Genomic DNA, 288,358 nt, shown 5'->3' with positions numbered 1-288,358 from the left:
CAGCGATGTTACCCTTATTGGCCATTACATCATTTATTTCCTGAAAGGCTATATTCTGTCTTAGTAAGTAAGCAAGCAAGTAAGTATGATAAGCTTAATCAGAGATTTTTACTATTTAAACAAATTCTAATTGCTATAACAGTTAAGTACAATATATAGACCAGATGCTGAGAAGATGGAGGCATTTGAAAGAGACACTCCCATTAAATCAGTGGATATGTTATTAGACAGGAAGCTACTCAAATTCACCCATATATGATACATGATAAGTAATTTAGCCAAAGAAAACATTTCCTCATCATTGTTATGCAAATAAATGATATACAATGAATTTATTACGTATACCTACAAATCACTGATATGTTTAAAATAAAATTAAGGCGTACAGTAGGACCTGCAGCTTTAGTCCCATGTATGAGCAAAATTAGGTATGACCCACTCAGTGAGCACAAGCTGTTTCATTCTTGCCTTCTTCATGTTTTAAAAGAATTCTAGTTTGCTCATTCAGCTCAATGATGGTCTCTAGTTGGTTGTATTTTTCTTTTTACTTCTGATGTTTCCTTACTTTTCAGAATGATGACATTTTATTACTATTATTTGTATTATCGTAGTGCCCAGGAACCTCAGCCATGGACCAGAGTCCCATTGTGCTAAGCACTATCCAAACATAGAACAAAAAGACAGTCCCTGCCTCAAAGAGCTTTCAATCTAAGGATAGCTACAGAATTTTTAGGATATGGGGGGGAAGTGCTTTCTCTTTCCTCTTCCCAACTCCTTCAAAATATTCCCTTAAAACCTTTTTTTTTCACAATCATCTCTGCATTCATTTTTCACCAGTTTCTGAAAGTAGTGAGCTCTAGTCTATATTTTGCCCATTTTGCCCACTAGAAAATGGTGCAATGACTAAATGTACATCATGTTGATGTCTAGCAAGTCTTTTTCACTTTGAGAGCTAATGTGGAGTCAATAATGATAACAATGCAACTCTGGAACAAATGACTCCATTTTAGTTTAATTTCAATGGTTTGTTAATATGGACAGCCTTGAATTAGATAAAGATTATCCCATGCTACATACAGACATCATGTTCTAGGTCTTTACAAATAGCTCTCACACTCCTCTTCATTTCTTCATGTAGAGGGAAGCCTTTACCCTCAGCTCACACTGGTGGGGATTATGTAAGGGAGAGTGCAGCTTCCACAGTATCAGTCCTCCAAGGTGAAGCGCCTCCAGTTTCCCAGCAAAGTCATAAGTGCTCAGACGCTAGACCAGTGTTGCCAGAGCTTTGTGATTTTATTGTGTCTCACAATATTTGGTGTTTTTCTTAAAGCTCCATCTACTGGAATCATGTGATTACATAAGAATCTTTGCTCTTTTCTTTTCAAGACTATTCCTAGCATACACGAAGAAAAGCTTGAAAATATGAATACTAAGGACTCAAAACCCAGAAGGCAAATACAACGATCCCAACATGTATTATTTATAAAATCTCATGATTTTTTAGCACTTGGGGTTGGCCATACTGCTACAGTGCTATATATTCACGATGGAAAATGCTAAGATAGTTGTGTCTGACACATTGACTGCTGGCAAGAAGCTGGATTTTATTTTCCAGCCCCAGGTCATGACCTGAGTCAGTAATCCAAAGCCAAAAATTTCTGTCACATGAAAGGGGTCAATATTCTGTGATTTCCATGATTGTTGTTACACCACTCACCCAAATTTATAGGCCTCTGTATTCAATGCAGTGTCTAAATTACCACTGCTTGACAGACTTTTAAACTGTATCACTTTGTACATTTTTTTCTTTTAACCTGAGCTCCATACAGGTAGTCTCATGGCATTAAAGAGGCCTGGTTTTAAATTTGGAGAAAAGAAAAAAATAATCAACATTTTTAAAAATGCATCAAACATTTCTAAAATATTTTTCTGGCTGAATGTACGGGATGTACAGATGGAAAAATGATGCAGCATAGTTTAAAATTTTTTTCAGTGATGGCTTAATCATTCACAAAGTCACAATCATGCTCTCAGTAACTAGCATTGTGTTAGCTGTTGTAGTAGAGACACTGAGGTCAGAATAGGGATGGAAACTGATTTATCCTCTGACCCCCTAAAGAGAGTTTTCCTAGGTCCCAACTGAGGCACACTGACGGGGCAATGTGAAGAAATTGGCCAGTTGTGTGAATACAATGGGGTGTTCAAGTTCCAAAGAAGACAATCCAGCAATTTTCAATCCAACCAGTAAATGCTCAGGCAAGGAAATTTTAACAGCAAAGTAAAACATTTGGAGAGAAAAACACCCTGCTCTAATTCAATATTCCACCAGAAGGCAAACTTCTCACCCTTCTTCTCAACAGCCAATAACTCTTTTCCAACCTTTTGAGAGACAAGTGATGTACTAAACACATAGAAAACTCCCTACTTTTAACTATGGGGGAAGTCTGAAAACTGACTGCGGAGGGGTAATTCATTTCAACATGACAATATTTTGCATGTCTCTAATACCTTTCTTCCAAGGATCCCAAAATATCATACACATATTAAATAAAAAAGCTTCCCAACACTTCCAAATGATTATTGGTAAACTGAAGCTGTTAAGTTATTTAAAGTCATATGGCAAGTCAGTGGCAAAACTAGGATTTTCTGAATAGTCTTCTTTCTATAGTGCTTCATACTTTTTAACCATTATTGGAAGTGGGAGAAAGATACCTCTCTTTGTGATAAAGGACTGCCACTGATGTCAATGGATAAATTGTCACGATTGTGACAAAAAGCCATAGAACCTACCTTATATTTTCTAAATATTCCTCTAATGGAAGCACTTAGGGAAACCAAGTTACAAATGTAAATCAAATGTTGTTCAATGATGTATGGCTGGGTTGCCACATTTAGCCTCATGCATTCCCCTATTCCTTTTAATATAAAGGATCTGATATAGAAAAGATCCTAAACTGTTAAAGATTATTGTAAGGCATTTCTGTTAAAAAAAACAAAAACCCTCTACCATTTGACTCCAATGAAAGTCTATTTACAAGACTAACAATAAGCAAGGCAATAAACAAAGACCAGTATAGAATGCATAAAACATTATATCATTGGGGCTAGAAATCATTGCATTATAAACTAATGTTATTCTGAAGGTTTGTAAGGAAGTTGCAGGCAAATCATTTTGTTACAGGTAATTTTACTGGAAAAGATTTTGATGCTAGTGTTGTAAATGAAAAAGGAATTAAAGCAAAATATATATGCATAATCAGCCACATCCTGAGCTGGTATAAATCAGTGCAGTCCCTGGAGCTATGCCAGTTTACACGAGTTGAAGATGGGGCCCCATATTTTTATGCTGGTTTCAGGGATAACAGAATTAAAATAATATTAAACATTACAAAACTGCATATGATTTATAGTGACTGTAGAGCAGTGGATGCATCAGGAATACAATTGAGACTATAATAACAAACATGAGACAAAAATGTAGAAAAAGGAGTAGAAATGGAATTAGCAAGGATGAAGAAGAGGAGGAAAAATGCTTTGATATAGAGCTGTCATATTCTTAGCAAAAACTCAGCACTGAAAAAGACATATAGGCACCAATACATTTCAAAATGGTACTTACAACAATTAGTTCAATAAAAGGCTTATTTCATGATTAAAACACATTCAATACATTTTTCAAAAGCATGTAAGTGACTTAGGCGCCTAAGTCCCATTTTCAACAGTCCTAAATGCCTAAGGCTCAGATCCTCAAAGGCATTTAGGTGCCTAACTCTGGACTAAGTCAATTTTGAAAATGGAACTTAGACATGTAGGTCACTTAGGCACTTTTGGAAAGTTAACCTTTGTGTCACAGCATTAAAAGATGCAATAGCACTGAAAACTGTGGTCTGATTTTCAGTGATGCTGTTCACCTAGCAGCTCCCATTAGTTTCACCACCATCTCTGAGCACTCACAGCTTCTATTGGCTTCACCACCTCTGAAAATCAGCTTACTTGTTTAGGAATCTAAATACGGATTCGGATTCCTGAGATTGAGTACCCAGGCTTGAAAATTGTACCACAAATGAATAACAAATTCTGAAGGAGGAAACACGGTCAGCTAAATGTCTCCAGTGATACAGTGACATGTTGATGTTTATCAAAATCATAGTATTGCTTACACTTGTTTAATATGCATACTATATTTTGTTTAAAAACGCCTAGGGCATATACATTGCATCTCTTAGAAATTCAGCTTTTGTTGAGGTACTGGGTATTTCACCCTTTATTAAGACAATGGGTATATCTCTTATAAGGTGGAAGTGAGAAGTTGTCATAGGTATCTTCTTCCAGGATCTCTTCTGGGTCTTCAGGATCACCATCTGACCTGAAAATGAGAGGGGTGAAAGTGGAAAGGAGACCGGCTACAGAGTAGACAAACACAAAGTAAACTGACACCTAGCAACCTGATTCTGCAGTCCTGTTGATTTCTGTGGGAGTTTTGCTGGTGAAAGTGCTGCAGGATGAGACCCAATGCTATTATGACCATTCAATGGAAAAGACTTTCTATATCAAATATCAAGATTATCATCAGTTTCATGCTAGTTTTGTCTAGCACACATGCTGCTGAATATGATGAGTTAATTAGTAATTTCCACAAGGGACCTTTAATAAAAAAAACTTAAATTATCTTCTCTTGTCAAGGATTTATTTTTTTTCCTTAAAAAAAATTCAGAAACAAAACTATTTTTTTCTTTCTTTGATTAAGACAGCTTTATGCTACTCTTTAACATCCAGATCAGTGATCCAGTCAATACCTATAAGGGAAAGAAAATCATATCTGAAGAGCTGCATAGAGTAGCCACAGAAGATCAGGTATAGTCACTAGGGAAAACACCTGCTAAAGAGCTGATGTTTTCATTATCACAGGAAAGGTTGTTTGTGAGCTGGCTATAAAATGCTTTGGCAATAAAGAAAATGAGAACCTTATTCCCTTTTGGTCAAAAGTAGCACAGCTAATAAGATAGTAGACAAGAAGAAAGAACCAACAAGGACGAGTATGCATAATGGTAACATCTGAAAATAATAACAAAATTATAATATATAGTACTTTGAAGATTTATAAATGTCAGATAATTAACTAAAATGGCAGTTTTCCCCAGCAAAATATGGCTCCTGCAGCCTTTATTCAGGTGACACTCCTAATTAAGTAAATAATGGGAACTATGCTTCAGGAAGAACTACAACACTGGCGTTCAATAGCATCTGTCTGGATAACAATACTACTTAGTACTCATACAATGCTTTATAATTTCAAAGAACTGTACACTTATTAACTAATAAACATTTCAGTAGACTTACCTCTCATCTCTTGTGTCTGCGACCAGATAAGAAGGGCAATTTTCATCTTCTGTAAAAGCTGGGTTATCCAGAGGGTAGACAATATGGTACAGAGGAGGGTCTGGGGAAAGAATTGTTGATCCACTGGATGAAGCAACACCACAATAACTGAGCACTGGATGCAGATGAGCTGGATTTGCAGCAGTGCTTTCCTGGACTGGATGAGGAGGGATGTACTGTACCACTGTAGCACCATTAAAAACTATAGGTTGGTTAATTCCAGTGAAAACAAAGGATTGTCCATTTGGAGACTGATTTGTGTGTGATGCATTTTCATCACAGTCTTTGCAAGATTTACATGTCAGCATTTTATATTTGCACCCAGCAATCAGTAAACAAAAGTCAAACCAACAGAGAGCAGAATAGGCCCTAAAGCTGAGTCCACTCAAAGTGAGTAATGCCAGCATATTTCATCCATCCCATCACTGTGAAAATGATCCCCACCAACTAGGGAGACCCGATGTCCCGATTTTATAGGGACAGTCCTGATATTCAGGGCTGTTCCTTATATGGGCACCTATTACCCCCCACACCCTGTCCCAATTTTTCACACTTGCTATCTGGTCACTCTACCACCAGCCCTAAAACACACACCTGAAAAGAGTAAAGTGGCACCAGCTGTCACCATCTGACACCAGGACACCAGATCTACTGGGCTGATGTGGCGTGACAGAAAATACACTGAGAGAGAAATCTTCTACACTGTTGTTGTTCTGATCCTTTGCTACATACCAATTCTATTTGGTCTCAAGTGAGATGGAATTTGTAAGAGATCTGAGGCAGCATTTGAAGTCAAAGGGTCAGATTAGTTATATAAGAACTTTGCATGTGTGTGGTTAGAGTGCATCATATGAAGGAATAAACTTTGCTTGGAAGAATAAAGGTCTGGGAAGTGAAGCCTGAAGTTGTTCAGTTAAAATGCCTTGAATTATCTATTGCTATGGAGCTTGCTTCTGGAAACTGCTCTAATATTTCATGGCTGTTTGTCCCTCTATTTACATACAGCTGCCATATGTCAACTGCAGTTGATGTTTCCAACATATTGAGACCATACATACATTTAGTCACCAGCACTGTGATGACTCACTTAATTTCCTGGGGGCAATCACTCCCCCAACCAAAATCTGCAGGGTCATATAGCAGGAAAATACACCACAAGCAGCACTTCATCAGTATGAATGCTTCACAACACTCAGAAATAAGATACTTATAGCTAAGGCTGGATTTCTATCACAGCTGTGTCTGATGTCCAGAATTTTCATGGTTTTTTACAAAAACTATTAAAGATTAATAGATTTTTAAGGTCAAAAGGGGCCATTATCAGCAGCTAATCTGACCTCCAGCATAACACAGGCCATAGGATTTCACTCACTTATTTCTGCTTTAATACTATTTAACTTGTTGTTGAACAAGAGCACTATCTTATAGAGAGACAGCCCATCTTAGACTAAAGAATCCACTACATCCCTCAGGAAGCTGTTCCAATATTCAATCACTTTTTGTAGTAAAAATGTGCGTTTTTTCCTAGTTTGAACTCTCACAATTTCTAGTCCACAGAGGTTCTCCACAGTACTCATCGCTGATCTGAGTGCTTTCCAGTACTGCACTGAGCAATGTGACTACACAGCATTCTACCATTGGATCTGTCTCAACAATTAAAGAGCCCCGAAGTATCAGATTTCTTCACCCTGTCTAGGTAATTATAGATTAATATTGTCAGCTTTTAAATAAATAATTTAATCTTCAATAAATTTAATCTTCAATAAACTAAATGGAGTACGTTTTTTAACATCTCCTGTTTTCCAAACCATGAATCATTCTTGAAGCTCATTTCTGAACCGCTCCAATTTTTCCAACATTCCTTTACAAATGTAATCACTAGAACTAGACACATTATTATCTCTGGTGTAAACAGATGAAATGTCACCTCTCTATTCCTAGCTGATACTCCCTTTTTTAAATTCAAGGATCATATAAACCCTCTTTGCTGGGAGCGCTTCTTCAGTTAGTTTATTTACAATGACCCCTAAATATTTTTTAGTTACTGCCTTCCGGGATATACAATCTACCATCCTAAGTAATACCCTACAACACATTTTACTAATAGCTACACAAGAGGTGGAACTGAAGAGCACAAGTGACTTCTTCCTAGTTCCTTGGTAGCTTGAATTTCTCAAAATGGGCCATAGCAGTGTTTTGCTGTTTTGGGTGGATGCTAGTATTTGAAGTATTTAAGTTAAAATTCCAACTTTTCTCCCTAAACGAAACCCCTTTTTCTGCCTCTAAGGTGAAATTTAATCCCAGGCAGATGGCTCACACAAGGCTTAAAGAATATTCAAGTTCCACTTAGGCCCTATTTAATTTATCTCAGATCACATCTGAAAATTGGCCCAATAGTTTAACCTGCTCAGCAAATACACATGCTGTGAAACAACTTCAAAAATACTGACTATTTAAGTGCATCTCTTTTACAGTGAATAACTGCTATATAAAAATAAAGGATCTTGGTGGGGAAGGGGGGAAGAACTTTTTTGACTGAGTTGGTGAAGTGCTAAGTAGCTTTCTTATTTACGTAAAGTACGTTCTGACTGTTGCCGCTCCCTTTTACATATAATCTCTTCATGTCCCAGTTCTCCAAGCAGAATGCTGCTGCCTGGCCTGCCTTGTCACATGGACAAAATGTGTGACTGCATCATCTTCTAACAACAGCCCTGGCTCCCCATGCATTTCAGGATCCCTTTTTAAAAATTGGTTTCATTTTTAGAATTCACCATAGACCACCACCATCATCCCCATAGTCCAACCCTCTCTGGTCCACTCTTTTCACTTAGCACTGGTTTTCTTTCTATCCCACCACACACTTTTGTTACCACTAGTGCAAAAGCATCTTCCCTCACAACACCTGCCATCTGGAACAGCTTTTCTCTGTCACTTTGTGCCTCAATTTTTCCATCCCCATTTCAAAACTTGTCTTAAACCACCTTTTGTCTTCAGACATACCTCTTATTTTCTGTTTCCCCTTCAGCCATTAATTATTATTTAACACTTTAAATTATAATCTCTTCATGGGACCAACTTGTCTTCTTACATGTCGCTAAAGCATCATACACAACAATGGCACTATATAAATAAATAGTAATTGACCTCTATAAAACTTTTTGGTATCGTTTTTCTGAACGCTTGCTCTATAAAATAAAATGGATTGTTCTACAGTGATGGACATTTAAAGCAATAGGTATAAATATTACCTGATAACTGGAAAAGAGAATGATTTGGTCAGACTGAGTAACATGCATGCATGGGCTGAACAGTCACTATGTGAAATCTCTGATCAAAGGCGCAGGGGGCCATAGGTACACTACTTGAAGAAGAACTGTTGCTTATGCATGCCGACATACATATCTGTGCACAGACTTACTATGATACATATCCAGCACCACTCCAATGTCTGTGTACATATTTGCATCATCTATGAACTTATGTTATTTGCTGAATGTCTGTATGCTAATTGGTATTTAATAGCTATGTACTCATTTACAACATCTGTAGATCTATACTTGTACAGCTAACACTCTACTTAATTGTGGGGGCAGATTCTATAACTTTTACTCATGTGGAGTATCAGTTACATTAGTGCCACTTACATCAATGGGACTGTGCATATGACTGCTACTTGGGAGGTGACAGAACATGGCCCTGTGCATCTAGGGTTACCCTTTGAAACACAAGTACTTATTACTTGGTTTTATTTTTTCTCTATGTAAGAGGAGGACTACTGAAAATAATAGTTTAAAAATGGCTAACACCACACCTCTGACTCGATTCATTCAGAGGCCTGTAGTATCAAACAATTAGGCTCTCATTTTCAGTGGGTGAAGAATTGGGAGTTCAGAAAAACCACATGAGGGGCCTAATTCTGCCATCCTTAAACTGTGATCTGTCCCATTGATTTCAGAGGGCCTACTCTCAGAGCAAGGTGGTATTCAGTGCAAAGGTGGCAGAATCAGGGCCTAGTATCACAGGAACATAATTTGTGTGCAAATTAAGGAGGAAGTGGATGAGAAGGCACTAAATTAAAAAAAAAACCAAACAATACTGGAATTAAAAATAAAATTCTAGGACACTTGCTCTTTCGATAAGGCCTCATGTTCCACATTTCTTTTAAGATTAAGTTTTAGCCTAAGAATTAAAAAGTCCTGCAGGACTGAGCTCTTCAATTCCTGTATGCAAGGTGCTGAGCTTGAAGTCAGTAAAAGGAGAGTGTGCTGTGCATCTCAAAGGAGTCTTAATAGCTATGCCAAACCTGCTCTCTGAACTTGCCAGTTCAAGGTACATCTCACAATATCCTTTGTTGCAACTGCAGAAGAAAAATCTCTGCTACTAGAAAATACTGATTTTTAAATGCAGTTCAGCCACACAAGAGAACCCAACTTAAAAATAAATTGATACTGCCGGTATAAATCAGAGACTAATTTATAATAGCCGTAATTCCTATGAAATCAGTCATTCCACAGTTAAAGTGTTAGAGCATTAAGTATGCCCAGCTTTGCCTTAGGACTCTTAATAGCTGGCTAAAATTAATTTTTGTGGGGATTCCTACTATGAACATAAATGTTCTAAATTAAACTATATGGCATTTGTTACCAGGCAGACTAAATTTAAATATTACTCATATGCTAAGACTGTATCTAAACTAAGCAAATAAATGGTAATTTTGCAAACTTATCCTGCAAGTACTTTCCAGAGAACAGTAACAAATATTTATAAAGCCACTTTCTAATTATTTCTTTGCCATAGTTCTGAAACTATTTGATTTGAGTAGATCAAAATACATAGGAAAAATCTGGTGTTCTATTTAGTTTCTCTGTTATAAAAAGAGAACTAAAAATAGACACTAGATCCATAACAGAACAGATGAACATCTAATGATGTTGTAGTTCACCAAAGAGTTGAGTACCATTGTCCTAAAACACCTACGGTTACATAATATTTCGCTAAACTCAAGCAGGTAATTTTTGTTTTGTTGGTTTAAGATTATAGATGCATGCAACATTAATTTTTTTTATTATAAAAATACATTAAAAACATTAAAATTAAAGTGTACAATTCCATAGAAAAATGAACTTTAGTTCCGAGTTCTTTGTGGGGAAGGCTCAGAAGAAGCTAAAGCCAGGGGGGAGCCAGAAGAAGAGGAGGGTGAGGAATATTCAGTATTTACTGTTTCTTCTTTTTCTTCATATCTTGGAGGTGATTCAGATGAAAGATGCAGGGTAGGTAAGATGTCTGAAGATGAATTACTCCTAAGAATTGTATGTAGTGCTTCATACTCTCTAACAGAAACCATTCTTTGAACATCTGCAAGTTGTGCCCTGTAAAACATTACACATTAGTACATTCCAATCTCATTTATACACTGAGCCAAATCATACTTGAGTTTTACACATGCACACACAGTGTATGTGAAAGCCAGTGTATTCAAGATGCCTTTAAAAAAAAATTGGCTTACCACAAATACACATCTGTTTGTTATACAGAAGGCATGGTTTACTGGTGTGACCTTTTTACACTTCCTATAAAAGAGGACTTTTTATATTCCCTTGACAATATCGCATAGAGCAGAATAGCCACCTGGGAATGGGAGAGATTTTCTTATCTCTTCGCCTTTGTTCCTTTACCCAATCTTCCCTGCCTTTTCATAATCTACTATGGTCCTACTTTCCCCCTCCTTATAATATTTATGAGTTCTAAAACCCCAGTTACTGAAATTACAATACTTCGTACTCTGAGATCCTCAGATGAAAGGTGATTTACAACTTTACTTAAGCCTCCCAAAAGCCTGTGAAGTAGGTGAGTAAATAGTAATATTCTCATTTGACAGCCAGGGAAATAGAAGCAGAGAGAGGTCTCTGGATTGTTCAAGTTCACACAAATCAGTGAGTCAAAAATAGAACCCAGGATTCCAAGTCCCTTGCTCTGATCCTAGTCTGATCCTGACTGCCTTTCAAGCAATCTCTTCACTTCATGCAGAATTTCCTATTACAAGTTATGAGCAGGAGGAATTTCATCAGTTTGGATTTAGAAACCAGGAGACAGCCATCCTAGTGTAATCAAAGTAAGAATATTTTAGAATTAAGGTAAAATATCAGAAGGAAGAAATTCAGTGATGTACTAGAACATTTTGTAGTTGTCAGGCATAAAACACACAATGGTTAAAAGTGTTGTCCTAACTACACTTTAACCCATGTTGCAAATCCTGGAAGATAAACCTGAAGACTGTCTTACCCGTTATTTACAATACTGTGATATGGTGGAGGATTTTCACTTATAGGCAAGCCACTTGCCACATGGCTATATATTAAGGGTGGTGACAGAGGGTCAACAAAATAAGGTGGTGGGAGAACTGGGACTGTCATTACAGCATCACCTACGGAGAAAAAAATGAATTAGTAACTTTTGAAAATTCAACTCCTTTCCCGATCTTCATTGTAACCCAAGAGAAATTCATACTTGTGTAATATGGTAGTATTTGTGGTTATCTCCTTTGTAAAATATAGGCACCATGTTCATGCTTACTTGAACTGTTCTGACATTCTTTGGTGTAAAAGGACAATGGTTTGTATACATTCTGGGAGGATTTTTACAATGCAAGAGATTCATCTTATTAAAAAAAAATCCATAAAAAATGGTCCATCTGGCTAAAGGACACAAATCCCTTTGCCATTGGCTACAGAACCTACCAGCAGACAGGTTCATGGGTGTTCTTTCTAAATACAAAACAAGAGCTATTAGCACACCTTCTACTTGAGATTTTATACCATGCTCATCACCATGGTATACAAGTGCCTAGTTCTCCCCACCTGCCTAAAATGTGGATATTAAATACCGTTCACACCTGTAACGATGTTCCTTGCTCTCTGTGATTTATATGTTCTTAGTGCTTATTTATACAAAGGGGTAATAACTGCACTTATACCATTATTATATCTTGCAACTTGATTGCCAGTTAAGGCAATACCTTTATTAAATTAATTATATTAATTAATAATACCTTTATTAAATTAAATTATTTTACAATTTTAGGCACAAATGGTGATTTCTAACTGATAGTTCTGAAACTGTAAAAATCTAATCAGTGTTTCTATAGTAGCATAATGAACAGAGACATTTTAGATAATATTTTCATGGTTGAAGGCATAATACCTAACAGAATTCATATTATAACAAATCAATACATGTTATGTACTAAACTGTAATTATGCAGTACTTAATCTGATCACTAATTAGTCATAACATATTATGAAGTTGGACAATGAAATATGATCTATCTTATCCAGAACTTTGAAGTTTGTATTTTGGAGGGGCTTTAGTTTTAAAAATGGACAGCCTTCTAACAGTCAGCTAGTTCTCATAATTAAACAGGTGCAAACTACTTCCCCTCTGCCCACTCCACTTTTTGTGTCTTTGCCTCTTAAATTTTCTATGTAAAACTCAATCTCTGTCCTTGGAATATGTTTCAATCTTCTGATCCATTTATCATCTTCCCAGAATCACAGTGTTTAGACAACACCTGCCCACACAACATTAATATTGATGTTATTACAAGAACTCACTCTGCACACAGCGTGCTCCTTATATGTTTGTTTAGTCAGCCTATTCTGAAAATAGGGCCCTTAAGGGAGACAACAGAATTAGATCTTTTCAAATATGCTGTAAGAGAGGAAGTGATTGTTGGCTTACTAGACACATACATAAGGAGCATTTTGCAGAGACAGTTCACCAGCAACATTAATACTAAAGTTGAGCAGGGCACGTGTTGCCTAAATATAGTGATTCTGGTAAGGTGATGGAACCAACCTATGCCAATCCACATTTTAACAGTCTAGGCCTGATCCTACAGTGTTTGTACATCCTACTTCTCTTAGAACTCTCCACATATAAAAGACTTGTGTATTAGTTTTGCTTTCTCCCCTTCAAAGACTACTTTCTTAAATCACTATTCTTCTATGACTCTCTCATATACCCTGCTATCTGGTGTCAGCCTCTCAAACCTTCACTTTTTTCTATTAAGCATCAGATTACATAGTCCTTATGTCAGGATGACAAAGGCAGGATTTTGTTTGCAGTGGACTTCAGTTCTGATCAATCAGGTGATAGTTGAGCAGAGGGTGGTTGATTTGTCACACTTTCCTTTGGACCACTAAAAATGTAGTTTAAAACCTACTTACTGTATTCACACAGAATTATAAATGGTGATACAAATGGTAAGTACCCCCCCACTGGCACACATTGTATCTGCACTATTGGAATCCCCTATTTCAGGGGACAAATAGACAAGTCAGAATTCAAAGTTAAATTGCATTTTCAATATAATAATTAAAAAAGTCATGACACCTATAGTTTACAATGCCTATTCCATTCCCGGGGAAAGAATTAGGATTGGAATTACTCATACCAGATGGTGTGATTTCTTCCACATTTTCCTTTGGATGTTTCTTGTAATTCAAAAGGCAGTTTTGAAGAAAGACAACTGAATTAACTTTATCGGAAATGTGCAAAGTGTAAGGCAACTGGTTTCTCATTTGGTATGTTAAAATAGGAACTAGTGTACAGGTTAATAAAACTAGCTTTCAAATTTAAAGTACATGCAAATCATTTACCTACCTAATGTAACGTGAAGTGATTCTGGACTCCGAGGCTCTTCTCCATTTTCAGAGGATTCTTGGCTGAGATTTATATTGGTTTTCTTTTTAATATGAGCTATTACAAAAAAACTTAATCCAATAAGCACAATCAAAGGACCCATGATCTGAAGAGACAGAAATCCACAGCCTGGGAGTTCAACATCAGAAGTGCTGGTTTGATTATACTGCAGGCTGTGCCATCCTGGGCTACATCCAGGAACCCAAATGCCCAGGAAACTAATTAGCATGCCAACAGTTAAAAACAAAAACCCAAAGATAAGAAACTGGGCAAACTGACAGTTCCCTTGACAAAAAATGAGGTTGTTGTACACTTGCTCATCTTGCATCTGTCTCTGTCTTAGGTACAGCCTAGCTCTTGATTGTGCCAACAAGACACAAACTAATCCAACAACAGCAAGCACAGGCCCAGCAATCTTAAGGGTCCTGTTGCAATCACTGAAGGTTTCAGATGGGCATGTCTGTAAAATACAGACTGAAAGCAGAATTCCAGTGCATAGCAATACAACTCCAAAAACAAAAAGGAAAAAAAACTTCCTATGATGTCCATTATTTCCTTCCCCACCAGGTACGGGAACAGCAACTGCACACATTACAAAAATGTCTCTTCAAGCAAAGGAGAAAGATATCGTCTCCTGTTAGCATTCAGAGAGGTAGAAAACTTCTGCAGACCTGTGAACACAAATATATCATTGAAATTAGAGAGTATGTAGGTAACCACATTGTGTACTTTTCTTCTGAATTTATGGCTCAGCCTATCCAATGATTTAAAGCCAGTATATTCCTAAACAGCTGCATTTTAGAATAAAAGCTTCATGGAAATGGACCTGGGTTATAAGACAGATAAAGGGAGATCAATGACTTCATATTTATGCTAAAAGAAATTGTAATACCTCAGTAAATAAGATAATATAATTAAGGGAATAACAAATTTAATTATCCAATTCCAGTCAAGAGGTCACCCTAGTAGGGATGAAAAATCACCAAGTTTCCCTCCAACTTGCAGAAGTCCCTTAGCTATGGGCTGATGACACACGCCTAGTCATAGGTATAAGAAAGGAAGGCATAATGAGAAGGAAGAGTTGGGAAAAGTCCTGCCTTTGTGGGTAACTAGGGAGCTGAACATCACAATGAGGACTGCAGCTATCATTCAAGAGAAACAATTGGGATGGAATGCAGGGGTGGTCCTTCCCCACTTGCTGGAAGAAAGCCTTGACTGGAAGGGATTTTTATGGATAGAGGACATTTACCAATACATTTTCAAATATAGTACTTATTTAATGCATGTGGGTTTGCTGTTCCTCCTTCAGCCAGCTGACAGACATGTCAGCTCCTTTCTCTAAAAGAATTTCCTGTCCTAGTGTAACACAAAGAACTAGGACACTCAAGATAAATTGCTTCTGATATGAAAAGTTAGTTTGTAAAGACAGCATGCTGAGGTTGCATGATTATTGATTCAAAAAAAATCAGTGAGAAACAAATTTGCTCAGTTTATAAGTAATTTAAAAAATGTCTGAAGTGCTGGCAATTAGAAAATACAACTTGGAAGCTGAAAGTCAAGCTAAGATCTTTCTTGTCCATGAATCAGCAATAAATAGTTTGCAATTGAAAGAATACTGTTGAACATATATGAGCCAGAACAACATTCATCTCACTCTCCCTTAGCTGTATTACCTCTACAGGGCTAACAAAAACCTATTAAATTAATATTCGTAGATAGAATATGCAAACATGACTGGCAACAACAGGGAGCAAGTCGATTGACTAACTTGCCATTTTTACACAGCCACTTTTAAGAATAATACCATACTTTTGAGGGATTAAAAAAAAAAAAAAAAGATACAAAGTAACCAGATTTATTGCTTATTGTGGGCTGACAAATAATGAGAATTAGAGGAGTGCAGGACAGAAGAAAAGGTAAAACATGTGATAAGCATAAGACCAAAGAAAAACAAAGGGACCACTGGAGACCTGAAGGAGGAAGGGATGTGTCTGTAGCTTATGGCAGGGAGGAACAAAGTCCAGCAGCTGGCCACTTGCTTGAGATACCAAATGAAGTAGAAAAATTCAGTTAACCGCTGTTAATTACACTGGCCAAGTTAATTTGTAAACTGTCATTATGAAGTCTGTTAAGTATTTCTTCATGATTCTGAGTGTGCTGTACCTCTTTGTTAAGAACAGTCTGAGCAACTGTTAGCCAAGAATCCTATTGGTGGCAATGTGGAGTGCACGAAACTTCCCTATAGATAGAACTGAACTTGAAAAAAGCTTTACAGGAAGAGAAATTAGAAGGCATTTTGTCAGAACTGCCTTGATCCCTTAGTTAGGAGTAACTTTAGTACAGCATAAGCATTGTTGAAGCTGGCAGTTATATTGCTGGAGTAATAAAAATTGGAGTAATTTTTATCAATAATTTTTCTTGATTCTGCTATCTGTCCTTCTCTAATAGAACTGTTAGTGATGACTGTACCATATAACTGTACCATATTTCCCAATTATTATCCAAGTATCCTGCCTTACCCTACAATGGTTGTGTTTAGAATCGAGATTCTTATAGGCCATGGCAGAATTTGGGTAGCACACATTAAGATTAAAAAAATCCTTTAAAATGTAATGTTATGAAAAAACAGTTAATTATAAAAGGGAAAGTTTATGACGGAAAGATTAATTGCAAACACTTTCTTAGTAGCTATTAGACAAAGAATGGCAGGGCGTGTACTAGAGAAATTTGGTGCGGATTTGCTGGTTCTTGGGAACAACTTTCTATCTTTAATGATTTAAAACTACTATACTTGCAAAAACTAACATGAGTAAAAAGCTGCAAACCTTCACGAAAACCATCATAATGAAAGAAGACTGCACCACACACACTGTGCAAACACTCTAAAGAACATGGCTTCCTCACTGAAATAAGTTATTAGAACTAGTTTATTAAGACACAAAGATATTACTAGGCAAAGTAAAAAGCCAGAAGCTGAGTCTAGTGAATGGTGATGAAGAGGGACAGGGATCAAAATCATTACAGAAATCCAGACAAACTAATCACATCTCCCAACAGTTTCAACAAAGAAATAATTTCCTGGAATCCTCTCTGATACACTTTTGAAAGTGTCAGCCTTAAATAAGAGCAGCTAACTTCAGTTAAAACCAAACCAAACCACGGACTCATATAGGAAATAGTAGTAGATGCTATTACAATATACAATGACTTTCCTCCATAAAAAAAATCTCCCAAACACTAACCAACCAACTCTCTCTTCTCTCCCTTCCCTCAAACATTTATAAAAGACAGATTTTGCAAATGAAATAATTTTGTAAGACTCAGACCCGAATCTTCAGCTGTGACTGAGGAGCCCACAGTGCAAGTCCAAGAGAGTTGCAGAAGTGGCTTTAAGCCACTTTTGCACTCCTCCTCATCTTATATGGGCTATGGAACCGCACTGGTCCCGCAATGTAACTGCTCCAAATTATGCTGCCAGCCAGCAGTCCAAGTCTGTCTCTTTCCCTGGCCGCACTCCCTGCATCTGTTGCAGGGAGATGTGGCCTAAAAACCATTATGTTGCCTTTATGCCAGCTGAGGGCCCTATCCTGGGATGATCCACTCACGCTAAGCTATATGACTGTGCATCAATGGAGAAGTGCAAAGCAGCCCTAACAGAGCCAAGGATCTGAGCTAAGTCTAAAGTAACTGAAATGTTCTAAACTTATCAAGAACTCAAAGTAGAACATACCTTTAAAGGTCTTTTCCTTATGTTACTAAATATACTGTGTGAGGAGGGCAGGATGGGGAGGTCTGTAATGTCACACACTTTGTTGCTTCTGTAGCCCAAGTTCACTGCACACATTATTGCTTGCATTCCTCTATTCCTCCCTACAAGTTCCCTCTGTGCCCCTCTCCTATCCCCTTCCATTTCAGGGATTTATTGTTACTTCCCCCACAATAGGGGCTCTGTCTCTCTCCCATTCCCCCCTTGACTCATGGCCAGGTGTTTGCATATTCCGCCCCTTCCCTATTCATGGGTCTCCTACTCCCTCATTCCCCCATAGCAAGAGCCATGTGTGCCCTTTTATATTAATTTAGATGGGCTAAGAGTGTTAACATAATTCAGTCACTGTCCAACATTAAACAATGTTGGACAAAATTCAGGTTTGGAATACAGAGACCTCAACCTGCTTAGTACTACGGCAAACACACCATGCCAAATCCTTTAACCTTTTATCAAAAAATAAAAGGAAAAACAGTTAAAGCATTTGATATGTAAATAATTAAATAAAACTTTCATTTTAACAACATTCCTTGTTCCCTTTCTCTTTAGCTGAAGAGAATTTTTAGAATGAAAAACAAGGGGTGAGTTAACAGTCTCATAGGTGGTATCAAAGATGGTAGTAATTGTCCTTTTGGGAAAAAAAGGAAGAAGTTGGAAGAGATGGGTTAAAACTGTAAAGTCCAATTTTGTTTCATCCCAGGTTGTGTTTGGGATTCAGCTGGAACTGGTAGAAGTGGCAATGTCACCTGGATCCCCCTCTCTGGCCTGGTCAGGTCAGGACATCTCTCAGGCTCAGGATGTCAAAGGCTTGGAGTCCCAGGACCCCATGGGATGGTAGCCATGACAGTGAAGCTTGCTCCATTAGCCAATTTTTCTCCCTAAAATCTTTCTTTAAGGACCTACAAAGGGGCAGAATAGCCCATTCCCTCATTATTTTGTCCACAAATTAGGCCTAGTTTCTGACACATCAATTTTGGTTCACTGATTTCTGATTCCATGCTTTTCTCGTTTATGAAGCATGATTTTAATAGGCTTTGAGTTATATCAGTATACTTTTTGTTTAGATGAATTTGATGTCTATCTCCCTTTTGTACCTTTTCCCATCAACATTTGTTATTATAGATTATTGTGACATTTTATGAACTTTCACTTACTTTTTACAGTTAAGCTCACAATTAGGATAAATGTGTAGGTCCAATTATTACAACAGCTCCTATTGTTATTTATCTTTTTTCTGTCTGAATGATAAGTCATTCAGATGTCAACATGTTAAACTCTATTGGGAAAATGAACAGAGATGAAACAGCAATATAGTTATGATGGAAGGTATTCATGGATGCCATCAATCAGTTTGATCTATAGACAATTATACAGGTACTTGGAACTGTGGCTCTGATAACAGATGTCAGGAGCTCAATGTGTCCTCCTATTTCACCCCCTTCTGGTTTTCTGATTTCCCCACAAAATCAATAGAATTGATTGGATGTAGTATTCTAAAGTAATTGCATTAATCCAGAGAAGTGTCATCAACGTGGAGCGTATGGTTTCGCAAGTTTCACCAATAACAAAAATGGTTAACTAGCATTTCCAGCTAGACTGTGTCACAAACTTCTTTTCTGTTGAAACACATTATATTATCAATTATAGTAGTGGGACACTGGAATTAGGGAGAAACCTACAATAAAAATAACACTTCATTTTCTATTTTGCACTGGAAAAAATAGATGGGAATGAATAAAGAGTGAAGTTAGACAAAAGGAAATAATTTGAAATGAAAAAACTATCATTCCAATTTACAACCTCTTAAAGACCCATAAATTTGTTTTGACTACCCCAACACAGTGCCTCCTTTTCCTGCACTAATCTTGCTGTTACGTGATTAAGTTGAAACACATACATTTTAAAAGGGAGTTTGTACATATTTTCTTAATTCTTTCATTCCCACAAAAGAAGGAATTTTCAGAACAGTCTGTTGTGGCTTTGAAGATCAAAGAACCAGATTCTATGCTGCAAAATCCGAAGGAGGACTAATTTAACTTATGTTACCACCAAACTTTAATGGTAAAACCATTGCATGATTAAGCACTACTATTTAAGAGTCCCACCAAAAGAGTATTTAAAAAAGAATTATGCCCATAGATGACTGTGTGCCTGGCAGTATTTCCATCAAATCAGATGCCACCAGCTCCATGTGTACGTGTAAAACTTTCCTCTCAACATTCTCCTCATGCTTTTGAGCAAGCATGAACATTTTCAGGCCAAAAACTGTGAAGTCAGAATTGGGTAGGGTGGAAGCAGTTGGGTAACAGGGGCGAGAGAACTGAATACAAGTCTGGTTGCAACTTAATTAAGAGAATTTTACGACTAGGACTCCACTAGAATTTCACATCTATGCAGTGTTCCCTACACACAAAATACACACAAACAGTTCCCTTTAAAAACTGTGTGTGTGTGGTTATCACCACTGTAAACAGAGTCACTGGACACTGACCCCTGCCCTGTAAGGGGTATTAACCTTTTGTAATCCTGACCCATGTCAGTTGGGACAGGAAATGGAGAGCAGTCTCTTAACATTACTCCTACGTGTCACACTCAGGTTACAACTTTCACATTAGTGCCAACCCCAGACATTCAAAGATCATGAGTCATAGCCCAAATAACCAACATTTAAAAATTTTTTTTTGCCTTCTGGTTTTTGAGCCTGTAGGGTTGAGTCTCAAGCTTTTCTCCATGACCATGAGGACTAGAAATTTACTTTCTCTTCCCCTATGAAAGCTGAGATTCTCTTTAATCATATGACTTTGGGAGCTGGGGCTTTAAAACAAAAACAAAATATCCCAGGAGTTGACAATCCTGTTGTCCATCTGTTCGCAAATACTTCCCAGGTTACGGGATCAGCACAGGCACAAGAGTCTGTGCACACAGACCCAACTGCAGGATTGGTGCTTTAGTTAGTGCAATGTTTTGAAAATGTGAAGTGCTATATAAATGCAAAATTTAATATTATATTAGTAATTGTGATCAGAATTGGCACCTCTAATCATTAAAAAAACCTCAAGATTTTTTAAAAATTGCTTTTTGCCTGCCTCCTGAGTTTTTAATCTTTAAATTGCCTGCTCTCAATTTATGGGTGATTATTTCAGGTTCAAAATTCAACATTTAATTAACACAATGTGAGCATTCCACTAGGGGTGTGATGGGGTCCCCGGAGTGGAAATTGTCGGAATGCTGTGACCCCTTTAATTTTTCAGCCTGGGCTGGCTCTTACAATGCCTTGCCAGTGACAAGCAGCAAACCCCTCCAGGCACTGTTATCACCTAGTCCCATCAACATGCAGAGCCCCACACCCAGCTAGATTACACGAATGCTTTCCAGTGACTCATGAACCAACAATAGAGGGGCAACAGCCAACTCCCCCCAGCTTTTCAGCACTGTATCCCAGAATGATACCATCTCGCTCTGCTCAGTAGCTGGGGCAGAGGAAGTTCATTAATCAGTCTGCCCCTCTCCCAATGTGGAGAGGACATGCATAAGTCCTTGTTAACTGAGCTGAGATTTTTCCAAACAGTTCAACCAAGACACACTGTTTTAAGTAAAATGATAAAACAGATTTATTAACTATGCAAAGATATATTTTAAGTGATTGTCAGTGGCAGGCATAAGAGATCAGAGACAGTTACCAAATAAATAAAAATAAGTTTGCAGTCTAACTTCTACAAACAGTACAGGATTTAAATCCAGCAAAGTCATACCCTGATAGTAAAAACAGGTCATAGATGTTCAATATACAAGATCCCCTCCCGCCCACTTCAAAAGTCTTTGTCCTTTTGACGTTTCTTCCAGGTGTTGCGTTGTGGTGGGAGAGAAGCCAAGTGATGATGTCACTTCCCCTCTTTTATAGCCTCTTCCAGCTTGCTGGAAAGATCTATGCATGTGACATGGAGGTTCACCCCCATTGGTCAAGCAATGTCCATTGTCTACATACTCCCTCTGAGAAGCCTCCATTGTATACAGTTCCTGGGATAAGTGGATTCTCTTCTTGTTGGGTGTTGATGAACCATTAAAGCTGTCTGGCTAGCCCATTATTATACCTGAAAAGATGGTTGTGCGTGTTCCCAACCTCACAACATATCTTAGTAACATATATAGCAATAGTTCATAACTTCACATACAATGATAGCACGTACAATCCAACAGGATATTAACGTTTAGTAGATCAAGACTTAAAATTATGCCTCAAAAGGCATAGTTTGTACAGAACGTATCACAATAATAGAACAGTGGTGAATATGGAGGTTCTAGGATGTTGCTTTGAAACTCCTTTTACCCTAGCCAGTTACTCTCTCCATACACCTTCCTTATCACTACTCTATTTCCCTCCCCACCATACCCAATCTCCTGTGCCACTCTCATTCTGCCTCTGTAGTCTCCCCTAGTTCTCACTTGACCTCTGTTTTCCCTCCTTTTCCTCTCACAATTTCTCTCTCTGCACCCACACTTTAATCATGGAGTTCAAGGTATTCATCTTCCCTGAGAACATCCTGTCTTTAGTCTAATTAAAATCAGAAGGAGATTGCAATCATCTTTATTGGAGATTAGTCTCATTTTCACATGCAAAGACTATAGGGAAATTCAGAGTTTGTTAAAGTGCTAAACCAGCTTTTGACAGCAGTAACCTCTTCTGCAGGGACAAAGAATATTTTATTCATTTCAGTTTATTCAGGTAGTTCAGTTCAATGACTAATTCATTCAAAGTTAAAAAACCAATCGGGAGTTGGGGGGGGGGGGGGGGGAAAGTGTGAGAAGATCCACTAGTTCTAAAATCTTGAAGAACTTGGTGACCAAAAACAATCAGCTTAATTCACTAACCACAAATAATACTTCCTTTGTTTAATAATTCAATTAATTTTAAATGTATAATGTATTCTGATAAAGTTTTTGATAAATTCCCCCCCGTGTATTCTGCACATTTAAGGTAGTTTTATTTTAATAATTTTTTAAAAGTTCTGTTTTTGTGCATTTTTTAACTGAATTTCAGTTTCCATCCAAATACAGCTTGATACAAATCCCAATTTTAAAAAAAGTAATAATCATCTAGAGGATGCATCACATGCAGTTTTCCTCACATAAATGTAAACATTAAGAATTTGAATAAGTGTATGTTAAACTACATGGCTGGTTAGATAAGTGTGTATAGATACAGTGTATCCTCTTGGTTAGCAAAAAAAGTGGCACCATATTTGGTGTAAAGGCTATATTTAGTTGGAAATCAACATATTCTAATGGTTACCAACCAATAAAAATCACCCTTTCTTAGGAAAATAACTAAAAAATAGAAATGCAAACCACAAATAAAAATCAATAATTTTAAATCAGCAAGCAGGACACCTTGATTTAATCATAATTAAAATCAGTGATTTATATCAATCTGCCTGGTATAAACTTCCAATTCCTTTTTGAATCTTGCTAAGCTTTTGGGCCTCAATGACATCTTGCATCAGGGAGTTCCACAGTTTAGATATGTGTTATATTAAATAAGTATTTCTTTCTATGGGTTTTGAATTTGCCACCATTTAATTTATATAAACATCCCTGTGTTCTTGTGTTATGATACATGAAAACAGAAGTTCCTAATCTACCTTCTCTACACCATTATTTTATATACTTTTAATCACATCTCTGGTTATTTACCTTCTTCCTAAAGTAAACAGTCCACATTTTTTCAGTCTCTCTTCAGATGAGAATTTTCTCATATTCTCATCATCCTTCTAATTCTGCAATATCATTTTTTAGATAGGGTGACCACTAGTGCACATAGTATCCCAGATGAGGCCACACCATATATTGATATAATGGCACTATAATATTTTCCATATTATTCTACCTTCTAACACATCATTATTCTAACATTATTTTACCTTTGTATTTGGCACTGGTGCGACCACTGCTGGAACACTGTGCCCAGTTCTGGTGCCCACAATTCAAGAAAGATGTTGATAAATTGGAGAGCATTCAGAGAAAAGACATGAAAATGAATAAAGAATTAGAAAGTATGCTTTATAGTGATAGACTCAAGGAGATCAATATATTTCATTTAACAAAGAAAATGTTAAGGGGTGACTGGATTACAGTCTAAAAGGATCTACATGGGGAACAAATATTTAATAATGGGCTTGTCAATTTAGCAGAGAAAGGTATAACAATCTAATGGCTGGAAGCTGAAGCTAGACAAATTCAGACTGGAAATAGCCATTAATTTGACAGAGTAACTGACCATTAGAACAATTTAGCAAGCATCTTGGCAGATTCTCTGTCACTGACAATTTTTTTAATTGACAAGATTGGGTGATTTTCTAAGAGATATGTTCTAGGAATTATTTTGGGGACGTTTTAGGGCATGGGTTACACACCGAAGGTCAGGCTAGAGGTCCCTTTAGGCAGAGCCTTAACTAGGCATTTTAGGCCTGAGGAAAGCAAGCATATTTTTCTGCCCCTGTCGACTTTGCACTCTGGGTGGCTGCCCAGCTCTGGATACCGTCCTGCCATCTGGCCTTGGATTTTATTAATTCTCCATCCTATCCCTCAAGCAGCCGAACAACTAGATTGCCTTTTTTAAAAATTATTATTATTATTATTATTATTATTAAAGTGCAGCGGCATATTGATCCAATGTCTTTTCTGAACTGTTCACAGGCTCCTTTCCTGAGTTGATACAGCTAATTTAGAATCTTGTCAGATATATGAGGAGTGTAAATGAAAGGGCATTAAAAGGTGAAATTAGTGATAAACCTGAAGGCAAATCAAGCCATTTTCTGAGGATGGAATCAAAGGAACACAGGGCTCGCCCAGGCTAACCCACAGATGTCTGCACACAGCCTGGAAGAAAGGAGGTGGGTGTCTAGGACGAGCTTTACAAACCTGTGAACTGGTAACTAACTAACGGAAGGCAAAACTCGGATGAAGTCAGGCCCCTAGCGCAGGGTCTCCAAAAAGAGCAGAACTTGGAGGAAGAGGAAGCGGTGCAGAAAGCCCCTCCGCGCGCCCTACCTAATGCGAATCGGGGCGTGGGGTGGGGGGTTGCTCAGGCCAAGCCCCGCCTCCCGTAACTAAGGGGGAAAGAGACCCAGCCCCTGCCGTTTCTAATGCGCCCAGCGCAGCTCTGCTGTGCCGGCCGGCACTCCCGCTCCTCTGGGGCTGGGGGAATCTGCCCGCTTCCCGGCCCCAGTCCAGCCCGCGGGGAGGGCGGCAGCGGCCCTTACCTGGAGCGGAGCGGCGCGGCGAGGCGGCAAGGCGCGGCGCTGCGGCAAGGGCAGCCCGCCTGGCTCACGCTGCTGGCCAGCCCGGCCGGGGCCGCTATTTAAGCACCTGAGGCAGCGCCCTGGGGGCGGCGGGCGGAGCTGGCTGCGGGCTCTGGGCCAGGCGGGGCGGCCCCGGTGGCGCTGACGGGCCTGGGCCGGCTCTGGCTGGCTGGGGCTGGGCACCTTTGTGCGACCTTGAGCTCAAGGCGGGCCAGGGCAGGCAGCGCCCCGTGCCCGGCCGCGGCGGCCCGAGACCGAGTACAGTCCCCCGACCCGGGCAGGCAGGGAGCCGAGCCGACAAGCGGGGCGTGGGGCTGCGCAGCCGGGCCGGGCCCAGCGCCTGTCGGCGGCAGGGGCAGTGCCAGGGCGGCCAGTTCACAGAGCCCATTGCGGCGTCAGGACGCAGTGACTAGCCCAGCAACAGCCAGATCCCCCCGGGACCCAGGACAGGGGACAAATTCCCTCCCCTCCCCCTTCAAGTGCAATGTACAGCCGCCCTAGAGCCACCCCCCTTCCCCCCACACGGGTGACGGGGCAAGTCACGGCTCTCTTGTGAGGGGTAAGCACGGTACCAGCAGGGGAGTGAGTTGGTACACAGAGCAGAGTACAGCTGAAAGGCGCCTCCAGGCGTTCTAAAGTCCAGCCCCCCTGTGCTAGAACAGGACCAAACAAACCTAGACGGTCCCTGACAGGTGTTTGTTCAACCTGCTGAGTGCTTTGCAGCCTAAAAGCCAGAGGACCCTGTTCGCCTTGATTTTCTGGAGGGAAGGTAAGGCCGAGCTGCAGCGTTCTTCCTGATTGCACTCCCTAAAACTGGTTCGAACACACTTCTAAACAAACGGCTTCTACTCCCAGAAGATGGGAGATTTCCAAGCTGATTAATTGAGGAGCAAACACAGCAGGGGATTTTAAAAGCCAGCTAGGAGAAAAATACAAAAGTGTCCAGAGAAGGCCAGAAAGTCATTTATTATAAACAGGAGGGGGTAACAACCTGTTGTTGTTCCCAACTCTTCCCATTTTAAGACCTTGGTTTCAGCTGCTCAGAATTTTGCCAGCCTTTGACCAGCTGGACTGGAGTGTTTCCAGGCCAGGTGTTAGCCTCAGGCTGAGTTGTGAGGTTCTTTTTAAGGCTAAAATGGTTCAGCCATTTCCAAGACTCAGGGTAGGGAAAATTCAGAACGGCAGAATTCAGGGTTGGTTTGTTTGGGTTTTTTTTTTTTGCAATTTCAATTATTAATATCAATTTTTATTTTTTATCAATTTTTAGCTTTTTATTTTTACATTTATAGGAAATTAAGTGCGGTAGGGTTGGGATTAGGGATAGAGCATTGCTGATAAGGGGGTGGCAGTGGGCTCTCTACAGGGTCCAGGAGCCCAAAACCCCAGGTGCAAGGTGTGGAGAAGACTGCAGTCCTGGCTCAGCGGAGCAGAGACCGCTTATGGCTGCAAGGAAAAAGACGAGCCCCTGCCGTGAGGGAGGCTACCCTACTGCTGATCTGTTCTGCTGGGGGATGGCCCCCTGTTCCTTGCTGGTGAGTAAGTGAACAAGACCACAACAGCAAGGCTGCAGGGGACTCTTTGCTGCCACAGAGGTGGTGGCACCCAATACCTGCTAGCACAAGGTTGTAGGAAAGCTGTTGTCCTAGCAGGACAGAACAGAGATCCCTGCAAAGAGGAGGATGAGCTCCTGGCCATGGGGAGGACAGAGCCATTCAGCAGCTGGTTCCACTTCTTGCAGCCCTAGCCTGGGGATCTTTGATCTGCCTCACCAAGACCACAGCCTTCCTTGCACCTGCAGGGATCCAGTGTCACTGGCCCCACAGCTGTGCAGGAAGCCCTCTGCAGCTCTGCTATCATGGCCCTGCTCTCTCTCTCCATTGACAGAAGGGCTACAGAGGGCTCTCTCTGCTGCCACAGGGCCAGTGACACCCAGTCCCTGTAAGTGCAAGGTATAGGGGCAGGCTGCACTGGAGCTGACTGTTACTGCTGGAGATGTTTTTTTGTTGATTTCGGAATGTTGGCTGAAATTGATGTTTACAGACATCTGCTGATTTAAATCTAATCCTACCAAGCCTAAACATAGTTGTTTTTTGTTCATGTTAAAAGATGCTAGTGACATTTGTTTTGAAAAGCTTTAGCGCTGCCATACTTTTGAGCAGGCACCTGAAATTTGGCAGGGGGGAGGTGGCCTTTGTGTCAGGGGAGGTGCCTGTGCTAGCCCTTTGAAAAATTTCATAAATTGGGCCAGTTTATAAACCTTTGAGAAATTGTAGTTTGTATATGCTCAGAGACTTGCTAGAATTTAACAGCTAAAACCTTTGAAGAGTCTGTCCTCACTGAGCATGCTTCAGCCCTGATAGAAAAGCACTTTTTCTGCAATTGCACCTCTGGGCTATGTTGGGGCTGGGTCCAGGCACCAGAAATGAGAACAGGGAGATTTTCTCTGCTGTGCTTTCTGTACACTCCTCTGGGCCTAGGCAATGTGGAGGAGGAAGCTTCTTGATTCAAATGCAATAAAGACAAGAGCTGGACTGGGGGTTAGAAACTGAGAGATGGGGAGGAGATTGGGACTGGGAGCCAAGTGAAGGGAGACTGGGAGTCAGGAAAGAAAGTGGGTGAGGGGACTGCGAGTGGCTGGGTAAGAAAACTAGGAGCTGGAAAGGGACATGGGAGGAATGGAAGCCAGTGGGTGAAGGAGAGACTGAGATTGGATGAAGAGCTCAGTGGGAAGATTGGGTCTGACTCATCAAGGAGACTAGGACTGGGAACCAGTGGGGTGAAGGAAAAGAGGGGAACACAGATCTGATGAGGAGCCAGGATACAGGATGAGAACTGGCACTGGCTGAGTGAAGAAACTGTGATAAGGAGCCAGGAAAGGTGTGTATGTGGGTGGGAGGGAGGGAACAGACCTGAAGTTGGATGCGGAATCTGCGGAAAGAGACCAGTATTAGGAGTCACTTAGGACAGGAAATGTGGGTGGATGGGGGCAGCTGAGGGCCAGTGTGGGGGGAGATTCGCATGAAGAACTGAAGAGGGGGGAATGGGGCTGTCTGGGCAAGAAGATTGGACAGAGAACCCCCAGGGGAGATTTGGACTGGGATTAGAAGCCTAAGGAGTGGAGACTGGGAGGACTAGGTGAGGAGAATGGGAGTGGGACAAGGAACCGGGGTGGGGAAGAGATAGGACTGGGACAGGTAGTCTGTGCAACCATAATTCGGCCCTTTTGTGCATATGCATCATTATACAGAGTCTTTAATTACATGATTACATACTATTTTTCCATAATATCCCTATCTCATTTGGTGCACAGACTGACCAGGGTTTACTTAATGAACATCAATTCAATATTTGCAGAAACTGCAGTGCAAAGCAATTCTTTGATTTAAAATATAATTATGAAACTACAAAAATAGTCATTAAATGTGAGATAGAGGCTTGGAAAGGAGCTTCTTATAAGTAGAAATACTTACGAGAGTGTCTATAAATAGTGAGAACAAAGTCCTGTTGAAAAAGAAGTTTGAAATTATTATTTGTATTGTGATAGTATACGGCGGCCAGGGCGCCACTGTGCTATGCATTGTATAAACATAACAAAAGAGACAGCCCCAATCCCTAGGAGGTTATGCGCTACCCATTTCTCAAACAAAATTTAACAAGTTCAAAGAAGAAATGCAGAATGATCCACTCAGCTTGATAAAGCAATTCTAGATTGATGGTCAGTAGAAAAAGCCCTGATGTCTCCAACTGTAAACATTTATTGGGGCTATAATGGTGCAATTACTGAAGATGGTAAGATTCTGTACAAGGGACATAATATCCTAACACCACACACCAGGAGTTTAGAAACGCTAAACATAATCCATAGTGTCTGTATAGATGTTAGAAAGTGCAATTGCAAAGCTCAGTTCTATTCTGGCCTGACATGAATGCGTCCATCAAAGAAAACATATTCAAAGAGTGAAATCTGTAACACAGTTAGGAAAACAGGATTCAAAAGAAACTCTGAAATCACATGAGATCCTCAGTCAAAGGTTGGAGCAAATCTTTTGGAATTAAATGGGAAAGTCTGCCTTTCAATAGAAAGCTGCTACTCAAATTTCTTTGAAATAGAACTGTCGCAGAATACATCAAGTAAAACTGTAACAACATATTGTAAATTATAGATCTATACTTAGCAATGCTAGAACATCAAAATATACTTCACATTATTTTATTAGACTAACCAATTCAGAGTTTCATGAGCAGGAAAAAGACCTTGGTGCCAACATTCACCAATCTGTTTGAACTAAACATAATTAATCTTGAAGTAGTTACAAATGAGCCAGGAAGTTGGAACAGAAGAAATATTATGACAAGAATGTCAAACTATTGCCCACATTGCAAGTGGAAGAGAATGTTAGATTTCCAACACAGTGGCTGGCAACAAGCCAAGTTTACAGCAGTACATTTGCACCAACGCTATGTGCCAGTCCTTAAAAGGCAGTCCTACCGGAGGAACTGAAAATATCTAAACAAAACCAGAGGCTCTCTCTTCAAAACATACAGAATGCTACTGAGTGCTCATGCCCTGAAGGAAGTAATGCATGCCCACCTAATGTCTTACAATAAATACCACCAGAAGAGCACAAACAGATTCCTGGCAGATGATGATGTAAACAGCTTCACTGATGCTCTGTCATGTGATATTGGTACAGCCTTTTGTAATCCTGAGCTGTCTTGTGGCTGGGACCAGGAAATGGGCAGCCTTTTACCAGTACTCCTGTGTGTCATCTTTATTACATCTAGTTTGCTACAAAAGTTTGTTCCATAATTCAAAGCCTTTCACCTAGATCACCTTGTTCCTGTCAATCACAAGTTGATGTCTTGACTCTGTCAGATGAAGTTTCTCTGCTGAGTGAGCAAGGAAATTGGGGAGCAAAGCCACAGACATTTCCTGAATCAACATGACCCAAACCCTTTCAAGGCTTTCAAGAAGAACTCAAGGACCTCAAAATGAATATGAGTTCAATTAGTGGTCAGTGCAGAACGCAGAGCACTGGTGTGATATTCATGCTGGTTAGCTGTGCTTCAGAACTGGGCTGCTGCTTGCTGTAGTTTTTGGGGGAACTTTGAATTAGACCAAGGTAAAGTAAGTTGAAGTAGTCTAGTCTGGAGGTGACAAATGGTAGGTCCATAGCAGAGTGGAATAGGCCAAGTCATTTTGCCGAATGAAGGTGATGGGCATTTCTTGGCACATAAGAGCATTGAGGAATTGATCAAGACTAACGGGAATTCTTTCCTCTGTGATATAGTATAACACTGGCATTAAACATATTGACTGATCAGTTTACCTCTGTAATATATGACTATACACTCTTCAGACTATGGAGTCATGTGCAGTGTAAGGTTTTATGTACTGCTATAGGAAAGTGGTCAGGACCAGTTGCTTTGCAGTTTGCAGTCTGTTGGATGGCATCCTGTATATCATTGACAGATTTCTTTATTTAAGATCAAATCATCCTTTGGGTATGAACATAAGAGGATTTAATTTTATTAAGATGCTGCTGTATTGCAGTTTATGAAGGAACAACCTTCTGGGCTTTGAATTTTTTTGATAAAATTTCACAAATGTATTTTCAATGTCTTAAGGGTTTGCATGATTAATCTGTCAGCTTCTTTTAGTATCAGTAGTATCGGTATTTAATTTTCTTTTGGACTTAAGTTGCCAGGCTATTCTGCTGTTAGTTTTTATTACTTTTACAATAAGTTTTAAAATTTTCTCATATATAGTCTGGTTTGTTAATTTCTAAGAGTTAATTTCATCCAGCTTTTCATATCTACCTGTAGATATTTATAAATAAACAATTAATCTATTTTTTCTCCAGTGAAATCAAATGCCTCGTTCATTTTTTTAGTTCTGTTTCTTTGATTATTTTCTTCCATGAAGTAGCAAATTAATTTATCTGCAAGTATTGCATTCACAGCATCCCACAGGATATCTAGATTCGTTTATTAGGTATCATTTATATAGGGTTTGATTTACTCCTGTTTGAACCATTGAGTATTGTAGTAGTAATCTGTTTGTTCTCCATATGAAAATGTGCTTGGAAAAGTTAAGCTAGGAGGCACAGCAGCATGATCAGAGAAAGTAATTAGATTGCTAGTACTCTTAGTGACCAGAGGAAATAATTCTCAGTTAAATCATGTCATTCTTTGAATATGTTTTAAGACTGTAAGAGTGAAAGGAACAGTTATCTTTCAGATGCATTTTTTTCTGTGTTTTCCAGATTACTATTCCTAATCAAATCCTGAGTGCTGTACAGGGGGAGACACTGTCTGAGTTGTTTTATTAGCAACTCTGATAACTGTATTAAAGTCGTCTCCTGCATATTGCACCACTGTGGAGAAAAGTATTTAAGGAACTTATCATTTTCAATGTTAACAACTACAGATAATGATTACATGGGTCATTTTGATACCTTCTATGCTACTATTCATGAATAAACTGTCTTGAGAGCACTGATTTTCTTTAACTTTGAACACAATTTAGGCCTGGTCTACACTACAGACTTTTCTTGACCACTGTCAGTTTTTTGCACCAAAACAGTGGTAATGTACACACTGCAACTCCCCTCCTCCCCCATTGACCCAACTCCCCTGATTTTGCAACAAAATAAAACCACCTCGACGAGAGGTGTAGAGCTTTTTGTGACAAACTTTTAGTGACAAAGAGTCGGTGTAGACACTGTGCTTGGTTATGTTATGGTAAATCGCCTCCAGGATGTGTCCCACAATGCCCATCCTGACTACTCTGGCCATCAGTTTGAATTCCACTGCCCTGCAGCCATCCACCTGTCCCCCTTTAAAGTCTTGGGACTTTTTGAAATTCCACTTCCCGCTTGCTCAGCATGGAGAGCTCACATCTCATCTTCCCAGTTGACCATGGTTGCTCCACGAATCACGAACACTGGACCTCCTGGATGTGGAGAAAGCTGAGGTACTCAATGCCTTTTTTGCCTCTGTCTTCACAGACAAGATCAGCTCCCAGACTGCAGTACTGGGTGGCACAGAATGGGAAGGAGGCAAACATCCCGCAGTGCTGAAGGAACAGGTTCAAGACTATTTAGAAGGATTGGACATTCACAAGTCCATGGGGCCGGATGCAATGCACCCGAGGGTGCTGAGGGAGTTGGCTGAGGTGATTTCAGAGCCATTGGCTATTATCTTTGAAAGCTCGTGGCAACAGGGGGAGGTCCCTGAGGACTGGAAAAAAGCAAATATAGTGCCCATCTTCAAAAAAGGGAGGAAAGAGGATCCGGGGAACTACAGACCGGTCAGCCTCACCTCAATCCCTGGAAAGATCATGGAGCAGGTCCTTAAGGAATCCATTTTAAGGCACTTGGAAGAGAGGAAGGTGATCAGGAACAGTCAACACGGATTCACCAAGGGAAAGTCATGCCTGACCAACCTGATTGCTTTCTATGATGAGGTGACTGGCTCTGTGGATGTGGGGAAGGCGGTGGATGTGATATACCTTGACTTTAGCAAAGCTTTTGATACGGTTTCTCACAGTATTCTTATCAGCAAGTTAAAGAAGTATGGGTTGGATGAATGGACTATAAAATGGATAGTGAACTGGCTAGAGCATAGGGCTCAACGAGTAGTGATCAATGGCTCCATGTCTAGCTGGCAACCGGTCACAAGCGGAGTTCCCCAGGGGTCGGTCCTGGGGCCGGTTTTGTTCAACATCTTTATTAATGATCTGGAGGATGGGGTAGATTGCACCCTCAGCAAGTTTGCGGACGACACTAAGCTGGGGGGAGTGGTAGATACCCTGCAAGGTAGGGATAGGATACAGAGTGACCTAAACAAACTGGAGGATTGGGCCAAAAGAAATCTAATGAGGTTCAACAAGGACAAGTGCAGAGTCCTCCACTTAGGAAGGAAGAATCCCATGCACAGCTCTAGACTGGGGACCGACGAGCTGGGCAGCAGCTCTGCAGAAAAGGACCTGGGGGTAACGGTGGATAAAAAGCTGGATATGAGTCAGCAGTGTGCCCTGGTTGTCAAGAAGGCTAATGGAATATTGGGCTGCATTAGGAGGGGCATTGCCAGCAGGTCACGGGAAGTGATTATTCCCCTCTATTCGGCATTGGTGAGGCCGCATTTAGAATACTGTGTCCAGTTTTGGGCCCCCCACTACAAAAAAGATGTGGACAATTTGGAGAGAGTGCAGCGGAGGGCAACCAAAATGATTAGGGGGCTGGAGCACAGGACTTATGAGGAGAGGCTGAGGGAACTGGGCTTGTTTAGTCTGCAAAAGAGAAGAGTGAGGGGGGATTTGATAGCGGCTTTTAACTACCTGAAAGGGGGTTCCAGGGAGGATGGGGCTAGGCTGTTCTCGGTGGTGGCAGATGACAGAACAAGGAGCAACGGTCTCAAGTTGCAGGGGGAGGTCTAGGTTGGACATTAGGAAAAAGTTTTTTACTAGGAGGGTGGTGAAGCATTGGAATGGGTTACCTAGGGAGGTGGTGGAATCTCCATCCTTACAGGTTTTTAAGCTGAGGCTTGACAAAGCCCTGGTTGGGATGATATAGCTGAGGTTAGTCCTGCTTTGAGCAGGGGGTTGGACTAGATGACCTCCTGAGGTCCCTTCCAACTCTATTATTCTATGATTCTATGATTCTATGATCTGATCAGCATTTTGGGGTGTGGAGGTTGTGCAGTCCCAGTTGTGCTCCAGCCGAAGGAACTTCAATATCTACAGTCAAATTTCTCGTTTAATGGCGGAGAAGGGCTATGAACAGGACATGCTGCAGTGCCATGCAAAAATCAAGGAGCTGTGGCACAGGTACCAAAAGGCTAGGGAGTCAAACTGTCGCTCTGGTGCAGAGCCAAAAACTTGCCGCTTCTAGAAGGAGCTGGAAGCCATCCTCAGTGGTGACCCCACCTTCACCCTCAAGAGACCTTTGCAGGCCCAGAGGCAACGGACACAGAACTCAAGTAGTCATGGACGAGGAGATTAAGTTGGAGGATGATGAGGAACAGGGGACCTGGTTGTTTGCTGACATGGAGAGCCAGGACCTCTTCTGGACCCTCAGCTTCGAATTAGTCCCAGCCCTTCAGCTCTAGCATGGAGGATGCAGGAGAAGAGAGTTCAGGTAAGTGTTTTTTTGAGCTGATGCTGTTCTGTTACATGAGGTACAGCTGTCCATTGCTTTGTTGCATTATACAGCTGGTTGAAGGGATTGAAATGCACAAGAATAGCTATGTTTGCATGTACTTCCCATTGTCCTGTGCAGCTAGGCAGTGAAGCGGAAGAGTGTGTTAATGCACACCAAGATTTCACAGGAGTTCTCCAGAGAGATCTCTAGGAAACTTTCCTGGAGTTACTTGCCAATCCTCTGCTGGAGATTCCTCAGCAGAGCTGCTTGTTTCTTCCCCTGTTGTAGGAAACTTCCTGTGCCAATCAGTGATCACTTGTTCAGGGACTAAAATGGCACACAGGTGAGAAGCATAGGGATTCAGTTTGAAGCTGTTTGCATGGAGTAGATGCACTCTAGGATCCCTGCTTACTCTCAGGAGTAAGACTTCGGCTTCCATGGCCCCTGCCTGTGGAAAATGGTGGCACAATTTGAAATTTTGTCCCTATCTAGCTGCATCAATACCCCAAACAACCACCCAGAATCTTTTCCCTAGCTTAAGTGCGCCCTTCCCCTGGGCACAACTCACCGTGCCATGTTTGATTGTCAAGCTGTGCACTTACCAGGGGACAGTGAGAAAGAGGTGTATTTCACAGTAATGCATCAATGCTGTTATTGCACTCACAATCATGCTTCTGTTCATTGTTTATCATGCTTCTACTGTTCTGCCTTGTACCCCTCCACACCTGCCGAGTGCCTGCAGCTGATAAGAAAATGACCATGGAGAAGCAAAGAAGAGATGTTCCAAGAACTTTCATGCATATTTCCAAGATTCACAGTCCTTTGTAGCAGACTTAATGGCTCTGCACACTTGTGATAACACAGCACCAACGGTGGACTTCCTGATTCCAAACTGATTAGCGACTGACCAGTAGCAGTCTGGAGTTGCCAACTTCCACACAGCGATCACCACACCCTTTCTGCCTTCCCACAACTCTTAGCGGCACACGGTGGCGAGATGCACAGTGGGATAGCTGCCCACAGTGCACTGCTGTCACGGTCGATGCTAGAGCACCAACTATGGACGCGCTTTGGTGACACGAGTGCTGTGTGGACAGGCACAAGCAGTGTAATTACAGCGCTTCTTGATCATCGCTGTAACTTGTGACGACAACACTTTCTAGTGTAGAAAAGACCTTATTAACTAGTTAATAAAATGGAAAAGTTTATATGATTTCTATTAGTGTTGTGTTTCTTGCAACATAAATCTGCCTATTTTTCTGTCTTTTTAATAAGACTACTTACCCCTCTAACCATCTAAAGAAAAGGAACTTCAGTGATGCTCAACAAAACTGATAAACTAAAGTTTATACATATTAAAGTTTTTATGGTTAGAGCTTAATTTATTAAGCACCATCTATTTTTGTGGACAGATTACATTTAAATTCTTCAATTTATACGCTAACATAATGTTGTAAATTATTGATCTCCACCTAGCATCAACTATAGCATATTAACAAATTAGCTAAAGAGAACAACCTCTCCCGCTCCTCTCCCCCCCCCCCCCCCCCGCAGTATTCAGTCAAGGCATTATTCATAATCATTCTCTTGTGCTCCTCTACCTCCCACTATACATCTTACAACTAACTCCCACATGTTTAATGTAATTTTCTGTGCCTTATAAATATGATTTTTAACACAGAATATTCTTTAAGACAACCTTTTTTTCAGATTCATTCTACCAAAAGATGATATTCAGTTATGAGTAGTATTTGACAGTTGTTTTCTTTAAGGTCTTGCTATTGCTTATAGAGTAATGGATTATCACACATTAACTTGATGATGGAATGTCTACTAACATTACTTAGGTCAATTCATGAGTTCTCTTTAGGGCAGTTTGTAAAATAGGGTGGTCTTGGAAAGTAGATGTATTGAGGTCTGAGGAATCTGTAAATTACCTTAAAAAGCTAGATAGTATTATTTTTCTGTCCCTTCTACAAAAAAGTCATCATAACACAGAAAGAATGGTTACTTACCCTCCAGCAACTGTGGTTCTGAGAGATGTGTTGTTCACATGGAAGCCAGTCTAGGTGCACATGCATTATATGAGCATGTGATTGGATTCTTTTGGTCAGCAGTATACATTGGGGCTGCACCTGCACACCCCTTACTTGAGAGGATAAAGGGTGAAGTGGGCCCAATGGTCTTTCAGTTTTTCTACAAATACAGACTCCCAACACAAAAGGATCCTGCAATAGCAGGGAAAGGGTGATGTTGTGTCCATGTGGATCAAATATCTCGAAAAACCATAGTTACTGTAGTGTAAATAACCTTTCTTCTTCGAGTATTTGTCCACTTGGATCCCACAGTAGGGGTATGTCTTACTGCAGAGGTAGCCAGGTGATCAACACCCAGGTTAGCCTAACCTGGACTTGAGACACACTACAATGCCCTACTTGAATTACTGTGTCCTGAGTGGTGCTGCAATCACCTGTGTGTGTCTATAGAACTTCTGGGGAAATATCCCATGATTCTTTGAGTTACAGGAAGCTGATCCACTCTGATTCTTTCCCAGTCAATTGGGGGAGAACGTCTGGTGTTTTGGGCACATGGGAAGAATTGTGGGAAGACACTGGAGGACTATCAGCATTTGAATGCAAAGTAGGCGTGTTTTCAGCCTAGGTGGATGTGGAACCTAGGCTGTAGCCCATATCCCCAGCTGTGCTAGTTAGCCTGCAGCTATCCCACTGTGGAAGTATCACTAAATTCAGGAGAGAGGCTTTTGTGTGTAGACAGCAGGGGGCGGGGTAGGGGCAACACCTGAGAAACAGCCTGGTCTAACTCAGCAGTGGAGCATGCTTTAATATGAAAAGGTGGATCTAATTTATTCAGTTCATAGGAGATCGTAAGGAAATCTCATATCCATCTCAAGAGTCTTTGGGCCCCTCAGTCCCTTCTTTCTGCCAACTCCGACAGGGGGGACGGAGAGTGGGTGGAATGGATATAAGCAACACATCTCGAAGAACAACAGTTACTGTTAAGTAACCCTGTTTTCTACTTCGAGTGATTGCTCATATCCATTCCAATATAGGTGATTAAAAAGAAATACCTTGGATGTGGATAGGAGTTACCAGTGAGCTGCCTTCAGCACAGCTCTGCCGAATCCCGCGTCCTCTCTTGCCTGCCAAACGATGGCATAGTGGGATGTGAAGGTGTGTACCGACGACCAGATGGCGGCTTTGCAGATGTCCTGCAGGGGCACCCTCTCCAGGAAGTCCGCAGAGGAGATCTGCGCTCTGGTTGAGTGCGCTGTGATGACACCTGGATGTGGCACATTCGCCTGCTCATAGCAGCACTTGATGCAGGAGGTGATCCACGTGGAGATGTGCGTGGTGGAAACAGGTGATCCTTTCATCTGGTCCGCCACTGCGATGAAGAGCTGCGTCATCTTCCGGAAGGGTCTCGTCCTGTCGATGTAGTAGGCCAGGGTTCGTCTCACGTCCAGCGAGTGCCATCTCTGCTCCTCCTCCGAACCGTGTGGTTTGGGAAAAAACACGGGGAGGAAGATATCTTGGTTATAATGAAACTGGGAGACCACTTTGGGCAGGAAGGCTGGGTGAGGTCTCAACTGTACCTTATCCTTATAGAACACAGTGTAGGGGGGCTCCGAGGTCAAAGCTCTGATCTCGGAAACCCTCCTAGCCGAGATAACGGCCACCAGGAAGGCTACCTTCCAAGAAAGGATGAGTAGAGGGCATGTAGCCATGGGCTCAAAGGGGGGGCCCCGTGAATCTGGAGAGGACCAGGTTGAGATCCCAGGGAGGCACCGGGTCACGGACCTGCGGATACAGCCTCTCCACCACCTTAAGGAACCTGACTGACATGGGGTGGGAGAATAGGGATCTCCCTTCTAGCGGCTGATGGAAAGCTGAGATAGCTGCCAGGTGGACCTTTAGGGAGGCTAGAGCCAACCCCTGGAGTTTCAGCTGGAACAGGTACTCCAGGATCGCCTGGATTGGTGAGAGGCTTGGTGGGATGCCCCGGGACTCCGCCCAGCAGTAAACCGCCTCCACTTGGCCCTATACACGACTTGTGTTGAAGGTTTTCTGCTGCCCAGCAGAATTTGTTGGGCCTGCGCCGAGCAGGCTCTTTCCCCCTCCGTCAGCCAGAGAGCCTTCAGGCCATGAGGTGCAGGGAGTCCAGGTCTGGGTGGAGCAGGTGACCCTGGTCCTGGGAAAGCAGGTCATGTCGTCTTGGGAACTCCATGGGCGGGGCGATCGACAAGTCCATCAGCATACTGTACCAATGCTGTCTTGGCCAGGCCGGGGCGATGAATATCATGTCTGCCCTGTCCCTCTTGATTTTCAAGAGGACCTTGGGCAGGAGCGGAAGGGGGGGGGAACGCATACATGAGGGTCCCTGTCCATTCGATTAGGAACGCGCCAGATATCGAGCCCGGCTCACAACCCTGGAGTGAGCAGAACCTCGGGCACTTCTTGTTCCAGCACGATGCGAACAAGTCCAGTTGGGGAACACCCCACTTGCGGAAGATGAAAGTCACTACCTCTGGGTGCAGCAACCAGTCATGGCGGGGTAGAAACGACCTGCTGAGGTGGTCCACCTCGTTGTTCCTGACCCTCGGGAGGTGAGAGGCAGACAAATGAAAGTCGTGCCTCACTGCAAAGTTCCACAGTTGAATGGCCTCCTGGCAGACATAGACATAGAACATGTCTGCGGTATTGTCCGTCAGCACCTGCACCACCCTGCCCTTCAGGAACCTGAGGAACAACTTGCAGGCCAGTCTGACAGCCCTGAGTTTCTTTTACATTGATATGGAGGCGCCTCTCCTATTCCTACTATAGCCCCTGGGTGCCCAGGTCGGCACTGATGTGGGCTCCCCACCCCACATCCAAGGCATCGGAGATTAGGGTGACCGACGGGGCCAAATCCCTGAAGGGGACGCCCCTCAACAGTGCCCTGGGGGTCCTCCACCGGTTCAGGGAGGCCAGGACCAACGGGGGAACTGTGACCACCCTGTTCAAGGGGTGTCTGCTCGGCACATACGCCGAGGCCAACCATGTCTGGAGCGGCCTGAGTTTGAGGCGAGCCAGTCTCACTAGGTATGTGCAAGCTGCCATGTGCCCTAACAGCTGTAGGCAGTGCCTGACTGTCATCATGGGGCACCAGTGCAGCTGGGCGATAATCACAGCCATAGCCTTAAACAGAGGTTGTGGGAGGAAGGCTCTGGCCTGGGGAGCATCCAGGGTGGCCCCAATAAACTAAGCACTACACTGGGGTTAGAGTCTATTTCTGCTCGTTTATGAGCAGACCCAATCTGCTGCATGTGGCACAGGTGAGGGTCACACTGTCCTGTACGTGGGACCTGGACTTGCCCCTGATTAGCCAGTCATCCAGATAGGGGAAACTCTGCACCCCCCCTGAGCCTCAGATGGGCCGCCACTACCACTGTACACTTGGTGAATATGCTGGGAGCGGACGGAAGGCCAAAGGGCAGGGCCGTAAATTGGTAGTGGGACCCAGCTACCATAAATTGAAGGAAGTGCCTGTGGCTGGGAAGGATAAATATATGGAAGTATGACTATGACATGATTGGAATAACTGAGACTTGGTGGAGTAACACATGACTGGAGCACTGTCATGGATGGGTATAAACTGTTCAGGAAGGACAGGCAGGGGCGAAAGGGTGGAGGAGTTGCACTGTATGTAAGAGAGCACTATGATTGCTCTGAGCTCCAGTATGAAACCGGAGATAAGCCAGTTGAGAGTCTCTGGGTTAAGCTTAGAAGCAAGAACAATAAGGAGGACGAGGTAGATGAGGCTTTCTGTGGTCAACTAGAGAAAGTTTCCAGTTCACAGGACCTGATTCTCATGGGGGACTTCAATCACCCTGACATCTTCTGGAAGAGCAATACAGGAGAGCACAAACAATCCAGGAAGTTTTTGGAAAGTGTTGCGGACACTTCCTAGTGCAAGTGCTGGAGCAGCCAACTAGGGGCCGTGCTTCTCTTGACCGCTGCTCACAAACAGGGAAGATTTGGTAGGGGAAGTAGAAGTGGGTGGCAACCTAGGCAGCAGTGACCATGAGATGGTCGAGTTCAGGATCCTGACAAAAGGAAGAAAGGAGAACAGCAGGATATAGACCCTGGACTTCAAAAAAGCAGACTTTGACTCCCTCAGGGAGCTGATGGGCAGGATCCCTTGGGAGGCTAATATGAGGGGGAAAGGAATCCAAGAGAGCTGGCTGTATTTTAAAGAAACCTTATTGAGGGCACAGGAACAAACCATCCCGTTGTGCAGAAAGAATAGCAAATATGGTAGGCGTCCAGCTTAGCTTAACAAAGAAGTCTTTGGTGAACTTAAACACAAAAAAGAAGCTTACAAGAAGTGGAAGCTTGGTCAGATGACTAGGGAGGATTATAAAAATACTGCTCGAACGTGCAGGAATGAAATCAGGAAGGCCAAAGCACAATTAGAGTTGCAGCTAGCAAGGGACGTGAAGGGGAACAAGAAGGGTTTCTACAGGTATGTTACCAACAAGAGGAAGATTAGGGAAAGTGTGGGCCCTTTACAGAATGGGGGAGGCAACCTAGTGACAGAGGATGTGGAGAAAGCTGAGGTACTCAATGCCTTTTTTGCCTCTGTCTTCACAGACAAGGTCAGCTCCCAGACTGCTGCACTGGGCGGCACAGAATGGGAAGGAGGTGAACATCCCGCAGTGCTAAAGGAACAGGTCCAAGACTATTTAGAAATATTGGACATACACAAGTCCATGGGGCCGGATGCAATGCACCCGAGGGTGCTGAGGGAGTTGGCTGAGGTGATTTCAGAACCATTGGCTATTATCTTTGAAAGCTCGTGGCAATTGGGGGGTCCCTGATGACTGGAAAAAAGCAAATATAGTGCCCATCTTCAAGAAAGGGAGGAAAGAGGATCTGGGGAACTACAGACCGGTCAGCCTCACCTCAATCCCTGGAAAATCATGAAGCAGGTCCTCAAGGAATCCATTTTAAGGCACTTGGAAGAGAGGAAGGTGATCAGGAACAGTCACCACGGATTCACCAAGGGAAAGTCATGCCTGACCAACCTGATTGCTTTCTATGAAGAGGTAACTGGCTCTGTGGATGTGTGGAAAGCGGTGAACATGATATACCTTGACTTTAGGAAAGCTTTTGATACTGTCTCTCACAGTATTCTTATCAGCAAGTTAAAGAAGTATGGGTTGGATGAATGGACTATAAAATGGATAGAGAACTGGCTAGAGCATAGGGCTCAACGAGTAGTGATCAATGGCTCTATGTCTAGCTGGCAGCCGGTCACAAGTGGAGTGCCCCAGGGGTCGGTCCTGGGGCCGGTTTTGTTCAACATCTTCATCAATGATCTGGAGGATGGGGTAGATTGCACCCTCAGCAAGTTTGCAGATGACACTAAACTAGGGGAATGGTAGATACCCTGGAAGATAGGAATAGGATACAGAAGGACCTAAACAAACTGGAGGATTGGGCCAAAAGAAATCTAATGAGGTTCAACAAGGACAAGTGTGGAGTCCTGCACTTAGGACGGAAGAATCCCATGCACAGCTATAGACTGGGGACCGACGAGCTAGGCAGCAGTTCTGCAGAAAAGGACCTGGGGGTAACAGTGGATAAAGAAGCTGGATATGAGTCAGCAGTGTGCCCTGGTTGCCAAGAAGGCTAATGCATATTGGTCTGCATTAGTAGGAGCATTGCCAGCAGATCACGGGAAGTGATCATTCCCCTCTATTCGGCATTAGTGAGGCTGCATTTGGAGTATTGTGTCCAGTTTTGGGCCCCCCACTACAACAAGGATGTGGAGAAGTTAGAGAGAGTCCAGCGAAGGGCAACAAAAATGATTAGGGGGCTGGAGCACAAGACTTATGAGGAGAGGCTGAAGGAACTAGGCTTGTTCAGTCTACAGAAGAGAAGAATGAGGGGGGATTTGATAGCAGCCTTTAACTACCTGAAAGGGGGTTCCAGGGAGGATGGAGATAGGCTGTTCTCAGTGGTGGCAGATGACAGAACGAGGAGCAACGGTCTCAAGTTGCAGGGTGGGAGGTCTAGGTTGGACATTAGGAAAAAGTTTTTAACTAGGAGGGTGGTGAAGCACTGGAATGGGTTACATAGGGAGGTGGTGGAATCTTCATCTTTAGAGGTTTTTAAGTTGCGGTTTGATAAAACCCTCGCTGGGATGATATAGCTGAAGTTACTCCTGCTTTGAGCAGTGGGTTGGACTAGATGACCTCCTGAGGTCCCTTCCAACTCTATGATTCTATGCATCCTTTAGGTCGAGGGCGGCATACAAATCTCCTGGATCCAAAGCAGGGATAATTGAGGCTAGGGAGACCATGTAGAACCTGAGCCACTTGATGAATTTGTTTAGCCATCGCATGTCTAATATGGGTCTCAGGCCCCCCTTTGCCTTAGGGATGAGAAAGTATCTGGAATAGAATCTTCTCCCTATTTTGTGCTGGGGAATCGTTTCCACCGCCCCCAGGTCTAGGAGGGTGATTACCTCCTCTAAGAGGAGTTGCTCGTGAGAGGGGTGCCTGAAGAGGGATGGGGGGCATTGTTTGGAGGGTAGGCTGTGAACTGTAGGGCGTAATCTCGGAGAACTATTCCAAGGACCCAATGGTCTGATGTAATATTTCCTATTCTGTATAAAAGGGCTTCAGCCTGTCGAGGAAGGGACGGGACGGATCCAGGAAAATAGGAGGAGTGCCACTCTCAGGCACACCATCAAAATTGCCCTTTTTTTGTTGCCTGACCCTTTGGAGGGCCCTCGAGTGGCACCGCCTTGAATGCGTTGCCTCTGGTGCCGGTGACTGTCCTTGGTGCCACAGGGAGGATCTGCTCAACGAGCAAGACTCGGAGCTAAGCAGGGAGCTTCCACGCACCACCCTCGGTGACCGTCCGGCAGGAGACTTTTCCTGACAGGGGTCTTGACCAACCTCTGTGGGGACCCAGCGTGGGTTTGCCCCGGGACACCAGCCTTCTCTCCCTCAGTGGAGGGGGCGCGGAGGCATGGGCAAGGCCATCGAGGCTCGTGCTGCCTGACAAGCCTCCAATGTCAACGGCACCTGCAGGGGCATTCCGCCACCCCCAGGAGTTGGGGGAGGCTCCCTGCTCGGAGATGTAGGCACCGGAGAATGCTCTACGGGCCGTGGCTGGTGCACCTCTGCACTCGACCCCACCCATGTCGGTGGTACGGGGGAGTGTATGCGCTCCATGTGCTGCTGCCTCTTCTTCTTTGGCCCTGGAGACGTTTCCTTGTGTCGAGTTGACTCTGGTGCTGGTGGTGCGCTCTGCACCGACGAGACGCTCGGTGCCGTGGTGGAATGAGGTGGCTCGGAGGCCGGATGGAGTGCCACTTCCATTAAAATAGCTTTCAGCTGAATGTCCCGCTCTTTTTGAGTCCAGGGCTTGAAAGCTTTACAAATTTGGCACTTTTCCCTCCGATGCTGCTCTCCCAGGCACTTGAGGCAGCGATCATGAGGGTCACTAATTGGAAAAGTCTTACCACAAGCGGTGCAAGACTTAAAGCCAGGTGTCCCCGATCATGGCCCGGCCACCCTAAGGGCTCCTTAACACTTAGCTAACTATGCACAACAAAGTTCTACAAGGGAAAGGTACTTCCGAGAAGCAAGAGACGTTCCAGCAACCATCACAGGCGGAAAGAAGGAACTGAGGGGCCGTAGGGTCGGCAGTGCCTCGTATACTATGGCATGTGTGCGGCACTCCAGGGGGCACTGGAGCTGACCCTATGGGGTCTGCTAAGGGGAAAAAAGTTCCGGGAACCCGTGCACGGAGGCGTGCACTCACCTATATTGGAATGGATATGAGCAATCACTCGAAGTAGAACTGAGCTTGAGGATTCTATAGTGACCAGGAGGCCAGGTCTGCATACCACAGGGGTATGGAATGTAAGGCCAATGTGGAGGGATCCAGAGAGTTGGGACCCTGCCTGATTTGTGTCTTTTGTGGTGGGTGGTAGTGTGTCCTGAAGTTTCCTTCTCCAGCTTCTCACTCAGGGATTGATTCAAGGAAGTGAGTCATAACCCTGGGAGAAGGACTTTTATATCCTGATGAAGAGGAAGCAGAAGAGTAAACTTCCTTCATAGGAGGTGCTGATCTCTGAGGCGTTGAAGGATGTTGATGAGACTGGGACAATGGTCCATGAGTTTTAGCTATCTGTGTCTATGGAGGTCGATATCCTTCATTTTTGGTACTACAGGTTCTGGTACTGATTTAGGTTTTGTAGATATTGTCAGTGTCATATTAAGAAGAGGTGATTCTGGTTCAGGTGTAATAGCTAAGTCTCTAGAAGCTGTAAATGTAGATGGTACTCAGGTTGCATGTACCACAAAAGGTGATACCTAAGGCACTGGTACTGGAGAGAGTGGCAATGATGGGGATCTCATCTCACTCCAGTGCCAATATTGTTAGTACAGACAGGACCAGTGTAGCTGGTGTGGCGCTTATACAGAAGAGTCAGTGGCTGAGCTTGGCTGAGCTAGTGCCGAAGAGCGGAGGAGGAACCATGGCCAGTCAGAAGTATGACGACGGTTCACCCATCTCTTTGATGGAAGTGAACAAGGTTATTGATGCTCTGTTTGGGTATTAAAAAAGTGCTTCATTCTGCCATAGTCAGCAGGAGCAACCTGACCTTTGGAGGCCTGCACTGGATTGTTTACTCCCTTTAGATGAAGTTTGAGGCCTTCTGATTGCTTTTAAGATCTGGGTACTAGTTGTAGCATCCCAGCTTACCAGAGCACCAGTTTATGAACAGTTGAACTACTTTTAAACTCACGATTCTCTGAATCTGAATCATTGACTGCTCCAGTAAAAGTAATTCCAGAGGAATATCTTTGGCTTTCTGGGTCTGTTGGAGAAAGATTTACGATGGATTATTTGTTAGGAATGTGGTCTTCAAGTTAAAAAAAAAAAAAAAAAAGGCATTTAGAATGGCCATTAGCCCATGGTATCAGTGCCCAGAACCTCAGCCATGAGATCAATGCCTGGTACTGAGGATCCGATGATTTTTAAAATACAATTTAATTTCTCCTCCCCCACAACAGTCTAAAGATAATAAAATGTTAAGTACCAAGCTAACTCTAACACTAATCCTACTAATCCTAAATCTATTAGAGGAGAGCTATGTGGTAGCAAGCAGACATTGGTCAATTCTGCCTTATTGTCAAGGTGGTAAGAAGGAACTGAGAGGTGGTTTGGCTCGCTCTGTTCTTTATGCTCTAGGAGGTGGCAACATAAGTACATGCAAGGTGCAGGCATAGCCCCAGCCCCCCAGTGGACAGTGCTGGCCAATAGAATCTAATTGTGCGTGCACGCACACCTAGAGTGGGATCCATGTGACCAAATACTCAAATTAAAGCTATATATCTTAGCTAGTCCTTATGTTCCAGAAGTGTGGCTGACTATGTATTCAGTTCACAGTTTGTATGCAGTTTCTACACTCAGATCTATATAAAACTTGGCTTTTTTGGTATATTCTAATGTTTATATTTTCCTTGCAGTTTGCATTTCTCTCTTTCAATAAAACTCTAAAATGTTACTGTAATTGCCTCAGAGTTTGGCAACAGGATTTAGTTCGGCCCTTAGTGTATAATAAGCCCTTTCTTGGTCAGTCAGTCACTCGCTCTCTCATCATTTTGAGCCAAACCACAAAGCCTCCTTGTCCTAGCTGAGTCAGGTTGGTCCCTGCTCAGCTCTGCTCAGCAGCCCAGTTGCAGGACATGTCTTCCACTGTGCCAAGCCATCAGCCAGGTGCTTCAGTCTATCCCCCAGCCCAGGTCCAATCCCATCCTAGCGGCAGCCAGAGGCTCCCCTGGGCTTAATCCCAAGGCCATGGGGATCCCAGGAAACTCCCCACCCCCATCTGGAAGCATACTAGGGGTGGGGGTGGCCCCTCCACATGAGGGGCAAAGGCGTTGTGGGGGGAGGAGGGGATTTCCATATGGGCAGTGCAGCCCACCCTGCTGGGAAGAGCTGCCACCTCCACTCTCCGCCCTCCTGGGACCCTGCGAAGCAGAGAGTGAATCACTCACAGGCAGGTCAGCACTGCACGGGACAGAGGAGCCAAGGCCAGCAGCTGAGTTACTGCTGGGAGCAGTGGCCAAAGGAGTGGGAGGGACGCCGAGGGAAGTGCTCACCTCTGCCTCCAGGTGACTTGGGGAGCAGCAGGGCTGCAGCTGCCCTCCCCCAGCAGTGTTGCCTCCTGGTGGTTTTGCCCCCTCCTCTGAGAACCCCTCATGAAGAGGCATGAGCAGCAGGCAGGGGGAGCTTGGGAGGAGGTGGTGACACCACCAAAAGGCAACGCCACTGCTGTGGGTGAGGGCGTCTGCAGCCCTGCTGCTCCTTCAAGTCACCGGGAGGCAAAGAGGCCTCGGCGCTGAGTGCTTCCCTCAATGCCTTTCCTGCTCCTGAGGCCGCTGCTCCCAGCAGTAACTCAGCTGCTGGTCTTGGCTACCCCCACCCTGCACGGTGACCTGCCCGGTGTCACTGCCTCACAGGGCCCTGGGCTGGAGTGTGGAGAGCAGAGGGACTGGCTCTTCCCCCTCTCCCTGGAGTGGTGGGCTGGGCTGCCCCCATGGAGAGCCCCTCCTTGCCCTGCGCAGCACCGGTCCCTCTTGCCCCAACTTTCCAGGTGTGTGTGGGTGGGGGCAGGGGGGTTAGTCAATTAGTCAGGGAGCCACACTTAGGGTTGATGGGAGCCATCCTACACTCGCAGGCCTTGCAATGAAGAACAATGTTCTAAAGATTTGTCTACGTAAACAATTAGACCGTGGCAAGCTGGGGTGTGAACCTTCCCCGCACTAGCCTGCCACTGTATAAGGACTTGTCTACACCTAGCTGCAGCAGTACAACTTTGCTGCTGTAGCACTTCAGTGTAGACATGGGTGGGGGTGAACCACCTGTTAGGGGAGGCTAGCCGATAGCCTCACCCTTTCGGCCTGAGGCCATGCCCCTTCCTTACTGCTGCCCCCACTACTGCAGCTGGAGGAGCCCCACTGCAGCCAGCTCAGCTGGCCCACCCAGCGGCTCCGGCTACCGCAAGTCCCGGCGCCGGGTGGCCCTGAGTCCTGGTGCCGGGTGGCCCCAGCCGCCCCAAAGCATTAGCTGGGCAGTCCAAGTGCCAGGGGGCACAAAGTCCTGGACCAACGGCTGGCTCGTTCCGCTCTAGCCCCACCTTGTTCAGTGGAGGCTGAGCAAGGGTGGAAAGAGCTGCTGCAGTGCCTGCCTGGGCCTGTCCCTACCAGGGCTGGGAAGAGCAGGACATAGGAAGAGGGGGGTGGGGCCTCAGGGTGTAGCATGGGTGGGGCCATGCCTGGCTCTTTGGGAAGGCTAAGCCTTCCCCCACCTATAATACTCAGCGTCCATGAGTGTAGACACTGTCTACACTGATGGGAGGGATTCTCCCATTGGCATAGGTAATCCATCTCCTTGAGAGGTGATAACTAGGTTGATGGAAGAATCCTTCTGTTGATCTAGTGTTGTCTACATGGGAACTTAGGCCTGGTCTACACAACAGAATTAGGTTGACGCAAGGCAGTTTATGTCGACCTAACTATGTAAGTGTCTAAAATTTCACTCCTGCTGACATGAGGAGTTTACTTACTTGTAACTGGAGGTTCTTCAAGATGTGTGGTCTCTATTTGCATTCCAAATGTGGGTGCTCATGCGCGTCATGAGCCAGAGCCAGATTTTCTTAGCAGAGTCCATTGACCCATACATGCATCTTTCGTCGCCTCGTGTCTCAGGTGAGCTTATATTAAGTAGTGTGGGTCAACACCTCTTTAGTCATCCTCTTATTGCTGAGCAGAGCAGTCCACAGCAGAGGGGATGGAGGATGGGTATTAGAATACAAATAGGGCCCACACATCTCAAAGAACCTTTAGTTACGGGTAAGTAGCCTCCTCTTCTTTGAGTGGTGGTCCCTATATGTATTCGAAATGTCAAATAGCGAGCAGTGATCAGCATGAAGGTGGGTACGAGGATGCAAGAGGTAGTGCAGCCTGGACTATGGTATGGCCCACTGCAGCATGTGCCACTGTGCCTTGGGCACTGGCATCATGGGTTGCAAAAGTATGTATTGAATGGCACATCACCTGGCAGATGGTCTGCCAGGAGCAGTCCACTAGGGAAGTGGATGTGGCCACCTGTGCCTGCATCAAGTGTGCCGTAATTCTGTTGGGCGGCGGGGTGTTGGACAGCGCATAGCATTCATGGATGCAGCCAGAGGCCCATCTCGAAATGCTTTGGGAGGAGAGGGCTTGGCCCTTGGAGCAATCAGCAATGGCAATGAACAATCTAGCAGAGGTGCGAAAGATGCAAGTTCCATGCAGGTAGAATACCAGTGCACGGTGAACGTTGAGGGAGTGAAGAGTCCTTTCTGCAGGAGTGTCATGTGGCTTAGGATTGAAGATGTGGAGGTGAATAGTTTGGTTGCAGTGGAACTCTGATACCACCTTTGGGAGGAACTTGGTATGCAGTCGAAAGGAAACCTGTCTTGATGAAATACAATATAAGGGGGGTTAGCTATAATGGCCACGCGTTCACTGACCTTCCTGGTCTAAGTGATAGCCATGAGGAAGGTTACCTTTGTAGAGAGAGAGAAGAGGGAGTGTATTGCCAAAAGCTCGATGGGTGGTCTGGTGAGGGCAGAAAGGGCAGGATTGAGATCTCACAGGGGCATAGGTTTGAGCACCGGCAGGAAGCAGTTGAGGTTTTTCATGAAGCGAACAGTGGTGGTGCGAGCACCCATCCATGGTGGAAGGAAGGCACTAATCACAGCCAGGTGGACCTGCACAGAGCTGAGGGTGAGGCCTAATATTTTGAGGACTAGGAGGCAATCCAGGAGGATGAGGATGGATATTGTGTCCAGTGGGTGGTGATGGCGTTGAGCCCAGGAAATGAAACCTTTCCATTTTGCTGTGTAGCAGGAGTGCATGGAGGCCTTCCTTCGTTGGGTCCTGCTGTGATCCTGACTGAGGAGGTCTGGGAGTGTGTGGAGGTAGAATGGTTGGAAGCTGGAAAGCCTGAATAGAGGTCCACAAACCAAAACTGGCGAGCCAGAACAGGGCTATGAGTATGATGGTAGCCCAGTCTCTGCAGAACTTATGTCCTTGTGAATGCCTGAGGAGTGAGGTGGTATCTAGGGCACTGAGTGGACCAACAGGCGTGGAAACGCTGGCAATGAACAATGTGCACTCTGGAAAATGGGCTGGATGGGCAGTTTGTTCGACAGTCTGTGGTACCGCTGGGTCCTTTCTCTTCTCTTCTTCACTTTACCCTCACAGTGAGGAAGTTATTCGGTGGTGCTCCAGGGTTCATGTGTGACTTCTCACCAACCTGGCATGGCTCAGGGAGAGAAAGCTGCACTTGGAAGTGCAAGAGTATTTTCAGCTCTCATGCTTGGGCTTTTCCAGGTCCATGAATGCTGTCAGATGCGGGGTGTGGGACATACTAGGGGGAGCACTCGCTGTCACTGAAGGGCACTGCACTGACAGTTCCGGGTCAGACTCAGCATACAGCTGGAGCACTGCCTCCATAAGGAAAAATGGAGGCAAAGTTGTTGTGCTTCCCAAGTCAGCAGTAGGAAGGACCAGCAAATTTTGCAGTGAGATGAGACTCCCTGAGATGATAGAGACAATGTTGGTGCTCGTAGCTCATGGAGAATGAGTGAGAGCATGGAGCACAGTTTTTGAACCCCGGGACGCAGGGCATAGTCCCCGGGAACAGTGTAGGGGATGGTATCCCAACCAGGGCGATGAATACTACCTAACTACACTACACTAAGAACTATTTAATGCAAACTAAAGAAGAAAAAACAACAAAGAAGAACTATATACAAACTGATGAAAAAGCTCTTGCAGTCGAACACAGAGGAACAGGAATTCTGACTCCAGTAATGTGATGGTAAGAGAGACCTGAAGAGGCATGGACCCGCACAACCTAATATATCCTTGTCTGAGACACAAGGCAATACATGACACATATGCAGGTCAATGGATGTGGATAAGAAAATCTTCTGACTCTGATACATGGCACACTCACGTTTGGAATACCTATAGGGACAAAGAACTGTCCTGCTACGCTGACTTAATGTCACCTCCACGAAAAGCTTCCAGTCAATGTCAGTGGAGTTATATCAATGCAGTGTCAGTGTAGCGTTGCTTATATCGACTGCTAGTGGCTTTCAGAAGCCATCCCACAATGCCCCGCACTGACAGTACAGTTGGTACAAGCGCACCTGATGAGGATGCGCACCATCAACACAAGTAGCATAATGTGGACACGCAAAAGTGATTTAATTACTGCAGCGGCTGTGTGGTGATATAACTTAGGACAGCATCATTTTTGTAGTGTAGACAGGCCCTTAGGTCAGTTTAACTGTGCTGCTCAGGGATGTGGATTTTTCACACCCCTGAGCAATGTTTTATGCCAACCTAATTTTTTAGTGTAGACCAGGTCTAGCTGTCTGTGTGCGCCCTGCTTACACATGTTAACAGTTTGTTAAAATGCTTTGAGCCAGTCCTGTTTCAAAGAGAACTAGATCAAAGCACATTAAACTGTTAATCCACATCAGCAGGATGCACATGGACAGTTAGTCTGTGGCAGGCTAGTGCAGGGAAGACAGTAGATCTCTCAAGGAAGAGATAGCAAAGCTCCTCAAGCTCTAAGTTTTTTGGTCTGTAAGGGCAGTGGTAGAAACCCAGTTCCTTATTAGTAGTCAGCAACCCAGCGTGCAGTGAACTAATTATTTGTGTAGACAAGCCCTAAGTCTAGAGTTACCAGGGGGAATAGAACAAAGGATTCTAGCTTAGATAACTTGAGGAGATTTGAATTCAGGAAAGCTCTGGTTCCTGGTCAGGATCTGGAAATGGTTCTATCTTGATTAGTGTTCTTCCTCATCAAAATCTTCTTCCTTTTGAGGCTCAAAGTAATTTGGGGGCTTTGGTTGTGATGTATCAGAGAGCAACTGGCCATGTTGGCATGTCCTGTAAACTTTTCTTATGTGGAGGTGATATCTTGTCTGATGAGATCAGTACCAGCATCCAGCGGGCATCAGGGACTCAGATATTACAATAATGGGTGCCAATATCATGGGCTAAATGGTGGAGACATGGAGTTCTAAAAATGAAAGTCCATATAATACGAGGAATGGATCTGATCAGACGAAAGGAAGGGACTACCTTGAAGGATACCAGAATAAGCTGGATGGATGGAGAGCCAGAGTAACAGATGGAGAAGTGCTGCTCCTTTGGTCAAGATGGATCTGACTGGAAGAATCTAAGGGTGTATGACTACTAATAAGGGGCTGGGTTATCAGCACTGCCGCTATGGACTAAAAAACTTGCAGCTTGAGGAGCTTTGCCAGTTTTGTGCTAGGAAACAGACGGTGTCTTTAATGAAGAGAGGGGGTGGGGCTAGGGTGCTGATTGAGGTTTGATGTGATCACAGGTCATGTAATGAGTAAGATACAGAAAAAAGGCTACACGCAAGTATTAAAATGAATATTACAGAGGTTAAGAAAATGAAATGGCAACATTTTAAAAATAAAAATATAGTATCGGTTCATAACATACAGAGTTGGGTTAAAGAACTTTAAAAAAAATAAGACAATAGGTAAGCAAAACAAAAATCAGCCAAATTTAAAGGTTGCATGCAAAATGGGCTATAATAAAAACGTAAAAACAAAATTGGGCAAGATATAAAAAGAATAGAAAAAAGCAAATAGGCATAGATTTAAACAAAGTAGAAGTAGACCAGGAAAACATAGCAATTATGCATGAGGCTACTGAAATGTGTAAAAAATCTAAAAAAATTTAATTTGTAATGGAACTTAGACACAAAATCAGTTACTTCATGATCTTGTATAATCATTATTCTACCTCCTCATTTATTAGTCACGTGTTGCTTTATATCTAAAATTAGATTCTGATCCTGCTAACAGTTACCCACATTCATAACTTAACATGTGAGAAGTCTTATTCATGTTAATGGGATTCCATACAGGCAAAGGATATGGGCCTTAGAGTGGATGCTTTTAGAGGCAGGGATGGTATCTTAACATATTACTGTAAAAGGGCAATAGTAGATGCTTGGGTGCTATAAAACAAATAATAAATAAAACTCAATAATAGCGCATAAGAACCAGCAAGTAAAAATGACCAAAAACAGATTAAGAAGAGACTCAACTGTTTTGTTGTTCAGCCTGATAGTAGTTCAGAAAAAAACCTAACAGCATAAATAGCAAAAAGTAAATTAGATTCTCCTTCGAGTGCTTGCTCATGTCCATTCCACTGTAGGTTTGTACACGCCTCTGTGCACGGTTACCAGGAATTTTTTTTCCTTTAGCAGATCCCGTAGGGCCAGCTCCGGCGCCCCCTGGAGCCCCACGCACATGCTGTGGTATATGAGGCACTGCCGGCCTTATGCCCCCTCAGTTCCTTCTTTCCGCCTGTGACGGTTGCTGGAACTAGCCTTGCTCGCAGCAAGTTCTATTCCCCTTGTTTTAACTTGTTTGATATTCTAAGTTAGTTTTAGTTAGTTAAGTAGTTGTTAAGTGTTGTTAAGTGTAGTTAGAAGTGAGGCAAGTCCCTGCGGGGACTTAGGGCAGCCGGGCCATGCCCCGGTCGCTGGGATTCAAGCCGTGTGCTGCCTGCGGGAAGGCCTTCCTGCTCAGCAACCCACACGACCGCTGTCTTAAGTGCTTGGGGAAAGCCCACAGGAAAGAGAAATGTAATATCTGCAGGGCTTTTAAACCGAGGACTCAGAAGGACTAAGAGATCTGGTTGAAAGCCCTGCTGATGGAGGCAGCGCTTCGCCCGGCGTCCGAGCCGGCCTACTCCACCTCAGCACTGAACGTGACCTTGGTGCAGAGCGCACCGCCGGCACCGACCTCGACATGGCACCGCGCAACATCGCTGGCACCGAAGAGGAAGAAGCAGCGTGCAGCACGTGGACACTCCCCTGCGCCATTGGTACGGGCAGGGTCAAGTATGGAGATGCACTGGACCTGGCCCATCGAGTCTTCTCTGTTGCCTGCATCTCCGGCCAAGGAGCCTCCCCTGACTCTTGGGAGTGGGAGAGTGCCCCTGCCAACGCCGTTGACACCGGAGGCTTTTCAGGCGGCAAGAGCCTTGTTGTCCTTGCGCCAACTCCGCCCCCCCTCCGCCGAGGGAGAAGGGGCTGGTGTCATTGGGGGAAACCCGCGTTGGGTCCCCCTGAATGGCGGCGGAGATCCCCAGTACGGGGAGGAAGATCTCCCACCAGACAGTCTCTGAGGGTAGAGCAGAGCCGCTCCCTGAGCAGTCGCTCCAGGTTGGCGTCATCAAGCCGACCTGCACCGGCATGGGACATGGAGTCTCCCTCTTGGCATCGACATCGATCCCCGGCACTGGAGGCAGTGCATGCCAGGAGGCGGCACTGGTCAAGGTCTGCTACGTGGCGCTCGGACAGCTCCTGTTCCAGATCCCTGGCACCGAGGAGTTCACCTGTACCTAGACGGCTCAGATCCCGGTTGCCGTTGGAGGACCCGGCCCCGAAGAGTTCACCCGCACCAAGGCGGGCGCAGGACCCGGTTGTCATCGGAGGACCCAGCCCCATGCAATCCACGATGTGGAACCTGGTCACTGGAGTCCGGCTCAGGACCAAGGAGTTCGGAGTGGCGCCGACCTCGGTCACCGAAGGTGTTTGTGGAGCTGCAAGGCAAGTGGCAGTGGAAATCATTGGTACCGAGACGACGCTCTGGTACCTCTGGTTCTACGGAGCGCACCTCTGTTCGTTGGCACTGCTCGCAGCGATGGAGGCAGTCCTCATGGTCCTCCAGGTTGGCGGCATCGAGACGGCAGTCCCTGGCATGGAAGGGCGCTCGCCATCTGTATGAGAAGGTGCTCGTAGCTGCAGTCCTCGGCCTGTCCCAGGAGGTGCAGCAGTCTATTCAGGACCTCCCCTTTTGATGGGTCCCCTATTCTCCAACCAGACTGATGTGAAGTTGCATGGTCTGAAGGACTGCAGGGCCACACTTTGCTCCCTGGGCCTGCACACGCCCCAGTTCTCCAGGTGTCAGTCACGACCCCAGGCGCAGCAGCAGCCAAGGCCTCCGCCCAGGCCTTTTCAACCCTATAGGAATAGGGATAGGAATAGGTGGTTTAGAAGGAGAAATCAGCTCCCCAGCTCATCCTCAGCTCCCCAGTAGGGGCCCCCCAGGAGGTCAGGCAACCAGAGGAGACAATTTTGATCATGCGCCCGAGGGTGGCACCCCAGCTGCGCTCCAGGATTCACCATGCCCCTTCCTGAACAGATTGAGACCCTTCTATCCCAAATGGGCAAAGATCACTTTGGACCATTGGGTCCTTGGGATAGTCTCAGGGGGCTATGCCCGAAGGGGGGTCTGAGACCCATATTAGACTTGCATTGTCTAAACAAATACGTCAAACAACTCAGGTTTTGCATGGTCTCCCTAGCCTCCAACCCTGGATGCTTCCCAGGCCAGAGCCTTCCTGCCTCAGCCACGTTTGGAGACGATGGTCTCTATCATCTCCCAGCTGCACCGATGCCCCACGCCAACAGCCAGGCACTGCCTACAGCTGTTAGGCCACATGGCGGCCTGCACGTATGTAGTGAGACTAGCTCGCCTGAGGCTCAGACCACTCCAGGCATGGTTGGCCTCGGTATATGTGCTGAGCAGACACCCACTGGACCGGGTGGTCACAGTTCCCCTGCCCATCTTAGCCTCCCTAAACTGGTGGTGGACTTCCAGGGCAGTGATGCAGGGCATTCCATTCAGCGAACTGGTCCCATCGGTCACCCTAATTGCCGACGCTTCGGGCATAGGATGGGGAGCCTACATCAGCGCCAACCTAGGCATTCAGGGGCTCTGGTCAGGGGAGGAGAGGCGCCTGCACATCAATGTGAAGGAGCTGAGGGCCATTCGCCTGGCGTGCAAGGTGTTCCTCCGATTCCTGACAGGCAGAGTGGTGCAGGTGCTGATGGACAACAGTGCAGCCATGGTTTACATAAACAGGCGGGGGCGGGGGAGCGCGCTTCTCAGCCCTCTGCGAGGAAGCTATCCGTCTGTGGGACCTGGCCGTGAGGCATGATTTCCACCTGACAGCCTCTTACCTCCCAGGAGTGAGGAACGATGAGGTGGATCGCCTCAGCAAGTCATATCTACCCGCCACGACTGGTCGCTACACCCAGAGGTGGCAGCCATGACCTTCCGGCAGAGGGGAGTTCCCTAACTGGACCTGTTCGTGTCGGCCCAGAACACAAAGTGTCCAAGGTTCTGCTTCCTCTGGGGTCGCAAGACCGGGTCGATTTCCAACGTGTTCCTCATCGACTGGACAGGGACCCTCATGTATGTGTTCCCGCCCATTCCACTCCTGCTCAAGGTCCTGCTGAAAATAAAGAGGGACAGAGCGGACGTTATACTCGTTGCTCCAGCTTGGCCGAGACAGGACTGGTTCAGCATGCTGCTGGACCTTTTGATCGCCCCACCCCTGGGGCTCCCGAGGCGGCACGACATTCTATCCCAGGACCAGGGTCGCCTGTTGCACCCAGACCTGGACTCCCTGCACCTCATGGCCTGGAGGCTCTAGGGCTGATGGCGGGAGAGAGAGCCTGTTCAGTGCAGGTCCAACAAGTCCTGTTTGACAGCAGGAAGCCTTCTACACAGGTCATGTATCGGGCTTAGTGCAGGCGGTTTAACCTATTAGGCGGAGTCCTGGGGTATTCTGCCCAGCCTCTTGCTTATATAGGCGATCCTGGAGTACCTGCTCCAGCTAAAGCTCCAGGGTCTGGCGCTGGCCTTGCTGAAGGTTCACCTGGTAGCCATTTCGGCCTTCCATCAGCCGTTAGAGGGGAGATCCCTGGTCTCCCATCCCATGTCAGTCAGGTTCCTCAAGGGGGTGGAGAGGCTTTATCTGCAGGTCTGTGACCTGGTGCCTCCCTGGGACCTCAACCTGGTCCTCTTGAGATTCACGGGGCCCCCTTTGAACCCATAGCTTCATGCCCTCGGCTCATGTTTTCATGGAAGGTAGCCTTCCTGGTGGCCTTTACCTCAGCTAGGAGAGTCTCCGAGATTAGGGCCTTGACCTCAGAGCCCCCTTATACAGTATTCTATAAGGATAAGGTGCAGTTGAGGCCACATCCAGCGTTCCTGCCCAAGTTGGTTTCCCAATTTTATTCTAATCAAGATATTTTTCTCCCCGTGTTTTTTCCCAAACTGCACAGTTTGGAGGAGGAGAGGAGATGGCATTTGCTGGATGTGTGACGAGCCCTGGCCTTCTACATTGAGCATACAAAGCCGTTCCAGAAATTGACGCAGCTCTTCGTCGCAGTGGCTGACCGGATGAAAGGTTAACCTGTCTCCACCCAGTGCATCTCCTCGTGGATTACATCAGGCATGCAAAGCCGCCACCCGGTCGTCCGTGCATACCTTCGCATCCCACTAAGCCATTCTCCAGCAGGCGAGAGAGGACGTGGGATTTGGCAGAGCGGTGCTGAGGGCAGCTCACCAGTAACTCCGACCCACTTCCAAAGGTATTGCTTGTTAGTCACCTATAGTGTGGAATGGACAAGAGCAAGCACTCGAAGAAGAAAACAAGGTTACTTACCAGTAACTGATGTTCTTTCAGATGTGATGCTCATGTCCATTCCACAATCCACCCCCCATCCCTGCTGCCGGAGTTGGCAGAAAGAAGGGATTGAGGGGGCATAGGGCCAGCAGCACCTCATATACCGCGGCATGTGCGTGGGGCTTCAAGGGGTGCTGGAGCCGGCCCTCTGGGATCTGCTAAGGAGAAAAAAGTTCCAGGTAACTGTGTACAGAGGCGTGCACACACCTATAGTGGAATGGACATGAGCAACATATCTCGAAGAACATCAGTTACTGGTAAGTAACCTTGTTTAACAATACTTTTAGTGACGGGTTACAAGTTACTCAGGTAAGAACATTTGTTTTTCTAAAAACATATGGCTTTTAATCTTGCAGCGTTCTTTGAAGACTATGACCTATTAGGCGGAGTCCTGGGGTATTCTGCCCAGCCTATGTGGTTTCTAGAGGTATTGAAACAGTGAAGGTGTAAGTGAATTAAATTAACTAAGAGGAAAGGTAAAATCTGCATGTGAATAAAGAGGCAGGTCAGATAAGGTCTGGAAGGAAACACTCAGAGTACAATACTATACAAAGAGTTGAAGATAAAGTTTGTTTTCAGTTGAGACCTGCACATCAGTTTGTTCAAGAGCACTATTTAATAACATAATAGCAGCCATATTGGGTCAGACCAATGGACTATACAGTCCAATATCCTGTCTTCTGACAGTGGCCAATGCCAAGTGTTTCAGAGGGAAGGAACAGGACAGGACAATTATTGAGTGATCCATCCCTTGTTGTCCACCCCTAGCTTCTGGCAGTTAGAGGCTAGGAATTCAGAAAAAAATGGGGTTGCATCCTTGACTATCTTGGCTAATAACCATTGAAGGATCTATTCTCCATGAACTTACCTAATTTTTTGTTGAACTGGTGTTATAGTTTTGGCCTTCACAACATCCTCTGGCAATGAGTTTCACAGGTTGACTGTGCGTTATGTGAAGTACTTCCTTATGTTTGTTTTAAACCTACTGCCTATTAATTTCATTGGGTGGCCCCTGGTTATGTGAAGGGATAAATAACACTTCCTTACTCACTTCCTCCAACCAGTCATGATTTTATAGACCTCTGTCATATCCCTCCTTAGCTGTCTCTTTTCCAAGCTGAAAAGTCCCAGGCTTTTTAATTTCTCCTCATATGGAAGCTGTTCCATGCCCTTAATCATTTTTATTGCCCTTCTCTGTACCCTTTTCAATTTTAATGCATCTTTTTTGAGATGGGGCAAACAGAATCACACGCAGTATTCAAGGTGTGGGCATACCATGGATTTATATAGTGGCATTATGATAGTCACTATCTTATTTCCTATCATTTTCCTAAAGATTCCTAACGTTTTTGACTGCCACTGCACACTGAGTGGATGTTTTCAGAGAACTATCCACAAGGACTCCAAGATCTCTTTCTTGAGTGGCAACAGCTAATTTAGATTCCATCATTTTATATGTATGGTTGGGATTGTTTTCCAATGTGCATTACTTTGCATTTATCAGCACTGAATTTCATCTGCCATTTTGTTGCCCAGTCACCCAGTTTTGTGAGATCCCTTTGTAACTCTTCACAATTTGCTTTGGACTTAACGATCTCAAATAATTTTGTATCATCTACAAACTTTGCCACCTCACTGTTTACCCCTTTTTCTAGATCATTTATGAATATGTTGAACAGCACTGGTCCAAGTACAGATCTCTGGGGGACACCACAATTTATCTCTCTCCTTTCTGAAAACTGACCATTTATTCCTACCCTTTGTTTCTTATCTTTTAACCAACTACTGATCCATGAGAGAACCGTCTCTTATCCCATGATTTGCAGTTTAACATGGCATTAAAGCAGAAAACACCTTGAAATGTTTCTGGTTTAAGAGTCTGCCCTGGAGGAATTTCTGACATATCGGATGTTTCTTTTCCTTGAATGCTGTAAAGTAAAATTACAGTCGTGTGATGACTGAAATGGAAACCAGTTGTTACCTAACAACAGTTTAATAGATTCTCAGATGCATCTCCTAAACCTATTTGAAACACGTAAGCTTTTAAATTTAATAGTATTTAACTCATAGTATATTCTTCCTGGTTAATTAGTAGATCAAAACACCAGGTTTATTACTCCTGTTGTGTTCCACTTGATAAGCAGAAATGTCTTATCTCCTTCACATGTCCTACTTTGCTTGCAAAAATCTAAAATATTATTAGCACTAGTGACAGCAGTCAAGTATGTCATTATCTAAATACATTAAACAGCTTGCTTTTCAGGAATAGGCATGTTGGAACAGTACAAATCCAGTTTAGAGTAGTTGGAGCAATACGTGGGCGTCCACTTACTTAAAATGAGAAAGGTCAAATGGGCTGGATTCCCAGGGATTCTGATCTCTGTTATATGGGTTGTATGCACAGCTCTACTTCAGTGGAGTTACTTCTAATTTACCCCAGTGACATCAGAATCAGGCCTTCAGTGTTTTGCTTTTGAGCATGACAAGAATGCTGATTGCTGAAGTGATGCACTTGGCTCTGGGGCAATGGTGGGAAAGAAAGGAATGTTGTTGTTTACTGATAACAGAACTGACTTGACTGGTTTGGAAGGAAATCCCATGTAATTGGTTTTGGTCAAAGATAATGGATGTGATAGGGGAACCTAACAGGGCTAGAAGTCACCAGCATTCTATGAGGGATACAGAAAATCTGTACTTAGCCGTATGTCTTTCCCAGCCCTGGTCTACACTTACCTGGAGATTTGGCGGCAGTTGACGGGACTTACGCAAGTTACGCAGAGTAGCTTGCGTAACTCTCGTTGGCTCCTGTGCTTCCCTTTTTGCACGCCGTCGTCACTGCACTGCGCCGACGGGAACCACGTTTCTGTCGACGCAGCACTATGCCACTTGAGGGGGTGGTTTACTAACATCGATTTCCTGATTGGGTCTACACTGATCCAAAAAGTTTAGACATACCCCTAGTCTAGGATTTTGGAAAGAGGGCAAGAAAGACAAGCCTGCATTCCACCCCCACTCCCCAAGAGAGCTTCATATACACTGTGATTATTCATTCTTTTAAATAATGAGCAAATCAAATAATATGTTCCACCCAATGAGATACTATGGCACAAGACTACCCCTGTACTGAGCATTTGGAAATTTCAGAGTATTGTTGATTATTAAAAGTATGAACAGCATAAATCAGATTGTAAATTATATATTACATGTTTATTATGGATTCAAACATTTTTGGAAAATGTACATGTTATGAAAAATCAGAAGTATTTACAATTTTTTGTAAGATAAATTTGTATTGTTCTAATTTACAATTCAAAGGAGTAATAATCCATAAAAGCCTCAGATCCTTTAGAACTGTGTTTACAAATTCATTTTCTCAATAGGAGGCAGCTACAAAGGTTATCACCGTATACACAAGCAAGAACCAGCTTGCTACATACATTTCTTATCAAATATCTGTTTTTTTTACACTGTTTATGGATTTCTTAACAAAAAGTTTATATAAATTTGTATGGCTTCAAAATTGTAACCTGCACCCATTACAGATGTATGTTTGATCACTTGGTAGAAGGCTAGTTTAAAATTGCTGAAAGTTAACTACTTCATTAATTTAGAAATTTAAGTAATACTTGATTAAAAATGCAGAGTAAAATAATTCTTGGATTTCAATAATAAAATAAACTGTCAGGTTAAACATACTGTTTGATTGCAAAGCAGATTACAATTAAGATTCCAGTAAAAGACTGTACCATTTAAAATGCCAATTACAATAAGAGTTAGATATTCTAGTTTATGTTCACCATTCAGTAAAGAATAACATTTTAACAAATTAAGAGCCATATGTACTGCTCCAGTCAAATTTAATTCAGGTTTGTTATAACAAGGAATACATATAAAGAGCACGTACTGTACTGCATATTGCTCAATAATGGAATCTTTTGTCTGTAGTGTATAACATGAATCAGAATTTACATAAGTGTCTAAGAGTCCTGAAAATTCATCCGTGTAAAGCTTAGCAGTCCAATTTGCAGTGGTTTTACATGAATTATTACACAAACAAAACAATTTATTATTGCTTCCAGTATATAATCTGAATAGATATTGGTATTTAGAATTATAATATACAGTTTCCATTTGTAGGTTATGAAATTATTCTGCCCCAAAACATTTGATTTCTGCGTTTAATAAGGGCTTATTTAACAATAGCACAATACGTAACGGATTTTTGAAGTTAGTAACTGGTTCTAAGAAATGCTACCAATGTGTCACTTCAGATCACTTCCCTATGTTTTGCATATAGCAAATAGATTAGATGACAATACAAACATTCAAATTGGTAGTTTTTCAGTGAAGTTTAAATTAATAACACAAATGACAGCATTTTTCTTGCTGCTGCCAAAAATATACCTAATGTATCTAAAAGGTATACCTTTACATTCATGTCACATGTACAAAGAGTACTTGAATCTTCAAAAATATAATAGTCAGAGCAAAGGGAAATGCTATATTTGTTTTAAAACGTATCATGTTTTTATCATTCTTTATGCATCATCAGAATTCACACATCTTTGGTGAGATTAAAGTTGAAACTTTAACACTGAGTTTTTCTGTGATTATATCAAAGTCCTGCATTTCCCTTTACAATGGCTGCATTTATTGCAGTTACCCCATGAGGAAGTAATCCAGTATTTTTAATTTACAAAGCAACCTCCAGTTATTGTAAATTTACCTTCTAAATTCCAGTCAAAGGAATTTTATGACGTTCTATGCAATTACACATAAACACCACTGTATGGAAGAGCCAGACTGAAAAAGGAAGTGAGGCACAAACAACAAATTGGACAGGCACAGTTTAAAAAAAAAGGCACACATTATGTAATCCATATAAAAATAAATTAAGTCTACAGCATTAATTCAAACAATCACAACTCCCATAAAATTTACTAATAGCAGAAGTAAGTATCTCTGCTGTCTTTTGCAATTTTTAACACATTGCACTTAGAAAAAAATTTAAATCTTACATATAAAACAATTTACACTTAATATACGGTACATGGGAATCACGTTATTTTTTGTATCCATTGTTTTCTGACAACTGATTTTATGGCACACGAATGCAACACAAGTGGATGGAGAGATTATATTTACTTCCGTTTTCTTTGCACAATGGCAATTAAGGAAACTGAAAACTTAACATTTGAATAATAATTTTGGAAAGCTAAAAATATTTTGTGCTTGCTCTCCTACTTTAATTTTAATGTTTACAGTATAACATACAATTTAATACATTTTCAATACAGCTAATGATTACTATTTTGACTTTCAGTTTATATAAATTTACTAAAATCTGAATAAACAAGTTTCCCAAAGATTGAAGTTGATCATTTACAGACAGTGTTGAAGTTCACTTCAGTGCTATTATAAAATTACATTTTTTTTCAAAATGACTTCTTTAAAAAGTGCATTTTTTTGTTTTGTAGTGAGCCCCCTACCAGGTCAAAGTTAAAAAAAAAATGCATGTTAAAATAGTGTTTGAAAGGTAGAGAAAATAGAGTGAGCTTCTTGTGCTCCTTTGATCCAATGATTTTCACAGGTTCATCAGCAATCTGCCATGTATCGTCCTGAAAAAATACAAAAAGCCTTTTGCAATTATAATACTTAAAGTAAACAAAACCATAAAACATTAGATAAAGCAAAGTTTATCAGTATTTTTCTGGAAACTGTGTTTTGTTTTCATCTATATTAAGCACTAATAATTACTTTCATTATGCATTCCAAAAGAACTCCATGCTTATATACAGTACCAGATCATTAGTAAACAAAGTATAAAAATGCTCCATACAGATAATTAGAAAAATCAGAGTTACATTAGTATATCACATTATCACAGATACATAAAAATCTCAATTTCTTACCAGTGGCAAATCTCTTCTTAACTAAGGAAAGCCGATAGCCAGTGCCTACTAGCTCTACATCGACTCCTGAAAGGGTGCTTCCTTCACTAATGAATTGCACTGCAAGTGTAGCTGGTTTACTGGGTCCTTCTAAAAGATCAAATTTTGCCCTGAGGGATCCAGAACCTATAAAAATGACAAAATTAAATGTCTTGAGATTGTAAAATAAAACAATCCATCTCACAAAACACAAGTAGTAGGCAGTGAACTAATATAAAGATCTCTAATTTTTGGGACTGTAGGAATACATATACACATTTCCATAATAGATCACATCATTGGTCTATTTGTCCAGTAGTCTGCTTAAGAAAAGGATGCTTCAGAGAAAGGCAGCACAATCTTCCCAGCTGTATGTGGAGGACAAATTTCTTCCCTGAGCTTCGGGTGATCAATCACCTGAAACGTATTTGATTCTTCTATAGTCACTGTTTAAGCTTATTGATCTGCAAATATTGCTAATAATCATATAGAATCATAGAAACAGAAGCTGGAAGGAACTTTGACAGTCATCAAGTCCAGCCCCTTAGGCCAAGGCAGGACCAAATAAACCTAGACCATTTCTGACAGTTGTCTGTCCAACTTCTAGATCTAGTGTGAAATGGTTGTGCCTCTGTCATCCTAATCCTAAAGCTTGGTCTACACTACAGACTTATGTTGGTATAACTGTGTCACTTGGGTGTAGAAAATCCACATACCTGAGTGACGCAGTTATACCATATGAACGGCTGATGTAGACAGCACTATGTCAATGTGAGGGCTTCTCCTTTTGAGATAGCTACCGCCTCTTGGGGAGGTGGAGTACCTATGCCAATAGGAGAAGCTCTCCCATCAGTGTAGGTAGCATCTTCACTAAGTGCTGCATCACTGCAGGATGGATCACTTGATAATTACCTGTTCTATTCATTCCCTGTGAAGCACCTGGCATTGGCCACAGTTGGAAGACAGGATACTGGGCTAGAGAGACCATTGGTCTGACCCAGGATGGCTGTTTGTAAGCCCAAACCACAAGAGGAACCCTGATGACACCATCCCCTCCAGTAGCTCTGGCTCAATCCCAACTACTACTTCCATTGTGAGACTTTGAGACTCTCTCTCTCTCTCTCTGTCCTTTTCTTTCCCAACCTTATTTCTACTGTTTCCTATGTATCTTGTTTTTCCTTCTGTTTATAAGAGTCTGGCTTAGCCACCCAAGATTGTGTATTTTGCAACACTGCTGTAACCCTGTGACCAGAGAGGCAGCTAAAAGCAGTGGTCGAAAAGGACCCGTTTGCCAGGTCTCAAAGTGGCTGATAAGATCTTGTGTGGTGCCTGTTTCTCTAGCAGCAAGGCTGCAAGTAAAAGTAAACACCAGAGACAGAAGCTTTGTTTTCTGTCTGTGCTGTTCTTTTCTCTTCCCTCGTGTGTGTTCGTCTTCTGGGAAACAGGATTGGACTTTAACAGCAGCAATAAGAACATCTCGAACTCATTTCAACTAATAGTTTCTTTTTCTCCAAAAGAATAGTTATCGCTATCTAAGGGACTGTCAAACAAGGGTTTTTCCTTTTAAACACTCTCCAGCTAAAGGGAAAGGGAACAAGGGATGTGAAAGTGAAAGCGTTACCTAACACTTTACATTTCAAATGCTTTAACTGATTTTCCTTCTTTTTCTGTATCTTTAATACAAGGTTTAAAAGGATTTTAAGTGGTATGTTTGCCATGGTCCTAAACAGACTGAGGACTCTGTATACCCAAACCCTAAATCTTGTTTTAAAACTGTTCAATGTTGGGCAGTTTCAGAGTCACATTAACACCTCTGACTCTTTGGGGCCATTTATTCCATTCTAAATTAACACAACTGTTCTTAACCACATTTCATCAGTAGATCTCAAAGCACTTTACAAAGGAGGTAAGTATCTAAATCTAATCATAGTATTTGTCTTGATGACCTAGGTGCAACTACAGTGGCAAAACTTGTAAACATTTTTGTGCCAGTGGAGCTCCATTGGAAAATGCTGTAATGTAGACAGGGGAATTGTACCACTGCAAAACAGGATTATATATTTTTCTAGCGTGGGCAAGGCTTTTGTCCAGTGAACTCTTATGTTTAATATACAATGAATAAAGATTGATTTCCTTTTTTTAGTTCCAAACAAATGTTCCCTTGTTTTCATATTATAGGATAGTAGGAAAAAGCAGCACTCAATGACTTCCACTCTTCCCTTCAAAATTAAATAAATCTCCCTTTTGGAAGTAAATTATTCCTAATCCACATAATTTCTCTTTGAAGTCAATAGGAGCTGTGGGTGCTTAACATTGCTGAAAATCTTATTGGGCTTGATGTAGGTAGTACTGGCCTGTATTATAGAGGAGGTCCTAATACCCGATCCCAGTGGTACCTCTTTGGGCCTTAAAAGCAATTTCCACCTCAGCCACTGACTGTGACCTATTGCACAAGTCAATTTATTTGAACCTTAGTTTCCCCGTCTATAAAGTGAGGATGACTGAATCCCACCTTTGAAAAGCACTTTAAATCAACTGATGAAAGACTTTTTCTAATTTGTATGTGTATGTTTGCTGACTCGGCTGCTACAAACGTCTACCTGACCACTGGCTAGATCCCTGCAGCTGAGCAGACAACATGGTGTTTGGCCACAAGGAGGTGCAACACGTTCTTGAACACTGAACTGAGAGCAAAGAACTCCAGCATTTTATTCTGGTATTAGCACTCTCCCTCTGTGACCTTGGTCAAGTTACTTAACTTTTTTTGTCTTAGTTTCCACTATCTGTAAAACTGGGATAACACTACAGTACTTTTTCCTACCTCAGAGGTGGTGTGACAAATAGTTAATGTTTATCAACTGCTATGTAGTAAGTGCTGAACATTATTATTTATACAGAGAGATAGTTGGGGAAGAATGTGGGAAAATACAGATGCCAGCATGAGAAAACTGAGGAAACATAAGAACAGGAGCAATGGATACTGAGACAATGGCATATGAGACAGAGCAAGGAAAAGGAGAACAGAGTATGAGGTAAATATGAATGAAAATGAGAGGTAGATTGACATATGCCATGGCATCTCTCCTCGCTCTTTAGTATCTAAGCTGCGATGCTTATATGCCATAGATACAGGCACCTTAGAAATCCCATATATTAGATCACATAGGAGATACTGCTTTAGAAAGTAAGTGGACAGAAAGGATAGAAAAAAAAAAACTGTAGACCGAAATGAGAAAAAATATTTGGAGCTCGACAGAATGTGTCAGACATGGAGAGAAAAAGTGGATAAAAATGGATGGAGTGAGCAAGCAAGAAAAGAACTTTTAGATTAGCATTTCATCATAATTTTTGACTGTCTCTATTGCTGATCCATGCTCCTGTCTCAAGTTAATATAACTGTAAGTTACAAAGAATGCAGAATGTGATTTTAACTGATATTTACCCAGTTATTGTACACTTTCTGCTTAGCTTAACCATTAAACTATGCAAAAATGGTATTAAAAATTACCTTTCCTTAAACAGCTATTTACTTCCATATGGTACTGAAATAGGCAAAACTTGGCACGTGCTGTACATTTCCTCATCCGTGGCAATGATTAGCCATTAGAACTGCTAGCTGTTCTGGAGTAGTTTCACCATTTCTTCTCCAACAGCTGCTTCATTAACAACTACATTTTGTGCTCCCAATTAACAATAAAATAAACCAGTCAACTAACTTGAGATTTTAAGATTAGATTTTTTCAACACCAACCCATTTATAATCTTGAAGAATTTAGCTTTTGTAAACATTTCAGGAGAATTAGGAAGTAACATCTGGGAAAGTCTGTTTCTTTTGTGTTATTTGCTAAGTGCTGACAACATCTTCGGTACTTTACAAGACGAAAAATGAAGACTTCCTATTCTGAGCAGTTTTATACACACACAAAGGATTGATATACTGGGATTCCCAAGAGAAGTAAGGTAGAGAGTTTTATTTATTTTCATTTATTTTGGCTGATGACTTAGCTTTTGAGCAATGCATGCAGAGTCTTCAGGGTGAATTTGAATGAGGTGGTGGTGGCTTGGTAAACCAGATGGAGGGCAATCAAGGAATAGGAGGTAGAATGGAAAAGGGTGCAGATAGCGGAGTGGGAAAAGTAAAACACAAAAATTATAAAAATATTTCTTATAATTAAATAGTTTATTTCTATATAAAATGACCAACACCACAATCAAACTTACCTCCATTCTCTGATTTTTCTGAAATACCAGATATTTTCCAATAAGCTTTCATCTGTTCTGCATTCCTAAAAGAGAAAGCTAGGTTATTCACCAGTAAAAGGAAGTTTTAGCTTATATGCTGCCCTAGATCCACCTACCTGGTGACCTTGGAACCACTAAAAGCAGTTAGCGCTAAGAAGAGACCATGTACTAAACTCAGAAGTTAGAGGTTATAAAAAGGCATTATTTTTTCCTCCCAAATTCAACTTTCTGAAAAGTAAGTCTACAATGAGGCACTGATTGAAGTAGGTAAGGTATTGGCTACACTAGCACTCAAGCTGGCAAAACTTTTGCTGCTCAGGGCTGTGAAAAAAAACACCCTCCTGAGCGACGAGTTTTGCTGGCATAAGTGCTTGTGTGGCATAAGTGCTCTCCTGCCAACACAGCTACCGCCACTTGTTTAGGTGGTTTTAGTATGTCAGCAGGAAAGCGCTCTCCCGTCGACATAATGTGGCTACACAAGCGCTCAGCTGTGCCACTGTAAGTTTTAAGTGTAGACTAGCCCTATGTGTGGCTCTACTGGAAAGTAACCTTGTTTTCTCACTCATAAAATTACCTTCCCACAGATAACCTCTCTTGAGAGATTAAGCAGCAGTAGCTGCAGAAGGTGGAGTAGTGACTAAAACAGTTCTCCCAAAGCAGATATTAGAAATAGCTTCAGCATCCAAAGCATATACCGACCTATAGGTAGAGTTGACCAGATGACAACAACTCCATTTTTGACAACTTTTGAGGTGGCATAGACTCTGGGGGTGAGCCCTGATAGAAGGATTGAATCTGGACTTTCAGAGAGAGGTGTTCAGCTAAGGGTATGTCTTCACTGCCACGGCAGCAGAGATCGATACAGCAGCATTGATTGAGCTGGTCTGTGTAGACCCACTCAGTCAATTGGAGAGTGCTCTCTGGTCAATTCCATTAATCCACCTCCCCAAAAGGCGTAAGGCTGTGTTGATGAGAGGGCGTCTTCCATCGATGCAGTGCGGTGAAGACGCCGTACTACATAAACATAACTACGTCGACAGGCGATACGCAACCAACGTTATGTAGCTTGTGTATCTTCCGTCGACTGCCATTGTCAGTGTAGACCAAGCCTAAGGAACTATGTAAGGGAACGTAAGAGGATGAAAGATCAAGCCCGAGGAGGGCAGGAGTAAGTGGCACTTCTGGTGTGGGATTTGTGTGTGTGGGGGAGGAAGGGGGGTAAAGTGGGGGAGGGAAACGACGGACGACTTGTGAATCCTGGCCTTAGAGAGTCCTGGAACCTGGCAGCAAGGAATTTGGCACAGAGAACCTTGATTGCCTGTCCTAGGTCCCTGGACTGGAATCCAGTGTAGTGGGAAGGCCTGGGCTCCCTAGCAGTCACTGGTGAGGTGATGTGAAGCCACCAAGAAGGGATGGACTATTGGAAGCCCTCAGAAAAGGGTATACGGACTACTGGGCCCACAATTGAGAGTGGCAGACCAACCAGAGAGAATTGAACATTTGAGTTATTTGGGTTTTGTTACACTGAGAGGTTTGGGACTAACCATGACCTGGTCAAAAGAGAAAAAGCAGACCGCAGGGATGCTAGAGGTGAAGAGCCTGCTATGTCACACCCAACTATGATGGGGAGACTCCTGTATTGAGTCCACTCTTCTACAACCCCAGATCAGGCAGAGCAGGGACTTGAATCTTGGTCTCCCACATCCCAGGCCCCCAACTTCCTAGCTAGAGTCTCTCTCTTTTTTTTTTTTTCCACCCAAAAATCTTCCCAACAAAAGTTTTTTGGAAACCAATATATCTCTAGAAAACATTCGGTCTTTGCAAAGTGTTCTAACCAGCTCTAGTAAATACTCTGCAGATTTCAAAGATTTAAGGATTGTGCAGGCAGGATGCAAAAACTGCAATAGTCCTAGTAGAATAATTTAACAATCCTTTGGTAACTGTACCCCTCCTTGAAAATAATAGGCCTGAACAACAAGGATAATTAATCTTGTCACAGCTTCTGCACTCTAAATAATTCTTCTATGGTACTTCCTCAAAACACAGTTTTAAAAAATGAATTAATTCCAGAAAGTCTGGAAACTATCCAGATAACACCACAGTACTTGCACTACATTAGTTTGTGAAGCAAGGTCCAGATGAAATAAATCAGACAACTTTCAACAAGAACCTTGAAACACAGAGCAGCACAATCTTGTTTTTATGAAAAATTCTTCAGTTCTCTGAGTTTTTTTACAACAATGAAAAGCAGCAAACAAATGTAAAATTTAAGGATCTAAGTAATTTGATTTTATATTATACTTACTAAAGCTGATTAAAATTTTTCAAACTTTAGAATTAAAAACAATTGGGATAAACTTCAACAAAATTGTGGAAAATTGCCGTTTTTCTACTGCTTATAAAGCTGGTCAAAATATTTTTACTTTAGCTTTCTTTTTTTTAGAAAAAAAAATCAAGAAAAAAATTCCAAAAAAACTTGTAATTCTTCCCCCAAGTCTGATTTGAACAATGTTAGTGTTTCCTTTCATTTGTTTTTCTGATGAATGCCATTTTTAACTGTTAGTTATTTGTTTTCACGTCATGCAATTTTTTAATCTTCTACCCCGCCAAAATCTGTGCCACCTCCATTTACAGATAGCCTGAGAAAGACAAATTTTATTTGAAAACACCATGGACAAAAAACTAATGATAAATTAACTACAAGAAAAAGGTTCAGGAAAGTTTTCTGCAATTTTTAAAGGAATAGATGACAAACTGATATCAAGCCACAGACCACCAGTTTTCTAATCTGTCTACAAATTAAACTAGAACTCAAGGAGAAAAATGTGCACCACTATATAACCTCAGTCTTGGTGCTGACCTGTGACGCCATGGCAGCGTGTGGGTTAACTGCTTCCAATGATTCCACAGTCCACATGACAACACACAAATTCAACAACATGATCTATGGAGGCAATTTAAAATGAAATGGCCATTATCTTAGAGCAGAGGTTCTCAAACTTCTTTTTTTTTGCAGACCACTTGAAAATTGCTGAGGATCTCGGTGGACCACTAACTGATCTTTCCAAATGTTGTTTGTACTATTAGCTAATTATTGTAAAGCACTTTGGACAAAAGCGCTATGTAAAAAAAAATAATAATTAACTTTTTTTGTTCTACAAATAAAAGCACAAAACTCATGTTAATCATTTTAAACTTTTTTTGGGACAAAGTTCAGGGAAGTCGGGTGGAATGTTTGTCAGCTTTAGCCTTAGGTCAAGTTCAGCATTCATCCTGCTTCTGTATTTGGACTTGAGGGCGTAAGCAATGAAAATCTTGTCTCACATAGGTCTGTAGTAGCAAATGGCATCAGAAAACGCACTGCTTTGTCTGCAAGTTCTGGGTAGTTTCCAAGTCTTTGAATCCAAAACTCAATTAGGGAATGTCTTTTAAATTCTGACTATAATGTTTCATCGCAAGAAAGCTCCAACAAGCACTCTTGTGCGCCATATTGGACAAACCAGAGGGCAGCTCACTGATTTCAATTCTGAGATTACATATCTAGTTGTTTGGTTCAGTTTCTATTGGAAAGTAATCTTCAAACTGTTACTTAAGAGCAGCAAGATGTTCTTCAATGACATTTTTTTTTTTTGGTCAAGAACCAGTTCATTTTCAGACAGAAAACCTTCCAATGTTGGGAATGTGCTGAAATCATCCTTTTTACGTGACTTGCAAATAAGTCAAGTTTTTTGATCATTGCTTTGATTTTGTCTTGCACACTCAATATAATCACTGAAACTCCCTGCAGCTCAGCGTTCAACTCATTTAGGCAAGTGAATATATCGGAGGGGTAAGCCAATCGCGAGAGCCAGGATGAATCTTCAAAATAACTTCTGAATTGGAATGGATGGTCTATTAGAAATAGCAGTACTTCTGAATCTAGCTCAAACAAATGAGTAAGTACTTTGTCTCTTGACAACCACCATACTTCTGTATGAAGTTGTACATGAGCACTACCCATTTCATTGCACAGTACACTAAAAATTCAAGAATTCATAGATCTAGTTTTTATGAAATTAACAGTTTTTACAGCAGAGTCCAAAACACCCTTCATTTCCACTGGCATTTTCTTGGCAGCTAGTGCCTCCGATGAATGCTATAAGTGCACCCATGTGGCATTAGGTGCTACTTCATGGATACAAGTCATTACCCCACTGTATCTTCCTGTCATTGCTCATGCACCATCGGTACATACTCCAACGCAATGTTGCCAGTCTATACCGCAAACTCATCTAGTAACTGGAAAAGTTGTTCAGCAGTTGTTCGTCTCGGCACTGAATGACAAAACAAAATATCTTCCAGTACTTTCCCTTCCTACTCATACCTGATGTATGCAAGAAGATTTGTCGATATCAAAGACGATATCAAGACATCACTCGTCTCATTCAATTGCAATACAAAATACCTACTGTTGTTCACACGTTTCACAAGAATGTCTTTAACATTAGCTGCCATATCTTGAATTCTGCGTGAGTGTCATTTGAAAGAGGCACACAATCTAACTGATTTGCTGTCTTCTCTCCACACATTATAAACGCAAATTCTTTAGCTGGAGGCAGCATAAGTTCTTTCCCAATAGTGTGCTTTCCCTGCTTTGGCGATTTGAAGGCTTGCACGATATGAAGCTTCCAGGGCCTTTATATGTACTGTTGCATAAGCAAATGTTGTTACTTTCCCTTGTTTCAACTCATTCAGTTTGCACTGAAAAAATTCAGGAGGTTTATCTTTGAAAGCAGCATGATTTGTCTCCAAACGATGCTGGAGATTTGCAGGCTTCAAGCTTTCATTAGCCAGCACTGTTGTAGCATTACACACATTGTGGCTTTGGTTCATCTTGTTCACCAGTCCATGTGAAGCCTAAACTGATATAGCTTGAGTCTTATTGTTTTTCAGCGTTTCAGTGTATTTTCATTACAGGTATTCATACTGGTTCCTGGTAAACACAGGTCTGCACTTACAATTTCCTTTGCAGATGTATGTTAACTTGCTGTAGTCTCATGTTCGATTTTGAACTTTTCACTGATCTCACCATCACTGGTTTGATTATTTGTTGTTTTCTTTTTCAAATATCCCGTTTTCAACCACAAATCCATTTCTGGGGGTTGACTACTATCCTGCTTACTGGACTGACAATCGTTACATTTTTCAAAAAAGCAATGGATTCTGGTACAGTCAGTACTTTCCACGTGACAATGATGACTAATAAATACAATATAGGTAAGTTAGCTGAATTGCGCATACACAGCTGAAAAATGCGACCAATTAAAACCAATTTAAAGAAACACACGTTTTGCTTCTGGATTAAATGTGAATAAAAATAAAATCACTTTTTTCTTCTTTAGCGCTGGCATCATCAAAACGGCCTTGATCGCCATCATCAGAAAAAATAAATCAAGTTCAGGTCCAAGTGCAGATATTCTCGATTCTTCCGCAACCTTTCTGCGGACCACCTAAATGGAGTTTGTGGTCCACGGCCCAGTTTGAGAACCTCTGGCTTAGAGGATATTACACTCCTCAGTTTAGTGCAAAATACAGCCAGTGAAAAATGTGTCCAAAAGAACAAAGTTAGTTGCAATGGTCGGAGCTACTATACTATGGTTGGAATGAGTGCATGTTGTCAATTTGAATTAATATAAAATGACTGGGTATTGGCTATGTTTTGGAGTGAAAAGTATTACTATCTAATAAGATTATACTCTGAAAAGTTTTAAAAAGTTACTAAAGCAATCGCAAAATTCTCTCAGTACAATTTCTTTTCAAGATTCATGACATTAAACAAGAGAACTGAAAGAAATTTGATACTATAACAGAAATGCATTGAATTTACCATTTTGCAGGGGGAAGTGACTGCATGTTTGTTACTCCTCCGTTTACTGGTACCACAACCTGTATGTTAGACAGCATACTAGGCACAGTCATAGACTCTGGATTGTATTTGTAATCCACTCTTACATCAGTAGTGCTAGCATTACATTTCCAGTAAGTTGCAAGATTCAAAGGAGTGGACTGGATGCCATTTGAAGATACCTTTAAAAAAATAAAAAAGCAAGACATTTTAAACAATTAAAATAAAATATCTACTTACTTATTGTAAGAATTATGGAACTGTAGTAACATCACCACAGTTAAGTTTCTAACTCACTTATAAATCCTGACTATATTTGAGATAAAAGCAAATTAATAATGACTATTACTAATGCTCTATTACTAATGGAGGAGGAGGGCCTCATTCAAAAAATATCACAATCTCTCTCTCTCTCTCTTTATGATATTCTCAGATTAACTGGGGACAGATACAAGGCAGATTGGGCTCAGAAGCTTTTCTCTCTTAATTTCACAGACTGCTTTTGTCAGATTTTTTTTGGGGGGATGAGGGAGTGGGAAGGAAGAGGAGATTGTTAATTTTCCCTCCACTCCAAAAATCCCCTTCTCTTTCTTCTGGCTCTTCCAATACAAAAACATTGGTGCCAGTTTAATTTTTAAGTTGTCTTTTGCATTCTACATTGCACTGAAAAAAACTGTCTGGAGAGGTCCTATTCTATCCCCACCACTTGTGGACCATAGTGATTTAATTGACTTGCAGGTAGCAGAGGTTAATTTAAGTGATGGGACAGTTAGACAGCATAACATTACTATTAGAAGCCATATTTGCCTACCAGTTAAAACACACACTTGGTTGCTTCTGTAGGCTGAGCACATCACACACACCAGGGGCTCCTGGCATCCCTCCATTCCTCTCACAAGCTTCCTGTGTGTTATCCTCCCATCCCCTTCTATTTCAGGGATACCTTGCAACCCTTTCCTTCATGCCAAGGGATGTGTCCCCCCATATCAGCTCCCTCATGTCTGGGATACTGTGTGCTTCCCCATTACCCCTCCCTGCACACCAGATTCCCCCATTCTCCCCCCCCGACCCCATGCTAGGGGCTCTATGTGCCTGCTCATACTAGGGTCTCCAGTTATTCCCCCAAGGGTTCTGTATGTCCTCTTCCCCCACCTTCCAGGGGCTCTTTGTATCCCCCTCGGCCCCTTTTCCCCCCATATCAGTGTGTCCCATTTCCCCCCTTGGCAAGGGTTCTGGGTGGCGCCCTCCTTCCCCCTATGTTAGGGGCTTCAGGTGTTCCCCCTTCCCTGGTCTCCCACACTCCCTCCCATGCCAGGGGCTCTTGTGCACCCCCAGTCCCATCTCACCAGGTGTTGTGTGCTCTCCTTCCTCCGTGCCCTCCCTCCCCCCTTTCTCCTTTTATTCCCTGCCAAACACACACTTTCTCCTTTTCTCTCTTTTTCAGGGCATCAACTTTTTAAACTATATTGGAAGATGGGGAGAGCTGTTATCCTGGAAGGAGTTTATGGATGCCACTAACTGATTCTGAGATCTATAGACAATAACAGAGGTAGATGAAGCTGCTGGATAGCAGCAGCAGGGGCTCCAAGTATCCCTCATTTCTCCCTTTTGATTTTTCCAGTTTTCACTAAAATCAATAGGGTTATGCCTAAGAATATTTCCTGAAATTTTGGAATTGACTGGATGCAGCATTCAAAAGTTATCACATTATAGACAGGCAGACAGAGAAATGCCATCAAATTGAGTGTAAGGCATCACTTCCCACAGCCAGCCAGATCAAAGGAAGCAACGTCGGAATACCATTTAAGTGTCATGCTCAGAGCAATTATGAGCAAACAGAAAAGTCATCAAACCAGGAGAAGAAACAAGAAAGCACTAAGGGCACAAATTGATCCAGCAGCCAAGTGAAGTCCTATAGTTTGGAACAGTTTAGTGTAGGTGTGGTTTAAGAACCATCCAACTAAATGGTAACAATCTGCCTTTATGCTTACACATAAACAATAATTCTGGTAGTCTGTTTAGAGATGTGAAATCTGCAAAAGTTTCTTAAAAAGCTACAAATCAAAAAAATATTATTTACCTGATATTTTAAAACATCGACATTATAATAGGAAGCAGATGGATTCTGCTCTGATAACTTCTTGAGGTAGACTGTGACAGCTTGCATATTCATCCAAAAATCTTTAGTACTGGAGTCACTTTGTGATTGATCACTACATGTAAAATGAAGACAGGAATCAGAATACAAGTATCAGTTTTCATATTTTGGGTGTCTTAAAATTACAGTAGAACCTCAGAGTTACAAACTGACCAGTCAACCACAGACCTTATTTGGAATTGGAAGTATGCAATCAGCAGCAGCAGAGACGCCAAAAAACAAACAAACCAACAGTACAGTAATGTGTTAAAAGTAAACTACTAAAAATAACGGGAAAGTTAATTTGTTTTGACAAATTAAGAAAACTGTTTCTGTGCTTGTTTCATTTACATTAAGATAGTTAAAAAGCAGCATTTTTCTTCTGCATAGTAAGGTTTCAAAGCTGTATTAAAGTCACTGTTCAGTTGTAAACTTTTGAAAGAACAACTATCACATTTTGTTCACAGTTACAAACATTTCAGAGTTACGAACAACCTCCATTCACGAGGTGTTTGTAACTCTGAGGTTCTACTGTAAGTAGTAGACCTTTCCCTTTATTTCTTACACTTTTCACACTCCTGGATTACAGCTGAATGCCAGTGGCACCATGTTATGGCTTTGTCTGGATTGTGTCTTCAAGTGGACATATTTTTAATATTAAAAAAACTGCCCTGTAGTGACACCTTGAGGGGAAAAGGCTACCAAAAAAGTGTCTTTAAAATAAATTTAATCTAATCTGAGATGACAAATACTAAAATGCCTTGATCACACTATGGAAGTTATTTACCTGTAACTCAAGGTTCTTTAAGATGTGTGCTCCTTATCTCTAGTCCACACATGGTATGCATGCACTCTATGCACCTGAGATAAGAGATTTCTAGCAAGTAGTGTCCACTGGGCCATGCCTCATGCTCTGTACTGAGGGTATGATGGGCAAATGGAGCAACACTTCCCCAGTTCTTCCTCTTACTGTGAATCCAGTCAAAAAACCAAGTTAGAGGGGAAGGAGGGTATGTGGTCCTGAAGGGGCGGGTGTGTTGGAGATAGAAGCTGGTGCCCGCCTGACATTAAGGAAGTGTAGGGTTTTCTCCCTGGTGGAAGAGCGAGGCTTAGGGTGGAAAACAGGTAGGTGAATAACCTGGTTGAGGTGAAACTGGGAGGCAACCTTAGGAAAAACTTGAGATGAAGCCACAGAGAGACTTTGTCCTTGTGGAAGATAGTAAAGGTGGTGAGAGGGTCTGCCATCATGGCCACTAGTTCACTAACCCATCGAGCTGAGTTAATAGCCAGGAGAAAGATTATTTTCATAAAATAGGTAAGTAAGGGCACAGGAGAATAGAGGTTCAAAGGGTGGCTTTGTAAGTGCTGAAAGGACTAGATTGAGGTCCCAGGCCAGGGTGGGATTCCTGATGGTCGGAAACAAGTTGAGTAAGCCTCGCATAAACCTAATGACTGTTCAATGACTAAAGACAGAGGAGCCATCCATAGGTGGAAGGAAAGCACTAATGGCTGCTAGGTGAATTTTTATGGAGGAATGCGCTAGACCTGACCGTGATAGGTGAAGGAGGTAGTCTGGGATGGCTAAAACACTCGTGGTTCATAACGAGTGATGATTGTCTGAAGCCCATTGAGTAAACCGTCGCCATTTGGCTTGGTAACAAGCCCTGCTCGTGGGATGTTGGCTGTAAGAGAGTACCTGTCGCAGGAGTAAGCATTGTCTACCTGCAAGCCCCATCCAAATACCATGCTGTGAGGTAGAGTGATGCTGGATTGGGGTGTTGGATGCAGCTGTGCTGTTGAGTGAGCAGGTTCGCTAGAAGGGGAAGAGAAATTGGAGGGTGGATCAAAAGGTGTAGTAGATCTGAGTACCAGTGTTGTTTAGGCCACAATGGGACTATGAACATGATCTGTGCTTGATCTTGTTTCAGCTTGTTGAGTACCCAAGGAATGAGCAGAAAGGGTGGCAAAGCATACCAGAGGCCTGGCGTCTATGGGATGAGGAAGGTGTTTCCCTGTGAACTCTGTCCTAAGGAGCCCCTGGAGCAAAAGAGGGGAAGTTTGCTGTTTGTCACCGAGGCAAAGAGGTCCCATGTGGGGGTTCCCCACCATTGGAGGATGTCCTGGAGAATGGGGTCATGGAGTTCCCATTTGTGGGACCGATGGAAGGAGCGGCTCAGCTCGTCTGCAAAGACATTGTCTATTCCAGGTAGGTGTGTCTCCTATAATGTTATATCATACTGCCGGCACCAGTTCCACAGGTGGATTCCTTCCTGGCATAGAGATAGGGATCTGGCTCCCCTTTGTTTGTTTGCATAGAATACTTTTAACATGTTGTCTGTCAAGAGCTGAACATGCTTGCCCTAGAGTAGTGGAAATAAGTTGTGGCAGGCACGTAGAACTGCTCTCATTTCTAGGATGTTGATATGCATCCTCGCTTCCCCTTGAGCTGTGTGGCCCTGTACGTGGGCACCCCAGCCCACGAGTGACAAATCTGTTATGAGGGTCGTGTCTGGTTTGGGTTGTTGGAAAGGTATGCCCCTCAGAACTTTGGAGGGGTCTTGCCATCATGCCAAGGAGGCTAACACTCTGGGAGGGAGGGAAACCTGTTTGTTCAGGTGGTCCTTTTGTGGGTCATAAACAGTCCATAGCCAATGTTGCAGGCAATGCATGTGAAGATAGGCATATGGGGTGACCAATGTAGATGCTGCCATGCGTCCAAGGAGTGAGACACACAGACGAACACGTGTGTGGATGGTGTTGTAATTGTGCAATGATGCTTGCGAGGGCAGTGTAGCGGTCTTTGGGAAGAAACATCCACGCTACTCGAGAGTCCAGCATGGCTCCAATAAACATGAGATTCTTGGTGGGAACGAGAGTGGACTTGTCCTTGTTGATGTATATGCTGAGGTCAGCGAACAGATCTTGTAAGGTCTGGATAGTCACTAGCAGGCATTCATGTGACGATGCCACTACAAACCAGTTGTCCAGGTAAGGAAACGGAGTGGCCCCATCATCGCATGTATGCTGCCATGACTGTGAAAACTTTAATGAATACCCACGGTGCAGTAGCTATCCCCAAAGGGAGTACGCGGAACTGATAATGTAATTGTCCGACTTGGAAGCGCAGGAATTTGCGGTGGGCTGGGTGGATGTCCATGTGAAAATAGACATCTTTCATATTGAGAGCCACAAACCAGGACCCACAATTGAGGGAGAGGATGATTTGAGATATTGTTACCATTTGAAAGTGGAATTTGCAGATGAATTTGTTGAGCGCCCAGTCCAGAATGGGTCTTATATCTCTCCCGCTTCTTTGGAATGAGGAAGTAGGGGGAATAGAACCCATAGTTCCTGTAGGAAGAGGGGACTCGCTCTATGGCACCTTTTTGGAGCAGTGCTAGTGTATCCTGGCACAGGAGATGGATCTGATTTGCATCTGCCTCGGTAGCTCGTTGTGGGTGGCGGGGCAGGAAGGTGTGGAACTCTATGGAGTAGCCTTGTTGTATGATGTCTAGGACCCATAGATCAGTGGTAATCCTGCTCCAGTTGTTGTAAAAGGGAGCAAGATGGCCTCCGAATTGAATGGGGGCCCAAAGTCGGGCTGGAAAGGATTTGTGGTTCTTTTGTTGAGAGTCAGAATTGTTGTCTTGGACGTTGGTGTGGGATAGAGTTCACAGGCATGGTGGCAGGGGAGTGTCCAGGGCGTTGTAAGTACTGTCGCAGTGGTGCTATTCCTGTGGTCACGGAGGGTAGGGCTGGTAGGTTTGGATTGATATCAAGGTCAATATGCTTGCCTGTGTTGGAATCTTGTGGAGCCAGGAGTATAAAGGCCCAGTGATTGAAGTGTAGCCTCAGAGTCCTTCAAGGAGTGAAGGCTTTCATCGGTTTTGTCGCTGAACAGTTTTTGGTTGTCATAAGGCAAATCTTCCAGGGTTGTCTGGACTTCCTTTGGGAATCCTGAGGTCTGTAGCCACAAGTCTTGCCTTAGCATAAGACCTGATACTAGGGACAGTGCCGCTGTATCTGTGGCATCCACTGCCCCCTGGAATGAGACTTTTGAGACCAGTGTGCTTTCAACGGTTCTGGCTCCGGTGCATGGCACGCATGCGCACCCTCGATGGAATCCACATAAGCAATCCCTGTGTTTTCCACACGTGAGTGACTGGTAAGCAGTACTCTAACAGACAGGGGTGTGATGATGCAGTCAAATAGTAAAAATATGCATGTCTGTAATGCTGCTGAATCTGGAGAAGAGGCTGGGACTAAGGCATAATCTTTTGTGAAGGTATCAGTGGAACTCCAGGTTGCCATCTTACAAACATCCGGTATAGGTACTTCTCAGAAACACGCTATAGATTTACATGTGCTCTAGTTGGGTGGGCCTTCTCCGCATCCAGGGAAGGGAGATGCGCCAACTGGTAACAAAAAGTGATACAGCTGCAGGTCCACGTAGAGAGTCTCTGAGCAGATAGCACTTGACCCTGCAAGTGCTCTGCTACAGGAACAAATAGTCTAGGTGCTTCCCTAATTGGTTTCGTTCTTTGCACATAGAATGCTAGAGCCTGTCTGATGTTGAGGGAATGAAGTCTTTTTTTCCTCACTGGAAGCATGTGGTTTTGAGAAGAATACTGGTAGGCCAACAGATTTATTCATGCAAAACTCAGAAGTTACACCTTAGGAAAGAATTTTGGGTGCAGGTGAAGGGAAACCTCCATATGAAGTGTAGTGTATGCCAAGTTGTCCATGGGTGCTCTCAGTTTACTCCTGACTTCTGCCTGACATGATAAGGAAGGCGACCTTCATGGATAGGTGGGACATCAAGCATGTGCCTAGTGATTCAAAGGTTGGCCTGTATACGATTGAGATCCTATTGCAGTGTTGGTTTTGCTACTGGTGGGAAGGTCCTAGCAACACCCTTTGGGAATCTGACTGTTGGTGGGTTAGCAAAAATGGAATAGCTCTCTACTGCAGAATGGAAGGCACTGACTGCTATGAGGTGGACCTGCAGTGAGCTAATGAAAAGTCATGATGTTTAGAGGTTGAGGAAGTAGAAAGGAATATCTGTTGTTTCTGGAGATAGCTGTTTCTGCTGCACTCAGAGAGAGAAACACCACCATTTAGCTATATAGGGTTTTCTGATGGAATCTTTTCTGCTGTGATTGAGAATAGTTTGAACAGCTTCTGAACATGAATGCTCTAGGTCTGACAACCCATCCAAATATTGGGCTGTGAGGTAAAGAGGTCCAGGTTGTGATGTATGATCTTGCCATTCTCCTGAGTTAGCAGATCTGGGAAGGGTTGGATGCTGATGGGAGGGCCGGCTGATATTCATAGGAGGTCTGAAAACCAGAATTGCCTGGGCCAGTTGGGTGCGATGTGAATGACTTTGTTTTGTTGTGACGAATCTTTCACAGAATCTGTGGTAACAATGGAATGGAGTAAAGGTGTATCCTCAGGTGATCTGTCCAGGATAGGAGAAGGACATCATACTTGGGAGTCCTGACCTAGTGCTGCTCTGGAGCAATACAGATTGAACTTCTTGTTTGTCTTGGATGTAAGACAGGTCCCACGAAGGCGTTCCACACTGAGTGAAGATTTTGTTCAAGACAGAACTGTGTATCTCCCACTCATGAAGTGTGGAGGAGTCCCTGCTGAGATTGTCTGCCAGAGAATTTTGCACACCTGGGAGGTAAGTTGCTGAGACTGTAAATGTGGTTCTGGATACACTAGTCCCATAAATGGATTGCTTCTATGCAGAAAGGACGAGATTTCACTTCTCCTTGTTTGTCTATATAGAAGATAGTCATGCTGTCTGACGTTATGTGGATATGATGGGACTGTATACATGGTAGAAATGCACTGCAGGCCAGCTGGACTGCCCTTAGTTCTAGGTCAGGAGACTGATTGTGCATCCAGACCTCCCAAGAAGTCTATGTGCCTTGTGAAGTGCGACTGCCCACGTAGGCTCCCCATCCTATGGATGGATGCATCCATAATTACGGTTGCGTTGGGAGTGGGTGGGAGAGAGGGAACTCCAGAATGTATCGGTTCTGGATACATCTACCATACAAAAGAAACTGTGATCTTGGTGGGGATTGTTACCTTCGTATTAATATTGTGTCTATCTGGTAAGTAAACAGACCAGAGCCCAGTCTGTAAGCAATGTAGGTGAAGCCTGGTGAATGGCATTACGTAACTACAGAAGGCTATGTGGCCAAGCAGAGAAAGACAGACCTTGAATGTGCTGCAAGGTCTGAGGATGACTTATCATATCAGGCTATTCACAGCTTGGAATCTGTCCACAGGGAGGTAGGCCTTTGCTGACATCAAGTATGGGCTCACTCCTATAAAGTCCATGGTTTTCATGGGAGTCAGAATCGACTTTTCTCTGTTTACACAGATCCCCAAGGATACCAGAAAGCAGAGCAGAAATAGGGTTGTCAACTGAATCTCCTAGTTGGATTTGCCTGTCAGGAGCCAATTGTCCAGATACAGGAAGACAGTATTGCTTTTTCATCTCATCTTGGCTGTCACCATGGAGGGACCTTTGTGAAGGATAGCACTTTTCACAGGTTTGAGAAAACTGGTTTAGAAACAAAGTCATAATAATTTCAAGAGCAATGCCATTTACGCTGCTGTACAATGTGGGAAGGAAAATAAGCAAGGGGCTTCATCCCCTTGCATGCCTACATAAGGGATCTCCAGAATCACAGCTTCTATGCTCAGAGGAGCACAAGGACTCCTACCAAGTTGCCCCTCTTGGGTGCAACTTACCAGACATGAGCTATGGCAGTGCCCTCGCTGGCTAACTGAGTTGACAGGCTCACTAAGGTCTTAAAAGGGAGTAGCAGGTTGTGCTCCGCATATCACAACTGGGGAGATCTGGGAGGTAAATGGAGAAGAATGCCTCCGAAAACTCCCTCTGGGGTCATGCAGCTCTGCACTGCTCCTTGGAACAGAGAGAGCCCTGTTTTAGCACAATCCTGCCGAAAAATGTTGTGAAAAATCATTTAACAGCATATGGAAGTGCAAAACTCCCTCTCCTATGAACACACACTACACGTCATGTATACATGTGGTTATAGTTGGTGCCTGGAATACAGAAATAATTGGTAATTTTGATATGAAATCTTACAGACACGCTAGCGCAGGTAGCGACTGACAAAGTGACTCGCTGCCCAATTTAAACTGGATTATGGTCCCACGTAGTGTTTTGATGCTATTATTTATACATTAATAAAATATAAAAACATGGCACCTATCTATCACTATAGGGGCCTTTGTCATAACTTAAAAAAGTAAACTGAAACAGCAGATACACACTGGACTTTCCTAACGACTCCCCACCCAACTCCCAACTCAAATGTCAGTTCCATTAAGGCCCTTCCTCACCACAAATGCTGAGTAAACAGTCCTTGCAACATGCCTTGAAAATCAAATTCAGTTCTTTCTGACCTAGTGGGATTAATTATTTATTACATTCGTTTTGTATGTTTTTTATGAATATAAGACAAGCGTTATGAAAATTTAGACAAGAATGGTAGTAATTTGCCCCCCACAAAAAAGGTTATATACTTCCAAGGTAGTTTACACTACTGGTTAAGGCTGTGCCACTATTTCAAATGTAAACTTTATTTTGATCAGCTGACGTCACTATTAAAAATTATTCCATACCAATTTCACATATAAATTCTTACAACAAAATAGAATATTCTTATTATAGCAAAAAGATAAGAAGCTTTGGTTCAACTGTCTTTTGTTTGCAAGCATGGAGAGGCAAAAACAGTTAGTGGATTCCAAATGATTTCTCCCCTCAAATAATTGACAACTACTTGATTAAAATCGACTTGTGTTAGGTGATTAAGTCTATATGTTTGCATTGATTTTGGTATTTTAAAAAAAATGAGGCAAGACTTGCAATTAGTACTGATTAGAAATTTTTTGACAAAACAGTGTCATTAGAAAATGTTGGTTCATCAAATGCAAAATATCTCGAGAAATCAGTATCAGTTTGGGTTTGACTAACTTTCATCGAATCACAGGAAAAGTTAAATTGGAAACCTACCCAGTTCCCTGAGCTTTCATGTTCCAGGGCCTATAGGTCTGGGGCAGCCCTGCCATGGGGACTGTCCTGGAGCCAGAAACCTCTGGTTTCCAAGGGCCATGCCATAGCAGCCCCACCATATGGATTATACAGGTCTGCAGCTCCATGTAGTGGTGTTTCAAAAATTATTTTTGGAGGTGATTTCTAGTTTGCAAGAAATTTCTAAATATTGAATTTCTCACAAACAGAAAACACTGACTTTCAGGCAGCTCTAGTTGCAATATACGAAAGTTACGCTAGATGGGCACTGCTTTTTTCCCCTCTAACAATTTTCTAAAGTCCTTTTGCTATGGATAGCACATGCCTCATATATATAGTAACACAAAGGTTCTGATCTACTGTATAAAAGATGTAGCTTTAAAAAATGCACAATAATTGATATATCAGAAGAAGAACTTCTCTATTAGTTGCAAGCTAAGACCGTTCCAAGGGAAGGCTGACATTTTATCCATTAATCATGCCAATGTGATCCCTGTACAAAAAAAGCCATGTGCATTGAAGTGGGAGTGTCAGTCTTCTTAACTTTGAAATTTCTAGTTTTTTTGTGTCAGTGATAGTGTTCATATAATTTAAACATTGATTTATGTATTTAGGTTAGTTAAAACTGGTTGAATTTTTAAATAGAGCTTGTATAAAACATTTAATTTAGAAAACCTATGTAAAGAGAGATCCACAGATTCATACAACTAGATTTTTAAGCCATTTTTGGAGTTTTAGCCATGTGATTCCCATTATACTCAATGGAAATTTCAAGTCTAGTAATCTGTGCAACTCTCACACTGGGATTAAAGTGAGAGTGCTGAATAGAAATGAAGCATAAGAAAATACAGCGCAATTTACCATAACCTAAATTAAATTCACAGCAAAGTTTAAACAGTCAGTAAGGTAATGGAGAATTTTTTAAAAAATAGTAATGCAACAATTCACATTTTAAAATCACATGGTTTTCTATTAGATAAAAGAATACAAAACCTGTATACAAGTTGTGCATTTGGAAGAATCTGCTCTAGTTTGCTTGTGTTTTTTACCCTGAAGCAGAGTACAGCTGGAGATGGGTTGCTGGTGAAGACTTTAATAATCCCACTTGGGAATGACACTGTCATATCACCAGTGATCTTCACAATACATCTGGGAGAGAGATGAGAGAACAGCAATTATATTACAATGAAATAAAAGTTAAAATATCCAGTTCTTACTGCATGTCAAATTTCACTATTAATTTTAAAATAAAGATCTACTGTTTTCAGAATATTTGCATCTGACTAATTCATACATTTAAAATACAATTTGATTCTATATGACTTAATGCACTACCCTTTCACCTCTTGGGACTTGATTTAAAAATTAGATGAGGTTGCAAGTGAAATCAGTTTAGTGGATAAAGCATACAGTCGTCTTTTGGTGAACTTCTTTTCTCCCACACCACAAACTCAAGGCACAACTGTGTGTAGGAGAGGGCTACCACTGGCATAGCAGGGGTGTTGCAGGTAGGAATGAGGTGCATTTAGCTGTGTAGGACACTTTACACATAGCATCTACCTGAACTATGCCTAGCCAAGATCACCTTCTCATTTTCACCAGAAATTCATTTAAACGCACATTCTTCTAGAATTTCAACATTTTCCTCTCCAAATTTAAAAGAAAAAAGATCAATTTGTTTGCTAAATGTAACTCATTATATTCAAAACAATTCACTATTCAACTAACTTTGTAGGATCTGCTCCTTTAAAGTAGGCGTTAACAGATTCAGTAAAGGCTACTGCAACCGGCAGGGTGTCCTGGTTTCCAAGGGTGACAGGGCTGGGACCACGTGAAACACCTAGAATACATATAGTTTATAGGTTTAATTTGCAAGAAGCTTATCAGCTAGATTTAAAAACAGCTGGCTACCTATGTTACTGTCACAAGAGGTTACTACTTTCAGCTTCACAGCAAAGTCCAAAGTATTCTTTTGAAAAATGTGTGGAAAAATGCACTTGAAAAACATTTAACATCAGAATATAACACAATCAAAGCATTAAGCAACAATCAGAATGACATTTTAACCAGACAGATAGATAGATATGAGGGAGCACATAATACATGATACAACATAAATGGCAACATTGTATTAACTAAAGACAATAACATCCAAAGAAAATTAGACATGTAGCTGGTACTACTTATAAAACAAACTCTCTGCTGTATGTTTATAAGATGAAGAAAATGTATAGTAAAAGAAAAGGGTCATCATGGACATGCCCTGATTCCATTTATGGTGTGCATAAAAATCCCAAGCAGGTTTAGTCTTATTCCACATAAATTTAGTATTGGCATTTTTAACTAAATCTCAAGCACTACCAAGCAGGCAAACACTTTTCATATGAGATGATCACAGAAAAATCTTATTTACTGAGGAAGGAATCAGGGTATGCCTTAGAGTTACAAGGAAATATGCACCACTTTCTCAGTAAGTTATTCAAGGTACTGTGGAAAATAGTCAGCAAGGCCTCTGTCCAGCCTTCACAAGTTCTTATGCAAATACCTACATACATAGAAGAGTTTCAATTTTCACAAATCGTTGTGCATGCACATGTGAAGACCAGGGACTAAAATGTACCACTCTAAAATATATATGGCCAGTTACTGAAAGCATAGAACTCAATACTTTAAGCTCATTCTTTGTTACTGGAGTACTAGCGCAGTGGAAAGCTTCTTTACTCTTCTCTTCCTGTGTTCCTATTAAACCTGACTGTCTCATGCAAAACGTATTGGTCACAAAGGAGGCCTAACACATTTTCAGTACATGAGCAGAAACAGATCAGATGTTTCTGCTTTCAAACTAGCCCTATAATTTACTTTGAAATACTGATGGTGTTGTTCTTTGAGAAGTTTCAGGAGTACATGCTGAAGGAGGATGGTGGGATCTTAATATGTGGAAGCAGCTTGTTGTTACAGTAGAACTTCAGAGTTATGAACACCAGAGTTACAAACTGGCAGGTCAACCACACACCTCATTTGGAACCACAACTAACTAATCAGGCAGTACCAGAGAGAAAAGAAAAGCAGATGCAGTACAGTACTGTGTTAAACATAAACTACTAAAATATAAAGGGAAAGTTTAAAAAAAGATTTGACAAGCTAAGGAAATCGTTTCTGTGCTTGTTTCGTTTAAATTAAGATGGTTAAAAGCAGCATTTTTCTTCTGCATAGTAAAGTTTCAAAGTTTTATTAAGTCAATGTTCAACTGTAATCTTTTGAAGGAACAACCATAATGTTTTGTTCAGAGTCATGAACAACCTCCATTCCTGAGATGTTTGTAACTCTGAGGTTCTACTGTAATACGTATATTGATATATGAAGCAGGTACATGTGGGAGCGGAAGCTTTATGTTTTATTTGAAGGAAAATGGATACTAGGACGAGGAGGAGTATGAGGATGGGAGGGGAGTTTAAAAAATAGGCAGATTCCAGGTATTTATTCTTATTATGATATTATTAAGCCTTACCTTCTCCTCTAAAGTCTTGTGCATTGTTTACAAGATGCTTTAATGTTTTTAATACTCCCCAATAGTAACTTGGTCTGTGAACCAATACGATTCACTTACTTAAAAATACCCCTAATATAGTACAAAATCTTCTTTGGACTCACAGTATTGTCACCCCAAGTATTAAAAAATCATGAGTCCGTCTAAAGAAATATTATGGGACTGTCTAAAAAAACATGAAATTAAAAAAAAAAGTAATAAATGTTGACAGCTTTTATCTGCCTTTTAGAGTACATTCGGGTCACATTTTCAAGTTATTTGCCGTAACCACGAAGGCTAGAAAGTTAATTTAAAAAAAAAAAAAAAGCTGAGATTTTCACATAACCCTATGATCCCAGAAGCTGGAGCTGTAAGAAAAACATCAACTATTGCAGACTCATGAGTTGGCAAAACCGGACCCACTAATTTCCACCTATGTAGTGAAATGCTCAACTATGGAAACAGCATATAATACAAAATCTTTTACAAGAGTTAAAATGTGTTTAGGCTATGAGTATTGCTCTACAGTTGCATGGGTATTTATCCCCTTTTCATCAGATGAATAGGAAGTAATGATAAGACAGCTCAACTGCAGAGGTAAGCTAGAAGGTGATCACTTCCTACTAAATAAATCATGTCTTTTACAGAGGTACAAATTATTGATTTATAGTAATTTTTTCTTTTTACATTCTTATAGATAAATTCAAATTGATCCATTAGGGAGAATTATACACAGTCTGTTAAAATGAATACATACATATATTTTTTCCATTTTGTAAAAGAAATATAGGAATTTCTTGCTTGCTGAAAGTGACTATCTTCCTTAATAAATTACAATTTGCACATATTTAAGGAAACAGACACAAATATATAAATATATACAAGTGCACACATGCATATGTCTATTTTTCTTGGTCATATCTATGGCACTGGAAATCAATATTTAGTTTATTTTTTCAGATTTTACTGTGCTCTGCAAAAATCTTTAAGTTTTCATATAAACAAAACTAAGTCATTCTTGTTATAAAGATAGACTTAGCACTGTAAATCAGTGTTCTGTTAGCCAGACACAAAATGATGAGAATCCCTGTTGGGAGGGAGAAAGGAGGCTGGAGCTGGAGATCCTGAAATAGGGGAGTGAAAGGGTTGAGGGAGGCTGCGGCTAAAGACCTCAAAGTGGTGCTGGAGGTTGAGAAGGAAAGAAGCAAGTTGAGCTGGAGGAACAATAAGGAGTGGGAGGCAGCAACTTTGAAGGGGATGAAAGGCTTTTAAGAGGCAGGCATGAGGAACTGTGCCCTAGAAGGGCTGCAGGCAACTTGGAGTGAAATGTACTGTGGCATCTCAGTAAGTAGATCGGTTTTAGTGTGTACAGGAGGGAAACAATTCAGAATGTGTGTGGGGCTTTCAAATTGATTTTCAGTAGTGTTAGAACTGATTTTTCATACTGATGAGGTGTATTCAAATTGATTTGCATTGGAGAGGAAATTGGTTGTGGAGGAGGGACTTCAGTTTGATTTGAGGAGTTGGGCAGTCTCATAATCACACAACATGAAAAAGTTTGAGAATCTGACCCCCAATACATCTCATGCCTAACAAAGTCTGATCATTCTATCTTTGATGCCATTAGAAACTTCAGGTGGGACTCATCTGTCCCCAGCCCACAGACAGGGTCCTGTTTGGCCAGGGAAGAGAAACAGGGAAAAGCAGCCTTTTTTCCTCTGGTGACAAGTCCTTGGGGAACAAGGTATGCAAAAGATGATTTAGTTGGAATGTCCTCTCCTCTCTTACCAGCTTCCAGGGCAGAAGCGTATTGGTGGGGTTGTGTAGCCTCTCTCCTGAGACAAACAGCAGCAGTTTGAAAAGTTAGTAGGACTTTGAGACTTCACTGATACGGGCACCCCAGACTACAACACAGGTTTCACAAATTTTAGATCTTTTGAGACTTAAATGGTTTTGAGGTTTGAGGACACAAAAAGCAAAGTAGCTCCAAAGTGTCATTATATGAAGAGTGACTCCACCAGAGTTACAAAGGGATGCCTGGGTTCTACTATCCCACAGGCTGAAGTACTTTTAAATTTTGCTAAATTAGTCTGCTGAAGAGCAATGAACAATATTTGTCTGAAAAAAAAGTAACAGAATTATTTATGGTCGAAATTTTAAAATATTTCATTGTTCTCTTTATTTGCATTCCACATACAAAACAGGTCCTTTAAAAGTGTAAGAAAGGACTGTCATATTAAAAGTTCAACATTAAAAAAAAAAAAATTGAGTAAAGCAGCGAGAAAAGATTAGAGAGAATAAGACCGCAGGCTTTACCTGAGTTTTTTGGAAATTTTTAAATGACTGGTTATATCAATTTCAAATGATTAATACAAGACATAACTGATTAAGTAGTTTAGCTTTAGAGCTACTTTATACCTAGAACTACTAGAGATTGCTGAAGGAACTTAAGTCACAAAGAACTAAAATTTAATCAGGTACAGTATTAGGATAATTAGTTAACATATAAATCTGCTTTTAGAACAATACCTGCTGGTGTCTCACAAAGTTTTTCAATTGTAGGGAGTGTTCCAATGACTATATCGTCTATTACATTTAAATGAAACAAAACATTGCGAGAAAACAAAATATTTCAAGCAATAATAAAAAGCACTAATTTAAAGTTACATCATTTAAATGGAGAGATATTTGAAACATTTTAATTATAGATGAAGCTAAAATATAAAATAAATGAGCTAAGAAACATAAGACATTTCACAAATTCTCTTGAAACAACATACAATACATTTATGGGAGTTAAGTTTAATTTAGAGGACGAAAGCTGTAATAGTGTCCAGTAGTTAAAAATATTAATTCTCAGTCCTGTAAAAGGAACATCAGGTTAAAAAATTCATTTTTACAAAAGAAAATTTCCTTGGTAGTTACACCGTAGATTATCAAAACTGAAAGAATTTTAAAAGAAATCAAGGCCATGACCCTGCAAACATTAACATGCGAGTAACTTTATGAAGGTGAATAGCCCCTCTAAAGTCAATGGCATTATTCATGTATATTGCAGGATTCAGGCCCTAATTTACTTTTCACCATTTATGCTCTTTATTTAGTTTCTTTACTTCACTCAACTTGGAGAAAGGATGAGACCACCAGTTCCAGTTTTTGGTTCCTATGTATCTGCTGATACCTGCTGTATCAGTTGTAAGTAAGGCAAGGGAACATTTAAATCACTATACCACATTTAAAAACTATTTTCATGGAAATAATTCTATTAGTATTATGTTTTATTAAAGAAAAAATTAAAACAAAACCTAATTATCAGCCTAAACTCAATGGTTTCTTTGAAAATGATTAAATTCACTCTTGATCATTTCATCTATATCGAAAGACTATTTCAATACCAAGAAGAATAAAATCTCTCCAATAAATGACTGGCTTCCCTTAATGAATACATATGCTGCATACTAAGTATGCATTTATAAGCATTTCTACAACAATTTTTAAAAAATTTCACTGAAGGATCTTCCATATTGTATCAGATCTGTGGTCTATCTAGCTCAGTATCCAGTCTCTGACAGTGTTCAGTACCAGACACTTCAAAAGAAGCTATAAGGAAACCTAAGTTGGACAAATATGGCTATTTCTCCTAACGCCCAGAAATTAGTGTCTGCTTTATACTCTTAAGCATAAAGATTTACAGCTCTCCTTAAAAAAAAAGTTACAAAAATTACAGGCTATAAAGACATAAAATAGTTGTTCACAGACTTACCTACTGTGGGTGTATTTGCTGCACTTAGAGAAGCAGAAGAGGAAATTGATGAGATACTCTCTGCACGTGCCAAAGGAGCTATAGGTGGTGGACTGGAGTTAGAGGTCAAAGATGGGCTGAATGGCCTTGGCTTAAAACAAAATATGCCAATATCATTACATACATAAGTGATTTTAAATGGATGAAACGGAAAGGAAATCTTAAATCAAAAGAACCAGAAAAGATCTCTTCAGCTAGTTCATTCACTGCTAAATGCAAGATTATTTCCTATTGTATATTTTTTTCTAGTGTTTTATCCATCCTAGTTTTCAAAGTAAAAAAAACTTACGAATGCTACCATTTCCCTTGGGAAGTTATTCTATAATTTAGTAGAGTTTATTGTTAGTAAGTTTTTCCTGATAGTCAATCTTTAATGAGTTAATATGCTTTGTTTATATAACAGCCTAAAGCAACCCCATTTAAGACTGAACTAAGTGCTAAAGAACAGAGAAGCTAAACTTTTATGCTGCTGCCTGAGCCTGCCGCTCTGAATACATGAGCACTTTCCATGGATGACTACTTTAGGGGCCACAAGAGTGGAGAGGCAAGGTTGGTGGCTTTCAAAGAACCATTTGCTGTTTTATCTGGAGATGGTGCAGTGCCACTGTATTGAGAAAAAGTGGATCTCAGGCTTTCAACACACATTAATTAATCCTCTCCTCAGCCCAGCAGTCCTCTCACCCAAATTTATCTGATGTTGCACAAAGGTGGTTTCACACCCAAGATTAACAAACAAGGACAAATTAAATGTTAGTAACACCCAGACAAATAATTTAACACAAGCAAGGGAAGAGCAAATCTGAAACATGAAGACAACGTGGAGACTGTGATTTGGCTTTTCCACATCTCCTTATTTACAGCACCCAGAACCTGTAAAGAATTCTCAGGTACTACAGTGATGGGTAATACAGAAATGCACATAATAATAAAATGTTATCTCGCCAGAGTAAATGTTTCAGGAGAACTAAGGTCCTTTTTGCCAACTTTTAGTGAGCCACATTAGGCCAGAAGACTCCAAAATGTTTATCATAAGGTGGATAAATTGCATCAGCCCTGATATCTGAATGAGTTGCTCTTCACTTCTGTGGTTCAATCTCCTAAAAATTGGGGGTGAAATCCTAGGAGTTTTCCTATTGACTTCACTGGGGTCATGATTTCACAAGATGTGGCATTATGTATATGTAATGATCAGTTTTAAAAAATTGATTATTTGTTTGAGCAACTAAAAATACCCCCCCGCCACTCCCCCAAAAGCTGCTTTACATAAAAAATACTAACAAATTTATGCCACGAAAAATAGTTACCTTCACAATGAACAATTTCCATGCACATTTAGATTGATGACAATTAAAATGAGTGATTTATACACTCTTGAAGATAGATTTGATATAAAAAGGAAACGGACTGTTAACTATACTGGGGTAAATGAGTGCTATATTTCAAGTTGAATCATATCTTGAGAAATAAGTTATGTGAATTAAACAAAAACAAAAATTAAATACATACTATTTCATTAATTCCACTAAGTTTCCCTGTTGATAACTTTGGTCTGGAAGCAGGCCTTGGAGGTGGTACAATTGTGCCTACAGAATGAGGAGTTGTGGGCCTGGCTGAAAAAAAATTTTTTGAAGAAAATCGTTAGTATTATAAAAGTTATACTGAAAATAAATACGTTCTGATTAGAGTGGAACCATTATAAATTAAGTGTCTGTTAAAGATTCTATTTTTATCACAAACTCCATTGTGCAAGAATTTATAACAAATAAAAAACTGTTGTGGTATTAAAATATGTTCTATGGTACTCTGAAAAATGAATACAAATGGCACTGTGGGTTCCATCCTTATAGTTCTTTAATGATTCCATATGAAATATACTCAGTTTGTAGGAAAAAAGATGGTTTTACCATCTTTCACCCTGTATGCTGAGCATGGGCTCAGGGTGAAGTCTGGTCTTTTACCTCTCGTATCTCACCACTAGTAATAAAACAGGCCATATTAGGCCTTTGGTGACTGCTGTGCAGCTCCATTATCTTTGGAGCAGGCCGCCATCACATGTGAAACGCCACTACCTTCAATGCGTTTTACAGGTGTAATAAATGATTAAAATGTAGTAAATAATTGTACTGATGTGTGAAAAACCATGTAACTTCTCATTTCTCTTCAGCAGGGCTATTGGAAATTAAAAAACTGTTTAAAAAAGCCTCTAAAATGAGCAGATATAACTCTCAATACATACCAGGGCACCATAAAACCTCAGTATAAGAAGGTGCCATTTTTACACAGCCACTTTTCTGAGAACTACACTTTAAAATAGCTGCTAGATGTCATCTAGTGAGTATGCTGGATCAAAAATATGTTTCCTCCCCCCAAAAAAGCAAATATATAGTTACATGATAAACAGGAGTTACAGCATATCCTATTACCTGTCCAAAAATAGTTTTAGAGTGCTTGTAATCTAAAATAATAGTAATTAAAAATTACATTTAGTGTGAGATTTTCAAAAGCACTCAGAGATGGCATAACTCTGTTCCTGTTAAAGTAAATGGTAGTTTTATCAATGACTTTTATGAAAGTAGAGTTAGGCTAATATTGAGCACTTGAAAATCCCACTCATCCTAAATTTGTACCACAAATGCAAAAAGCAAACCAATTCAAGACTAGTTACCAAGCTACCCTTTAAACTAATCCTTTTATGCCTCCTGTAAGTAGTGCATGATAAAGAACCTGATCAGAGATTGTTGCAATATCAGAGGCACTCAATGAGAGGAGATGGAATACCTGTCTCAGCACTGATTTTCTTTACATTTGTTAGTTTGTGTCACAACTGTAGTCTCATCAGCACTTTAAAATTTGGTGTGTTAAGTATCAAAAGTATGGATTTAAATTTTTTTGCTCTTATAATAGCAATACAAAACTTAAAAAACTATACAATTATTTTTTGCAATTCTAAACATTTAAATTTTCCAGAAGTATTTGATTGCTCACTGCCTTTGACATCCCTCAGAATAGTATATTCATTCTTAAAAAAAAAATCTAAGTTCCACATGATCAGGAACAAACAATGCCTTTAGTCAAGTAGGTTTTTTTCAGTTGGATACCTATTTATATGTTCTGACTGACTTAGAAGGCTTGGTGCTAAAAAGGTTGATATGATTTAATAATAAGGGAAAGAAGTCAGTCTACTTTTTGGAGTAGTTATTAGGCAAAGACGAATACACAACACATGCTTGCCATACCCTTGTTTATATGAACACAAGTGGAGACTATACTAGAGTCCAGTGGCGCTGATGCAGAGGTGGAAGAAATTTCAGCAGCACTGCCAGTTTCTTCAATGAATAATTTTTCATGGCATGTAATATGATTGTGAAGGCCACTTTGATCCTCAGAGGCACGACTGTTGGAAGAACTCCCAAGCAGAGGAGGAGAGGCAATGCAGAGATTTTCAGTCTTAAAATGCAAACTTTGGGACTCCTTCTGGTTTGCACTTGTTTGTTCAACTGTAACAAGTTCATCAGTAAAGGAAATCCACTGATTTTGAGACCATGAAATAATAGACAAAGTATCTGTGTTCCCTGTTGGTTCTGCTGTAGCATAAGATTTGCACAAATAGCTAGAGGTGAAGTCTGGTGATGATGGGCTCCTGGACCCAGAATCTGTCTGGTACCCAAGCAAAGATTCAGATATTATATACCCAGGAAAACCAATGGTAGATGAGAAGGAGCTCCTATTTTGCTCTTTTAGTATAGCTGAAGGAAAAGGGAAAAATTGAAAGCTAGAAGCAATATGAAAATTCTAAAAACTCCAATATAAATTCTAAAAACTCCAATATAAATCCAAACTTTAAAAATTTACCCAAAATTTACGCCCTGAAGACTAAGTCTGCTAGCCAATGTGAAAAATAACTGTTCTGTCAGGCTCTGTCTGCAATTTAAAGGAATAAAAGTTGTATATTCTTTGTGTATATTATTTAACTGTAATATTGTCAACCAATTTTTCTCATTACTTTCTTTAAAAAAAATGTAACTTACTACACCCCTCCTCATTATACTTTCCCTTCCTGGCTTCTCTTGACTGTTTTTTCCTTACCTATTACAGATCATAGTGTATTTTCCTGAACTGTCTTCAGTGTTTGTTTCTTCTTCCTCCCTTCATTCCCTTAACGTCTTTTTCTTTCCCTACATCATGAGTTCTACTTCTTCCCCTAAATGTCTTCTGTCTTTTGTGTTCTCATTTTTCTCCAAGTCTCTCTCCCTTTCCATACAGTTCCCTGTTTGGTCTCTATCTTTTATAACAGATTCCATTTAGAAGGTGTTTGGTAAATAAAGGAATATTCTCTCTTTCGCCTCAGAATCACCTGACTGCTGTTATGGTATGCGAACTCCCCTACTATTCTTCCTCACTTTCTTGGCTGCTGCAGTAGTAGGAATAGCAGTAGTAAGAACTGATCAGACTGCCCCATGCAGCAGCTTGTCAAAGCTACAAGCAACAGTGGCAGACTTAGGAAGACAGCACAGCATTGGTTTACACTCAGCTGATATTTAGAAAATTATCTTTGCAACTCTATAAATTGGTTACCTACCTGTACTGTAACTTTTGTTCTTTGAGATGTGGGTGCAGATGTATGTTCCACTCAGGGTGTTGTGTGCACCGAAGCCAGGAACTTTGCTTAGCAATATCCATCAGGGTGGTGCTCAGGCCCTTTGGCCCTCATGGCCCCTCCCCTGGCTATTTAAGGGCAGTGCTGCCTCGATCTCCCCTCAATTACTTTGCAATGAACATCAAGAGTTGAAACTGTTGCAGAGGGGATGGAGAGTGGGTAATAGAATAAACATCTGCACCCACATCTCGAAGAACAACCGTTACAGTACAGGTAGGTAATAATTTTTTCTTCTTTGAGGGGCTGCAGATGTATACTCCACTCAAGTGACTGACAAGCAGTAACGGAATGAGGTGGAGATCGGAGGTTACCTAAACAGTGACTGCAGGACTGCCTTCCCAAAGTCTGCATCTGACAGAGATGCAGTTGTAATAGCATAGTGTCTGTTAAACATATGCACAGAAGACCAGATAATGGCCCTGCAAATATTCAGCGTAGAAATATTACTGAGAAATGCTACAGAAGTTTTTTGGGCCCTCCTCAAATGAGCCACCAGTTTCTGTGCATGTGTAATCTGAGCTACCCCATATGCCATCATAATGCAGGAAGTGATTCATCTGAGAATCATCTGTCCAGAGACCACCTGACCCTTCATCCGATCTGCACAGAAGAAGAAAGTTGAGGCAGTGGACTATTTGGTTTAGTCCTTTTCAGGCAGAATGTTAAGCATCATTTCACACCCATTGTGTGAAGGTGCTGTTCATTCACATTTGAATGCAGCTTAAGAAAGAACACAGGTAAATATATCACTTCATTAAGGTGAAACTGTGAAACCATTTTAGAGAAAAATTTTGGATTTGGTCTTAGGGCCACTTTGTCTTTGCAAACTGCGTTTATAGAGGTTCTGCCATTAACGCCTGCAGTTCACTCACTATCCTTGAGGTGATATAGCAATAAGAAAAGCCACCTTTTGGCTAAGAAGAGACAGAACAGGTTGTCAGGACATCTCATGAAGGCAACCAGTACAGTGCGTTAAGGTCCCAGAACAGAACAGATTTCTTCAGAGGTGGAAAGAGATGGACAACTCCTCTTAAAAAATCTCATTACCATGGAGTTTGAGAAGACTGACTTCCCTTGGATTGGAGGGCGGAATACAGATTGCTGCTAAATGGACCTTCAGTGAGCTGGGAGAGAGACCAGGGGACTAAAGTTGTAATAGGTAATCCAAAGTGTCCTGAATGCTAGCTAGCCTCAACTGAATTCCCCGGGCTAGTGATCAACCCCAAAAAATGTTTTCACTTGGCCAAATAGGTAACCTTAGTGGAAGGTTTTTTTACTATTAAGTAGAACACGCTGAACTGCTTCTGAATACCATCCTTCCCTCCTCATCTAACTATGCAGCATGCATGCTGTGAAGTGCAGAGTGCTCAGCACTGAATGCCAAATTTGATCATGGTGCTGAGTCAGTAGGTTGGGATAGAGGGGAAGAGATGTGAGAGGTCAAACACAGACTGAGAAGATTGCAAAACCAACACTGTCTTGCAATGATGAAATCTGATGCAACAAGTATCTGTTTGGCATGATCCCACTTCAGTTTGAAAACAACCTGCAGAATAAGTGGGATCGGGGGAATGCATATGTCAATGCCGATCCCCAGTTCAGACGGAAGGTGATGATTAAGGATCCTAGACTGAGACCTACTTGAGAACAAAACTGATGGCACTTCTTGTTTTTTGTTACAACAGGTCGACGGTCGAGATGCCCCATTATCTGAAGATAGACCTCAGCCTGCTGCTCTTCAGAGACCCATGCATGATCCTGGGAGAAATTCCTGCTGAGGTGATCAACCAAGTTATTCTGAGCACCTGATAAGTGAGCGGTTGTGGAGATGTCTTCCCTAATGCAAAACTGACAAAACTTTATTGCTTCCTGACAAAGGTGATTGAAGCAGGCTTCTCCCTGCTTGTTCATATAATACATTGCAGTGGTATTGTCAGGGGGAGTATGAATGTCTGTGCTCTTCATCTGTGTCCAGCACGTATTGTAAATGGATTGAAGCTACAGGATGTTGATATGAAGGGAAGCTTCCTTGTCTTCTCCACAACCCTGAACCTTCAATGTCCCGAAACGTGCTTTCCAACCTGCTGTGGAGGCATCAATAATTATTGTCCTGATTAGAGGAGGATAGGCAAAGAATACCTTCGGAAACATTGATCTGATCTGTCCACCATTCTAGAGGCTCCAGGATGGGCAGTGGCAATGAATGACATTTCAGAAGATATACCAACTTCAACCATCCCTGAAGAGGATGGAGATAGAATCTTGCATGTTGGACTATGTATATGCATGCAGTCATATGATTTAACAACTCAAGCATATATGGATCATAGCTGAAGGGTGAGAGTGAGGGACAGCCAGAGGTGATGAACTGCATGAAATCCTTCTCTTGACAGAAATGCCCTCGAACTCAGAGTCTAAGATGGCCCCAGTGAACTCTATTTCTGTGTTAGTATTGTGTTGGCTGGCTTTCCTTTGTTCAAAATCAGAGCCCGACGATCGAAGAGACATAGCAGGAATTGGATCAGACAGAGGACTTGGTCTCTGGACTTGCCCCTCACTAACCAAACTTCCAGGTAAAGAAAAGACATTAATTCCTCTTTTTCTGAGATACGCTGCTACTACAGTCACACATTTGGTAAATGTGTGTGGAGCCAAGGACAAGCCAAAGGGAAGCACTGTGTACTGTTAATGCTGATCTGCCATGACAAATGTCAGAAACTTTCTGTGTCTTGGAAAAATCGCCACATGGAAGCATCCTGGAGATCAAGGACAGCAAATCAGTCAAGATTCAGAGTGGGGAGAATAGCAGCAAGGGTAACTGGATGGAATCTCATGTATTTGATGTACTTGTTGAGACCACAGAGACTGATAATAGATCTCACCCCTTCCCATTGGACTTGGGGATCAGGAAATATTATCAGTAGAATCCCTTTCCTTGATGCCGCAGGGGGAACACCTCTATATCACCCAAAGCATGCAGAATCTGGACTTGTTGAAGCAGTGACTCGTGAGAGGAGTCCTTAAAAAGGATGACATAGTGGGGTAGACAGGGGGAATGAACAGAAATTGGATGATCTGACCCACTCCTATGATGCTTAGGACTCATTTGTCCCCGGTTATTGTTTCCCAAGCACTGTAGAAGTGAGACAGCTTATCCTCGAATAGTGGATATATGGCTGGGAAGTTAAAGACTGGAATGCTGCTCTCAATATGCAAGTCAAAATGGCTGCTTGCTTGAAGCTGATGGAGGACAGGCTGGCCGGTTAAAATTGGACCCACAAGATCTCTTACTCTGTGACTTATGCTCCTTCTTGGAGAAGTCTTGCTGCCTAGCAGGGTAGTACAACTTCCAGAAGTATTGCTGTGAGTGGTATTGCTGCTGTTGTTGCTAACCTCCATAATGGATTCTGGCAACTTATCAGAAAATTTGGACATAGCTTCCCAATTTACAGTCATATTTAGATAACAGCGCCTACTGAGTCACAATGTGCATTTGTAAAGATGAAGTTGAATAATTTTTTCTTCCCATCAAATCTAACCTCTTAGAGTCTGTCTTCAGGCATCTCCTCTGTCACAGTCTCTCATTTGCTGCCATCACAACAAGAGAGGGGCTGGATGTGAGCAGAAGTCATCAAAACCCTGCATAGGGACATGATACCTTTTATTAGTATGCTTCACTGTAATCGGTAAGGAAGCTGGGGTATACCACAAAGTCTTTGTGCATTCCAAAAGTGCTTCGTTTATAAGGAGAGCTACCCTCGCTGGAGCTGAGGACTGGAGATTTATGGGTATTTTCCTGAACAATCTCTGCCTGCATGCCTAAGACTGAAGCCATTTGCCTCAGAAGATCTTGATTTAAAATTTAAAATCTCAGGCAAAGGAGAGGAGGAATCTGGCACTGTGGAGTCATCTGGTGAAGAGGAAGGGAATGGAGTCAATGGCATCTCCTGCTGCAACTCTTGCCCCTGCAACAACAGTTCAGGATGAACCACCGCAATGTTATCCATGCGGTGTCCATTGAATCTGTTATTGGTAACAGTGGTGTTGGCACTAACTGTTTCTATGCCATTGGCATACCAGGCAGCATGGGACTTGCTCTCATTTCTGTTCCCGACTCTCCATTAATTTAGTAGCATTCAGGTGTAGCAGCCTCTTCTGTGTCCTCAGCACTGCCTGGAGTGGTTGCAGAATTGTCGTTATTTTGAGCACCATCTTCCGCACTGCCTAATTCTCACGGTGCAAGATTAAGGTTGACCTCCTTCTTGGTACCAAGGAGCACATCAGCGCACATATTGTCTTTGGTACTGATCACTGTTTTAATACAGACCACATCTACAAAATTAGTACCAGCCTTGAATTCAGTCCCGATGTCTGTTTTGGTGCTGTGTGTGAGTGCAATGCCCCCACTAGGGCTCAAGGTCCATCTTGAGAGTCCTTTTTCTTAGAGGACCAAAGGAAGAATGATTTCTCTTTGTTCTGGGGGAGCAATCAGAATCAGGCCAGCTTCAAAGTTCTCTGGGGGGCCATATGATCTATGGAGGTCCCTGGAGCTGAAGCAGCATGGCCTGGTCCGTAAGTTGTTGTTTCAGATGCAAGTCTCTAGCCACCTGCATTATCCTTTTGAATGACTTACAGATGAAGCACTTTTCTTTAATGTGCCCTTCCCCAAGGCATAATAAACACTCAATGAGGGTTCACTATTAGGAACAGGCATCTCACGTGACAGGCAGTGTTCAAAACCTGATGAGGGTGTCACGCCAGACTAAACTTATCTAACTAACTTTTACTACTTACCTAAATCCTAAGGGTACTACTAGAACTAACTATATACACAAGATGACAGAAAAGCACAGTGACAGAGAAATGTGAGGTAAAACACTACACAGATACACTTTGACTCAAGCCGTGGCCATTAAGAAGAAACTGAGGGTGGTACTGACCTTAAAAGCCAAAGGAGGAGCTACAAGGGCCAAAGGGTGAGAGCACTGCCCTGATGGGTACTGCTAAGCAAAGTTCTCTGGCTTTAGTGTGTGCACACCAAAGGGGGGATTACTTATATACTATAGTAATTGAGGTGGTCAATAAAATTCATTTTGAACTGCAAAACACTGTCTAAAGAGGTTTTAAGCAGTGGTTAAAAGGAAAAGAATGCCCATCTGGTGACTTATTAAACGATAATATTTATATATGTTACATGTACTCGCAAGTACATTTCAGTCAGTAACTTTATTATTGGGATGGGATTGTCAAAAGTGCTAAGCATTGACTTAACTTTTGTCCCACTGAAGTCAATGATAAAATTCGACTGACTTCAAGGAGTGCCGAATTAGGTCCAATCCCAGTGGTTTTGAAAATTCCACCCCTCAATACAGCTCAAAGAGCAATAAAGGTCAGGTTGATTTAAATAATATTATCAGAACTAAGATATTTTTACAGGATAGTTGCCAATTGTTGCTTTTGCCTTGGCACATATTTTTTCCAAAGTACATTATATTTATGCGGTAATATTTTAGAATACTCACTTTCTATTTAATACAATACATATCAGGTAACAAACAGATGTAGGTAGATTAATTTTGCTTTGGACAATGATCAGTTGAAGTGAGCATTAATTTACTGTGGCTAAAATGTTCAAAAGCACTGACAACCCATTTTTACAAAGTGAGTTAGGCCCTCATGAGCCTTTAAATGAGACGTTCGCTCCTAAGGGCCTAAATCCCATTTGAAAATGAGCTTTAGGCTTCTAAATCATAGCAACGCTAAATCGTTGCAATGCTGAACGCAGTAATACCTTTAAAAATCTGGGCTTTAGGTCCCTTTGAAATTTTCCCTGTATCTTAAACAACTGGATTCTGATCAGTTTTTGACAACAGACCAAGTCTGCATTTCAGCTAAAACAGGTTATTTAGAAAATCCCAGGCTATTTTTATAAATCTAATTTGTAACTCTCTCTCTCGCTCTCATTTCAATTTATCAGTAAATTAGGGACAGCTAGATTGCTGAATTGACCGACTCTTGCTTGGTATGGTTCTAAGCCTCTATTTGTAGCAAAGAATGTAAAACATGTAAACAAATGTTATGAGGCTTGATCCAAAACCCACTGAACACAGCAGGAATCTTTCCATTGACCTCAATGGGCTTTGGATCAAGTCTTTGGACACTTCTTATTTCTTATAAAAACTAATTATTATTGGATTAAAAGTTACCTTTTTTACCTGAGGTACTGGTGGTATTTGCTGTACAGTCTTTAGACAGGATGCAAGAGGAAGAAAGAGAACTTTTTTGTAAAAGAACAGATTGTGCTACAGAAAATAGCAAGAAATAAAGCATAGGGATTATGAAGAAATTTGCATACTACAGGGTAGAAACTGAGATGCCATTCTGAAAATATAATAAAAGTGTCCTCAGCAAACTATTCACAACAACGGAAAGCTAACCCAAATTTCGGGAAACCATGTAAAATGCTATGATATTCAAAATTCATATCAAGCCTGATCTTAACTGAATAAAAAAATAAAACACTTAATTTAGCTGTTTATTCCTGGCTATGTGAAAATTTTCAGAGCATCAATTTTAATAATTAAACATGGAATATTTCCCACAACAACCTATTGCAACAAAAGTTATTTATCTAGATAACTGCAACCCAGTGAACCATTTACAGGCAAATGCAAGGATAGCCAAAGATTCTGAAAAATTTCCACTAACCCTCTTTTTCAACGCCATGTTCCATTAAAATAATTGGTTAAAAAAAGGTCAAGGGTCAAAATACCAGTCCAACATAAAAATACATTTTTGTAATATCTGAAGAGAAATAACAGTATCTTCTCAATAAAGGAAATATTTATACCACTAACAAGCAGATTTACGTTTGAGAACCCAATACTTTAGCTCCCAATTTTAAAAGACTTTCATAACACCAGAAGATTAGAATCAAATCATAATTTCAAAATTGTGAAAACAATGGCCTATATTTTTTTTCCTTATCATCAGATCATTAAGGGAACATCCAGTGACACACACCAGGATGTCACAGCAGAAAATTCCCCTGCTGGGTCGCCTACCTTCCTTGCAGTGGACCTAATTTAAGGTAAATTTTAGCTTTTAAATTAATGTATTTTAATTATTAACAGATGTGGTAATCAATAAGTGTCTAATTACCACACCTATTAAATCCTTATATTACATTATGATGTTAAAAGCCCAGCAGACAGGCACATGCAAGGAGATAGGCAACCCATCAAGGTACTGCAGTGGTATTCCATTTGTTTTTCATTGGGTCCTTCAATGAGGACCTGAAAATAGAGAAAAATAAAATCCATTCATTGTTCTAAAGTCAAGATAATTTAAGAAGCATGGAGGCAAGGTAAGAATAGGTTTCCTTTTAAGAATGTCTACAGTTAATTATTGGGATAGCAGTATCAATTACATGGCACTACTATGCATGAGCAGTTTTAACACTAGTTGAGCAGAATATCCCAACCTATGCATGCATGCTTCCTTTTTGACCTTCCATGGATAAGATCGAATGGAGAGGAAAAGTTGGAATGGCACAAGCATTAACAAAGAAGGACCTGGGTTCTTCATTAATCTTGTAATAGGATTACAGAGTGTAACAGGATGATTGTCCCATTTAAGGTTAGTAGGGACTAGGGGCCAGTCAACCCGGTCTATAGCGTGCTCCTTTAAGGTTCCTGGGAGTTTTTGAGTGGACAAAGGCCTAGCTAAGGACAAAGGCAGATGTTGCGAGAAAGGAAGATGGTCCTGGTGGGAACTGTTAATGCTTGGTGAAAACACAGGCTACTGTTTCTTTAAGGACCCAGAACCAGAAGTCATGTAGTGCAGGGTAAGGTAAGGCTACCTCTCTCCCAACCAACCAGACCTGACGTACACCATCAGGGGAAGGATGGCTGCCTGCTGACCTCTCCCAGCTCAGGGAAGCAAGGACTAAGTAACAAAGGGACAGCTTGGAGAAGCTGCTTGAAGGCTGCAGCTGGCCTGAACCAGCACAGCCCCAAGAGGAGAGCTGTGGGATTCTTGAACCCAGGAGAGGAAGCCTACCTGAATCAACACAGTCCCAACAAGGAGGGCTGTGGAACTAGGGGGATAAGTTTGCTTGAACCGTTACACTGGCCCCTGGAAGGGTGGCTCTGAACCAGGGAGAAGGGTTGGACATGTGGGGCTAAAGAAGAATTTGTAATATATCAGACCTCACAGATGAGGGATCTTGTTCTCAGTATTCATGTCTGAGAGTCAGTTATTGCAGATAACCCAGGAAACTGGGGGAAGGGTGCCTACAAGGCCCCATCAGGTCACAACAGCGTGGTCTGGAGGCAGCGACCCTGTTACATTGACATAAAAGAAACAAGTGGAAGCATCCTTTCCTATGAACAGAGACAGGTGAGGGAGCAGGAAGAGCCCACATAGATTATCTGGACTGTCACCCAGTGAAAAAGTAGTGCTTAGGGAACCCAGTAACTGTAGGTGGATTAGAGAGGAAAAAAAGAGCTGTGCACAGTGCTAGCAAAAAATGGACTCTGCTTTCAGTTTATTCAGATGCTCAAAGAAGGAACACAGCTACTTACAGTGATCACATTCTAACACACTGTACTCTGCTGTATATACAAGTTATCATGAGTAAGAAATGTCATGTTTCAAAATTCTCTCTCATTGCAATTCTCTCTAATGCAAATCCCTTTCAATAGGAAAATAAAACACAAACCCCTAAGAAGGTATTTATAATAAACACTTAGTATTTATAATATAATTTCTAGTATCAAATATTTTACCTGATGAGGATGAAGAGGAAGCTGAAGAAGATGAATCAAGAGAAGAGGCAAAGAGTGCCAGGAGATCATTGTTCCCCTTCCTATTGTAACAGGTAAAATTGGAAAATAAATATAAAGTGTACATATTTATAATAATAACCAAATTACTGAAGTGACTTGTGTGCTGTAATAGTAATGAGAACTGAGATGATATTCAGTCTATTGAGAACTTCCCAGCCACGCAAAAACATTCTGTTGGATAAATGTAGGTCAAAAGGCTGGTTCACACATAGGCTTGCACCAAAAGAACTAAATGTTTTAATTTACACCTTTTGTTATTTTGGTGCAAATTTGTGCACTATTATTTCAGAATAAAAGTCCTGTTTCCATTTTCAACAAAATATGTTAATTAATTAAATAATTTAGTTATTTCAGTAAAAACTTGTATGTGAACCAGCCCAAATCTTGGGCCTATCAACTTTGCATTTCTTAAAAGTTATGCTAGCTTCTAGATGAATTTAGACTATTAACAGATTTCTTGTACTTTTAATGATTTTAATGTAACATTTTATATTTATAACTAAAATAATTGAGACAATCACAATGAAGAAAATGAATACGTAGAAAAAAGGCAAGCCCATGAAAAGAAGAGAAGAGGAGAGGAGAAAATTTCCAATTTTTAAATAAATAATTATGTAATTAGTCCTCAACCCTTATGAATCACTAGTTATCCAGCGTAAACTGGATAACCAAGTTTAGCAATGGATTTCTCAATCCTGTATCAAAACAAAACCAAAACCCCCAGAAAATGGAATTCTATGTAAATCCTACATTTTAAATATGGAACTTACTCATTAGATGGAGCAGAATGCTTTGATTTTGTTAACTCTTCACCTAATTAAAAAAAAACCCTATTATGACAAATGAAAGCCATGAAATTTGATTAACAAAATCATTCAGCTTCATGATTAAAACAATCTGGAATGATAATAGCTGCAATCAAAACAATTCAGAATTGTTGAAATGGAAAAGATGAAATGAGTGTTAATTTTGTGATGTTATGAGTCAGCTGCTTCTAAAATACTTCCTAAAATGTGCTTAAGATACAAAAATGAAGGATGATTTTTGTTAGAAAGTTTTGGTTCTTTGAAAGTATATTTTTATGGGACATAATGTAGGTCAACTTCAGTTTTTTGCAATTTTAAGCCCCTGCTACAGCAGAAAAGAACATTAATTCGTAGCACATGTAACTGGGTAGTTAAGCGGAAAAGCAGATTCAGGTATGAACACTAGACACTTCAACACAAACATTATAATTCTTTTAGTATATAGAATACTAACAAGATAATACTTATAAAAGGCTAGTTGCTAATTCCTAAAGTAAATACTACTCAGCCCCAAAATAAGGGCCATGTAATTAGCAGTTCCTTTCAAAAAAACAAGGTTACTTACCAGTAACTGTTGTTCTTCGAGATGTGTTGCTCATATCCATTCCAATGTAGATGTGTGCGTGCCCAGTGCACAGATTCCCGGAACTTTTTCCCTAGCAAGCCCCGCAGGGCCAGCTCAGGTGCCCCCTGGAGTGCCGCGCTCATATCGCGGTATAAAGGGCGCTGCTGGCCCCACAGGCCCCCAGTCCCTTCTTTCTGCCAACTCCGACAGTGGGGACGGGGGGTGGGTTTGGAATGGATATGAGCAACACATCTCGAAGAACAACAGTTACTGGTAAGTAACCTTGTTTTCTCTCTTCGAGTGATTGCTCATATGCATTCCAATGTAGGTGATTAATTAGCCATACCTTGGAGGAGGGTAGGAGTTATCGGTGACCTGCTCTTGACAGCACGGCTCTGCCGAACCCCACATCTTCCCTTGCCTGCTCCACGATGGCGTAGTGCGACGTGAACGTATGGACCGACGACCAGGTCGCTGCTCTGCAGATGTCCTGCAGGGGAACCCGCTCCAGGAAGGCTGCGGAAGAGGCCTGGGCCCTAGTAGAGCGTGCTCTTACCGCACCTGGGAGGGGTACCCCTGCCTGCTCGTAGCATGCTCTGATGCAGGCAGTAATCCAGTTGGAGATTCGCTGGGTGGAGACAGGAGAGCCTTTCATCCTGTCTGCCACAGCTACGAATAGCTGTGTCGACTTCCGGAAGGGCTTGGTCCGCTCGATATAGAAAGCCAAGGCTCGCCTGACATCCAGCGAATGTCCTCTCCTTTCCTCCTCCGAACCGTGGGGTTTTGGAAAGAACACAGGAAGGAAAATGTCCTGATTACAGTGGAACTGAGACACCACCTTAGGCATAAAAGCCGGGTGAGGTCTCAGCCGGACCTTATCCTTGTAAAAAACTGTGTAGAGGGGCTCTGAGGTCAACGCCCGTAGTTCGGAGACCCTCCTGGCCGAGGTGATGGCCACCAGGAAGGCTACCTTCCACGATAAAAGGAGAAGGGAGCATGTGGCCATGGGCTCAAAGGGGTGTCCCATCAGTCTATTGAGGACCAAGTTGAGGTCCCAGGGTGGCACTGGGTCCCGCACCTGAGGGAAAGTCCTCTCCACCCTTTTAAGGAACCTCACCGACATGGGGTGAGAGAACAGGGACCGCCCTTCCAACGGCTGGTGGAAAGCCGAAATGGCTGCTAGGTGTACCTTGAGGGAAGCTAGGGCCAAGCCTTGCAGTTTAAGCTGCAGCAGGTACTCTAAGATAGCCTGTATGGGTGAGAAGCTCGGATGTAACCCTCTCGATTCTGCCCACCCCGAGAACCTCCGCCACTTAGCGCTATACGTTACTTGCGTGGACGGTTTCCTGCTGCCCAGAAGGACCTGCTGAACATGAAAGGAACAGGCCCTCTCTCCCTCCGTCAGCCACAGAGTCTCCAGGCAGTGAGGTGGAGGGAGTCCAGGTTGGGGTGCAACAATCTCCCGTGGTCCTGGGAGATCAGGTCGCACCATCTGGGTAGCGGAATCGGTTCGGTGATGGAGAGGTCGAGCAGCATGCTGTACCAATGCTGTCTCGGCCACGCTGGGGCGATCAGTATGATGTTTGCCCTGTCCCTCTTGATTTTGAGAAGGACTTGGGGCAGGAGCGGAATGGGGGAGAATGCGTACATCAGATCCCCCGTCCAGTCTATCAAGAAGGCATCGGACAGTGAGCCCGGTTCTCGACCCCTGAGCGAACAGAACCTCGGGCATTTCCTGTTCCCGGCTGAAGCGAACAGGTCTAGACGGGGAACACCCCACCTTTGGAAGATTAAAGCCACTATGTCCTGGTGCAAGGACCATTCGTGGCGGGGTGAGAATGATCTGCTGAGGCGATCCGCCTCGCTGTTCCTGACCCCCAGGAGGTGAGAGGCAGATAAGTGAAAATCGTGCCTCACCGCGAAATCCCACAGTCGGATAGCTTCCTGGCAGAGAGCCGAGGAACGTGCCCCCCCCGCCTGTTCACGTAGAACATGGCTGCCGTATTGTCCGTGAGGACTTGGACCACCCTGCCCTTCAGGAACTGAAGGAAGGCCTTGCAGGCCAACCGGACCGCTCTGAGCTCGCGTACATTGATGTGCAGAGCTCTCTCCTCTGGTGACCAAAGCCCCTGGGTGCCCCGGTTGCGACAGATGTGGGCTCCCCAACCCATATCGGATGCGTCTGTGATGATCGTCACAGATGGGATAAGCTCTCTGAAGGGAACACCCATCATCACTTCCCTTGGGTCCCTCCACCAATTGAGAGATGACAGCACCTGTGGGGGAACCATGACCACTCTAGTTAGAGAATGCCTGTTCGGTATATACAACAAAGCTAACCACGTCTGGAGAGGTCTAAGCCTCAATCGTGCCAGCCTCACTACGTATGTAGAAGCTGCCATATGTCCCAGCAGCTGCAGGCAATGCCTGGCTGTCGTCGTGGGGGACCGGTGGAGATTGGATATAATAGCCGCCATTGCCTCGAACCTCGATTGAGGGAGGAAGGCTCTGGCCTGTACCGCATCCAACCTGGCTCCAATAAACTCTATACATTGTACAGGAGTGAGTGTGGACTTTTGCTCATTAATAAGCAATCCCAGTTTGGTGCATAACTCGCGGGTGAGGAGCAGACTATTTCTCACATGAGTCCTCGACCTCCCCCTGATTAGCCAGTCGTCTAAATAAGGGAAGATTTGGACCCCGCTGCGGCGCAGGTGGGCCACCACCACCGCCATACACTTAGTGAAGACTCTGGGTGCTGAGGAGAGCCCAAAGGGTAAGGACCGAAACTGGTAGTGTCGCCCAGCTACCATGAACCGTAAGAACCTCCTATGGGCAGGCAATATAGAGATGTGGAAGTATGCGTCCTTCAAATCTAGGGCAGCATACCAATCCCCCGGGTCTAGGACCGGAATAATCGTGGCGAGGGAAACCATACGGAATTTAATTCGTCTGATATGCTTATTCAGACGACGTAGGTCCAGAATGGGCCTAAGGCCTCCTTTCGCCTTGGGGATTAAAAAATATCTCGAGTAAAAACCCCGACCTTCCTTGGCCACTGGGACTTCCTCCACCGCCCCCAGCGTGAGGAGCGACTCAATCTCCTGTACCAGGAGTTGAACCAGGGCAGGGTCCCCAAAGGGGGACAGCCTAGGTGGGGCGTTAGGGGGGGAGGCCGTGAGTTGGAGGGTATACCCTTTGGCAATCACCTCTAGGACCCACCGGTCCGTAGTAATGGCTTCCCACTCTGTAAGGAAGGGGCGAAGCCTGTCTGCAAACGGACGGTTTAGATCCCGGGGAGAAGGAAGAGTGCTACCCTCCTGCACAGGGTCAAAAACGTTTATTATTACCATTGCCCCCTTTGGATGGCCCTTGTTGGCCCCCCGCAGAGGATCCTTGACGGCCTCCTCTGCCAGGACTGCGGTAGCGCTCACGACCTCTCCTCTGCTGGGTGGGTCGAGGAGCTTGCCTAGGCGGGAGCGGCGGCTGCCTTTGGACTTGAGGCCTGGACTGCCGCCTTGAGGCCTGGGGGGTATACAACCCAAGGGACTTCAGGGTGACCCGAGAGTCCTTAAGCGCGTGGAGCTTCTCGTCAGTCTTTTCTGAAAAAAGACCTAAGCCGTCGAAAGGCAAGTCTTGTATGGCCTGTTGAACCTCCTGGGTTAGGCCAGACACCTGCAGCCAAGAACACCGGCGCATAACTACCGCTGAGGCCATTGCTCTACTAGCCATGTCTGCCGCATCGCTAGCAGACTGTAATGCAGCGGTTGCCACCGCGGCCCCCTCCTGAAGCACCGTGGCGAAATCCGCCTCTTGGTCAGGAGGCAAGTGGGACGCAAACCTCTGCATCGAGGCCCATAAATTTTTGTTATACTTGCCAAAGAGGGCCTGGTGGTTTGCTACTCTAAACTGCAACGCTGCAGTAGAGTAAATTTTCCTCCCAAACAAGTCTAGCTTGCGGCCTTCCTTGTCCTTGGGAGTATTCCCCTGGTTCCCCTGGCGGTCTCTCTGATTAGCCGCATCGACCACTAGAGAGCACGGCGCTGGGTGGTTATACAGGAACTCAAAGGGTTCTTTAGGAACATAATATTTCCTCTCCACCCCCTTAGATGTGGAAGGTAGAGAGGAAGGGGTCTGCCAGAGATTCCTGGCAATCTTCATGACCCTGTCATGAACCGGCAGGGTTGCCCGGGATGGCCCGAGAGCACTCGAGGGCCCAAAGAGGGGGTCCTCCTCCTTGGACATGAGTCTGAACTCCATGCCCAGGTTCTCAGCAGCCCTTTTCAAAAGGTCCTGGTGGGCACGGAAATCAAACAGGGGGGCCCTGTGATCTCTGGCCGCTGCCTCATCTGGAGATGAGGAGGAGGAGAGAGGTAATGGTGCTGTGGAGGGTCCCTCCCCTGGGTCAGAGTCTTCCTCCGAAACCCGCTCCTGAGCTTTAGGAAGTGGGGGCATTGGAGGGGCCGCCACCGATTGTGTTGAGATCGAACCCTGGGGCATAGGGGCATTCCAGGGTCCCCAATATGGCCACTGCCAAGGGACCTGGGTCCAACCAGGGGCTTGCAAGGGGGGCGCCTGATGTTTCGCGGCCCTCTTGTCTCCTGAGCCTCCCATATGTCGCTTGCTCCGTCGACGTGTGGACCGGTCAGATGATGAAGACGATGTAGACCGGTGCCTACGTCTGTGGTGCCGGCGATAAGAGGAGACCGGGGATGACAACGAGGTGGAGGACCTGCCCCGACGGCGAGAGGACTTGCGGTGCCGCTTACCCCCTCGAGAGCGGGAGCGGTGCCGACGATGACGATGCTGAGGAGACTCCTCCCTCCCAGCCATCGATGCCGGGCCCATTGGCGGGGGCTCCCGAGGTACCGGTGCCGCTGGGTGTGGGCCATCGTCTCTCGAGGCCGCGGACAGCGACCTGGATCGATGCCGGGACGGGCTCCGCACCGGAGTTCGCGAGCCCGACAAACGGTCCTTGCCCGGGTCAGAGCTGGACCGGCGACGACTCCGGCGATGGACTCGGGACCGCCCACAGTGCCGCGGTGCCAAGTCGCTCGACGACATAGAGTCGGAGCTCGGAGGGGAGCCGACGCTCTCCACCCTCCGTGACCGTCTGGAAGGAGACCGAGATTGAGCGCTTCTCCAACCACCGGGACCACCCAGCGCGGGTTTGCCCCGAGACGCAGGTCCGTTGTCCCTCGGCCGAGGGGGGGACGGAGGCATAGTCATGGCCATAAGGGCTCTTGCCGCAGTAAACGCCTCCGGCGTCGACGGCCCTTGCAGGTGCACTCCCCCACCCCCCAGGAGTCGGGGGAGGCAACCCGCGCGGAGACCCCGGGGCCGGAGTGATCTCCACGGCCCGTGGCAGGGGTGTCTCCTTACTCCCCCCGCTCTGCGGCGGCCGGGGGGAGTCTTTAGGTGCGGCCAGAGGCCGTGCCGTCTTCTTCGGCCCTTTTGAAACCTGTCCCGGTGCCGAGGACGGTGCCGGTGGGGGGGCGCTCCACACCGACGACACACTCGGTGCCGACGGAGACCGGGAAGGCTCGGACGCAGGTCGAAGCGCCGACTCCATTAAGATCGCCTTAAGCCTCGCGTCCCGTTCCTTTTGGGTCCGAGGCTTAAAGGACTTGCAAATGCGGCACTTGTCTCGTCGGTGCTGTTCACCCAGGCACCGGAGACAACGATCGTGCGGGTCACTGACCGGGAAGGCTTTAGCGCACAAGTCACAGTTCTTAAAGCCTGAAGAGCCCGGCATGACTTCCAAAGAAAAAAACCCCGTCCGGGGTTTTACTTATCACTAACTACTAACTAACTCTAACAACTATACAACAGAAAAACTCTAAAGAACAGTAACAAAGCTAGGGAATGAGCTACTTGCAAGAGGCGATAGTTCCAGCAACCGTCACAGGCGGAAAGAAGGAACTGAGGGCCCGCGGGGCCAGCAGCGCCCTTTATACCGCGATATGAGTGCGGCACTCCAGGGGGCGCCTGAGCTGGCCCTGCAGGGCTTGCTAGGGAAAAAAGTTCCGGGAATCTGTGCACGGGGCGCACACACACCTACATTGGAATGCATATGAGCAATCACTCGAAGAGAGAACTACTACTAATGAGCTATGACTGAATAGTATTATCTTGCAGCATTTCAAATTTATTTTCTGACTACTTCACATTGTGGCCTTCTTTGAGATAATGTAGATTGTGTACGTGTCAGTGGAGGAACTGCACTCCTCATAAGGCACGGGGGTCTGCTCTCACACATTTATTAAACAACACTCAAAAGAGCAACTCCTTTCTGAGGAACTGGAACTGCCACTATCATGGCTCCACCCACCCTTTCCTCCATTAACTGGTTTGTTCCAGAGGTGTAGCCGTGTTAGTCTGTTTTTAGCAAAACAGTGAGAATCCTGTGGCACCTTAAAGACTAACAAATTTATTTGGGCATAAGCTTTCATGGACAGAAACACACTTCATCGGATGCATGAAGTTTGCATGAAAGCTTATGGCCAAATAAATTTGTTAGTCTTTAAGGTGCCACAGGACTCTCTCCCTTTTAAGGGGAACTGCCACTCCTCCAGCCAGAACCCAGCAAAAGGACAGCCACTGCCACTCTTCCACTGCTGCTCAGTCGGTGCCTGGCCTGATCTGCCTCCCCACTCACCAGGACACCAGCCTGTAAGTCCCTGCTCCTGCTGAGAATCAACACTGGGGCTGGGAGCACACTTTTTGATCATGGGACTAGGAGAAATTGCATTGTTTTTTATGGAGGGCCAGAACAAAACATGGGATGAAGGAAAAAGTTTGACAGAGTAAGAGGAGTTTTTGGTTTGTGTGTTTGGGACACTAAAATGGTTGTGGGGTTGGTGAAAGAAGAATGCTAATTAAGATGCGCTTGAGTACACAGGACTGACAATAGAATGTTTTCTATGGGGGCTCCTTAAGTTTTGGAACTTACTACTCATCACTGGTCAAAAACAGCATGAATCGATTGACCTTTTGAGCATCCTGCAAAGTCCATCTATTTGCTAGAACTCTTGGGGAGGGCTGAGAAGATAGATGCGATAAGGTCTTTGGGTGAAGCACATTTACTACTTTGAAACACTAGCTGGTAATGTTCATTTAATGTTTCTTCAAGTTTTACGACAGATGTTGGGTGGGTTTTTTTTGTAAATTCATTTTTTATTATTAATTGTTATGGCAACAAGAGCTGATGACAGGCATCGTTTTTGTATTTAAAATACAAAAATAAAAATTGACAATTTTTCTTCTTCATAATCAGGAAATTAACTTTTTATGCTAAATGTAATGATTTTGATAAGAAAAATTCAAAGAATACCCTAATAGTTAAAGTTTGCACTTACTAGGTGAATTCCTGTTCATTTGAGCCTAAAATAGAAATGAAAAATAATACAAATAAATGAAATGAAATGAAATGGACACAGTACTTCAGCTGAGGCCACACCAGTGACAAGTAAAGGGGACAATTACCTCCCTTGTCTTACATACAATACGCCTGCTACTATATCCCAGAATGATATTAGCGTTTTTCACAACTGCATCATGTAGTTGACTCATATTCAGTTTGTGATCCACTATAACCCCCAGTTCTGTGCCAGAAGTATTATCACCTAGCCAGTTATTCTCCATTTTGTTGTGCAATTGATTTTTCCTAAGTGAAGTACTTTGCACTTATCTTTATTGAATTTCATCTTGTTGAATTCAGATCAATTCTCCAATTTGTCAAGGTCAATTTGAATTCTAATTCTGTCCTCCAAAATGCATGCAACACCTGCCAGCTTGGTGTCATTCACAGATTTTATAAGCATACTCTACTCTATTATCCAAGTCATTAATGAAAATATTGAATAGTACAGGACCCAGGACTGACCCCTGCAAAACCCCACTAAAAACACCCTTTCAGTTTGACAGCTAACCATTGATAACAACTCTGAGTACAATCTTTCAACTGGCTCTGCATCAACTTTATAATAAATTCATTTTGACTACATTTCCCTAGTTTCCTTATAAGAATGTCTTGTGGGACTGTGTCTAAAGTCTTATCAAATCAAGATGAATTACATCTATTGCTTCCCCCTATCCACTTGGCCAGTAACCCTATCAAAGAAGGAAAATTAGGTTGGTTTGGCATGATTGACAAATCCATTCGGGCTATTCCTTATCATCATTTAGGCGCTTATAAACTGATTTTTAAATTATTTGTTCCAGTATCTTTTCAGGTATCAAAGTTAAGCTGATTGGTCTATGATTCCCTGGTCCTCTTTATTCCCCTTTTTAAAGACAAGTAAGTATGTTTGCCCTTCTCTAGTCCTCTGGGACCTCAACTGTCCTCCATGAGTTCTCAAAGATAATTGCTAATGGTTCTGAGATTGCTTCAGTTAGTTCCTAAAGTACAATTTCATTTTATTTGCTGCAAGTCTACTGATACATAAATCAAAATGTAATAAAATACTTTGCATTTCTATAGTGCCATATATATTATTATTATTATGTTATTATACTTATTTTACAGTATGGATAAAATTAAATCAGTTGCACAAGATCACACAGCAAGTGTTTGACAGATCCAGAAAGAGAACCCAGACCACTAGAGTCAGTTTTGTGCTTTAACAATCAGGACTTCATTCCTCTCTTAAACAAGAACTATTCAGTTTTTAGTTTAAAAATGGTTAAAAAAATCATTCTGTACTTACAGGACTGTGTCTCTGGTATCAGCATGCAGAAAAAAATGGGAAAAACACGATTAATATAGCTATATAATAAGACTTCAGGACTGACATTCTGAAGCCTAGAATGTCAGTTGAGTCAGCATGAAGAGATAAAAACAGCTAGACACATAGTTGAGAGATCTTATTTGTTAGAATATCATAAGATTAAGTCACTGGGATTCGTGGTCTTTTACAATCCAATTTTTAAGTTCTTAGCCATTTTTAGTTTTTTTCATTTTTTTTTGTTTAAAAAAAAAAAAAAAAAAAAAAAAAAAAAAGATTGTATGCCTTCAATATTTGCCTCAATGTACATGCCTTTTATTTCGATCTTCATTTTGCTTTAATATCATTTATAAAGTTCAACCATAATGTTAATTCCAAATACAAAGGATCATTCTTTCACTCTCAGGAAGAAACACAGCAAGCTGCAATGTAAAGTCGTATATACCCCATGTTTTTCTTAGGGTTTTCTACAGTACTCATTCCCTTAGCTTTGAAGCACTTACAATCCAATACAAATCCAATTCATCTGTTAAAAAGGATCCCAGCATATAGCAATTTAAATCCAAAATATGAATCCCAGCCTAGAAAGATTGTATTTGTGAGAGGTTTGGGGAGAAGATAATTGTCACTATTTTCCTTTCATAGGTTAAGGTGGCCCCCTGGAGCACATTTCACACCTGGAACTAACATCATCAATCCCAGAAAAAAATGGTGATGAACATATACGGGAGACAGACATGCTGCACTCTACAGCTGGAATTAAAATGGATGCTTGGAGCCTTGGAAGTTAGACCCATCCTTTTCAGTAAAATCTGACCTTCCACAGAAAAAATTAAAGTTAATAGTTAAAGTGAAACAAAATATAAGGAACACATTACCTTACCTCTTTGTTAAATGTAATATATGGAACAAATTACTTACAGATATTGCAGGAGAGAGAGTGATATTCCCAATAGATACTTTTAATTCATCCAATGAAGCCATAGTGTAGTGAGAGCTATTGTTTGGCTGTACAGGTTTGATTTCTACATGGAACCTCCTCCGTTCATCATCTTCAGAGTCAGAATCACTGGATGAGTAGAAATGGTTCTCTTTGATATGTTTTTCTCAGTTAAGGAAACTGATATTTCAGTCATCTATCTAGTGAAAAAATCAGTTTCTCACGCTCTCCTCAAAATATACATCTACAGCAAGTAAACACTGTTCACACATGAAACCAACAAAGTTTAAAAGTGTCTTACAATAGCGTCTTGAAAACATCATCCAGAGTTTGCCAACACTCATACTTTAAAGCTAAACTTTGATGCTTACATACTAAGTGGGTGAGGTTCTGTGGCCTGGGTTGTGCCAGAGCTCAGACTAGATGATCATAATGGTCCCTTCTGACCTCAAAGTCTTTGAGTCTATGAATCTAATATAACCAATGCAGCAGGTTTGTTAATGCAACTGTATGATTACAAATTTAAAGGCACAAATGACCAGAATGAAAAAAATTAGGCTCTTCTGTAATATTAATTTGTCTGCAGTGCAGTGCAGGTTGGAGTACAAAATGGAGTCAAGACTTCTGAATTCTATTACCTGCTCTGCTACCAACTTGTTCAAACCTCTGACTCATTTCTGCCCTTCTGTAAACAAGTTATTTACCTGTAGAGTAACTGGAATTCTTCAAGATGTATTATCCATTTATGTATTCCACTTTGATGTGTATGTGCTCCATGTGCTTGAGATCGGAGTCTTTTGCCTAGCAATGGCCACTAGGTTTGTATGTGTACTTGAGGGTGCTCACCCCTTCTGTACTGAGGGCATAAAAGGTGGTACAGAACCAACTGCCACTGAATTCCTCCTCCACTGCAGAATCCAACTGTAGGACTCCAGTTACTGAACAGGTGTAATCAGGGCCATTGCTTCTCCCCAGCTACAAAGCATGTGTTGCTATGCCCAGTCTCAGTCAAGGAGGGTTATTGTCATAACAGAGGAGCTTAACTCAATACTTTGCTCCAGACTTCAAGGCCATCCTTCCCAGGGGTATCTTGCACTCCAGTTCCTTGCAGCCTCCCAGCATCAGTCAGCTCTACTCCCCCACTGGAGCAGCAGCCGTAGGATTGCTTCCTTGAGCCCCTGGCTGCTTGCTCCAGGGACCCATCACAGGAGCTAGCTCCACTCCAGCGTGGCTTTTCGTCCCCAAGGCTCAGCCTGTCTCAGTCCTTCCTCCCCAGCTGCCTACTAGCAGCCCTTTATAGACCCAGGTGCAGCCCAGCCTTCTATAATTGGCTGGATTGAGCTCACCTGCTCTAGTCCAGAGGTACTGGGCTCAGTCTAGCCATAGGGACTAGTTACCATGTGACAACAGGTAAATAACTTTTTTTTCTTTGAGTACTGGCCCACATATATATTCCACTCTTGGTGACTCCCAAGCAGTGGGAGAATTAAGAATTAACTAAGGTGGTGGGTGCACTGAGTCTCCACAGACTGCAAAACAACTCTGTCAAAAGAAGCATCTGCTCTAGATGCCTCCACTAAGGCATAATGTCCAGTAAAGGTGTGCATAAGATGTCCCATTGCGGCAGGCGTCAATGCAGCATCATCAATTAAGTGGGTCTGTGTAGATCCGCTCAGTCGATCGGAAAGCACTCTCCGGATGACTGAATTAATCCACCTCCTTGAAAGGAGCAAGGCAGCATCAACAGGAGGATGTCTCCCATCGACGCAGCACCGTGAAGATGCCGCGCTATGTGAATGTAAGTACACTGACAGAAGCATATTTCCCATTGACCACCAACACCACTGTAGACCAGCCCTCGGTTATGGGAATGCTTCTCAACAAAGCCTGATTGCAACCTAGCGAGATGGGCTATAATATTGTCCGGTGGATATAATTTAGCTAGCTCATATCAGAGCCTAATACACCCTGAACCCACTTAGATAATCTTTGGGTGGAGATAGGGCGGCGTTTCATCCTCTTGGCAAATAGCCTAGGAGAGGACTTTAAAAGTGTCGCTCACTGAAGGTAAAAGGCTAGGGTCCTGTGCTCATGAAGAGTATATACTATACACCTTAGCTTCACCAAGATTAGGATGGGGCTCAGAAAAAAATGCAGGTAGATGTATGATATGATTTATATGGAAATCCGACATTATTTTTGGTAGGAACTTAGACTGTCCCCTAAGGAATACCTTCTCACAGTGGAAGATAGTATGAGGGGATCCATAATAAGAGCTCCCATCTCTTCCACCCTCCTAGCAGATGTGACTGCCACAAAGAGGGAGGTGTAAGAGAACATGCAATGAGTACAGGACTCTCAAATTACTGAACATTTTGTACATCTTTGTCAGGAAGAGTAACTCTTCCAATTAATGATGTTCTATTGGAACTTGTCAAGAATACATGGCAGACACCAGCTACTGTGCCCCAAACATATAAATACACGTTATTAGATAACCACTGCTGAGTTCCTCCTCTCTGCCCATGGCTTTAGACGGAGCTCCTAGTGTCTGTACTACTCGCTTGTTATAGTGAACTGAGGAATTAGTGTATATGTTAACATAGTTACATAGTTGACCTTTAGCACCCCCATTTTTGACAGGCTTTCGGTAATTTGGGGGGAAATGTTAATTCTTCATTTCCTTCTATACATTCTCCATCAGAATCTTCCTGGTACCATGACTTTAGGATGTCACATCCAAAGTACCCTAGATTTAAATATTGTCCCTCTTGCAACATTGCAATTCCAGTTAACAATGGGCACATGAGATGTCTTTTTTGTTTGGGGGAATCCCATATCCTCTATAAATGCACTGCGTGCTAGTCTTTTTAAAAAAAGGAGTTGAGAAGCCAAACTTAAAATGTTTCTTTTTGATTGCTCCCATGTAAGCTGTCTCAGACTGAAATCCATCAAATATCCCTGCACATCTGCTTGTTGTGTTGAGAAGCACCCCTCTGAGCTCAGCCCTAAATAGCTACAGGACTCTATCGGATAAGCCTTTGGTTTCCTGGGATACTGGCAGGACGGTCCCTGTTACAACTTCTGAGGAGCATCATTCCTCCTCTAAGAGCAGAGGCAAATCTCCTCAAAAGACCTCTGTAAAGAAGAGTTCAAAACCTCCTCTCCAAACCCAATCCCAGGAGATTCTATGGCCCAAGTTGGGTATTGGTGGTACAGTACTGGTACCGAGCAAGTTGTTACTGATTACTTAAACTCTGGCTACTTCTATGGGTTATTATTTAGCCCCAAGCTATAAAGCCCCATCTACCTCAGTAACAATGAGATATACGGTACCAAAGGACCTTCAGGTTACAGAGGAAACTAAGCTCCCCCTTGCTATTGGTAAGATTTCACATTCTATCAGCACAAGTGCCCACTACCTCAGTGGTACTGATCTCCCCTCTGGTACTGAATGCTGTTGTGGGGTTACAACTTTTCCTCCCTGCCTCTGCAGCCCCTCCTTTAGCATTGAGAGTTTCTTATTCCTTTTCTGACTCCCAACAAAATAAGGAGGAATCGCTCACCTACTCCCCTACAGCCCCTTCTTCCAAGTTTTATGGGTCAGAGAGGGAGTCTAAAATCTCCTACAGATCTAAGCAGCAGAGGCTATGAGGGTGACCATATGCCCTGAAACCCTACTCCTTGCCCTTACTCCTTTTCCTTATAATATTATTTCATGGCCATAGTAGAGCCCCAGGAGTCTGTATCGAGAACATACCTTGAATGGACCATCTCACAGAGAGACGTACACAAGAGGCAGAAAATAATGCAGCTCACACAGGTCCTCAAGATACCTAGCATCTAGATGAACTGTCTGTAGGTGTGTGGCATTTCTCCAAAAAGGCCCATATTTTTGGAGTTTAACATACACACCCACACCATATATCATTTGAAAGCTTATTTTATGTATATTTAGATGAGGTATGATGGAGAGTTGTCAAGTGGTGCCATAAACCTGTAGGTTAGATGAAACAATGGTACCCAAAATGGGAAAGTGTCCTTTTTTGCACAATTCCAGAAACCCAGCAACATAACTATTACTACAGATTTTACTGTTCAAGTTACTTTCAACCTTAATGTAGTGATTTATTGGCCAAAGCTACCAAATGACAACATAGTAAAAGATCTTATTTGTTTTAATGGGCATTTTTTCCCCAGAAATGATGCCGTTTAGAATGTGACAAAAATGGCAAATATCAATATTTTGCAATATACTATGAAATGTTTTCACAGCACATATTCTTAATTATCAAAGTATCTCAAGTGATTTAACAGTTTTCTATATTTTCAATTGAAAATTGCTGACCAGATCAGTCTCACACTGATTGTGAACCAGTAGTAGAAAATGACGTGCCCATAGTTGTGCACCAGTAGTAGAAAATTACATACCCATAGTTTGTACTGCATAATGGGTAGCTCTAAATGTATGTGAATTCCTAATGTAATGCTTCTCCATTTGTAAGCTTCTGTACATACAGTGTAAAATCTAGTCTGCCAGGTAGAAGGTTTTAATTTGTAACTGCCTATTCAGGCAGTACTAAGCTTTTGAAATATTCTACAAACTAGCTTTTTAATTCAGTGACACTTATGTGCAGGTCACTATTAGTTTTAGTGATGATAATACAGAGCTTCCTACTGGACTTCAATCAAATGGCTCACTAAACAAAAATGGCAATTTTGATACTATCATATAGATCTAATGTATACCTAATTTAGCACAAGTCTGTATACTTGTATAAGATGAAAAATGGCGGTAGTAATGCTAGCAATGTATTTTGGGAATTTTACCTCTACAGGGAAGTTACAGTATAAGAAGACACGGAAAACACATGAACCTTACAATAAGCTTATACCAAAGAGAAAAAGACTCTCCAAAAACTTGGAAATGTATTAATTGTCAAGATAGTCAAAGGAATGAAAAACTGTCAAAAGCCACCAAGGCTGGACAGAATTCTGCAATGCTGGCAGCAAAAGTCAGAAGAGATTAATTGTTTTGGGAGCTACTGGATGAGTTTCTAATTTAGATGATGTGCCATCAATACTCTATGACACAGGTTCCTTTCAGAAATACACAAGCAAGTTGAATTTTGCATGCCAGAGTTCTACTAAACCCAGAAAAGAAAACAGACTCTGAATCTGATCAGAAAGCATCATGTTAACTGCTTCTATTGCACAAGAGCACACACATCCTCCCAGCAATTAGTCCTGCTGCACTGTTTGCTTGAGAAAAACACACAAGAAACTTAAAATAGATACATATGAGATAGTGACCAATCCATTGGAAGCAAGCACTTCAAAGAGGTGGTGATGACATGCTGCGCAGAATATCTGTGGAAGACTTGATTGCTAAGGTTGTTATTATTTAACATGTCTTTCTTTCTTCTTCAGTAAAACAAAACTTAAGGCAAAACCATCTAGTTATATGGCAACAATACAGTCACCTTATGACATTGCATCTTATCAGATAATTGAAAAGACAGAATGATCTTATGTATAACAAGATGGCTCTTCTCCTGTCCAACCTGTTATAAAGATATAAAGCATACTTCCTCAGATCTAGAAACTGCAAGATATTCCAGTAGCAAATTACAGTCAAGATTAGAAAGTCACTATGGTTGTCATTTCATTCCATGCACAGAATGGACAAAGTAAATCTATCTTTGTTCTATGCAGCACAATAATATTAACTGATGCTATCCAAGCTGCAACTAATCTGAAGCCAGGAACTTAAGTCATCCAAATGTTTTGTGGATGTTTTTCAGGCAAGTGAACCTAATGAACAGCTTTCAAATGAACAACTGGTTTTGTATAATGCCACTTCAATCCTTTGGTCAGAAATATCCAAAATGAAAGCCTTAGAATATTAGACAAAGCTAGATGATTGTCGTTTACAGATGTCAGCTACTTTTGTGCCCCATCTGGTGCAGGAGTTTGTCCTTTGGTTGATGGATAAAGAAAGAGTATCATCCTTCAGAAGACATTCAAAGCAGGTGCCTCTCAGTTGTGGAGTGCATAGTATTTAACAATTCCAAAATTATACCACATAAACCTCCCTGAAAAGCGACACCATGAGTTTGGATCTTCCAATTTAACTGAAATATTACATCTTCATGGATTCTGCATCAATTATGATGAGCTGGGAGAGTTCATCAATAGTACTGAAAAAACTGAAGTAGAAAGACTCCAGGGAGGTGTGTTCATTCCAAATGGCATTGTACCACTTCATACTAATGGAAATCTCATCCATGAAGGAGACGATAATATAGACATCAACATAGAGAACACTGAAGAGTATCTTCTAATCAATGGCTAGTGTAGTATTTCAGGAACAGTCTACAGATACTTCTTGTGATGCTGGACTATCACTGAAGCTTAGGAAAGAAAACTCACTCATCCCAGGGCAATCAGAGTCTCTTACACAGTGTACAGAATTTGAAAAGCCTAACACATCCAGATCCAACTCACCATGAAAAAGTACTTGAAAAATTCAACTTTCTGTAGCCTTCCCTGTACAGAACTGTGCACATGCCAAGGCAATGAAGACGGTGGTAACCCACACACTCTTGACAGAGGTCAAAATGATGAACAAGACGATGATAGTGATGTTGACCACAAATATAATCAGCGCTAGTGTATTTCAATTATATTGTACACATTTATTAAATTTTGTTTTACCCTTTAGATTGTTATTGTGAAACTTTGAGGCCAGAGAGAAATCCAATTTTATATTTTGGAATAATATATAAGAATAATTAAACTAACAGAAAATAATGCAAATATTTCAAAGTGGTCATTTTAACTATTGATAGTGTCATTCGTTATTGCCATTTCTATGGTAATACCACCACATCATATCTCATCTTAAAGTAGACATCATAATTTTTCAAATGATGTATGATATGCATATGTGTAGAGAGGGTACATTACATCAACCAAGGCCTGGTCTACACTACTGCTGGCAGTCGATGGGAGGTACGCAAGCTACATAGTGTAGCTTACATAGTGTTGCTTACATTGCTGTACCACAGCGTCTCCACTGCGCTGCATCGATGAGAGATGCCCTCTGGTCGACACAGCCCTACGCCTTTTGGGGGAGTGGATTAATGGCATCAACCGGAGACCACTTCTGGGATCGAGTGGGTCTCCATAAGCCCGCTCAATCGATCCCGCTGCATCAATCCCTGCAGCCCTGGTAGTGTAGACACACCCCAAGTCAGTGGTGTCTGCTGCTTGCCTACTGAGGAAAAACAACCCTGAGAGGAGGACAATTAGGAAACCCATGGCTAGCCCATGCCAGCTGAGTTGGGCTCACATGGATGAGGCAGCGGGGCTTTTTAATAGTAGTGTAGTCTTGTGGGCTCAAGCTGCAGCTTAAGCTCTGGGACCCTCCTATCTCGCAGAGTCCTAGAGCCCGAATGTCTACACTGCAATTAAACAGCCCCACAGTCTGAGCCCTATGAGCCTGAGTAAACTGCAGTGCAGAAATGCCCTTAGGCATCAGTGGCCATCTCCTCTTAGTCTCTGGAAAAGGCAATGATGCCTTTGGCACATTTATCTGGATGACTAGAAAAACCTCCAGATTTTAAGGATTGAAGAATTTCCAAGATACCACATGGAGCAGACAATCACGGAGGCAAACAGCTTTCTAAATTCAGCAGAATGCCCACCACCACCTTGAAAGTTAGCCCCAGATGTTTTAAGGTTCACATAGAATCATAGAAATGTAGGTCACCAATAGGTCACCTAGTCCAGTCCCCTGCACTCAAGGAAGGACTATGTAATAATTAGACCATTCCTGACAGGTATTTGTCTAATCCAGGGCTCGACAAACCCATGGTGCCTAGAATTTTAAGTCTGGTGCCTAGTATTTCCCTGGGGGGAGCGGCTGCTGCGCTCCGGCCAGGGCGCCACTGTGCCCATGTGGCAGGGCTGGGAGAGGGAGCGTTGCAGCTGCCGCGCTCCAGCCAAGGCACCCCACCGCTGGGCCCACATTGTGGGAGAGGGGCAGGGAGAAGGAGCAGGCCTGGGAGGGGAGAGCGGCCGCTGCACTCTGGCCAGGGCGCCCCATTGCTGGGCCCACGTTGCGGGGGGGGAAGGGGCGGGGCCAGGAGGGGAGAGCGGCTGCTGCACTCTGGCCAGGGCGCCCCGCCGCTGAGCCCACATTTGTCTGGCTCCTTAATTTTTGGGCTGGCTCCTAGCTCCAAAACAAATTTGTCGAGCCCTGGTCGAATCTATTCTTAAAAACTTCCAATGACAGAGATTCCACAAATTCCCTAGGCAATTTTTTCTAGTGCTTACCTATCCTGACAGGTAGGAAGTTTTTCCTAATGTCCAACCTTAACCTCCCCCTTGCTGCAATTTAAGCCCATTGCTTCTTGTCCTGTCCACAGAGTTTAATGAGAACAATTTTTCATCCTCCTCCTTGTAACAACCTTTTATGTACTTAAAAGCTATCACGTCCTCCATCAGTCTCTCTATTCTCCAGACTAAACAAACAATTTTTTCAATCTTTCCTTACAGGTCATGTTTTCTAGACCTTTAATCATTTTTGTTGCTCTCCTCTGGACTGTCTCCAATTTGTCCATATCTTTCCTGAAATGTGGTGCCCAGAACTAGACACAATACTTTAGCTGAGGTCCTATCAATATGGAGTAGAGTGGAAGAATTACTTCGTGTCTTGCTTACAATACTCCTGCCAATATGATTTTTTTTTTTTAACCAGGTGTTACACTGTTGATTCATAGTTAGCTTGTGGTTCACTATAACGTCCCAATCTCTTTCTGCAGTATCCCTTCATAGGTGGTCCTTTCCCACCTATGTATGTGTACAATTGATTGTTCCTTCCTAGAGTGGAGTACTTTGAATTTGTCCTTATTTACTTTATTTCAGACCATTTTTCCAGATCACTTTGAATTTTAAACCAAAGCACTTGCAACACCTCCCAGTTTAGTATCGTCCAAAAACTTTATAAGTGTACTCTCTATGTCATTATCTAAATCATTTATGCAGATATTGAATAGAAGGGGACCCAGGACTGATCCCTGCGGGACTCAACTTGATAAGCCCTTCCAGCTTGGCAGTGAACCATTGATAACTACTCTATGGGAATGATTTTCCCATCAGTTATGCACCCACCTTATAGTATCTCTATCAAGGCTGCATTTCCATAGTTTGTTTATGAGAAGATTATGTGAGACAGTATCAAAAGCTTTAATAAAATCAAGATATCCACATCTACCGCGTCCTCCTATCCACAAGGTTTGTTACTCTGTTAAAGAGAGCTATTAGGCTGCTTTGATACAATTTGTTCTTGACAAATACATGTTGACTGTTACTTATCTTACTATCTTTTAGGCATTTTGCAAACTGATTGCTTGATTATTTGCTCATTATCTTTCTGGGTACTGAAGTGAAGCTGACTGATCTGTAATTCCTCATTGTTCTTATTCCCTTTTTTATAGATTTGCACTGTATTTGCCATCTTCCAGTCCTCTGGAATATCTCCACTAACCAGCATTTTTATATGGCTGCATTTTTGGTGCATTTTTTCAGAGGTGATTAGGATGAACTGGCTACTGAGATAATAGATCCAAAAGAATAGGTCAGGGCAAAAATAACTTTGGATCAGCAGTTCCAAGTGCCATAAACCTTGATATGAGTCAGGAACCATTAGGGTCAACATTCCTCCATCTATTTTCCCACCACTGGAGACTGGCCTTGGTGGGAATGACTATCCATTATGGTTCTTGTAAAAACACATCCTTCAATTAATTATCTTAGAGTTCCAACAAACAGAAAGACTATCCAATCTGTAGCTCATCTGACAAAGTTCCATTGAGCCAGGAGAGCTCTTAGGAGAAGTCTGGAGTGTTTCCTGACCCACAGCACCGGCTGTGTGTGTGAGGTCATCATTTTCAACTGTGTTGCTGATATAGACTGCAAACCACTGAACTTCTTCTTCACTAGGTTTGAAGACCATTACCATTCCGCTTTGCAAAGGGATGGTAGAATGTATTTACTCTTGTTCTGGTTGGTAATAAGTTTAGGCAACGTAGAAGATTACTGAGACTCATGAGGTTGGTCAGCAGTTTGAGACTTCTATGAGCCAACTTTCCAAATAAAAAATAATATGAAATGTTTGGTGACAATGCATTAGGACAAACACAAACAGAACTTTTGAGAAGCCTCTTTGGGCTGATGCTAAGCTAAGAGGCAAAGTGAAGTCCTGAAAATGTTGATGAACAATGGCATATTGTGGGACATCTTAATGAGATGGGGCAGTGGGCATATGAAGGCATGCCTCTTGCAGATCAGTGAAAACAAGAAAGCTATAATGGACTGAACACTTTCCACTTTGAAGTCCTTGAAGCTGATGAAAGAATTGAGCCAAATGAGATCTAAGGTTAATCGTACCCCTGCTGACATTTTGGGGATTGCAAATAAAAACTGCTAAAAACTAAAAACTGCGGCTCTTCCTAAACTAGCAGGATTGCTTGGATCTGCAGCAAGTGCTCCAAGGTGTGGCCCTGGTTTACATTTATTAATGACAGAAAGATAAAGAAGGCATGAATCTATTCCTTTAACAGAGGGAACTGAAAACCACAAACTGACCTGAAGGCATAACTGAGAACACCAACATTCCCTGTAACCAAGACTCATTAATGAAGAAAATAATGTTTCAAAGGTAGAAAAGGACTGATTATCAAGGGCAGGCTGCTAGCTGAAATGAGAAAAGTGCCAAAATCTTCTATCAGACAATTGGTGCAACTGCCTGATTAAACAAAGGAGGAACAGCAACTCAGATTCAGGCTACTGGAGCTCCGCCTACGAAGAGTGTGCCGTTTTCCCAGCCTCTTAATGATGTCACACAAAGGGGAAGTCCACAATGCTAAATACCTGTTCAGAAGTTACTATAAAACAGGGTTACTTACCAGTAACTGATGTTCTTCGAGATGTGTTGCTCATATCCATTCCACCATAGGTGAGTGCACGACACCGTGCACGGTTCCCGGAACTTTTTTCCCCTTAACAGACCCCGTGGGGTCGGCTCTGGTGCCCCCTGGAGTCCCGCACACATGCCACGGTATATAAGGTGCTGCTGGCCCTACGGCCCCTCAGTCCCTTTTTTCTGCCAACTCCGGCAGCGGGGACAGAAAGTAGGTTGTGGAATGGACATGAGCAACACATCTTGAAGAACATCAGTTACTGGTAAGTAACCTTGTTTTCCTCTTTGAGTGATTGCTCATGTCCATTCCAATATAGGTGATTAAAAAGCAATATATCTTGGAGGAGGATAGGAGTTACTGGTAAGCTGCCCTCAGCACGGCTCTGCCGAATCCCACGTCCTCTCTCGCCGGCTGAACAATGGTGTAGTGGGACTGATGACCAGGTGGCGGCCTTGCAGATGTCCTGCAGGGGAACTCTCTCCTGGAAGGCCGCAGAGGAGGCCTGAGCTCTGGTTGAGGGCGCTGTGATGACACCCAGAAGCGGCACATTTGCCTGCTCATACTTGATGCGGAGATGCGCTGGGTGGAGACAGGTGATTCTTTCAGCCGGTCCACCACTGCGACGAAGAGCTGCGTCGATTTCCGGAATGGCTTTGTCCTCTCGATGTAGTAGGCCAGGATTTGTCTCATGTCCAGCGAATGCCATCTCCGCTCCTCCTCCGAACCATGTGGTTTGGGAAAAAACATGGGGAGAAAAATTGCTTGGTTATAATGAAATTGGGAAACCACCTTGGGCAGGAAGGCTGGATGCGGCCTCAACTGCACCTTATCCATGTAGAATACAGTATAAGGGGGTTCTGAGGTCAAGGCCCTAATCTCGGAGACCCTCCTAGCCGAGGTAATGGCCACCAGGAAGGCTACCTTCCATGAAAGGATAAGCAGAGGGCATGAAGCAATGGGTTCAAAGGGGGGCCCTGTGAGTCTAGAGAGGACCAGGTTGAGATCCCAGAGAGGGACGAGTCATGGACCTGCGGATAAAGCCTCTCCACCCCCTTGAGGAACCTGACCGACATGGGATGGGAGAACAGGGATCTCCCCTCTAGCGGCTGGTGGAAGGCCGAAATGGCCGCCAGGTGAAACCTCAAGGAGGCCAACGCCAGATCCTGAAGCTTTAGCTGGAGCAGGTACTCCAGGATCGCCTGAATAGGAGAGAGGCTTGGTGGAATACTCTGGGGCTCCGCCCAACAGATAAACTGCCTCCATTTAGCCCGATATACGAACTGTATTGAAGGTTTTCTGCTGCCCAGGAGGATTTGTTGGACCTGCGCTGAGCAGGCTCTTTCTCCCTCGGTCAGCCACAGAGCATCCAGGCTGTGAGGTGCAGAGAGTCCAGGTTCGGGTGTAGCAGGTGGACTGTGGTCCTAGGAAAGAATGTCATGCCATCTCGGGAGCTCCACAGGCGGGGCGATCGAGAGGTCTATCAGCATCCTGAACCAATGCTGTCTTGGCCAGGCCGGGGTGATGAGTATCACATCCGCCCTGTCCCTCTTGATTTTCAAGAGAACTTTGGGTAGAAGCGGAGTGGGTGGAAACGCATACATGAGGGTCCCCGTCCATTCGATGAGGAACACATCGAATATCGATCCTGGCTCACGACCCTGGAGTGAGCAGAGCCTTGGGCACTTCTTGTTCCAGGACGACGTGAACAAATCCAGTTGGGGAACACCCCACTTGCGGAAGATCATAGTCACGACCTCCGGGTGCAACGACCAACCGTGGCGGGGTAGAAATGACCTGCTGAGGCGATTCGCCTCGTTGTTCCTCACCCCCGGAAGGTGAGAGGCAGACAAGTGGAAGTTGTGCTTCACTGCAAAGTCCCACAGAGGATGACCTCCTGGCAGATGGCCGAGGAGCATGCTCCCCCCTGCCTGTTCATGTAAAACATGGCTGCGGTGTTGTCCGTCAGCACCTGCACCACCCTGCCCGTCAGGAATCGGAGGAACACCTTGCATGCTAGTCGAATGGCCCTGAGCTCTTTTACATTGATGTGCAGGTGTCTTTCCTCCCCCATCCAGAGCCCCTGAGTGCCCAAATTGGCGCAGATATAGGCTCCCCATCCCACATCCGAGGCATCAGAGATCAGGGTGACTGACGGGACCAGGTGTCTGAAGGGGACACTCCTCATCACCACCCTGGGAGTCCACCACCAGTCTAGAGAGGCTAAGACTGGTGGAGGAACCATGACAAGCCCGTCCAAGGGGTGCCTGCTTGGCACGTATGCCGAGGCCAACCATGCCTGAAGCGGACTGGGTTTCAGGCATGTTAGCCTCAGTACATATGTGCAGGCTGCCATGTGGCCTAACAGCTGTAGACAGTGCCTGGCTGTTGTCATGGGGCACTGGTGCAGCTGGGCGAACCAAGGTTGTGGGAGGAAGGCTCTGGCCTGGAAAGCATCCAGGGTGGCCCCAATGAATTTTATTCGCTGCACCAGGATTAGTGTTGATTTCTGCTAGTTTATGACCAGTCCCAGCCCGCTGCACGTAGAGCACGTAAGGGTCACACTGTCCTGCACGTAGTACCTGGACCTGCCCCTGATTAACCAGTCCTTCAGGTAAGGGAAGATCTGCACACCTCTGCGCCTCAGGTGGGCAGCCACTACTGCCATGCATTTGGAGAACACCCTGGGGGCCGATGAGAGGCCAAAGGGTAGGGCTGTAAATTGGTAGTGGGAGCCAGCCACCATGAAACAGAGGAAACACCTGTGGCTGGGAGCATAGATACATGGAAGTATGTGTCCTTGAGGTCAAGGGCGGTATACCAGTCCCCTGGATCCAGAGAAGGGATGATGGAGGCTAGAGAGACCATGCGAAACCTGAGTCGTTTGATGTATTTTTTTAGACGATGCAGGTCTAATATGAGTCTCAGACCCCCCTTCACCTTGGGGATGAGAAAGTACCTCAAATAGAACCCCTGCCCCCTTCTGCCTGGAGGGACCATTTCCACTGCTCCCAGGTGGAGAAGGGTGTTCTCCTCCTGCAAGAGGAGTTCTCATGAGCGGGGTCACTGCTCCGAGATGCAGGCACCGGAGAAGACTCGACGGGTCGTGGCTCGTGCATCTCCGCACTCGACCCTGCCCTTACCGGCAGCACAGGGTAGTGTCCGCGCTCCGTGCGCTGCCGCTTCTTCTTTCTAGGCACTGGGGATGTCTCTCCATGTCGCGTTGAAGTTGGCGCTGGGGGTGCGCTCTGCACCAAGGACATGCTTGGCGCCGAGGTGGATCAGGGAGGCTCTGAGGCCAGGCGAAGCGCTGCCTCCATTAGCATGGCTTTCAACCTGATGTCCCAGTCTTTTTGGGTCCTAGGTTTAAAAGCCTTGCATATTTTACACTTTTCTTTCCTGTGCTGCTCCCCCAAGCACTTGAGGCAGCGTTCATGGGGGTCACTGAGCGGGAAAGCCTTCCCGCAGGCAGCACACAGCTTAAAGCTAGGTGACGCGGGCATGGCCCGGCCATCCTAAACCCCTCCGGGCTTCTAATCTATTTCTAACTAACACTTAACTTAACAGTACTTAACTATAACTACACTAAGATAACAACAACAAAGTTCAATAAAAGGGAATGGTACTTGAGAAGAGCAAGAGTCGTTTCAGGAACTGCCACGAGCGGAAAGAAGGAACTGAGGGGCCGCAGGGTTGGCAGTGCCTCATATACCGCGGCATGTGCGCGGGACTCCAGGGGGCACCAGAGCCGACCTTACGGGGTCTGCTAAGGGGAAAAAAGTTCCAGGAACCGTGCATGGTGGCGTGCACTCACCTATATTGGAATGGACATGAGCAATCACTCGAAGAAGAATTATTCATAAACCCTTACTCATGGAGGACTAGCTATAAACCCTTACTCATGGAGGGTCATAAACCCTTACTCATGGAGGACTAGCTATACGCCCAATCTGGACTGCTTTTGTTCAGGCATTTTTGAATTGCTGGTGATCAAAATCTTTTCTTAAAACTGACATGAAGTTTCCCAAGATTCACCTTCTCATTCAAAAATTGCTGAATGGATTTCCTTCAAAGTTTCTAATAAAAATTTACTTCTGGGTTGAAACAAAATGTGATAGGTTTCAAGTCCAAAAAGTTAATTTTTCAGGAAGTTACGAACACATAAATACAAGAGATTATAACAACAGTTTCAACTTCATCTTATAGTACTTAGCATTTAAATTAGTGTTTTGCATCTTCAGTGGCGTACAAACATTAAATAATTTAAATATAATTGCAACAGATAAAAGGATATTCTGGCCTGTTTCTGGTTTAATACTGTATCCTTCGTCATCTACATCAGGAATGTTCTAAAAAGAAAAAACAATACACTTTATGGCATTGACAAACTTCTGTCCCTCTGAAATGTACAATTGCAATAATGTATTTTTACTTGAAACTGTTGTATTTAGGAGTTTAGACTAATTCCTGTTGCCAGATTAGTTTTCACTAATTATTAGTTTCACTAATTATTAGTTCACTAAAAATTAGTTCTCACTAACTGTCATACTGTACAGTTACCCATTATTATTAGGCAATTATTTCAAATTACACTCCATAGCTCAGAAATTCTGACAGTTCAGGTTCCACATTTCAATTAAGTGCTAATGAGTCTGCAGTTATCTGTGTAACTTTAACAAAATGCACTATTTACAGACTGACTTTATTTTAGATTTACCACTGAAGTCAAATACTTAACGTTCTCCTGGCCCCATAGTTTTCAAATCTCTTTGCAGTTTCTACTTCTATTCTTTCTGCTACATTTTTCCAGGCTTTGGTTTTGTAGTATTTCATACTCTAATCAGTATACAGACTGGTCAGTTAATACTTCAATAGAAGACTAAGAAAAATCCAGTTGATGCAGGTCATAATTCCTTTTTCCATAGGTGGCAACCCTTTATCATTATTTTAGCAAAAGATTTCCCCCTTATTAGTTTTTAAATATATGGATAAGATTTTTTAAAAATGGGAAGCTTACATCAGGATCCTGCATCTCTATTTAGGCACGTACATAAAAATGTCCTGATTTTCAAAAATTAGGATTAGAACCAAGCAATTCCCAATGATTTAAGTTGAAATTGCTAGGTTTTCATCACTTTTGAAAATCAAGATACTTATGCAGGTGCTTAAATCTGGACTAAAAAGAACACTTTAGGCATCTATTCTTTTAAAATCTTAGCCATGCAGTTTTAACTTTATAAGTTCCATGAAGTTCACTAGTGACTTCCACATGCAGATTTAATTTTTGTGTGAAGTGCTTAGATACTATACTGATGGCATTATAGAAAACTCCAAGACAGGGAGATCTCCAAAATGTAGAAGTCTGACCTTTTATAAATCCCTTTAAAAAAAAAAAAAAAAAAAAAAAAAAAAGAATGACAGCCTGGGATTAAGATGCTAAATTATTTCTTTTAACAAGTTGATTGGTTACACATTTGGCTGGAATACAGACACTGGGGAGGAAAAGAGCATGAAACAAGAAAGTAGTTTATATATGACATTGACTAAGCAGGCATTAGTAGCGTTCTCCAAAAATGTGAGGCAGGACGTAGACATTTTTTCCTCATACTGAGTATCTTTTAAACTATTGATTCAAGATATACACAGGAAACTTTTTGATAGCATAAAAGAAAGTGAACTTAATGATCTGTTACAGAAAATCACTAGGGAAAAAGTTATTTTCTAAAGTTATTTTTCTATTTCCCCTTGCTCTTTCTGTTTAAAAGGGTGCGGGTGGAAAGGAGTGGGGGAGAGGAGAAAGATGGAGAATTAACAGTCCAGAATCTTCCAATACATTTTTTTTTTAAATCCAGGAACAAGAAAAACAGACTCCAGAATTCTTTCATAACCCATTTAAAGGCTGATTGTGAAACATCTGTCAGTTAAGACAGCAAAGCAGCAAGAAATCAGGCCAGAAAATAGAATACTCGCTACTTTTTTGGCAAAAAGCATGGGAGAGGACAATGCAGAGTAGCTGCAAACTCACTGCTATAAAAGTAATCTTTGCAAAAATTTTAATCTGGTGAAAGTGTCAAAGTGAGGGTCTGAACAGCAAGACAGTATTCTTTGTAATGTTTAATATTGGCACAGTGTTTATGCTTTATTAACTATTTCAGTAGTTTTCAATGTTATTCATAGGTTTTCTTCAATTTAAACAGAATGGCTGGTGGCTATTACTAGTTATTTACATATTGTTTATCAATGTTTTCAGTAAATGACCATTAGATCCTGCCCTCAGTCACTTATGGGATTTCCTGGGTTTTCCAGAAGTACTGGATTCTGAGAAATTTCAAAAGGTTGCTGCTGCATTATGGGTCAGCAAAGGCCCAACGACAGCAATTCCAGGCCTCAGGGCAGAACACTCAATGGCTCCCCTAGAAAGGGATGGCTAAGGTCCAAGTGGGCTTCTGCCAGAAGTTAATAAAGTTAGTAAATTAATCAAAGATGTTGTAGCACTCTCAAATGAAGAAATCATTCCCCTATACTACCTAAGGTTATTTTATCACCTGGTTCTCTAACAGAGAAGAAGAAAAACATAACTATGAAATATTTCTGCAAGATACATAATTTCATTTCTGATTTGACTATTTTGATTATAATAAGGAACTTTAGATCTAGGAATGAACAAACAAACAAACACAGTCAAAATTGTCCAATTTCCCAAATCTAAATAAGGAGTATCAAAATTATTAACACACATTGTGTGCACCAAGCAACCTCATGCATGCCCTTGAAAATATGAATCCTTCTAACCCCATAGATAGTTCTGTTTTCAGTAGTTAATTTAAGGAGCTTCTTGTATTGCATTATTTACCCTGGAAAAGGACAGACGCAACATTTGCCAAGTCACAGACAAACCAAATGAAAAAAGCCCTGTTAGTTTCCAAGAGGCTATTAATGTGGAATAAAATGCAAAAGTAGAGAAAAATATTCAACACTATACCTCTAATGTTTAATTTCAAAACATGGATCCTAGGTCACCAAGAAATCAGAGACTGATTTTAAGAAGCTTTTTAGGTTTTCTAATTTTACTTTTCAATAAATACTACTTTTGTCCAAAAGATGAGTACAAGTTTACCTTGTTTACTTTTTCTCAAAGTACCAATATAGCCATGGTGGTCACCTTAAAAATATTTATTTGCCAATAGTTACACAGTGCTCTCAGATATACTACAGTTTTTGCATATACTTAGAATAGGAAATAACTGTAGTAACTATGCAGCATCTGTTGGGAAATGTTGACATTTTAATGATGTCCAGTATATTAAAATTTTACTTTTTACTTTTACTTTAGCCTCATCTTTTATAATTTTATTTTGATTGACAGAGCCCCTTTTCATAGCAATCAAGGCATGGATTGAAAGAAGCATGGACATAAGTAGTTAACACACTTTCTCCATTGCCCTCGCCCTCCAAAAAAATTGTGAGAGGGAGAAAAGATTGCAGAAAGTTTCAGAATTAAAAGGATGATGTAATGGTATCTTAATTGCCTATATTTGCTACCATTTCTTTAAGCCTAGTATACTGAACCAGTTACTACAATAAGAATTCCTGTGAAATCAAATATTAATCAACATAGTTTTTGATACTGCCAATAGAACTGAGAAATATTTTACCCCACAAAAGAGAAGCAAGATCAAAAATCTGTGCATACATTTAAAACTTTTCTTTCACAAAGATTTAAAATTTGTGTAAAATTGTCATATGAATGTTTTGCATAGCTGCCCATCACACAATATAATGAAATTCAAAAACATTTTTCCATATATAATAATGTATCATACAATGTGTTTGTCACAAACTTTATAAAAAGTTTTTAAAGCTAATGTCTCTTGTTCGTTCTTCCTTTACTGGGGCAGGGTTTATCTCTTAGGTTTGTATTTATACATGTCTGAGTACAGTGAGGCCCTATCCTTGGTTGGAGCATTTGGGTATAATGACAATATGAATATTAAACAATAACTTTTCCAGTTCACTTGCTTAACTTCAATTTCTCCTTACTGCATTTCCAACTCATAGTGGATATCCTGGACTATGTGGTTCTGTTTTATTGGGCCATAAGAACTCTACATGGGATACTAGGCTTTATTATTGTTGTTGGTTAATTTTTCAAATTTTTGGAGGGGAGGGGGCATGTTTGGTTAGATGGGGGTGTCAATCTTGGGAATATCATTCTTGCTATAGTAGCAAGACTTTCAAAGGCTTTGCAGCATTTTTAATAGAGTATCAGACTCAATTTGCCTAATCTTTTCTGGAAATTCATTCCATAGGAAAATACCTTGACCGAGAATGCCTTGTCTCCAGCTCTTTTGTGTTTGATCCAGGGCTTCGTGATCTGCATTGTTTCAAGAGAGACAACTCTCAGTGGTTCACATACTGAAATTCCATCTTTAATGGAGCTAGGCTTTCTCTATGATGGCATTTCAGCTACACAGAGCTCAATATCTATTATTGGCCCAACCTCTGTTGGCGAGAGAGACAAGCTTTAGAGCCACACAAAGCTCTTCTTCAGGTCTAGGAAAGAAATAGTTCCTGAACCCCCACTTCTGGCTTTCAAACAACCTCCTCCCCACGCACACCTTTGGAAGCTCATCATCAGAAGCAAGCTCCCCACAGACCAGGAAATACCAACTCAAAGTGGCACTAGACCCTGTCAGAAAAATAGATGCAAAACAGCTCCACTACACTCCACTACAGCTCCAGACAGCTCCACTACTACAATGATCAATAACCCCCATAACACACCTTTTAAGATCCATGGATCCTACACATGCCTATCGCAACATGATATATACTTCATCCCATGCACTAAATGCCCCAATAACAATTATGTGGGTGAAACTGGACAGTTACTGTGCTTTCAAATGAACTCACACAGGAAAATGATTAAAGACAATCACTCTATCACCTGTGGATGAACACGTCTCACAAAACGATCACTCTAGATCTGACCTATCAGTCCTCACTCTCAAAGGAAATGTGCAAAACACTTTCAAAAGATGAGCCTGAAGCTTAAATCCATTACTCTGCTAGACACCAAAAATCATGGACTGAACAGAGGCGCTGGATTTATGGTTTATTACAACAATCTTTAACCCACTAATTCCCCCTCTTTTTGTCCTATGACTGAAGAGGTATTAATGAGCCCCTCTACCTTGAATGGTTCCTTACAATATGTCCTAACTACTTATGCTAAACAATCTGTTCTAATTTATATTTTGTTGTGACGTTTGGAGTTCCTTTCCCAGACCTGAAGAAGAGCTCTCTGTGACTCGAAAGCGGTCTCTCTCACCAATAGAAGTTGGTCCAATAAACGGTATTACCTCACCCACCTTGTCCCCCTTACTGAAGAAGTAAGTGTGTGTTGTTTGCAATGGGCCAAGGCTGGAATGCCATAATAGAGAAAACCCCAGCTCCATTAAAGATGGAATTTCAGGATGTGAACCACTGAGTTGTCTCTTTTGAAACAATGCAGATCACAAAACCCTGGAACACACAACAGCTGGAGACAAAGCATTTTCAGTCAAGGTATTTTCCTGTGGAATGAATTTCCAGAAACCTTAGGCAGAAAGCAACTGTGGGACCTCGTGACAACTTTCTTTTAATGTACTACCATATAGAGTGGAGTTGCCATCAGGGCAGTGAGCTCACTAACTCTCCTAGCAGAGGTTATGGCTATTAAAAAACTGTACTGACAGACAGATTTTTTTAATGCTGCTTGAACTAGGGGCTCATAAAATGGACCCCATAAGCCTGGAGAGAACTAAATTCCAGTCCCAGATAGGGGAAGTTCCCTCAAAGGGTGATAAGACATTAGTCAATTCCTTAAGGAAATCTGAAATTGTGAGGTGAAAGAATACAAGTTTATCTTTTACCAAGCTGTGGTAAGAAGAGATAGCTGCTAAATGAACCTTGAGGGAAGTTACTGCTAACCCTGGGGGTTACAGTGGACAAGAAGCTGGATATGAGTCAACAGTGCACCCTTATTGCCAAGGCTAACGGCATATTGGGCTGCATTAGTAGGAGCATTGCCAGCTGATTGAGGGAAGTGATTATTCCCCTGTATTCAGCACTGGTGAGGCCTCATTTGGAGAACTGTGTCCAATCCCCACACTACAGAAAAGATGTGGGCAAATTGAAAAGAGTCCAGCGGAGGGCAACAAAAATGAACAAACTTATGAGGAGAGGCTGAGGGAACTAGGCTTGTTTAGTCTGCAGAAGAAAAGAGTGAGGGGGGATTTGATAGCAGCCTTTAAGTACCTAAAAGGGAGTTCCAGGGTGCATGGAGCTCGGCTGGTTTCAGTGGTAGTAGATGACAGAACTAGGAGCAATGGTCTCAAGTTCCAGTGGGGGGAGGTTTAGGTTGGGTATTAGGAAAAATTTTTTCGCTAGAAGGGTGGTGAAACACTAGAATGGGTTACCTAGGGAGGTGGTGGAATCGCCATCTTTAGAGATTTTTAAGGTGCGACTTGACAAAGCCCTGACTGGGATGGTTTAGTTGGGGTTGGTCCTAATTTGAGCAGGGAGTTGGACTAGATGACCTCCTGAGGTCCCTTCCAACCCTAATTGTCTATGATTCTATGAACCCTTGTGATTTCAAGTACAACAGATTTTCTAAAACTGCAGGGATACTTGGATGTGACAGAAATCTTACTCCAGGTCCAACACATAAACCTCTTTAATCTGTAGCAATTCCAGGTGGACTTCTTCCTGGACTGCAACAGTACTACTTAGACCATTTGTAAGCAAGAATTTATGCTCTATGATAGTTAGCAGACTATTCCACACAGCCAGATGAAGCGCCTGGGGATCAGGTGAAGAATCCTCTCTTGTTGTGGGGACAGGAGGTCTGGAAGCTGAGGAAAGCAAACCAGTGGTTCTCTAGGGAGTGGAGGAGATCTGTGTACATATACCAGTGCTATCGGGGTCACGTTGGTGCTAGAGGATGACAATGGCTCTACCTTGTCTGATTTTCCTTGTGACTCTGGGAACCAAATGATTTTTTTGGGGGAGGGGTGTTCTCCAATCCTGTAGAATACATCTGACAGTGATATTCTGTCCCTTTTAGCCCTGGTGGAACTTGGGCTTCTCTTGGATTTAAATTGGTCAACTAATCATTGTCTCCACCAGTTGAAAAGAGAGGATGTCGGAAACTGGTTCAGGGATCATTTGTATTCATATACAACTTCTGGCCTTAATATTCTCTTCCCCTGCTATGTGTACGGCTATTGGATAAATGCGAGGGTGCATGCACCACAGCCACAATTTACTTGCCTACATAAACAAAGTCTGAGCATGTGTCGAACCTGCTTGTTGGTACTGTACATGGCCATAGTATTGTCTGTGAGCATCCATACGACCTAATATTGTATGGAGGGGCAGAAGGGCTTTTTAGGCCCACTTCACTGCCAAGTTCCAGAGCTCTAATATGGAGTTTGGATTCCCAGATGTTCCAGTGGTCATGTACAGAGGTCCTGGCAATAAGCGCTGACCCAGATTGGAGGTGTCTATTATATATTTGTAATAGTCGAGGATAGAGAGTTGAAAAACAGCCCTTGAAGCACACTGTCTCTGCCCACCAGTGAAGCTACTGAAGCACTAGGAAGGATATGGTTAGCCTCTTTTTCAGGCTGAGCAGTGTAATGAAAGTGTAACAATGTAATGAAAAACTACTCAGTGCTTAAGGGGACTCGCTCTTAAATAGCAAAGTGTGTCATGTAAGTTGTTGAGGTCATGAGACCCAGGAGCCTGAGGAAGAACTGTGTAGTCTGTACAAGGTGATCTCAGAGTTTTAAAGGAGACTCATTTTCAGAAATTTGTCTTGCATGAGGAAGGCCTTGGTTTGATTGGATTCCAGGACCACCCCAATAAAAGTGATCTTTTGTATAGGTTGAAAAGAGGACTTTTGACAAGGAGCTCTACAACTGCAGAAGATTTCACATTTATCAAACTCCGGAAGAGAGATTCTTTGACAAGCTGATCTTCAGGAACCCATAGTCCAGATAAGGGTACAGGAATATGCCCATGTCTGAGGTGCACCTCCTGAGAGGTATTTTGTGAATACTCTTGGCACTCTGAAAAATACATTTCCTTCCAACTGCATCCAATCTATCTAAAATTGTATTTTCAACTTTTCTTACTATACTACTCCTGTAAATATCACTGCCTGCATTTGTGTCATACTAGTAAAAAGATTTTCCTCTGTATACATCTCAAGGCACAACACTTCTCAATTAAAAACAAGTGAATTTATGCCTTGCTCTTATTTCCTGCTGAAGGGAGTTTTTCCCCATAATATAATACCGTATAACACATTGAAAACCTATAAGGTAATACCTTAAACCAATTTTTTCTCAGATTTGGTACTTTATCTTCAGGCTCTAACCTTAACATCCAGAATATTTAGATCCCATTTCCCTTTTTTGCAAACTTACAAAACTATGCAATTTTAAAAACAGGAGAAGGGGAGCTTCACACAGTCTAGTACCTTAGTTCAGCTTGTTCAGATCACAAGGTTCTATGTTGACCTCAAGCTGACCTTGTTTATGTCCCAAAAAAATACTAATGAAGCTTGACAACAAAGTAAACAGAACAAAAGCAAATAGCCAGAGGCTATGTACATGCCCATATAATAATACAATCAAATTTACTCCTGAAACTATATGAATTGCAACGGTAAGCTATTTTCAATATTTCAGGATCTTTCATGGTTAAAATAGATTAAAATGAAACATTCATCTTTACAAACACAATAGACATTTACTTTGATTTGAATCTGGCCAGATCCAATATGAAAAAAAAAGCCCTATGCAGTAGCCAGAGATATTGGGGGGAAAACTTTAGTAACTGGTAATTTTTGCCTTCTTTATTAACACACATTTGTGAAAACTCATCTTGTGGAAATTATTATTAAATTGTTTCTAATGTATTGAATGCTTGCAAGCAACCTGTTAAAATACAAAATTAGTAGGTAAATTATTTTAGAATTTCATCTAAAATCTATGCATTACTTTATATCACAGGTCTGATTTTGCAAATACACTTGCAACTATGATTTATCAATAATGTTACTTTAGCACTTATACACATTCATGCAATTAGCTAAATGAGTTAATGTCAGAAGTATAGTGGAGGGTAAATGCAGGTAAATAGAGTTTACCAACTTCTCATTTGGGGTCTATGAGTTTAGGTTAGTTTAGTTTACCTGCTTCTTTTTTTACCATTACACCACTGGTTAACATGTAGAAAAGGCAGATACTTAGCAGCTAAAACTATGAGTGACCTGAATAGCTCCTTGTCCCTGCCTTCAATGACCTAACCTTTAAAAACTTGGCTCTCAGTGTTAACAAGCAGACATAAGTTTTGGTGTGAAGGCCTCTATTGTTACCTGATTTAGAAAAAGTGTATTATGGGCTTGATCCAAAGCCAATGGAAAGATTAATTGACTTCTGTGGGCTATGGTTCAGGCTCCATATCCTGGGAGACTTTCTTGACTAATCTAGCAGATGGTGACTGCAAAGTATCTAAACCACATTACAGCAACACAGAATTGAACTATGCCACTCGTTTCCCGGCATCCTTGGTTATAACTCAATGCATACCTGATTTAGACAATAAGTAACTTACTCACTTAAAACTTTCTTGGACTTGCAACTTCCATTTGTGCATTAATAAGTTACCAACACCAGCCAGACATTAATGAATTAAAAATAAAAAACCCCAAAAATGTAAGGAAGACGACATAATTACAATTGCCGACATGACAAGCAGATTTTAACAAGAGCGCTCACGTTTTTCTATAGTTGTCCCTCCGCTTTTACTATAAATTCCAAAGCCACAAAAACTTGACTCAGAGTCAAGAAAACACCACAACCTACTATCTATGCGCCAGTAGTGTCCAAGCTTTTGAACCTGAGGGCTGAACATAAGTGACCCACAATTACAAGAGTTGGATAAAATTTTTCAGACAAAACCTTTTTTGCTGAAAAACTTCAGATTCTGGTTGGCAGAAATATTTAAGCAATTTATGTAGATTTTGGTGAATTGTTTGGGCCAAATTGAAAAAAATAATCAAATGCTAAAGCAAACAGTTAAGATATTATCCAAATGAAATGACCTGGGAGGGGGGATACCCAAGTTCCAGAGTACGGATTCAAACCTAGGTCTCCCATATCCCACATGCATGCCCTAATCATTGGGCTACTGGGTACATGGCAGGTGGCACCATCACCTCCTCCGGAGGTTCTGAGAATCTAGCCCTTCGTGTCCTTTGCTTTTATTAAAAATACTCTAAACAAAATTTTTTTATTCACTGAAATTCAGTCTCATTTTGAGTTTGGTTTGACCCAACCAATTCCTCCCCATAACTGACTGTGAATCAAAAAATCAGTTATTTATATAGCTCTATCCATAACTGATAGTTTGCAGCAGATTCTTGACCCTGATCTTCTTGGCACACACAGAGGTGGGAAGCACACACACAGATCCCATGCTGGGACTCTTTTCTGTTTTATGAGCCAGCAGTGCGTATGTCAGGTGAAGAATGGGAAATGTCTGGAGTGGGCCGCCCTCTGGCTACTACAGCTGACATATGATCCCTAGGGAACACTCACCAGCTAGTGAAAGTTAAGTAATCTCCAGGCTGGAGAAGGGCAAAGAATCATAGAACCACAACTGGTTGTTGGTTCTCAGCTCCTCCTCAACCTCCTCTCCTGTGCTACCTTGAGTGGCTCTCTCTGCTAGGCATTCCTTAGGGTTCAGGCAGCGCTAGTTCAAACTAAGCAAAATAATAAACGAAGGATAAATGTAATGACATTTTAACACGCATGTAGTGTCTGATATACACTACAGCAATGGTTTTAAGGCTTTTTCTACACAGTGAACCACACCTAAATAGAGACTCTCTCTTGCAACAAACCCACCCTCCTCAGATACCTTACTCTACAGACCACACCTACCTATTCTTGATCATATAACACTGTTGTGGCAACTACAGGAATTGGTTATATAGAAAAGAAGTTTAAGGTAAGTATTAAATGTATTCTTTCTTTTTGTGTGACCTGGAAGCTGCAAACAAGTCACCATGGATCAGTGTAAGAACTGATGTAATTATGGTAGGAAATGCATTTTGTATGGTTACTTTATTATATATTGCTTATGTTTCTTTTTCTAGTCACAAATACCAATTAAGTTTATGGACAAATATGAAAGTCCTAAAGAAAGTGGCCAAAGCCACTAATTTCCCACAGTTACACACACAGAATAATGGATAAACTATTTCCCTTACACATCACAGGTAAGGAGTTCAAGTCTTGCTAGATGATGTATTTTTTAGTAAAATGTCTATAATTTATTTCTCCCTGACTGAAGTTAGATAGTACAGAAATTTCCTCCTCCTGCCCCACAAATGGTTACCTATCTGTATCGTAACTGTTGTTTTTCAAGATGTGGATGCAGACATGTATTCAACTCAGTTGTGCATGTGCTCAGCACACCGAAACCAGAGAACTTTGCATAGCAATACCTGCTGGGGTTGTGCTTGTGCCCTCTGACCTCTTGTACCTCCTCCCAGGGCTACTTGAGGGCAAAGCTGCCTTGACCTCCCTCCGTTCTTTTGCACCAGAATCCAAGACTGGAGACTCCAATGCAGGGGGGATGCAGAATGGGTTGTGGAATACATGTCTGCATCCACACTTCAAAAAACAAACAGTGACAGGTAGATAACTGTTTTTTCTTCTTTGAGTGGTTGCGGATGTGTATTCCGCTCAGATGACTAACAAGCAGTAATGGATGGAGGTGGGGGCTCAGAGTCTATTTAAATAATGCCTGCAGAACTGTCCTTCCAAAGTTTGCATCTGATCTAGACAGTTGTAATAGTGTAATGTCTGGTAAAAGTATGTATGGAAGACCAGGCAGCAGCTCTTCAAATGTTCAATACAGAAGCATCACTGAGAAATGCAAATAAAGTCACTTGGCAAAATGAGCTACCAGTCTCTGGAGGTATTAGCCTGAACTACCCCATATGCTGTCATAACACAGAAAGTAATCCATTAGAAACTGTCTGTGTGGAAACCACCAGATCCTTCATCTGGATCTGCAAAGGAGACAAAAAGTTGAGGCGGCTAGTCCTTTACAAACAGAATGTCAAAGATAGTCTCACATCCAAGGAATAAGTACGCTGTTCATCTGTATTTGAGTAAGGCTTAGGAAAAGTTACAGGTAGGTATATTGTTCAGTTAAGGTGAAATTGTGACATCACTTTAGATAAAACTTTGGGTATGGTCTCCAGGCCATCTTTGAAAAACTGAGTGCATGGAGGTTCTGCCATGAAGGTCTGCAGCTCACTAACTTTCCTTGTGGAAGTTATGGCAACAAGAAAAACTGTCTTTTGGCAAAGAGGAAATAGAAAACAAGTGCCTAGGGACTCAAACGGAGAACGCATGAAGGCAGCCAGGACAGTAATGAGGGGATCAATTATTTTACAGGAAGAAGGAAGTGAACAACACCTTAGAGAAATCTAACCACCATAGAATTGGAAAATACCAATTTCCTTCAGAGTGGAGGATGACATGCCAAGATCGCTGCTAAGTGGACCCTCAATGTGACAGACCTGAGAACTTAAGATGTAGCAGGTAATCCAAAGTGTCTTGAATACATGCTAGCATCAGTCAAATTCCCCAAGTCAAAGACCAAACCAGAAAATACTTCCACTTGGCCAAATAAGACGACCTAGCAGAAGGTTTTCTAACATTAAGCAGGACTCTCTGCTGTACTGCTTGCTTGTTCTTCCTCCTCATGAAGTGTCCATGCCATTAGGTGCAGACTGCTCAGCACGGGATGCTGTATCTGACTATATGTTGTGTCAGCATGTCAGGAATGAGGGGAAGAGATCTGAGAGGTCGAGTAGACAGAGTGTGAAGGTCAAAGAACCAACACTGTCTCGGCCAAGTTGGTGCAATGAGTATCAGCTTGACATGTTCCAGTTTCAGTTTGAGAATCACATGAAGGATGAGAGGTATCAGGAGAAAGGCATACACTAGGGCCAATTCCCAATTCAAATGGAAGGTATCGGTTAATGAGCCCGGCGGCCTCAGATCCACTTGAGAGCAAAATTGACTGCCTTTTCTTTTTTTTCTTTTGTTGTAAATAGGTTAATTGTTGAAACGCCTCATTCTTTGAAAATGGACCTGAGCACACTGTTTTTCATAGACCATTCAGGACTTTGGGAGAAACTCCTGCTGAGGTGATCAGACAACCGATTCTGTGCAGCTGGTAAGCATGCAGCGGTGGGAATGATATTTTCCTTAATACAAAAGTGCCAAAACTTTATTGCTTCCTTGCAGAACTGGTTGGCATGTGCTCCTCCCTGTTTGTTGACATAAAACACTGTGTGACATTATTGGTAAGTACGTGAACTGCTGTGCCCTCAATCTGACCCCAAAAGGCCTGGAACTGTCAACTACTTGAAACTCCAGGATAATGACATGCAGGAAAGCTTCTTGTTTTGTCCACAAACCCTGAATTTCAATTTCTTTAGACTTCTCCCCCAACCTACTGTGGAAGCATCAGTGACTACAGTCCTTATCAGGTGAGGAAGGGCAAAGGGAACACCCTCACATACACTGCTTTGTTCTGCCCACCACTGTAGGGACTCCAGAATCGCCAGTGGCATTTGGACAAGCCTGTCCAATGAATGACAAATTGGGCAATTGACCAACTTCAACCGTGATTGAAGAGGATGAAGGCACAATCTCACATGCTAAACTGTGTAAGTGCACGTGACCATATGGCCTAGTAAATTCAGATGTACATGGATTGTAGCTGAAGAGTGAGATTGGAGGAACAGATACAGGCAACGAATTGTTTGGAATCATTCTTGTGGGAGAAAGGCCCTCAAACTAAAGGAGTCTTGTGGAGACCAATGAAGTTGATTTTGTGCATCAGAATTATGGCTGACTTTGCCTTGTTCAAAAATCAATCCCAACCAATCAGAAAGATCCAGAGTGAACTGGACATGACAGAGGGACTTGTTCTTTCGACTTGTTTCTCACTAGCCAATCTTCTAGGTATGGCAAAATGTGAAGTCCCATCCTCCTGAGATAGGCTGCCATTACTACGAGGCAAAAAGGGAGTACTGTGTAACAGTAATGTTGGCCCACTACTACAAATCTCAGGAACTTCCTGTGGCTTGGGAAAATTGTTCCATGAAAGTAGGTGTCCTGAAGATAAAAGGCTGCAAACCAGTCATTGGAATCTAACGCAAGAAGAACTGTAGCTGAGGTTACCATGTGGAATCGCATATGTTTGTTGTATTTGTTGAAACCTCAGTGGACCAGAATAGGTCTCATACCACCCTTGGACTTGGAGATCAAAAAGTGGCAGAGTAGAAACCCTTTCCCCAATGCTGAAGAGGAACTTCCTCTATGGCTCCTGAAGCGCAGATCTGGATCAGCTGTAGAAACAGTGACTTGTGAGAGGGGTCCCTAAAAGGGACCAGGTAGGGGGGATAGACAGGAATTGGATGGCATAAACTGATCCCACAGTACTTAGGACACGTTTGTCTGTAGTTATTGTTTCCCAAGCACTGTCAAAATGGGACAGTGTTGAAATGTCTCCAAATGGAGGGGAACGAGTGTGGAAATTGACAACTGGTAAGCTGTCCTTGAAAAAAAGTCAAATTGATGGTTATCTAAAGCTGATGGAAGATGGGCTGGCTGGCTGAAATTAGAACCAGAAGGCCTTGTTCTCTGTGACCTATGCCTCTTGCTGGAGAAATCCTGCTGTCTAGCTGCATAAGCTGATTGCCTGAAATACTGCTGGGAATACTGATGATATTGTTGCTTCTGTTGCTCTCCATAATGATGCCTCTTAATCGCAAGGGTATAAACTCCCAATGAACACAAAGTAGCTTCAGATCCTTAAAAGCAGTGTCTCATCTGCCTTTTCTGAAAACAAACAACAGATCATCGAAAGGTAGGTCCTCGCTGGACCTCGGGAGGTATGCCAGAGTTCTGTAACCATGAAGCTCTTCTCATTGTTACAGCTGAGGCCATAATCCTGGAGGAGATGTCTCCCGTATCCAGTGCTGACTGTAGTGACATCTTTCCCACTAGACGACATTCCATAATGAAAACCTTAAAACTATTCCTTGAAGGATTCTGGTAATTTAACCATAAATTGGACATAGCCTCCCAATTTACAAAATCATATTCTGACAACAGTGCCTGCTGATTAGCAATGTGCATCTGTAAAGACAAAGTTGAATACATTTTTCTTCCCATCAAATCCAACTCTTTAAAGCATTCTCTTAAATCTCTCATCACAACCTTTCATTTGCAGTCATCACAACAAGAGAGTGAGGTGCTAGATGTGAGTATAAGTACTCGAAACCCTGAATAGGGACATAATACTGCTTATCAGTATGCTTTGCTGTGGGCAGTAAGGAAGCCAGGGCAAGCCACAAAATCTTTGCAGATTCCAAAAGCGCTTCATTAACAGCGAAAATTACTCTTCCTGGAGCTGACAACTGGAGAACATCTGTCTACCTCTTCTGAACAAACTCTGCCTGAATGCCAAAGGCTGCAGCCATTCACCTCAGGAAATCTTGATATGATTGAAAATTCTCAGGCACAGGAGAAGAGGAATCTGGTACAGTTGAATCATCCGGTAAAGATGATGGAGGACGAAGCAGGGCAAGTGGGATCTGCTGTGACCCTGCTTACTCCGGCAATAATTGCTCAGATTTAACCAGCTCAGGGGAAGTAACCTCCATATGCATCTCCAGCCTAGATGGGTCAGGAGACAAGACAGCAGAAGGGTTCAGTGAACATGCCCTGGAATAAGCAGAGGACTAAGATGTTTAAGATCAAGGGAATCTGTGTGGTTCCATGAATAATAAGGAAGAAAGGGATATGACATTGATGGCCAGTAGGAACTGAATCAAGAATCACTCTCTCTACTGAGAGAACGTATCGATCCTGATACTGATGGGCTCCCCCTGCAGTATCAAAGACTTTTGAGCTCAGTGCCTGGACAGAGAAGCAGAAGATGATTCTGAACCTTAATGCAAGGAACCTTTCAAACAGTCCTAAGGGGACAGAGGAGACACCTCTTGTGGAGCCATCATAAGCTTTGACTTATCTGAAGCCCAGTATGTGGACCTGACCGGTACCTATGCAAGCAGAGAAGCTGGTGCCTTAAGTACTGGCAGCATCAGAAGCAGCACTAACTCTTGGTACCAGAATGGATGTCGGTACCAAAGTAGAAGCCGGTATCAAATCTATAGCTCTGTCTGATATTGGAGCTGTAGAAGCTGACACTGTCTCTGGACAGAAAGATATAATCAGCATGGACAACAATGTCTCGGTGCTGATACAGAAACTTATACTGTCTCCGCAGTCTGCATTTCAAGTGGTCCCAGAGACAGCGCCAGCAACAGCCCAAATTCTGGGGCAATCAAACCAAATGGTCCCGGGATCGCAGAAGCAACCACCGCAGCTGATGACTCCTGTATCACAGATGAGTCCAGCACAGAGAGGAAGAGTAAATCTGTGTCAGCTTGATAAGCCTGTAGAGTCAATACAGTTGGTGCAGAGCCCAACACTGTTGCTACCAGACTCAAAAGCTGCCCCCAAATGATACCAGAGTCAATGGTCCAGTGCCAGAATGATTTTGCCTTGGTACCGGCAGTGGATAGACAGCCCTGCTCTATTTTGAGTACTCAAGGAATCCCAGTGCCAGTCAGCACTCCTCTTAGAACAGGAGGAAGAATCTCCCTGGACCTTGGAGTGACTGCTCAGTTTATGATCCCCTTTCTTGGGGGAGAAGAAAGAACAGTCTCTTCTCCTTGAAGAGTCAGAGTTTCGTGGCAGCTCCGAAGCTCTCTGAGGGGCCAGACAATCTAAACACAGTGCTGAAGCAGGCCTCATGACTTGCTCCATAAGGTGCTGCTTCAGGTGTAAGTCTCTAGCCACTTGCATCCTCTTATTGAAGGGCATGCAAATGGAGCACTTCTTAATATGTCCCTCTTCCAGGCACAATAAACACAGAGTATAGGGATTACTGCTGAGGACAGGAGGAGCAGTGCTTGAAATCTGGTGAAGACATTGGACCAGGGAAAAACCAACTATTTAACTACTAACCTAAGTAATCTAACACTAAAGGTACTACCACCTATAACTAACCAACCATATACAAAACACCAAGAGAAAACTCTCTGATATAACATCCGAAGTGTGAAGTATATGCCACATGGAAGAAACAGCTAACTACCTTTCTGTAACTGTTGTTCTTTGAGATGTGTTGTTCATGTCCATTTCAGTGTAGAATTATGTGCACCCTGTGCACAACTGTCAGAGGTCTTTTTCCTTCAGCAGTACCCATCAGGGCAGCTCGAGAGCCCTTTGCTGTTGCATGTCACTGCATACAGGTATAAAGGGTGGAGCCACCCCTAACTCCTCTCAGTTACTTTTTAGCAGATAGACTCTGATAGATTGGGGAAGGAGGGCAGGTCATGTAATAGATATGTTCAACACATCTTGAATAATAGTTATGGAAAGGAAGGTAACCATTTCTTCTTCGAGTGATTGTACATGTCCATTCCACTTTAGATGATTCACAAGCAGATTAACCTGGAGGTGAATTTGAAATCTACTTGAACAGATTGGAGAAGAACACGTCCAAATGTGGCATTGGTCCTGAATTGAATGGCTATAGCATAACAAGAAGCAAATATGCACATTCATGACCAAATTGCTACTTTGCAAATGTCCAGAATAGGTACTTGCACCAGGAAAGCTGCTGATGCTGCATTCACCCTAGTTGAATGGGCCAATACTATAGCTAGTGAAGTAACACTAGCCAACAGGTAGCACAAATGAATGCATGAAGAAACCAAGGATGAAATTTTCTGAATGGAAACCAGATGGCCTTTCACTCTGTCCGCTATCACAACACACAGCAGTGTTGAGGACATAAAGTACTTAGTGCAATACAGATAGAAAGCTAAAGTTCTTTTCACTTCTAACAAATGACGTTTTTCCTCATTTCTATGAGTGTGAGGCTTTGAAAAGGAAATTGGCAAATAAACTGCTTGGTTAATGTGAAAACTGGAGACAATGTGTTTTAGGAATGAGGATGGAGATAAATTTTAAACTTGTGGAAAACTGCATAGGGAGGACTTGACTCAACTCACCCACTCTCTTCACCAAAGTAATTACAATTTAAAATGTCATCTTCATAGAAAGAGAGCAAGTTGCAAGAGGTTCAAAAGGTGGCACCATTAATTCTGCCAACATGAATTTCAGATCCCATGGAGGAATAGTATCTTGCATCAGTCGGTATAATCTGTTCAAGCCCTCTAGAAACTTGGCGGTGATGAGGTGGTGTGACATTCCCCAGGGTACAATCCGGATTTGCTGAAGAATGGTGTCCCATTAATTCTCAAGCCTGGGGTGCATTTTACACTGCTTTGCAGTTGGAACAGCTACTACTGGCCTGCTCATACAGCCTTCAGCATGCAAAATCACACCCTGCTGAATATATGAATGTTCTTCCAGCCATCCATGAATTAAACACAGGGTGACAAGCACATATTCCCAGCCTTTCACCCAGAAATGTGTGTCTTTTATTGTTCAGTATCCTCCCAGACAGTGTAAGTTCATAGATAAGTCTGTCATTCCAACATTGTGAATGATTATGCACCAACCTTTGTTATCTCAAATAGAGCTTTCCCAAATACTGGTTTAGATAAAACAACATAATGAGTTTATTAACTAGAAAAAGATAGATTTTAAGTGATTATAAGTGATGGGGCATAAAGATCAGAATTGGTTACAAAAATAATAAAAAGATAAAACTGCAAAATAATTCTTAAACTTTACCAAACTAAGATTTGAAGCAAACATCTTTCTCGTCACATCAGATGTTGCTGGAAGTTCACAGGCTGGATCTCCTTTCAGATTGGGACCACTCCCTTTAGTTCAGTGTTCATCAGGCATTCATTGATGTTATGAGATAAGAGATATAAGATGGAGAGGAGAGGAGAGGTGGCTAGAGGCATTTTCCCACCATTCCTATATTCCAGCTCTTGATGGCTGGAAAAATCTGAGTCATAGGGGCAGGCAGTTCCATTGTGTACGTAAGCTCCAAAACGGTCTTTCAGATGAATTACACATTTCTTTACAATTCCAACACTGCTGGGGCATGTCCAATTAGGCTGTTTAGCACTTTGCTGACATGCCAGTGTGTCTGTCTCTAAGAAATTGGTTAATGGTGCTACCCAGAATTACAACATATTTTAGTAACAATCATACAGCAAATCTCAATTTTACATGCAGTGTTGCAACAAATATTTCAACATTCAGCAGAGTATGAGTTTTCAAATGATACCTCACAAGACATACTTTATACAAAACATATCATAACCATATAAAAGGGATGAACACAGGGTACAGGATGTCCACAGGTTGGAAAAAAGAGAGCTATTATTCACTGAGGGTGGAAAGCTGAGATAGCTGCCACATGTACTCCGATAGAGCTAACTGCCAGACCTTGATGTTTTAGATGTAAAAGATAATCCAATATACAACTGATGGATGCTTGTTCTGGAAGGACACCTTTTTGTCAGGAACAGATAGAAAAACACATTTATCCAGGTAAGTACCATTGAAGGCTTTCTACTATTCAAGAATTCACTATTTCCTGTACGTCCTTAGAACAAGCCAATTCCAACAGTGTTAACCACAAAGAATCCATGCTGTCAAGTGGAGGGCCTGCAGGTTGAGGTGCAGCAGATGCCTATGGCCCTGGGAAATCACCTCTGGATCCAATAGGAGATATAGTGGAGGTCTGACTGACAAGGTTGGTATTGTCAAGCACCAGTTTTGCTGAGGCCACGCTGATGCTGAGCATGGTCTTAAACAAGACTTGGGCAATAACAGAATTGGAGAGAAGGTATATAGGTGGGAGTTCTTCCAGGAAAGCAGGAATGTGTGTCAATGAACCTGAACTATGACCAAATACTTAGGAAGCCAAACTCGAACAGATCAATGGGACTAAATTGGAAGTCCCGGATAATCTCCATCCAAGAATATTAAAGGAACTGGCACATGAAGGTGCAAGCCCATTAGCAAGGATTTTTAATGAATCTGTAAACTCAGGGGGTAGTACTGTATGACTGGAGAATTGCTAACATAGCTCCTATTTTTAAGAAAGGGAAAAAAAGTGATCTGGGGAACCACAGGCCTGTTAGGTTGACCTCCGGAGTATGCAAGGTCTTGAAAAAAATTTTGGAAGAGAAAGTAGTTAAGGATATCGAGATTAACGGTAATTGGGACAAAATACAACATGGTTTTACAAAAAGTAGATCATGTCAGACAAACCTGATCTTCTTTGAGAAGATAACAGATTTTTTAGACAAAGGGAATGCAGTGGATCTAATTTACCTAGATTTCAGTAAGGCATTTGATATGGTTCCACATGGGGAATTAGTTACATTGGAAAAGATGGGGATCACTATGAAAATTGAAAGGTGGTAAGGAACTGGTTAAAGGGAAAACTATAACAGGTAATACTGAAAGGCGAACTGCCAGGCTAGGGGGAAGTTACTAGCAGAGTTCCTCAGGGATCATTCTTGGGACCAATCTTATTTACCTTTTTTTTTTTTTTTTTTTTTATTAAACTGACTTTGGTACAAAAAGTGGGAGTGTGCTAATAAAGTTTGTAGATGACACAAGTTGGGATATATTGCCAAAACAGAGAAGGACAGGGATATCATACAAGAAGATCTGGATAACTTTGTAAACTGGAGTAATAGAAATAGGATGAAATTTAGTCATGGAAAGTGCAAAGTCATGCATTTAGGGACTAATAAGAATTTTTGCTATAAGCTGGGGACGTATCAGTTGGAAGTGACAGAGGAGGAAGAGAAGGACCTGGGTGTATCTGTTGATCACAGGATGACTATGAGCCACCAATGTGATGTGGCAGTGAAAAAAGCTAATGCAGTCCTTGGATGCATCAGGCGAGATATTTCCAGCAGAGGTAGGGAGATGTTAGTACTGTCATGCAAGGCACTGGTGAGACCTCATCTGGAATACTGTGTGCAGTTCTGGTCTCCAATGTTTAAGAAAGATTAATTCAAACTGCAGCAGATGCAGAGAAGGGCTACTAGGATGAGCCGAGGAATGGAAAACCTGCCTTATGAGAGGAGCCAAAGAGTTTGGCTTGTTTAGCCTAACCAAAAGAAGGCTGAGGAGAAGATATGATTGCTGTGTATAAATACATCAAAGGATTAAATACCAGGGAGGGAGAGGAATTATTTAAGTTCAGCACTAAGGTGGACACAGGAACAAATGGATATAAAAGGGCCATCAGGAAGTTTAGACTTGAAATTAGATGAACACTTCTAACCATAAGAGGAATGAAGTTCTGGACAGACTTCCAAGGGGAGCAGTGGGGGCAAAAAACCTAGCTGGCTTCAAGACTCAGCTTGATAAGTTTATGGAGGAGATGGTATGATGGGACAGCCTAATTTGGCAATTAACTGATCTTTGACTACTAGCAATAAATATGCCCAATGGCCTGTGAAGGGATGTTAGATGGGGTGGGTTCTGAGGTACACGACAGAGAATTCTTTCCCGGGTGTCTGGCTGTTTTGCCCACATGCTCAGGATTTAGCTGATTGCCCTATTTGGGGTCGGGAAGGAATTTTCTCCCATGGCAGATTGGCAGAGGCCCTGAGGTTTTTTTGCCTTCCTCTGCAGCATGGGGCACAGGTCACTTGCTTGTGAAGTCTCTGTACCTTAAAGTCTTTAAACCATGATTTGAGGACTTCAATAACTCTGTCATAAGTTAGGGGGTCTATTACAGGAGTAGGTGAGTGAGGTTCTGTGGCCTGCATTGTGCAGGTCAGACTAGATGATAATAATGGTCCCTTCTGACCTTAAAGTCTATGAGTCTAAGTGATAGGCTGCCTGACCCCTATGCAGCTGGGGTGCCCGCAGCTCCCTGAGGTCATTACGCCCAGCGTGGGAGGCAAGGGGCTTGGAGGATGCTTGCTCCCCCCAGAGCAGAAGCCCTAGGCTACTGGCAGACCTGAGCTGGGGTTGGCACAGCCACCGGGGATGTCAAAACCCAGTGGCCCCTGGCCGCCTGCAACAGCGGAGGGGTGACTCCAAGGAGGAGGGCCCTTTCCCACCCCCTCCGTCAGTCCGCTATGGAACTGTGGGAACTGGTAAACTGCCCTCAACAAAACCATCAAAATGCCTGTTTGGACAAGGCAACTGGAGTAGATGAACTTACTAATGCAGAAGAGAAGAATAATGGAGGTTTCCTCTTTTAGTCTCTGCCTTTATTTCTTGGCGTTCCTGGGATCACAGAATAATGTTCTGATATCTGTCAGACTGCTGTGTTGAAACCGCTTTCTTTTTTCACCAGAGTATGGATTCCAAGTGACTTTAGCACTGGTCCAGAATCTTTCAGGCTATGAAGTCTATCATCTGTCTTGTCTGAAAATAGTAAAAAACCTTAGATGGGAGGTCTTGGATAGTCTGCTGAATCTCTGTAGAGAGATCTGAAGACTGCAGCCATGAACATCTTCTCATAGCTATGGCAGATACCAGGGTTCAAGCCGCTGAGTCTGCCACATCCAAACTATTCTGGCCTCCAGTTTGCCCTCCTCCACCATCACACTGAATTCCTGCTTTCATTCACCAGTAACTTGTCCTTAAACTTCATCATGTTCTCCCAGAGAGTGGAGTCATAGCAACATAGGAATGCTTGCTGGTTTGCAATTCTAAGTTGCAGAACTCCCATAGAATAAAATTTATGGCCAAACAAAACTAGCCTCTTGACTCTTCTCTTTTAGAGGTATTGATTCCTGGTGCCCCTGCCTCTCTTGCTCACTAGCCTGTGCCATGACTAAGGAGCCTGGGGAAGAGTGAAACTACAGATGTTCAAACTCTTTAAAAGGAACGTTGTATCTCCTCTTTGCCCATTTCACTGATGGAGAGAAGGAATAAAGGGACTACCAGAGCGCCTTAACCGGTTCTAGAATGGCTTAACTAATCAGAAGAGCCACTCTGGAAGGTGCACCTGAAGCCAGAATGTCCACCAACTTGTGATATTTCTTGCTGACCTCTTCCACATGAATGTCCAGAACAAAGGCCACTCTTCTTAGTAGATCTTGGTAAGCCCTGTGATCCTCCGGTGGTAGTCAGGTGCTTATCACCTCCACAGCCTCACCTAGTGATGAAGAAGAGGATGCACCCAGATGCTGAAGTAGTGGCTGCTCGGGGTCTTATTGTGGGAGCTGCCTGATGACTTCTAGCTGCTCAGCACTAGCCCTGGAGAATGCTGCCTGTAGTGCCAATGCTCTCTGCGTGCCCTCAAGGAAACTGACTGGAGCGGGTGAGGAGAGGTCCTAGTAGGATGGTCAGAAAAGCCACTGACATGGCCCTGGGACTCATACTTGACTGGATGACTGCCCCTTAAGAGGAAGCCACTTCTGACATTGCTGCAAGACCCATGGCCCCCAGATCTCTGACAGAGGATATGGCACCTCACCTAGATTGGGAGACAAAAGACCGTACCTCCAAGGGCAGATGACTTTGAGTCCTTCTATAATGGAAGCAGAGCCCATCAGAACCAGAAATAGGTAGCCAGAACCTGGGAATGGTGATAACGGAGATATCATTGCTGGCTTTCCTCTCAATTGCACCAGCTTCTGAGGTAACAAAAGTGTAAAAGGTAACAGCACTGCATGCTCCTAAAGAGCCAGAGTAAGAACCACAGGCACTGGTATTGGCTGGAACCTTTCTGCACCACCGGCAACCAGTACAAAGAAGCTAAACAGTTCTCTCATGGCTGCATGTGGCTCTGGTGTCATTGATACTGGTACTGATTCCTAACCCTGGTGTCTTTCTATGGATACTTCAGTGGTTGACACCTATGGACCTGGCTCTTCTTAGATTAGGAGTGCTCTAAGAAGTTCCTCCCCTCAGAGTCTCTCCCAGAGTTTTTGCCTCTACCTCAGTGGTTCTCAAACTTTTTGTATTGGTGACCCCTTTCACACAGCAAGCCTCTGAGTGCGACCCCCCAACCTCCATGGGTGCTGCCTCCATTGCCCTAACGCCCAAGGGCACTCCCCCCATCACCCCTAATCCCTGCACTCCCCCTCCTGAAAACCTGGTGAAACTGACTTGCATGCACAGAGTAGCTGGTATTGCTGCTCACTCCCGCCTCGAATGCTGCTCCTCCATGTTCCCCTAGAGGGCTGAGAGGGTGGGGGAGCAAGGAGCAATATCAGGGCTCCTTGAATCCAGGTCATTTGCCCTACTTGTAAGGGGAGGGCAGCAAGCAGCAGCTCCTGATGCTCACCTCACAACACAGCCCAGGTGGGGAAAGTGACCTGGATGCAGGGAGCCTTGGCATTGCAGTTGGCAGTGCTCTGAGCTCACAGCCCTGTGCCTGACCAGGGTCGGGGCTCACAGCTCGCAACCCCTACATAACCACATTGTGACCTCCAGTTTCAGAACCAATGCTCTAGCTGAATTTGGTACCCATAAACTTGCCAAACAGGGTATCAAGTCTTGGGAGGGCCTGTGTCTCTTCTTCTGCACCAATGATAGATAGTGAGGTGCCGTAGACATCTCTGGTGGAGTGCTCCATACTGAATCTGCAATACTTAAAGTCTGTTCCTAACACAATGGCTCATATAGTAGACAAAGTGCTACTTCCATAAGGAGACACTAGAGCCTGGCCGCTCTGTCCTTCTTAGAGCAAAGCCTGAATCCCTTACAGGTGTGTCACTGCACTAATGCGGGATTCCCCCAAGCATTTACGCAGCTGTGGTGCAGGTCGCTGACCAGCACTGGCTTACTACATAACCAACAGGACAAACAAGGGAATAACTTGCTATAGCAAGACTGAATGCTCCCCAACAAACATTGCTGGTGGTAAGAAGGAACTGAGAAATGTCAGGGGTGGATCCACCCTCTTTTACCTACATGCAGTAGCACGCATGACAATAGAGGGTGCTCAAGTCAGGCTGACAGGTACTGCTGAAAAAGATCTCAGACAACTGTGCATGGTGCATGTACACACTTCCAGTGGAATGTACATGTGCAATTACGAGAAGACTGTTCCAACTCAAGTTGTATGTGGTGAGAAAGAACTGAGGGGGGTCGGGGCAGCAGAACCCTTCTATCACTTTGGGAGGAACTATGAGGGATGAGAGGGCATGTACGCTGCCCCACTGGAAACTACTAAGGAAAGTTCTCTGTCTTTGTTTTCTGGGCACATGCACACTTGAGAGGAACATACATCTGCAACCACTTGAAGACGTTGTATTGATCACTGATCAAAATATTTCATATGTAAATGAAAAGCCAATTTAGAAAAAATCTGCTCAGTGATATAAAGACATATCCCAAGATTTTCAAATCACTAGTGCACCAAAATCACAACGTGAGACACCTTAAATGAGCTGGGTCTTCAGAGTTTGGGTGCTCAACACATTCTCAAAATCAGACCCTTTTAAGCCCAAGTTGAGTACCCAAAAATCATGGTGCCTAAAATCATCATTTTTTTAAATATTGGCCATAATCATTACATTTAAATTAAAACAAATTCATGTAAGAAAGGGACAAGTATTTAATTTGAAAATTAAATAAACGTATTATAGAGGGTGCATTTTCTAAATGTGATCCGAAGAAAAAAAATAGAGACCATAATGTTAGCTTTATAAAATGTGTGACAGTGTTATGAACATATAATTTGCAGTTTGATGTAAATGTTAAAACAGCTATGTGAATGTGAATGATGACTGAAAATAGTGGCATGAGAATATGAAGTGAATAAATTGCATATATATAGCTATAAGTTTCAAAACTGCTAAAGTGCAAAAATTAAATGATGATTGCGGTCCAATGTAATTTCACTTTGTAATAATACATTTCTTTCAGGTTAAATTGCACTTGTCTTGTGAAATGCGCTATAAATGAAGTTGATATACAATGCATATCTCAGAGATTATCAAAATAGATTACAACAATTATAGCTATCAAATATGAACAATGACACAAACAGAAGAAAAGTAAGAACAGCACCTGAAATCAGACCTTCAAGAAACAAGCTTCCAGGCCTTAATGCAAGTGTGCTCTGAGGAGTAAGTGAATCTCAGCTATAGTATTCTGCATCATTTTACATGAAAGTGATAATGTGTTTCATTACAAGATTTCACCAAAGGGAGCAGTATGAATAGCTTGAAACTAAAAAGAGACAATAGGTGGAAGTTATAAATCCTGTTTCAAGTGCATTCATGAAAGACTGGGAATGATGCAGACAGGGAAACAAACGCATGGTAGTACAAATTTTGTGGTTAAGAATTATGAAAATATGAAATATTCACAGTCTGCAAATTAATGCTATACAGAATAAATACAGTTAGAGGATCATATGATTCCTAGTGTATCTGAAAGCAATGTTAGGCACATTTATAATTGAATTTGTTTCATTAATTTTTTAAACCATGAGCACCAAAACAAGCAAATCAGAAAGTAAACACTAAGTCAAACCCAGTTATGTTTCACTCCACTGATTTAACCCTAAAGCTGTCAAAAGCCATTATTTCCATTAAGGACTTGATAATTTTAGGGTTAATTCTTGTTCTTTCACCATAAAGTCACCCAAAAAAGAACATTTGCTTTGTCCAAATTATTTCAGCAATTTAAACAAGATGCCTTTGTAAAGGATAAGAGCTGTGTTTCAATTAAATGAATAATACAAACACCCAACAGAGTGTTCATAAATTAGGTACCTTTATATTATTTGCTTTATTTGGTACAATGTACTTTTTCTTATTTAGCAGAAATGCGGTACTAGATTATTTTTTGGTAATCAAAATTTTCCCCTCTAAAATGTTAATTGTATCATTAAAACAGTCAAGTGCACAGATAATAACAAACAAAAAACAGATTAATTTGGATCCTTAAACTCTTCTGTTTTATAAAACGGAAAAGTACTGAATCCACTGTTTCATTTGGAACTGCTACCTCTTCAAAATTGAGAAGTAAAACTATAAAATACACTATAATGGAGCTGAGAGGAGTGAAACAGTTGCATAAAAATAAAGCTGTGTCTAGTATGCCAACAAGTGAACAAATTTAATATAAATTTCAGACATTATGTCCCTGAACCTATACTGTCACCCATGTGAGTAAATTGTTCAAGCCAAATGGAACCCACTGAAGTCAACATGGCTCTGAAAGGGCACAGCAGTTGGTATGGGCAGATGACAATACAGGGTTAGGATCTTGCAAGAGTATTTACAAGTGTTTACTCCATTAAGTACCTATTAAACTTCCAAAATAAATTAAAAATGATTAAAGTGTCTTGTTTAAAATTTAAAGTGTCTATGAAATATAAATGTATAACAAATTTAAACAATTCTGTCAGCAAACTCTTCCATCTTGAGCAAAAATAACTACTGTAGACACACTCCAATTAAGACATTAGAACAGAACAGTACTTTGTTTTGTCAGACCAGAAGACAAGTCTCCTGACAAGTTGGATTACACACTTGTGTTGGAAATAAGTCTACTTACAACTGAGTCTGCATCTGGACATTCCCTGTAGAAACATAAAGAAAAAAATGTATAGCTATAAAAAATGAATACATAGAGAAGTATTTTATTTATACAATTTTGGAATTTACTTCAGTAGTTTTTAATTTGCTTACAACCCATCCCTTTATACGTAACTCCCAAAAAAACGTTAACATTTTCTTATTTGACTGACATTAATATTAATGAAGTGAATTCTCTTTATTCAGTAACAAGAAAATAATATTAAAATAACTGAAGGTTTAAGCTGAGTTCACCAAAGCAAGGAAATTCACATAAATGCTGAAAATCAAAGCTGACAATCCAGCCTTAACTCACACCGTGGTGCAAAAAAGAAAACAACATAATGGAATGAGTAAAGGCAGGAATGCCAATCTAGATTTTAAGTTGTATCTGTGAATTCCCACATTGTTTGGGTTTAAGGCAAATGTTTAATAATTTTGTGTAGATTTATGTAGTTTGAGAGAATCAGGTCTATGGAGATGATGTGCACATGCAGTAAAACCCTGTCAACAATACTAATGAAACGGTCTGTGTAAAAAATTTACTCATTTGGACAACAACCTGTTCTAGAAACAATTATGACTAGGCTAATGGAGTTTAGAGTTTCCTCTCCCATAATTTGACTTTCTTAGATCATGTCCAAGAATTGTGTGGGCTTTGGAGTCATAGTTCAATATCTCAGAGACAACTGATGTGCAAGCTGTAGAAGCAGTTACTCTTAACTAAATGCCTCAATATGGAATTAGTACACAGGCCTTCTGTAACCTGCATCATGATAAATCAAATAGCAAATGTCACTGTAAATGAACAATATTTTGTTAATTATTTCTTAAAGATGGCTGTATTTACGACAAATAGAAAGAATAATAAAATTGATAACAGATGTATCTTTGATATGCCAAACAGTTAATTCAGACATACAACCTATAGATAATGTCTTCATGAATGGCAAAAGAAAATGTGCAAAGAAATTGAACTATTAATATGGAATTTCAATATCACCTTAGGAAGGGACTTAGAATGAGATGTTTTGCTAAAAAAGAACACAAGAATACAGGGTCTGTGACCAATTTTTAATTCACTTACATTTTACCTTCTTGCTGGCCTAACTAAGATGATAGCAACAGGCAAAGCTATTTAAAAAAAATAGAAACTGAAAGTGATGGCTCAAAGAAAAGAATCATCTGATTTCTCCCATGTGCCTCAAGACATGAGAAATAGGTTTTATAAATTTTGGTATTAAAAAAATCACCTAAACTATACAAACCAAAGTCTAACAAGAGTGATCTATAAACAAGAAGGATTAGAAAGAGATTACTGGAAACAAACTAGAACGAAGATCCATAGCAGGCTACAAAATCAATGCAGCACATATTAAGTGGATTAAAAACTGACTGACTGACAGATCTCAAAAAAGAAAGTGTAAATGGAGAATCATCATCCTGTCAGGGCAGCTCTGTGAGGTCTCACAGGGACATACTCTTGGCCCACTATTCAATATCTTCATCAATGAGCTAGAAAGAAAACAAAATCATTACTGGTAAAATTTGCAGATGACACAAAAATTGGTAGAGTGATAAATAATGATAAGGACAAGCCAGTTCATGAGAATGATCTGGAATCCATGGTAAGCTGGGCTCACGTGAACATGTGTTATAATAAAGCTAAATATAAGGTCACATAACTAGGAACCAAAGATGGGAGGTCACACTTGTAGAATGTAAGAGTGTATTTTGGAAATAGGCAACTCAGAAAAAGTGTTAGGGGTCATGCTGGATAATCAACTAAAGAATAATGTGGTGGCTGAAAAAGGAAATGCAATCCTTGGATGTATACGTAGGAAAATAGAGGGTAGAATTAGGGAGGTGTTATTTCTGTGACATATGAGATTAGTGAGTGAGACAATTACTGGAATACTATTTTTCAGTTCTGGCATCCATGCTACAAAAAGGACATTGACAAATTGGAAAGGGTTCAGGAAAGTCCCACAAGAATGATATGAGGTCTGGAAAAAGCTGCCTTACAATGAAAGGCTAAAGAAGTTCAAATATATTTAGCTTAACATAGAAGTTAGAGGTAACTCGATCACTGTGAATAAATTGTTCCATGGGAAGGAGATTTCTGATAGTATAGAGCTCTTTAATCTAGCAGACAAAGGGACAAAGACAAAACAATATCCAGTGACTAGAAGATGACGCTAGACAAATCCAGATGAGGAATAAGATACTGTAAAAAAATGTAAAAAGAATGATAGGAAATAACCACTGGATTAATTAATTTAGAAATACAATTTGTCTACCGGATATGGAGTGAATTCTTCATCACTTGAAGTCTACATCAAAACTGGATGTCTTGCTAAAAGATACAATCTAGCTCAACTAAAAGTTATGGCTTTGATGCTAGAATCACCAGTGGAAAAAAAAACCCTATGGCCTGTATTATGTTGGAGGTCAAACTAGATGACAATAATGCTCCCTTCTGACCGTAAAATCTATTTCAGATCATACTCAATACTTTAAAATTATGTAATCCCAGTCCTCAAGGAAGCCAAAGATTTCAATTCTAATTGGAGAGCAGGAAATAAAGGGTTTGAAAGGACTGAATACTCCAAGTTCAGTCTACAGTCTTTACACAGGCTTCTTAAGTGGAGAGGCAGATTGAAATTTCCAGCAGTTGACTCTGGTGAGGCTGGAAAGAAATGTCACGTTCAGGAACCTGTTTAGGGGCTTTTGGAAGACTCAGACAGGAAGACTGCTCACCTTCATTTTGGTTTAGCAAACCACTTCCCCATTCTACAAAAAGAATCCAGCTCTAGCACAATCTCTAGAAAGCAAGGATGCAAAGAATTTTGAAAGAGTCACTAGCAATAAACAAGGCTACAGACCTCTATTCTAAAGAAAGAAACTTCAGATTCAAAAACCTCCTGAAACCTGATAATCCAGGAACACTCTCAGATCTTTCAGTGCACAAGAGGCAAGGAAAAAGAGAATCAAGATGAGGACAAGTTAGGGCTTGTCTACATGGTGCATTAGTATGTCGTGCACAAACATGCCCATGTGGACCCTACTGGTGCACACCAAAAGTTCTCTAGTTAATGTAATCCTATTTGAAACAGGACTACATTAATGTACACTAGGGAACTTTTGGTGTGCACCACCAGAGTGCACACAGGACAGTTAGTGTGCACTAGAATTTACACCCCTCTACGGAGGACTAATGCACCATGTGGACAAGTTCTTAGATTACAATAAACAGGGTTATGGTTGAATAATAAAGCTGGTCACAATTTTTAACATTTTTTGCCCAAAGCTTCCAAATTTTAGATTGACTGTACTGAGTTTTGTTTTGGGGGTTTTTTTTGGTCATGTCATCTGTTCTGTATTGCGCAAAACAGAACTGTTCCTAAAAAGATGCTAAGCTGCTTCAAAAGGCCAGTTTCCTTCTGATGCTGAATGAAATGTCTTTTGCCTGAAGACAGTGGTTCCCAGTGTACCCAGATCCAATGGATAATCATGCGAACATACATATAGTGGCTTAACACCATTCAGAAGTCAATATGCCAGACTTCACTGTCCAAGAAATGACTATCCTTCAGTTACAAATCCAGGGGAAATATGACTTTGTACAGAAGGCAGATACAATCACCTGGCCACAGTTGATTTGGAGCTTTCTGGCCTCTAGTCAGCCCATGCAAAAAAAAATAAAAAAAAATGAAGAGCCCTAAGTGTTCCTGAAAATTTTCATTCTTGCCAGATAAAACTTAATTACCCTTGTTGTATCCAAGGAATGAAGCTTCTCAAGGGAATAAGAATCCTGGTTTGAGAACAAGCTAATTTAACAATTCAGTAATAGGGAATATGAGATTAAGCTGAGTAATGAACTCTAGTGAAGGTCAAAATATAATTCTGTTGGCAAAAAATTCAAGGATAATTACACTTTAGCAACTACATTCACACAAGAAAGCTAAATGAAATCAAAATGGCTACTTTACAAGAAAGTAGATGAAAGAAAGCCACAAATACTTGAACAATATACACTGGCAGCAATTTTACATATTACATTTGGTTGTACATAAAGTTTTCATCGGCTTAGCCTGTCAAAAATTTTTAAACAACTCTACAGATTTTTTCTCTAAAAAGGTTTGGGTATTTTGGGTTTTTTTTGCTTATAAACACACAACAAATGTTTTAAAATTCAAATGTTTTCTAAAGAGAAATCCTGAAGTCTCATTTCAAAATAAAATTTCATTTTTGCTATGCTTCTAGTAAACGTCACAGGACAAACACTTGGAAAGGTATGAGCCATAATTATCTAATATTTAAAAGGATATCATTAACTTGATTTTTTTTAAATGCACTTTCTGAGAGAGCATCCTTTAATTCCTCATATTGAAAAAACAATTCCTTGAAAAAAGCATTTAACACTTATTCTGCTCTTCTATTGTTTAAAAGAGTCTTTCATCAAGAGAGAAACTAAGGTCCTGATCCTGCAAATACTTAGGCGCACACACAACTTTACTCATGTGTGCAGAACCATTGACTTCAGTGGATCTACTCAAGCAAGTAAATTTACTCATGTGCTTAAGGATTTGTAGACTGAGGCCTAACTTCCTATGCAGAGCAAACAATGAAACACACAAAGTACTGTCAAATGCACAAAGTAAACAAAACAAAAAATAACTTTTCCCCCACAACTTCTTTCAGTTATAGTAATCTTAGGTGTGTTACTTGCATCTAAAAGAGGAATATATTTTTCAGGGGAAAAAATCCTTTTCAAGTTAATGATTTGCCTTTAAACCTCTCTTGCAAAATTATTTCTTGTCACAAGCATTAGCTAAATATTTATCTCTACAATTATGCTGTTCTATTTTCACTTAGAATTGCATGTTCCAAGTTTGAAATATACTTACACAGATTCTGCATCTTTTTCTTTCTTAATTATTCCTGACAAACCAAAAGCCTTTCTCTTCCTTGGTTTTATCCCTAACAAACAAATGTTTACCATTAGAAGACCACCAAGATGAATTTATATTTAACAATATAGATAATACATTTATGAACACAATTCTCCGTATAACTTTTATATTCATCTTCAATTATTTATTTTCATTATGTGGGTTTTTTTTTTTAAAATGGCTCAGATTTGTTTTTGAGTCCCTCCCCCCACTAATTTGGGGCAGAGGGGATATAAGACTTGCAATTGATTTGATGGATACTGCTCATAGAATCCATAATCTTACATTATTTATACCAATGCAAGATGGCGGACATCTCAGAGTATATGGGTAAAAACTGACAATACAGCAGTAAATGTCAGGAAGATTCCTCTATCAAAAAAACAAAAGAACTTTGTAAAATAAGACAACATGCCACTGAGTCTTATATATTGTACTAATAAAAGATCACAGCATAAAATGGGCAATCCTGCAGACCATCCAGTCTATGCAATTGCCAAAACCCTAAACCTTTGAAATGCTGCAATAACTAGTCAAGGAGGAAAACTAGTCTAACTTCCACGGTAAACCTGGAACTAAATTAGTGGAGTCAAAAGATTTCTAGCATATTTACAACAAAAAGAAGAATAAAAGTAGAATAAAAACTATTCCAAAGGTTAAAGTCCTTTGTATCATAACAATCAATACATTCCGCATAGTAAAACTGACTTGAATTGTACATGATACAAGTATAATTACTAAAAGTTTTATTTTATAATGACTGTATGTCAAATCAGACACCATATAAGACTCATTGCCATGTCTACTCCTCTCTTGAATTTATGCTGAAGTAAATCTGACTGCCTCTTCCACAGGTCTGAAAATATGGGACTGACTATATGCCTCCACAAACAGCTGGGTAAGATGCAAAACTATGCCTTTGATTCCAATCTTCCCAAATATCCTCTTAGTTAAAGCAAGGTATGTTTAAGCAAGGCAGTTATATAATCTGGATATCTGGAACAATAAGTCAACAACTGTTCTGCCAGTTTGAGAACAATACAAAATAACAACATTCCCCTTACAAGCAGCACATTAGGTGGCATGGATAGAGAGGAGGGATCTCCCCAGTCTTGGAAATTTTCTGGCTGAGATAACTGGAGTCCTCTAAATCAAAAAGCTACAACTCAGCTGTTTATAAAACAAAAAGGAGGCAGACTGATGGAATCCTTCCCCTCTGGAACAATAATAATTCTTCAGTATATGATCTGATATTCATCTTTCATCTTGTCCATTTCAGAAAGCACACTCTTTCTTATCCATTATCAAGCTAAAAACCATTATGATTGTGGTGTGAGACTATACTTCTCAGAATGGTGCTTCCCCGATAAACTGTCAGAATATTATGAAAGTCCTTTTGGCAGCTTACTTTGGATAACTTACAAGTGTTAATCATTAGTGCATGAGGTCCAATATTCTAGAAACAGAGGGCCAAATGGCTCACAATCAAATGGTTATGGAAGAAAGTACTGCTGTTTATGAGAAACATTTTGCTCCTTTGGAAATTGTACATTAAGTCTTTATAATGGTACTGCATGTTTTCTTGAATACCAGTTTAAAACAAATAATGCATTACTCAAAAATATCAATTACTTATTAGCCTTTCAAATTATTTAATAGTATACACACACACACATACAGAGCATGAACTCACCTTCAATTGCACTAGCTGTGTTGCATTCTTCAAATTCAATAAGACCTTAAAGGAAGAATATTGAAAATTAATATTAATCCAACTTAGCTATTGGTTTTAATTTTAAAATACATTTTCTGAGCTGTTTTTGATAAGTGGCATTTTTTTTTTCTGAACAGACTGGATAGTTTAGTATGCAGTGTTGTTGGAGTTATGTTGGTCCCAGGGTATTAGAGAGACAAGGTTGGTGAGGTAATAATACTACCTCACTCTGGATAGTCTAGAACCTAAAACTCAGATTACATCTCAGACATGCCAACTGCACTGTGGTCAGTCAAGCTGCAGAGTCTTACAAATATAATGATAAATATATAATTACATAATTCATCTGATGTTCAGTTTTCAAATTTGAATATTGAAATATCAGGGCAACAATATTACATGATCAGGATCCATATAGAATGTGTGTGACTACCAATAAGAATATTGCAAGTACAATTTAATGTGTTACATTCAAAGTAGCTAAGTTAACACCATTTTAGGACACCTAACCTTTTACCTTTCGTTGACTATATAGTCAAATATGCAACCATAATATTGTATTAATATTAAGTCTTGAATTTAATACCTTTTCAAGAGAAAATAAAAATAAAAATGGAAAACACATAACTACAGAGTCATACAAATCTGTTTTATTCAAGTTCATTCTTCTCTATTTTTTCCAGTTTATTTTGTGCATTTTACAGCCCCTTGTTTGTAGTTAGTTCTCCTGTTTCCCCTGAATGATCAATTATTTTGACAGCAAATAGTTTTGTTCGCTGGGTATTTTATACTGCAAGAGCAGAGAGAAAAACATTTTTAAAAATAGGGAAAAGATTGTAAACATGATAAAAATACCAGAAGGCATCAGGACAGGGGCAGTACTTAAATTACTTGTAACTCATTGTTTGAAACAGAACAGATTTCAAGTGGTCAGTATCCTTTTAACAGTGGCATTCACCATCCTGGACACTACCCTTTAGACACTGAAGATATGTCTGCACTGCAACATAAGACAGTGCTTGAGCTCTCCCCCCGCCGGCCCTTGCACTAACCCAGCCTCAGACCCAGGGTTCAAGGACACTGCAGGGCAGAAGTGTCTGAGCTGTAGTTAAGCCAGTACCCAGGGTCCGAGCCCTATTGTTTTGCAGTGTAGACGCAACCCTGCATGACTCAGGTCCCAGGAGTCAGCTGGAGTATCCCTCAATTCCATAGGACAACTTCCTTAGTCCTCTCTATCCTAACAATCTGCAATCCATTCTATTGAAAACGGAAGCCACCTACTCCTCCTCTTTACAAATGGCAGCAGCTCATGTTAAGCCATTCCCTTCTGACCACTGATCTGCAAGTACAAGGCCTTTCAGGTTCATAACATTTCAGACATGTTCAGAACATATCAGACAGCCTTCTGGGTTTGCAATGGAGAGCTACCTGAGCAAGACTTTTACAAAGAGAGCTGCTTCCTGGTCACGTGCAGAGTGGGTAGTGAAATTTTCCCACAGTGCACCACAATCCTGGGCTAGATCGGCCACATTTCAGGGGAGGCACAGGTGCACGATAAGGACTCTGGGATATTGTTACTTTGACTCGGTTCTGCGCACTGCAGTGTGGATGCCAGAGCCCTTGGTTTAAGCACAGGTTAGAAAAGTCTTAATATAGGATTAAAATACAAGGTAGATGCTCAAGCCCAAGGCTCCTAACATGGGTAGGCTGACTCAAGTCCCATTAACCCTGAGCTTACATTACAGTGTAGACATATCCTAAATTCTCTGGGGGCAGAAACTGTCCCTTCTATGTGTTTGTGCAGTGCCTATTATAATTGGCCCAATCTCTGTTTGTTGTCTGTATTGTTGGAGACATACCTGCTGACAGATATTTTGAAATAAGTTATCAAAATAATTGAAACTGGCATGAATATATTGTGTTATTTTGACTAATAAAATATGCAGAATTTTAAAATACTGCATTGTGCATAGATTTTTAAAAAATGTTGGTGCACAATTCCTCCTGGAGTAAGACTTGTACACTGCAAGTTTGTTTGTTTTTTTTAAAACAGTATAATATAGAAAATTATACTGTAGTTAGAGAAGATGTCACACTTCAACACTAAGAATTCATTAACAACCCATCAAGGTTTCTATATTTTGTCCATTCCACTTGCCACCACCTGCCTTTGAAGATTATTTCACAGTCTAATAATCTGGTATTTCAGTAGACAAACACCTATTCTATTCCCGATTTGGCAATCTTGAGAACTACTTATTGTACTGGACTGTATCAAAGTGTATACAGTGCGCAGCTAGATGCAAAAATATATACCACTGCTATAGCACAGCCGGAGGGTAACAAAAGGATGTATAACTGAGACCATATCAACATCCAGCAAAACAGAACGCTTTCTCCTAGGCAACTATAGACAGTAGGTGGTGTTATGCATGGACACTGCTATATGACAGCTTAGCATCAATGGGGAAACCAGAAGCACTCCTAAACTATGTATTGGACTGACCATTTGTGTTTGTGCATATTCAGCCAATGGAGTCTGCACTGTGACTACAAAAACCTCAAAGTGCTTTCCTCTGCCAACCAGCATAACCTCCCTCTTTTTTAGGTTCTGCTTCAACCAGACAGTCTTCATTTGTGAGCTGATCTCATCTAAGCATGTGGCCAGCCTGATGGCAATGATTTTGTCCTATCTTGCATAGGTTAGGAAGAGCTGTGAGTCATCTGCATATTACTGCCACTTGAGTTCATATTGTTTCACCTGTTTTTGTACAGGCTGTATGGAGATGTTGATGTAGATGAGTTCACCTAATCATCATGAAGCAGACAGAAGTCCTTATCAACAACGCCACAATAGCCAAGGACTGAATACAGGACAAACGAAGAAGCCCACATAGGGTCATCACAGAGGGCTGAAGAAGTCTCAGTATACACAACCGTATGTTTAGAAGGTGAACTGAGATCCTAGCTGCACAAACTCCCTTTCCTATAGAACCCAATGGTGCACAGGCTAATGCCAATGACCATGGGAGCCAAAGATTTAAAAGTGAAGATAAATTATTCACTGCAACATCCAAAGGAGAAAAAATGATTGTTTTTAGATACAGGATGTAATATTGGCGCTGAGAGGGCTAAGCCATCTCCTGAAGCAGACTGACTAGCCGAAGTCTTCAGAGTCAGTGCCACAATGGGGCACACAATCTCTAATTTAAATCTCTAGGTGCTACTGCAGTACAAATAAATAGTAATATCTCTCGATCAATTATAAATACACTCTTTTCCTAAATAGATATGTGATTATTCCTTTATGGGCTTATGGTTCGGCCAGTTCCAGGTTCTAAAATGAAGTTGTTTGAGAGTGATTTCCACACACACACACAAAATCTGTAACTTGCATTTATTTTTGGCTTATTCTGATAACTATAACAGTAGTGAAATTTAGTTCACTTTCCCAATTTCCTGAATTATTACTCAGTCAGGTCAAGCATGGACAGTTTCAGCCTACTCTTAATAGTTTTACCAGAAAGGGAAAAAAGGTTGAATTGAACCCTTGTTAACTATAGAATTGTAAGTTAGAGCTGCAAACATTCTATTATTATATGACAAATATACATAAATACATTATGCTTATGAATTTAAACAACAGTCACAAAATGCAAAAGCTACATTACTAGATGAAATTTAAATTCACCCACATTGCACATATTGTATGTAGTATTTGAAATTATTTATTAGGCTGTTAAACATTTATATATTTTTTATATTCAATATAGGTGAGTTACTTCATTAGGAAACAGTTACTTACATTTCTTGAATTTTTTAAAATGTATATTAACATTGTATTATTCTGTTTCATTTTTTAAAAAATGCAAAGATATGAATGTCTACCACCCACTGTGCTAAATTTCTGCAATTGCTCAAAGTAAAAAAAATTATATACTGGGATAAATCTGGAATGTAATAGTATTTTAAGTGCACACTCACCTAATTAATAAACACTACATAATGATATAGCCTATAATGCTGTTTAAACTAAACAGAAATCATTTATCACACATGGGCTAAAGTATATTGGAAATTGCTTATGTCTTTTTTTTTAAACACAAGTCAGGAGTTCATTACTCATTGAGTGCTACTGTGACACCCTGTGTCTGACAACAACAGCCCCCAAACCCCATATTTACCAATGTCATATAATACAATAGGTTCTGTAAAAAGTATGTCGTTTGATATTATTTTAAAAGTCTTGATCTGCTAAACATTAATATCCTGTTGGATTGTATGTGCTACCATAGTATGTGAAGTTATAAAATATTGTTGTAAATGCTACTAGAACATATTGTGAAGTGAGAACCACCCTAAACCAGCTTTTCAAGTACAACAATGAAGTAACCAGACGTGCTAGTGGCCCATCAAGGGAGGATTCCACTACCAGAGATTGTTTATAGTGAAGGCTTCACTGTAGGATGCACATTGTCAATGGGGTTGCTTGACCAATGGGAAACAGCCACCATGTCACATGCCTGAACTGTTCTAGTAAGCTGGGCATAGCTATAAAAGGGGAAGAAGGACAACACTTGGCATTTCTCTCCCCCCAACTCAACACCTGAAAGAGCATCTGGAAGACAAAGAACTTTGGACTGGGGAAGCAGAGTCCCGGGGGCTGAGGGGGAAGCACACACACTGCCTGTGAATTGAGGGTTGGTAGTCTGCATGTACTATCCCTCAAAGTGAGATAATTTTTAGATTCAAATCCTGTTAGTGTATAGAGCTTACACTGCGATCTTACATTTATTTCTTTGGTAACTTCTTTTAATCTCTTTACACTTGCCATTTATAATCACTTAAAATTTACTTTCATGTAATTAATAAACTTGTTTAATATTTTATCTTAACCAGTGTGTTTTTGAGTGAAGTGTTTAGGCAAACTCTGCTCAGTAACAAAAGCAGTTGCATAACTTCCCCACATAAATGGGGAAGTAGATTTAATCAGCTTATACTGGATAAATCTTTGCCCAGCACAGGACGATATTTTCTCAGGGTGCATTCTTGTGTACTTAAGCAGGGAGAGCATTCTTGGTAACTCAGTTGGGTGTGGGTGCCAGTTGCTGTCGGGTTGGGTGATAATCAGGTCTAAAGAGAATGTCTGTGTGTCACTAGCCAGAGTAAAGTGGAGAGCTCACCCCAAGGTAAATAGTTGATAAGGGTACCTAGCAGTTCCACAGCTCCCAGGCTGTATCCCAGAGGTCTGCATTTAGTCACAGCTACCCACATATATCATTTCAACTTTATAAAAAGTCTATTGAAGACTACTGCATAGGTCCTTTCTAACTGAGAAAGACTTAGATATTACCATGATGGACACTACAGAAAACTAAGATAAGGAGGAAAACAGAGTAACATGGATAGAGAAATTCAGTCAGGCTTTTTAAAAAAAGGAAAAAAAGGGGGCGGGGGATTTTTAAAATAGCAGAATGATTTGCTTTTAATTCAAAAATGACAAATGATTTCACTTCAAATTAAATTATTTGAGGCCAAGTCTAGAAAGTTTCAGGCCAAAAGTAAGACACTTGAGAAAATTATGAGTTATTCAAAAAAAAGAAAGTCCGTATTGGAAGTCCATATATAATTTAATGAAAATGATTCAAAACACACATGCAGGAAAAATCATCACATTTACAAGAAGCTGAACTGAAGGCTCACCACTCTCTCTAACCTTTAAAGCGGAAGGATGAGAAATGTAATGATCAGTGGCCAACCCTGCCACAGGATATGCATCCTAATTACTTTGATGTCAGTGGGAGTTTGGATGCATAGCCTATGACAAGGAGAGGGCTTCAAAATACGTAAGTTCTAAAATTGGGTGTAAATTATCTCATCTACACTTTAACAGAAACCATTTTTGAAGAAAGGCTAATGAAAGCTTGTAGGTATACATTCCAGAAGCACTCTAGATAGAGGACAGCATGGGAGGCAGATACAGATGGAGAAACAGGCTAATTGGTGGATAAGGCTAGAGGCATTGGTAGCATGCAAAAGACAGGAGCAATAGATCAGTTACGCCAGAGCAAATAAGCAGGGAGTGGCTGAGCTGTAAAGGGCCTAAAAGGTGAGGACAAGAAGTTTGAATTTAATATAATGGAAAAGGGGAAGTCAGTAGGGTGACTCAAAGGAGTAGGAAAATTAACCAAATACTACCTGTAATAAATGGTACTGGCATAAATTAATAAACCACAGTAAGTGTCTTCAACTCATGACATCACTCCCAGAATATCACAATATCTACTGTCTGCCCTCAAGCTAGAAAAGATGTGTGAATGCATGGAGTTTTTTGTGAAACTTCAAAAGGACAGAAAAGGCTGGCCAAAGATATCGCGATATTAAGATCACTCTAAAACTGCCAGGGCAGCTCTGTTCTGTCCAACAATAATGGTATATAAATCTGTAACTGCTATGTGTTGCAGACAGGTAAAGGAATCCCCTGATTACCAAGCACCACGCTGAGAAAACAGTTTCTTAACTATTTACAAGTTTATTTGGGGCAAAGGGGATGTGGGGTTTTACGAGGGAAAAAGGAACAATACATATAACAGAACTATCTACTTTCCTTAACAGGGGAATTTAAGCAGATTAGAAGGAGAACAAGACACAGAGTACACTAGATAACGATTATATGAGTTTCAAAAGTATAATCAAATTAATGTTACTAATACCTGAAAACTATAACAAGAATACTATTTAAAATCTTACCACCACGAGGAACAGGGTCATGACGCCTGACCAATGGGGGACACGAGAAAAGCTCAGGTTCAAAACTCGGACCGGTTACACTCGACTCGACTCTCGCCCAGCAGAGGACTCAGGGGCGGGAAGAGGTAGCAGCTCCAGGGGATCAGTCTGGCGGGCCGACAGCTCTTCTGCCAGGCCCGCCGAAATGCAGCAGTTATTATGCACTCGGGCTATGCTTGGTACATGAGGGGTGTGCAATATTTGTAACAGCCGATGGCTGCCCCTGTTCATGAGAGGTGTGTAGTATTTGTAACAGCCGATGGCTGCCCCTGGGCTTTTTGCAACGTCCCATTGTTTGCCATTTCAGACGTGCTATCTTAGGTGTGTCAGTAAAGGTCCCAATAAGGTCAGGTCTCAGGTCTACTGTAATTGCCGAGCGGGAGGGGGCGAGCGGGGGCGAGTGCCGGTCACTAGATATTATACTGTCGCCACACTATGATGTATGTATAATTTACTTTTTGATTCCTGAATGGAAAAGGATATAAACAACGCCAATAAAATAGCATTACTAAATACAGTAATACAGACCATTCTGTTTGGGGAGTGTCTTTTAGATTCTTTGTCCCTTGTCTAGTGGATACTGGAAATATCTTAAAGAAGATGCACTCCATCTCTGAAGATGAACAGACACAAGTGTTTTTAAATGACAACAATCTTAAACGTTCTACCTAATTAATCTATGAGGTGGCACTAATGGCTTGAAGACACTTATATCTCTTGTCAGCCAGAGAAGGGTGCTACAACAAGTCAATTGTGTGTGCTTAGGGGAGGAGAGCGGGGAGAGAATCTAGAACAACAATTTTGGCTATGACCTCAGCTATAGGTTAGTGGGATATAATCACTTAACTTCAAATTTATTTAAACTTCAAATTTCACTTAAACGTCAAAAAAATTCACACACACACACACGGTAATTCTTTAACAAATAAAAGAAGCAATAATAATTAAAAAAATTATTAAATATTGCTAGCAAAGAAATATATATCATTATATTGCACATTCAAAAATAGCCTTTGAGATATCTTGTAAGTGTACTACAGACTGGGAAATCCTGACAAACTGAAAAATTAATCAAAACAATAGTCAAATTATTTTTTCTATTTAAAACTATTCTTTTATGAACTGCATTTCACTTCATTGAAAAAAATTAGCTTTTCTTCACAACCAGTTTATATGCATAAGCATTTTAAAATTTGTATCAACCTAAAACTTATACAATTGCAAAGAAAAAATTGCAAAGTTACTTGTAGTTACCAATGCGATAAGACAATATTCTTGTTTTTGATGAAAACAAACGTTTTTTTTCCTTTGACATGAAATCATGCATGAAAGGAGGACAATTTTTTAAAACTGCATATGCCTCTCATGCTGCTTCAAATGGCAAAGCTTTGCGTGCCTGGCTCAGCGCCAGTTGACAGCTCAGCAGGATATCAATGCTCATTCTGACCCCCCTTGCAGCGTGTCACTTTTGAATTGTTTTCACAGTAGAAAGTTTATTCAACCTCTCTCTTGAATGCAGTGGACCAACTACCATTCTGCAATTTAATCATAGCAGGACAAGTTATTTTTTTGACAGCACTAAAGCCAGAGAGCAATTCCTAATGAACAGCTTGATACAAGTGGAATTTTGACTGTTTTAGCCTCAATTAATTCTGCTGTCAAAACAAATGACTGTTCTTAGTGCTTAGATGTTAAGCTGGATCAAAAAGGTCAATTTTGTGTGTACACAAACACATAAGCAATCTTTTGCTTGGTATCATCTGATGCTATTTCATGTTTATTAACAACAAAACATTAAAGGTTTCAAACTGAGAAAACAAATGCAAAATAAATTTGTCAGCTACAGTATAATTTTTAACAGCAACATTCCATTTTAACTTCCTGTCTGATGAAAAATGGAAGATAAATCTGTTTCCAAATTTGCAAACAGACAGTGAAAGAATCACTTTCAGTTTTAGAACATCTAGTTTTAGAATAACCAATTATTGAAAGTTTATTTTTAGAACTGATCAACTGAAGTGTAAAGGTGAACGGAATTACTTATCTGTAAAAAAATGTATTTAGAATACAGTATTTACCATGCCTGGGTCAAGTGGCCTTAAGCAATTATTCTCTCACTAAATGTATTAAATAAAATTTAAATATATATATATTTTATTTTATAGCCAATGCACGTCATCTCTGAAAATGAATGGACATATAACGAAAGCTATACAAGAAATATTACAACTAAAGTGAAAACAGGGCTGTGTGGTCAAACTAAGGACAATTTTTTAAAATTAATGCAGTTGTAACTATATTCTATTACATTTTATAAGAAAATGTTTCCAAAAGTGTAAGTAAAGGATTTTTGTGGGTGTTTTACCAAATGAACAAAGGAAAATGTACCCAAGGCCTGACCTCATGATCCAATAGAAAGCATTATGGAACATATAACTGCCTCATCTAGATTCTTAAGTGGTTCCCAACATAATACTACTTGAGTGCCTAATCACACGTTATCATGCCCCCATGCTTAAAGACTCAGACAACTTTCTCACTGAGGCTGAAAGACTATATGGAATCTCTCTTTTTGTCCATGTTGAACGAAGAAAAATGTCACATTGTTGGGACACAGATTCCCCTCCTTTCAAGAAAGGGCAGGGAACAGTAATGGAACATAAAATTATAATTAATAGTAATAATTTATACAGCACTATTCTTCAAAAGGCTCTTGGCATTCTTCTTCCCTTTTAAAGATGAAGAAATTAATATAAAAAGTGGTTGTACCTGGCCCACTTTCACTGTACAAGTCGGGGTCGGGGTCAGGACTAGGACACAGACATTAGTCTCCTTAAACTAGCTCAGAATTTATTAAACTGTTTATTATCAGAAAGTGGAGATCATGAAACCACAAGTCTCTTGTAATGTTACTCCACTAAACTCAAAGGAGGCAACTGGCTAAACTTGTTCAGTTAAAATTAAAATATTTTATTTCTCATTTGGTCTCCAAAGAACTACATAAGAAAATTTTCAGTAAAAAACAATTTGACCACTACATCAAAAACATACTGGGATATATAGCCCAGCAAAGATGGACTTGGAAAGATGAAGAATTCACTATCTTTCAATATGCCAGCCTAGACAATGGAAACTTCAACAATAACTTATGAAAAACAGATATATAAAACAAAAGGATTGTAAGACTGCATCATGTCTGACCCACTGGCTGAAGGCTGCAGATGCATTATATTGAAAGCCTGTAATGGAATACTTTATTCCAAATACATTTTTTTTTTTTTTTTTACAGATAAGTAATACCCATTCATTTAGATTAGATACCATGGAATAATGTTATCCTCTCCAAATTATATGACAGCTTTCTTAATACAGTCTTTAACCTAAAACAATCAAGACTTAGAAGGCTGTTAAGAATTCATATGGTGCCGTTCCTAAAAAAATGAATAGGTCATCTGTTTTTAATTTCCTGAATCCTCTTTAAATATACATATAAAGCCCTCTGTATGCAGAGTGTGTGATGGCACTTGCTCTGTTGCACCTTGGAGGAATATCTGATCTAACTGAAAAGATGATTTCACTTTGGAAAAGAAAGAGGATACTGACTTAACCATGACTATTTTGTCCTGATGGAAAAAAACAGGTATAGATCTGTGTTTGACAACTCCCACAAGTGATTGGAAAAAGGCCACTGAGAAGTCTTCTGAAGAGTGAAAAATCCCTCTAAATTTATTCTTTGCAGTTCAGAGGAAGCATGTGAGCCATTTTACCAAAAAAACCTCTCTCATCACTTTCAGAAGAAAATCTATGCTCTAGCTTGCCTATTTAGGGCCAAAGAGCTGCTACTTGGAGCTTGAGGCAATGAAAACTTGGGCTTTTATCATGCCTGTCATTCAAACCAAAGGATGTTATGAAAAATATGTCAATAAAAAGATTTAAGTTTTCTGTTCTTGTATCAGGCACTGAAGAGCCCTTAATACGTAAACATCAGGCAAGTGCACCAGTACGTAAGTCACCAGTTGCAATAAAAGTCAATTCCTTCATGTGTACCCTCTAAGAACGAGATTCACAAAAGTGATCAAACCAGGATTCCCTTGGTGAACTGGGCTCTGGAGTCAGGAAATGATATATGAAGAAAAAGGCAAGCTACTGAATCTCCAGGAACCAAGTCATAGAGTTTAGGGCCAGAAAAGACCTTATCTTATCTAGTCTGACCTGTACATCAATGCTACTGACATCACTCAGTCACCCACACACTAAACCGAACAACCAGAACGAGACCAAAATATTATAGCTTTCAGGAGACTAAACTATTGTGCCCCACAGGCAGAGAACAGGAGGGACCAAGATGCAACAATGCCTGAGGCCCCTGAAGTAACAGGGAATTGATTAAGTAATATATACACAGATGATCCCAGCAAGTGACCCACCCCCCATGATTCAGGGGAAGGTGAAAAATACCAAAGAATACAAGCTTTCCCAGGCCAATCAGGAGTTAGCAGAAATCCTCTAGAACTTCACAATCTTCTGAAAGAATTAACTGCTCTCCTTCCCCTGACTGGTAAAGTTAAATTCCTAATGGTTAGGGATCTGTTTATTCCCAGGGATAACAGGTCCAGAAACTTAGGAGAACCCCATATCTATTACCATGTTTAATCAGAAAATATTGAAGTCCACCTGAAGCTTATTTTTGGCTAGTACCTTAAATGTCCCTTGGTACATCTTTCTTAAAAATAATAAACCCATATAGTTTTTTTAAACCAAAATTCTACTAACAAGACAAATTACTAGTCCCTATTGAGGTCTACATGCATACTGTTTAAAACCAGTCATCCTTGAGTTTTAAAAATGGATTAAAATATTTCCAGTATTAAATAATCAGAACCTCTTATATGTTTTGTTGCAAACTCAAATGTCCAACAGATTTTGATGCATATGGAGGCTATTTGCAGAAAACATTATCAGCAACCGACCCATCTCAACCTTAATTATATAATTTAGACAATAAAATGAATATAATTTAATATAACTACATTTTTAAAAGCTAGGAACCTATAGTGAAAGTTATAGCTGTTGAATATATATGTGCTTTTTGCACAAAAAAGCAAGCCTAAAAGTTGAGTACATGAAACTAAGGAGGGTGGATCAATAGGTAATTATCTTACAAGAACACTTGTTTTTAAATATATAAACAGGAAACTCTTGCTTGATGCAATTTATGTAATATTTAATCAACATAAAAGCTTTTTCAACTGTGCATATACAGAAATGAGTTAATTTCATAACATCAGGTGGGGAAAAGTATCTAAACGTCTGCTGCTCACTTTGCTACTGCTTTGACTTTTTTTTTTTCCTGTTCCTGCTTCACACCATTCAGGTGACAGGTCAAGGGGGTGCCTCATTGTTCCTTCATCTGACAAAATGAAGAAAATCAATATCCAGCCTTTAAAAATGGAACTACTGGTGCAGAAGGACACTACACTACCAGCAACTCTACGACAATGGAGGAGCCAACAGAAAAATACTGTGGACTCTATACTCCTGGAGACACTGAAATATGGACATACATGAGCTCAAACATAAATGGAGTGAGAATTTACTTGCAGTTGCCAGAAAAAAACAAGGTTACTTACCAGTAACTGATGTTCTTCAAAATGTGTTGCTCATGTCCATTTCAATATAGGTGATTAAAAAGCGATACCTTGGAGGTGGGTAGGAGTTACCGGTGAGCTGCTCTCAGCACAGCTCTGCCGAATCCCGTGTCCTCTCTCGCTTGCTGAACGATGGCGAAGTGGGACGTGAAGTTATGTACCGATGACCAGGTGGCGGCATTGCAGATGTCCTGCAGGGGCACTCTCTCCAGGAAGGCCGCAGAGGAGGCCTGAGCTCTGGTTGAGGGCGCTGTGATGACACCCGGAAGCGGCACATTCGCCTGCTCACAGTAGCACTTGATGCAGGATGTGATCCACGCAAAGATGCACTGGGTGGAGACAGGTGATCCTTTCATCCGGTCCACCACTGCGACAAACAGATGCATCGATTTCCAGAATGGCTTTGTCCTCTCGATGTAGTAGTTCAGAGCTAGTCTCACGTCCAGCGAATGCCACCTCCACTCCTCCTCTGAACCACGTGGTTTGGGAAAACACACGGGGAGAAAAATGTCTTGGTTATAGTGAAACTGGGAAACCACCTTGGGCAGGAAGGCTGGATATGGCCTCAACTGCACCTTATCCTTACAGAATACAGTATAAGAGGGCTCCGAGGTCAAGGCCCTAATCTCAAAGACTCTCCTAGCCGAGGTAATGGCCACCAGGATGGCAACCTTCCATGAAAGGATGAGCATAGGGCATGAAGTCATAGGTACAAAGAGGGGACCCGTGAGTCTAGAGAGGACCAGGTTGAGATCCCAGGAAGGCACCAGGTCACGGACCTGCGGATAAAGCCTCTCCACCCCCTTGAGGAACCTGACTAACATGGGATAGGAGAACAGGGATCTCCCCTCTAGCAGCTGGTGGAAGGCCGAAATGGTTGCCAGGTGAACACGCAGGGAGGCCAAGGCCAGATCCTGAAGCTTTAGCTAGAGCAGGTACTCCAGGAACGCCTGAATAGGAGAGAAACTTGGCGGAATACTCCTGGACTCTGCCCAGCAGGTAAACCACTTCCACTTAGCCCGATACATGACCTGTGTTGAAGGTTTTCTGCTGCCCAGCAGGATTTGTTGGATCTGCGCCGAGCAGGCTCTTTCTCCCTCCAGCTACAGAGCCTCCAGGCCGTGAGGTGCAGGGAGTCCAGGTGCGGGTATAGCAGATTACCGCAGTCCTGGGAGAGAAGGTCGTGCCATCTCGGAAACTCCACGGGCGGGGCGATCGAGAGGTCCATCAGCATCCTGAACCAATGCTGTCTTGGCCAGGCTGGGGCGATGAGTATCACATCCGCCCTGTCCCTCTTGATTTTCAAGGGAACTTTGGGTAGGAGCGTAATGGGTGGAAACGCATACATGAGGGTCCCCGTCCATTCGATGAGGAACATATCGGATAACGATCCCGACTCGCGACCCCAGAGCAAGCAGAACCTTGGGCACTTCTTGTTCCAGGATGACAAGAACAAGTCCAGTTGGGGAACACCCCACTTTTGGAAGATTAAAGTCATGAGCTCCGGGTGCAACGACCAGTCGTGCCGGGGTAGAAACGACCTGCTGAGGCGATCCACCTCGTTGTTCCTCACCCCCGGGAGGTGAGAGACAGACAAGTGGAAGTGGTGCCGCACTGCAAAGTCCCACAGGTGGATGGCCTCCTGGCAGAGGGCCGAGGAGCATGCTCCCCCCTGCCTGTTTATGTAAAACATGGCTGCGGTGTTGTCCGTCAGCACCTGCACCACCCTGCCCGTCAGGAATCGGAGGAACACCTTGCACGCTAGTCGAATGGCCCTGAGCTCTTTTACATTGATGTGCAGGTGTCTTTCCTCCCCCATCCAGAGCCCCTGAGTGCCCAGATTGGCGCTGATATAGGCTCCCCATCCCACATCTGAGGCATCGGAGATCAGGATGACTGACGGGACCAGGTCTCTGAAGGGGACACTCCTCATCACCACCCTGGGAGTCCGCCACCAGTCTAGAGAGGCTAAGATTCGCGGGGGAACCCTGACCACCCGGTCCAAGGGGTGCCTGCTTGGCACGTATACCAAGCCCAACCATGCCTGAAGCGGACTGGGTTTCAGGCACGCTAGCCTCACTATGTATGTGCAGGTTGCCATGTGGCTCAACAGCTATAGGCAGTGCCTGGCTGTTGTCGTGGGGCACCGGTGCAGCTGGGCGATAATCGCTGTCATAGCCTCAAATCAAAGTTGTGGAAGGAAGGCTCTGGCCTGGGAAGCATCCAGGGTGGCCCCAATGAATTCTATGCGCTGAAAACCGGGGTTAGTTTTGATTTCTGCTCATTTATGACCAGTCCCAGCCCGCTGCACATAGAGCAGGTAAGGGTCACACTGTCCTGCACGTGGGACCTGGACCTGCCCCTGTTTAACCAGTCGTCCAGGTAAGGGAAGATCTGCACACCTCTGCGCCTCAGGTGGGCAGCCACTACTGCCATGCATTTGGTGAACACCCTGGGGGCCGACGAGAGGCCAAAGGGTAGGGCTGTAAATTGGTAGTGGGAGACAGCCACCATGAAACGGAGGAAACGCCTGTGGCTGGGGAGGATGGATACATGAAAGTATGCGTCCTTGAGGTTGAGGGCGGCATACCAGTCCCTTGGATCCAGAAGGCTAGAGACCATGCGAAACCTGAGTTGTTTGATATATGTGTTCAGATGACGCAGGTCTAATATGGGGCTCAGACCCCCCTTTGCCTTGGGGATGAGGAAGTATCTCGAATAGAACCCCTTCCCCTTTTTGTCTTGGGGAACCATTTACACAGCTCCCAGGTTGAGAAGGGTGACCACCTCCTGCAAGAGGAGCTGCTCGTGAGAGGGATCCCTGAAGAGGGATGGATGGGGAGGGTTGTTGGGGGGAAGGTGATGTAAATTGTAGAGCATAGCCCTGAAGGACTATCCCGACGACCCAACGGTCCGATGTAATGCTTGCCCATTCTGCATAGAAGGGTCTTATTCTGTGCAGGAAGGGGCGGGGCGAATCCAGGGAGAAGGTAGGAGTGCCACCCTCGGGCGCACCATCAAAATTGCCCTTTGCAATTGCCTTGAGAGGCCCCTGCTGGGAGGCTTAGGATGAGCTAAGGGGCTGAATCCGCCTTCTAAACCCTCTATTTCTGTCCTTGCCCCTGTTGGGCAGAAAGGGCTTAGGCGGGGGCTGTGGCTGCTGCTGCACCTGGGGCCGACTCTGCCGCCTGGAAGGCTGGGGTGTGTACAGGCCCAGTGAGCGGAGCATGGCCCTGGAATCTTTAAGGCCGTGCAGCTTAGCATCGGTTTGGTCTGAAAACAGGTCCAACCCATCAAAGGGGAGGTCCAGAATCGACTGCTGCATCTCCTGTGCCAGCCCTGAGGACTGCAGCCACGAGCACCGCCTCATGGCGATGGCGGAGGTCACTGCCCTACTTGCCGAGTCCGCTGCATCGCTGGATGTTTGCAGTGCCACTCTAGCCACTGTGATCCCCTTGTCCAGGACCGTGGCAAAGTCTGCAGCCTGGTCTTGGGGTAAAGCCTCAGCGAACCGTCTAAGGGAGTCCTATAAATTAAAATTGTACCTGCCCAGCAGGGCCTGGTGGTTGGCAATCCTAAACTGCAGGGCTGCTGTTGAATAAACTTTCCTCCCAAATAAGTCCAGTTTCTTGTTGTCCTTGTTTTTGGGAGCGGACCCCTGATGACCTTGTCTATCCTGTTGGTCGGCCGCATCAACTACCAGGGTCCACAGGACCGGGTGGATGAACAGGAACTCAAACCCCTCAGTCGGGACATAGTACTTTTTCTCGGCCCTCTTAGATGTAGGGACGACCGAGGCAGGGGTTTGCCACAGGGCCTTGGCAATTTTAAGGACCCTGTCATGGACGGGGAGAACCACCCTTGCTGGGCCCTCTGCCCTCAGCACGTTGAAGAGGATATCCTCTTCCTCCACTAGTTCTTTGACCTCCAGCTTTAAGTTAGAGGTCACCCTCTTAAGCAGCTCCTGGTGTGCCCTGAAGTCCCTCAGTGGCACCATGTGGTCCCTGGAGATTGCCTCATCTGGGGAGGAGGACTGCCAAGGTACAACCCGAGACTGTTCCCCCCCCGAGGTGCACCCGTGGAGGGTCCCTCCCCTGGGTCTGATTCCTCGTCCGAGGAATGGTCTTGTTGGGCTTTGTGGGAAGCGCAGACTGGACCCCCAACGATGGGACGGACTGTGGCCCCGGTCCCATTTGGACACCCCATGGGCCCCAATAAGACCGTTGTTGCTGCCAGAGATCCTGTGGCCAACCAGGGGCTACCTGTGGCACCGGCTGGGGTGTCTCGTGGGGGCGTCGGCTGGCCTTACGAGCATCCCCCCTCCGCTGCCCCTCTTTTTGGGACCCCGAACCACTGGAGCGGTGATGTTGAGCCCGCCTCCAGCCCATGGTGCTGCTCCATGCTGGGGACCGACCTCTCAACGTCTCCGACACAGAGGATGACAAGGACCGCCTCTGCCTCCTCCATCAGTGTCGGAACACTCCGAAGAGCTCAAAGTCATTGAACGCCGTCTTGGCACCATTGACTTCCAGTGCCATTTGCCCTTAGGAGAACGGGAGCGGTGCCGATCCTGACTCTGTCGACCAAGTGCTGCGCTTCCGCGAGGGCGATCGGATTCTGCACCGAGCCGGTACGGGTGAACCCTTTGGTACCGGGCTCTCCGACCGCAATCTGGTCCTGCACCGCCTGGTTGCGGGCGACCTCCTCGGTACCGGGGATTGGGACCTGGAACCATCCCTGTGCCACACATCTGACCTTGAGCGGTGCAGTCTTTTTTGTGCTGCCTCCAGTGTCGGAGAGTGCTGAGGGGAGGATCTGCTCGATGAGATGGACTCAGAGCTGCTGGTAGGGGAGCGTCCTCACTCTACCCTCGATGGCCATCTGGTGGGAGACTTTTCCACCCCTGCTGGGGGTCTCCACCGCCCTTTGGGGGGACCCAACACGGGCTTGCCCCAGGACACCAGTCCTCTCTCCCTCGGTGGAGGGGGGCGGCGGAGGTGCCGTAGGCAAGGCAAGCAGGGCTCTTGCCATCTGGAAAGCCTCCAATGTCAAAGGTGCCAGCAGGGGCTCTCCCCCACTCCCAGGAGTCGGGGGAGGCTCCCTGCTTGGAGATGAAGGCACTGGAGGGTCCTCGATGGGCCATGGCTGGTGCATCTCCGAACTCGACCCTGCCCTTACCAGCAGCGCAGGGGAGTGTCCGTGCTCCATGAGCTTCCGCTTCTTCTTTTTCGGTGCCGGGGATGCCTCTTGGCGCTGGGTTGAAGTCGGTGCCAGGTGCGTGGTCTGCACCGAGGTCACGCTCGGCGCCAATGTAGATCGGGTTGGTTCGGAGGCCAGGCAGAGCGCTGCCTCCATTAGAATGGCTTTTAACCAAATATCTCAGTCCTTTTGTGTCCTTGGTTTAAAAGCCCTACAAATTTTACATTTTTCTTTTCTGTGCTCTTCCCCCAAGCACCTAAGGCAGCAGTTGTGGGGGTTGCTCTGCGGGAAAGCCTTCCCACAGAAGGCACACGGCTTAAAGCCAGGTGACCCGGGCATGGCCCAGCCACCCTAAGTCCCTGAGGGCTTTCCTACTCTATCTAACTAACACTACTTAACTAAGAGATAAAAGAACAGAGAACAAAGTTCAAACAATGGGGAATGGTACTTGCGAAGAGCAAGGCTAGTTCCAGTAACCGTCACAGGTGGAAAGAAGGAACTGAGGGGCCGTAGGGTCAGCAGTGCCTCATATACCGTGGCATGTGCGCGGGACTCCAGGGGATACCAGATCCGACCCTACGGGGTCTGCTAAGGGGAAAAAAGTTCTGGGAACTGTGCACGGTGGCATGCACTCACCTATATTGGAATGGACATGAGCAATCACTCGAAGAACTTGTTTGTTCAAGAAAAAAGAAATTCAAAGACAAGCACATCTGATTTTAAATTGGTGACTAATTAATTGGAGAAACCATTCAGGAGCAGATTACCTTTGAGAAAAATGTCACTGAGTAGCACTGCCAAGGCCAATGAAATTAAGGATTATCTACAATGCAATTGCTCCCAGAAAAAGTTAGATTTGTATACCAATTAATTTAAACCATGTATGCAACCTTATAGACAATATCATTTTCCTAAAATTCAACTTAATTTCATTAGGAAAGTAGAATATATTGTATAATATAGATTTTTAATTTAATAAACTTTCATTTATCATACTTTCTTGCTTTAGAACCTCTCCTGAATCAAAACCATTTTTTGGCGGTAAACTGCGGCAGGACTATGGGAGAGGAAATGAGAAGAAAAAAGCTAAACCCTTCTCAAAGCTATATGAAAAGTAGCTTGTATATTTTGTATGTATCGCTATCATCATATTTAGAATATTTTCTGTTAATAGAAAGTGAAGAGCTACAAGAAGCATGCTTAAATATATCAACATAATAAATATGCCTCTCTCTTTGGTGACAAATATTTCAGAAGGGTTGGGCTATCACCACAATGTAACAGTACTCCCCAGAGTGCAGAATTGAAACAGCTGTATTAAAAAGAGCTACACTGTCGATGAATTGAAAACAACCATGAAAACAACCATGACTATTGGTTTATCGTTTTTACTTCCCTTCTCCAAGAGCAAAATCAATTATTTATAAGTTATTTAATTTTTATCTCCAGACTACTTTATTAATCTACTGTGATAACTAGACTACTTTATTAATATATGGGATCATCAGACAATGTCTTCCCTAGATCTAACAAATGGAGTGTCAAATGTATTTAATGGGGTTCTTGCAACACTATTTCCCCCCACAATTTTTATGTTGTGGGATCCTTCTGCTTGTATTATCATCATCAATTAAACTTGGATTATCTCCAGTTACTCATTCTCATTCTTCTGAATGTGAGTGTATTCTACAGCTACATCCTCTACTCTCAACTTCTATAACATGATGTACAATTCGATTTACTTTAATTTGGAACATATTTTATTAAATTTATAATAAGTGTACCTATTGTGGACTCTAATATAGGTTTGGAAAATTATCTTTAAAATCACAAACAAACATAACCTAAACATCAAATATTGCCAACACATTGATATCTAAAGGATATCAAAATAGGAGAAGTCAATATTGCTAAAAATTTTGAAATCATTTTCATTTCACAGGCTTCAAACTGGACCAGTTCTTCATTTTTTCCCCAGTATTTTTGGTTAATTTTTTTTAATATCAATTGCTTAAAACGTCAGGAGAAGAATACAGGATGCCAACCAGTCTGCCTTTCCAAACATTGATGGAAAAAAACCAACAAAACATTCAGTTTTTTCATTTCCAAATTTGCTCCCAAGAAATTGAGAAATGTCAGTTATTTTGTGAAAATTTCAGTTGGGAAAAGAGGCAGTTTTTTAATGAAAAAATTGTTAGAAAAATTCTGATCAGCTGCAGTGATAACATTTTCTGTCCAAATAAAATAAAACAAAACAAACTTTTCCTTTCCCTCCACCAAGTATAATACAACTCTGTTTGGCCACAATCATTTTACCCAGCCTTGTTTATTTCTTTGAGGCAAAAGAGAGCTTGTGGTCATAGAGTCCACACGTTGTTCAACTATTTTATCAGTCAGCCTTCATTTCCATAATTGTATACATCTTGCAATATATTACCTTTGCAACCTCTCTCACTCTCTCTATTTAACATCATCATAGCTTAGCATGTTTATCTCACACTTTTTAATTATTTAATTAACCTTTCTGCTCTTCTATGCACCAAAAAACCCCCAAATTAATTGCTTTATTTACTTCTCAGTACCTTTGCTTCTTATTTTAGTGTGATTTGATTCTTTAATGGTTTTCTCCTAAATGCCAACTTAGGACATCTTTTACCTTTCTCCCTCTCCAACCCCCATTTCAGTGTTTCTTGATCACTAAGTATTCTTTTTATTTGGCTCAGCTCCAACCACTTGGTTGCACTGAAAACCACAGGCCAGTTAAACTTTCAAACAAAGAGGGATAATCAAAAAGCGTTTTACTTTTAACTCAAGGTCACAGAAACCCAAACCTATTCCTTGCTGCCCCTACTACTGACACTCTTTCACATACTCCCACTTTTATTGGATCTTGTTCACTGTTGGGATTTGAGCAAATTTATACTTGCACAGCTAGAGAGCAGTATATTTAAGTGTCCTAATTGGGTTATAAGCATATGGGCATTTGTAAATATACCCTAGTACTGTGCCAAAGAGCAGAAGATAAGCAACTAACCTTGCAGTCCAATGAACACATGCTTCCAAGAGATGTACTGAGTCAAACAGATGCTTAGATACTTTCTACGTGTTGCTGTTTACTAGCCAATTCACTATAAACGCAAAAAACATATATTTCTTTCTAGTGTAAATACATTGCTACAACTACAAGGAATTACATAAACAACAAAAAACCCCTACATTTGACAGACTTCCTTTACCTTCCGAAATCAGATAGAGATATATTCTGAAATTGGAATTTCCTATGAGTATTTAAGTATTCATTAGGTCCACAGCACAGAGCTGTCCTTGCTCATGAACAGATAAATTGCTGCCTGACACAAAATTTTAAATTTGTTAAAATAAGACAGTTGAGGCCTTAGCTCTAGAGCTGTCATAACCTTCATCTTTTGGTGTCAGGAAGCACTAAAAATGGTTCCGTTATTTTCTTCTGGTCCACAGGTTCAACAACATTTTTGTAACAAGAAGAATTGCATTTTCAGCGCTGATTCTTGCTGATACTATGGAATACAAACTCATGCTTGAGGAGAGCAATTTAGTAGGCTTCGCCAAAGTCTCAGGTTGTAATTATGTCAAATAATGCTGAATTCCCATTTGTCTGATGTGTCCAGTTGCCTCCTACAGAAAAATCCTCTGCAACAAAAACTGGCTGGTTACAAACTCCAGACCATTAAATAAAACAAAAACAAAACAAAAAGATTTGGAAGCATTTTCTTCTTTGGGTAACAGAAGTCTGAAATCTTGAAGCCTGTTTATCAGGAGGCTTAAAAGTCTGTTGGAGGCACTGGGCTTCCTTGAGTCAATTTCAGCTTCAGCAGATCTGCTTCTTAGTTGGTAGCTCTCACAACCTGACGCAGTCCCCCTCTGGAAGGAAACTAGTCTGTTTCTGTGTGGTCCCAGCTGCTAGATCCCACATGCTCTTAAGCCAACTGAGTCTGGGTCTTTGTTCTTGGCTCTAGGTCCTGAAGATACACCTTCAGGTACAGATACCATATTTGTACCTGTCACACTGGCTGGATAAGGGGGACCCTTGAGGTGTATTCAGGAGCTCTGATTACTCCCTTCTACACCAATCTCACGTTGGGGGTGTCACGCTGGATGGATGGGGCGGGGGTATTTATTATATTATTTAACGTCAATAGGTCAAAATCATAGTGATTCTTGTGAGATATGCAATGTCAGGTACTGTTAGAAAGGCTATAATGTGCTAAGTAAGGTGATAATGTTTATGTTCATGTGTTATATGTGTAGTGGAAGCTATGGATATGTTTGATATATCTGTATTTCAAATTGTGCTGTTGGTCACACCCCAGACAGGATGGCTGCAGAACAAAAGCCTGCTTGATGGCCCATTAAGAAATTCATAAATGCAAAGGGCCCTGGGGGGAGAAGCCAGGGATATACCTGATGAGTCACCAGGACTTGCTCATGTGACTCTGGACTCTATTTTGGTTCCTGTGAAATTCCACAAGCAGCATGGCAAGGGCCAGAGGACATAAAAAGGCAGAGGCCTGGGATCCATCGTGTCTTCAATCCTGTTCAGCTTTCAGCCACCTATCTACCTCTGGATCAATTCATCTGCAACTGAATTGAAGCTGTGAAACAAAGAACTGAGATCCATCCAGGTACTGGATGTATACCAGAGGGATTATACAAGCCTGCTAACTCCACAATTCTCCTAGAAACCTGATATATATGGACTTTCAAATCGTTTGTATGTATCTGATTGCTTTAATCCTTTAACATTTCTCTTATTGTTTGTTCCTTTCTTTTTATAATAAACCTTTAGTTATAGATATTAAAGGATTGGCTGACAGCATGGTATTTTGGGTAAGATCCAAACTTATATTGATCTGGTACTGTGGCTGACCCTTTGGGGTCAGGGAGAACCTTTTTGGTAAAGAGCATAGAGTTTAAATAACTGGTCTCTTTACTGGACCTAGTGGCTGATTGGGAGCCAGAGACTGAAATGCAGTAAAGGGGGCTGTGTGTATTTGTATACAGGCTTCTTGATAACCAGTGTGGGGAATCAGAAGCACTGTTTGTGGCTGGTTGGGAAGCTTGACTTCAGTGTCACTCACCAGTGCTGGGAGAATCTGCTCTCCTTTTACAGCCTAGGCACGGAAGGGTCAGAGTTCCTCTTCCTTCAGACATGAGGCTCTGCATCCCAGTTGCCTTAGACAGCAAAATCAATGGCTCAGCCTTCCCAGGCCCCCATCTGCTTATACAGGTTCCTTCAGTGTTACATCTCACTGTGGACACACTGAGTTTCTCAATTAACTCCTTCAGGGAGAACATGGCAACCAAATAAGGAATACAGGCTTTGCAAAGGAATTATTTTAACCACAGTCACTTTTACTATTAAAAGCAGTACAGAGTTACTGATTTTTGGAAAAAAAAAAAAAAAAACAATCCTAAGATGCACCCTCCTCCACCAAGACTGACCTCATCCCTTCTGAGACTCTATGGCCTGTTCTAGGGCTGAAACTGGGGGGCTACCCCCCGATTTTTAACAAAAGAAACCTAAGTACAAAATTCATGTCCTCTGCAGATTCCCTCTCTCCCCAATCAGAATAATAAATTCTGCTGGGGATGCACTGCAATTACAACTTTTGCCCACCAGGGGCTGCTGCGGCGCCAGAAGAGAGGGCAGCTGGCTCACTGCTGGAGCAGTCAGCCACTGAAAGGGAGGGGGCACTTTGGCCTTGATCCCCCACTTCTACAAAGATTCCAGTCCCCTTGGTTTGAGGCCAGGAAGATTCCCTTCTGCTTTCTCTCTCTTTTTCTCTGCAGCCTGCTCTTCTGACATATGGCAGCAGACATCCCCCCTTTGCAGAGGGCATTCCCTCAAATATAATTAACCACTTGACCATGTGTCTAGACTATGAAACTCTAGCCCATTCCCCCAGCCAGTCTTCTGAGTAGAGTTTATTATTCTTTCAGATGGGGCAGAAGTTGAGAGAGAATAAAAGAAATGGCTCTCTCACTGAAAGTCTTCTCCAAGGTATCCAATACCACTTCTAAGCAGTGCCATGTCTTAGATAGATTGGCCTTGTAAAACCAGGTAGGCCTTGATAGCAGAGACCATAAATTGTCAGTCAACACACAAAATGGAAGACAACATGGAGTTCACAATTCAATACAGATGTATCTGCCATCATATCAGCTTTCTGTATTACCATAACTTTGTAATACTTCACCTTCATCTTCCCCTGAAAAGGCTTCCTAACATTAGATGACTTAACATTTTTGCTGAACTTCCTGACAGCCCTGAAGAAATATCTTAAAAGTTTCAATCACAAAGTTGTCTCTGATGCAACAACATAATCAACCTATCATCTGATTGCCAGACAGTCCTCAGTACCACACAAATAAGTGTGCATTTCTCTCAAGCAAAAGCATAAACACACAAACCTTATTCTGCAGTTGAAATTTATTTGTATTTGTCCATGAAGACAAATAAGTATAATCTGCATAAATGGTACCAAGTACTGCGTGCACAGATAACTGGCAAACCTTCCTGCTCCTCAGGTATTCTCTCAGCAGCCAGTTCTAGGAAATCAAAACTGTTATCAAGATGTTCTGTAGCTTCACAAATATTATGGTGCACACAGAAGGCAGCTATAACCATGGGAATATTTTCCTCATTTAGATCTAACCTGCCATAAAGGCATCGCCAGCGAGTTTTTAATCTGCCAAACGCACATTTGACGGTCATTCAGCTCCCGCTCAACCTATTTTTGAAACATTCCTTGCTGCTATCCAGATTGCCCACATAAAGCTTCATGAGCCATGGCAATAAGGGGTAGGCTGGGTCTTAGAGGATCACTATGGGCATTTCAACATCCCACATGGGAATCTTTTGGTTTGGAAAGCAAATCCCTACTTGCAGTTTTCTGTACAGGCCAGTATTCCTGAAGATGTGTACATCATGCACTTTCCCTGACCAACCCACATTGGTATCAGTGAAACATGGTGATCCACAGGTGCCTGCAGTACCATAGAGAACCCTTTCTATTGATGTACTCCGTCACAAGATGGTCCAGGGCCAAAATTGGGATATGCATGCTATCTATTGCCCTGTCACAGTTAGGGAATCCTATCACTGCAAAGTCATCTACTATTTCACGCAGACTTCCAAGACTCTCAGTCCTTCATAGCAGAATGCTATTAATGGCCACTTGCAACAACACTTGCAAAAATGCAGCGCCAACAATGGACTTCCCAATTCCAAACTGATTGGTGACCGACCAATAGCAGTCTGGAGTTTCCAGCTTCCACAACGCGATCACTATGAACTTCTCCACCAAGAGGGCAGCTCTCATTCTGGTGTCCTTGTGCCGCAAGGCAGGAGCGAGCTCTGCACAGAGTTCCATGAAGGTGGCTTTGCGCATTTAAAGTTCTGTAGCCACTGCTCATCATCCCAGACCTGTATAATGATTTGATCCCATCACTCAGTGCTTGTTTCACGCACCAAGAAGCGGCGGTGCATCTTGTGCAGATGCTCCATGAATGCAAACAGTAATCCAGCGTTGCTTGTTTGCATGGCACACAGCAAGTCACGTGCCTCGGAATCCTGTTCTGATTGGGAGCTCATGAAATACTGCATGACCAGCCGTGATGCTTTCAGAACACTGACAACAACAGTGGAGAGCAGTGCAGGATCCATCCTTTCAAATAGAGATGGCGGGCGCACAGGAAACTGGGACCGTTGAAAAATGCCACGAAATGAAGTCAGAAACCCATGGAATGATGGGACAGAAATCACTGCATCATGGGACATTGATGCACTGTGATCCTCTCTACCTTCCCACTACTCCTAGCGGCACAAAATGGTGAGTTGAACAATGGGGTAGCTGCCCACAGTGCACTGCTCTCACTATCGATGCTAGAGCACCAACTGTGGATATGCATGAATGACACATTTAGTGCTGTAGGAAAAGGCACAAGTGTTGTAATTATAGTGCTTTCTAATCATCACTGTAACTTGCGATGACAACATTCACTAGGCCTGAGTGTAGTTAGCACTGCTGACAATGAACGGTTACTGAGCTTGTAACGGAGTTCTCTTTCATCAGGGTCACTGACGTTGGGGTATGGTTTCAAGAGTCAAGTTAGGAGCAGATATGATGGATACCCCAAAATAACAGTTGGCAAAGACACCACAGAGAACCACATAATTTCTAGGGAATGAAATCCCTTCCTTCCCCCTTTAAGTACAATCCCAATCTTCTCAGCATCTTGGCGTCATAAGCCTTTCTAGTGTTTCCAATGTTGGTATTCATAAATCTGCTTCTGGGTCACTAAGCCTTGCAGAAAAAATGAATAGCACCGTTTTGGTTCACAAACTCACTTGCCACTTTTGGTAGGTCACAGTGTTAACTGCCTCACTAAGCTACACAAACAGGACCCTGATAGCAGACTTTCTAACCCCAAAGTGGTTTGCAACTGACCTATAGCAGTCTGGCCTTGCCAGGTTCCACAGGTCAACAGCCACCCACTTCTGCACCGGTATGGCTTCCCTGAATGAGCATCTATTTACTGCAATCAAAAACATATGCCCTGTAATTAGGCTTGGCAGGATCTGATTTAAAACGACAGATGTCGGTAAACATAGATTTCAGCTCACTCTGAAATTAACAAAAATAATAATATCCAGCAGTAACAGTCAGAGCAAGTTCAGCCTTCCTCCCACAACTCTGTGCTTGTAGGGATGGGGTGTCACCAGCCCTGTGGAAGTGTAGAGAGCCCTCTGCAGCCCTGCTGTCACAGGAGTTAGGGAGCAGGGATATGACAGCAGGGTTGCAGAGGGCTCCTTGCACTACCTCAGGGTTGGTTACACTGGCTGCAGGTCCAAGGCACAGAGAAGGCTGTGGTCCTGCTGGGACAGAACAGAGATCCTCCCGGCCAGGGCTGCGAGGAGGACAATGAGCCCCTAGCTGGGTCTCTGCTCTGCCCCACCAGGACCACAGCCTTCTCTGCATATTGCACGTGCAGGGATCCAACGTAATCAGCCTTGAGGCCATGCACGGAGCCCTCTGTTGCCCCACTATCAGTACCCTGCTCACTCACTCACGAGCCAGGAGTGCAGGGGCTATCCCGGGGCAGGAACTGTTAAGCAGTAGGGTGCCTCTTCCCCGGCAGCCACGGGTTTGTCCTTCTCCTTGCAGCCCAGGACGGGGGTCTCAATTAAGCCAGTCTAGGACTGAAGCGCCCCCCACACCTTACACCCCAGTGCCTTGAGCCCCCCCGTCATGCAGGGAGCCCCCTGCAGCCATGCAGTGCTGACTTAACCTTAACCCCAACCCTACCCCCCGTTAATTTACCATGATTGTAATCAATAAAATAGTTCAAAATTTAAAAAATTAAGAATAAAAATTAATATTATTCTTTGAAATTAAAACCAAAATCAACTATTGCCAAGCCTACTTGTAAATGTTCCAGCATAGTCTATGTGGATTTCCTGCCACTGGATAGCAGGACATTCCCAAGGATGCAAAAGAGCATGTTCAAGCATGTGCTGTGTTTGCTGACAACCTTGATGTTGTTTTGCCACTTCCATACCTCTCAACATTTCAAGAGGCTAAAGTGGAATGCAGCGCCACTCAGATTTGGTCCATTTGCTTCTCCGTAGATGGGGACAGATGGATCATATTTGATTAACATTGTGGCCTAGTGAACAGGGTTGCAACACCATTACATATTTACCCTAAGGAAGCCTGTGCTGCTGGTGAAAGAAAATATATAAAACATTGTGTCATTGGGCAACTGGCCTGTCAAAGAAGAGTCAGGGCCTAGATTGCCCATGATGGCTCTGTGAAGACCCACCTCAGAGTAACTGGTTGCCCCAAGTGGCTTTTTAATGGTCAATAGTAAAGGAGAACCTGCACTCTATGAAAAGGCTTCTTGGCTCAGTCAAGAAGAATGCTCCCAGGAGGAATGTTCCCCTGAGGCAAGGTGGTTTTTAGGGAGGAAGGCAACCCCAGGGTGTGAGAGTTCCCACGTAGGAAACAAAAGTATCCTAGGGGAAAGAACTAAGAGGGTTCCAGAGAAAGAGACTGCTCCCCAGATGAAGGGAATAGGAGTAGGCTGAAAGAGAAAACTGATGGCTGATTTCCAAGGGAAGAGAGCCAGAGCAGTCTAGTTGTCCTGTCTCCAGACAAGGAGCTTGGCCTGGAGTGTCCCCTGGCTAAAGCTCCAAGAAGTTAGTTGGACTAATCCTGAGATGGCAGATTTCCTAGGGGTATATGAACAAGGTCTTACTTATGTTTATGTTAATCTTTGTTGTCAATAAATAGGGGGGGAGGAACGGGGGAGGGGGAGTTGTTCTTTAACCCACAGATTGTCTGTTTGGACTAGTCTAAACTCAAGTGGAAACTGAAGCAGGGCTCAACAGCAATACCACACCTGAACAGTAGAGGGTCACAGAGCCAGAACAGCCACACGTGGGTACTGGTGAAAGTATTAAAATACGTAATTTGTAAATAAAAGTTTAGTTTATAAAGTTAGACTGAACAATTATCACAGATAAATTAGTGTAAATGTAAAATCATACATCTAAAGTTTTAGGGCAAGCTGTAAATTATATTAAATTTGACAAATATGTGATTGTGTAATTAAACTGTAATGCATAAGCACAAGGAGGCAGAGATAAGAAAGCACAGGGAACTTTAAACTGAGATTAACTGACAAAAGTTTTCTCATTGACTAACCATTCAATGCTAAAGTTTAATTAATATAGATTGTTCTCTCTCTCTTTCTATGTAAACACAGCTACAGTCAAACCTGCTCTGACAACACTTCATCAATAAAAAATCCTAAATATATATAGCAGTCAATTGTCAATCAATATGTCCAGAAACTTACTGTAGTAATAGTAATATGATACACTAATAAAAATTACACATTACTATATGATAATTGAGGACTATAAACACATTACAAAAATACGGTACATTATCCAAAAGCAATCACCTGTAGAGGTACAACCTTGCCAAAAGAATTCTAAAATTTATACTTCCAATTCTTCTTGCATTTTTAATCTCTTACCAGGTCTCTCCTTGCCAGTGCCTTTTGACTCTGCAAATTTTTGTATCAAACTTTCAACTGTAGTATTTGCCATGTTATTAATAAATTCTTCATGAACCTTTAAGAAAATAAATGAAATAAAGGTTAAAAAAATACTTGGAAAAACTTATTATCTTAAATAGTTGATTTTCCTATAGTTAACTGTTAAATTTAAAACATTGTCTTCCAGAGTAAGTTCTTAAAAGGCTGAAGGGCATGACCAGACATCTTAGCAATGAAACAACTTTGTTCTCTTAACCATAGGTGCGCACCAAGGAAGATTCACAGGAGGGACAAAGCACAGAATGACTGTTAGTAAAAATGAATCTAAGATTTTCCTCCATTTCTTCTTTCTAAACTAATTTTATTACAAATAATAATAATAATAATCAGGAGAAGAGACTATACATGGAAACAATTATGACAGTAGGTCTCATTCATACATTAGGAAGACAAGCACTCTGGGGTAGTAACAGTGAAGGAGGTTGAAAACATGTAACACTATACAATCATCGCTCCCACCTACCTGGCTAAAAGTAGCACTCAGAAAAAGCCTCTCCAACCCAGCAACATGGATAGGTGTTTTAGAAATAAAAATATTAAAATAAAACAGCAGCAGCACAATCCACTGGGAGCATATTTTTTTTAAATTACTCAGAATTTAGGCATTCCCATTCTGAACTATAAACAAAACCAAATTTCAATGCAATAAAAATTATAGGAAAGAATAAAGTTTATTGTTTACACTTAATTATGCTGACCTCCGATTAGTATCTGTAGGAGAAAACCACTAAGACTCCAAAGCTTACTCCAATTATTTTTAACATAGCCCTATAACTCCTAAAAAGCATAACAGTATAATGTTCCAAAGCTTTTTAAGGTTCAGGCAGGGACTTTTAGAGTTTTGCCTAAAATATATGAGTGTAATATCCCAATTACATGTGAAACAAATACAGACTTGAAGTCTGGGGAAGAAAGCTTTCCAATAACCACTGACAATTCCTTTAATTTTTAAAGGCAAGATAATATTTTGTTTCCTAGGTATACACACGTCAAGATTACGCAATTCAACCTTGTTTATCCAAATATAATGGGGGACAATGGATAATTTCAATTTACTGGGAGTTTAGAATTCTCTAAACTTCAGAAAATTTCAGTTTACTGAGAGAAAAAAATTCCATTTAATGTGTAGAAATCAGAGAACATGACCCTGTTTCAGATAACAAGGAGCTTCAGAGAATAGAGGTTTGGATTACAAAGACTGAATTGTATTAAGAAAATAAAGACTAAATATCACTATCAAAGTACTATTTAACAAGACAAAAATTAAAACTATTTTAATAGAAACTTAGCAATATTTATTAATTCCCTCAAATCCCAGACACACTCAAGATCAGCATACTGCAGAGGCAATGACTGGCAACTGGTGGAAACAAAGTTGCTTGTTTCTTCTATGAGTCCCCCATATACAGCATATTGACACTAGCACAATCACTTGCTCACCAGCATATATCAAGGATGTGTAAAATGTAAAAACAGTGTAAAAGCCAATTAGATTGGCACTGAAACAAAATATTTTTCTTAAAAAGAACTATCAAATCATTCTAATGTAATCAAGCATATGCCTGGTCCACTGGTGATATGTGGAGGCGGAGAGGAGAAAGAACTACAGTGATAAAAAAGGATTTCTTACTGTATAGTGAGTGTGATTCTTTGATGAGATAATCAGCGTAGATCCCACTGTAAGTGCACATGTGCCTCATGCAAACAGGAACAGATTTTTTACTTATTAATTTTTTTTAATAACAATGTGCATCAGGGCCACACACAAGCACTATGCCTCCTCCTTATGCTCTCATGAAATGGCATAAAAGGAGCAATGGCCATGGCTCACACAATTTCCTTGTAATTCAAAGCCATAGTAGCTGAGGACTCCAAAAAGCAAGGCTGGAGGACAGGTCTTGGGATTCACACTGATACCACGAAGAACCACAGTTTCTGTAGGATAAGGAGGTGTTCTCTCTTCTTTGATTATGTGTCTGTAGGTGAATGGCAAGCAGTATTTCCTCAGGATGGAGAGGATGAGGAGTTTTAGTTGCATCAGTTGAACACTGATTCAAGTGCTACTCTCCCAAACTTGGCATTTGATCAAGCCACTATGTTCAATTCACAGTGCGTTAGTCCACATCATGATCTTACAAATCTAAAGCTATCAGCTATTCCTGAAGCAGTTAGAGGATGCTAGTTTTGCTTTTGTGGAGTAAATCTTGATGTTTGGTGGGAGAGGTACACTAGTCAACTAGAAACACAGCAAGATGCATTGTGTTATCCATTTCAATGTTCTCTGTGAAGAGATAGTTGGATGTTCTAAAGGTCAAGCCATGTCTATCAACAATTGGGGCGACAGCCTGAATGGTTTGGTCCTGTCAGTATAATAAAGGAAAATCTTTGTAACATCTAGTGTGAGCAATTTTGTTTCTCCTGTTGCCAACTGTGATTTTGGGAAGACGACAGGTTTATGTGAAAATCTGAGAAAACATTAGGAATTAACTTTGAGTGAGGACTGAATACTACCTTGTCCCGATGGAATGTCATATAAAGGATGATGAGTGCCCGAAGCTCACTCATCCTCCAGCCTGAAGCAATGGCCACCAGGAAATCAGTACTTTACAGTGAGGTGGTATAAGGAATATTCAGGGGCAGATTCAAACAAAGGCTCCATGAGCCGCAGAAGGACCAAACTGAGGTCCCAGACATAAGCAAGTTCTCCAACTGGTGGGTAAGTATGCAGCAACCCTTTGAGAAACTTTGAGATGGTAGGGTGGGAAGCCTAAATACAAGGCAAAGCTGCTTAAAGCTGAACAACAGGCCAGCCTGTTTCAAATGGAGCAAGTAGTCAAGGATCAAGACTGTGCTCGGCCATCCACACTGAGAACCAATTCCATTTAGAGGATTAAGTCCTTCTGGTAGATGTTTTCCTGCTTTGAATTACAATTTCCTGGACCTGGAGGGAGCAGCCTATCCATAATATTTAACCAGCCAACATTCATGCCATCTAGTGCAGTAATTCCCTGTCTGGATGGGGTACCTGGTCATGATGCTGTGAGATCAAGTACAGATGAACTGGAAGCTGAATCGGAGACTGAACTGACATCTGTATTGGGTCTGTCAGCCATTGGCCAGTATGAAACTATGAGAATGACCATGGCTTTGCGTCTCTTTGTTTTGGAGACTACCATAGAATCAGGGGAAACTGGTAGAAAAGCATACAGTAGGCTTCTGAATCACTGTGGGACTAAGGCATCTGGTAATGATCCTAGATGCAGGTCTCCACTGGAGCTGTAGTTCTGATACTCGGAATTGCCCTTGGTGGCGAACAAGTCTATTTTGGGGAATGCCCTATGATAGAATACAAGTCTTATTTGACTGGTGGAAGGACTACCCATGACTGGTCACTGATTGACTGCCTGCTCAGAAAATCCAGTAGCCTGGTGCTGACTATTGGAAGGTGAAGGGCCATCAGGGTCAGCCATTCTAATGGCACCAAGTGCAGAATTTGATAGCTTCTAGGCACAGTGTCAAGGAGCAGGCTCCCCCTTGTTTGCTTACATAACACATATCTTAACAGACAACACAAAGCTTTCACTATGGAGTTTCAGAGGACAGGCACAAACATTATAAAGACAAGTCTGATGGCTTGTAGCTGCATACCATACAGGACATGTCCATAATGCATATCTTTGTTGGGATGGGGACTGAAAATCTCACATTTGTGGGATCCAACTATCTGCCTGTCCTCAAACTCCATAGTGCAAATCTTCACAGACAACATAAGTCAGTTCTGAAGTGACACAATGTGGCACTGACATCTTCCTGTCTAATTAACGTCAGGTAGGAGGAATAGATTAGCTTTGGCTCAGGATGGAGGATCTCACAGATTAAGTCTGGCAAGTAGCATCACATACATGCATGCCGGCATGTGGTCTATCACAGCAAGGCAAGTCCATAACATTATAGCTGGCTTTTTGTTGGAGGCCTAGAATGGCCTGATTTTCTTCATCACTGATGAGATTGCTTGACTACTGTCTGAGATCTAAGCCTCAGCAGCCTGACTGCTTTTTACATTTGGCAGAGACCAACAGATTGCTGAGTAACCTTGTGGTATCTTAGTTTCTACACACAGCAAATAATAACTAATGGGGGTTTGGCACAATACAGCATATAGCTTGTTAGTTTTGAGTTGCACGTAGATAAAGATGAACAAGGACAAGCGTTTATACCTTTTATGTTAAGGGAAATGTTTTCCACCATCTGAGGTGAGTTTTCCCACCACTTCTCCCACTATCAGATGTTGTTTTGCTCCAATTTATCATGGTGAGAACATGAATGTTAGTTATTACTAACAATGAAGGCTAGAGAAAGCGAAGGACATGAAAATATCACCTAAGATAAGTGAATGAATGGATGTTTTGTAAAAAAGGGTATAAAAAGCCACCACCCAGACAAAAGAGCGCGCTTCATCGCCATCTGATTCCACAGGAATTGCTGCTGGCCTGATCATCTGATGGGGCTCCTAAAGACAGCCATTCCTGTATACAGTCGCTGGAATGAACACATAAATCCTTGAGTTCAGTGAGTATGGATATATCGTAGTTAATTTTTGGCTTTGTATTGAACTATCTAAGAAATCCTTGCATGTTAAACCTTACTGATCTGCAAATCGGACATACTGTCTCTCACTGGTAACTTACACTGATCATAGCAAGTGCCCTGCAACAGTTTTGATGTTAACTGAAGTATTAGTGTCTGCAAGTGGAATCTGTCCCCAGGCACATACATTTTTTTTTTTTAAATCTGGAGTCGATCACAGATCCTATGAACTCTACTACCATCTGCAATGGGACAAGTGATATTTTATAGTTCCCCAGGAGGCCCAAATGGGTAAGCAAGGATAAAGTGCACTCCATGCTCTCTGCTGTCTCCTGCTATGATAAGCCTTTATTCAGCCAGTTGTCTTAGTACAGTAGACATGAATGCTTTACTTTCACAGGTGGGCCTCTACCACTGCTAGGCATTTTGTGAAGATTCTTGGTGCTGTTACTGCCATTTGGACTGTCAACTTGTATTAATAATGACTGGTCCCACCAGCTACCTCAAGTACATCCTGTGGACCGTATATGTCACATGGAAGTACGAGTCATGGAAATACAAGTCTTGAAAGTCAAGAGCCACAAACCAGGTCTGAGGCTGAAAAGATGGAATGATGGAGGCAAGAGTTGTTATGCTGAATCTGAGGTGGCATATGTACTTGTTCATCTTCCACAGGTCAAGGATAGGAAAGGACCCCCTTTCTTCTACTGGAGCTATTATTTGTAAGGCTTCCTTTAGTGGGTTGGTGTATAAATCCCCTGTAATCTCAGGGCGGCCCTTCAAAGTGGTTTGGTGTTTGTTTGATTTTTAAAAAAAGAGTGGAACACTGTTCTCTTACTGAAGAGCTCCATCCCCTTGAATGAGGTCTGATAGTGTCTAAGACTTCTCTTGGTATTCCAGATGCTAAAAGCAACGAGACCTGCCATGGCCATGGACTTTGTGGCCAGGTCAGAGAAATCCATGACTGTCTATAGGGTTTCTCTGACAACTATTTAACCTCTTCATTTTTTCCTAGTATTCTGTGGTACTTTTGCCAGGAAAAAAGTTCCCGTCTCCTATAATCACCAAATATAATTTCCTGACAACAGCTGATTATTTGCCATAAGACATTGCAGTGAGGTGGACAAATGGACTCTGCGCCTGAGCTAGTCTAGCTTTTTTGAGGTCTTTGTCCTTGGACATTCCTTTAATCAACTTCAACTTCTTCTGCACTGCTGCAACTGACAACGATCCTGGATTCATGTGGGAGCAGAAGTGTTTGAAGTTTTTCAGGGTTGCTTGATTACATTTCTTCACCACTTTCGACATAGGCTGGAGGGTGGTTTGCCAGTGCTCCTTTGCCTGGCTCTAGTATGTCCTCCTTAATGGAGAGAAGCAATCTTGGCTGAAGCTTATGCGGTCAAAAATGTCAAAGAGTTTATGTAGTTTCTCTTGTATAATCATTATTTTGAGATCTACTGTCTCCATGATGTGAGGCAAAAGATCCTAAAGGCTATCAAGTCATCAGCCATTGGGGCAGGGGCCAACGTGATTGCCTTGTCCTGTGACAAGGACTACTCATTCAAAGGAGACTGAGGTTGTTGTGGTTTTTGCATTGCTCCCCTTACTAGGCACTGCCATGTGGTCTCTGGGTCAGTGGTCTGGGTAGTGATGTTGCCCAAGGAGCTGAATTGCTTCTTTCTGAATCCACAGGAAGGTGACCTACTGTGGGATACTGGAGATAAAGGTTCCCAAAAGGTCTCCCAGGGCCAGGGTGGCATGGAGTATGGATACTGGACTAGTGATGACTGGTCAACCCAGTGCCACTCACGTATCTGTTGTGGTGGTGCCTTGCATGAGATACAGACTCTAGGACAGCTCTCAGAACATACAGGCAAGTCATACCTGTTTAACGCTGGAGAGAAGTCTTAGTTTGATGACTGTGATGAACAAAACACTCTTTGAAATAGGATCACCTTCCCAGGAAGGGATCTCAACTGTTCCATAAGGATGCATCTTAATCCTGTAATCAGCCCTGGGTATCTTTGTTGGTGCCTGTGCCAGTGTCACTGCTGGTTTACCTAGTACCACTCCCTTAAAGGAGGATAGACATCTTGTCCTCAGAAGGAGTGATGTCTGTTCTTGTCTTCTTCGGGTGGTGTCTAAAGCAGTGTCTGGACTCTGCGTGACTGTGCCTTTCCGTCTTGGCCTTGTTTTGGGGTGCTGGTGCCAGTTCTCATGCCGGTGGCACTGGTGCTGAGGCCCATACCAAATCTGTTGGAACTAGTGCCAAAGAGATGGATGGAGCTAGGGTAGCAGTGGCCAGTGCCAAGGGTTCCCATGCTAAGATGTTTAGTGTTAATTTCTATGGTGTTTTTTTTTCCCTTGCCCTTCTGTCACTGCTGGCCCCCAGGGTGCAGTGTCGGCTCAGAGGGTGTACTAACAGGACGACCCTTTTGATTCTATGTAGGTGGTTATCATCTTTGGGTCGGAGGTGACATGCACTAAATGCTTGAGTAGGTGTAGATTCATCTGTAAGTGCCTTGACTTGTAAGTCCTGAACAAGAAGGATTTCAATACCAAGCTCTGATCAGGATGTGGTTCTGCTCCAGACACAACAGGCATTGTTTATGTCCATTGACCAGGGGAATGAGTCCATCAGAGATGAGACAGAGTTTAAACCCTGAGGGTTTAGAGACCACCGTAGTAGTTACTGTGATGTACTTTGTGTCTGAGGATAGAGGTGGTAAACTGCCTTTTTTCCTTTTTATGAACATCCAAATTAAAGAACATAAAGAATAAGGAGAATGAAGAGATTTTCTTCACCAAAGTAGCCTAGAAAGCGAGTTTGAAATGCAGAGAAAGTAGCAGTAAGACATTTGTCAGGTTCTGTTTCACTGTCATGAGCAATAAGAGAGAACAGAGGGAAGGTTGCAACCATTCTGTCCTTTTTGACCCTGCACAGGAGCACGAGGTAATACAGGTCACATGCACAACCCTGACAGACATTGCTATTAAAAAAATCCAATCTGGTGCACATAAGACACACGTGCATTGTGCACCTACAATGGGATACACAGAGACACATACTTTACACACATGAAACACCAGAAAAGTTAGGGTACATTTGAGGCTTGCAAAATTTTACAGTATTACGGACTATGTATAGTTATTTAGCCAAAAATCCTATTTAGAGATTAGATAAAATATTTATTATATGTATTGAGGTAGGCTCCAATCAGACACAAAGCCCCGTTACGCTCCATGCTGTAAATACACATAGCAAGGAACATTCTGTGCCCCAAGTAGCATCAGCATGTCTCATTTGTTCTATATTTACCATGTCCCCCATCCCAAGGCTCCAAGACAGACATAGACGGGCAGGCAGACAGACACACACACACGTACCTACGTTAAAAGCACACTGAGCTTGCAAAGTCAAGCACTCAAAATATAGGAAAGTCCCAAATTAAAGTTGCTTATGCAACTTTCATTCAAGATCGTTATGTGCATGCTTTATGATACAATCTTTAATTACAGGATCACATACTTTTTTTTCTTTTCTTTTTAAACAAAACAAAACAAAACAAAACAAAACAAAACAGGACTTCTGCTTCATTCAGTGCACCAGATAGATGGTGCTCATTGAAAGAGCAGCTGCACATTGTTTTATCCTCACTGTTCAATGTGTGGCCCCATGTCTTATTAATTGCACACTATTCAAACTCTACTCTACATATAAAATTATTAATTTCCTCCTGGGCTTTGCTATGGTACTCTATGGTATTTGAATGCTTCACTAAACATTAACTGATTAATTTTCACAACACTCCTATGAGGAGCTATTGTTATTCCCATTTTACAGATGGTGAAGTGAGGCTCAGAGATTAAGGAAAAAAGAGTTTACTAATTTTGGGTAGCCAAACGGAGATGTTAAGTACTCTGAAAAATTAGGTGATATGCATTATGTAATACAGCTCGCACTAACTTCAGTTGCAGCTTTGAGTGCTTAGCACTTCTACAGATGAGATTGCTGGGTCTTAAAATGGGCACCCTGAAAATGAGGGACACACAATTAGCTGAATGAATAAAAATATTTTTTTTTAAATAAAAAAATATTTAATTGGATTTTTTATTTAAATGAAACACAAATGTATTTTTAAAAAACAAACCTATTTTAAAATAAACTTTAAATTATGACAAGCTATGTTAAGTCTTAAATTTACTATAACCTATTCAAATATTTTTTTTTAAATGTAAATTGAAATTAATTTAAAAAAATATTAAGCAGTACCTGCTTGCTGCCAAGTTTTAAAGATAGTCAAACCACTGATATAGTGAATGTCATTAACCAAACACCTGGAATCAGGGTTGGCTGAAATTAAAACAGCTTTTGACAGCAGTAGCCTCTTCTACAGGTGAGAAGAGAATAGTTTCTTCATTTCAATTTATTCAACTAGTTCAGTTTGATAATTAGTTTGTTCAAAGTCAAGAAACCAACTGAGAGCTGAAAAAGCAGGAAAGTCTTTTTCCCCTTCCAATCTATGAATAAAAATGAAGTTGTGATAAGATGAGATCTAGCAGTCCTAAAATCTTAAAGGCCATAGTGGCTAGGACCAATTAGTTCTATTCACCCACTGCAGATAATACTTCCTTTGTTTAGTAATTCAGCTAAACACAAAACGAGTTGATGAATTTTGATAAATTTGTTTCCTTACATATCCAGCACATTTAAAGTAGTTTCATTTAACTAATGAAAATTTAACTATTTTTTTAGTGAATGAGGCTGAGAACTTCAGAAAGAAAGGATGATGTCATGGTTAATGCAGCTGAATGTCATCTGGATAACTGGATTCTAACCCTGCCTCTGCCACCAACTTCCTATGCAATGCCGAACAAGCCACAAAAGAAATAGTTTCCACAGGATGCCACCGTGTGTTCATAGTTTTCTGGGAACCCAACCTGAGGCACCTGGGGTTTGATTAAGTGCTGGGTATTCACAAATGCAACTGAGGTTGATGGGAATTCTGTTCAGAACATATAAATTGCTATAAAATGCTATAATTCAGGCCCTGGACTGAACTGGGCACCTAAAATTAGTGAACACTTGACAATTTTGACTTTGAATCTTTGCTCTTCATCTGTAAAGTGGGACTAATTCACATTATCTCACAAGGGTGTAGTTAAGATAAATTCATTAATGTTAGTAAAAAACTAAAATACTACAATGATAGCATCATAGAAAAGCCCATGAAGAAATTAATTATTCTGTATTCAGTGCAGGGTTTGGACAGTGTGCAGTAAATAATGCATAGGGCACACACTGAATGAGGGGGATAAAAAGAAATATTGAATAGCTACTCAGTGAGCAGCATCCATCCTGTGCATCAACTGAGGTAGGGGTTCTTTACAAAAAATAGTATATATTCATGTAATTAAATATTATCATAAAACACAAGGAGGCTGAATTAAGGTTGCATAAACAACCTTAATTCTTGCATTTCCTAACTTTTTGAGTGCTTGATTTGGCAACCTTAATTATTCTTTTAACAGTTTTTTAAAAGTAGTATTTATAGACATTAGACATCTATTACATATTTATTTACATTATATGTTTTGACTATACTCAAGAGCCTCTCAACATACCCATTATCAGCTGGAATGTGTTATTGCAAACAGAACAACAAGGGCTGCTCTTGAGGGATTTGAAGGAGACAAAAGTGACCTTACAGATAGGAGCATTACACGTGCATGGAACTGTGCTGAAGGAGATGTTTATATGAGAAGCTGACAAATGGGAAGAGACTACTGGCATGTTTGGCTGCCTGAGCAGAGACAAATATTACCATAGTACAAGGAAGGAGTGAACATATAGGGAGGGGCAGATTTGTGAAATATAAGCTATAAGAAATGCACATGCCAAAAATTTGGTCATCACAATCTTATTCCTGTAAACACTGTTTCATCCTATTTGTCACCCACTCATTGCATCACTGTTGAAAATAGAGGTTAAATTCTTGAAGTTAGGGATGTTCTCTTGTGTGTGTATTTCAATAAAGCACCTAACACACTTTTCAACAATGTGAAAACGAAATAATACATAATATCACTAACTTCATTCTGGACTATACTGAAACTAAACATCCATTATACTAAAAATCAAAAGAACAAACCACAAATGTTATGGTAGTAATAAATAACCAATAAATAACACATGGAGAGAGGAAAGCACAAAGGAAAGCCATACAGGCCTCATGAGCTAGTAGTGTGCCAGCTTCACACTCTTGTCCTGAGCCTTATGCCTGCACTATTTGGAGCAAGGACTGTCATTCAAGAATTGGACATGTTAACCACTCACAATGCCACAGCATGACACACAGTAACTGAACTGCTTTGACATTTTACACCACTATCTTTCAAAATGGACAATTGACACCAATAAATACCACCACCACGAGAACACTGCACTTATAAGGTATTCCATCTGAAGATATCAGAGTGCTTTACAAGTATGGGTTTTATGTCTATCTTACAAATTGGGAAACAGAGGTGAAGATATCTTCTTAAGGTCTCACAAAGTCAACTGGCAGAATTGAGAATGAAATGCAGGTCTCCAGACTTCTAGTCCCCTACTCTAATCAAAAGACAAATTTGCTTTCTGATATACACACACTCTTGTCCGAAACACAAGAGACAACTGAACTGCATAACTATAAACACTGTGAACCAGCATCTTCTCATAGAGAGAAAAGAAGAACAAGGAATCTCTTAAATATATATGTCAGCAACATTTGTGTAACTTGGAATATGCCTCCATAAAACTGCTCTAAATAGAAGCACATAGCAAGTAAAAAGAAGCAAATATAAAAATATAGCACAACAAAAAGATGCAGAATTAGAACAATAATGACCCAGACGAAATCACCCCGAGAATAATGAGAAAGAGAACTACAACCACCCTGAGGCTAAGTGTGTGAAGAGACTATTATGATCCACTGTATGGAATGCTACTAATTAAGCAAAAGAAGCAAGAGCAAAGAGTTTACATCTGGATCCACTAGTAAATCACTTTATATCCTCTCTACAGTTTCTGTACTGTGACATGTTCTAAACTCGATTAAAATTTTTCAAATACATAAACATGCACAAGCTTATTGCATAACTGATAATTAGAGTTGGTCAACAATTTGAAACTTAAAATTTGGACAAAAAGGAAAAAAATTGTCATGAAAGTTTTCATGAAAAATGTATCCTGTTTTTTATTCAGCTCTACAAATTATGTTTTCCAACACCACTGATATAAAAGCTAACTTTGAAAGTGAATGAAAATTTGGAAGATCAACTATCAAATAAGGCTTTTTTAACTATGGTGGTTTTAACCAGAGTACTGACAATTGTCTGAAAACAGGAATAGATCCTCTTTCTTCCACTTTTCTGAAATTTAAAAGACTGGTTTATTCTCTCCAGAATGACTAAGGTCATAACCAGTAGACTCTCAGTAGTCCATTCCTGTATCACTTCATTAATACCTGGCACACCCAATTAGACAAAGTATTTTAAAAAGTCCTTAAAATGGAGAGTATGGAAGTCTAGAGGTGGAAATATACCAATTAAGTAAAGAAGAAATCAATTCTGAACACCAAAAGTTTATTCATAGTAAGTTGCAGAACTTATCCAGAATAGATACTGAAAGAGAAGCCTTTTCAATGTTCTTAAAAACAGGTAGATAACTGCCCACCCAAGATATTAGAAGAACGACCCCATTTGCCTGAGTGTATCAATCATTTAACATTTGAGATTTTCACGCCTCAAATACACTTACCATCCTGAATTCTGAACTTCTACACAAGGTTGTAACTTTAGATATTATCTTTCTGCTAAAACTCCTCTGGCCTAGGTATACTACGGGAAACAATGGGACTACAGCTCAGACCACTTTGCAAAGGTACTATCATCATATTCAGATTCATCCTTATCTACCTATAATCCTACTTCTGTATCAACCAAAGCTGTATTCTTTACAGAGCCTTCCAAATATGAATCTGATTAAAAATATTAGAATTTAGAAGTCATAAGGGAGAACAGCAACTTACGGAAACTTGATTAAAACTGTGATTATGGGTAATGAGGTACATTTATTTTAAGATGCTATTTTGTGTTTTAAATTTATCATATTTATTCTCAGTCTAAAAGTAAGGTTTGGTTGCAGAGTTTGTTAAAATTCTATTTTTTTTTTTTAGTTTTTTTTAGTTTTTAAAATATAGATTATATTTTGTTTTTATCAATATTGAATTGTTTAAAAAACAATTGAAATATTAGCATGTATATACTTTTGGATAAGAAATGAGTACTTTGCCAGATTGAAGAATATTGGTTGAAAGGAATACATTATTAATTAAATGTGTATACATACTGCCTTTAAATAATCCTGAACAATGCATCATTTCCCTCATGGCTCAAAGTTCACACCAAGTACAGCTATCTGTCACACATACATATTAACTATAAGCACATAAGGAATGTACTTCAATTTATAAAAAATATATGATGACACAAATAAATGCAATCAGTGGGCCAAAGTTAGAAGGGATTTAAACAATGCTGTAAATTACACTCAGTAAGTGGGTGTAATTTACATACTAAGAGGATGGAAGCACAAGGCTGTAGAACATTGATTCTCCTTACTTTCTCCATCTGGGCTGCGTAAGGGGAGGGCAGAGAGCAGCAGTTCCTGATGCTCGCCTCACAGCACAGCTCAGGTGGGGAAAGTGACCTGGATGCAGGGAGCCCTGAAGTTGCTCCTCACATGGAGGAGCAAAGTTTGAGGGGGGAGTGAGCAGCAATACTAGCCACTTTGTGCATGCAGGTCAGTTTCCCCAGGTGGGCTCAGGAGGGAGGGTGCAAGGGTTGGGGTGAAGAGGGGTGCCCACAAGGGCCATGGGTGAAGGGAGGCTGACCCTGGGGGTCGGGGCAATGGGGAGGCACCCCTGGGGATCACACTTAGAGGCCTGCTGTGTGAAAGGGATCACCAATACAAAAAGTTTAAGAACCACTGCTGTAGTAGAAAAAGCAAACAGAAGGGTGTATATAGAAGAATAAGATAGATAAAAGACTGAGTTAACCACACACCCTATCTTACATTTTTATAACCTCCTATTTGTTGCTTTTCCTGCTAGAACCTTACTCACCCCATTCAAAGGATAATTTACACTACTTGGTGACATATACCTTACACCACCATTTATACTACCTATTAATTTGGACCAGAGTATTTACTGTAATGTGCAATCACTCAAGAATAAAGCCACATAAACATATGCAAAACAGAATGCAACATAAAGACTATGATTTTACATGCTCAAAAGTCATAAAATTCAAAGTTACCTGGTTACATTGCTCCTACATATTAAGATAGATGTGTCTACACAACTTGCAGTAATAAAAAGTGCTACAAAGGCAAAAAGAGTGATGCATTATAATAGTTGTAGCATCTATATGTTTGAATTTCACAGCTTGTATTGCCATAAAGTTAACCATAAGATTACATTAAAAAATTTTTGCTGGCACATCTCTCCTTTTTCTAGTGGAAAACAAGTTTAAGTTGATGTCAGACTATGCAATCACTGCAGAAACAGTAAGTGATACGACTTTTCATAAACTCAAACAAATCTAACAAATTTTATAGTTAGATTAATACGAAGATCAATTTAAATAAACTCACCTGGCCTATTTGTAAATGAATTTCTTTTACAGTATTTGACAATGATTCAATAATCTCTTTCATGTGAAGAAGATGCATTTCTTCAATGTCTTGAAATTTCTGTGTAGTAAATATAAGCAATTAGAGTCATGATGAAAACAGTTAATAAAGTTAAAATAATTAGTGAATTAAGATGTTAAGATTGAAATATTAGATATATTGGGCAAGAAAAATAATCACCAACACACAAATTGCTTTCCAGTTCTGAACCACAATTATTAAGACGCCTATAAGAAAAAGAAAAGCATTTTTGGATACACTAAAGCCATATATGTAGTATACTTACAAAGATACTCTACGCTATCACAATGAATCATTCAATCATTTGGTATTTAAAAAATAATACACATTCTATTAAACTTGAAGATAAATTACTGTAGTAAGACAACTAACTTCTAGTGGCTCTGAGTACAATTTTGAAAAGCTTGCATACAACAAGACACACTTAGTTTGCAAGCACAATTACTGAAACTGGACATACTGTAACCTTGTGAACATCTGTGGAGACAAACAGAAAGTTAACTGGTTCAACACTCACCAAAAGAGCCATTCACTTGACTTGGACTTCAACAAGCACTGCTCTCCAATCTCCAATGCTGAGTTCCCTCTCTCCAGCCATCATTAGGTCTCTTTTAGCATTGCCCATCAGTCCTGCCTTCTCCACCCATTCCCTGTTAGCCTTTTCATCAGCATTTATTTCTCATTTTCTCTCAGCCCTCTCCACCTTGCCCTCTCTTTCCTATCTTCCACTGAGATGGTTGTTGAGTCTCTCCATGCTTCTCTCTCCTCCACCCTGGATTCTTTTGCCCCGCTCTCCCACAGCAACACCTGCTCTGCCAAACCCCAGCCCTGGTTCACCCCCGGTATATGCTTCCTCTGCTCCTGCTCTCACATTGCAAAGCATCTCTGGTGAAAATCCCATGACCAGGCTGACTTCCTCCACTACAATTTTTTTCTCTCCTCTATCAGTTCTGCCTTCTTTCCAGTGAAAGGAGAGGTTATTCCCCTTGTGCAGTAACTAGAGCTCTTCAAGATATGGGTCTCTAAATGCACCTTTGATAGGAGATTTTTGGTAGCAGTTCCTGTTCAGCTCGCACATGTGCTTTAGTCCTCCTTATGATCTGTACAGAAGATATATATAAAGAATTGCTTGACAGACAAGACTTCAAGCAGAGGGGAAGAGGGCAGGTAGCGGAGACTCAGAGGGACATACATTTCAAAGAATTCCAGTTACTGTCCAAGGAGAGTAACCTTTCCTTCTTCAAAAGTGTCCCTATGGGTGCTTCACTGCAGATGACTCATGAGCAGTAACCCATGATGGAGGTGGGAGCTTCTAAGTCAGATCTAATACTGAAAACAAGACTGCACGGGCAATAGAAGCATCTGTTCTAGAAGTGTGAAATTTTTACTGCTATGTAATAGTTTTTCTCCATCTGTTTGCAAGTGGGCATTGCAGTGGTCAGAATGTGTTAGACAGTTTTGGTGAGATCCAGTATCATTCACTAGTAAAGCCACCCAGACAGAAGCTGTAAGTAAAATGTCTAAAAGCTTATGTCGGGACTCTGGACCTCTTGTAGTGGAATCAGCTCCTGAAACTGCTTAAAATAATCTGCGAGAGAAGGTATAGGTGGCATTATGGCCTCATCTAGTGAGAATGATGAAATATTAGTTTGCAGGGTGACTGCCCTGTCCACTGTAGCTTCCTGGTCTTCTCCTGAGGCTGTTGAGGAGGGAGTGATGAGATAGAGGAGTGACTCCCTCCATGGTCCCCTCAGGAGGAACTGGGAGCCTTTCAGAATTGCTGGAAGTAAACAGCCCACAGATCCAAGTATGGCCTCTGAGGTGGATAGTAAGGCAAAGGATATGGCATCCAACCCTGGTCATGTTAGTAAGGAGGGGTATGGGACTGTCTGTCCCGAGATGTCCCTCTCATGATAGACAGATGGAGGAATGTCTCTTGTAGAATAGACAGGATTCCTGTACAGCAATCTGGGCATCTGAGGAATCATCCTTGACTGTCCAATGCTGGAGCAGATGCCTGAGGTTAATGCAACTGCCTGTCTGATACAGTTGGTACTGAAGAGCTAGGATATACTAGTGAAAGATATGGTCTTGGTGACCCAATAGATCACTGACAATTGCTTTGTACCTATTAACAAGGGGGATTCCAGCTCATCTGACATAATTAAGTTTCTAGAATATCTAAGTTCTTGTGGTACCAGGTGTAAGTGAGTTGAAATCAGTCAAGAGTCTGCAGTAATCAGTGTCACTACCAAGGGAACGGCCTGCTTTGGTGATCCCATCTTGGAAGATGGGGCAGGTACCAAAAGCACTGACTGTTGAGACTCCAGAAACCAATGAAGTAGACAGTCACTATTGTACAGGCGCAGATATCTGGGATACTCTTTCAGATACAGACTCCAAGGAATGTGAAGATGGAGCAGGCTTCTGTGAAATAGAGTGTTTGGAGTCTCTGCTAGGTTTATCATGCTTCAGTGATATCCGGGTTGGTTTCAGTACTGAGGCATGACTGGTACCACAGTGTTTTGAGGAACTGGAAGCATTCAAAGAGCTCCCAGTACCAAGGCAGCTTAGAGCCTCCATGGAACATCCCTGGGACCTGAGGTCTCTGGAGCTCATGATTGCTGAAGTGACCTGGCTCCTTCTGAAAGTTTTCTACTAAGAGAACTAGAACTTATTTTCTTCAGAGCCTAGTCTCTATGTCCTCATGCTGTTCTTTGTTGAGGATCTTGGTGACTGAGAAGCAGAGATTAACGGGGCATTAAGAGAATTCGGAGGCCAATGTATAGAAGGGTTCCCTGTATCCAGATCCGGGGCTGGTTGCAGAATTTCCTCCATCAGAAACCTAAACTTGGTTTCTTTGTTCTTCCTTGATCTGCTTTAAAAAAAAAGATGCCAATCTTGCACATTGCAGGTATGTGAGTGTCTCGCATATAGTGAAGGCACTGCGAGTGTTCATCACTAACCAGACTCCTGGAAGCAAAGGCAACATTTGAATCTTGGGGATCCCAGCATACCAGGGCAAGAACTCCCAAGGAGTTCCCTTTCGGGGAGAACGGGGTCGTAATCACATGAATAATGCCTCTAAAATAACCACCAGATTAAATAAACTACTACAATTAATCAAAATAAATTAACTAACGTAGTTATAAACAAAAACAGTAATGTTAAGCACGATGCAGGCATGTTAGATGCACAGAGCAACTGAAAAGGAACTGAGGCCTGTTTGCCTGTGCAGATCTATGTATCCTCAGTACAGGGCACGATGAGGACTGGCGTGCATGAACAGGCTGAACAGGCACTGCTACCTAAAATCTCCGATCAAAGGTATATGGGTGCATGCACACCTAAAATGGAACACCCACAGGGATATTACAGGAAGAACTGCTTCTTCATTGAATTCTTTATTGAATACCATACCCACAATGAAAGCTGCATTTTTGCCATCTTTGACTCCTCCTCAAACCCGCACTTACCTCCTCCTGCCTCCAATTCTCTATCTGCACGGGATCTTGACAATTTCTTCTGAGACAAAGTATGACGTGACTTTCCCCCTCCCTTCAACTTGTCCTCCCTTCCCCACTTTGCCTCCTACAACTCTTACCATCTTCCCTGTCACAGAGGAAAATTTCTCACCTGATCTTCTCTAATCCCTCCATTTGCCCCAGTGACCCCATCCTATCTCCCTCAAACTTATTCTCATCCCTTCCCTTACCCTCTGACTCTACTCTGGCTCCTTCCCCTCACAATTCAAACATGTTTTAGTCTCTATCATCTTAAATAATCCCACCCTTGTCCCCACTTGCCTCTCCAACTACTGCCCCTTTTCCCTTTCATCTCTAAGATCACTGAATGTATTGTTCACAATCACTATCTGGCGTTCCTCTCCTTCAGTTCCAACAGGACCCTCTTCAATCTAGCTTCCACCACTTGTATTCAACTGAAACCAGTTTAGTCAGAATCTCTAATGACCTCTTCCTCACTAAAGCTCAGAACCAGTACTCTATTTCTCATCCTCCCTGACCTGTTGACCACTTTTAACACAGTCAATCATCATCTTTTATTTAATCTTGTCTTCCCTTGGCTTCCGTGCCTCTATCCTCTCCTAGTTTTTCTCTTACCCCTCTAATCACTCCAACAGCATGTCCTTTGGAGTATCCTCCTCATTCGCCTTCCAACTTGCTGTTTCCACAGAGTTCTGTCTTTGGGTCCTCTTCTCTTCCCCCTCTACACTTCATTACTAGGTAATCTCATCCACAAACAAATTCAATTACCATATATATATATCCTAACAACTCACAGATCTACCTCTCTACTCCAGACCTATCTCCTGTCCAAACTAAAACCTCAGCTTGTCTCTCCAACAACTCCTCATGGATATTTATGCATCAGCTCAAGATCAATAGGCTAAAACAGATCTTTTAATCTCATCCCCACCACACCCACCTCGCTATGTCCTCTCTTGATCACTGACAACACCACTATCCTGCCTGTCACTCAGGCCTGTAACCTGGGCATCATCTTCAACTTGGACCTCTCCCTAGGTCTTCACATGTAGGCTGTATCTAAACCTTACTCATTCTTTTTGCATAACAACTCTAAAATACCACCTTTCCTATCCAGATTGTGTCCAGGCTCTCATCTTGAGTCTTGATTATTACAAAATCCTTTTCTCTGGCTTTGACAAATGCAATCTTGCCATACTCATATCTATTCAGAATGCTACTGTGCAGATCATTTTCCTAGCCCAATGCTGTGATGATCTCACTCCTTTCTTAGCATTCCCCTACTGCCTCCCCCTTCACTATCACATTGAACAAACTATGTGTCTTCAATTTCATGGCTCTTCATGACCTATCCCGACTGTATCTATCACCTCTCTTCACTACTGAGATGTTGACTCTCACCTCTGATCAGGTCATGGTGCCAGCCTCCACTGCCCACTTGTTAATTTTCAAACAAACATCTTCATGCTTTTTCCCCTGGTGCCTCTCACTATTGGGGAAGCTCCCCATAAACATTATCTTCCTTCAAAACCCTCCTTAAAACTCTTGTTCCTCAACATCTACACAAAACTTGACAACAACTAGGCTGCCATTATGCTGAGACCATGACTATCATGCAGACTGTCATTCTTAGCTTGTATTTCCTCATCTGTCTTTATTCACCTGTTGTCCCTTGTCTTATTCTTAGATTGTAAACTCTCTGAGGCAGGGACAATCATTTTTTTTATTCTGTGTTTGTACAGCACCTAGCACAATGGGATCCCGGTCTCTGACTATGGCTTTTGGGCACTACAATAATAAAAATAAAAATTAACAACTGGCTATTTGTGCCACATATACCCTATTTGTTAAACCTAGCAATCACTGTTCTTGTATGTGCAAAACAGACAATTGCATAGAATATCTTTGGGGCCTGAGTTTCTGAAATTCAGGCCCTTTATTTTAACATCTTTAAAGATATATACATTTGTTTAAACTGATCTTATTAAGTGCATCCTATTGAAATTTGAGAATTCAAATATGACACCTTTCAAACTATTTGTGAACTCTGAAATGAATCGTTAACATATATTCCAATCCTCTAGTCAGAGGCAGTCTGAAAGAGTTACCTTCCATCATTACTCCCAATGTTTCTTATGACATTAGAGTAGGTGAAAACTAAAATGGTGAAGTTCGGGAAGCAAAGGTTCACACTTAATAAGAAATAGTATTTGTTTTGCTAGTAAATACAGGAAATGTTTTGCTAGTAAACAGAGGAAACAAGATGTTCACACTCTTCCAATAATTTAGTGTAAACAACTTTAACCCTAAACCTGATCAACAAAAAGTAACGGGAAGGTATGATTTAACAGTCTTTTTCTATTCTTATTTAAGAAACAGGTCTACTAAATCTTTCAGACATCTTGCCAAAATGGGTAAGTGATGAACATGTGGAAATTCAATGTAATAAAAAGTTTTCCAAATTCCTGTTTTAATAATTCAAGGAAGAATTTACTAGTTTACTAGTTAATATTTAGACATTTTTATTTTATATTCAAGTTACTACTTAGATTTTTTTAAGCTAGTATTAAACAAGGATGGAAACAGGCCTATTATCTAGGGCTCCGTGCTTCCATATTACTGTTGTCATGAAATAGTGTTCATAAAAAGATAGCTGCAAACAATACTACACTCAAATGTCCACTCAAATTATGCTTAAATGCAATTTAAAGTATGAGTTTGTTGTTTGTTTTTTTCTGTTTTCTAAAACTGCATATATTCCTTCCTGAAAGCTTTCAAAATGTGTTTTGAAAAGAAAAGTTACTGGCCCACAACTGTACTCTTTTCATACAGAGCCATTTCTGGGTCTCTGAAACAATATTTAACACCTGTAGACTCCTGAAAAGCTCAGGATTCCAAGATATTAAACTTCATTACTGATTGGCATAATAGTACTTCACTGTAGATGCTGTATATGTTTTTGACACCCTCAACTGTCTGTTCCTTTTCACCAATTTAATAAAGATGGAGTGACAAAGCCGAAAATGAACCTATAATCCCAAATCTAGCAGGAAAGTAATGGGGTGAGCGTAAACCTAACAGAGAGAGAAACTTTCACAGAACATTTGGTACAAGTAAATGTATTTATTTCTTTATACATGGAACTTTTAAACAGATCTGCAATCATTCAAACTAAAAAAGCCTCAGAAGCATTTACCTCAATTATTAAAAAACATTAAAGTTAGGACCATGTAAGCACTTTCATTACAAGCCTCTCTTCTTAGGCAATGCCACCTTGGACTGAAATTGTTCATGTTTGTACTTAGCCTACATTTGGGTTTTTTTGGGGGTTTTTTTTTTTTTGAAGAAAGTTTTGCATCATTTACATTTAAGTTTTTCTGAGTTATCTCAATAAATGGAAATAGCAACTATGCAAATGCAACATTCTATTTTCACGAGAAGTGTGTACCAATTGCATAATATACCTCTGGCTGTCTATATACATCTTTATAGAGAGGATCACTCCAAAATCCTGTCTATTATTCCAACTTATCGACTGAAATGAAGCATATGGCTTTTTAAAAACCCTTAAGAATAAAGTTAATTCTAAATAATATTTCTTCAAACACATCAAAAGCATCTGCACTCATGAGGAGTAAGTTATAATTTAAGCAATCAGATAATGAAAGAGCAACCCCACCCCACACACACAGGAGGTCGGAAAGAAATTTTCCCTCAGGTCAGATTGACAGTGACCTTGGGAATTTTTCACCTTCCTCTACAGTGTGGGGATGCAGTAATTTGCCAAAATTATCTGGGTTTATCTCACTTAATCATTTTCCTGCCATTGCAGGAGCCTTGAGCACTGGTGCACCTCAGTCCCTCCTCTTCTCTGCCTGTGGCACATAATAGTCTAGTCTAGTTTATAATACTTCGGTCTAATTTCAGTTGTGGAGTTTAGTGTGTGAGTCTGGGGATGGTGCTGGTGGGCTATGAAATATACAGGAGGTCAGATTAGATGATTTGGTGGTCCCTTAAGCTCTACTACTATGACTTAGAGTAGCTATCACTGGTTCACAGTCAAGCTAAAAGGGCATATCAAATGGGGTCCCACAGGGATTAGTCCTGCTCAATATCTTCATAAATGATTTAAATAATAGCATAGAAAGTACACTTACAAAGTTTGCAGACAATACCAACCTGGGAGGGGTTGCAAATGCTTTGGAGGATAGAATTAAAATTCAAAGTGGTCTGGACAAAATGGAGAAATGGTCTGAAGTAAACAGGATGAAATTCAATAAGGACAAATGCAAAGTATTCCAATTAGAAAGGAACAATCAGTTGTACATATACAAAATGGAAAATAACTGCCTAGGAAGGAGTACCGCAGAAAGGGACCTGGGGGTTTATAGTGGATCACAAGCTTAGTATTAGTCAGCAGTGTAACACTGTTGCAAAAAGAGCAAACATCATTCTGGAATGTATTAACAGGAGTGTTGTATGAGCAAGACACCAGAAGTAATTCTTCCACCCTACTTTGTGCTGATAAGGACTCAACTGGAGTATTGTGTCCAGTTCTGGGCACCACACTTCAGGAAAGATGTGGACAAACTGGAGAAAGTCTAGTGGAGAACAACAAAAATGACTAAAGGTCTAGAAAAAATGACCTATGAGGAAAGATTGAAAAAATTGGGTTTGTTTAGTCTGGAGAAGAGAAGACTGAGGGGAACATGATAATAGTTTTCAAGTACATCAAAGGCTGTTATAAGGAGGGGGGTAAAAAATTCTTCTCCTTAACCATTGACGATAGGATAAGAAGCAATGGGCTTAAATTGAAGCAAGGGAGGTTTAGGTTGGACACTAGGAAAAACTTCCTAACTGTCAGGGTAGTTAAGCACTGAAACTAATTGCCTATGGAGGATTTTAAGAACAGATTAGAAAAACACCTGTTGGGAACGGTCTATTTATTACATAGTCCTGCATTGAGTGCAGAGGACTGCACTAGATGACCTACTGAGAGCCCTTCCAGTCCTACACATCTATGATTCACTCTTGATCAGTGCAAGAGCAAGTGGAGGAAGATTAATGACAAAAATGGCTAACAAATAGCAACAGGTGGGAATTAAAACTTTTTAATTGTTTAGGTTAAGTTTATGTGCTGATCAGTCCTGAGAGAGAGGAGACATAACAGTAACAGATATTTGAAAGGTAACTCCCAGGAGAGGAAGGAGGGGGGATTAATTTTTAGTGAAATACAAGGGAATATAACTACAAACAAGGGGATAGGATTAAGTAAACTTCTAGAGTAAGGAATTGTGTGTATAAATTTGCACTATTTTAGTTAAACTGGTGCAAACCACTGTGTGGATGCTTATTTCGGTTAATTTAATTATTTCATTTTAAGAGTGACTTATCTCAGTTTAGACTAAACCTGTTCCAAACCAACTTAATGAAGCTAAATCAAAGTATACGTGGTTTAAACAGAAATAAGGGCTTGTCTACAATTAAAAGTTTTCTGCTTTAACCATGCTGGCACAGTTAAAGTGGCAACCACCCCTTTACTGTGCATGCAATTATATAACTATAAAAAGGCATTTATTCTGGTATAGCTTATTTCAGTTCTCAAACCAAAATTAACTATACCAGTATAACTGTCTACATTAGGGCTTTTGCCAGCAAAAGAGCACAATCCTAAATAACAAAGTTATGCAAGTAAACTTTTTAAGTACAGATCAACAAACAAAATCCATACAACTTTTGCTCCAGTTTAAGTAAACTGATTTAAAAATCACACCTTTAAGTTAAACAAGTGCAAATTTCCATGTAGACAAAGCCCTAAATATCAGGAAAATACTTTCTGACAGTGGCTGACCCAATGTGCTAAACATATGAGTAGTTCTATTGACTTCAATGGGCCAAAAGGATCAGGAAGATTTAAAATAGCCTCCAAAGAGAAGTAGAGGAAGCCCTGAAGAATGTACACAAAGAACATTCCTGCACCAAAGTGATGGACTAAATAAAAGATTTAATAGGTCTTTTCTATGAATAATTTTAGTAAATGAAAACAATATTAGATTCTATTTTAAAACAAATCTAAAGCCAAAAATAATAAGGTTAAAAGATATCACTCTCATTCTCTCTCCACCCCCTAACTCAAAAATAAATTGACATGTCTTTTTCATTCATTTGTGCAAGGCTTAAAACATTCTTTGGCCAAGGGCTCTCTCAAACACCATGAATGGCTCATCTAGTTCATTTGCATACAGCTTATTTCCATGTTTTCCTCCTAATCTATGAACAATGGAAACATACTTCAAAAGCTTTTCATGTTTATCTTATGTGAATGCTAAACATCAGCAACCTCCAGCCACCTCTTATCTGCTGAAAGAGTTCTCTTCCTACTACTCAAAGTAATCCTGCTTGTTGTTTCAGGGCAAATTTATATGGTTACTTAACAAGGCCAGTTAAACCATGTATAAACTAATTAAACTGTTTCTAGTTTTTCCACAAAGCAATAAATCAGCCACTAGGGACCCAAGCTCCCTCTTATGACTCTGATCCAATTCAATAACAGACAGTCCAGTGCCTTGGTTTTGGAAACATGTTTTTTTCTATCTTAGAGTTTTAGATAGTGTCTGTGGCTGAAGTGAGGCTATTCTGTTAATAGTTCATGCATACTGTATGCTGACATGGTTATTGTGATGTTTAATGTAGGACCATGCTGGTTAAATCATCAGGACAACTGAAAAACAAACAGGAAGATAAAAACAATGATTCCTGATAAGACACTCCTCAGCAAACATTTAGGGACAATACCATTCACTTTGATGCTCTAACTCCAACCCTTTGCCAAGCTCACCAAACTGGTTTTTGACAGCAGGGCCACAAGGCACAGGAAACTGAGACAAAGGACTTCCGGCGGGCTAAAAGTGACACCTTCTCCCTAGGCAGGAGTTAGTTGTTTGGGAAAGGGGGTGTTCATGGGAACAGACTGACACACAAAGATACCCTCTATGGGTTTGAAAATGACTCCTGGGTTAACATCAGGGGAATGGAAAGTTTACAAGAAGATACACATGTGTAGGCTTTTATGATTCTAAAAACAATTTTTTGTTTCTCTCCTATGTTATGCTTTGTTCTGTCTGTTAAGATTAAACACTACTCTGGTTTAAGAAAGCTGGTCACTATTCAGCACCAAAAGGGGGAACCGTAGCTGCCAAAATCAGTCACATGTGTGATGGGGTAACCATGACTGATCTACAGCAGCAGTCCCCAAACTTTTTTCCAGCAAGGACTCTCTGGCATCTGACTAAATTTCCTGGATTCCTTTCATTTTTTATATTTAAAGTTTCAAGTTGTTATTATTCTATTAGCTAATTATTTAAAAATATATATTTTTGTAATTAAAAGAAGACTCAGAACGGAACCAAAAGTAAACATTCTGTAATTATTACAAGTTATAACATCACCCTTACTTTCACTTTGAATAAAGTTATTTTGTGGTGAAGTTCAGAACGGGCAAACAACAGTACTACTAGAATGCCCCCAGCAGTGTGACTTCTCACGCACAGTGCATGTGAGGTCACGTTGTGCGAAGGACACCATTTTGCAAGCAAAATGGCATCTTCCATGTGGCAAAAATGCCGGAATGCCTTTCCGGCATGTTCCAGCCCCACTGCAGTATTCCGCAAGGTACAGACCCCCACATACCCCATGGTGGACCCCCAAGTATCCAGGGACCTCACTTTGGGAATCACTGGTCTAAAGGATAGTGCAACCCAGGGCCCAGTCTGAAAGTGGGAGAACAGCATGATTCCATAAAAGGAAAGGAAAAGGCACAATGCGGACACCTGTGGGGCTGCACTCAGAGAGAATAGAGAGGGAACAGTGGTGCCGCTAGCCCTGTAATTTTCCCCATAATCCCACTCACACCCACAAATTCATCTGTGAAGCTCAGAATAAGCATGAGAAGTTTCAGCCCAAAGGAAGATTCTTTAAAAAGCTATAAGCACCTTGAAACACAGAGACATGAGAATGACTACTCTAACAGGCCTTAACTATAGCATTAGTTTTTTGTACTAAGATAAGCAAGTTGGGCAAGTCAAAATTAAAAAAAAAAAAAAAAAAAAAAAATCAATAGTCCAAACCTTGATTTGCTAAAAAACAATGAGCCTCTCTAATAATACTAAGTATAAATATTGCATATAAAAGAATATGAATCTGTTACGTTAGTTTCATGAGGTACAGAACAGAATTGGCTATGATTACTTGACTCCCTCAGGGAACTGATGGGCAGGATCCTGAGAGGCTAATATGAGGGGGAAAGGAGTCCAAGAGAGCTGGCTGTATTTTAAAGAAATCTTACTGAGGCGCAGGAACAAACAATCCTGATGTGCAGAAAGAACAGCAAACATGGTAGGTGACCAGCTTGGCTTAACAAAGAAGTCTTCAGTGAGCTTAAACACAAACAGAAACCTTACAAAAAGTGGAAGCTTGGTCAGATGACTAGGGAGGAGTATAAAAATACTGTTCAAGAATGCAGGGGTGAAATCAGGAAGGCCAAAAAATAACTGGAGTTGCAGCTAGCAAGGGACATGAAGAGTAACGAGAAGGGTTTCTACAGGTATGTTAACAACAAGAAGGTGGTCAGGGAAAGTGTGGGCCCCTTACAGAATGGGGGAGGCAACCTAGTGACAGAGAATGTGGAAAAAGCTGAAGTACTCAATGCTTTTTTTGCCTCGGTCTTCACAAACAAGGTCAGCTTCCAGACTACTGAACTGGGCAGCACAGAATGGGGAGGAGGTGAGCAGCCCTCAGTGCTGAATGAACAGGTTCAGGACTATTTAAAAAGGCTGGACATACACAAAACCAGAGGGCTGGATGCAATGCATCCAAGGGTGCTGAGGGAGTTGGCTGATGTGATTGCAGAGCCATTGGCCATTATCTTTGAAAACTTGTGGCGATTGGGGGAGGTCTTGGATGATTGGAAAAAGATAAATATAGTGCCCATCTCCCAAAAAGGGAAGGAGGAGGAATGGGCGTACTACAGACCAGTCAGCTTCACCTCAGTCCTCAGAAAAATCATAAAGCAGGTCCTCAAGAAATCCATTTTGAGGCACCTGGAAGAGAGGAAGATGATCCAGAACAATCAGAAAGGATTCACCAAGGGCAAGTCATGCCTGACCAACCTGATTGCCTTCTACAATGAGATGACTGGCTCCGTGGATATGGGGAAAGCAGCGGACATGATATACCTTGACTTTAGCAAAGCTTTTGGTAGTCTCCCACAGGATTCTTATCAGCAAGTTAAAGAAGTATGGGTTCAATGAATGGACTATAAGATGGATAGAAAGCTGACTAGATTATTGACCTCAACAGGCAGTGATCAACGGCTTGATGTCTAGTTGGCAGCTGGCAACAAGTGGAGTGCCCCAGGGGTTGGTGCTGGGACCAGTTTTGTTCAACATCTTCATTAATGATCTGGAGGATGGGGTGGATTGCATCCTCAGCAAGTTTGCAGATGACACTAAACTGGGGGAAGTGATAGATACACTGGAGAGTAGGGATAGGATACAGAATGACCTAGACAAATTGGAGGATTGGGCCAAAAGAAATCTGATGAGGTTCAGCAGGGACAAGTGCAGATTCCTGCACTGATGGAAGTATCCCATGCACTGCTACGGACTGGGGACAGCGTGGCTAGGCAGCAGTTCTGCAGAAAAGGACCTGGGGGTTACAGTGGATAAGAAGCTGGATATGAGTCAACAGTGCACCCTTATTGCAAAGAAGACTAGCAGCATATTGGGCTGCATTAATAGGAGCACTACCAGCAGATTGAGGGAAGTGATTATTCCCCTCCTTTCGACATTGACGAGGCCAGATTTGGAGTATTGTGTCCAGTTTTTTGGCCCCCCACTATGGAAACAATGTGGACAAATTGGAGAGTGTCAAGAAGAGGGCAACAAAAATGATTAAGAGGCTGAAGCACATGACTTATGAGGAGAGGCTGAGGGAAGTTGGCTTGTTTAGTCTGCAGAACAGAAGAATGAGGGGGGATTTGATAGCAGCCTTTAACTGTCTGAAAGGGGGTTCCAGGGAGGATGGAGCTAGGCTGTTCTCAGTGGTAGTAGATGACAGAACTAGGACCAATGGTCTAAAGTTGCAGTGGAGGTGGTCTAGGTTAGATATTAGGAAAAACTTTTTCACTAGGAGGGTGGCAAAGCACTGGAATAGGTTACCTAGGGAGGTGGTGGAATCTTCATCCTTAGAGGTTTTTAATGTGCAGCTTGACAAAGCCCTGACTGGGATGATTTAGTTGAGGTTGGTCCTGCTTTTGAGCAGGGAGTTGGACTAGATGACCTCCTGAGGTCCCTTCCAACTCTAATCTTCTATGATTATTGACAACAGACATCTGAACAAATAAGCGTTAAAAGAAACAGAAATGGTCTTGCTAAGGCTTAAGCAATGAGAATAACATCTTAACTTGATTCTCTTGCACACAGGTTAAATACATTAGAGAAAAATGCAGTGAAAAGCTGGATGGATTTATACAGGCTTTTGGCCAACCCCAAATAAAATCCAAAAGGTGATTTTAAAATGTAGTTTGTGAAGTGCTTTCCTGAAATAGTCCTGAGGAAAACAAATAGAAAGTTGATTGATTAAGAACTGTAACACCATTCCATCTTCATAAGGCATTTTCCATGAATGAGTTTGTGTGGGTGCCTGATCATGAACTTACTACCACCAGGAAAGAGGCTTAAGTCCACAGGTATCTAATAATTTAAAGGAAGGCTGTACAAGCTTAATAAGGACTTCGTGTCATGATCCAGGGAAAGAATGGTTACTTACCCTACATTAACTGTGGTTTGAGATGAAGTCATTACTGGTCCCACAGTAGATGAGCATGTACCTCATGCACATGAGCTCAGGCTTCTCCATAGCTGTGTCAGTTGGGGCCATGAACATGCCCTGAACCTCCTCACACGGTATAAAGAGCAGAGCAGCCACAACTCTCCCTTACTTCCCTCTTAATTTGATGTTAGTGAGGATTCCAAAAGTGGGGATGAAAGGCTGTGGGATTCACACTGACTAAAATATCTTGAAGAACCAGTTACTGAAAAGGAAGTAACTGTTCTTTCTTCTTTGAACATGCGGCAGTGTGGATCCTGCAGTAGATAACTGGCAAGCAGTATCCTCTTCAGGATGACAGGAATGAGGAGTACCAGCTGTTTTTCTAAAAGATATGCTGTGGGAATTATTTTGAGGAAGTTCTATGGCCTGTGTTATACAGGAGGTCAGACATCGTCACAATGGTCCCTTTTGGCCTGTGTATCTACGAATCAGTAAACATACATACATACAGACAGAGACAGACAGACAGAAAGACTGGGATACCGCTCTCCCAAATCTGGCATGGGCTCTAGCAGCCAAGTCCAGCACCTAATGGTTACAAACATCAATGGACTGCTCCACATAGCAGTCTAGTAGATTTCAGAAACAAGCACAGGATGTTGCTTGAACTGTGGTAAAGCGTTGATGGACAATGGAGGCAGCATCTCTGCCAGCTGGTAACAATGTGATATACTCAATATTCCATTTAAGACAGACTGACGTGAAGTGTCTTGGCCTTTACAGTAGCCAGCTATCACCACAAACAGGTGCGGGGGCAATCTGAAAGATTTAGTCCTGTCAGTGTCTTAGAACAGACCATGAAACATCTCCAGGGCATGCAGTTTCTTTTCCCTGTGTGTAGAATGTGGTTTAGGGAAGAATACAGGTAAGCTGATTACTTGATTGAAGTGAAATTCAGATACAACTTTGGGGATGAACTTTGCATGACGTCTCAAAACCACTGTGTCCTTGTGGAACATGGTATATAGGAATTCAACCCTGAGTGCCTCAAACTAACTCACTCTCCTGGCTGAGGTGATGACCATCAGAAAAACCATTTTAAGAGTCATATAGCGGTTGGGGTACTCTGTGATGGGTTCAAAAGAGGGATCAGTTAGCTTCAGGAAGGCCATGTTGAGGTCTCATGTTGAGTTAGCTTCTGTTCCCAGTACATTATTCAGGTCCCAGAGTACATTATTCAGGTCCCAAAGGAATTTCAATATTGTCAGAGAGGAGAAGATCAAAAGCAACAATATTAGAGGTCAATATGCTGATATCACCATTAGATGACCCTTCATCTAACTGAAAGAGAGTCCAAAACGTTTCAACTGCATTTAAGCAATCTAGAATCTTCAGTATCCAAGCCTGGTCAAGCACTAGGTGGTGTTGGGTCGCCCATATGGAAAATCTCTTCCATTTGGAGGAACAGATCTTCCTCATGGACTGTTTCCTGCTTTCTGCCAAGATGTCCTGAACATGTGAAAAGCAGTCTTTTTCCACGGTACCCCTCAGCCAACATCCAGGCCATTAGTTGTAGAGATGTTGGGTGTGAACAAAAAACTTGTTCTTGGTTCTGTGACATCAGGTCTGGGCTTTCTGGAAGTCTGATTGGGGACATGTGTAGCTAGTCCATCAGCCAGAACTGTTTTTCCCAGTAGGGAGTTATGTAGAAAGTCATCCATGGTCAGCACCAGAACCAGGATGACCATCTTGTTGGGGAAAGAGGAGGATTCTGTGGGTGGGGAGGGAAGCTGGAGCATCTCCTGGGCCAGTTTTGCTTGTCCATTTGCTCTGGAGGGCTCTGGTGGCAGATTATACAGATATCGGGCAGTTTGTGGATGGATTGTAAGGGGCCCTGATACTGGGTACTATTTGGATATACCATAAAGTGCTCCAGTCTCCCTGGGGATGGCTTTCTGTTGCAGCCAGGAGAGGAGTAGCCTAGAGAAGGGGAGAACTCCTCCTCTGGGAACGATGGTGCTATCAAGCACAGTTTTGAGTGAAGATGATGCCAGTGCCCAACTTCGTGCCAGCATTGTTGCTGGGAGAAAGGGTGAGAGTGGATCCTGAATGGCAAATTTTGGTGTCTGGAGTGGTTCCTTGGTCAGTGCAGATGTCAGTGTCAGAAGGGCTCTCAGTGTCTATGTCAGAACCAAGGCCAAAGTTTCTCCAGCTTTCTTTGATAACAGCACCCTGCTACCATCTTTGAACTGGAAGGACTGTCCCTGGACTCAGAGTCCTCCTTCTGAGGCAAACGTAATGTCCACTTGGAGCTACATTTGCAGCAGTGCTCTGTGTCCAACACAGAACTTTCTGGATCTTTTTGACCCACGATTGGAGCAGAAGAGGTCAGCACTGATGTCTTTACTATCAAGAAGGCATCTGCCAGAGCGGGACATCCCAGTACTGGTGTTCTCTTAGCCACTTTCTTCTCCTGGAACCAGAAATATTCCTGGTTGCTGGGGCACTAGCTTAGGAAAGGCTCCTAGGTTCCAGCTGAGACAATGTTTCTTCCAAATGGGTCTGATGATACTTTCATGGATTGCTTCAAGAGATTCAGTCATATCTCTTGACTTCCAAGTGCAGTAAAAGAAGAAGCAGACGGAGCATGTATCAGGAATGTGAACTTCCCCAAAGCAGAAGAGACATCTGCTATAACCATCACGCAAAGGACTGGGTTTAAACCTAAGGGGTTAGAGTCTGGTATTTTTCATGGTTGTGTAACTTTGCCCTGCTCTATAGGGGATGGGGGCAGGGTGTATAGGTCAGCTCTTTTTTTCTAGGGACATCGAGGGAATGAAATCGCCATCCCTCATTTGAGGCATGTGGTTTGGAAAAGATGGTTGGTTATCGCATGGGTTGGTTGAGGTGGAAGCAGGAAACCACTTTTGGTAGAAATTTGGGATACAAGCACAACAAAACTTTCTCCTTATGAAATGCGGTAAAAGGGAGATTTGCCAGCATGGTTCACCAATGCTTCTTGCAGAGGTGATAGCAACCAGGAAAGCGACCTTCATGAAAAAAAGACAAAGGGAGCAGGGGGCCAGGGATTCAAAGGGAGAGTTCATTAAGGACTATGTCTGGAGGAGCAATAGGCTGAATGGCCAGGTATTTATGTACAAGGCCCTTCCAGAACCGGACAGAGCCAAAGAGTGGGTAAAAACAAAATGTCCCTCCAATGGAGAATGGAAAGCGGTAATAGCCACCACATGCACCCTGATGGAGTTGAGAGTGAGTCCCAAGGCCTTAAGACAGAGAAAATAGTCTTAAGAGCATCGGGATGCCCACAGCCTCAGAGGCAAGACTTTTCTGCTGGACCCAGAAAGTGAAACGCTGCCATTAACTTGATAGTGTTGGAGGCCCAGTGCAATTTGAGTTGTCTGACCATGGTTTTGAGACCTAGCATAACTTAAGTTGCTCAGTTGACTATTCTGGCCTCCACAGCCTGACTTCTTCCGGTTGGCAGAGACAAACAGGAATATTGAGTAACCTAGCCGATGTCTCAGTTTCTGCATACCATGGCACGTAAGACGAAATACATAACATTTATGTTTGCAACTGCACATAGATAACGGTGATGGGAATAACAAGTTATCCTTCTACTTCTGGGGGTACACTTTTTCACTGCCAAGGAGCATATTTTCTCACCGCTCCCCATATCATCAGATGTTGTTTTGACAACCCCAATTATTATGGTGAGAATGGAACGTAGTCAAGGATGAGAACCCGATATAGGTAATAGAATATGTAATAATTAGTAGAGAGGTAATTAGGTGAAAGCTGTGTATAAAAAGGTATAAAAAGTCACCACTTAAACAAAGGGGCGTGCTCCATTAACGCCTGATTCCGCAGGAGGTGCTCCCAGTCAAACCAGAGGATGCACTGACTCCCTTCCTGGCGGGCCCCAGAAGAAAGCTGTTCCTGTATACAGCCGTTTAAATGATTGCTTAGCTCTCCACATTTAGTGAGTATGATTATATTGTAGTTAATGTTAGGCTTTGTATTTAACTAGTATATTTATAGGAAACCTTGCACATGAAATCTTATTGATCTACAAATCAGGCATACCGTGTCTCACTGGTATCCACACTGATCACTAAGCGTCCAGATCAACAGATAGGATCATTTCGTGGAGGCCCTCCTGCTAGTGGAGAGCACATTTCATACTGCCGACGAACATTCCCGTGCTACCAGAGGCATCCATCCAAAAACCAAGCTGTTAGGTGAAGCATCCGTGGAGGATGTTTCGATATGCAGAGAAGCAAAGGAAATCAGAACTGTTGAGGTCAGAACAGGGCAATTAGGATGACCATCGCCCTTTCCCATCAGAGTTTGTGAAGAACATGTGACAAGAGTGGGAAGTTGTAGCTGATCCAGTCCGACCAGTCAACAACCAGGGCATCGCCCTGCGAATAGGTACCAAGTTCTTCCCTTGAGCAGTACTGAATGCAACTGGTTTTGATATGAGATGCAAAGAGGTCCCTGATTGGAGTTCCCCATTGGCCAAAAATGTCCACAATTACTGTGTTGTGCAGTTCCCATTTGTGGTCAGAAAAATGAGTGGCATACATTGAGTACCGCCCAAAGTTCCAGGATGTTGATGTGCATCCTGGCTTCTTGAGCCATCCAAGTTCCTTGAGTCACGCGATCTCCCATGTGGGCTGTCAAGCGATGCATCTGTTACGACTGTCACACTCAATGAGGATGGGAGGAAGGGCAATCCAGAGCAGACTTACATGGGTCTGTCCACCACAGAAGGGAGGAGATGACCTTTGGTGGGACGTTGAGGACAGTGTCCATGTGTTGGTGCATGGGGGAATAGGCTCATTGTAGCCATAGTTCTAGACAGATGAAGCACAGGTGAGAGAAGGCAGTGACATACGTGCATGCTGCCATATAGCCGAGAAGGGAAAAGTAAGTTCTGGCTGAAACTAAGGGGTTGGATGTCACTGAAGCGATCAGGAACCTGATCCTAGTCTCTGGAACCTATCTTTTGGCAGATAAATCACATGTGGAGGTCGCATCTATGCATGGTCCAATGAACTCCAGAGTGCAAAGTTGTGTAGGCTGCAATGTTGATTTTTCGACATTCAAACTCACTCCTAGGGAGGAGAGGAATAGAAGGAGCTCGGAAGTTGATTTCCATGCTTCTTTTCTGGATCACACCACCAGCAGCCAGTCATGTAAGTAAGGGAAAACAAGGACTCCCTGTCATTGGAGGTCAGCCACTACCATGGAGGAAACTTTTGTGAAGACTCTTGGAGCAGTGGTAAGTCCAAAAAGTAGGATCCTGTATTGGAAGTGCCAAGGATCCACAGTGAACCTCAGAAACTGTGGGTTGAGCGATTGTCGATGGGGAAGTAGGCATCTTGCATATCAAGAACCATAAACCTCATGCTTTCTTCTAGTGAGGGAATGATGGCCATAAGCATGACCATGGGAAACTTCAGTTTGTGAATGGAACAGCTGAGGTGTCAGAGATCCAAGATTGGACTCTATCTCCCTTTCTTCTTAGGCACCAGGAAATATTTGGAGAGAACACTGTGCCCTGAAAGGCTGAAGGGACTGGTTCGACTGCTCCTTTATACAGGAGGGAGTCCGTATCTAGAGTAAGAATACTGTTGTGAGAGTAATCCCTGAAATGGGACCGGGAAGGGAATGTGGAGGATGTAGTATCATAAACTTCATTGTATAGCCGTGTTGAATGACATCCAGGAACCACTTGTCTGTTGTTATCGCTCTCCATGCTGGTAGAAAGAGTTTGAGATGGCCCCCAAAGGGGGTGGTTAGCAAAAGAACTGGGGTGCAAAGAGGTGCTCTCTAGATGCACTCAGAAATATCACTTACGCAAAGACTAAATGTGCTGCACAGAAGACTGAACCAGAGGACCAGGTCCGAGACTCGTGGACCTTCAGGCACTTCTGTGGAGGTTCGTAGACTCATTGGTGGTAGAACTGGGGAGTTCTATAGTGTTGTGTAGATGGCAGGTGGTAAACATTTTCGTGTTGGCGCTAGTGTATATCGCAAGGTGGTTCTAGTGTCTTTCAGTGAGTGCAAGGAATCATCCATCTTCTGACTGAGGAGGAGAGAGTCATCAAAATGCAGGTCCCACTTCTCTAGGGAAGTCTGAGGAACACAAGTAGGATTCCCTCCTCATGATGACTCCAGTTGTTTTTTCTGGAAAGTGTGTCATCAAGGATGAGAGAAAAGCAGAAGCTCCAATTTGGATCATACGGTGGTGAGAACGAACTGAAGATGTGTCAAGTTCACCCCACCCTTTATCACCTTGGGCAAAACCACAAGGAGATACAAGCGCGCATGCGGGGACCGACAGACATTTCTACTTTGAAAAGCTCTGGCTCTGGTCATAGAGCGCATGCACATAACCCTCAGTGGACTAAAATAGGGACTATCACTTGATAAACTTCTTCCTCTTAAGTATGAAGACTTATTTTCTAATATAATTGAATGAGAAGTTCTTCAGTTAGCTTTTTGTCTCTGAGTTCTTCAGCACTAGTCTAGATACTTGATTATAGTGCCTTCCTGTCAGCTAAGGAAAACAGAGCACCTGTAATTCTTTCACAATACCCTCAACTTACAAAGAGCTTTCCATTTCAGAATCAGCAGTAACAACTAGAATGACCTAACTAGAACTCTCTTTCATAAAGGAATTTTCTCTGACTCAGATATGACACTTTATAATACTTGAGAGAAGGGGACTGCACTGTAGTAGGAGAACTCAAGAACTCTCACCTAATCCCAGCAAATCTTTAACCCACTCCAGCTCTCTCATTCCTTATAGGAAAAAGATAAGAGTCTAAACTACCTTTCACAAGGCTTCCCCCTGCCCACTCCCCGACACAAAGTCCTACCCTACTACATCTTGCCTTTTGAACTCCAATACAACTCCATTCTGAATCACACTCTCAGCTACAGCAATCATCTGATTTCCCACAAGTACATGCAAACCTACCTTCTCCCCAAAAGATTACTTTCTCTTCCCAATACCCACCCTCAAAAATCCTAGAACACACATGCTTACACTTGTCAATGCAGGAATCTCACTGGTGGAAATGGAACAGTCAAAATTTATCTTGTGTGCCCATATTACTTTTAAAAATATGCAGTCCTCATTAACTTCAAATAGACCTACTTCACAATAATTCTATAATGAATTACTCTCCAAATTCTTTGTCCCTTTGAGGGCATCTAAAATCAAAGTGAATTGGATGCAAATGATCCAACACTCACCTGTGCAGTTTCTGTCATTTTTTTTTCAAAGTCAGATTTAGCTGCAGCATACTTTTCTACATAGAGTTTATAGGTATCCGTAGCTTTTTTTGATTTTACTGCTGCCTGTAAAGAACAGAATTACACAAAAAATATTAGAATACAGTTATATTTTTCAATAAATTTATTCCAACCTAAGGTCTTTTTTATTTATCATTACTGAAAAGATGAAGATGTGGATATCCAACAGGGCATGAGTCAGAAGATAGTAAAATGAGTTTTATTTAAATTCCAGTGAACGATAATTTAAGCATTTATTATCAGCAATTATAGTATTTTTATTCAAACCCCCTATTGTATATGAACCACATCATTGGAAGTGCCACATATCAGGGTGCAATCCAATCTTGGGGAAATGTCATAAAAGGTAAAGATAACTAGAAGCCTGATATGGAAAGTAAGGTAAATGGGAAGTGGTGGGTTGCAGAGCTGGAAGGGAGAAGAAAAAGCACAATGCATGCTTCTAGGTACTGACTATTCTGGGGATGGAACAAGAAAGAGGAAAGAAAGTATATACTATAGGCCTTCTTAGAATCCTCTATTGGCACTAACCAATCTACACATTGTTCATTGAAGTGTTACATTGCTAAGGAGTAACTGATTAGCTCATTTTAGAAGTCAAAAATAAATGTTTAACTGAAGAAGGAAAAGATACAGGAAAAAAAGCAAGTTCAGAATACAGAAAAAATAAGATGTAAGCTTCAAATGACTTAAAAAAAGCTGTTGGAAAACGAGAAAAAATGGGAAGATCTAGTTTTTAAAAAGTGAAAAGAGAAAAATCAAGAAAATAGAAATTGTGCTGGATTCTTTATCACTGGAAATTTTAAAATCAAGACTGGATGTTTGTCTAAAAAATACGTGCTTTAGTTCAAAGAGGAATTAATTCAGGGAAGTCCTATGGCCTGTGTTATGCAGGAGGTCAGACTAGATGACTACAATGGTCCATTCTGGACTTCAAATCTAAAAGAATTTCATTATTTGAAATCATTAGAATTTTTATAGGTATTATTCTTCCTAAAATATATGGGTATAGCAGTGCCTCTGTATTAAGTTGGGTTCAGTTTTTCATGAAAAGTAGGGATTTGACCTTTTTGGTACAAAGAACACTTCTCAAAATGTACAGCATATAATCTGTAAGTGAAGATCGAATTTTCTGAAGGTTTTGTACTTTCTTGTTAGTTTTGAGTCAGAATTAGTTAAAAATAGAACAATGTTTTTTCCTAAGTATCTCAGCTTTTTTGCTGCCCTTTGTTAAAAAAACAGCTGAATTCTCCTTAAACTTTCTGTATAGTTAGAACTCAAAAAAACTAGTGTTGAATTCTTAATTACAATTCACCATGTTTAGATATACAAAGTTAATTATTATTATATATTATCTTTGTCATTATATTCACAATTGGCTCTTACACAAAACAGCCACCATTCCCCAAAACTCTCAATCAGACTGAAGTGACCTACTGAAATTAATCATGTCCTCTGTAAAGATGGCAACTATTTCACTAAAGACTTGCAATATGAAAATAACGATACCCCTGTAAAAAAATGGCCACCATCTGTCATGATTACCAAAAGAATTAAAGCCAGACTGCCCTCAAGAAAAAGATGGTTACATCCTGTGCTCTGATTAGAAAACAAGACTGAAAACTGAGGAGGACAGTCAACTGTGAACTCCAGTTCCAATTAGGAGAAGTAGCAGCCAGGACTCCAAAGGAAAAGAAACTCAGCGTATGCCTACACAGCAAAAACCAAAAAAGCTATGGCAGCAAGTATCATAGGTCAACTGACTCAGCCTCATGCTGCGCAGTTAAAAATCACAGCATACACATTTTGGCACAGGCTGGAGCCCAGTCTCTGAAATCCAGTGAGGAAAGAGGGTCCCACAGCGGAGAGTCCAGCCCTAACCCAAACATCTACATAGCTACTTTTAGCACTGCAACACGAGCACTAGTTAACTGACCCAGGCTCACTACTACGGATTTGGGGTTTTTTTTTGCTATGTAGATGTACCCTAATACTGCTGGGGCTTTCCAGCCTTTACCAAGGCTCTGTGGCACAGACAGAAATGTCTCCATATCTGAGGAGTCATGATTGGTCTTACATAGCAGAAATGACACTCAACAAGCTCTTCCACACATAAAGAAAATGGACATGGTCATACTGGAATTAGGGGGATAGAGATGGGATGCACCAGTCCTGCCTAGGGCTGCCAATTTTGGTTGGAAGTATTCCTGAATGTTTCATCACATGGCCATCTTTAATTAAAGATTAATCTTTAAATCCTGAAGACTCCAGGACAATCCTGGAAGGTTGGCAATCCTAGCCCCATCTCCTTCCCACTCCCTAAACACAATTAGCCTTTTGACCCACGCTTCATTATTCCCATGCCTTTGTATCTCCACAAAACATAGTGAAACACAAAGGAAGGGGACATTCCTGATCTCCACTTCCCAAATAATCTTCTGTACTTGCAGTATTAAAAACTCACGATAGTCCATAAACAAACGTTTTGTTTAAAAGAAATTAAGGTTGTTTAAGTGTGAAATTTTCCCAGTGCAAATCTGTAAAAAGCAAGGAAATGTCAAGTTATGGGACTTTTAAACTAAGACTTATTTTTATTATATTTTAAAAATGGATTAAGCTTGAAATGACAGATAATACATTAAAAGATTCTAAATGTTGTATTTATGGTTTAGAGAACAGACAAAAATCAAAATTGTTTGTTTCTTCATTATGTATGAACTAAGCACAAGGAAGAGCAATTTTTGTACAGCTGTATGCTTTGAGGAGGGAAAACTTAACTGCTCTGTGAAACTTATTTAGGAAAATTATTGAACAGGTGAATAGCAAATAAGCATCTTTAGAGTTACACAAGCAGGATGTGTGCGTGTGTATACATACACACTCACACAGTAATTGTTGGAACTCCATTTGGTAGATTGACTGTAACTGAAGGCTTGGCTATCATTCAAAAAAATGTTGTAAAGTCATTACAAATGGAGAAGTTAAAGATTTTTGTATTAACATGACAAGGAGCAAGACGAAACCATAAACTAAAAATGTTGTAATAGTTTGTGTTTAGTTATATAGTTGCTTACGGTTACCTGATTTGGCAATAAGATTTTTCAAATACCTTTCTTTCAGATGCCTCAATACAATATATGTTCAATGTTTGATTGTATGATGAACATTCAGTGGACGATCACTATTGCATCACATAGATGCATAGATGGATGCACATTGCTTGTCTTCTGATAACAAGTGTTTCCCTATGTTTGTGATACAAAGATACATTCTGTCCTGCTAAGGTGGTCAGGGACCATTCTATCCATAGTTGACTGGTACAGCCTTTGGGAACATGTCTCTGAAGTGTTTTGAGTGTGTATTCCCTTGAGTAAAATGGAATCAGAGAGAACATAATATAGATAGAGCAAGTAACCCAATGGGAGCAATGTTTGAAGTATCATGCAGCTGAACATTCAGCCCATTCATGAACATTCAGTCAATCATGTTTAGTAAAGATCTGGAGTGTGTGCTAAATGATGGCCTTTGCATGAATCATCCACCCATTCTCCCATTTTGTCCACTCACAAACTGGACACTACCCAGCTTGAGTGTTCTGATTCTAAGTGTACGAGAGATTTCCGCAGACTTGTAGCCATCCTGAACACTGGATCTTATCTATTCTGCTATAATTTACCTTGCGGCTTTTAAATCCTTTCATCAAACCTTTGATGAGTGTGCCAACAAAATTTGCCTTCTGCAGAGTTCCAGTCTATCTTGGTAAACTATGGTTTTCCCTTTCAGGCTCCTGGGCTAGGGCAGAAGCTAGGAAAGATGTCCTGGTTTAAGCGAAAAGACAAGATGACTTTAGACAAAGGACTAGGACAAGCTCAAAGGGCCATTTTGTTGTGGTGAATAGCTAATGTGAGAGGACAGCCAGCAATCCTATTTCTGAACCTAAGGGATAGTTAGCAAGAAAACCATACTGAACATAAGAAAACTCTAGTCCAACAAGTGGAGGGCCTTAAATAGTCAAACAGGGATTCACATAATCTCTGTAGAAACAGGGTGACACTCCAGGGTTAAAACAGGGGATCTGAATGAAGGCAGTAAAATATCACACTTCCAAGAAACAAAACAGAGAAAAGAATCTCACTGTCCCCCAATCCAATGACCTGTTTAGGATGCTAAATTCAAACATTTGGACTTCTTAAGATCTGGGAGCTAGTTCTTTGTCAAAATTCTGATATCATGGTCGATCTAGTAGAGATCATTTGGCCTGCACCAGGCAAGAGAAAACTGCCCACACCAGATGGTAGGCAAAGGAGATACTCTTTTTGCATGAATAAAATATAGTCAAGGCTACCCTGCCCATCATACTCCTAAAGGAGTTATGGTGTGTTGTCACAGACCAGGGCTAAGACTTTGGGTTTCTAGATCCAGGTGCTGGTGTCTGCCAAAAAATAGTGGGACAGAAGAAGAGGGTCTTACTCCCTTCGGACAGGATTAAGAGATCCTTGTACCAACAACTTCTTGGTCATTTTGGAGCAATAAGAATTAGTCTGGGTACTGCAGACTCTCTGTTGACTGTCCAGAGGAAAATGGACGGGAAGAAATAAACAAAGGAAAACTCCATGGAATGACAAACCCACCCTTTGCAGTCAGTAGTTTTCTCCTTCCTCTGCAGCAGGTACACAATCACCTGTCACTCTTTTTTTTTTTTTTTTTAAATTTAGATCAGATCCATGACCAGGCTTCTCTCCCTGCCAAAAAATGTCAAACATCAGCAACCCCACAAGCTGGGAGGACTTCTGATCTACTGAACTAGTCCACTGTGCAATTCAATGGGTGGGAACATGGAGATATTTTACCAAGAGGAGGTTCACCTCTGCCCATGAGAAAATGAAAGTGGATCTTCCTCAGCAAGTTTAGGGTATGTCTACACTGCAAAGAAAAGCCTGCGGCACTGAGTTTCAGACTATGGGTCAATTCACTCAGGTTTGCAGGGCTTGGGCTGTGGGTCTAAAGTATCAGTGTAGACGTTCCTGCTCTGGATGGATCCTGGGCTCTGAAACCTGGTGAGGGGAAGAGGGTCGTGGAGCCTGGGCTCCACCTCAAGCAGGAACATCCACACGGCTATTTTTAGCCCCACAGTCCAAGCCAATTGACTGCACCTCTGAAACTTGGTGCTCCAGGTTTTTCTTTGCAATGTAAATATACCCTATGTCTCCAGCTGACACCTTGATATTACTGCTGTTATGAAACTTTGTGTATGTGTCTTCCTTTGATTAAGTCCTGAAACGTTAACAGGCCTAGCCTGACTGTCACAATTCAAGATATGAAGCTTAATCTTTCTTTGAACCAACCGAAAGCACTAATGTGCTCTCCACCCTGTCAGACTTCGCATTTATGGTAAACTGGATTCTACTTTGGGTTCCAGAAGAGGGAAATTTGTCCCTGGAATGCACTGTTCTCTAGAAATGAGGTTATCCAATCTCATCTACTATTCAATTTCTCACTGGCTGGAAAGATTAACCAATACCTCTTTTTGATCCAAATATATAGCATTCATGATAGACTAATAATTACATAACCGAACTTAAAAAGTTTAATATCTCTTCAAGCAATTTCAATATATATATGGTATCTTTGCCCAGGCCAGTTTTTTTTCCAATCTGGAACAGAATTTAAAATGTATCCTTTCATCCTCATTTCATTCTCACAGAAAAAAATTAAGTTGTTAAAGAAAAACAGGAAAATAGTTTAGCAGGTCACTGGTATCTTAGGCAATGAAACTAAAAGAAAAATGAATGAATGTTAACTTCTATCAGTAACTTTCCTTTGTATTATTATCCAGGCACTAGGATAACAGTAAATAACTATTTACATCAGACTCTAAAGAAAAAATTTATTTAAGTAAGCAAAACAGAAATATAACCTCAACTCATGTATTTTAAAATATGCGAATTTGGGATTTACATATTTCACTACACCTTTAATAGAAGGATTTAGCAGGTACTGACATGATTATACCCAATTTCAGTAAATGCCAGCAAAAAGAAAAAAACTGAATGATGTTTTTAAACTACAAATACAGTTTGCACAACATTTAACAGTGAAGAGGTCAATTAATCAAGAGAAAAAGCACAGACAAAATAGTGGATACAATCAGGTACTCAATGTTTCATATGAAACAAGAAGGCTGAAACTTATCAACTGCAATTTTTTATCTTGAATATTTCTTTTAAAGTAACCATAATGAGAAAATTCACAAAATGTATCATCATATATTACTAAACAACTTGACAAAACATTTAATTTAAATAAGACTTTGCAAAGTTACCTTGTCAATTTCTCTCTGTGTTGCACCTTCCTTTTTCAAACGTTCTTGTTCTACACACTTAGCATTATAGTTCTCCTTTGATTTCTGTAAGGCCTGAGTGATACTCTGAATGTTTTGCACTGCTTCCAAAGTTCCTGAAACTTCTTCTTTAGTCTGTCAAATATCACATACTTGTCAAAAATGACCAGTTTAATATTTTAATTGTAACAAATGACTGAAAATACATAAAATGGAAAGTGAATAACCTTTTTATGAGCTTTGATTTGTTCATCTCCATACTTCTGCACTTCTTTTATTAGCTCTTGTAATTTCCGGACAAGCTCCAAGTGACAGCTTGCTAATTTTTCTGTTGATATTTTGAAAACATCCCAAACAGGTGGAAAAGTCCTAAAAATAAAGATTATTTAATGTTTCTCTTTCCTGTAATGTTGAGTCATATTTTTTTTTCTTTTTAAACCAGCTACAATTTTTATAATACAGTGCTGAGATATTGATGATGTGCTTATAAAGTGCACTCTTCTCTAAAAGAGTAATGATGTAAAAATGGCACAGTCTTACTCAAATCCACTCCTTTTCAAAGTTCTATTTACTAACTTCAATGACAAAATTAAATGTTTACTACTTTTTACTCCTGTTAATCATGCACAGTCAACATAAATAAAACAAAATAAAATTCAAGCTTACTCAATCTTATCCATCATAAGTACAAGTCCTAGTCTACACTTACCTGGCAATTCGGCGGCAGTCGACAGGAGTTACGCAAGCTACGCAGAGTAGCTTGCGTAACTCCCGTCAACTGCTGTGCTTCCCTTCTGCGCGCCATCTTCACTGCACTGCGCCACTTGAGGGGGTGGTTTACCAGCATCGACTTCCTGATTGATTGAGCGGGTCTACACTGACCACTCAATCCACCCAGAAAGATTGATCTGATGGTGGCGACTTTGCCACCGTCAGCATAAACATACCCCAAGATACAAGTTCCAATCAGTTATACCTACATAAACCCATTGAAAGTCAGAGTGGCACAGATGTTATTAATCATACTGGTGATCTTGCAAATAAAACACCCATGTGGACTCGGAGCTAGATGGAACATGCGAGACCGCCTGTTTTCAGAGCAGAAGCACACTAAAGATGGGATGAGACTTTCATATGCTTATAATGCAGAAAATTATCTGTTTGGCTGAATCCTCATGTTTGGTCTTAACCTATAGCAACATTTTTTGGAAAGCTGCAAGAAAATCTTTTTTCATAATCAGTTAATGTGAAAAGCTCAAAACAAAATTCCCTGTTTTAACACTAAAAGGACATTTAAATTTTAAGATCCTATATTCAGTGGCTTAAACATTCCAAAACAACATTCTGGACTGAAATGTCTCATGACTGCTCTGCGACAGAATTTTTTTTTTCTTTTAGATAACTTTAAAATCATAGTCCATATTAATGCTGCAGAGATGATCAGAGATTGAAATAAATGCAGGCAAAGTTTGATGAAATAACTGAAAAAAATGTATCTTTGCCATTAAGAAAATATGGAATTAAATACAAACACTACAATAATGCCATGTTAAGATTTCAGTACAAAAAAGGAGATTCAGAATTAATGTTCAAGTCCATTACTGTGTCCCTGCATATATACTTTATAATGTTCTTTTCCTTTACAACAACTTGCCCCATCCCTCAGAGCATAGCTTCGAGCCTCTCCCCCCATGTAGTTGGGGAAGTAGCTGTGAACAGGATCTTTAGACATTTATGGCCACATTTCCCAACCCCCACTTTTTTGTTTTTCTTCCTGACTGAGGCTGAATCTATTTCTGTGAGGAGGAAGGAAAGAATGTTAGGTAATCAGTATGAGTTAGCTATAAGCACCAAGACAGAGTAAGTGTGAGATGATCGTTACAGGACAGAGGGGTTTATAATTAACACATTCGGTATTTCTGACAATTTGCAATCATTGTTTCTCTTCATCCTATCTTTTCTGATGGTCAGCTCTCTGGAGCAAGGATCTATATATATTCTCATATATACATATATACTCTCAAACATACCATATTAATTTTTGTCATCTTGCAATTTTATAAAAGTACTGGGGTATTAAAAATGTCATACTTGAACACTCAACATGACACCTACATGAAATCTTGCCAAATGATTTTGAAAATTTTTAACTTTTAAGAACAGATTCATAGGCACATGAGTGCAGCACAAATAAGCTAGGGAGCATTGCCCAGGTAAATTGAATTTACAGTTACTTTGCAGTGCAAAGCAGGCAAAATGTACTGTTGATTCTGTCCAGTTTTATCATATTAGCAGCTCTTCACAACCAATAGAACTGTTGCAAGCAAATTAGCTGCAAAAAGATGGATGGTGATTGTTTGAGTTACCTTTGAGAACACAATTGCCCCACTCAAGAGTTATCTGAACTGTTGATCTGACCCTGTCTCTAGCCAAACAACAATTAGATACAACGGTTAATTTAACTGCAACACAATTTCCTAAATACAGCCTATGCACAAGATTTCAATGAATTTTAACTATATAGAAAGGCTGAAGAGTCTGTTTTTCTGTTACTAAGATAATTTAGGACAAAAAATACTGAGACAGATGCTCTATTTCTTATAAGATCCATTTTTAATTTAATTTGAAACTAACAAATTTACTCTTGATTTTCTGAAAATTCAATCTGTACTCAGAGAGTAACTGCTGTAATTTTGGGGAAGATATGTTGTATTTTTCATACAAACAAAGAGCTTGAATCCCTGCTTTAAGTACAAAACGGATCTCACCCTTAATTACAGAGTCACAACAGATATCTCCATAATTGCTCCTCCAGTAAGACTGTATGAGTAAACATACTTGTGCACCACTTTATATTTAAACTGCACCTTTTTCTTTAATCCTTCCTTCATATAGCTATATGGCATTTTATAGTGCTGCATAATCTTGTAATTAAAGGCCTTACTGTAATACGATACATTTTAAAAGATCCCAGAGATAAGGCTGTAAGTAAAACTTTAATTCTGTTAATGCAATATTCAGGCTGAAATCTTAAAGGCATAAATGTTCAGAGATTAATAATTTTGCTTTTATACACATATTAACTTACCCAAGCTGCGTGTAATTGCTTGCTGATTTGGCTAGCTTTGTCATTGACCTTGAATATGCCTCCTCTATCGTAGCCCTGTTAAAAACAAAACAAACGATCCCTAATATTAAGTAATCCAAATCACAATCAATAAAGCTACTAGGATCCATCAACATATATGCTTTAGAGGTACAGTAAAGGAAACTCAGCTTACCAGGCATTGTTTTAAAGTGGCAAAGGCAATGTTTCCAATTCTCTCATAAAATCCATAAAACTCTCAAAATCCACACCCCAACTTCTATTTTGTGTGCTAAAAGTCAGATGATGACTAGTGTGGCAGAATGGTGCTTACAAACATTGCAGAAACTCAGCTCTTATAGTTCTTTTATGTCTCAGGGCTCAAGAGCTGCATAATAAGGTGGGAAGAGGGAGCCACTCTGCCTCCATACATTGAATAACTAGTGGCAAGTAGGGTAAAAAGTAACCTAATAACCTGCTGGATGATTTGTCAAAGGTTGTTTTAGTACTATACATTTATGATCTATAGAGTAGTGCAATTATAACACATGCTTTTTACAAGATATTAAAAAACATTCAAATAAACACATTCTAAAAATAAACTAAGCAATCACACAAATTAAACAGAATTTGGAGGCCCTGCTGGAGTCCTTGCAGACCTGTTTCTACCTCTTGGTGAAGTAACTTGCACTAAAATGGAATTTAAAAGAGAGCTTCTAAGAACTAGCTTATCTTTTAAGACCCCTCTGAATTGTTATAATGGCATATTGTGATTTTATGTGCTTTTTGGGGTTAGAGTAACATCATGGCAGGGATAGTGTCATTATGGTATTTAGAGTGCTTTTGTTTGAATGACCTGAGAAATATTTTTGGAGAAGTTCATCTGTACATACTGAATTCTCTTCAACCCTCATTTTTCCTCATTTAGTAAATTAATCTCTTCTGAAACTGAGGAAGTTTCATAAGGAGTGACATTTTTATTTTCCTACTTATTAGATCAATTGTTAAAATTTTGGAATTTTGTGGGGGAGATTATAGAATTCTCCAAAGCAGTTGTGCTGTTTACTACTGAAGTCGTGGTTTCTGATTTTCCCTTGTGGTGGGACTTTCTAGCCAAAGGCATTTCCTTTGGGTAATATGAGACCAAGGAAGAAGTAATCACCTGAGAAATTTCACCACAAGGGATAAAGATCATTTTATTAAACTCCCAGTAAGATGACTTGGGAGGAGAAGACTCTGTATATGAGTTTCCCTCTTTCTCATCCTTACCCTCCAAAACAAAGATCCAGCCTAAATGCTACTTAGTTTTTATTTAATTCTGATAGGGAAGGAAATGTACATTAAATACATTTTATAATTCAAACAAAACAATGGGTCAAAAACCTGATGTTTTACCTAGGATTTAAAAAAATACAAGAACCGTAGAACATTTTAAGAGGCATCACTGGAACAGTAAAAACAAATCTGCAGATATCTTTTTAAGAAAACACTGTTACAAGTAAGGGCTTGGATTGTCAGGATTGTCACTTTATAGGAGGACTTCAAGAGATCATCACTTAATTACTTTGAATCTCTTCTTAATAAACACACAAACTATCAAATTTGAAACATCAATGACAAAAAAGGCTTTCCACTTACAAACATGATAGTTTTAAAAAACATTTTTTTAAACACTTTTTAAGCTCACTAAGTTAATGTTACATGATGTGACCAGAGAAACACAAAGCAGTATATTTTCATGAAATCTAAAAACTTTATGTACTAGAAATTTGCCAGTTTAATATCTAATTGTCTATGCATTGCAGGTCTGATCACTGCACTCTTCCTTTTTGCTCCTTTTTGATGTTTCTGCTCTTCTATTAATTGTATGGCTGAACAATCTGTTCTTGATTATACCACATTACAAAAGCCAGGTCTACACTATAAACTTACACTGAAAACTATGTGGCTCAGGGGTGTGAAAAATCCACACCCCCCGAGAGACACAGTTATACCAACCTAACCTCCGGTGTAGACAGCACTATTTTGACAGGAGGGTTTCTGCCGTTGACACAGTTAACGCCTCTTGTGGAGGTAGATTAATTATGCCAATGAGAGAAGTTCTCCCATCAGTGTAGTAGCATCTTCACTAAAGCGCTACAGCTGTGCCACTGCAGCTTTTTAAGTGTAGACCTTCCTGTAATGGGGCAGTACCTGCCTTCTTGTCAGGTGAGAGTCTGCTGTTTTTAGTTCTTGGAACGGGATGGCACGCACTTCTCGCGAGCACCTGTTCGATGGTTTTGCCACTGGGTCTTCAATGACTCAGCCCTCCAGTCAAGTCACACGCACTGTCTATAGGTGGAACAAATAAACCCTTTCCAGGGTATATAGTCTCTACCTTATCACACCCCTGGTGTGGGACTGTACCGCCAAGGCTTCCTCCCTGGAGACACTGCCCTCTGTAACAGTCCAAAAGGGCCCATCGCGGTACCCTCCATTGGTATGTCTTTTTTGGCAGTCCTCCCTTGGCTCTGTCTTTAACCAGACTAACAGGGCCTATTACAGTACCCTGGCTTGGTCTGGGACTAGGCTCTGAGCTTCGTCCTTTCTTCATCCCCATAGCCAGCCAGGAGCTCCTTCTTAGCTCCGCCAGTCTTTGACAACCCTCCATAGGCTCAGTTCTGCCTTCACTGAGCTGTCTATGGTCCTGCTCTCTTCCAGCCAGCCAGGAATCTAGGCTTCCCTCTTCCAGCTCCAGGCAGCAACTGACTGCTCTTCCTCTGCTGCTTCTTTTTATATGCCCACCCAGGCCCCTGACTGACCACTCCAGCAGCCTCCTTGATTGACTGATTCCCTTGCAGCCACTCTAGGCCACCTGGAAGACTTCTCCTATGCTCTTTTCTGAGGCAGGGTGAGACAGGACCATGAGGCCTCCAGCAGGTGCCTCTGGACCTAATCCACCCCATCACACTGCCCAAAGATAATCAAAATGTGTGTATGTATTTTTATGTGTTAATACACACACACACACACACACACACACACACACACACACAAGTAAATTGATACACATATGTATTATTATATCATCCTATATTATTTCCTAGATTTGTCAGGTCACAATGGCGGCTCAGGGCCTTATTCTACAAAAGTCTGACCATAAGTCTGTGGCCTCTCTTCTCCAATACAGACCTTGCCACCTAGATCTGTGACTTTGTCCCCATTAAGCTGGCTCACTACAATGTACCCGATTTGGGGATACTCATAAATATCACCACAAAGTCCTACTTGGTGCAGGATGCTGCTGCTTTCCAGCATGAACATGTAACATCTACACTTCATGTTCTCTGTTAGTTGCACCTATTTGCTTCCTGGTGCAATCTGAACGGCTGACTACGTTCTATAAAGTCATGAATGATCCATTTATTTAAGAAGCTGCCTCTCCTCATAATCTGCTGCAGATTTAAGATTAGATATGGCACAACTGTTGATTCCTTGAGAAGGCTCTCTATGGCCAACAGTATGGCATTTCCAGTAAAAGGTTCCTTTCTGTGGAATTCACTCTGACAGCTCATTTGAATAAGAAATGTAAAGACCTCAAGGTGCAATGCATGTAGTATGCCAGCAGGTTTTTAAATGAGTTTTAGGTACCCGTCAGGTGGCTCCTTGTGTACACAGAATTTAGTTGTTAAATGCATACAAAAACAAGCCGCACAGTCACATAGCTCATCTACAGTGTCTTCCTAATATTTAAACTGGGGATTTTCAAAGAAGAGAGAAAACTGTGCGGCAGCCCACCACTTCTTTGCATTTCTTCCCTTTAAAAGCATAATTTTTACTAGGAAACTGAGCCAAAATAGAATGAGGAGCCTTAAGTTTCAGTGGAAAGGTGGGTACCAAGTTGCCAACATAACAAGGATGGCTTTAAACTAAGTCTAAAGTTAGCAGATGACAAAAACTATAGACAGGTATTAAAAAAGGTGACCTTAAAAGAAGGCAAGATGTTGAGGGAGAAAATTAAGAATTACAACTAAGTCACAAGAGCAACAACAGGGATAACAGTGGGAGTATCTGCTCAACATCTTAGTTGCCTATACAGAAATGCAAAGCATAGAGAGAATAAAACAGGAAAAAATGGAAGTATTACAAGGTAAGCTAAATTATGCATTAATTCGCATTAACAGTTGATGGGATAAATCTCAGGACTGGAACATTGGTACAGAGAGGTATAGTTTGTCCAGGAAGGCCAGGCAAGGAGAAAAGGAAGGAGGTGTTGCATAACATCAAGAACATATACATTTGTTCTGAGATCCAAAAGGAGCTCAGAGGCAGACCAGCTGAAAATCTTTGGGTGAAAATAAAGGGGGGGGGGGAAGAGTATGGGACAGAACAAGGATTATGGCATAGTAGAGGTCTACCACAGACCACTGAAACAGGAATGAGACATTTCTAGAAAAAAATAACAGAAATATGCAAAACACAAGACCTGGTAGTAATGGGGGGCTTTAACTATGCAGATATCTGTTGGAAAAGTAATACGGCAAAACAAAGAATGTCCAAAAAGTTCTTGGCACAACTTTTTTTGTGGAGGAAGTAACCGGAGGGGGAAGGGGATAGTAGCCATTTTAGACATAATGCTGACTACAGGGTGGAACTGGTTGCAAATATAAAGGCTGAAGGTAATTTGGGTGAAAGTGATCATGAAATGATGATTTCATGATTCTAAGGAAAGGAAGAAGTGAGAGCAGCAGAATGAGGACAATACACTTCAAAAAAGCAAACCCAGAGAAGTGGTAGATAAGGTCCCATGTGAAGAAAAATCTAAGGGAAAAAGGAGTTCAGGAGGGCTAGCAGTTTCCCAAACAGACAATGGTAAAAGCCCAAAGATGGGAAGAATAGCAAGAGACCAATATCGTTTCATTAGGAGGTTTTAATTATCTAAAAATAAAAAAAGGAGTCCTACTAAAAGTGGTAACATGGACAGATTGCTTAGGGTGAATATAAAAGAATACCACAAAAATACAGGTACAAAATAAGAAAGGCGAAGACACAAATGAGTTACACCTAGCAAGGGACATAAGAGGCAATAAGAAAAGGTTCTATAAGTACATTAGAGGTGAGAAAAAGATGAAGGACTGTGAAGGTCCACTACTTAGCACGGAAGGAGAGCCAATAACAGATAACATCAAGAAGACAAGTGTTCAATGCCTACTTTGCTACAGTCATCACTAAAAAGGTTAACTGAGATCTGATGCTTGCCACCATTAATATAACAAGGGGGAAGGAATGCAAGCCAAAGTAGGGAACGAACAGGTTAAAAAAATTTAGATAAATTAGATATATTCAATTCAGTAGTGCATGATGAAATTAATTTTAGGACATTTAAGGAATTAGTTGAAGCAATTTTGGAACTGTTAATTATCTTCAAGAACTTATGAAGGAGAGGTAAGGAGAGGTTTCTCCACAGGACTGGAGAAAGACAAGCATAGTACCTATCCTTAAAAGGGGGAACAAAGAGGATTTGAGGAATTATAGACTAGTCAACCTAATTTCAATACCTGAAAAGATACAGAAAGAAATTATTAAGCAATCAATTTGTAACCAAGTAGAGAATAATGGTGATAATTAAAGCCAACATGAATTTATCAAGAACAAGTCACACAAACCAACCTAATTTTCTTCTTTGACAGGCTTACTAGCCTGGTGGATGGGGAATAAGCTGTAGACATGATATATCTTGATTTTAGTAAGGCTTTTGACTCAGTCTCACCTGATATTTTCATGATAAAACGAGAGAAAAGCAGCCCAGGTGAAATTACTATAAGGTGATGTACACATTTGGTTGAAAGACTATACTCAAAAGAGTAGTTATCAATGCTTTGCTGCCAAACTGGGAAGACATATCTAATGGGGTCCCACAGAGATCTGTCCTGGATCCAGTAATCAATATTTTCATTAATGACTTGGATAATGGAGTGGAGAATATACTTATAAAATCTGTGGATAGCTTCAATCTGGGAGTGGTTGCAAAGACTTTGGAGGATAGACTGGAGTTCAAAACAAGCTTGATAACTTGGAGAAATGGTCCAAAATCAATAAGATGAAATTCAATAAAGACAAATGCAAAGTACTATATTTAGTAAGGAAAAATAAGTGCAGAGTTACAAAATGGGAAATATCTGGCTAGGTGGTAATACTTCTAGCAAGAATTCAGGGGTTATGATGGATCACAAATTGAATACAAGTTAGCAATGTGATGCAGTTGTGAAAAGACTAATATCATTCTGAGGTGTAATAACAGGACTGTTGTATGTCTGACATGGGAGGTAACGGTCTCGTATTATTTTGCACTGATGTGGCCTCAGCTGGAGTAATGTGTCCAGTTTTGGGCACCACACTAAGTAAGAAGTGAAAAAGTGGAAAGAGTATAGAGGAGAGCAACACAAATGATGCAAGGTTTAGAAAACCTGACATACAAGGAAAAGTTTAAAAAACTGGGCATGTTTAGTCTTGAGAAAAGAGAGTGAGGACCTGATAACAGTGTTCAAATATGTTAAGGGCTGTTATAAAGAGGATGGTGATCAATTGTTCTCCGTGTCCACTGAAAGTAGGTCAAATAGTAACCGGCTTAATCTGCAGCAACGGAGATTTAGATATTAGAAAAACTTTCTAACTATAAGAATAGTTAAGCACTGAAATAGGTTTCCAAGGGAGGCTATGGAATTTCAGTTATTGGAGGTTTTAAAGAACAGATTAGACAAATACCTGTCACAGATTGTTTAGGTATACTTGGTCCCACTTCAGTGCAGGAGGCTAGACTAGATGACTGCTCAAGGTCTCTTCAGCCCTATATTTCTATGATTCTGTGACTGCCCAGGAAAGAAAGATTAGAGCAGACTGTGAGAAGTAATCCACTTTAGGTCCCTCAGTTCCTTTCATTTACTCAAACTTTAGCAAAGACTCAAATAATGAAGGAAAGGATGAAGAGAGCAAATCTACACTGCTATAAGAATTAATTCAATATTGTCTATATAAATCCCAATCTTTGGAACTAGCAGTAACAATCCTGTAAAACTGTGGGTTTGAGTTTGGCTAGTTAAATTATAAGGCAGCTTTCTCAAAATGGATGCCAGATCTAACTGTCTAGTCAAAGGAATGTTATGTAACTATTTCAGTAGAGTTCCAGGTAGCATCTCCTAGAGATGGAGAATCTCTCTAAATCTGGTTGAATTTGCTGTGAAGACGTAGCGCATCTGAGACCTTCAAGTACTGAAGTGCCTGAAATGTTGTAAGAAGTTTGTATGCAAATAATGATTTATTTAGATAACTCCAGGGTACAAACAGAACATCCTTCTAATGGAAGATGGTAAAATGAGATGGCTGCAAGATTAAGCTTGACAGTACTCACGAACAACCCAGACTTTTTTTTTTTTTTTTTTTTTAAGTTACAGTAGTAGCCACAGGCCTCAAATCAGAATCAGAGCTCCATTGTGATAGGATCTGTACAAATGCATAGTACAACAGTCCTTTCCCCAAAAGAACTTGCAATTTAATTTAAGACAAGGTTCAACAAATGAGTGTAACGAACAATAAGAGTGGGAAGAAGGATACGGAAAACAGTGATCAGATAACACAGCTGCATAGGCTAGCTAGTGTATAACTTGAGTCCAATTTGATCAAAAAGTAAAGAAAAAACATTTCATTTAGTTAGATCGTGCCTAACCTGATTTTTTATGTAAACCCTGCCATTTTTAACCCATAGCCATTTCTAATTTTAAAAATAAAGCAACTCTGCTTCTGGCTATTTCTAATTGATTTAAATCTAACTTTGACCTTTTCTAAATTTGTTTTTCTTCTGCTTACCTCTTTTTGCTTACTTTGTTTTTAAAAGACAACTCCATTTATTTCAGTTTTCATTTTTATTTTTGTAAAGCCTTATACTAATTTTATATTTTTAAATTAAAACATAAAACTGGTGATTAGAGACCTCTCTTACCGTGTTTTCTGTTAGCATATGAAGAAAAATGGGAAAGAAAATGTCAAAGTACAATATTCCAATGGGGCAGAATAAAATGTCTGTGGCACCTTCAAGTAAGCTCAAAATTGGAGGGTTTTATCCCATTTAAAATGGAAATAAATATTAACACATCTTTCAGCTAACCAATTAGGATATTAAGTTTGATTTATTTTAATCTGTAGTTTTTTTATGTGCCACAGATCTCTGCAGTGACAACAAAAAAGTTACATTGCACAAGATGTCAAGGGAATTTGGATATTTTGGCAGCTTGGTAAGGGACTTTCAGAGTTTTGGGCATTTGGGAAGATATGAACCTAGTTTGAGTTTGTGGGATAAGCACATTAACTGAAAGAGAGCACTAAAACATTCAACAATTAAATATATTAATATTGACATTTAATAGTCATTAAGTTACAATACCAATGTTCTACTGAATAGGGACAATTTGCATGTCAGAGCTATTGTCTCCAAACCTAAGAAGAAAGCAATGCATCAATTTACACTTCATTCACATTTAAAACATTTTCTTGCTTTGTTTCTTTTCTTTTGGTAAACCATAATGGTTCTTTCTATATATATATATATATATATAGAGAGAGAGAGAGAGAGAGAGAGAGAGAGAGAGAGAGAGAGAGAGAGAGAGAGAGAGAGAGAGAGAGAGGCTTAGATTTTAGAGCCCAATTTTGTGGTAAGGATGGATTGCACATCAACAGTTTTGAATTACACAGGGCATTGATTTAATTTGTCTTCAAAGGAAGGCATTTCCCTTTTTTAGGCCCCAAATTTAGAGATAAAACTTAGTTTAGTAATAACGGCTACAAGACGGGCAGTTTTTTGGGGTTTTTTTAAACAAACACTTTAAACTATCCCCCTTGAAAGTCTACAATTCAAAACACTGAAGCAGGGATATGCTGCTTCCATGACAATTATACAGCTCTCCTGCTCTTCTAGAAACTGGCAGTGAGAGACCTCTCTTACTCTATTTTTTTCTGTTAGCATATGAAGAAAAATGGGAAATAATATGTCAATGTACTTTTTATAGGATTTGGTAGATTTTCTTTAGTGAGGTATCAAAGGTGAAAACTTTATTTTTTTTTTTACTATGATCATGAGTTATATGCTTGTTATACTACTAGATACGCCATAGAAATTTAGAAATTAATGAATAACTGACAAATTAATTAAATCAGACATATTTTTCCATTATGTTTCATGTAATACTACCCCCTTATGAGTTAAGCTAGTCAAAGATTACTGCCAAATAGCTTGGGTGAGTATTTGAAATGTAAAACTTGCTTTCAAACTTTTAAAATCTGTTAGCATGAATCTAACAGACTACTTCAGACCAAATACCCAATATCCATCAGACACCCATTTAAATCAGATTAGCAGTTATGAATTAGCATTTATTGGATGCAGCCAGCTGTAGGTAATTTTCTTTAAACATTCTCTGACACAAGGGTTTTTTCCTGCATCTAATTTCATAAATAAAAACTTAATTTCATATAAAATAAATGTATCTTTGTAATCTGAAACTCTCCTTTGCTCTAGAAGTGTGTGTGCTGAGATGGGCTTTTGGAGAACAGTAAGACACACTTTCCTTTGTGTCTACTCTGATGTTATCATGAAATCTTTCACTTTTACTGAATTTTCATCTAAAAAGAATGCTCAAATTAATCTCCATTTTGGTTAAAACTAAGATTAATTAATGAAATCTCTGGGAGCTGAATGCCTCTCATGATGATATTCTTATGAGTGCATGGGAAATCATATGAAAATTATCAAAATCAATCAATCATTTTCCACAATTTGTGTTTTCCTCCTTTGTATTATCAAACTACTATAATTTTCTTATTAGACTGCTAAACTTCCTTTAGCTATGTCCTTAATTTATAAAATGCCCTAAAAAACCAAAAGATTTAGAGTATGAGTTCCACAAATCTAGGACTGTCCAAATTAAAATGTGCCTTTTTGTAAGTTACATGCACACTATTAATAATAAATAATAATAATAATAATAATAATAATAAATATAGATTTCAGAGCTCTTCTCAAGTCATTTGATAAACTATTTGAATTATAAAATTTTAGTTTGTGCTCTAAATTATGTGTATAAGCAAGAACAAAGAATAATTCTTTGCCGTGAATTCACATTAATGGTGGAATATCTGATAAAAAAAGCTAGTTCTGCATTGTGTTTGTGTTGAGCATTCACCCTTGATTATGTAAAAATATCACTAACATTTTGTTGGCCTACATGTTATGTTGCTAGTCCTGCCAATTTTGAAAATATGGTAGACACTCTTGTTTATTAGGCATATTCTTTTCTCACATCCCTATTTACTCTATTTTGTCTCTCTTTTCTCCTATTTTTTAAATTTGAAAATTTCACTTTACAAAGTATTATACTAAAGCTTGGTAGTGGTCTTTGTTCTAGCCTTATGGGCAATGATCATGCTAATCTTTCTAGAACAAATATTGTTTTTGCTACCTAAGAAAAGAAATCAGTGGTTTTCTTCAAATAATTAAACAGTAGATTGAGCTGTTTTTCTTCTTCTTTTAAATAGTTGACTATAGACATTGAATATTCTGGCACCTCTACCATTTTTCACTCATTAAGGCAAATGTCAGCTAAATCAAATCTGCAAAGTAGAAATCAACTAATAACTAAAGCGCAAGAGACAACCTGCATTTGTAAGCAAACAGTATACCAAGAGAACCTTGAAAGAAGTGAAAAATATAGCAAACCTGTGAAATCCACAAAAAAGATGTGCATACCTTCACATTACACAATCAAACTTTCAAAAGCGAACACATAGAAGTGTGCTAAGATTCAGGACTAGCAAAGATGAATACGTACCTTTCTCTTATAAAATCTGCTAGTTCTTTTGTCGATATATGTCCATGTTTCATGTTATGATAGAGGACATCAAAACCATTGTTCCTTTCCCCCTAAAGATTAATAAAAAGACTTTACAGTTTTATCAAAAATATGAGCACAACTTATTAAAACAATTCTAGAACAAAATATTGTACCTGTACATTGTAATAGCTGATCAACTTTAACCCTCCTTGAACAGACTGGCTGTTCCTGATGCCTAAGCTTCTGTCCATTAACTGCTTTCTTGATCCACTCCAACTCAGCTTATTTCCTAATCACGATTTACAATTAACCCAATAGAGAGACCGAAATTGGTACAATAAAAGATATTACATCACCTACCTTGTCTCTCTAATATCATGGGACGAACACCGTTACAACAACACTGCAAACAATAACCCAATGGGCACAAATAAACTTCTTGCCAAGACACAGTCACGCTTTCCTACACACATTTTCTATGCTACACTGAAGACCCTCTTTCCCTTCGGCTTCTGTATTACTATACCCCCACCCTTTTTAACCTCTCCCACCTTGCAGGCTGCTCCTTCAGTGCTGGGTTCTTTCTCCGTGTCTCTTCACCTCTGTTGATCCCCAAGAGTCTGTCCTTCTTCCCTTCTTCTCTTTCCTCTCCATGCACTCTCTGAATGACCTAATATATTCCCATGGTGTGTTGTTATTTCTGTGTTGATGACTTAAATCTTTTTCTTCAATTCAATGTCTCCCATTCCATCCAGGCTCATCTATCTTCCTGTCTTTCTGATATTTCCTCCTGGATGTCTCCACCACTTTCTCAAAACAAACTTGGCAAACACTGAACTCATCTTTCCTTCTGCACTAGTTACCCTTCTCCATCACTGCTGACAACTCCAGTCCTCTTGGTCACTCAAACTCACTTTCCACGTTCTTCTTCCCTCAAATTCAGGCCTGTGCCATATTTTGTCACATTTCCCTCTATAATATTTGGTAAAATGGGTAAAACCATTAATCTCTCTTCCATCCCCTACAACATCCTGTTGCCTATCATCAATTATACTTGTGAAGTTTAGATTGTACAGCATTAAGTGGCATGGACAGTCTATCTTCATAATGTACCAAGCATACTTAAAAAGTGCTATATATAACTATTAAACAACAGAATATAATAGCAATCTGAACTGGACCGCCTTCATTCATCTACCTCAGTCACACTCAGACCTCAGTGGTTCAGGAGCCAAATTAGCAATCAATATTACCCAAAAGAGCCACAATAGTGTTAATTCATTGTTTCATTTACTATAGTACTAATATATTCATATTTAAACAGTATGACAGGAAATATTTTGAGAGAGAGGGAGAAAGAGTGTGAGACTGTATTATTCTCCCTGCAAAATGACTGACCAAGTATTATTTTGTCAACTACAATAGTTAATAACATAGTAAAAGCATCGTGATTGATCAATAACTGAGATCGGTTAATAATTAAACCACACAGTGTTTTAATATCATGTGCTGCAAAGAGCCACAGGAGACACATTAAAGAGCCACTTGTGGCTCTCAGGCCTCAGTATCACTGATTTACCTAGTAGTAATTTTTTTTTGCTTTACTTGTTCCAAACAACATTAATCTTATCGTTTTTATTTTCAGGTTACTATTGACCACAACGTTTAAAATAAGGCGAATATAAAGTTCAGCAAGATGCAGAGTGATTTAGCTGTACTTATACATACAAGCCTGTACCAGTTTAGACTATTTACAGATATATAAATGGACCAACTTGCGTATACTTAGTCAATGTATAGTTTACTGTATTTAACTACAACAGAGAAAGTTACTCACCTTGTGCAGTAATGACGGTTCTTAGAGATGTGTCCCCCTATGGGTGCTCCACTGTAGGTGTATCTGCGCCCCTGCACCTCTAATCGGAGATTTTTGGTAGCAGTGTTCATTCACTCTGCACATGAGCTCTCACTCCCTCGTGGTCTGCCTCGAGGCTATTCAGTGCTGCATGAGTGAACCCCCCTTTCCGTTCCTTCTCTACAACAGAACCCTCGCAGAGCCCCTTAAGGAAGACTCTGAAATGGGGGGGGGGTTAAGCACCCATAGGAGGACACATCTTGAAGAACCATCGTTACTGCACAAGGTGAGTAATTTCCTCTTCTTCTTCAAGTAGTGTCTCTTTGGGTGCTCTAGTGAAAGTGACTTCACAGCAGTATCCCCCATGCAGGGCTGGGGCTTCAGAGTGGAGTCTGTTACTACAGAAAGTACTATGGAGCTGAAGATGGCATTGGAGGTCGAATCTCCAGTGATAGCATAATGTTCTATGAAAGTGAGGTAGAGACCCAAGTCGCTGCTCTGCAGATTTCCAAGACAGGGACATCTTTAAGGAATGCAACCAAAGCACAAATAGACCTCATACAGTGCATACAGACTGGATGGAGAAAACAGGTTGTGCCCTTGATAACAGTGATCAATGCAACCAGAGATCCATTTGGATAGTCTTTGAGCTTATATTGCAGAGCCTTTGGATCTTTCCACACGCGAAAGGAAGAGTTTAGGGGACTTCCTGAAGTTCTTAGTCCTGTCCAAGTAGATTGCTAGTGCTCTTCTAACATCTAGCACATGCAGAATCACCTCCCTGTTGTCGCTATATGGTTTTGGGGAAAATACAGGAAGATGGTTCACTTAATTCATATAGAAAGTGGAGGCAACTTTAGGAAGAAACTTGGGGATGCGGCATCCATGTATGCTGGCTGTGCCATCAGGGCCGTTCTTTCTCCTATGTGCTTAGCTGAGGTGAAGGCAAGTGGAAATGCTGTCTTCATGGATAGGTATAAGAGATAAGTTGCCATTGGCTCAAAGGGAGGCCTAGTTAAAGCCATGAGAACTAGGTTAAGATCCCCTATTGGAACGGTGGTCTCACATGTGGGAAGAGATTCCCAATGCCCTTAAGGAATCTACAGGTTAATCGGTGAACGAACACTGAGCATCCGTCTACCTGATGGTGGAAAGCCGTTATCGCCATGAGATGTACCTTAAGGAGGTCTAAAGTGTAGTGTAAAATCAGAGGGAGGGAAGAGGAGGTTGAATCCATGTGCTTAGAATGACAATAAACTTGAAATCATTTCCATTTTTGAAGGTAAGTACATCAGGTGGTTGACTCTTGGCTGTGTAGCAAAAAGCCCTTCATCTCGTCAGGCCATTCTACCTCGAAGCCTTGGAAGCAAGAAGGAGCCAAACCTAGAGGTGGAGGACCCACAGGCTGGGGTGAAGAATCAACCTGTTTTGAGAGAGCAGGTGAGGAATGGGCTGAAGAGGACCTGGAGAACATTTTATCATTTGTGTCAGGTAAGGGAACCAGACTTGTATTGGCCAGGAGGGGGCAAGAATAACCCTCACTTTGTCTCACTGAATTTTCAACAGGACTTTGGATAGAGACCAAATCGGAGAAAGGCATACAAGAGGTCCCCATCCCATGGGAGGATGAGGGCATCTCCCAATGGATGTTTCCCCAGGAGGGCCCTGGAGCAGTAATGAGGACATTTCTTAGTTTGATAAGTAGCAAAGGGCAAATATGTCTCAAAACACCTTTGAGTTCAGTTCCCATTCGTGTTCATGAGAAAAATTTCGACTGAGACTGTCAACTGTCACATTCTGTAATCCTGGTAGATAGACAGCTGAGATGAGCATGTTGTGATGGATGCACCAATGCCAAAGTTTGAGTATTTCCATGCAAACAGAGGGAGATCTGGCAACCTCCCTGTCGATTTATGTAAAACATTCAAGTCAAATTGTCTGTTATGACCTTTGTGTGGGTGTTCTTGATGAAAGGAGAAAGTGTGTACAGGCTTTCCTGATAGCCCTTAGCTCCGAAAGACTGATATGGAGGATCACTTCTGTGGAAGACCACTTGCTTTGAACCTTGTGGTCATGTAGGTGAGCTCCAAAGCCTAATAGGGAGGCATCTATTATTACAGTCAGCGTTGGTGGCAGTTGCATGAATGGAATGCCTGCTCGAACACTGGATGGATCTTTCATCCAGTCCAGAGAGTGCTTTACTGCGGAGAGCAGTGATAGCCATTTGGTTAGTCTGCCCCTGTTCAGGTGACAGACAGAAGCGAGCCACATCTGGTGACACCTCATGAACATCTGAGCATTTGGGGTGATGAAGATGCATGCTGCCATATGACCTAGCAGCTGCAGGCAGTTCCTGGCCAATGTCTAGGGGCTGGCCTGAACTGTGTCTTTTAAGCTCATACAGGTGGGGAGTCTGTGTAACAGGACAAAAGCTCTCGCTTGTACTGCATCGAGATTGACGCTGATAAACTCCAGTCACTGTATCAGAGTTAGTGTCGATTTCTGAAAGATGAGCTGTAGGCTCAGCTGTGCAAATGTGTGCATGATCGTCTGGATGGCTTGTATGGCTTCCTTGAATGAGAGAGCCATGAGGAGGCAGGCGTCTAGGTAAAAGTAGATGATAATGCCCAGCGTTTATAGGTGTGCTGCTACAACAGAGAGTACCCTCCAGAATACCCTGGGTGCAGACGAAATGCCAAATGGGAGCACTCTGTACTGATAATGGTCCTGCCCAAAGGTAAACTGTTGTAATCTCCTGTGCGATGATCATATTAAGATATAGAAGCAGGCACCTTGTAGGTCGATGGTGGAAAACCAATCTCCTTGCTGTACAGCTAGAATAATTGCTGCTAGCATGAACTTGAACTTCTGCGCCTTCACGTATTTATTTAATGCCCTTAGATCTAGAGGGACATGAACTGACTTGCATAAACCCTGAGATTATTTTGAAGGGTTATCTGTCTGAGGTGATATTCTCCCAACTGTTGTGAAAGGTGTGTGGATGGCAGCTGATGTTCCAGGGTATAAGTGTTCGGACCTTTGACCAACCTATCAAAAGTGCTTAGAAGAGGTGGTCTTAGAGGTTGTGGATTGAAGTGCTGACTGCTTCCACTTTTGAACTCTGGACCTCTTCTGCTGCAGCTCATAACAGTGCTATGATGGTGGGTATTGAGGAGGTTGTGACCTGTGCTGTAGCTGAGAGCTATATCTTCTCTTCTGTGCCACACTAGATTTCCAGAGAGCATAATGTGACACGGAACTCCTTCAAGGTGTGGAGAGACGAGTCTGTCTTCTCTGAAAAGAACTTGGGCCCTTCAAATGGGAGATCTTTTGCAGCTCTTTGGGCAACGGAAAAAGGTGTAGCCAAGAAGACCGCCTCATTACCACTGCCATGGAGACCAAGAAAGCCATTGTATCGGCTGCATCCAAGTGCCATCTCTAGCAAAATTCTGGCTAGTAACTGACTCTCTTTGACAATGACCTGATATTGCTCCTTTTGTGTCTCCGGTAAATGTTCCAGAAACAGACTGAATTTTCCATAATTAATAAAATCATATTTGGCTATGACAGCTTGGTAGTTCGCGACTCTAAACTGCAAAGTCGCCAACAAATACGCCTTCCTCTGAAAGAGATCTAGCCTTTTCCAATTCTGATTATATGGGGCTGACTTTGTGTGATGTTGCTTGCCTCATGCATTAACCACATCCACTCTGATGGAATTGGGTTACGGATGTTGAAACAGGAAGTCTGCTTCTTTGGGAGGGATGTAGTATTTTTTGTTGGCTCTCTAGCAGGTTGGCATAATGGAGGCTGGTATCTGCCAGATGGCTTTGGCAGGATTTAGAATTGCCTCATTAATTGGGAGGGCAATTTTGGACGAGAAGGTGTGCAGAATATCCACCAGATTGTGATGTGTATCTACCACCTCCTGTAGGGTAGTCTGCAGCTCATCTGCCGCCCTCTTGGTAAGATCCTCAAAGTTCTTAAAATTATCACCTAGTGATTGGGGGGGAAGGAGTTTTACAGACTCATCTAGTGGAGACAAAGAGAAATTTGCTGGAGGGGTAGCTTCCCCTACAAGCCCTTCTTCCTGTTCTGCAAAACCTTTCTCCTCCCTTGACTCAGTGGCTCTGAACAGCAAGGTTGCAGAAAACCGTCTGGTGGACTCTGTGAGAGACACTGGACAGCTGCGATGTGTGGGATGTGTACATTGCTCAAGGATCCCAAGACAGCCATTGGGGGGGGGGAAGAGGATGGGTGGTGAGGGTGCCCAAGGGGACCCATCCCATAATTGTGGGTCAACTCGATGGAATTGAGGAAGTCCCTTTTATTGTGATGGTGAGCCACGATAAGAGGCCAGGAAAATGACATCCTCTTGGTCACAGTCAGACTCATCACTGGGTAAGGGTGGTGTTGACTGGGGTCTTGGTGGTACACAGCCCAGGGCCAAGGGCGATTCCAGGTGCTAAGATGTGCTCAGTACCAGGGTCCCAGTACCAAATAATGGGGATTGCAGTTCTTCCCCATCCATCATGTCTCCAGGGTACTGGAACTCACTTGGTATCGTGGAGGAGTGTCTGTGGTACATTGTCAGTTATCTCGGTGCCGCTCTTTTAGAGACGGTATGGTAACTGTCTTTCTCCTTAGGGGGTGGTACCACTGCCTCAGCGCCTGAGCTCCTGGCTTCTCTAAGCAGTGTGGTGCTTCAGAACTTATAGTGGAGGCCCTCATCTGGATTCCAGCTTCGGCGCCGTCAGTACCGATGTGGACACACAGGGGAACTCCTCTGGCTGGCCAACAACTCTATTTGGGGGCTTGGAGCCCTTTTCTCCCCCCCCAAGCCTTTATAGGGGGAGTCTGCTGATTTTTTTCCCATGACTCTACCCCCTTTGAAGTTAAAGGCTCTGGGGATATGGGACTCTCCCAGGCACCCGAGACAGTGCAAGTGTCTGTCTGTTACAGGAATTGACTCCTTGCAGGAGAGGCACCTCTTGAAGCAGGGGTTGGAGGAGTGAGGAATCCTTTAGTAGTGAGAAATGCAGAAGAAAGTTCTTTTCTCTTCTTCTTTTCTTCCCCTCCGCCTCTTTTTTTTTTTTTTTTTTTTTAATTAATCAATCCCAACCAGGTAAAAAGAAAACACTAACTATTAAGGAGAAAAAAAGAAACAAAAACACCTACTAGTGCTAATGACACAGATAACGGAGGGACAACTGCTCGCTTTGTTCGAGGCCAAAATGGTCGAGAAGGAACTCAGGAGGATTCGCCCATGAAGCGCTAGATAGCCTCAAGGCAGACCATGAGGAAGGGAAAGCGCATGTGCGGGCTGAACAGATGCGTGGGCTACCAAAAGTCTCTGATTAGAGGCACAGGACACAGATACACCTACAGTGGAGCACCCATAGGAACACTACTCGAAGAACAACATTATTTTGTAAATTTAACATTGGAATAGTAGTGCTGGCGCAAAGTTTCTAGGACATCATAGCTCAGAAAAGAGGAATAGAAAAATCTTATTAACAGAAAATATGACTTGTTTGGCTAATGGATTTAAAACTGTCCACTTTATTTGTGTAGTCTTCTTGTTTCAATTATTGGTCTAGCACCAAACTGAAAACAATGAAATGAGAAGTTTTGGCTCAATCAGCAGTTAAGGCCAACGTTACCAGAATCAATGCAAGAAAATTCTTAGTACTGCATAAACGGGGACACAAGTAAGAAAATACCTTAAGATCAAAGAACCCATAATTAGCAAATCAAAGTGAGCAGAAGCTAGAACTGTATTTGTTTGTTTATTCTAGATAGCCTATCTGCAAATGCTAAACTTAGCCAGTTCAATACCTACTCCCTTTCTCAGTTATCACACTGCTTTGTTTTGCATATCTAAAGTGTAGACCAATGTAAAACTCCAAAACGGTCCTTGCGTACTGGTTCAGCAATAGGTGATTACTAAACTAAAGTACTACAGTTTTCACCTGACCTAGGAACTCCCATTCCTCTGTCCCCACACTTTGGAGAATAAGGCATTAGAAATAACTCCATAGTCAAGGCCTCACTGAAATTTCTAATTCAGACTGAACTAAAATTCCTGTTTATATTTTAATGAGACAACTTAATTTCCAAATTTGGGCACAAAATCTCTTCAGAGAACAACTGAATTTTCTATAAATGTTTTAAAGTAAACTATTAATTGTTGAAGAGGAAATATTTTTAAATGCTCCCTTTTTAAAATGCTGTTCTCTTTTCTTCACATTTGGTCTCCTCAAACTAAACCAACACAGTCCCCACAAACTCCACGCTTCATACACTAATGCATTTCTAAATATCTTGAATGCACACCCTCTTATGAATTTCTAAAATTGAAGATATTCCCCTTACTTTTCATAATGTAGTGGTTCTCAACCCCATACCAGAACGCCTTAATTCCCTTCACATTTAGGAATACAGGAAGCACAGGATGCTTGTGACTCTGATGCCTATCTGCAATCTTCCTAGGGATTGGAGTCCCAGGTTGAGAACCTATCTGTGATGGGGTGTACAAACCCCATATTGGAAAGGAAGGGCTTAAAGAGATGTTCTGGGCCCAGGTGACCCTGCCTCATCGCACCTGCAAAGGCTGCGCAGGCAGGAGGAGCCTAAAAAGGGGAACAGAGTAGCTCAATAGCTTGCGGACAGTGAAAGTAAACTGACCTAAGCTATGAGCTCCTGAGAAGCAACAGCACAGGAGCTCTTGCTGCCCAAGGCATGGCTATAAGACTTAAATTCCTACCACCGGGCCCTGGATTGGAACCTGGTGCAGAGGATGGAACTGAGCCCCCCTTCCAGTTTATAAAGAAGGACAACTATAAAACCCTATCCTTGATGTGGGGGAACATAGTTGGGGGAAAGACCCCGAATATTAGAGAATCTGGACCATGAGATCTCAACTCAAGTGGGGAAGCCCTGATGCCTCCTGCTGAATCTCGAAGGCTCCCTCACTGTTGGACTCTTTACACATACCCAAAAGGGACAGTCTCAAATATGTCACCTAACCAAAGAACAGAGTCACTGGAAGGGCAGACTGCCATAGGTTGAAGCAGCAATAAGAAAGGGTGACTCCCATGAGGAAGACAATCTGCTACACCCCCCATGACTCAAGGGCAGCACCATTGGTGAGCATTCTCCTTCAGACCTTCATAATGTAACTGAGTTTTGCAAAGATTAATCAGTGAAATGGCTCAGAAAAAACAGCTGCTTCTATTATCCTGGCTCCCTAATTAGAAGTCAAATTGCCGTGAAAAATAATTTGTTAATTTCTGTACGTCAAAATTACATTTTTGTCACATTTTCTGACCAGTTCTATTTCTGTTCCTGACTCACATGCTGTGCTCTGTACATTCCTCTGGTAAGCCAGGCTGGGCAGCAGAAAGCACAAGGCAGAGATAGAACAGCTGTTTTCTTAACTATTAAAGGAAAAGATACCTGATATCCACATTATTTGAATACTATCAAAACACATGAAAATATAATTACATCCAAGAAACCACATGAAAAGAACGTTAAGATTACTTAATTCAAGCACTCAACAGTTAGGATTTGTCTTCACAATATGCCTGTATTATTATCCCCATTTTATAGCCGGGGATCTAAGGCACAGAGAAGTTAAAGCCACCTAATGCTGTCTTCTAATGCTGGGTGCCCAACTTGAAACATCTAGGGCCTGATTTTCCAGGATGTTTAGTATATTTTATAGCATGTTAAATGTTCAAACTACAGCACCAATCAATTTCAGCTGCATTTATGAGTGTTCAGCACTTGTACAAATTTGGCTTCAAATCTCTCACTGGGCACCCAGAAAACAAAGAACACACAATTAGTAGCCAACTGTGAGAGTTTAGTTTAAGTGATTTGCCCAGCAAAACCTAGGAACTCTGGCAGAGGCAACGACAGAATTCAATTATCAAGAGCAGCCTTTAATTTCGTTAATCATGAGAGCACCATCTCTCTTCCCACAATCCACTGCCTCATTCGCTACCTTCCAACTTCTGTAACAAATAAAGAAAGGGGTTCTACACACAACAGCCTCATTCACTACATAACCTTGATTCTATCCCAGAGCACTGTCCGCTCTATTTACTGAACGAGGCAGGAGTCCCTTGGAAAAAATAGTATGCGATCATTCAATTAAAAGCTATCATAATTCATATGTACAAGAGGGCCAAATTCAGGTAGCACAGGCAACTTTAATCCTGACTTTTCCTAATTTTTGAGTGTTTGACATTGCAACCCTTTATTATTTTTTTTTAAATGTAGATTTTTTGTGTGCAATTTCTTTTAAAAACTGGGGATGAGGGGGGATCAAAGCTACTCACCTGTAACTAGAGTTTTTCTATATGGACTCTGCACAGCCCACTCATAGGACATGCAATCAGTGCAGCTTTGATAGTGAAATCTTCTAACAGTGCCCATTAGAGCATTCTCACACCCTCTTTTGCTCCTCCCCCTCACTGGGGTAAAAAAGCCCCTTGAGCACTCTGATCACCTCAGTTCCTTCTGCCACCTCCTCAGGTGGAAAGTTGTTATCCCAAAGAAGAGAGGAAGGAGAATAGGCAGTGTGAATACACAAAATTCATCTCAAACAACTCTGGTTACAGAGGAGTAATCTTTATTTATTCTTCGAGTGGCCTCTGTACATTTCCAGTCATGGTATAGTTTGATAAGCAGCACTCTTGCCTCTGGGATGATGGAATATGGAGTCCTAGTTAAACAATCATTGTAATACTACTTTACCAAACTGAGCATCCAATCTGGATGCTAAATACAGTGAATAGTAACTTTTGAAAGTGTGACTAAAGTTGCAACTCTACATATTTCTAAAATCAGGTTATGCCTAACGCATACTATTGATGAACTTTCTGCCCTTGTGCAGTGTGATCTAAGCCCTTATAGGAGAGGGACATAGGTTTGCTTGAAGCTTTCCTCTTTCAAAGCATAAACCCATTTAGATAAGTACTGTGATGTAACCACCTGCCCTTTATTATTATCCCTATATGAAATAAAAAGTTTTGGTGATTTCCCAATTTCCTTAGTCCTATTTAAATAGAAAATTAATGTTCTCTTGCCATCAAAGGGGTTTAAAATTTAGCCTTGCTTGGGGGAGAGCAAGGCATGGTGAAAAAAACTGGCAAGTTTAGACTGATTGAAATGGAATTCTGCTACCATCTGGGAAGGAATTTAGGACAGGGAGAGGAAGCCATTTTATTCTTCTGGAAGACTGCAAATGGCCACAAGAACTTGCAGTTTGTTTACTTTTCTAGCAGATGTGATCTCTACAACAAAAACTATCTTAACTGAAAGTGAAACAGAGAATATTCCCTGAAACGTTCAAAGGGAGGTTTCATGAGCTAAGTACTATGTTGAAATTGAGGATGAATAAAAATCAGTTTTTTTAAATAAAGAAAATCAGACTATTTAAACTGAGTTTTTATTTAAATTAAATGCATTTTTCTTTTTAAAAATAAATCTGTTTAAAATTAAATTTGAAATTATGACAACATGTGCGACGGCTTAAACTTACTATAATTGAGTTAATCATTTAAATAAAAAAAATATGCTACATCAATAAGCTCACCTCAAATTTTAATGAGTTAATGGAGGAAAACCTCTTCCAAGTTTGAGGGCAGCCCAAGCTTTTTAAATATATTACAATATTATATATTGCATTAAGTATCTATGTATTTTTCAGTCTTTACAATGGAGCAAATGCAGTTATTTACATTTTTCCAAATGCAAGTACTTTCAGTGTTTTGTGTGCAGAAAAGCTTTTACATTAATTACTTTTTTGTTTCAATTTAACTAGCAGGTGCAGAGAGTTTTTCTTCCATTTGGACTAGTTCATTCAAAGTTGAGAAGCCAACTGAGAGTTGAAAAGGAGAAAAGCTTGTTTTCATCTTCCAATCTATGAATACAAAACAGGCAGGGGAGGATAAGATATATTAATTCTAAAACCTTGAAAAACATGGGGGCAGATTTTCAAAGGTATTTTGAATACCAAAAGACACAGATGGGTGCCTAGTGGGATTTTCAAAAGTACCTAAGCAGGTTAAGCACTCATCTCCCATTGATTTGAAAGTGAGGTAGGCACTGAATCTGCTTAGGCACCTTTGAAAATTCCACTAGACACCCATCTGCATCTTTGGGTGCCAAAATACCTTTGAAAATCTGGCCAATGGTGACCAGAAACAAACAATCTATCAATTCACTAACTACAGTTAATACTTCTCTTGTTTAAGAATCAATTTTAAATGCAAAATGTGTGTTAAACTTTTTATTATGTTTCTACTCTATTTAAGGTGGTTTTATTTAACTAATATAATACAAAAAAAATGAAAATTCTGTTTGTACTTTAATTGAATTCCAATTTCTACTCAAATGCAGCTTGACAAATTCCAAGTAAGAAATCATCATATAGTAAGAAATGTCATTCACCATTTTCTAACAAAACAAAATGTAAAAATGAAGACTCTGAATAAACCTATGTTTAAATATATTTGCATAAATAAAGTGCATCCTCCTAGCTAGCAAAAAGTACCAAATTTAGTGTAAAGGCTTTATCTGGTTGCAAATCAACATGTTTTAATAGATTATACCAACTACTGAAAATGAACTTTTCTTTAGAAAAATAACTAAAAAATATTAATATCAGTGAATAAACCCACTTTCGATTTAACTCAAGCCGTTCTGTTGTGATCTCTTCTTAGTGTAGGTTCTTTGACGGGAAGATAAAACGTTCATTAATTCTTTCATGAATCTCTCAGCTGTGCCATGGGTAAATACAGTCTTATCAATGAGCACATGGTGCAGAGAAATAACTAAGTGCACTTTAATGAATGATACAGAATCTCCTAATGGCTTTAAAATGGAGCAGGTTTTCCAGAAGGGACTGAACGGAGAAGTCTGATGCTGGATCTCTGATAATATTATTTTGCTCAAATAGAAAACTTTTTCCATTTGTGATCATAGCATCTGCAGGTTGATTGTTTCTGGAATAAAGTAGGACCTGTTGAACTCAAATCAAACAGAACTTTTCAAGGTTCCATGGTGCATTCTATCAAGTATGTTGGGTCTGGAAGGTAAATCCAACCATTCAGATGGGTCAGGAAATCCTTGGTTACTGGGAGAAAAAAAACTGATTTGGATAGATGATGGTCTGTAAGCCACTGCTGTCTTGCCCAAGCTGGGGCAGTCAAAATTATTGACCTTGTCTTGTCTTATTTTCTTTATATATTTTGAATGAGTGCAGATGGAAACACCACAGAGAAAATCTCCAGAAACACATCTGATATGGACAGAATGTCTGCTCCTGCTCTTAAACAAAATTTTGGACATTTGGAACTGCATTTCATTTTGCAAACAGGTCTATCTGTGGATACCCCCAAAGAGAGAGAACTCATTACTATGGAGTTCTTCAAGTGACCATTTGTGATGCTCTCTTCTGTTCCTGCTCAAAAAGTCTAGGGACTGTTGACTTTGGGATAAATGTCATGATGAATGCACCAGTTCCCCAATTCCATAGCTTCCTTGCACAGCTGACTGGAACAAACGTATCCTTGCTTGTTCACACAGAACACTGGAGTCATATTATCTGACTCACTTTTGTCACTTTGTCTTGCCTCCAAGGCAAGATGAGGGAGAAAAAACTTGAGAGCCCATAAAACTGCTCTCAATTCTAGTATGTTGATATGCAGATAATTCATGGACATTGGAACCCCTGGGAAAAGTATCAGGTTGCTGAAGTGAGCTTTCACAGCTCTAGAATGGGTGGAAGACTTTTGTCCTCCTAAATATTTGGAATAGACTCCCTTTCCCAAATTCTTGGGGGAACTTCTTCTATGGCACCTGCCTCCAATAGGGAGCAGACTTCTGTTCTTGGCAGATACTCGTGATATAGATCCCTGAAGAGGGAGGGATTGGGAAGAAGGGATGAGGTTGAATTGAATGGAGTAGCCCCTCTGAATGACTTCCTGAATCCATCTGTCTGTAATGACGGAACTTTCAAGAAATTGAATGACTGCGAAAGTTGGCTTCTCAAAGGGAGGAGGGGAGAGAGGAGGTAAGTAAATGAGTTATAGTTGGTTTGAGGCTCTCAAATATCCCATCAAACATAAGATCTAAAGCCTGGTGCAGAAGGTGAGGACGTAGCTAGTTCCACTTTGGGCGAGACGTATACATTTTTCTTCTCTGCTGTTGTTGATTTGATCTTTTGTAAGCAAAATAGGCTGAAGAATAAGAAAACAGGATATGAAGGTAGGAACATCAGTCTTCTAAGTGGTTGAAAGATCTTGAGTGATATAGCCATAGCTCTAGCAACCGTCAGTTTTTCCATAACATCATCAGCTATAGGACTAAGAAATCTATCAACCTCAACTGAAGGTCTTCCACATGGGTTCTTGCCTCAGGAGGCAGACCAGATGATCAGATGTATGAATAGCACCTCAGGGTGATAGCTGAAGCCACTGTCCTAAAAGCTGCATCCAAGGAGTCAAAGGAAGCTCATAATGCATGTCTGGCTACTAACTAGTCCTCAGAAATGAAAGCTTTGACCAGTTTTGTTTGCTCCTCAGGTATGGATTTATCAAATATAGCCATTTTCTCCCACAGATGGTACTGGTATCTGGATGTTACAGCTTAATGTTACAGTTAAATGCTCTAATGCCCAGTGAAGCAGAAGAGACCTTTCTGCCCTAGGCATCTAGCTTTTTAAACTTTCTGTCCAATGGAGTGAAATGAGCCCATCCCTCTTCTTATTCTCTGGACAACATCAAAGGCAACTAGTACATTAGGAGCAAGGTACATTTGAAACAGGAAAAATCCTCAGCTAGCAACAGGTAGAGCCCACTGGCCTTTTTTGGACGTAAGTTGTTTAGAGGCAGGATTCAACCACATACTAGTTGTAGCAGTTGCAGCAGTACCATTAGTAGTATCATCACAGCATCTATTAGTCCAGGACCCCATTGTGCTAGGCATTGTACTACAACCAGTTGTGTTTCTACCCCTTTCTGAACAGGGAGAGTGATTTTACTCTTGGACGGAGACCCCAGAAAATCAAACATATGGAATGAGATGCCTCTTCCACGGACACTAATGGTGTTTTCAGTATTGAAGCCATTCTCTCTACCTGGTCATGGAACTGAATCACATCTTCATATGGAGGCGGTGGGCTGAGGAAACCCCAGTGTTCTCATGAGGTGAGGTTTGATCATCTGGCTCTAGATCCATCGCCTGGAGTTCAACAGGTCCTCTCAGGTCCTTCCTCTCACAATGTGTCCAGGGCCAGGGCTATTAGCCAGTGGCGTACCGTGGGAGGGGCCATGCCCCCAGGTGCCGGCCTGGAGGAATGCTCCCACTGCTGCTGGGCCCACATGGGAGAGACGTGGGGCCAGGAGAGGGGGTTGGCCACCATGCTGCTTTGGGCAGGAGGAGCAGCTCCTGGCCAGGGTGCTGAGCCCATGTGGGAGAAAGGCGGGCCGGGGGGCGCAGCTGCCACGCTGTGGGGCCAGGGACCATGGGCCAGACTCGCAGGGAGATGGGGGCCCTCCCTGCCGGTGCCGGGAGCGAGTCCAGGCTTGGGACGACAAGACTGGATTAGTCCCCAGCGCCTGGCAATGCTGCGCCCCTGCTGGCTGCTCCTCAGCTGCATCCCTGCAAGCAGCCTCCCCCCATACCTGTGTGTGTCTCCCTTCAACCAACACACCCCACCCAGCCATCTGTTCCCCCCGCCAGCAGTGCGCCTCCTTGCCGTCTGTTCCCCACCAGCAGCACATCACCCCGGCTGTCTGTTCCCCCTCCCGCCCCAGCAGCACCTCCCCTGGCCATCTATCCCCACCCAAGTAGCCTATCCCGGCTAGCCATGTATGCCTTCCCTCAAGCAGTGCACCCCCCCGTCCATTTCTCCCTGTCAAGCAGCGTGCCCTCCCCCGCCATGTCACCCCTCCCAAATGTGTGGACCCCTGGGCTACGCCCTTCCCCACAGCAGTACAGGGCTCCTGCCCCAGGTGAGGGGGCGAGCATTGGCCCCCAGGCACTGGAGACCCACAGTATACCACTGCTACTAGCATGAGAAAATTCTCTGGGAACTGGAGAGCCACACTGATCTGTTGCATGTGACTTGCCTCAATCCCTTTGAGTGGAAGGATTCTTAAAAGTTTGTCTAGAGCAGTGATACTCAGATTGAGACTCCTGAGCCACAAATGGCTCTAAAACACATTATATTAAAACACTGACTTAATTATTAACCAACCTAAATTATTAACCAATCAGGATGCTTTTACACTTATTAAACAACTCTAGTTGATAAAATAATACTTGGTCAGTCATTTTGCTATGAAAACAATATATATAATTAAATATTTCTCATCATACTGTTTAAATATGAATATATAGTACTATATACATGAAACAATGAATTAGCACTACTGTAGCTCTTTTGGGTAATGCTGATCACTGATCCCGAACCCCCTAATGTCGGAGTATCACCGGCCTAGGGTCTATAACTCTAATATCTAGGTGAAGGCCAGCAAGGCCATCTGGCCCACAGTGGTATGTTCCTTTGTTGTGAGTAAGCAGTCCCTGCTCCAAAGCGTGGATGGGCTAATGCTTCTCAGTGAAACACCTTAAATAATTCTTTTAAGATGGGTAAAACATCCACTTTTTACCCCATTCTTGTTCTCCGAAATGGCTAACTTTGCCTCAGAATGACTTTTTTTGTGAGACTCCCAGCATGGAGAATTTCAGTGCAAATGCTTTAAGTTTGGCAAAAATTATAAACAACTGAAAACAGGGTTATATAATGGAACATAACAGGAAACCTTAACTTAGGCAGCACTACCAGCTCCATCTATAATATACACAGCTGGATTTAAAGTCGCATGTTGGCTGTTTGACCATACATTGGTTATACATTCATATGTTTGGATGATTAATATAAAGATGTCACTTTCATAAACCATGATATAAGCAGTTTTCCATGTTGATTTTGTATTGATGTATGCAAATTGAGAGATGATGTCAGAAACTGTGGCTATAAGATCTTTTTCTCTAATGTTTAGAAAAAATTATGTAATGTCAGGAACTGTTCTTTATTTAGTAGTGTTTTTAAAGCAGAAGTAAAGAATTAAATTCTGTATGTATTGGGGTATTATATTGGTTAGAGTTAAGGCTACACCTTGGTTGTTCAGAATGAAGATGGAGATGTGTGCTGTGGCTGGGAGAAGGGAGGCAACTGAGGTTAAGAGGAACTCAGAGTAGAGTGTTTTGATCAACAATTTAATTGCTTATTACTTTGTTCCTCCAGTTTCCATTGGTGCAATGTACAATCTGGCAATGTTGACTCAGTTAACAAAAGAGTATGTGGAAATCTCATATACAAAGCCCAATCTCTGTTGTTCATTAAATGTTGCTGTATCAGTATTTATCATCTTCTCTTTGTAAAGAAGGGAGTCACCATCACTAAAAGTCCAATATGGGACTATGTTTCCCCACCTCCTTTTTTTTTTAAATGTGGAGGGCTTTAAGGACTCAGTCCTTCCAATTTCTTTCAGCAATAGTTACCACCCTCTGCTATGATGTGGAGAGACAGATTTCCCATTTTCCCTCCCAGTCCACCACCAGCAGACATGACTCTTTCAGGATACCAGGGGAGCCATTTTCCCACCTGGGGCATATCCAGGAAGGCTAGTCCCAATACCCCTTACATCATTTTGAGGGACTGCTTTGTGAATATCTATGGGGTAAAAAGCATCTGTTGGGTGGGGTTATGTCAGCCCTTCCCAACAACACTGCAGCTTTGTGTGTGGTCCCTTCCTCACACAACCCTCTCACAGGCTTCTAGTATTGCTCACAGTTCCTCACAGGACTTCTAGTATTGTTTTCTTTTCCCCTTACAGGCACTGAAGATTTTCTCTTCAGCAGCTGGGCTTCATACTGATACTTCCCCTTTGACATGGTCATAAAGGGGCTCCTTCTTAGATGTCAGGGAAACAGTAGAGCATAAGAGAAAATGGGGCTTCCACTATCCATAAATACTCCTTGTTAGGATATTGCTTACCCCAATTATGCATACAAAAAAGTGAGGGTCAGAGAAAATGAAGGTAGCTAATCTTTAGATGACATTTCATTTCAATTTCCCCTCATCAACAACTAAAAAATATGTTCAGTGTTCTCATGGAAATGAAGTAGCCCTGTCAGCAACTGTTGAGTCTGAATTCATTTTTTCCACAACCTGTACATAACAGGAAGCAGATTACAGGAACTCCCTGTTTTGTTGAACTACTGTAACTCATCCTGAAAATTTCAAGAAGGAATTCTCATGTTTTATATGTAGCAAATTTGTATTTAAAGCTTATGTTTGGTACAGTAACCTGAATTAACTTGGCACATCTGCAGCAGTACTGATTTCCTAAATGTTTAATCAGGTAGTACAAAGTACAGGCACTGTCTCCTTTGGACCAAAATCTTAACACTGTCTATTGGCATAAAACGCAAATACAGCTCTACCTCCTAATTTAGTGTGCGTAAAATTTATCACCTGCATTAGACAAGACAGATATTACTTTCTTACAATCAATGGGAAAAGCAGAAAAGAATAGCTATAAATACTATTTTGTCAGCAAAACTAAGCAGATGAGCTGCTAATAAAGAGTAAATATTTGCAGCTCCAAAGCAGCTGTCTTTTCTGCCCACGATCAAACTGTAATTGTCTTTGATTATAGAAATTTAGAACAAAGATTATCTTCTCCCTCAAGGCTGAGTAAGGTAACAAACATTTGACAAAACTCAATTACACAATTTTACCTCAGCTTTATAAACTAATTGATACCTTCTGCGTTTGTTCATGATTATACTTTGCCTACAATCATCTATCCAAAATGCAAATAGCAAACTTCCTCATAGTAATGTAGTAAAGGAATTAGAAAAAACTACTCTTTCTGTTGTTATACACAATTTAAATATGACTTGTTTAAGTCTGAAAAAAATCAACTTATTATCTAGGAAACAGGCAAACAGATACTTACTCAACAACTACATTTGAAAACAGTCAGACTTAATTACAGGATTTTTTTTTTAAATCCATAAAAAAGGTTAGGTCTCTAAATTCTTATGAAAATGGAATAATTTCCTCAGTTTTCAAATCATCACTAATTTTAACTTATGTGCCTTTGTATACTTTTTGAACAAAAAACATTGTTAGAAACATTTTAATTAAGATACTTAAAGTTATAAATGAAAAAGCGGCAATCATTTGGAAGTCACATACCACATTTTAATGAATTCTTGTCCTTATGTTTTTTGTCAATACTCCATTTATTACAAGAATTACAACCCCATAGACATGGTACAAGATCTCAGTCAGGCTGTCCTAAGTGGCCTTTCACACTTGCGATAGCGCCATGACCAGATATTTCCCTTTGTCAGCAATGGAACCTAAAGTCTAGATTAGTCCATTCGCATTCTCTCATATCCCAATCCCTAGAATGCATGTGAAAACGCAGTGCCTACATTACTGGTTGTGTGTCACGTTGTAATTCTTGAATGTTTCAGTGGAATCTACTCTACAGGAAGCTATTAGTAAAACTAAACAAACATATGCTGATTCTGAAAAGCTTTTCAAGCCAAGAAGTGAAACCTGCAGAAGCCCACAAAGTGAAGTTTACCAATTGACCCAAGAGATCAGATTCAGCATCTGTGACCATGCTTCCAAACTTAAAGCTCCCTAAGGCATGTATGATACACCTATAACAGTGTAGTTATAACCAAGTCAGTTGCAAGATATTAGGGATACAGGGTGCGTGAAGCAACATCTTTTATTGGACCAAATTCTGTTGGTGAGATAGGCAAGCTTTCGAGCCACAAAGCGCTGAAACCAGAAGAAGAACTTGTCTGTCACACCAACAGAAGTTGGTCCAATACAAGGTATTACTTAACCAACCTTGTCACACCCATGACTGACAGTTCAGTACCTTATAAACAGAAAAGCTAGCCCTTTGACATATGCTAATTATTGTGTGCGCATGCAAAGGGTGAAACAAACAAAAAATAGAAACTGGAGCCGCTTCCACACACAAGAGAAAAGAAACAACTAATTGTTAGTTAGGTTCATGTTAAAATTACTCTCCCACATTCACCACAAAACAAAATTAAGAGTATTTGCATCTCTGTTCAACTCTAGAGAACTGGTTTTTAGAATTAAGTGAAAAGGCTCTAGAATTAAGTGCAAAGATAATGTCAGATCAAACATTCAAACATAAAATCAGGTAATTATGATTGTCCTGGCATTGCTAACTGTCATACTGCAAAGTATGTATATTTTAAGGAATACAGTAGAATCTCAGAATTATAAACACCTGGGGAATGGAGATTGTTTGTAATTATGAAATATTCATAACTCTGAACAAAACATTATGGTTGGTCTTTCAAAAGTTTACAAATGAACATTACTTAATACTGCTTTTAAACTTCACTATCCAGAAGAAAAATGCTATTAATCATCTTAATTTAAATGAAACAAGCACAGAAACAGTTTCCTTACCTTGTCAAACTTTTTTTTTTTTAATTTTCCTTTTATTTTTTCAGTAGTTTATGTTTAATAGAGAACTGAACTGTATTTCCTTTTTTTCCCCATCTCTGCTGCTGCCTGATTGCATACTTCCACTTCCAAATGAGGTGTATGGTTGACCAGTCAGTTTGTAACTCTGAGGTTCTATTGTACACTAACTAGATTATGGTACCGTTTATATTTAGCAAATGGAAGAGAAGCAGAAAACATCACAGGTGTAGCAGAGAACTCCTTCCTGAAACAACTTTAACAGGAGATTTCCTGACTTGAGAATGTTTCCCTTTGAAACTTTAAACTATGCATGCTCATCCCTGTTCTTTTAAATATTCATAATCTATTTTAAAATCAACTTCTCCACAAACTCTGTAAAACATGCTGTTCATTAAGGTTTATTAATATACCAGTGGACTAACTTCTTTCACTCACACTGGTGTAAATCAGGTAACGCCACTGAAATCAAGTGTTACTAATGTAAAACTGGTGTAAAGAGAATCAGGCCTTAAAGTTTTTAAAGTAAACTAAAAGCGTTTTTTGTTTTAGTTTGAGGCACATTACAAATGCTTTCCACTTGGAACCGTAGGTCCTTCTGATAAAGGACTTCCAAAAACACCAGAAACAAAACACATTTTTGAAGATCGCCATGCCTATGAGCCTCTTACCGTCAGGAGCCAGGCTGTTAAGGAAAGGTCTGCTGGGATGTGACAGAACAGGGCATCCCAGTCAATATGAAGATCTGAGTCCAGACTCTTGGCCTGATGGAACTGGCTTTGGCCATCCACAATGGAATTCAGAACCCTACCCCACCTGGGCCAGTATAGGAGTATTAGGATCATCAAACCTGTGTTGCTCCTGAACTCTAAGACAATTACTACCAGGAAGACTGTTGAAAAGATATAGAAGAGCCTACTTCTATAGTGGATACACATATCTTGCTAATGCAGCCTTTTCTTGGTGCCACATGAAGACCCATAGCTTTCTAATCTGGAACACTCACTGGAAGAACTGATTGAATAAATTCTTAATCCTGTGACTACTCAAAGATCCATATGTTTTGGCTCAATCAGTGAGAGTGTTCTTTCTTTCCAGAAAGGTTCAAGATGAGGAGGAATTGTCTTGTGGGATAGAGCCTTCCTCGCATATAGGCAAGGCTTCCTGACCCTGAAGTGATCCAGCATATCCCTACTGTGTATATAAACAGTGGTCCAATGGCACTTTTCAATCACACCACCTTTTGGGATAATAATAATCTGAAAACACTGAGTGCCTCCAGGACTACCCTCCGGTCCAAAACATTTGTGTAACTATTTTTCCCAAATAGACCAAGTCCCTGGATGTGGAGCCTCTGAACATAGATTCCCTTTCCCTGACCACATATGTGGTTGCTAGAATTTGGACAAGAGAAATATGGAAGCCTATTCCCAAATGCATATTGAACTGATTGTCATCTATTAGCCGCATGTGATGTAAGAGTCCATATTTCTTGCTTCCACTGGGATCTCATGGTTGCCATGGTATGCCAGAGGTTTTAAAAAATTCATTGGCAGCAACATTCATAGCATGGTCCTAGCTGTCATTAGATATTTTTTGCACATCAGTCTGGAAAAAAATGTGTCTGATCTTGTAATGGGACAAGAAGATTTTATATTGAGAGCAGTGTCTAGTAGAGCTCTTATGTTCTCCAATTGTGTGCTGTGGAAAAGTTGGCCCTTTAGGTAGTTTACTATGAACTTTAGTGATTTCAAAACTCCAGTGCTGACAAACCAATCTTTTGACACATTTCAATAGTTTCCTTGATCAGCAAATTGTCCAAATAAGGGAACAGGCACATTCTCAGTTTGCATACGTAGTCCATGACTGCTACCAAGTATTTTGCAAGAACATTTAGAGTGGAACTGAGCTCAAAAGGCAAAACCAAACTAGTAGTGTTGTTTCCTTACTACAACAAATCTAAGATATTTTCCAACTACTGTAAAGTATCTCTACAAGCAACAGGAGCACTAGGTATGTACACATCTGCGTGTCCAGAACTTACAATGAGTAATCTTCCTCTAGAAGAGGTAGAGATATACTTGCTCCCAGAGTGATCATCTTGATTTTTTCATTGACTAAATACTGATTCAGGATGAGACAGAACCCTCATCTTTTTGTTCATCAGGAAGTATCTGAAATAAAACCCTCTCTTCTTCTCATCCACTGACATTATTTGATGGCTCTTTGTCAAGAGCGACTGAATTTCCTATAGCACCAATGCTTAATACCAAAGAACAGGAATGGGGAAAAGGGTGTAATTCAAAAAGTTAAAAAAAAAATCTTGATCTTATAGCCCTCAAAACAAATACTCAGGACTCACGTGACCAACGACCATAGTGTAAAAGGTCTCTGACAAAGGTCCTCGCAGAGTGCTGGTTAGCGATAAACTAGCAAAACTTTTTAGAGCCTTTCAAAATCCCTTTGGATTTTGGTGCTTATTGTAAGAGGATTTAGGACCTTTCAGTTTGTGGTGGTCTTGAGGCTGAACACCCTGTGCAGGGAGTTAATGAGCTCTATTAAAAACAGTCACTGAAAGCTGGCTTTACAAGCAGATTCTCTCTCTTTCCTTCCTTGAAGAAAAGGCTAGATAGGTGAAAGACCAGCTCAAGACAATACAGTGTAACCTCTGCCTTCACGTACTCTCCAGCATAAGATAAGTTTTCAAGCTTCCTTCAGGCCTTCAGATGGAACTCAAATGCCTGCAGCTAAGGCACCTACCCATAGGAGAGAAGTTCTTGCCACTATCTCACCCACCTCAAAAGACCTTGTGCACCTGAAGTTGGTTCAAGCACCAAAAAAGTCAAAGGGCTGATGTGTTAAGAAACCTTAAGGCCACCAAACAAAAAGTGAGGCACCAAAGCATTACAGCAAAGGCCTCAGAAACGTAGAAATCTGAACTAAGTTAACTGGAAGGAAGGGTTGAAATAGAGAAAGGATACCAGATGAGTATCACTGGGAAATGGAAGAGAGCTAGAGTACTAACCGATGTGGCACTAGAGTCCATGGAGAGTTCTATCAAAATAACTGGCTGCAATGTCTAGAGGTCAGCCTTTATATTTTGCAAGGGATAGTAAGAGATGGCCAGCAGGGGGCTCAGTTCACACTCCTCCTACTATTGCCAATAAGGATTATTAATTTTTTTATTATTATTATTATTATTATTATTAGAAAGAACTCAATTAGTATGGCACCTTTAGAAATAAGATTAGTTTAGAAACATTAACCAAAATGGTTGGTAATGATTTGATTGCTATAATACTACAGTCCAAAAACATACACATATTCTTCTAATCTGAAAAAAGTAGTGAACTTGTAAAATACTTTTGATAAAATTGACCAAAAAAATTTAAAATATTGTCCCTCTGTTGAAATAGGTTCAAACGACCTGGAACCTTACAACCCTATACAAATCTATGCAACAACATTCTGAGAAGGCATATAAATTTGCATGTTGCAGACATTCTTTTATGGATTGTTAAACAGAATGACAATGTAAATTGAAATATTTAAGGAAATCAGGTTAAGATGGTAAAACATACCCCTCATCTACTTCATCCTTGTTCACTTAAGCCTTGTCTACAGTAGACGTTTTTCAAGGTTTTCAATCATTTCAACACTATCAGGATTAGTAAAGAGAGGTTACTTACTGTAACTGATGGTTCTTTGAGAGGTGTGGTCCCTATGTGGATTCCATACATGGAGTGCAAATGCGCGCCATGTGCCGGAACTATTTGAAGTAGTCTCAGTCAACATGCGCACGCTGCATGTCCCACATGGTGTGTCCAGGTCGTGTGGCTGTGTGAGTCGATGCCCTGTCCATTCCCTCCCTTTGCCAAACCTAACTTTTGGAATCTGACATTAGAACCCTGGCCTAGAGCAAAGGGGCAGGAGGTGGGGCACGCTCAGGAGCGGTGCCATAGCAGAGCAATCTTTTGGAAGGAGTGCACACACTGCAGGGGAGTCCAGTTATGCTCCTATAAATGTGAGTTTTCTCGTGGGTACGAGGGTGAACTTCGCTTCTCTGATACAGACTGCTAAGCTGGTTAGGAGTTCTTGCAATTGGCACACAGTGCCGAAGAGGTGGTCTTGGGATGATGTTACTAAGAGCAAGTCATCTAAGTAAGGAAAAAGGGAATGGCCCAGGCACCTCATACGTGCCGCCACCACCACAGCGAAGACCTTTGTAAACACTTTGGGGGTGGTGGTAATCCTGAAGGGGAGTACACAAAATTAGTAATGATGGTGTCCCACCGTAAAGTGGAGAAATTTGCGGTGAGCTGGGTGGATGTCCAGGTGGAAGTATGCATCCTTTATATCGAGAGCCATAAACCATGCTCCAGGTGGATGGGAGGGAATGATTTGGGACAAGGTAAACATTCGAAAACAGAATTTGTGGATGAATCGATTTAAGTTTCTGCAGATCCAAGATAGAAAGGAGAAGATCTCCGACCCTTCGGTATGAGAAGGTAAAGGGAGTAGAAGCCACTGCCTCGATAACAGTGTGGGACTGGTTCCATAGCTTCTTTTTTTAATAGGGTGAGTGCTTCCCTCTGCAAGGGGTGCAGTTGTACCAGGTGAGCCCGGTCGGCTTGGGGCAGATGGCAAGGGGGAAAGGAGTGGAATTTTATCAGGTATCCTTTGTATATGATAGCTAGTACCCATTGATTAGTGGTAATCTTGCTACAATTGTGGGCAAAGAGAGCAAGATGGTCCCTGAAAACGATTGGGGAAACCGAAGGAGTGGGACAAGGTTCATGGTTCTCTATGTATGAGTCAAAAGTGTCTCGAGGGTCGCTGATGTGAGGTGGACACCAAAGAAAACCTTGGCCATTGTGCCCACTGACACCTGTGCAGTTAGTCTTGTTGGCATGGCAGGCAGGGTTGATAGATGGGTCGACTGGATTACCATGGGTGAAAAGAAGGCCTGTTCTGGTAGCAGACAGGCCCTGATGTATATAGGCCCAACAACCTGAGTGTGGCTTGGGAATCCTTGAGCAAGTTCAGACTCTCGTTGGTCTTTTTGAAAAACAAAACGAGGACGAGGACACACCAACTCAAAGCAGCTCCAGACTCTGCCAGAACAGATGCAAAATCTACAAACACATCACCACTGCCATGATGATCAATATCTCCCCACAACAAACCTTTCAAGATTCATAAATACTACACATGCCTATCAGAACATTTCGTGTACCTCACCTAGTGCACTAATTGCCCTAATAATAACGAAGTGGGTGAAACAAGACAATCACCACGCTCCCATATGAATTCACACAGAAAAATGATAAAACGTTTAAATAATACCCATGGGCAAACACTTTTTAGAAAATGATCACCCCACATCTGACCTATCAATCTCATCGTCAAAGGAAACCTGCACATCATCTAAAGAAAAACGCGGGATTTTAAATTCATAACTTTGCTAGACATTAAAAATCCTGGATTCAGTAAGGACACTGAATTTATGGCTCATTACATCTATCTGTAATCTACTTACCCTCCTTTGTCCTACGACTGTAGAGGCGTTAACAGCCCACTTCATGTTGAATGGTCTCTTGCAACAATTCATAACTCCTTATGTTTAACAATCTGTTCCACCTTGTAGTTAACTTAGGCCTGGTCTATACTAGATTGTTTTGTCAAAAAAAAAAAGTCAGCTTTTTTAGATAAAACAGTGTTGGTGTACACACTGCAATCACGCACCTCCCCCAGCCGACAAAACTATCCTGTTTTTTTGACAAAATAAAACCACCCTGACAAGAGGTGTAGAGCTTTTTTCATTCAACTTCAATCAAAAAAGTGTCAGTGTAGATACTGCTATTTAGTTATGTTGCAGTAAACAGCGACCAGAAGTGTCTCACAATGACCATCCTGAGCGCTCTGGTCATGAGTCTGAACTCTGCTGCTCTGCAGCCACAGGCTACTCCTCCTTTAAAGTCCCGGGAAGTTTTGAAATTCTACTTCTTGCTTGGTCGACGTGGAGAGAGCTCACATATCTTCCCAGTTGACCATGGCGGTTCCATGCACCAAACGCTCTCTCGCTTGGAGTACCCCTGAACTGCTGGACCTGATTGGCATTTGGGGAGAGTTGGCTGTGCAGTCCCAATTCTGCTCCTGCTGAAGGAACTTTGATACCTTCGGCCAGATTTTTTGTGCCATGGCAGAGAGGGGCTATGAGCAGGAAATGCTGCAGTGATGAGCAAAAATCAAGGAGTTGCGGCAGAATACCAGAAGGCCAGGAAGCAAACCGTCACTCTGATGCAGAGCCAAAGAACTACTGTTTCTACAAAAAGCTAGAAGCCATCCTCACCGGTAACCCCACATCCACCCCCAAGACACCCATGGACACCACTGTGACCCCGGGGCCGGACACTGAATTCAACCCAGACCAAGAAGTCACTGATGAGGAGGTGGAGCTGGAGGACAACCTGGAGCCAGGGACCAGTTCATTTGGCAAGGCTGGGAGTCATGAGCTGTTCTTGACCCCAGAAAGCTGAGGTCAGCCTCAGCCCCAGCCCTACAGCTCAGGCATTCAGGATGCATGACAGGGGAGCTCTGGTAAGTGTTTGGAAGTTGATGTTGTTTGTGTACAGGAGGAATGGGGATCCTTAGCTTGGCCAAAACATAGAGTTAGTTGAAAGGATAGAAATGCACAAGTGTAGCTGTGTTTCCATGTGCTTTCCCATTCCGTTGCGCAGCTAGGCAGTGTGGCTGAGAAGCATGTTAATGCACGCTGAGATTTCCCGAATATCCTCTGGTGAGATCTTTAGGAACCTTTCCTGTAGGTACTCTCCAATTCTCTGCTTCAGATTCCTCAGTAAAGCAACTCTGTTCCTTCCCCCATTTTGGACACTTTCCCACACCAATCAATCACTTGTTCAGGGACTAAAGCAGCACACAGATGAGCAGCATAGGGACCCAGTTTGAACGGTTCGCATGGAGGAGATGTGTCCTAGCATGCCTGTTAACTCCCAGGAGAGAGATATCAGCTTCTGTGGCCCCCGCCTGTGAAGAATGGTGACACAATTTGAAATTTTCCCCCATGTACCTGAATTTATGCCCCAAGCAACCACCCACTCAGAACCTCAACCCAGTTGGATGATCCACCCACTGCTCTGGCAAAACACACCATTCCTAGGCTGATTAAGGAGCTGTGCTCTGCCCATGGGATGATGAGAAAGAGATGTGTTTAACAGTAATGCATCTATAGTGTTAGGGAACTCACAATAATGCTTCTGTTCATTGTTTCTTGTGCTTCCACAGATGTGACCTTCGCAGCCAAGGCCACTACACCAACAGACCGCCTCCGGATGATAAGGAAGCGACCCCAGAGAAGCAAGGACAAGATTTTCCAGGAACTCCTCCAGTCCCCTGAGGCGGCCAAAAGAGGAAAAAAGGGCATAAAGACAATAATCATCCAATAGTCAGAAGATGGAGAGACAGGAAAGGAAGGAGAACCAAGAACGGGTCATGGCTGGCCACGAGTGCATGATCAAGGCCATGAAGGAGCAGACAGAGCTGCTAAAGACAATAATGTCATTACAGATACTATTCATGTATGCTTGCCCTCCCTCCCCACCACAGCAACAACAGAATTGCAGTCCCTGCAGTCCCCAAACTCCCTCCCCCCCCATTCCTACCAAAATCCTGGCCCATCTCACTACCCTTTACACTCCACCCCTTCAGACAGCTATGAGAACGACAGCTGGACTTACACCCAGCTGTCATAGTTCACACTGCCCCCCAGTATTTTCTCTCTTCCAGGCCTGTGTTATTTTTGTGTCGTGAACTGTTTTGCGTTTAATAAAAGCAAGCTCTGAGAACAATAAGCACTCTTTATTTCTGTGTTGCACATGGTACTTTCACTTAAAACCGACACACAGCTCAAGCTGGATAGCAGTCATAGAATGGCACAGTGCTGTTCACAAAACACGTTATGGGCTCTCCTTCTAAAAATAGGGCCTCAATGCCTCCTTAATTCATATGGGACCCCTGTTGTGCCCCTCTAATATCATAGCATTTGGCTGCTCATATGCAGACGCAAGGTGATCTGCTTCTGCTGTCCACCCAGGGCAAACTTTTCGCCCTTAGCGTCGCATAAATTATGGAGCACACAGCAGGTGGCTATAACCATGGGAATATTGTCCTCATTTAGATCCAGCCTACCATAAAGATACCTCCAGCGTGCTTTTAATATGCTAAATGCACATTCAGTCATTCACCATCTGCTCAGCCTGTTATTGAAGCGCTCCTTGCTGCTATCCAGGTTGCCCATGTAAGGCTTCATGAGCCATGGTATTAGTGGGTAGGGTGGGTCTCCCAGGATCACTATGGGCATCTCAACTTCCTCCATTGGAATCTTTTGGTCTGGAAAGAAAATCCCTGCTTGTAGCTTCCTGTACAGGCCAGTGTTCCTGAAGATACGAGCATCACGTACCTTTCTTGACCAACCTGCATTTATGTCAGTGAAATGCCCATAGTGATCCATCAGTACTTGCAGTATCATAGAGAAGTACCCCTTTCTATTGATGTACTCCATCGCAAGCTGGTCTGGCGCCAAAATTGGGATGTGTGCGCCATCTATTGCCCCACCAAAGTTAGGGAATCCCATCGCCGCGAAGCCACCCACTATTTCATACACATTGACGAGAGTCACAGTCCTTTGAAACAGAATGCCATTACACTCTTATCACACTTGTGATAACACAGCTCCAACAGTGGACTTGCTAGTTCCAAACTGATTAGCGACCAACCAGTAGCAGTCTGGAGTTGCCAATTTTTACATGGTGATCGCTATGCACTTTTCCACCAAGGGGGCAACTCTCATTCTGGTGTTCTTGTGCCCCAGGACAGGGGTGAACGCCTCAAAGAATTCTATGAAGATGGCTTTACGCATTCGAAAGTTCTGCAGTAACCGCTCGTCATCCCAGACCTGCATAATGATGCGATCCCACCACTCAGTGCTTGTCTCATGTGCCCAAAAGCGGTGGCTCACTGTGATCAGATGTTCCGTGAATGAAAGCAGTAATGCAGTGCTGTTTGTTTGCATATCACTCAGCAGGTCAGGCGCCTCAGATTCCTGTTCCGAATCAGAGCTCATGATTTACTGCGTGACCAGCCATGATGTGTTCAGAATGCTAACAGTAACAGTGGAGAGCAGTGCAGGATCCATCCGTTCAGACAGAGATGACGGCCGCACAGGAAATGCGGGGAGGGCCATTAAAAAGTGGTACGAAACGCCGCCAGGCATGCAATGAATGACAGGACAGAAATCAATGCATCATGAGATGTTGAGCCAGCACCCATGCTGTTCCATGCTCCTCTCTCTCTTTCCACAATTCCTAGTGGCAAAAGGTGGCAAGTTGCACAGTGGGATAGCTGCCCACAGTGCACTGCTCTGTCGATACTAGAAAACCAAGTGTGGATGTGGATGCTGTTTGGCAGCACGACTGCTGTTTGGATGGGCATGAGTGCTATAATTACAGCGGTTTTTTTCTCACTAATATAACTACCATCAATAAACCTTGCTAGTGTAGACAAGGCCTCAGAGTGTCAAAGCTACCACCCCCAGACCTCAAGAAGATCTCTATGTGAGCTCAAAAGCTTGTCTCTTACACCAACCGATGTTGGTCCAATCACGGTATTACCTTACTCACCTTCTCTCTATACAAATAAGAAAGGAGGTGAGGAGTGTGGAGCAAATCTAATCATATTACAAAAGCACACAATAGAATCTGCCTTAAATTTGATAGAACAAGTCCCTTTAGTAGAAAGTTGTTAGCTAGATCATTAGTTATGGATACATATACGCCTTATCCATTATGAAGGTTTCTGAAAAGAAATAGAATTTCCCCTCTCCTAGGCATATCCTCAAAAGGAGATTGTCTCCTACCTAACCAAGCCTACTTATCAAGTTTATATAGCCTTATTTCCTCAGGTAATAGATACAGCTCTGAAAGGACCTAGAGAACCTTGTCTACACATTCAAACTTGCAACGGTTGAATTAAACCACTGGAAACCCCTGTGTAGTCACTTTCATTTGGCTTGAGAGTGGCTAATTTTGTTAGGCTTAAACATATTCCTAACAGATTTGAACTAAATGGGAATAAAGATTGTCCATACTACCTTTCGTACCAATGTAATTAATTCAATTAATTCAATTTAAAGACCACACATTAAAAAAACCAGGAAAATGCCATATTTAGATAGTCCAGAGAAAGAAAGACAGGCAAGCAGACACTGGAAGGTATCTGACTTTGCTCAAATGAAAGTTAGTAACTACTTCAGCCAGAAATAGTTTCAGGATGAGGATGAACTTTGTGCTTGTGGACAAGCTACAAGAAGAATCAACCTAAGTCTGTAACCTTCTGACTTTTCTTGATCATGTTTTACCTTTTAGAAAAGCAGCCTTCAGAGGAAAAGTAAATAGAAAACATTGCAAAAGGTTCAAATGGTGCCACCATCAATTTTTAGAGTACTAAATTAATCCACTTAAGTTTTTCAAGTTTGCCGCTGTTGTTCCTACTGAAAAGATCCAATCCCTCAAATATTGTGCCTGAGCACAACAACTATTGCGAATGGACCCTGACCAGGACTACTGCAATATGAATCTTAAGAAAAGTACTAAACCCATTAGTCACATTTCTAAAATGAATATTGGTGAAATCATAACATCTTTCATTTGCCTTTATTAAAAGCAGAGTAGTTTCTCTTCAAGTCATAATGGAAGTGTCCATTGTCATGAACACTATTCAGACATTTTTAAGCACTCTCTAGTCCAGAGATTCCCAATTGTTTTTTCCCTGAGCCACCCATCCCCCTTATAGATTCATGTCCCATGCACGCCTCTCTCAGCACAAAGGAAAAGGGGAAGTCAGATGGTACTGAATTTAGAGCCTGTAAAGAGGTGAGGGAGGGGAAGGAGGAAATCCCCACGTGACCAGTGCATGCAGGGAAGAATTTTGTGCACTCCATTCAAATCCAGGATGTCTGGAACAGCAACTCAGATGTGATGGATCTGCTCCTTCCCTGCGTGCAGGTGCACATGCTGGATGCGAGGCCTTTGCTGTAGGGCCAGGACACTTGTGCAGGGTCACAACCATGATGACTTCCAGCACAGCCATGGAGGTGGAGGGGCAGTGAGAGAAAGAGGGAGAAAAAGGGAATGGGCTCTCACAAGGCAGTGCAGGTCCCATGCGAGCTAATAGAAGCAGGAGGCAGCACAGCTGAGCATGCTGTGTAACAGTAATGGGGCTCTAGGGGGCTCAGATCCTGGGACCAGCCTTCTCCCATTCCTCCTGTCTCAGGGCACACAGTGGATGGGGTTGGGCACCCTAAGGAATCAGACCACCACACAATGGCTACCCTGAAGAAACGAGAAAAATTCTTAACAACTCAAGTCCTTGCATCCCCTGATAACCTCATCGAGCCACCCCCCAAGAGGCATGCCTGACAGTTTGAAAACCAGCAGTTTGGTCCAATGTTCTCCAACTTTAAATTTTGTGTCAACGTCTCAAAAGCTCCTCTTATGGTGCATAATTCCTTCCCAATATCTCAGTTTCTACTACTCTGAACTTCAAATATTTTATTCTGCAGATGACAGTCTAAGAACCACTATTTTAGTCAAATTTATACCACAAGGAATATGTACCAGTCATCAAAGTACTGAACAACAGTTATTCACTGAACATATTTTTCCTTCCTTAACTCCTGAACTTCAGCTAGTCAGTACCTAACTTTTTCATAAAACATCTTCATAAGTTTGGATGAGTTTCCAATGGGCCTCCTCTAGAAAAAAAGCAATACAGCATCCAGTCAATTAGATTAAGGATCAATTGTTACTCTACTGCATTAGTATCAAGAACATATATTAACTGACAAACTACAATTATTTTTTATCAAGGGTAATACTTTTCATAAGTATTTTATTTCACTGATATCTCTGCTTTAACTCAGCATATATTGTATATAACAGCAGGTACCCATTGTTCTGGGACAACATCCTAATTCGGAGTCTTGAGAATGTTCAGTCAAGTGATATGAATGCTTGGAATGCTACCGCATAACAAAATCATTTATAATCTGCACTACTTGTCTTGTATTTTTAACCAACAAAACAAATTGCATGAAAATTGTTTTTAAAGCAATAAATCCTTTTTTCCTGTTACTGTAGTTCCCATAGAATACAAACACTAAAGAAAGTGATATGCCTACATTTTACTTTTTCCTCCCCTCAAAACACCCCCCTCTGTTCAAATACGTTTAAAAGCAGCAACATTTAAAAACATTTAAAAAACAAGGTTACTTACCAGTAACTGATGTTCTTCACGATGTGTTGCTCATGTCCATTCCACGATAGGTGTGTGCACGCCTCCATGCACGGCTACCGGAACTTTTTTCCCCTTAGCAAATCCCGTAGGGCCAGCTCTAGTGTCCCCTGGAGTCCCACGCACATGCCGCAGTATATGAGGCACTGCCAGCCCTGCACCTCCTCAGCCCTTCTTTCCACCAACTCCAGGGGCGGAGACGGGGGGTGGGTTGTGGAATGAACATGAGCAACACATCTCGAAGAACATCAGTTACTGATAAGTAACCTTGTTTTCTTCTTTGAGTGATTGCTCATGTCCATTCCACTATAGGTGACTAAGAAGCAGTACCTTGGAGGTGGACCGGAGTTAGCGGTGAGCTGCCTGCAGCCCAGCTCTGCTGAAGCCCACTACTTCCCGTGCCTTGGACAGAGGCGTGGTGGGACGTGAAGGTATGTACCAGCCTAGCAGCTGTTTTGCAGATGCCCCGCCCTAGCATTTCCACTAAGAAGGCTGTGGATGGAGCTTGAGCTCTGTTGGGTGAGCTGTGGCGTCTGGAAGCAGCACCTTCACCTGCTCGTGGCCGAACGCAGGAAATTATTCACTAGGAATTTGCGGTGGCCAGAGACCGGTGAAGCTTTCATCTGGTCAGAAGCTGCGAGGAAGAGCTACGTCGCTATCCGGAACGGCCTCATACATCTGATGTAGAAGCCAGGGCCCCACTCGCGTTTTAGCGAGTGCTGCCTTTTCCTCTCCTCCGAACTGTGTGGTTCGGGGAAGCCTGGGGAGGATATATGATTGTTTCAATGAGACTAGCAACCACCTTGGGCTGGAGGGCCCAGTGCGGTCTGACTGAACCTTATCTTATAGACTACAGTATGAGGGAGGAGCTCTGGGGTCAGAGCTTTGATCCTGGAGACCTTCCATGCTGAGGTAAATACCTCCAGGAAGGCCACCTTCCCAGAAGGCTACAGTAGAGGGCATGACGCCGAAGGTTGCGGGGGGGGGACGGGGGGGAGCTGAGGGAGAAGGCCCAGGTCAAGATCCCAGGGAAGCACTGGGTCACATGCCTACAGATAGAGCCTCCCACCCCTTTCAGGGACCAAAACGCCATCTGACGGGAGGACCACAATCCCCCTTCCAGCGTCTGATGGACGGCTGATATGGCTACTAGGTGGGCCTTCAGGGAGGCCACAGTCAGTGATGGAGCTTTAGCTGCAGTAAGTATTTCCTGGATTGCCTCTACTGGTGAGAGGCCGGGCAGAGTATCTTGGGACTGCTCCCGGCAGGCAACAGCCACTTCCACTTAACCTGGTACACGGTCTGCGGGGAGGGTTTCCTACTACCTATCGGTACGCCCTGGGCTTGTTCTGAGCGGCTCACTCATCTCCTCTCGGCCACCGATCTATCACTCCCCGAGGTGTCAGGGATCCAGTTCTGGGCACCACAGGTGACTGTGATCCTGGGAGCTGGAGTCACACTGGCTCGGAGGTTCCCGAGGCGGGCGATCAAGAAATCCAGCAACATGCTGAACCCGTGCTGGCATCTGATTAGCCCTGCCTAGTTGAGCAGGACTGTATGCAGGAGGGGAGGGCAGGAGAGCGAATATAAAGGTCTCTGATCACTACAGACGAATGGCGTTGACGAGTGCCCCTGCCCCTTTACCATGGAGGAAGCAGCACCGTGGACACCTCGTGCTGCACACCGATACAAACTGATTCCCTTTGGGGAACCCCCCTCCAGACGGTCATAGATGCCCTTAGTAGGCGCAGCGATCCCTCGTGCTGAGGAAGAGTGACCCCTTGATGCAGTCCGCCTCGCCGTTCCTCACCCTGGGAGGTGATCACCACCAGGTCCCAAGGACTGATAGGTTCCCTCCATAAGGCTGATGAATGGGCTCCCACCGCTTGTTGGTGTAGTACATGGTCGCTACACTGACTGACAACATCTGTATCTCCCTGCTTTCGATAAAGCAGAGAGACCTTCCGCAAGCCTTGTGAGTGTTTCGCGGGTGGTCTTATCCTTGTGCCAATGCCTGCCCTTCCTTGGCCAGATGCCTTGTAAGCCGAGGTGAGCGCTGATACGGCACTGTACCCTTTGCTCGAGGTGGCCGCTAACAGGGTAACTGAAGGAGCCTGTTCCTTGAACAGAATGGCCCTTCATGCATCATGAGGAGTTGTTCACCAGACTCAGGAGGCTAGGGCTTGCTGCTGTGGGTTTTTTTTGGGTTGGGGGGGGGGGGTGGAAGGGGAGGAGAGAGGATCGTAGCCCCTCGGTATATGAGCTGCCTGCTCGGACTGTATCCTGGGGCCATGACTGAAGCGGCCTAAGCGTTGGGCTAGCTATCTTCACCCCACAGGTGCAGGCCAACCTGTGCCCTATCCACAGTTGGCAACCTTTGGCTGCTGCTGTAGGCCATTTGTGCATGTGGCCCATACTGAGGAAGTCTGTCCCACAGCAGGGCTGGGGCAAGAACCTCTGGTCCGGGAGGCAACTGGTCACACCGATGCATTCCGTAGGCTGCATCTGAGTTAACGTGAGCTTTGTGCGTTTACCAGCAGGACCCCGCCAATCGCAAGAGATGCCTGACTGGCTCACCCTGCTCCGGCTTGGGACCTTGGCGTGTCTGGGCCGACCAAGCACCGTCAAGTGCGCAGCTACCCCTGCCAGGCCTTCAGTAAACACCGTTGGCCAAGTAACAGATCGTGGGGTAAGCCATAAAGCGTTAGAGGGGGTCACCCTTCTGAAGTGGAGGAACCTTGAGGATGTGCGTCCCTGACATACAGGGCAGCATATGGGGCTCCTGTTCCCACTACTGGAGCTGGGGGGGACCATGCAACTTGAGCCCCTTGTTTGGTATTTGTGAGACAACATAGGTCTGTCACCGTCCTCAAATCTCTTTTTTGGGGAGAAGGGGACAAGGAAGTACCTCAAGTAGGACCTCTTCCGCCATCGCCTGCGGGACCTCTCCCGCTGCTCCTGGCTGAGGCAGCCTCTATCTCTTGGATGTGGAATTGCCACTGAGAGAGAGGAAGGGGGATGCGTCGAGGGATGACCAGAGGCCCTAGTTCAGCGAGCTATCTCAGGGGCCCAGTGGGTCGAAGGCCTTCTGGCTCACCCAAGCCTAAAGGAGGGTATAGGCTAGGGCGCTGCCTTTATGTTCACCAGCAGAAGGGCCTTTCCGATTGCCCCATAGCTGAGAAAATCTTTACTGAGGGCCTAAGGAGCCAGTCAGGGTGGATGGTGTCTCATAGACCCTCTGACTCTGTCCCCTTGCCCGTAGGTCGCGAGACGGCCATGGCTGGCACTTCCGCTGTTGCTGTCCCTGGAGACCTGCCTGACACCTGAAGGTCTGTGGCACATAGCAGTCCAGAGAACAGAGTGCCTGAGACCATGCAGCTCCACCTCTATGCGAATGAAGAGAAGGCTGATCCGCTCATGGAAGAGCCCCTGATGGGTTGCTGGACTTTATCGGGATAGCCTGGGATTGCAACCACTAACCTCTGGGCGTGCCGATGGCGGAGGCAATGGCTCTGCCCACTGAATAGGCAGCAACTGAGGGTGGCTGGAGCACTGCTCTAGCTCCCGTGGTACCCTGCTCTGCAATGGCCTACAGGCTCAGCGTCTGCTGCCAGGCAGAGCCTCAGCAAAGCAGCTCACTGAGTCCCCCGAGGAGCTCACCTACTGAATAAAGTTTTCCCAAACAAGTCTGGCTTCAGTCGCCCTTGTTGTCTGGAGTAGAGCCCATCTGCCCTGCCTATCCCTGTGGCTGGCAGCCACCACCAGGGACCTGGGGTCGGGTGGTGGACAGTATTCAAACCCCTTGGCTTGGTGTAATATTTTTCTCGGCTCCTTTAGGCATCAGGATACAGAGGAGGGGGTTTTGCCATAAGACCCTTACTATGTTGGGAGCCCCTCTGTAGGCCAGGGTGGCTACCACTCTATGGAGCTCCTTGGTAGCATATGAAAGGTTGTCTGACGCCCCTTTTGCTCCTTCGCCTCCAACCCCCAGGTGGAGGCCACCTCCTGAGCAGTTCACAGTGTGCTCTAGAAACAACCAGGGCTCGGGAGCGTGCTTCATCTGGCAGGGAGGAGGAGGGGGATCTGCAGGCCGCAGCCCCTCTTCCTGCCGACAGGTGGTCCCCACAGAAATCGCTGCCCGTGGGGCTGAGTTGTTGTCCAAGGGCGCATGGTGGCTTTTTTCTTGATGTGAGGCACTGACTGCATCCCTGAGGGGTTGACGAACCGTGGTCCCGTCCCTCCTCGGGAAACCCCTTAGGCCCCCATATAGCCACTGGTGTGACCACTGCCTTTGAGGCCATCTACCTGGGGTTCTGGCACCTTCGTTGACGGTTGCTCCCCCAGATACTGCATCCCCAAAGGGACACTGAGGCAACATTGACAGACCACTGCTGGGGCTGCCCAAAGCCTCTTACTGTGTGGTACCGTCACTCCAGAGAGTGACCTCTTTGGCGACGACCACCTCGACTACCAGGTTCGTCATGGGTGGAACGGCCGGAGTAGGCATACGGACAACACTCAGGGGAGCTGGGGTGACCCAAGCATCATCCCCGCACTGATGACTTTTTGCACTCTGCATACGTCTAAGCACTGAGTCAAGCTCCAGTGACCAGCTCTGCCCGGCCTCAGTGCAGGGCGAACTCCTCGGTGCCAAGTCTGTCTCCGGCCACCGAGTTTGACGCAGCCTCAGTACAGGGGCGAAATCTCAGTGCTGAGGCTGTCTCCGGCATCCGGGCTTGCCTCGGTGCAGGGCGAACTCCTGGGTGCCGAGTCCATCTCTGGCATCCGGGGTTCATCGTTGCCTCGGTCCAGGGGGCGAACTCCTCGGTGCCGAGTCCGTCTCCGGCATCAGTCTCGGTACCGAGAAGCTGGGCGGTGCAGAACCCTATCTCCAGTGACCGGGATCAGCGCCGCGTACTTGCTGGCAAACTCTTTGGTGCCGGAGCGGTGGGATGGACTCACCCGGTGCCAGGGGGTCGAGATCGATGTCGGGCAAGCAACATTACTCTCCACCTCGATGCAGGTTGGTCCAGCGACCACAACCTGGGATGACTTCTAGGGGAGCGTTCTTGCTCTACCTTAGGAAACCTGTCTGCAGGAGATAACCTTCGGCCACCGAAGTAGACGGTGCTAATAGGTGCCAAGTCCTCGAGTCAGGGGAGGCTCCCTGGCTGGAGACGCTGGCTCTGGCAGCGTGTCTCTAAGATCCGACCTCGGTGGGGATTGGTGCTCCACCCCACCTGCTCCGATGGTGCAGGGGAGTCCGAGTGCTTCCGTCTCCGTGATGCTGAGTTGGGTCAGTGCCGACCGTGCTCTCTGCATCAGTGGCGCGCTGGATACTGCAGTGAAGCGGTTGGCTCGGAGCCGGCTTGGGGCTCCGTGAGCCCGGCTTTCAGGCAGATTTTCCAGCGGTCTGAAAGCCTTACGAGCCGTTCTCTTACTTATGAAGGGCTTCCCCCCCCCTCCCGCCAGAGCGCACGGCTTGAAGCTATGACACCGGAGAATACTTGCTCCCGGTAAAAAACTAAGCTAGACTATCTTCAAGTGTCTAACTACTACTACAACAGTTACTAATCTAACTAACTAACTAACACAAAAAAACCTAGTTTAACGTTTAAACATGGGAAACAAAGCATTTGCAAAGGGAGCACAGGCAATTCCAGTAACCACCACGTGCGGAAAGAAGGAACTGAGGGGGTGCAGAGCCAGCAGTGCCTCATATACCGCAGCATGTGCGCGGGACTCCAGGGGGCACGAGAGCTGGCCCTACAGGACCTGCTAAGGGGAAAAAAGTTCTGGTAGCCGTGCACGGAGGCATGCACACACCCATAGTGGAATGGACATGAGCAATCACTCACAGAATAACCTGTTATTTAAAAAGTTTCTTAATCTTTGCCACTGAAAAGAAAACAATAGGTTTTAAATACATTTGTTTTGCTTACATCAGTACATTACTGAATATTTTCCTCAAAAAAAATCCTTAAATATAGCAGCCTAATGTACCGGAGACAGA

General features: G+C 41.9%; 3 protein-coding genes and 1 long non-coding RNA gene across 5 annotated transcripts in view; 1 reads left to right on the top strand and 3 right to left on the bottom strand.

Annotated features, from left to right (window-relative positions):
- TMEM174 (transmembrane protein 174) overlaps window positions 1-6,956 on the bottom strand; it is a 7,065-nt gene extending 109 nt beyond the window's left edge. The window contains 7 exon segments of the mRNA XM_067569009.1: window positions 1-4,366; window positions 5,341-5,711; window positions 5,714-5,754; window positions 5,757-5,826; window positions 5,960-5,999; window positions 6,001-6,116; window positions 6,921-6,956. The exon segment at window positions 1-4,366 is cut by the window's left edge and continues 109 nt beyond it. Coding sequence (XP_067425110.1) covers window positions 4,258-4,366; window positions 5,341-5,711; window positions 5,714-5,754; window positions 5,757-5,826; window positions 5,960-5,999; window positions 6,001-6,116; window positions 6,921-6,956 — 783 coding nt within the window. The 3' untranslated portion in view covers window positions 1-4,257.
- TMEM171 (transmembrane protein 171) lies at window positions 5,565-24,796 on the bottom strand. 2 transcript variants are annotated; one of them, XM_067569361.1, is made up of 4 exons: window positions 23,764-24,796; window positions 14,041-14,750; window positions 11,662-11,803; window positions 5,565-10,748 (listed from the first exon to the last, which is right to left on the bottom strand). In XM_067569361.1, exons 2-4 carry the CDS (start codon window positions 14,669-14,671, stop codon window positions 10,505-10,507), a joined length of 1,017 nt encoding a protein of 338 aa, XP_067425462.1. In that variant the 5' UTR covers window positions 14,672-14,750; window positions 23,764-24,796; the 3' UTR covers window positions 5,565-10,504. The 2 variants fall into 2 exon arrangements, with proteins under 2 accessions (XP_067425462.1, XP_067425463.1); XM_067569362.1 differs by lacking the exon at window positions 23,764-24,796 and having other exon boundaries at window positions 14,041-15,264.
- Window positions 24,797-60,158: 35,362 nt separating this feature from the next.
- Window positions 60,159-277,429, bottom strand: FCHO2 (FCH and mu domain containing endocytic adaptor 2). Its single transcript, XM_067568645.1, has 26 exons — window positions 277,244-277,429; window positions 249,542-249,633; window positions 238,689-238,763; window positions 235,828-235,969; window positions 235,583-235,735; window positions 229,201-229,305; window positions 207,515-207,613; window positions 193,147-193,243; window positions 164,405-164,449; window positions 162,667-162,739; window positions 157,737-157,761; window positions 130,388-130,442; window positions 115,090-115,268; window positions 114,151-114,162; window positions 112,801-112,825; window positions 104,842-104,884; window positions 104,012-104,091; window positions 92,072-92,175; window positions 90,527-90,656; window positions 84,966-85,077; window positions 84,231-84,386; window positions 75,098-75,230; window positions 73,000-73,199; window positions 67,113-67,177; window positions 62,874-63,038; window positions 60,159-62,579 (listed from the first exon to the last, which is right to left on the bottom strand). The coding sequence occupies exons 1-26, from the start codon at window positions 277,418-277,420 to the stop codon at window positions 62,557-62,559; spliced, it is 2,565 nt and encodes an 854-aa protein (XP_067424746.1). The 5' UTR covers window positions 277,421-277,429; the 3' UTR covers window positions 60,159-62,556.
- LOC137166777 (uncharacterized) lies at window positions 72,192-77,393 on the top strand. Its single transcript, XR_010923811.1, has 3 exons — window positions 72,192-72,389; window positions 74,462-74,566; window positions 77,083-77,393. It is a non-coding gene; the product is annotated as an uncharacterized lncRNA (long non-coding RNA).
- Window positions 277,430-288,358: the final 10,929 nt, after the last annotated feature.

Source organism: Emydura macquarii, unplaced genomic scaffold (genome assembly GCF_026122565.2).
Source record: "Emydura macquarii macquarii isolate MOO-44397 ecotype Brisbane River unplaced genomic scaffold, CSIRO-AGI_Emac_v2 contig_2897, whole genome shotgun sequence".
NCBI classification, from domain to species: Eukaryota; Metazoa; Chordata; order Testudines; family Chelidae; genus Emydura; species Emydura macquarii.
Note: the sequence above shows the minus strand (reverse complement) of the source record. Positions and strands in the feature narration are given on the sequence as shown.

Coding starts and splice junctions, on each gene's coding strand:
- FCHO2 (XM_067568645.1), bottom strand. CDS start 277,420: ATGCCCTTTTTTCCTCTTTTGGCCGCCTCAGGGGACTGGAGGAGTTCC. Junction 92,176..104,011: donor TTCCTCTTCATCCTCATCAG/GTAAAATATTTG, acceptor ATTTTTTTTCAG/CCAGGCCCACAACTCCTCAT. Junction 84,387..84,965: donor AAAGGAGCAGATCCTACAAA/GTTAGTTGAATA, acceptor TCTCTCTCCCAG/ATGTATTGTGAAGATCACTG.
- TMEM171 (XM_067569361.1), bottom strand. CDS start 14,671: ATGTGTGCAGTTGCTGTTCCCGTACCTGGTGGGGAAGGAAATAATGGA. Junction 11,804..14,040: donor ATCACTTCACGTTACATTAG/GTAGGTAAATGA, acceptor TTTTCTCCGTAG/GTGATGCTGTAATGACAGTC. Junction 10,749..11,661: donor CACAGTATTGTAAATAACGG/GTAAGACAGTCT, acceptor AATGTTTTACAG/GGCACAACTTGCAGATGTTC.